The following is a 288358-nucleotide window of genomic DNA, read 5'->3' as shown; positions in this document are numbered from 1 at the left end:
GCAAATCTCCTAAGTAAATAGTTCTCAGCTTTTAATAGGAAGGAATAAGGACCAAGCATGTACTGGGGGCAAAATTCCAGAAACTAAAGGGAAAATGTGAAACTAATCGGCAGAAAGGAGAGTGTAAACACATATTTAACAAAAGTTAACAAAAAGAGGCTCCAGGATCAGAATGGATGCATCATTGGGGCATGAAGGAATGGGCTGAAGAACTAGCAGAACCATTAGCAATAACACTTCACAAATCTTGGAAGTCATGCTGCAGCTCCCAAGAGTGGGAGAAAACATAGTGTGGCTCCAATCTTAAAAAAAGGAATGATGGACACTTATCAAACTTTTAACTTGATCCCTTGTTCAGGTGAAAAACTTGAAAGCATACCAAAAGAACTAATTTATGATCAACTGATAGAGTGGAAAGCATTTAATAAGAGAGTTAACCTAGGTTTGCAGAGCACTGACTCACCAGCTTTTTCCCCATAACAGACTAGGCAGATAAAGAAAAGATGGTAGGCAAAATTAATCTGGAGTTTAGCACTTGTGGCACGCAGAAATGTTATAAGAACACAAGTCACTGAGGTAATGGAGATGGATTGCTGGGTTAAAATGATGATATGGTAGATAAATGATAAGAGTGAGTCGTTTTCTGACATGTTTTATCAAGGATGAGTCATAGTTCAGTTCAGCCAGTATTGTTCAATATAACCTCTCGTGACTCTAAGGAGTTGATTAATTTATCATTGATCCAATCTGCAGTTAGAATTGGAAGCTACAATAAATAATTCTATTGTTTGTCAAGCACTGATGCTAAATACATTAAAAGGGCTCTGGACTGGACTCTGGATGTTGGTTGGACCACAGTTAGATAAGCTTTTATGTCAAGAAATGAAATTTCCACACTGGTAGAAGAGTAAGTTCTAGCTTATAAATACATATTGTGAGTCTTATGTAGAAAATCATTTTCAGGGCAGTGAAATGGGGGAAATAGTGGGTAAAATAGGCCTCATTTCTAATGCCATTAAGAAAACCCAGAGACCCTGAAAATGCACAGATTGCTGACTGGAGTGACAAGGTAGGAAGTAGCCCAGGAGGACAAGCCATTGTCCTGAGGCTGGTCAACATGTTGTGGATGGAACTCTGCTGACCCAACGGTGGATACACTTGCCCCTGGGCTGGGACCTGGTGGAGCAGGGAAAGCCTGGGTCCCCCTACTTGGCTGCCACCTCCTCCCTGGTGGTGCTTTTCCCAGAGGCTGCTTGACCATACAGCCCCGCCCCAGAGGGCAACTTTAGTGACTCTGGTCGATAGGCCATGCAGCCCCACCCAGAAGGTGACCCTGTTGGATCCACCTGCTAGGCCATACAGCCATGCCTGAAGGAGTATCTCCATCGACCCTGGCTGCTAGATCTGGCTGCCGGTGAACCCAGATTATCATTAATGACTTTGGCTGCTAGGCCTTACTGCCCAGCAGAGAAGGGCTATTCCCAGACATTAGTAAGGTGATTCCATAGACTCCAGCCATTGGGCCTTTAAGTCTTGTGGATCCTTGCCAGCTCCTGCCCAGGAACCACTGGCGTGCCGGACCGCAGAAGCCAGAGGTGCCGAGACCCATCCCAGGGAGGTCAGATCTACAGGGAGTTGCACTGGCCAAAGAACCCAGAGGCCCTGAAGATGCACAGATCACTGACTGGAGTGACAAGGTAGGAAGAAGCCAGGGGCGGGACACAAGCCATCTTCCCGAGGCCAATCAGCGTATTGCGGACAGATCCCCGCTGACATAGGGCATCTCTATAGACCCTTGCCCTTAGGTCTCATGGCCTGGAGAGAGAGGGCAGCTTGAAGGATGGGGTTTAACTCACCCTGCACTGGACAGGGTCTTCCCACCCCATTACAGATGGATTACATGGGAATTAATTCTCCACTGTTTTTCATCTTCTGTAGTCACACCTGTGTAAAATTTTGTGGGTGTAAAATGCTAGCAAATGAGACTGGTTGAATTTTAGTACCACGCTGCATGGGTGCAAGTAATGACACAAAATGGAGGGAGGTGGAGACTTAGACCAAAAGAATGTTTCTGAGAAAACAAGAGGCCTCAAAGCTACAGTACACTGCATTTGTGAGGTTGCATCGAGAATACTGTGCTTGGTTCTGATGTAATTATTTTTCACATGACAGCATGAAGAGAGAAATCTTTCCTAAGGGACATACAACTTGCCAGAGGCTGGATGTAACTTAATGGCTTTTGCCCCATATCAGCTCTTTGGTAGCACAGCTCTGCCTGCCACTGTTCCCCAAACCACTTCAGTCAGCATTAATTTGCACTGGCTTGGATTGTGGTGGGGGAATGACAATGCAAAAGTGAATAACTATTCTATGTTCCTAGGCTTCTGTGAGGGGAAGGGAGGTTCCCCTCACAATACCATGTGGCTGTTACTGCTGCCTCAGGGCTACAATAGCCACTGGTATGTTTGCTCTTCCTCCATGCGGTGGGAATGATCACATGGCCTATAGAGCCTGTCATAAATATAAAAGGAAGGGTAAACACCTTTAAATCCCTTCTGGCCAGAGGAAAAACCCTTTCACCTGTAAAGGGTTAAGAAGCTAAGATAACCTTGCTGGCACGTGACCAAAATGACCAATGAGGAGACAAGATACTTTCAAAGCTGGAGTGGGGGGAAACAAAGGGTTCGCTCTGTCTGTGTGATGTTTTTTGCCGGGACCAGAGCAGGAATGCAGGTCAGAACTCCTGTAAAGAGTTAGTAAGCAATCTAGTTAGATATGCGTTAGATTCTGTTTTGTTTAAATGGCTGATAAAATAAGCTGTGCTGAATGGAATGTATATTCCTGTTTTTGTGTCTTTTTGAAACTTAAGGTTTTGCCTAGAGGGATTCTCTATGTTTTGAATCTGATTACCCTGTAAGGTATTTACCATCCTGATTTTACAGAGGTGATTCTTTTACTTTTTCTTTAATTAAAATTCTTCTTTTAAGAACCTGATTGCTTTTTCATTGTTCTTAAGATCCAAGGGTTTGGGTCTGTGTTCACCTATGCAAATTGGTGAAGATTTTTATCAAGCCCTCCCCAGGAAAGGGAGTGTAGTGCTTGGGGAGATATTTTGGGGGGGGCGGGGCGGGGGGGGACGTTTCCAAGTGGGCACTTCCCCTGTTCTTTGTGTAACACTTTGGTGGTGGCAGCGTTTAACCTAAGCTGGTAAGAATAAGCTTAGGGGGTCTTTCATACAGTTCCCCACATCTGTACCCTAGAGTTCAGAGTGGGGAAGGAACCTTGACAGAGCCACAAACCCACCTGCCTCTCCACTCCCCAAACCACCCATATTTTGTAACATGCAGGGTGCCCTCACGGAGCTGTGTGCCGTGGTATACAGAAGGCACCAATCCTGTGTGAGCGCTATAAATCCTGCCTTTTGTGTTCAAGAATCAGACAGTATCATTATGTCTAAAGACACAGATGGCAGCGCTGGATCTATTAAGCAAATTTTAAAAAATATATCTGGTTTCTGTATTTCAGAAACCTGCATCACTCATTTTGGTTCTAGTTTGGATCTGTTGGCAACTGGTGCGGCAGTTTTCTTTGTTTTTGTGCAACACCTTGTTTTTTCCCTTTACACTGGCTGTATTTATTTTAATTCCAATCCCTTCTGTGACAGATTTTTTTTTTCTGTCTGTTCTGCTGGGCGGAGGTCATGTTAATCACTACTTTATTTTGTATAAAAAGAGATAAAAGGGTGAACACTGCAGGTTTGGCCTGTTTGCTGCCATGACTCATGCTCTCAGAAGTTGCTGCTCTACGGTAGGTGCTATTGCTTGTGAATTTCTCCCTGCTATTTTAATATCTCTTCTCCAGTAAGGCGTATGGTGAATGAGAATAACAACAATTTCTGTTTGAGTGCCTGCCATCCTGACAACAAAAGAGAAAAGAAACCAGACGGGCTTTATTTTAGCAAATTAGCCATATGTCTGACATCAGTGGGAGACATGCCCTGTTGAGAGAAGAGAATAGTGCCTTTTTTTTTTTTTTTGGTAGATCTTTGCCAGGTTATAGATTTGGCTTCTGATTTGCAATACACAACTTCCTAGAGCTTTACAATTTTTTGGGTTTTTTTGTGTGCGCCAAATATGCTAAGAAAAACTAACTGCTTTGCACGTTCATCTGTCTAGGAAGGAACAATAATAAATGTCAGTGTAAAAAGGCAACAGAATAACGGCCAGTAATTTATTAATTTGTATGATGGCAATGCCAGAGGCCTCGATGAGATTGGTGCCCCATTTTTCTAGATACCATGCAAAGAGATAATAAGAAACAGTCCCACTCCTTACATTTAAAAGTTCACAGTCCAAGGCCCTTATCCTGAAAAGACTTATACACATGCTTTAACTTTAAGTACAGAGTAATGCCACTGATTTCAGTTGTTTTAATCATGTGCTTCAAGCTAAATGCATGAGTGCGTGTTTGTAGAATTAGGGCCTAAATCTCCAAGACTGACAAAGAATAGGAGAAAGGAAAATTAATATCCCAATTTTACAGATGGGGAGCTGAAGCTCAGAGGGACTGGGTAGCCTAGGGTCAGACAGGGAGCAAGTAAAAGAGCCAAGAATTGACCCCAGATGCCTTGAGATCCAGCCCAGTAACTAAGGTTTTGTTTACACTGGCAACTGAATGACAAAACTTGTCGTTCAGAGGTCTTAAAAAAAAAAAGACAAAGTTTTGTCAACAAAAAGTGTAGGTGTGAACAGCACTTTGTCAGCAGGAGCACCCTCTTGCTGACAAAGCTACTGCCGCTCATTGGGGGTGGAAGTTTTTTGTTGGCGGGAGAGCTCTCTCCTGCTGACAAACAGCAGCTACACTGCACGCCTTGTAGCAGTACAGTTGTAGCAGTACAGCCGTGTCACTAAAAGGTGTGCAGTGTAGGCAAAGCCTACGTCACAAGACTGGCCTTTGCCCACTTGGTTTTTCAGTAAACTGAAGTGAGACTGAATTAACAGCTTAAAAGGGAAAAACACTATTTCTCTGAAAGTGCAATTTATTTCCAGCAACATTACCCACTTTCTTTGGACCTGACTCTGCCTGATTCTTTGGACCTTTACTCTTGCTGAGTAGTATCTTAGTATGGAAATCTCATAAATTTCAGTGGGGCTACTTTCAGAGTAAGATATTGTTTAAGATGAGTAATGGTGGTAGAACTGGGTTCTTTATCATATTTTCATAATGTTGCTCTTAGTTAATTTTTAATTGCCCCAGTTAGACATTATTTTGACACTTGTATACTTGTTTCTGCTTACGTGGTATCACAATGTTGTTGTGCTTTTCATTACCATAATTTTTGTTATGTGGCTTTCTATTTCAATGGGGTTGATCAAAATTAATGTAGTCCCTCTACCCAATGGCATTTATTTTGGTTATAAGATTAGAAATGTAAATTTGCAATAAAAGAAGAAAATAGGAAGCTGGTTTTAATGAATATTTTACACATGACTAATTAACAGAATCCCCTATAGGAATTTGGAAGTAATAAGGAATTGACTGAAAATAAATTAAAAATTAATAAAGGGGTCTCCAAACAACTTTGTTTATGCGTGTTACCAGTTGCATTCTTAGTTATGAATATTTCAAGCTGTTTTGCTATTCAGAATGTATTGTTCTTGGAGTGTTCATAATTTTAGAGGTGATTAGACAAAAAAGGGGTAACACATAAAACAAAATGTCTTGAAATGATAAAGCCTACCTGGGGAAAACTTCCTAATGTACAAATAATGGCTTAATATGCAGGTTTTTTGTCAAACAATACCTGCAAAATGATGCTTCTGTCTCTATAAGTATCCTAAGCTTCTAAAAGGAGTAAACAGAACTGCTCTCTGTCTTTGATTCACTGAGTAATATGGAAACGTTTTGTAAAATGATACGTTGGAAGATAAAAGAACTGCACAAACTCAGCTCAGCACAATCATTTCTGATTATTTGTTGGACCTTGACTGAAGGTTTTGCTACAGCACAGGAAGTGGTGATAATGCACTGAAAGACAACAAAATACAGAAGAAAGCTAAATGATTTTTTTTTCAATGAAGAGGTGACTTAAAGGGAGAAAGTAATCACACACATACGCGCACACACATGAAAACCCAACAATGTCCTGATTCATATTCTCTCTGAAACTTTGTCATTTCCAATCAAAGTTTGTTTGCAAACTAAAGTGAAATCTTTTGATTTCAATAGAGCTGCCCCCACTTATACCAGTGGTGAATGGTAATAATGGGAGGTAGTCTAGTCTAGTTGATAGAGCTCTGGACTGGGACTCAGGAGACCTGTGACCTATGACTTCTGCCACTGACCTGCTGGGGAACTTGAACAAGTCACTCCTCTCCCTGTCCCTCAGTTTCTCCATCTGTGAAATGGGGATATTGATACTGACTTCCTTTGTAAAGTGCTTTCAGATCTAAAGATGAACCTAGATATTTATTATTATTAATAAAGTTCCCTCACAGAATTTAGACACAGGATCAGGTCTTTAACCCTGAAGAATAAAAGAGAAACTGTCATACCTCTTATTACTTACTGATAATCCTGGATTGCCATTAAATCACCTGAATCCTGCTAATGAACTAGGTAATCCTAATGCCAGGAACATGACATCCCAAAATTAAAATAAAATCCCATTAGAAAAGCATGCATTTTCAGAAATAATCAGGTTAATGATATTAAAAATATGGCAGATTTTAGAAATTCAGACAAATCTGTTTTCAGAGTTTCCAGGACTGGCCTGAAAACTTCTCTCTGGCCTTATTCTATCATCAAAAACTGAAACCTCAGAAGCATGACAGATGAGTTTAATAAAGATGTGGGACCTATAGAAATTGTAAGATCCAAAATGCTTCACAAATGAAGGGGTGGGGGTGAGGGTGGCGGAGGGAGAGTCTCTGATCCATATCTTCATGAAGTAAAAAAACAATTTTTACCAATCTATATTATAATCTGCCAAAACATGCAGTGAAGACCATATTGAAAGGCCTCAAATACTGCCTGGAAACATGAAGCAACAAAGAGCTTATAATACAACAAGAAACATATTTGTGTGACAAGTTGGGCATCAGCAACCACTGAGAGAAAATTCAAAACATTTAGTACTAAAAGAACAAATCTCAATTTTTTAAAAAAATGTTACTAATTCTTCACATCACCACAGAATATTTCCACTAGTAAAACAGAGATAATGAAGTTTATCTATCTAAGGCATGGTAAGACTGTTGAATGTGAAGCATTATTATTATTTCTGATTATACTTCCCAATAACATTCTCTAGGAATTGGTATGTATAGGGTTGACTAGGCTGGTCACTCAGTTTCAATGGGCATATCACAGAAGATTTTAATCTAATCTCTTTTATATTTTTTTATACTAAAGAAGTCCTTTCTATCCATTATTAGAATTAGACTGTCACCTGAGTACAGAAACAAGGGTGTCAAAGTTTGACTCAGACTCACAATTTATCAGACCACTCTGTTTTATTAGCAAAGCTGCTCTGCTAATACATTTAGAAGTGAGCCCCCCGAGTGGGGCTTGTGTCTCTTAATTTATACAGTTTTTTGGAGAACAAGTTACAGAGAAGTTACAGACAAAAGAAGAAAAAGATTTTTAGTCACCACCCTTCGAGATCCCTGAGACCAGTCACGTATCTTCAATTACCTGCCACCCTTAACAATCTCCTTTAACAGCTTCCAGTTAACTTAACTAATTGCCCTTCACACCTTCCATTCTGATGCCTGCTTCTTAGACGTGCTGGCTCTATCTTAATTGCTTCTCCATTCAAAAGCTAACTGTCCCTACCCGTGCTCCCTCAGATACTTTGTAACATGTTTTGGCATGCCCTCTCATATACAATGTATCCAGCATGTCCCCTTATACAACGTTATACTTATACAATGTTATACTTCCACAATGGGTAAGGAAATATTTCAAATATCTATCACTACTACTGCTTTTATTCTTCCTTCATCACCTGAAGAACGTGAGGTAACCAGGATAATTTTGGACTGAACATAAAAAGGTGTGATCCTCTTTCCATCTCTAAACAAAGAGGGTGAAATGCTGATTCCATTGCAGTCAGTGGCAAAACTCCCCTTAGAATCAGTGCGGTCAGGATTCTGCCCAGAGAATCTATAAAATGATTTTGCAAACCCTCAGATTTGGGTTGCATCCCTGACTCAAAGGTGCTGCCAAATTTCAAGCACCTGTTCCAAAGGATGGAGGCCCTACCAGTTTTCAAGAAAAGAGCCAAAAGATATTTTTTTAACATGGGCAAAACAACATATTCTTTCCTAATCACATTCTCAGAAATGGCTGAACCATTTTTGCTGAAACTTTCCAAATAACTTCAGCCTGCGGCTGGAAAATTTGAAAACATGGAAAATTTGAGTATGAAAGTTAAAATTTGACAAAGCTACAAGCACCTGAAAATAGTGTCTTATAATGGGAAGTGTTAGGCAACCTTAACTCAAAATAGGGCTACCAGCTCTGCTTAATGCTTCCCATTATAAGACCCTATTTTCTGTTGCTTATAACATGTATATGTTAACCTCTCTCTGTCTCATCCAAAGCCCATTTTAGTTAACTGGAAAACTTTATTCCCTGTACATTATGTCCCATATTTCCTGGGAGCAGAAGTACTGAATTACCATGAGACAGTTTGTTCTTGTGCTATTTCTGGCCTAGCTGAAGTATTGGAAATCTTATAAGAAAGTTTGGTCTCATAAGATTTCCAGCTCAATGCCAGACACACTGAGATAAGATATGGGTAAGCATCTGAACTTCTCGATGCCTCTCTGAACTTCCAGACTTTAGTATCACCTGCTATTAATTTTAAATAACCAAAGATACATTCTTAAAGATGAAGCAGTTATCTGTGAGTGTTCAGACAGTGATCAAAAATGGATTTAGCACTCATTCTTTATCAAGGTCATAAAAGCCCTTTCCTTTTTTCCATTTCCCCCAAGCAAAATCTCTGAAATAATCTTTACCAAATGATTTATAAATGCAATTTGTTTCTGAAAAAAATACGTGAGTGACTACAATTCTTCAAATTACTATCACTAAGAGCTTTTAATTAAAGCCTAAAATATGTATGTCACTGTAAAAATATAATAAAATTTCTAAGGTTTTATTAATAAGGCTACTTGTTAAGGGTTCCTGAAGCAATTGTGCTTTTGAAGATAAGCTCTAAAACAACTTTAGTCTGGCATTTATTTTTATTCTTTACAGCTTCTAAATCTTTTTTTCCTCCCTACTGGAAATTTTCCCTATTCTTTTTGTGGGAAATCACCATGGGTGTTTCTGCCTGGAAGGGAGGAACCCGTGCAAAAAATGTGAAGCGAAAAAAGGTTTAGATTTAAACATGGATAGCTGCCACCAAAACACTGGCAGTAACTCCAAACACTGGCAAGAACTTTTGATTCGAATAAATGCCTTTAACTTTAGTATGAGAAGAACAATGTTGTAAGAGCTCATCGGGGTGCAGTGTAACCATCAGTATTAATAGGGACTTCATGCTAGAAGAACCTGCAGGTTGTGAATGAACAGCTGGGTAACAGTTTGATTCACAGATGCTTCGACGTTTCTTGAAAAGCCTGTGGTGAAATTCATTGATGTTTTACAAATAACAAATCCATAGCCATTCCAGCTATGAAAAGTCAAGTTGCAAATAATAGTTTGAGGGTCTATGCCAATTGCCTCCAGTGCCACAACACACTGGACTAGATAATATACAGCACTTACAGTGTAATACCTTTACCTCAGCACTTACAAATAGAACATAGCTTAGTTATTGGAGTCTAAACTTAAATACTAAAATCCAGTGCTACTGCTATACAATATATCATGAAAATGTACAGGGAAATCTCTCTTTCAGTTAACTTAAAGACCAGGGCAAAATTAGCTCCAAAATTTAGGTTTTCACAAAATTTACAACCCATTCAAATGTTTTTATGGTTTTTAAAAATAATATTTTTAATCTGCTATGTTCCTTATGTATCATATTCTGTTCAGAAAACACTTCTGCTGAATACTGACAAATATAGGATTGGTGACACATGTCCAACAAAACCCTAACAGCAAAGAAAAGTTAAGAATCACATAAATTCAATTTATACTGTGCATTATAAAAGTCTTCACAGAAATATAAAGCAAACTGTTCAACTGGGCAGCATAACAGAAGTACTTCTGAAAACCAGAGTTACAGGAGAGCACTTGCAGAAAGACAGAATTATTCAACATTCACCTACACCAGACTGATCTACTATGCTGTCTTAGTCACCTTTCCTTGTGGGCTAACAAGGTAAGCTCTAACAGTTATGTTTTATGTTCTGGTCAGTTAATACACTACTGTCTTCTTGTCATTCCTATCCAATGATCACAATGTACAGGAGTTTTGATATTTCCTTCTGAAGAAGGATTATCTCCAAGACTTTTTCCACATAATGTTGTATAGAATTGCAGTTTGGCCATCATAGACTAAACAAAATTATTTTTGTAAAAAAAAAAAAAGTGGTAGTCATTTATAAAACAGTCTGTCATCTGTCGATAAAACTAGGGATTATCAAAAAGAGATTGAAAAACTTGTTCAGTTGACAGGTTTCAGAGTAGCAGCCGTGTTAGTCTGTATCCGCAAAAAGAACAGGAGTACTTGTGGCACCTTAGAGACTAACAAATTTATTTGAGCATAAGCTTTCGTGAGCTACATCTCACTTGACAGTCCCAAATCTGTTTTATTCTCATCTTCAATTAGAAACCAGATTCAATCAAAAATATTTTTGGCATTCAGCCAGGTTAATTTTGCTCATTTTATCAACTGCAATCCTACTAATTATTTTCTTCCTTTGAATTTACAATCCAAGTATTCTTTTGGTTTTGTATCTTTTTGTTTTGCATGTGTGGTTGATTTTATATGTACAGGAAAAGTGCAAAGTATTAGTATTTCCATTACAAGTTGCAGCAATTACACATATTGTAAAAAGAAAAAGAGTACTTGTGGCACCTTAGAGACTAACCAATTTATTTGAGCATAAGCTTTCGTGAGCTACAGCTTATGCTCAAATAAATTGGTTAGTCTCTAAGGTGCCACAAGTACTCTTTTTCTTTTTGCGAATACAGACTAACACGGCTGTTACTCTAACACATATTGTAGTATACTGAAGAAAAAAACACTCTCTCAGTTATTTGGATCTATCGCCTAATCAAAGTTCTGGGTAGAGCTGCTTTTGGTTTGCTGGCAGTTCTGAGAAATTGGGCAAAAATGTCATATTGGGTTGACCCAAAACAATTTTTTAAAAAAATTTCAGGGACTCAAAAAGTAAAAAGAAAACTGCAAATAAAAATGAAATGTAACATTTGTGTTTGAGCTTTCTTAATGTTTTTAATTTTTTAAACATAAAATTTTGAAGAACGGTCTTTCTGAATTGAAAAATCAAAACTTTTTTTAAAAAAATAACTGAGTTTTTTCTGAATTTGTTATTTTGGGTTTTATTTCTACTGAAATAATTCAGCAAAATGGACACGGATTCAATAAATGTTTTAGTTGGCCAGGATCACCATTTTTTTGCCAAACAAGGTTTCAGATGAAACATTTCTCCCAGCTTTAGCTCTCGGTACAAGAGATGATTAGAGCTGCACGTTCTGCCACCTGTCCAGGGGCTGGGGTGAACAACATGCTGTTTAAATTTTTGTTGTTCATTTTACAACAACAACAAAAATTTAAACAGCAGTTTACCCCAGCCCATAGCCGAACTATCCCCACCCCACGTACAGATCTAATCCTCATCATGCCCCTCCCTCTGCAGGCTGTGCAAACAGAGGCACCTCACAGCATGCCCTGAAGATTAACAGACCCACACTAGTTTAGACCTGGAGGTACAGCTTGTTCTAGTTCTGAGGGCTTCTTACAATGAATGCTTTACTTGGAGTCCTCTGTCTTTCAAATTGTGGGGATCCATGTCGAGCTCCCCTGCTGATCACAACAGTGGCCATATGGTAGGAGGAGACAGATAGTCTCTCAAGTAGAAAGCTCACAAGCCATTTTGGTCTTTATAGGTCAAAATTAATGCCTTAAATCAATCCAGGAACCAATAAACAGCCAGTACAGATCATATAACTGCCACCAGGAAGCACCACTAAATAGGCAGCCTGCAGTTTAAATGTCTGGATTAAGTTAAGGTGTGCAGTGCAACACAGCAATTGATGCTTGAGGTTGCAATGGTGTGCACCGTGGAAGTACGGTTTATATGTGAAAGAAACCATTGTTTAAAAAAAACACACACACACACAGAAAATTGTAGCAGCAACTATCAATTACCATTGCTTTATCACTGGTTTTTGTGGTCACATGGCACTGTAATAGTAACCTGATGTGCTGGGGCCGTCTACTCTACTCAAATACATCAATATAAAGATGATTTGCTGTTTGCAAGGAACGCAGTCATTCTCCCCTTTGATCACCAATTTTTATTTTTAAAAGTGATGATCCTTGTTTTTAAACAGGTGGGAAGACCATCATTTTGTAATAATCATCCACTTACTGCCATCATTCATTTTTAAATAAAGAACAGAGTGTTGGCATGGAAGAAAAAGTACAAAACAATTTTCAAATGAAAAATTCTGATAAGGATGAATAAATAAAGAATGTGACTTCAAAAGGAAGTAACAATCATATTCCAAGACCACAGGCAATGTCTGAAGAACAGAAGAGGTTTACCTGAAAGCTCTATGTGTCCTGTAGCTATACTTCCTTCAGCTCTGCTCTTGTCAGATAAGCTGTGTTGAGCCTGGTTAGTGCTTTAATGGGAGCCTGACTTCCAGATACTCTCAGTTACTACCAATCACAACTAGAGTGTGGAATCTGCCTATGAGGAGAAGTTAAATTTCAGAGATTTCATTTTAATCAATCACACACACACACACACACCCAACTACAATACCCACCTGCTGAAGTGAAGAAACAGATTGACAGAGCCAGAAGGGTACCCAGAAGTCACCTACTGTAGGACAGGCCCAACAAAGAAAGTAACAGAATGCCACTAGCCATCACCTTCAGCCCCCAACTAAAATCTCTCCAACGCATCATCAAGGATCTACAACGTATCCTGAAGGACGATCCCTCACTCTCACAGACCTTGGGAGACAGGCCAGTCCTCACTTACAGACAGCCCCCCAACCTGAAGCAAATACTCACCAGCAACCACACATCACACAACAAAAACACTAACCCAGGAACCTATCCTTGCAACAAAGCCCATTGCCAACTCTGTCCACATATCTATTCAAGGGACACCATCATAGGACCGAATCACATCAGCCACACCATCAGAGGCTCGTTCACCTGCGCATCTACCAATGTGATATATGCTATCATGTGCCAGCAATGCCCCTCTGCCATGTACACTGGTCTCTACACAAAAGAATAAATGGACACAAATCAGACGTCAAGAATTATAACATTCAAAAACCAGTTGGAGAACACTTCAGCCTCCCTGGTCACTCAATTACAGACCTAAAAGTCACAATTCTTCAACAAAAAAAACTTCAGAACCAGACTCCAACGAGAAACTGCAGAACTGGAATTAATTTGCAAACGGGACACCATTAAATTAGGCTTGAATAAAGACTGGGAGTCGATGGGTCATTACACAAAGTAAAAACTATTTCCCCATGCTATTTTTTCCCCTACGGTTACTCACAACTTCTTGTCAACTGTTTGAAATGGGCCATCCTGATTATCACTACAAAAGTTTTTTTTTCTCCTGCTGATAATAGCCCACCTTAATTGATTAGTCTCGTTAGAGTTGGTATGGCAACACCCATTTTTTCATGTTCTCTGTGTATATACCTATATGTATCTATCTTCCTACTGTATTTTCCACTGCATGCATCTGATGAAGTGGGCTTTAGCCCACGAAAGCTTATGCCCAAATAAATTTGTTAGTCTCTAAGGTGTCACAAGTACTCCTTGTTCTTTTTGCTGATACAGACTAACATGGCTACCACTCTGAAACATATCCAAAAATCTCTGATAGGAATATGGAAAACTTTAGAAAGACACAAAATGGGCCTGCGTCCTGCTCCGATGAAAATCTACAGTTCACTTGACATCAATATGAATATAATTGGGCACAGTCCTACCCTCACAGGCAGATGTCATGTGCTCTTAGGGAAAGTATTGCCGCTGTGGATAAGCCTAAGAAATTGCATACTAGGCCATCATACAGAAGGAAACTTGTGATCATGGGAATGTTTTCTTCTGTTCAATGCACTGAAGAACAAAGATCTACAAATGAATTTTTTTAAAGCATGGAAATGACTCCATATCTTGTTTATTTGGGGCACATTCATACTAGACACTAAAACGTCATAGTTCTTTATGCTGTGGAGGCCAGCTTAAGTATTTAACAGCACACTGAGTGTGAAATCCTGGTCCCACTGAAGTCAATGGCAAAACCTCAAATTCTAAGGTGCTGGGAGGGGTGCTATACGAAGGCAAAATATTACTATTTTTATGAGAATTTTCAGAAAATATACCTGTTGTGGCAAAAGCAATGTTCATATTGCTGAAAAAAGCAAAATATTTCTTCCATGAATATGAACAATTTTACAGTAATTGAATAGATATCAATGCCACAAACATGCCATTACAAGTCATGATTTTGGACACAAACAATAGGCAGCTCACAGTGAGGTAGAATAGTAGCAAAGGAAATGAAGACATGCAGGAATTAAAAATATACAACATGCATAACAGTAACTTTCTTTTATGCTATCCATTTAAAAAAAAAAGTGCATTGTGCAGCTCCTCTGCCTTTGCGTGGACTAGAAGGCTATGTCAGCCTCTCTGGATTGGAGCATTAGCTCAACATGCATTCAATGAAATGGGATGTCATTAAAAGTGAACACCCTCAGCATGGTAAGTGGATATTTTTATAATGGAGGTGTTGCTAATGACTCCATAGATAAAGTTGCTCTGACACTGCCATTTAAAGCAGGACTAAAATTCCGTTTCATACTTTAATTGTTGAATAGTCTCTAAATTTGGCACCATAATTCTTCAGAGGACAACTGAATTTTCCATAGTAAATATTTATTAAATTTTGCTAAACATAACTTCTTTTTTGAAAATTTTGCCCTGACTTTCGCACTTGTCCTGGTTTCTCTAGTCTCCAGAAACTCCAAACTTCACAACTGTGCACTCATATATTCTGGTAACATCTTGGACATAGACCACTTTGGAAATATTACGTTAGATGCAAAAAGCTATTTTTCTAAATCACGGTAACTCTAGCAGAACTATGCCAAGAAAAGACTATGCTCAGATCAGAGAGCTACTCCCCTTTTCTGATATAGCTGATACCCTGTCCCCGGTGACTCACGAGTCCTCAGCCTTGCTGGGAGCCCAGCTCCATTAGCCCACAGGGAATCCTCCATCCCACTCCTCTGAGCCCTAATGCAAACTTAACATTATTTTCCTTTTTTGTTAAATTGTAATTTTTGATGTTCAAGGTGGTGCATTTTAGGACTGTTTGTTTTGATCCTGGGAAGTGGAATGATCACAACAGTTAAGGGAAATATAAGGAAAATAATGTTCCATTTGGTAGAGGTGCTAGGGGAGTGTGGGGATGTGGAGGTGAAATCATGGGACTAGGGAGCTTGCTACCCTTTGAGACTGGAGAACTGAACACTGCAGAGGGACTAGGCACCACTAAGAGCCAAGGAGTCATGTGGGTGATCCACTTCTGAACCCTGCTCTGCAGCTTTCCTCCCTAGACCTGTTGCCGCCTCTGTGCCGGAGGCACTTTTAGCTGAGTCTCCCCCTTACTATGTCTGTCCCTTTCCCACCATGTTGTAGGCCCTATTGCTACAAGGGGCAGGGAGAGATGGGAAGTAGAGTTCAAAATGGCTCAGGATGAGGAAGGTGGAGAAGGGGAGGAAGGTGAGACTGAGAGGAGAAATTGCTGAGTAGAGTGTAGATACCATGTTGAATTATTTACCTGTTTTTCATGGCTTGAGTTGGTAGGACATGCAATCTAGTAGCTCCAACTCTAAATTAAATATTTTGGGGGTGGAACACAAATCTGATTTTCACCACAGTTTGCACAATTCTGTATATTATATGATAATTGAGTTATGGGTAATGGATGGAACTACTCACTAAGTCTCACTAAGTCATGAGAGAAGGACTAGCAAAGGAAGAGTAGATTGAAAGAGTGAGTGATGTGGTTTACTGTACTTCAGTTAAAACTCAGTTCAAAGCTTTGCCCAACTCCTGAGACACTGCCCACCTCTTGAAAGCAAGAAGCTTCCCTTTCTTGCTTTCCATGAATGGCCAGTAACCCAGCCATTGGGGGAAGCTAGTTTCTGGCCCCTCCCCTTGTGCCCAAGGCCCCACTGCCCATCTGCCACCCCTTCTTCTTCCCCCTCCCCCACAGGAGCCCAGAGCATGCCCACTGCAATCCCCAGCCCGGGCGGCCAGGGGGCAAGGCCGCGGTCCTGGTGCTCTGGGTGGCACAGCCAGGCCCGTGCGCCAGGCAGCAGTGCTCCCAGCCCAGGTGCTCTGGGTGGCGTGGCCCCAGCAACAGCTGCCTTGGCTCCCTGCGGGAGGCAGGCCAGCCAGCCTGGGCCAGCCAAGGCAGAGCACTCTGAGAAGGGAATCACAGGAGGAGGCCTGGCCTGTGGACGGAGTGTGATCGGGGCCACGCTAGGAGGTTTGGGAAGGCACAGCCTATCCTTGCCTACAATACCCGCCACCCATACTGCTTTCTAAGGCTTTGCCAGTAGCAAAACTCCAGAGGACAGAGAACTCTTGGAAAGACCCAAATCACACTTGAAATGGAGTCTCCCAGGCTATAATTTGGAGCATGGTAACTAGAGAAACTCCAGAGAGTAACATTCAAAATGGGGTAGCAAATTGTTCACAAACACTGGCAGCTACCAATGGTGCTAATGTGGGAAGGGCATGGAGTCACCCCACAGGGAGTACTGAAGACATGTATGTGTGGGAGGCCATGAGCTACCCTGGCCTGCCTGCTGAAAAGGACCATTGTTTGAGGCTGTATGCTGAGAGAATATTTCTCTGTGTTTCCCATCTGTTCTCTGGATTATTCAGCACTCTACTGCTTGAAAGAACTTCCCCACCCCATTTCATGAATAAGAAGAGATAAAAGTTGGATGCACATAGTTGTGAGGCCCAATAATGATCCTTTCTTTGTTAAAAATCCCAAACATGAAAACCCATAGAGAATCAACTCAGCCAAGAATAAACTTGTCTTCCATTTCCCATCCTCCTTTTGTTCAGCCTGCTGCTAGTCTCTATGACACATTCTCCTTCAAACACTCCCTATCAACTCTGATACTTCCCAAGCCAGGAGACTCTTTTATCTTCTTCATCATCATGATAGCACTGCACATTTCTTCAGGTCAATGCACAACTTTCTCTCTGACCCTTCAACCTAACAAATAAATGCCACTCAAACATCAGAAGAAACTAATATATCCAGGACCAAGATCAAACAAAAAACACATTAACGAAAAAGGTTTCACCACGGCCCCTTTACTTGCCTTTGTGTCACTAGAAATAAAATCATTGAAATGTTAACTAAATTAATCTAAATATTGTGTTGCTATGCTTTTTGAAATCAAGTAGGATTTTCCAGTTCCAGGTGTCGACAGAAGAGATACTGAACCTAAAAAGCCAGTGATTTTTCATCAGAACATGCACAGGCATAGAAATGTTTTCTAAAAAAGATACTATGTCATGTGTACAGGAAACGGACAATAAATAAATGTGAACTTGAGAATTCCATTAAAGCAGAGAGAAAGGAAAAACTAAACAAACAGGAGAAACAGTGCAAAGTAAATCTGTTTTTCTTTCCCTTTAATATCTGCTGCAGTGTTATGAGTCATGTGAAAAAGTTGCTTTTTAAGATACATGATTTTTAACCTGACCTCACTATATAGTATTATACACTAATGGGACTGAATTGGGAAAACTGTACCATGTCAATTAAATAGTAAGTCCCTCAACGGTTTCTTGTTTTACATAATTAAAAACAGATCACAACACTCATGGGACTCTGAAAAAATTGAAGAGCACCAGCTACTGTCTCCTTCCTCGCTAAGAGCAACAGCACCACTGTGGGGGAGAAGGACTTTTCCTCAGTTATTACAGGGAGAGTACAACTCCTTTTCCTGGAATAGTGTTGAGCTTCTGTAATCTCTGGGGTTATCTGCCTGCCTGCCTGCCTGCTCCAGCTTTCCTAAAGATGAGAATGTTGGATCTTCATGGGGCCCCGGCAGCCCAGAGGATCATGCTGCTCAGTGTAGGTTGACAGCGTGTATATCCCACTTTTTGGACCTTCCAATTTTCTTTTGTACACAGTTAATTTCAGCATTACGTGTAACCTGATGAGTACAAACATTTTGGAATAATCATTTTAGCATAGTTAAATTGCAAGATGTGGATTGAAACTGGCCAGATGAGTAACTGGTGGACAGAGTGTGTGAGGGGTTCTTTGTCAAGACTTCAGTAAATCACTTTTCTATGCTAGCTCTGTTGTTCTCTCTTTTCAGGATCAAACTGTAATGCTCATGACAACCAGTGACTTGGATGGATTGATTCCACTTTTTTTCCCAGAGTAAGAATTACACACATGGAGCCAGATCCTCATCTGGTATTAACTGACAGATCCATGCATTTCAATGCAGCTCAGTCTATTGAGGATCTGCCCCCCTTCCCTCAACTGAAGATCTGGGCCATGTTGTTTATCAAGTGAGTGAAGAATAATATGTCACACAAATTCAATTTAAAATTTCAAAGACGATGAAGGGTGGGGAGAGGGAAGAAAGCTGCCATCCTTAAACACCTCCCCCTCCAGCTTTGCTTACCATTTTCTAGCTGTATGTTTGGCTTAAATGTTTAGTTAACATATAGCTAACTTTCCCTCTGTATGCTCAAATAGCCAGTAGCTGTCATGTGACATTTTCATCCCACTAGGGAAGCTGGGAGAGCACCAAAGGAACCAGGTACTGGTGGATGCTAGCTTTCTGGTCAGGGAAAGAACATGGCATTGCAAACTCTGGGATTTTGGCAAAAATCCTAGTTCCTATCATGGGGAAGAGGCCTGGAACATTTTCATTTCACACAGCTCATGCCCCACTCCTGTCCACAGCAGGTGGGCAAATCCAACATGGGAGCTGCTGGGCAGGGAGGGAAGTGGCCAGCCATCCTTAAGCAGACAAACCTGGGTTGTTTTCTCTTACAGTTTATTCCTAGGAAATTTGTTTTGGTTTCTTTAAATTTTTATGGCTAAATGGGCCTACCTCATTGATTGTCTGAAGACTTTTTCCTCTGAACCCTTGTTCCATCTGATATTCCATAATTCCTACTTCATGGGTATTTTTGGTTCTCTCTCTCTCACCAGAGTGAGACATTCATGCATGAGGATATTTATTGTCAAATCAAGCTTGAAATGCCACTTCACTTTTGCTTTTATTAACTACTTTTACATGGTGATCATCATCATCTTTTTCACTGTGGCTCAGCCAAGAACATTAGAGAGACGTCTACAACCGATCACTGCAGTTTGAAGGGTTGTGTTTTCCTCCCTTCTTCCCTGACAATCTGTGTTTCATAGAAATACAGACTGAGAGAAAATAATAACACCTGGAATAGAGGGGAGAAACCAAACAAAAGCACTGCTGAGCTCCATTATAAATAGGAACAACAGTGCAATTAGGGCCTGATCCAAAGCCCATTCAAATCAATGGGACCCTTTGCACTACTTTAATAGCTTTTGGATAAGGCCTATGGTGCTCTTCTCCAGATCAGTATGCAGTTCTTTCAGAGAGATTGCATTTCTACGTGTGAATAACACTGCTGCACACAGCTTTGCTGTTACAGATATGCCACATTTTCTTTTGCTGGCATTGTCTTCTCATCAAGATTTGTTCTGCAGCAGATTGTGGTTATTATTCTAAATCCAAAATGTTTTTGAACAAAACATCATCATCATCAACTAGGATCAGCTCAACAGTTATATAACATAACAGGCATGTCCTTGAGTACCATAGTAACAAAATGACATCCTCGAAACTTGTCATTTTAATGCCACTATACATATTTTATAGACTTTTAAGACATTTTTAGTTCTGATTAAAATCCTGTACACACAGAGAAAAAAACTGGGGTCAGTTGTTCAGAATGCCTGAATGTTTTGTGGACACATTTTGTAAGAGCAGGCAAAAAGACCAGTAAATAACAAAGCTTTCTCCCCACTACACTACCATGAATTAGAAGGTGGCATACACCAGAAAGTGTTCTAATCAATAGCAACAACTTGTTCCTCAAATCATTATTTTGTATTGATTGTTGACACAGTAAATTGTGTCATGGCAAGGTAGAATGGAATGTTACATTGGCACAATGAATTACCTAAGAGGAGAGGCTGAACTGGAGAGAGTTGGTAAACACCACACACTCACAGCATTCTAACACACACGCAAACACCTGCCAGCAGGGATGACAGCTCATTTCCTGTTTTGGGCTCCTGCTAGCTAGGCCTTCTTAAAGGAGTCATATCACAAAATTGTTAGCTAAACTAAGCATGAAGGGTTTGATTGTGGGTTTACTGCACTCAGTCCAGGGCTGTGCAGATCTCCTTTGTCCCGGGAGGAGTGCCGGGAGCTTCCTGGTATACAGAGGGACTGCACCTACTGGTATACCCCTTTAGGAGTAGGCACTGTAGCACAGTCTCCCTGCATGTCTGGAGAGCAGAGCATCTGGTGCTGGCCACTGTTGGCCTATCCTAGACTGTACAGGCCACTAATCTGATCAGCATGGGAATTCCTACAATCTTGTGTCTCCAATCCTGCCCCTTTTGGTCCCATCTCCTCACCTCCATACATTGGAAAAGTACAATTTCTGCATTCCTAGCCCATTTAACTGCTGAGCCAGGGTGATGGCCTGGTGCAATAGAATTGGGATTGAAGAAGGCATTGATTGAAAGAGACGTCACAGAAAAAGGCACAAAGACAGGAGTGGGGAGAAGAAAACAAAGAGGCCAGAGGGAAGGAGAGTAAAGTGGGTGTGAACAAGATTCAAGGAACAAGATCTGAGTTGTAGAGTGGGGCAGGTGTGTGCAAGGCCTTGAAGGTGAGAAGAAGTTTAAACTTGATGAGGGGAGGTATTAAGGGTAGTCAGAGAGGATTTTTGTCATCTCATCAACAAGTGAAGCAGATAATTTCAACAGGTCCATTTTGGATTGTCTGACGGATTGCAATAGCCATAAATAGGTGTGATTTGTTTGTTCTCATTTCTATTAGGGAATGTTCTTTCTACTATATATTTGTGGAAAACACAAACATAACAGCACAGAGACAGTACACGTGCCACATATTAAAATCACATGCACATTCCATCTAAGGGACAGATACATACATGTGGATGGCGTTGCTCCAACAGTACTACTTAACAAAACAATTATAAATCAGTATAATCATACAATTAACCATATAATTACATACATGTAATGACACTGTTGGTTGGGTTGTCTGTGGGAATTAAAACCTAGGACCTCTGGATCTAAAACCATAAAGCATTACTGCCTGAACTAAAGGACTAGATGAAAGTGTCCTTTAGCTCATATGCCATTAGCTCATATGCAGTAGCAAACTCATGAACCCATATATATGGTTCAGCCACTAGAAGGAGACAAAGATTCACAGTGCTGCTAATAACATTAACAATACTTTTGTCTTATATAGCACTTTGCATCAGCAGATCTCAAAGCATGTCAACAAGGAGGTCCGATGCATCCGATGAAGTGAGCTGTAGCTCATGAAAGCTTACGCTCAAATAAATTGGTTAGTCTCTAAGGTGCCACAAGTCCTCCTTTTCTTTTTGCGAATACAGACTAACACGGCTGCTACTCTGAAACCTTTCTAGTGACTAAAACTTAATATCAGCAAGTTACAATTTTTGTCTAAGCAGGTTTCTCTCATCAAGTTTCCCTCAGTTCTTTGCTTTCAGGCCAATAGGATACAGCTTTCCGAGGCTCAAAGGGTAATGTACCATATCATCCCCTCAGTGTTGGATAATTCAAATGTCTTTTTGCCCCCACTTATATTACCAAAAGTCTATTGTCTCTGTTTCAAGAGCCAGGAGGTTTTCCTGGGGTGCACATTCTGTCCCCTAGTATGATTGCTAAACAGTCTTCTCCCTCGCTCATTAAGCTTGATGGCTTTGTTTACATTATATGCAAATATACTTCAATTGTCCACTGCCTGTAACCAAGCTGGGCAGACAGGTAAATACATGTTCCTTTTTCTAGGGCGGGCTGGATTCATGCTGTGCCTCCCAAAGACATTTTAAGAACATATTTCCCAGCACATCTATAACTCTTTGCATATAACCTGAATATATATCATGCAACGATTTGCAGGACGAACGTGTCCCCAGTTTACATATGGTACTTTGCACAACACCTTTGAGATATATATTTTGACAACAGTGTGTTGGGGCAATGAGTGTATCAGGCCTGATATGAGTTACAGTACAGAGGGGTGGGGCCTTTGCCAGTTGGCATTATGGGCTGTCAGGGACACATATACATATAACAAAAATCAATATATAAACCACTGTAGAAAAGCCTGCAGAATATTTTTCAACTAAACCAGAACGAGGACAGGATGAATATGAAATAAAATGTCCATTAGCATTTCACCTGGTTGTACCACAGTGTGAGAAAATGGAGAAATGTAGTCTAAACTATTCAAATATTCCTGTGTTAAACCTCTACCACATATGACTAGAGCATTAATTGCAGAATGCCACAATTAAAGGAACTCTGGAAAATGTGTTATGTATAGTAAGTAAGCAAAGTATGTGAGTGAGAGAATGAAAAGTCTGCCATTCATGTTATAAATATGGATTCTTCCCATCCTACAGTGAGGATAAAATTAAATTCTCCATTCTTCAATCTGGCTGCATCATTTAAAATTAATTTCCCAAAAGAAAAAGAAAGGGCTCAAATAAGGTTAAGCTCCACTACTGTCACTGAATAAAACTAGACTTGTTGCCAAATATTAATAACCTCTGGGTGTGATTAGTAGGGACAGTAAGATTCTAGCTCAAGGCAAAACATGTTAGCTCTTATAAAATGGCTTGGCTTAAACCTGCAAACTGATCAGAAGCTGAGGAAACTAACCTAATTATGTCCTGATGAACTCACCCCTTTCAGTTACCAGATTGTTTTGTCATGACATCCCACCCATTGTTTTTAAAATAAGATAAACATCAGCTTTCACTTCTGAAGCAACTTTCATCTAGGATATCAGCCATGCTTTACATACAATATCTAATTAATCCCCACAACAGCTGAGGAAAGCTTAATTACAATTGAAATGAAGCTACCTCTGGGGTGAAATGCAGGAGCTCAGTAACACTATACAAATGTTTAGTGAGGTATGAAGAATACTCTTCAGCTGAAGTAGCAGGGGAAATTTTAGGTAGGCAGAATGTAATAGCCAACTTGTATTTGGTCAGGACACTAGAATTCATACCACAACTGTTGTTCAAAGTGCCCGCGGATCTTTAGTGACAAACAGTGCTGAGGTTCACATGCTACAGTAGCACAGCATCCTGAACATCTTGTGGCATGACTTCATTGATAAGCAGGTGTGCAGAGTGTCACCTATTGACTAACCAATACCACTATCTGTAATGCATCAGAGGGGTAGCCGTGTTAGTCTGTATCCACAAAAAGAACGAGGAGTCTGGTGGGACCTTAAAGACTAACAGATTTATTTGGACTTATTCCCAAATAAATCTGTTAGTTTTTAAGGTACCACCAGACTCCTTGTTACTATCTTAATATAGTCCTTGGAGAACTCCTGGTCAACCATTAGTCTGACTCCATTAACCTCTGAGGATAGGACAAGAAGCAATGGGCTTCAATTGCAGCAAGGGAGGATGGACTTTAGGAAAAACTTTGTCAGGGTGGTTAAGCACGGGAATAAATTGCCTAGTGAGGTTGCAGAATCTCTGTCATTGGAGGTATTTAAGAATAGGTTAGATAAACACCGATCAGGAATGGTCTAGTTATTACTTTGTCCCATCTTGAATGCAAAAAACTTCATTAGATGACCTACTGAGGTCCCTTCCAATCCTACATATCTACGATTCCATTAGTTTGTGAGATCTGATGGAACCACAGCACAAAGTGACACAACTGCAATCTTACAAAAAAAATGCATGTAGAGTCTAATCCAAACAGCGATAATACCTAAAGCCTATTGAAGTCAGTGGGAATCTTTCCAGTGACTTCAATGGATTTTCAATCAGGTCCTAGATGCACAACTGGAGAGGTCCAAATAATTCATGGGTTTCCTTTAAACTAAATGATACCGTCAGCAATTTCTGACTGCCCTTCAAACTTAGCTATTATTTGTTGACTTATTTTTTATAGGCAACTCAGGCGTTGCTAGATCAGAATCTCGAGGAGATGGCAGTGAGTGACTTTACATCTTAATTCAGGAGCCTTAATTCCTTAAGAGATAGATGGAAGAAAGTTTGGAAGCATATGTGGGAGAAATGTACAAATGGACAGTCAAGGCAGACCCTTCCCCATCTCTCTCATTGGACACATTAACAAAGATGGAAGAAGCAAACAGTTTGGAATTAAATAAAATTCAGTTTCACAATAACAGGAGGTATGAAAGGAAATGGGTGAGTTGATGCAAAGTTGTGGTTTGAACAGGAATAAAGGCAGGGACTAAATGTATCAATAAATACAGTTCCGAGTCAAGTGAGACAACAATCATTGACTGAATTCATGCTTAGTCTGATTTAAAAATGCATTTGCAATTTTAAACAATTTTGATTTCCATTAATGGCAACATTCGTGTTTTGTTTGATCCATTATGAAACTAGCTGCCTGTATTATACTGTGTCAGGCATTGCCTACTCAGTAACAAACTTTTGTCTGTTGAGTGTTAGCAGAAAATTAAATACATACCTACTTATTCAAATCCCATGAAGCCTGATGTCCTCTAAATTATTGAGTATGGGAAACAATGACATGATTAAAAACATGACAGAAAGTGCAGAAATTAGTGAAATATAATCAGTGTCAGATCTGCTATATGAATAAAACTAAAGACTCATTTTAACATTACCTCGAGAAACATAAGGCAATCCAATTCTTCCATATGGTTCAGCCTTCATAGTTCCTTCATATTACAAAAATAACATCCCATCACTAGAAAAGTTAATGAGTATAGACTCTTCCTGTGTGAAAGTGTGTAGCTATGTAGAATGCTGGATCTGATGTACTCAGGCTGTGGTGAGCTGAACAGACAAATTTTTATACCTATAGTAGGAAGACCCTTCTATTCTGGTGAAACCTTTGGTGTAATTAACTTCTGTGGTGTTTCTGCCTCTCTTATTTTGTTCACATGAATGGACCTGTAAAAATAATATATTACCTATGCTTATCTCCATAAAGGCAACATATGGTAAAATCACTATTGATATTAATGAGGGAATAAAAGCACAAGAAATTTTTTTCACCATACATCAACATTTTGTATTTAAGGGGCCTCCATTGTATTTCAAAATGCAGCACATTTGATAGAATATGTTAAACCAGTCTCCTAAATAAAAGGTGACTTTGCCTCCCTTCTTGCACCATCCTCTTCAAAAATGTTTTCCCAGGCAGCGGTTTTAGAAAGGAAACCAGTCAAGGTAATGTCATTGTTTTGGTTTGGAGAAAGTTAACCAGTTTCACCTATCAGGTAAGGTGTTATGGTGGGATAATGCGATCAAGCTCCCCACAGACCAGGACACACCAACTCAAAGTGGCACCAGATCCTGCCAGAACAACAGATGCAAAACCTGCAGACACATCTCCACTGCTCTAATGATCAACATCCCTCAAAACACAGCTTTCAAGATCCGTGGGTCATACACATGTTGAAAATCCATTGAAGTCACTGGAAAGATTCCCACTGACTTCAATAGGGCTTTAGGTATTATCGCTGTTTGGATTAGACTCTACATGCATTTTTTTTGTAAGATTGCAGTTGTGTCACTTTGTGCTGTGGTTCCATCAGATCTCACAAACTAATGGAATCGTAGATATGTAGGATAGGAAGGGACCTCAGTAGGTCATCTAATGAAGATTTTTGCACTCAAGATGGGACAAAGTAATAACTAGATCATCCAGTGCATTAAATGTCTCAATAACAGCTATGTGGGTGAAACCAGACAATCACTATGCTGTTAAATGAAAAAAGACAAAAACACCATATCACCTGTGGGTGAACACTTTTTCTCTAAGTGATCCTTATCCTCAAAGGAAACCTGCATAACATTTTCAAAAGATGAGTCTGGAAGCTTAAATCCATAACTTTGCTAGACACCAAAAATCACAGACTGAACAGAGACACTAGATTTATTACAACAATTTGTAACCCTCTAACCCCACTTTTTGTCCTATGCTCTTGGGGTGTTAATGGGCCACTTCATGTTGAATAATCACTTAGAATATGTGCTAACTACTTATGCTAAACTATTTGTTCCATCTCATATTTAGCTGTGATACTCTGAGGGCAAGTCTACATGACAAAATTAAGTCATCCTAAATTATGTAGATGCATTGCAATAATTGAATTGGTTTTACATGTCCACACTATGCTCCTTGTGGCAGTGCACGTCCTCACTGGGAGTGCTTGCACCGATTTAGCTGTCAGTGTGGGGCATTGTGGGATGACTTCTGAAAGGCAGCAACAATCGACGTAAACAGTGCAGTGTCTACGCTGACACCCAGTCAACCTTACTACGTCGACCTAAGCGCTACACCTATCACGGAGGTGGAATTATTAAGTCGGTGTAGTGGGTGAGTTAAATCAGTGGGAGCTGCATTTTAATGTAGACACAGAGTTAGGTCGACATAAGCTGCCTTACGTTGACCTAACTCTGTAGCATAGACCAGCCCTGAGTACCTTTCCCAGACCTGAAGAAGAGCTCTGTGTAGCTCAAAAGCTTGTCTGTCATCAACAGAAACTGGACCAATAAAAGATATTGATTTATCCCCTTGTCTATCTATTTTCATAGTAATCGTAAAGCAACCAGTGATGGGGAGTCATTTCCCTTTACAGGTATGGAAGGCCAGTTCTTGAGCTGGTGGAAATCAGTGTAGCTTCACTGGAGCTCCACTGGTTCAATATTTCTAAGAACTATATTTTGCAATATTTCAAAATAAATAAAATAAAAATAACCCCACACAATGTTACACAATTCATTTAGCAAACTGAACTTTGTTTGTGAAGCTAATGTTTGAGCACATCATCTTCGGTAGCCAGACACTTATAGCTCACCTTTCTACAACAACTACCCTTCATTACAAATCATCATTAGGAGCCAATTTCCCACCTCAGGAATCTCTCCTGGAAACAAATTAAATGAATATTTAACACAAGAGTTTGTTATGAAAAATTAATCTTTAGGCCCTGCAATGCTTCATGCTCACAATATGCCCAAAAGCCAGTGTTAAAAATTTAACAAGTTTTTATTTGGGGAAAAAAAGTGAGTCTGGAGTGTGGAGGGTCCAAGTTAATACAGTACATAGAAACCAGGGCAAAAACAAAGCAAGAAACAAGATTAGTGTAATAATGAAAAGAATAAGGAGCTTTCATGGAGATCGTATTATATGTTAGCAAAAGCACAACCTCAGAATTTACTATATAAAATACCAACAAGTATGGTGGAAGCACTAAGTGATTCCCCTTGGGCCTACCTGTATCCCCTGCTTTGAATTAAATAGGGAGAAAAACAGATTGGTTTAAATTTTACAAAAATTTAGGCCTGAAGAAAACTACACATTTTCCCCAACACAAATCAGCTGCATTTAATTCCCTAGACAGCTGGCATGAACACAGCCTCTCCACAGGACACCTGAATTACAAAATTAGCACATTCAGAACTCTAAATCACATTCCATTACATCAAGCCCTAAGGTCCAACATTACTGAGAGCAGGAATAAATTGCAGAGTTTCTCCTGAATTAACCCTCCTAGAGCACTTTCAAAGTTAAATTGCCCTTTCCTCCCCTTTAAAGATATATGGAAATTTACACATTCCCTCCCACCCTTTCTAATCTATTCTGATTTTTTGCCAAGTGGCACAGTTTATGGGACATAAATTGAAAATCCTTCTTTATAAACTCACACTTGTAAATTAGCCCACCTCATGCTGTTCTGTGTCACTTTGAAACATCCTAGGTTAATATGTTTATGTCTGGTCCCCGGAAGCAACATTGGCCAAACACTTGTCTCTTCTACTGCAGTTTTATTGCAATCTGATGTCATGCTTTTCAAAAAATAAATTAATAAATAAAAAATCAAAAATCACATTTCCTCATTGAAGTTGGGTTTATGTTGCTTCCAACAAATAAATAATTATTGTTAAAATTATGTGGGATTAAGGGACAGCTGTTTCTAGATCCACATAGTAGTGACTTGGTCTTATTAGCACATGCTTGCCAATTCCTTGATAAATTATTACTATTATTTATTGATTATTTCTGTGAGCATCCACAGTGTGCTAGGCGCTATACAAATGTGAAGTCTAATGCTGTGCAAGTTCAATTTTTAGACCAACAGCTACAGTCACTTAAAAATATTATGCTCAAATAAATTGGTTAGTCTCTAAGGTGCCACAAGTACTCCTTTTCTTTTTGCGAATACAGACTAACACGGCTGTTACTCTGAAACCTGTCATTAAAAATTAAGTTACTCTTCAAGGAAGCAATGGGGGAGGGATAGGCGAAAATCATAGTAATATTCTTTTTTTAAACAAGCTCAGTGGTTATGTGTTAAAAAGTTTCTTCTGCTCTGAAAGTTTCTGTTTTCAGAGATATTCCCTATATTTAATGTGGGTAATCTCAGTACAACCAATAATATATCTCAGATTGGTAGAAGAAAATTACATGTATCCACCATTCATATATTTTAATAAAAATTTGATGATTGATTATGATGATGATGATTATATTATAAAGGAATTCAGTAGATTCATCTGAGAATCTCAAAATACTTTACAGACATCAGCTATGGCCTCAATCCTGCAAAGACCAACACACAGTTAACACTGTGAAAAGTCCGATATCCTTCAAGGAAACAAAGTTCAGCACATGCACAAGTCTTTGCAGTATTGGGGCCTAATTAAGTTGGATACTCACACCATGATGAAGGTAATTATTTTACAGGCAAAACAACAGTTATTCAAATCCTAGTTATTTGTGTTTCTGATTATCCAAAATTTTATTTTATTCCTGAGTCCAAAATTCTCAGAGAAACTGAAGTAGGGTTCCCAAAACTCCAGCTACCTGAATATTTTGGAAGTCCCTTAAGACAGCTGTATTGTATAATCAATATTTATCTATATACCTATTTTATAGATGGGAAAGCTGAGGCAGACAGAAGTCGCATAACCTCTTCTGCTTGCTACTTTCAATAACCCAGTGCTGGAGCACCCTGGGAAAACAAACTGTGGCTAGCAGTGGGCACACCATAGGCTTGTAGCCTCGAGGCATCTTACAATGAAGACACTCAGTTACAAGTGGATAGAAAGTGAATACCTAATAGACTCCACATGGGAAAAACAGGCCCATATAACAGCCTAGTGAAAGAGGGCAGACCCAATGAGGCCACTTTCTGAGGTTGCTGGTTGGATTAGAGCTTGAATAAGGAAAGGGTAAATGAGATACCCTCCCAGCTTGAGGAAGAATTTTGCTTTTTGCTGAGTTTGTAACAACACCAGCCACGATGGCAGGTCAAATTGAATTACCAATGCCAGGGCAGACAAAGTATTTCAATTTTCTCTCTTGAAACCACTAGATTTCCCTAACTTGAGCAGTCTGACCTTGCCCTTCCTTACACTGAGGAGGTTAAGAAATGAGGTGTCATCTCAGAGATCAGTAGCAGCCCAACCACAGAAAACAACAGACCACAAGATATGATTCCAAAGAAGCTCTTTTCATTCACTGGAGCAGCTGCATCTCAAGGGCGGATGAGCCCATAGCTACAGAGTGCTGGCACAGGAAAGCAGTTTTCAGTTACCAGCTTACAAGACAAAAGGAGTCAAACCTGTGTAAGGTTTAGACTATGTATCTAATAGTGAAAATACAGGAATGTGGACATTGATGAAAGTGGATTTAGTTTATAAATTTGCATAGCTGAATATTTTGAGAAAGGATTCATGGAATTCAAAGGGCTTAATGGAAAATAATTACAAGGAAAGAGAACAATTTGCAATAAGTGGAACAAATAGAAAATAATGAAAGCAAACTGGGTTCAATCTAATCTACTGAAACTAAACTCTTAGCTGAGCACACGATAATGGAAATAATTACAATTACTGATTATATGGATGATAACAAAATAGCAATGGAGAATGGGTGGGAGAAACAGATGTTTCCGAAAATATTGTGTGTATTAGCCTTATTGAGAGTATCTGAATATAAATAAAATATCTATCGTAAGCAATGTTCCAATTTTCATTTCTGTTTTGCGATCTTCTATTATTTATTCAGTTTACTGGAAAAATTTTATCCTAAGGCAAACTTTTGCCTTCCCCGCCACTCTGCATTACTTACATTATAAACTGTACAATTACACTGTCCTTTGACATTGTTTTCTATGTTCTATTAATATTTATAAACAAAATCCCTGTGAAATGCATTTTAGAATAATAACTATTTTAACACATTTAACCATGAGATGTTACCCAGGGTGAGTTCTAATGTCCTGTATTAATCACTACTGAGGACAGTGTTTGATGATAGAATTCCAAGGTCCCCCCCTGTAAACTTTATACAGATTCAATCATTGCATCTTCAAAGTCCATGGTGTGTGTCAGCTCATGTTCAAGAAGCCAGCAGTGACAGAGAATTGAGAGGCACTGCCTTTTTGCATTCTTTATCAGCTTTGCCTTGGAGAAAGAATATTCCTCACTTTAGTCCAGTACCCATGAAAAACACAATTGAGTATTCAGTAAGCATCTAACTAACATTATTTATGAATAAAGAATTCAAGGAACATCTACATGAGGATGGTGTGCTGCAGTGTTCAGAAAAGGGACGGGGGATTAGAAAGCTCAGATTGTATAAGTAACTCTGCCATTGACTGTTCTGGGCAAATCACTTACTTTCCCTCTGTGTCAGGTTCCTTGTCTTTTAAATGGGCATAGGCAGAAAGTGATCTGAAGATGTACGTTGTAACAGGTCATCATTATTATATGCTTCTGCCCGCAACTAAGATGGGACACCTCCTGTGAGCTATTTGGACAAGCAACTGGCCACTACAGCATAACAAAGGCAATTTACTGGTGCTCCAGTCACCCATTCTTTTCAGATAGGAAATGAAAATCCTTCCTCTTAGCTCCAAAAATGTGATTTAACAATATATTGGTAAAAAAGATTACAGAGCCCTCCTTTCTTTGGGAAGAAAGATGTGTGGATGTTCATCCACTGTAGCATAGACCATGGTTTTCCGAGAGCAGCAATTGCAGGTAAATCATTTTTTCTTTTCCAAAGATTCATATTTAGGAGACTAAACACTCTTGAATCTAGGAAACTCAGGAATGTCTCTATAATACAATGGCAAGATAGTGAGAGAGGCAGGAAAAAGCAAAACACCCCACTCCCCAAAAACCACTAAACCAAACCAAACCAACTAACCAATTACATTTGCTTGGGGGTAGAGGATTTTAACCTTCCCTAGCCTGGTAACACTGACGGACTCTATTTTGATTGCTGTCTTCAGGTCAAATATAGCCCATACTACTTAGACCTGGTCTACACTTAACATTTAGGTTGACATAGCTACTTTGGTCAGGGGTGTGAAAAATCCACCCCTTGGTTGACTTAGCTATGCTGACCTCATCCCCAGACCCAGTGTAGTCACCGGTAGGTCAATGGAAGAAGGTCCATTGACAGTTATATCAACATAGCTATGGTGATATAGCTATGCTGCTATAGTCCTAATCTGGACATACCCTTAGTGAATATGTGCAGAGGACTCCATGCAAACCTGAAAAGACTGAGTTTGTTGAAGTTGCAAACTTCCCTTATGCTGAATGTCCTTGATATGTCCCTGGGGTCACGGGCCACCAGACTAATAATGAGAGATGCTATCAGACAGCAGATTAACATGCTTCTATTGGAGACTGCAGCATCTTCTAAGCAGAGTTTTTTGAATAATACTTGTAGATGTCAAATGAACTCTCTGAGATGTTTATAACCCAGGTGAAGAGGGTATCCAAGCAGGGTTTTTTTTGGGGGGGTGGGGGGGAAAATACATAAAAGGATCCTCATTTGGCCTTTTTTATTATATCACAAAATATTTCAAATTTGAATTTGCATGTCCTTTGGCAGAATCTTTCCAAGATGCTAGGAGGACTTGAGCTCTTTGTTAGCAGAACTTACAAGGGAGCCCTTTATGATCTGTTCCAAGACACAGGATACAGGGTTTCTTCTTCATTCCTCTAACACCAATGTGGATAGTAATAGAGAGATAAATAGACAATATGACAAAAACACACAAAGTTCACAAACACTAAGAACAAGAGTCAACGGGATCTCTCAGATGCAATAGAAACTGTGGGGCTTGACGCCCTAACATGTCACCTGCTGCAGGCTATGCTGTTGCTAACAAAGCTATCTCACAAAAAGTTTTACCTGTTATGTCAAATAACTACAATGGAAGTAATGCTATGGTGAAGAAGAATTAATCGGTGGTGAGAGGAGCAAATTAGTCATAGAGAGAGACAAGTTGCTGCACAGCTGGGGAACTAGTTGCACCATCCAAGAGTGCTCCTTCATGGACTACAGTCAGAAAGGAACCCGCTGTTGGAGCAGAGGTGGTGCTGGGTGGACAATCATATATATTCCCCCCTCAGGGGCTGAAGTGAGAGACCCTTTGATGAACTCAGTGGCTTAGAACTTTGAGCTTAGGTAGTTCCTACCTTGGAAGAAAAACACTTTGCTTATCTTTGCAAAGTCCTCTCAGATCCTCCAGATAAAAGGTGCCATATTTGTTCAAAGCATTTATTAGTTTGAAATTATTCTGCAATATGATGCATCAGCTTTTGGCCCCAGCTCTGTCTCCTTTATGTTGTTCTGGCAGTGCTAAAGGAGAGCTGTTCTAACAGGCAGCTGGTGAATGCCTTGAGATAGCAGAAGGGTGGGTGGCATACAGGTGGCTGGCACTGGGAACATTCCAGGGTGAGCCAGAGGAATAGCTGGGGGGCAGAGCCAGTGTGATCACCAGTCAGCAGATCAGCTCCAAAGGATCTCTCTGGGCATCATAACTTAGAGCGGCTCTTTGCCTGCTCTAGTAGGTATGGGGCCATTTCAACCCCCATTTGGACCAACAATCAGAGAGAGCAGAAAACGCAGTTTATAGCCCCTTTGTCTTCACCTCACTTGGCACAATTTGGTGAGATCTGGGGACTGGACCAATATTTTTTTCTGTATAAATTGCTGTATAAATTAGCTAACAGGGCAGTTCTAAGTTTCTTGGCACTATAGTTTACATAATATCTGCAGAGATCATATAAATATACCCAAGCTTTTAAGACACTTTCAGATGAGGTGACATTTTATTTTACTTACGACAGGTAAAAAATAACGATCCCTTTAGAGTCTTAGTTAAGTATAGCTTATGGACAGCACATTGTCCACAAGAGACATTATAAACAGCGAATGACAAAAACCACCTCCTCAAACCTTTGGTATTCTACTCTACCTTGAAAAGAGAGCCCTCCTGTCCCCTTTTCATTATATTCTCAACAAATTAGCCCTCCTGTGGGTTACTGGATCAAGCAATGCAATTGGAAGTGTGATCTAATGCAGGACCCTTAACAAGCAAGGTTACGTATGACCATATTGTTCCTTATTTATAAACATATCACTTTTACTAGCACATTTTAGATGGCAAAAGCTGCTCTTTCATTAGCAAAGCAAGACTGGAGCATTACAGCAGGAGGAGGAACAAGGTCACAAGATCAGTTGTGTTAACTGCAACCCACTGTCATGAATTGATTCTTGTTTGTATGACCCACACCTCTACCTTGGAGACAGCTGAGATTTAGAAGATCCAGTATTTCACACTGCTGTAAGATGTAACCAGCAGAGAGCAGAAAATAGAAATAAATGTGCAATATTTTTTTAGGGTATTTTATCTTATTTGTGAGGTGAAGAATTCCTTTGTGGATTTGTCTCTGATCACTTCAAATTACTTTGATGTATTCTTGTATGCTTAATTTTTTCTCTCTGCCTTTTTATTGTGCTGTCATGTTAATGGATTCATGTGCCATTTTTTGTTTTCAATCCAATCTGTCACAAACATGGAAAATCCATATGTTTCAGTAATTTGTAAACTTCCAAAATGTACTCTTCTTTGGCCTAAACTTGTCATTATTGCAGTAGTTCCCAAACTTGTTCAGCCGCTTGTGCAGGGAAAGCCCCTGGTGGGCCGGGCCAGTTAGTTTACCTGCCGTGTCCGCAGGTTCGGCCGATCGCGGCTCCCACTGGCCACGGTTCGCTGCTCCAGGCTAATTGGAGCTGCTGGAAGTGGCAGCCAGTACGTCCCTCGGCCCGCGCTGCTTCCAGCAGCTCCCATTGGTCTGGAACAGCAAACCGCGGCCAGTGGGAGCCGCGATTGGCCGAACCTGTGGATGCGGCTCGTAAACAATCTGGCCCGGCCCGCCAGGTGCTTTCCCTGCAGAAGCAGCGGAACAAGTTTGGGAACCACTGCATTATTGTGTAATTTAGTTAGCCGGCTATTCCACTTCTTTTCCTTTTCACAGTCCTATTATAGTGGAGAATAAGGAAAGACTGGTCATTGACCAGTCAATCAAAAACTTATGAAAACGATGAAAATGATGAAAATAACAACTTCTTAAACATTTAATGTAATAGAATTAACACTCTCACGATGATAAAAATCTCTTGAGAGATAAAGATTGAGAGAAGGACAATTAAACTGACATTTACTCATTCATCTGACAAAGATTGGTTTCAACTATGCCATTTCCAATTTCATTACAATCTCACAATTGTACCCTCATGGGATATGTCTACACAGCAACGAAAAACCCTTGGGTTTGCAAGGCTTGGACTGTGGGGTTGGTTCATTGCTGTGTAGATTTCCGGGCTCAAGCTGGAGCTCGAGCTCTGGAACCTTCCCGCTCTGCAGGGTGAGCCTGAGCCCAGAAGTCTATCCAGCAATGAAACAGCCCTGCAGCCCATGCCCTGTGAACTTGAGTCAGCTGGCATGCGCCAGTTGCAGGTTTTAATTTGCTGTATAGACATACCCATAATTAGTCTGTCTTCAAACCAGAAATAAGAGATTCAAAGGGAGTGAGATTTACCCTTCTACATTCCACTGGCCTTTTGCTGAATCTGTGACTTTATGTGACACCTCTAGATATGATTGTGATTTTTCAAAACATGACCCCAAACAAAAATATTGAGGAAATATTCATAATTTTGCATAATTTTTGGCTAGCTGTTTTACTGTTACCCAGAATTTTGTTCATTTTCCTCACCTGCTTTCTATCATCACATGCTAAGTTTGTCTTTTTACTATGTGCTTAAGGTCCCACCACAACTGGACACCGTCTGCCATACCACAATAAAAACAATAAATAATGGCAATAATGTTTGATCGAAGACAAGAAGAAAGTAACAGTCTGTACTTCTGCATCATCTGAAAATCAGTGTATTTCAAGAGTGTCAACTCTACTTCAGGTTTTAGGGAGGTTCTGCCACTTTGTTGTGCTGAGAAGAGTTGGGCACCGGCCTTTTCAGTACTGAATTTAAAATGATCAGGTCTTCAAAATGAAGAAATATTTCAAGACAGAAGGCATGATTATTTCTTTAAACATCTCAGAAAGGGGAACCCACTTTGGTCCAGAGGCCAATACAGAGAAGAGTATAATGACTCCAGTACAGGATATCTAGTCCTCTAAAATAAATACCAACCTACAGCAGGTAAGGTGATTCCTTTCATGAGGAAACTATTTTGAATTTAGAAAGTTTGATTCTCCCCCTGATCAGCACTGTAATGGAGTGGGTGGAAGGATAGCAGGATGAAGAAGTCTGTTATGACCTCTGATTCTGTACCAATCTTCTCCAGTGTGAATTGGAGCGGGGCTGCTTTAACTTGCACCTCTGGCTTATGGTCTATTCTGCCCCCTTCCCTCCCTGAGCAGGCTCACCATGTCTGAAATGAGGAGCACTGTAGTTCACCAGGTGAATTACAGCAAGAATCCAGGTCCTTTGTGCCATCTTAACATTGCAAAGGGACCAGAGTATAATGAAGAAATGGTCCCAGAATCCTTGTATGGTTCAATAGAAAAAAAACTATGTGAACTCAAAGTTAAGGTTGATTGGTGGTATGTTGTCCCCTTGCAGAACGCTGAGCTGAGCCAAGCTCAGGCTTCTGAAAACCAGGAAATACACGGTTAAGGTTACCCAAGCAACCTTAATTCTGCCCTCTTTTAGCAATGCCATAGTATGCCTGTTAACATATATACACCTTTACTCTGCCAACTCCACAGTTGCTGAAATGTACAGGCTCTTTACCTCTTTTTACAACTCATTCACTCTCACCCACAGGATTCCAGGCATTGGCAACCTCAATTATGCATTGCCTGGTTTTCAGAAATGTGAATCTTGCGCAATTGAACATTCTGCAAGGGGATGACATACCACCAAGTATCCTTAACTTTTCATTAATGTGGGTTTCTTCTATTGAATTTTCTAGGGTTTATTTTAATCTGGAAAAGATATGCTGTTGATAGGAGTTAGACTTTTTGGCAGTTGTACATATCATGTCCCACAATTTGCATACTGAGCCAGCCTCCCCCCTCCCCAATCAGCTGGATTGCACCAGCCCTGCTTCAGCGCACCTCCCCAGCCATCCCCATGACCCATTCATGGCATTCCCCCCTCCAAACTGGTCCTTTCCCCACTACTGTGCCCAGGCCCCTTCCTCCGCCCTCCATTGCAAGCAGAAGTCCTCACTCCCTGGACTACAAACATTTCTAGTTCTGTTAACTTCCTCCCTTCATCCCTCCCCAAGGGCAAGTCATGCCTGACCAACCTGATTGCCTTCTGTGATGAGATAACTGGCTCTGTGGATATGGGGAAATCAGTGGATGTGATATACCTTGGCTTTAGCAAAGCTTTTGACAAGTATTCTTTCCAGCAAGTTAAAGAAGTTTGAATTGGACGAATGGACTATAAAGTGGAAAGAAAGCTGTCTAGATCATCAGGCTCAACGGGTAGTGATCAACGGCTCAATGTCTAGTTGGCAGCCGGTATTGAGCGGAGTGCCCCAGGGGTCGGTCTGGGGCCGATTTTGTTCAACGTTTTCATTAATGATCTGGATGATGTGATGGATTGCACTCTCAGTAAGTTCGTGGGTGACACTAAGCTCGGGGGGAGAGGCAGATATGCTGGAGGGTAGGGATAGGGTCCACAGTGACCTAGACAAATTGGAGGATTGGGCCAAAAGAAATCTGATGAGATTCAACAAGGACAAGTGCAGAGTCCTGCCCTTAGGATGGAAGAATCCATGCACTGCTACAGGCTGAGGACCGAGTGGCTAAGCAGCAGTTCTGCAGAAAAGGACCTAGGGGTTACTGTGGATGAGAAGCTGGATATGAGTCAACAGTGTGCCCTTTTTGCCAAGAAGGCTAACGGCATATTGGGCTACATTAGTAGGAGCATTGCCAGCAACTTGAGGGAAGTGATTATTCCCCTCTATTCGGCACTGGTGAGGCCACATCTGGAGTATTGAGTCCAGTTTTGGGCCCCCCATTACAGAAAGGATGTGGACAAATTGGAGAGAGTCCAGCAGAAGGCAACCAAAATGATTAGGGGGCTGGGGCACATGACTTATGGGGAGAGGCTGAGGGAACTGGGCTTATTTAGTCTGCAGAAGAGAAGACTGAGAGGGGATTTGATAGCAGCCTTCATCTATCTGAAGGGGGGTTCCAAAGAGGATGGAGCTTGGCTGTTCTCAGTGATGGCAGATGACAGAACAAGGAGCAATGGTCTCAAGTTGCAGTGAGGGAGGCCTAGGTTGGATATTAGGAAACACTATTTCACTAGGAGGGTGGTGAAGCACTGGAATGGGTTACCTAGGGAGGTGGTGGAATCTCCATCCTTAGAGGTTTTTAAGGCCTGGCTTGACAAATCCCTGGCTGGGATGATTTAGTTGGTGTTGGTCCTGCTCTGAGCAGGGGGTTGGACTAGATGACCTCCTGAGGTCTTTTCCAACCCTAATCATCTATGATTCTATGATTCCTATAACTGAGTCATATGCGGTGCCTGGAGTGAAGGACAAATATGATTCAGTGAAACGGTGTTACTGCTCAGGGTTCAGGATGCTTGGAGGATGGAGTTTGTGGCAGGGCTGGCAAAAAGAATCACAGACGAGGTTTCTGCTCCTCAATACTGACAATTTTATGTTTGAGAAAAAGATCCTCTGATCCCTGTCCAATAGATGTACCCCATCTCAGAGTAACAGTGAGGCATCAAAGCTTGCAATGTTTCTATGCTGAACAGTACACACTGTCTGGTAAGCCATGAACCAGATTTCCTGATTATTGTTCTTCCTACATTTATTACTAGCTTTCATACTGTTACTGTAGCAATTATTCAAATGCTCAGGCAAATTAGAGAAAACAATCACAGCTCCTGGACACAAATCTCTGATGCTGTCCAAATCTCCTCTCATACATTTTATGACATTTTATGGTGTGTACACCAGCAATACGGCCTGGATCAATTTTACCTGAGTGAATTGCCACAGTGGCCAGGAGATCATAACCTCTTGAATCACCAGTTAGGTGCTACAGAGTGGGCAAAACATGATGCCAATGCAGGCCACTTCTCTTCATCCAAATCAGCAATCCCCAAATCATAGTGTAATCCTTGCTCTTCCGCAACTTCTGCCATCTTGTGATCCAAGAATCACCCCAAAATCCACAGGTTGATAGCCCTTGCAGCACACATATTTCTTTTGCCCAACTGGTCAAGGTACCTGTGCTGTGAGTTACAGACTTCCATGTTATGTGTCTTTCAAAACATCACATTAATCTGCCCTGGAATCTGGAAGTAGTCACTCCCCAATCCCTATCCAGGGGCTAGTAAAATACAGATTTTCTCAAACAAAATCAACCCCAAGCTTACCTATCATCAGTCCTCATTCCTCCCTCACCCCAGCCTCAACCCTTCTCCTGTCTCTGTCCTCAGCCCAAACCCTCCACCACACACACAAGTCTTCTGTCTCCAGCTCCTCCCCATCCAATAGAACAAAAATGTTTGGTTACACAGGCTGCTGATTATTCCTCTGTGTTCACAATGTAAACATCCCCCTAAACTAAACATAGGTTATATTATACCAGAGACAATTTGTAGCAAGCAACAGGAGTTATTAAATCTTTCTTGCAAAGGTGTACAAAGGTTTGAAATAGACACATCAATGGTGGGGTGCCTGGGGAAAATGGCATCGGCACATTCCCTCCAACTACCCAGACAAGCATAAAGTGGTTGAATAGAAACCATCTCCTATTTTTTTCTTTACTGGTGCATGTGACTGTAACCCTTCCAGACTGCACAACTACACAAACAAGTGAACGTGTCCTTACATTCACAATTTGGGTCTCACAAAGAGACTGGGTGTCGTTCACTATCTTGGGTAAAAATTGCCCAACTGAGACCATTTTGACCCACATCACAGCAACAGTCTGATCTCTAGCCTTGCATAAAAAAAGAGCCTAAAAACAAGCAAGCGAGAAAACAAACAATACAACTTGAAAAATGGCAGTTTTTCCTCAGGGCTTATATCTCCAGAATCCTTGACTAAAATGACCCTGAATTTAAGTTCCTAACCCTTCTCTATACTTCCACCAGGTATAGCAGATTTCAGGACAATCCATGCAAGGAAGCAGATTTTGGAGCACTTAGAACATTGTCCTTCAAAACAGGAAGGCAAGAGATTAAGTGGATGCCATGCACTAACTTGGGTAAAGCTTGACAGATGAAGACTATTTTGACCTGCATCACATAAGTAGTTTGGTAACCTCTGCACAAAAATAGCTTGCCTAGAATTTTTGAGAAAATAGCTATTCTTTTTAGAGGGTATATCTCTGCTACCCCAAGCTCAAATCATAGAATCATAGAATATCAGGGAAGGAAGGGATCTCAGGAGGTCATCTAGTCCAACGCCCTGCTCAAAGCAGGACCAATCCTCAACTGAATCATTCCAACCAGGACTTTGTCAAGCCTGACCTTAAACACCTCTAAGGAAGGAGATTCCTTCCTCTAAGGAAAGTGATCCCACTTTTGAGTAACTAACCCTACCCAGTACCCTCCTGAGTCATATCAAATTTGAAAGAAATCCAACTGAGCATGCCAATGTTAGAGGGTTTAGAAAGTCCACCTCTAAACAGGTCTTGTTATGCTGTAATAATCATTTTAGAGGACTTTCTAGTAGCATTCGTGGTCCTCTCTTTTCATTGATGTTATTTATCTGTCTTCTCTAGAGCCCATCTATCTAAAGCACTTTAAAGAGCTTTAAAATAAAACAAATATTCAGGATTAACGGACGCCAGCAAACTGCAATTCTAATTTTAACCTGCTCAGTGTTTTGCTTTGTTGATCCTTTGTTATTATATGGAGTTCTCTTCTGGTTAATTTAAGACGGCATCCCCTGTCTTTTTATTTTGGGTTGAGACAATTCCCTGGGTTTTCACTAGGGACTCATTGCAGGATTCTCTTTCCTTTTGAGGATATTGTTAATAAAGTTCATGACTGGGAAACACAAAATGGATACTGTTTTGAAAAAAGTCATTTGGCTGGCGCAGCCTGTGTGATGGAATAACAAGGGATGTTAGGTTAGTGGAACCAGAACATGGAAAACAATGATCAGGTAGAAATTACCTTATTTGTCCAAGGGGTAGGGATTTGAAAGGAGAGCGTGCCCTTTAGAAAATAAGCACCTAACCCTTTTTGCACTACACTACAGTAGTTCAAGCTTATTAGAGTGTGCATTATTCTCTCTTTTTCACTTGAACAAATCAATTTGCTGATTGACAAATGAGTATATAATGCAGAATGCCAACTTACAGATTGGTAGCATTAAAGGGAGAGCATGGTTATACCGGCAAGGGACCATATTTTTTTTTGCCTACATTTCAGATTGTGTGATAGGAACTTTGTTTATACAGGATACATGACCCATTACATCTGCTATACTGCAAAAAAGCTCAGATATAGTCAACTGGGACCAAAATGGAAGTGTAAGTATTTAGAATCTCATGCATATACCACAAGCAACACTGGCTGATTTCTTCATAGGCACGACAAAGTTTGGAATTGATTTGTTATAACAGATGTGTAACAGGAGTAATGCAATGTAATGTTTTGCACAATTTTTTTTAAACAGGATTTTAATATCATTAAGTGCAAAAACCTCATGTGCTCTGTCTTTAGGGGAGTTAAGTAATTAGCCAATTTTCATGATAGTTCAAAATACATGCAGAGATATTAAATCTAATTGATTACGTTTATTAAGGTTACATTCCAGAAATCTAACATTAATTTGATAGGAAGGTAGGGAAAAATCTGCCCTCAATATGGAGGTTCTATAATTATTTTCATTATTGTAATCAAAGTCTGAGGGAGGAGGATTAAGTTAAACTCTGTCCTTAGTGTTGTCTCCTCTGCTGTATTGGTACAGTGTGTTCTAATAAAAAAACCCAACACTTTCCACTTTTAAATTATTCATGCTCTTTTTCATTAAAAAAACAAAAAGTCAATTTAAAAACTTAGTAAAATTTTCATGAAAGTCAGAGACCCACAATAACTCTGACTTTGCATTCCAAGGTAATGACCTCTCTTTATATTTCCTTTTCTTAATAAAAGCGAATTTAAAAATTTACATCTTCCAAGAGGGATGATGCCCCATAAACAAAGCATAAGTATGCATAGCAGTGCTCTAGGTTGGATGTCTGTCACTCAAATCACTGTCATGCCTCAAGCTACCCTGATACAATCAGAAAAGAAAATAGAGTTAGTTAGATGGGTTTACAGGATGATGTCTGCATGAATGACAGATGTTTGTGCTCTAGCAACATTATGTGCATTCAATTTTTATTATAGAACAATTGCTTCTAATAGCTTTTATGTTTATGTTCAATATGTTGTAAATCCACCTCCATACACACAAAAAATGAATGGAGAAATCTTATGAATTGGTATTCATATTCTTTTCCCAATAAATGCACTTTTTCTCAATAGAAAGTAATTTGGGCAGCTGGTGAACTGTGGAGTCACCAATCTACAAGTTCTCAAACACACACAAACCATGTCTTCATGGTTCAAGGAAGAACTGATATTATGCCCGAAAGGATGATCAATCATCAACTGCACATTATCATCTGTTGTAAATTGGGAGTCTGATTAATAACAGTGACTCAAGAATGTTCCTGAAAACTGTGATCTTTATTGACTAAGTGGATTGGTGACTTTCTCTTTTCATGTTGTTTGCACTCAATTTGTGCTGCTTTCAGTTATTGATACAGTACATTACTATTTCTGTTATGATTGGTTTCCACATTATATAAAAGTCAATAGAAAAGTGCCAGGTGCAGCAGGTAAAGTTTTCATCAATTTTGTATATGTCTTGTTGCCTACTTTTGATTTTCTTTTTCATTCATCAACAACCTAACTGAGCCTTGATATTTCTTTCATATCATTTTTGAGATATCAAGAAAGCAAACTCCAACCTTGCTGTTTATAAATAGCCCTTCCAGTTCTTATCTCTTGAAAAGCCTGTTTTTTTAAGAGTATTGACTGACTACACTCACCTTTATTCAAAACAGATGGATTCAAATAATTATTTTTGTAGATTCCTTTCTAGTCTGGCCCTAATTGTTTCTAACTTTTCGTAATAGGTTTCAAATGATAACAATAGGCGAATCAGAAAATCTGTGGAGTGGACTGGTTAAGGAAATGGACTTCTGGGTTCTGATTTCAGTTCATCTACTGAATTTGCTTTGCCACCATTGGCATGTCAGTTGTCATCTCAGGGCCTCAGTTCCCCTATCTGTAAAGGTCACTGTGATAACACTAACTTACCTTGCTAGGGTACACATGTTTGTAAAGGGCTGTGACATCCTCTGGTGAAAACTGCTATAGAAAAGTGCAGCACGTTATTATAACTATTTTTTCTGGGAACCAAAAAAAAAAAAAAGAAACCGTAAACCATTATAAAAATGTCAGATGTTTTACTCCACATACCTTTGGGGTTACGTTGTCATTGCTGGATAACACAAACTGGATGATTTGGAGACAGGAGACAGCAGGATCTCTCCTAAGAGAGGCAAAATATAATACCAGGGGTTCTTAGAGATTCTGAAGAGAACAACATGAAAAATAAAGCTATATTTTCACCTGGTTCAGACAAGACACTCCAAAATCTTGGTTAGTATCAAAGTACTGACTCCTGAGATATGTTATAGGTTCCTTTTCTTTATCTTGACCCACTATCTTTTGCTTATACCCATTTAATAAATTTGCTAGTAGATTTACACTGCATATATGTGTGTTTACTCCTGGGGAAATTCTGCATCTCTGTGGGGGCGCAGAAGTCATACCTTCTGCCGATTTCTTGGCTCCCCCGCAGGAAAATGGGGGAGCCAAGAAATCTGTGGGGATTACCCGGGCGCATCAGCAGGGAGCAGATCGCCGGGTGGGCCCAGGGGAGGAGGGAGGCTGGGCGTTCATGCCTGCGAATGAGTGAGAGATACTCACACTCCGTCCCTCCCTGTTGTTGCATCCCGGGCTGGGAGGCATAGGGTTGTGTGAAGCAGGCTCTGTTCCTGAGGCAGAGCAGAAATGTAACAACTAAGCAGGCAGGCTGCTAAAGTTTCCATTGTTAGTTAATGATTCCCATTCTTAGTCAATTAAGGCTCCTTTACCTTGCCAGAGTGGTGTAAAGGAGCCTTATTGTAAATGACAGTAATGGAATCCTCAGCTAGGAAAAAGAAAAGGAGGACTTGTGGCACCTTAGAGACTAACCAATCTATTTGAGCATAAGCTTTCGTGAGCTACAGCTCACTTCATCGAGCTGTAGCTCACGAAAGCTTATGCTCAGATAAATTGGTTAGTCTCTAAGGTGCCACAAGTGCTCCTTTTCTTTTTGCGAATACAGACTAACATGGCTGCTATCAGCTAGGAAGGTCTATGTGCTTTTTTGCTTTTTCCCCCTGTGCCAGAGAGGCACAATGGGGTTAGATTGCAACTAGAATACAGATCTATTTTATTTACCCATTTAAAAAAAAATGCAGGACAATGATTAGCAAAACTGTATGACTTTTATGTGTGAAAGTCTGAGCAATGTAAAGCAACATTCTACTTTACAGAACACCAAACATCGAAATAAAATTAATGTAAATTAAATGAAAATCCAGGATTATAACTGGAATGCAAGGTATTGGTTATCAAATATTTGTAACTTCAAATTTCATGTGTTTAGGAAATGTTGAACAGTTATTGTAATTTTTTCCCCTGTACGGTAGATTAAATAAATTACCAAAATAAGTGAAACTTGTGAGGTTATATTGCATTATTTTGACAAATAAAATATGCAGAATTTTGCATTTTTTTGGTGCAGGATTCCCCTAGGTGCATTGCGTTCCATACTCAAAATGGTCAGCCAGAGAGGGAAGCATTATCTTTTTTAATTTGTCCCACTGTATGGTAATATGAGTTCAGATGCACCAAGAGGGGGACATTAGTCAACAGATAGAATAAATTCTCTATAAGAAAGAAGAATTAGATTGGACTGACGTGATTTTTTTTTTTTAAAAAAAAAACTCCCTTTCATTTTCCACAAGTTAGCCTCTGTGAGAATCTATGGAATAGTTCTTGTGACAGAAACTAGACTAACTGGCCTTTGGTCTCCTGGTTCACAGCAGGCTGTTGTTTTTTTGAAGGCTGGGAAAACTCATGCCACACCCATCCCTTTGGTACGATACATGAACATTTATACTAATGGAGCTGGCAGAGCCTCACATAGCTCCATTAACATTCTGGTGTATCAGGGCCCTGTATTTACTCAAGTTGATGTTTCTTAGGGCTTGTCTACACTTGAAACCCTACAATGCCATGGCCACAGTGCTGCAGCTGCACCATATAGTGTTTCATGTGTAGACACCGCCTATGATGACAGGAGGGAGTGTCCCATCAGTGCAGGTAATGCACCTCCCCGGGAGGCAGTAGCTAAATTGACAGAAGAATTTTTCCATCAACCTAGAGGTGTCTGCACTAGGGGTTAGGTCGGCTTAACTATGTCAATCAGGGGTGTGAATTTGTCACACCCTTGAGCGATGTAACTGGGTCGACATGACCTTTTAGTGTAGACCAGGCCTTAGTTTTGCAAAAACAATATTAGTGGCTATTTAAACCCATTAGATATAGGAATGAAGCCACATGGTCTGAAAACTTCCATCTGGTACAAAATGCAGATGCCCATCTGTTCAGCAGCACCAGTCAGCAAAGTTCTGTTGTCTGCATTGTGCAGAAGGTCAGACTAGAAAGATGATCACAATGGTTCCCTTCTGGCCTTAAAGTCTAAAGGCTTGTCTTCACTGCTGCGGCAGCACTGTAATGTGACTTGTGCAGCTCCCAGTGCCGGAGCACTGTCTACACTGGCACTTTACAGAGCTGGAACTTGCAGTGCTCAGGGGGGTGTTTTTTCACACCCCTGAGCGAGAAAGTTGCAGTGCTGTGAAGTGCCAGTGTAGACAAGCCCTTAATCTAATCCATCGCCCAAGTGCCCGCAATCTGCAATAGTTTCTTATTGATTACAGAGTCTCTAATTTAATGCCCCCCTCTTGATTTTTTTTAAGCCCTTCATAACTTTAAAAGTGTCCCAGTGTAGCTAACAACGTTGTCTCAGCTCCATGGGTCCTCATGCTAGGCACTGCTGTCTGCCATTGTGTTTACTACCATGTTTCCTAGACCTGATCTTCCCCAGATTAGACAGCATGATGGTAATAGCACCTGCAGCAGCCTTGTCTACACTAGCACCACCATTACTGCATATGTGCTAACAAAGTTGGAAATCTTTTTGCCAACATGCTTAGTGAAAAAGAGTGTTAGAGAGTTAGGTTCAATCACAGGAAGGGCTTTAAAAACTAGACCAAGAGCTTGAGTTTGGCTCTGTATTCTATGAGGAGATGGCTGAGAGGGTGGAGTGCCAAGAAAAGAAGCTAGCCTGACTTGAAGAGAGACAGGAGGTTATCACTGTATGTCACCTTAAAATGCCTCATGTCCATAGATAGTTCTCAATCAAACAAACCTGGCTTAGCTTAGATCCTATTTGGTAAAAGCAATTGCTATGTATTTTCTTACCAATAACTACTCGAAAGATGCAAACTTCATTGTGATTATTTACTAATCAGATTTGCCTCTCTCCATTTAGGCAAATTGTTTTATTGCTTAGTTGGTCTGGGAATAGGAAACCACTTCCGAACATTCACGACCTTAATGTAATAACATGGATTTTAAAAGGCGTCACTTCTAGTAGAAGGTGCTTGGGGGCGGGAGGGGGGGGGAAGCTGTGGGTTGGGCAGGGGAAGTGGCCTGCTAGTGCTGCAGGGCCAGGGGATCTGCTGAAGCAGGAGTTGTCCTGCCCCTACTCTTTGGCAGGATGGCCTTCAGCAGGACCTTTGGCAGAAATGGTGGCCTCCCCCTGTGCCTGCTCAGAAGACACTGTATGGGGATTCAGCAAATGCTAATTCTGTTTCGAACAGCATTTATTCCTGCCTGGATCTCCACACGGAAGTCAGGGGTTTGAGCAGGGGGCAGTGCTACAGAAGGAAATCACAACCTCTCCCCCCCCCCCCCCGAGAAGAATATCCAGAGGAGCACCCAGAAGGAAGCTCAGGGGAAGAGAAAAGCGCTTCTGAGACAGTACAGATTACTTCCATGTGTCCAGGAGGAATGCTACCACTCCGCTTCTGTAAGTCAGGGCACAGAGTGAATTACACCAATGTAACCGAGTGGAAAAATTGCTTCCTTATGTTCGTTCAAGTTTCATTGTATGCTGAATTGTAGTGATGCATTCTATGAAGCAGTTAACACAAAGATCTATGCCAGGATACATCCTAACAGCTCCAGAGCAGGTGTTACAATGGATTAACTGCCTGTCATTTAAAAAAAAATAAAAATAAAAGGCAAACATCTAAACCTACAAAATATTTGTATCCCTACCCTCCTCTAACTTCATTACAGCCCAACTGATTAAATTAATGCTTTGGAAACACTCTTCTGGACTAAAATGCCCATCAGTTTTCAGACTATGTTGCATGTCTTACAGCTCAGTTATAAACCCCTCTAAAAGGGAGGGTCATAATGGAAATACTGACAGCCTCTTAACTAAAGCAGGAAAAATTACATCATGATTCCCCTCTAAAAAGGAACATAGGAAATATTTGGCTAGGCAAAAAGGATTTCTTAATAAGATTCTATTGTCCTCTGGAGATACAATACATTCATAAGTGGCCAGTTTTTCCAAAAAGAGCTCACTGCCCTCAATTTGTGGTCAGCTTTAAAACACCTCAGGCTCCCAATCATGTCTCTTGCTCAATGGGAGCTGCTGGGTTCGGAGACCTTGGTGGAGAATCTTGCCCCTTTACCAAGATGCCTAAATGTGCGTTTTGCTCTTTTGAAAATGTAGCCACATTTTTTCCAGGTGCCTAAGGGGGAAGATGGTTTCCTTCAAGGGAAGTATTCTGCATCAGACAGAAACGTTTGGCAAGGGGAAAACACCCGACAGAAGTAGGTTCAGCAAGCAGAGAAAGCGTGCAAGGAAAACTGATCTTAAAGTAGAAATGGCCTTTAGGGACACCTTCTCAGGAGTGGCACTGCAAAAGTAAATAAAAAGATCAATTGGTGGGATATTGGGTAGGTGGAAGGATTCAGATAGAGGTATGATTCCTCAAGGATGATATGGCCAACAATGATGCTCTCCCAGGAACTAAGACCTCACTAGGAAGATAGAACTACAGACAGAAGTACAATATTTTGGACATGGAACTAAACACTATCATGATCCTTGTAGCATCAGGGAAAGCCCTGGGGATTTAGGACATGATCTAGTCCCACTGAAAGCAATGGGAGAATTTCTGCTGACTTCAATGGGCTTTGCACATTGGACTTTGGCGGATGTAAGAAATAGCCTCAGGCATAGAGTTAGAGGAGGAAAAGCACCACAGGCAATTAATCAGCCCCCAGCCCGGCCAGCTGGCACAGGAGACAGAAAAGACATAGCCAAAGTGACAACAGGCAGGGTATCCAAGCGTTGTAGACAGACAAGCAGGTGGGCAGCATTCAGGCAGAGTTATTGTCAGTGGCTGGCTAGCCAAGGACATTAACCAAACTCCCAGACATCCAAACGGTAGAGCAGTAAAACCATCAGGGAGTGAACTACTGTGCATTAGAACTGCAGGTGGCAGCACAGTGGGCATTGGGGGTAGTGTGAAAATGCTGAGGAGTCAGGGGCTATGGTTTTGCTGCATATTGGGATGGTAAAACAATCCAGGGAAGATAAGTGACCTGTTCTTTCTCCCCACTGAAGTCAGGGGGAGTATGCGCAGGTCCATTGTGTGTATACAAATAGGTAGTGTGATTAACAAAATTCAGTTCACACATATTTCCTTAAATGCCTTAGAGTTTAATTTAAAATTAAATTACCTGCTAGCCCAGATGCTTTGTTCAGCTAATGTGTGGACATCAAAGCCACGTTGCATCAGTTGTAAGAGTCTCCATTTAGAGAAGAACCTGCACATACATGCCTGTCTCCTCTACAGGCTGTTGAAGACCTCAGGAGTCATGTTTGGGCCTAGCACTAACACTCCCAATGGGCTCAGTCCTGTAGATCTTACCAGCCCAACTCCCATCTTTAATTAAATATGGCAGTTCTAGCCCTTTTACTGCTGAAAGATCCATCTTCTTTGATAGCAGGATAAACAGCAAAGGAAGAACTTTCACCTAGTCACCATTTTCACCAGTAACATTCTTCTTCCCCTGATGGTTCTGCAGGTATTTAAAGCAGCATGGAAACAAGTAAATGAGCTCTCAACCTGGACCTTCCATCCTGCACTTGTTCCCTGCAGACATCACCAGCAGGAGGCTCCAAAATGCCAATTTTAATTTAAAAAATTGACATTCAATAGAACATGATGTTCATACATGGAAGGGAACTCAGTTCACCATGGTTGGAGTTCACTGCTGTGCAGAGGCCAGAGAGCACAAGGCCTAAGCATCACTCAAGTTCCATTTTAGAGCCCTAATAGTAAAATTCACTCCCACACAGAAGCCCAGCACAAGGCCATTGCACCACTTAGGTGGGGTTTCAGTAGTACATAAGCCTTGTGCCGTTCCTACGGGCTTAAGTTGGACTTAAGAGAGGCATAGTTTGCACAAAGATAAATTTCACCCCATGAGAACTTTCAGAGCTACGCAATGAAACACATATGGGCAGCTTTAATTTCCACTGCCATTAGTGCCATGCAGGGAGCCAGCATCGCTATTAGTTACCAGCTCATATTTCTAGATCCCATGCATGTCTGCTCTATGTGGAATGTGCAGTGAAAATATTCAGCCTGGCAACTGTGATTTACATCATCCCCTTGCCCCTGCGGTTCTTTTTCTCTGACTGGATAGCAATGTCCTCCTGCCGGATGCCTGCTGCTCTGTCCACCTGTTTAGAATTTACTTCCAAAATTCATCTCAACTGCACTGTTTTGCTCCTGGAGAGAAGTTTACAAATTCTTAATGGACTCTTAGATCCCTTCTGCACTGAGATTCTGCAGTGTCAATCCAATTTTATGATTTGTATTTCTGACCTTATGAAAAAATCCCCCAGCCCAGAGGAAATATGTTAATTCGATTCCTGAAATGCACATAAACATACAAACCACACACATGTCATCACAATTAACGTTATAGCTCTTGTGTTTTCTAATAAGAACCAGGGGAAAATGTACTGTATCATGGATTAAAGTAAATCCCGAGTTCTGTTAACATTCTAAACACATATAGAATGAGTTTCTGTAAAATTTAAAAGAGAATAATAACCTGTCTATAAAATATTTAAACCATCCCATACACTATAACAGAGAATAATACCCCTATTATAAACTTCTATTGGATGGTTTAAGCAAGCTATAGAAAGGAACTCATTCTTTATTAAACCCTATACAGGAATTTCTCTAGAACCTTATTGGTTTCATCCCTGTTAAAGTGTATACCATATGGGACTGTAACATTTCCAACTGCACAGATATCCCCTCATACACACAGAAGTAAATATGTCCCTACTTTCTCCTTCCTTTCTCTAAACTAAATTATTACAGACTATTTTTAAAATGTACGGATTTCCGGAGTAAATGGACTCCTCAACTTGTAAGTATTACCATTTGTTGTTGTTGTTGTTGAGTTTGTGCGTGCGTGTATGCATGCACACACACATGTGCATATGTGTAGACGATGTGGTGAAAGTTGGTTAGCTTTGCATGTAATTTAATAGACTCTTACTGGAAGATTTAGGATTTCTGGAGATAATTCTGCAGAACAGATGTATACTTTCCCCAAATGAAAAACACGCATCTGTTTTCTAGAAATCTAAACAACAACAGAGAAGCAATTGCACAAACAAGTTGAGGTTTGTTTTTCCACAGATGGTTCTTATTTTTATACAATTGAAAAATCCACAATGAAAGTATATAAATTAGGTAATAAAGCTCATTAATTTTATTAAGATTTAGTAGGTCTCCTGGATAAAATGTTTACACATGCACACAAGTTGTTCCTGAAAAAAAAAAACCTAACGGATCTCTCCCTGTACTTTAAAATAGTGCCTTTTAGCTTACCTGGTTCCATTTAGTCACAGTTCCCTGATCTCTCTATCAGTGCATTTTTTCTGTTTCTATTACCTGTAGATCATTTTGTTTTGTTCCAATAATCTGAATTTATGGTATGCAGTCAGGAACGGCTATGATCCAGAACAAACCCTGGTGATTAGATCTTCCTGCTTCATACACAAAGCTGATAGGAGGACTATGCTGCTTTTTAATGTAATGAATAACATATTTTCTATACAACAACATTTTGTGCTGTCACAAAAGAATCAATAGAATAGGGTTACCGAGAGTGTCAATAATATCCCATCTAGAACTACAAAATATCTTATTGTAATTAAGCATTAGGATTAATTCCTTAATCCTTGTATTTTCCCTTGTCCATTTGAGAGATGTATCAATAATTAAATTTCCCTTTGGTCACACTAATGAAAACAATATCATCTAGAACTCTAGTCATAGTCAGTATGTGTGGATAGCCGCGATAAGGCTGGGTAATTGCAGTATTAATAACTGGCATTTTATTGTGCCTGAAAGCAAAGTAACAATATAGAAACTAGAGCACCTTGAAACCACAGCCACACTTTATAATATATCTTCCCCTGATCACTTTTTCCTTTCTTTCTGATTTTTGCAAGCATAGGAACAACTGGGCTACAACCATACAGTTGTTCCCAGTTCATATTCTCCTCATGGGTTTCCCATAAGCAAGAAACTCCAGCAGCTTTAGTAGCTCAGTGATAAAGAGCAGCAAGTTTTAATAAACCCTGCTAAGCCTCTTCATTTACAGCACAGGCCACAGGGTAACTGTCTTATGTGGTAGCCAGTTTAGCATATCTCTGTACCTTTGCAGAGACATGAAGCATTACTGTAATGTTTTGAGATTGCTGAATACTTGCAGAAGAATTGGATTTCTCCTTTCGGATAGCAAAAAATCTAGAGCCCAGATCCTCAGCTGATGTCAATTGACTTCAGTGGTGCTACCCTGATTGATACTAGCTGAGGGTCTGGTCCCTAGATGTCTAAAACAGTATGGGTTACATAAAGTCTCCTTGCTAAGGATATGCAGCAATGAGGGACAGAGATACCTGCTAACATATAGCTAACCCTTGCAGAGTAAGTCCTGCTGTTCTTCCTAACACCACCTCTGAAGGCACTGCCATCATGCCATCACAGCTGGGGCAACTGGGAAAAAGTACTCTCCAATGGAAATATTGCTCCTTTATGGCAAGACCACCCCTTTGGGCCAGTCAAATCACAGGTGCCATGATTTGGTCAACTAACATCCTGGGCTAAGCAGTTATGGATCCCAATTAACAGATAGTTTTCAGAGTAGCAGCCGTGTTAGTCTGTAGTCGCAAAAAGAAAAGGAGTACTTGTGGCACCTTAGAGACAAACCAATTTATTTGAGCATAAGCTTTCGTGAGCTACAGCTCACGAAAGCTTATGCTCAAATAAATTGGTTTGTCTCTAAGGTGCCACAAGTACTCCTTTTCAATTAACAGATAGTAGACATGGAAGGATTATACCCCTCATCATCTGCTGTGTAAGAACACAAACAAAACTTTAATCTAATGTAATTTTCATGTGTGTTGTATGTGTGGGGGAGAAGGGGTATATAATACTTAGTGAAAGCATTCTTCAGCCAGACAGAATTACTAGCTAACTGGGTGTAAGCAACCTAAACTAATATGGGACACCATTCTGATTCCCATTAAAATCAATCAGAATTAAAATCAATCATTGGCATATAGTTCCAACATGGCCTGGGGACTGGAACCATCTCATACTTTGTCCTCTGCCCCTTTCATATGGCTCTGGGCCTTAAACACAATGATATTCACATTCAATAAACTATCACAAAGATATGTTAAAAGACAAAAGACCAGATTGTCAGCAGGCGTAAATTGACATAGTTCCACTGAGCTCAGTGGAGCGTCGCCATTTTACACCTCCTGAGGATTTGGCCTAATCATGTCTCTGACAAGCATATTTGCATTACAATCATGTGTGCTTGTCAAAACATAATTGATTTGTACATTCATCACATGAATACTAATCTGTTAGGAGATCTCCGCATAAATGAATGATTTTAAGTTCTGTAAAACTATGAAGATATTTTGAGATTTTAGCTCTCATCTTCCTCGGGTTCAGTTCATCTCCTCTTCCACAATCATCTCCAGTTCCTTGACCCTTCCTGTGAGGCCCCACCCTTCCTCATGGGACCATTGTCTTTAGAACTTGAGTTTCTTTCAGATGCCCCTCAACACTGTTGCCTTTCTGTGGCCCCTCAGACACACTTTAGGTATGTCTATGCTACTGAGCTGTGATTTCAGCATTGGTAGCCAGACGTTTGCCAGCTTTACTGGCACTAGCACACCTAGAAATAGCAGTGGAGACAGGGCGGCACACGCTTCGACATGGGCTAGCAACGTGAATACGTACACAGGGTCTCCAATACACTTATACAGCCCACACTGAAGCCTATGCCACCACCTCTATTATTTTTAGCCATGTTAGCACAGGTAAAGCTAGCATGAGTATGTGTACCCAAAATGCAGTCACAGCTTAGACCGGGGTAGGCAAACTTTTTAGCCCGAGGGCCACATTGGGGTGTGAAACTGTATGGAGGGCTGCGTAGGGAAGGCTGTGCACATGTCCCCAAACAGCCTGGCCCCCACCCCCTGACTGCCCCCCTCAGAACCTCCCGCCCATGCAACCCCCCTCCCCCACTCCTTGTCCCCTGACCACCCCTTCCCGGGACCCCGACCGCCTATGTAACCCCCCCCTGTTTCCCATCCCCTGCCCCCCCCCAACTCTGTCCCATCCAACCGCCCCCTGCTCCCTGTCCCCTGACTGCCCCCAGGGACCCCCGGCCCTTATCCAACCCCCCCCCAGCCCCTTACCATGCCGCTTAGAGCAGCATGTCTGGGAGCTGCGTCGCCCGGCCAGAGCCAGACACGCTGCCACTCTGCCCTGCAGGAGCATGCAGCCCCGCCACCCAGAGTGCTGCCCGTGTGGCAGAGAGGAAGGGGGGACAGCGGGGGAGTGGCCGAGGCTAGCCTCCCCGGCGGGGAACCCAGGGGCTGGGCAGGATGGTCCCACGGGCCGGATGTGACCCACGGGCCATAATTTGCCCACCTTTGCCTTAGACTGTGGTGTACACATGCCCATAGGCTCCTGCCTCTTGTTAGTGTTTCCTCCATAATCCCAGTCAAACCTGGAAATTGCCACTGCCATTCTAGGTTGTGATCAGGGTTGAATCCAAGATCTCAGAGAGCAGTTCAGGTCTAAACAACAGATTGGAACATGAATCTGAGACGTTCAAATAATTGGTGTTGCACAGTACTTTATGGGCCTAGTTGTGCCCTCATAGAAGTCTGGAGAAGTATCGTCACTGATTCAAGTGGAAGCAAGTTTTGGTCCCTTAAGTTAAACATTTAAGGCAGGTTAAATTGAATTTAAACTGCTTGATAGCATCCCTTTATATATGTGTCTATGGTGTCTTGACAAATCCTTCATAAATTTTGTTTTAGTTTTTTGAGCTGTCTTTCTAGCACTACTTTTACTGTGCTTTACTCTGATTTAATGTTGCCTGTGTTCTTTGTTTCGTTAAAAAAACAGCCTCCTAAATATAGGTTTCCTAACAGATGTTGTTATACACCGAGGGATGGTTTAAGGGAACCTTTAAAAGAATTCTTTCCTTTTACAAACTTTGCATTTTTCATGTAAAAAGATGAAAAACATGTTGCAACTTTAACAAATAGTTTCCGTATGTTAAATAGAAAATCATAAATGCCAACTTGTTTGCTTTTGATGCTTCTGAAGTGTTACTACTCTTTTGAAGGAAAATGGAGAGACACTGGAAGACTTTGTTGAAGTGACACCCAGTAATTTAAAAGTGAAGCATTTTAATTTTAGAAGATATGACAGCTCTCTCTCTCTCTCTCTCTCTCTCTCACTTCCAGACTGGTGGACAAACAAAAAGCTTTGATGAGACACGTTAAAATGTATTGATTACTCTGCAACTGCGTCAAAAAAAAATAGCAATATCGACATATTACAGTATGTATATTACTGTTCATTAGAACATTATACTTCAGATACTTTCTGAATACACTGTAGAAATAAGATTACACATTATGACTAATGTACACTTTGAAGGACTGTTTTGGTGGAGTGTTGAAACAGTTACTTAGTGAGTTAACTGAAAATATTATTAAATTCCATTGATAATCTCTGTTCTGACCTAATTGTTTCCAGTTTTTTCATCTGTAATGTCATAAGAATGCATGGAGGATCATAACAGACATGTAACATTAGCACCAAGACTTGACACTTGCTTAGTTTAGCTGGGAGGTTTACACCATACTCAGTAGTATTTACAACTGTAAGCAACTCTTCCTCCCCCTTCCCTCCCCACCCCCAAATACACAAAAGATATGAAGTCAGTCAAGCTGCAGTGCAGTGATTATGCTGACATGGGATCTACGTTTGAAATGCCTTTGCTAAACCACACACACACACACACACACACGCAAAGGTGGGTGGTGTTTCTTTTTTTAAAGTAAAGCTTCCATAGAACATCATTGAAGTTGGATAAAATGCTTCATTATCTCAGCATCTCTTTCCTTCAGACATGTGGAATCTTTCCTCCTCCCTCTAAGAATGACAAAATAACATGAAAACATAAGCTGTTTTGCTTGTGTTTTCTACCTAGGAGGTCTGGCTCGCAGCCACTGGATTTTTTCTCCCCTTTTTCATTAGGAGTGTTACAATATGCCATTTTCCTTTTGTTGCCTAGGTGCAGCAGTCTTTTCAAGAGCCTCCCTGGGTCTGATTCTGATCTCACTTATATCAGCCTAGTGCTATAAATTAGTGGTAGTGGAGTTCCTTCTGATTTACACTGATTTAAGTGAGAGCAAAATCAGGTTCTCTCCCGTCCCTCTCCCCAGTAAAACACTTGGCAAATACAAATTTTTAAACTCCTACCAACTATCCTGGGAGCTAATGCTGATCAAATTCTCCAAATTAAAATGTAACAGTGGGGACTAGTATAACATGTCATTGCAAAGTCATTTGCTGGAAAGTAAGGGGAAGAGAGAAGAAAGGTTAAACAGTGGGTGAAATCCTGACCCCGAGCAATGGGAGTTTTGCCACTGACTTTAATAGAGGCAGGATTTCTCCCAGTGTGCAGGAACAGGAGCAATGAATGAGAGCAGTGGATTAATCCTTCAACTGAAGCTCAAACTCTGAATAACTGAGGGTTGCAAAGGGGTCCCTGATGAGGTTTGGGGACGTGGACACAATAATTTGCTCACAGCGTCACAGCACTAGTAGGGCCAATGTGTGGCCATTAGTTCAGACCCAGGAAACCCTGTTCAACCCCTCTCTGCAAGGGGTTTTCTTTAACATAGTCTTAGAACCAATCTTACACTCCAATCCTCTCTCCAGTTCTCTTCTGCATTGTTGCAGAGACACCCACCATGGAGCAGGGTTCTGGGAGGGAGGGGTTCATGGCCTCTTTATAGCATGCTGTGCAGTGGAATCATAGTAGTTAGGAACATGTAAGTCCTTCTGTGCTCACAGAGGGAAAGAATGGGACTTCATTCTATATTGTCTCTGTATATGGCAACTATTGCACATATTGGGCCACATTCTGATATCATCACTCGCATGGCAGAGCACCTTACTGCACAAGTGGTTCCATGGACTTCTGTAGGGCTACTTACATGAACAGACGCTCACTAATATAAGAAAGTGTGAAGTCCATTGTGTTTTACAGGTGTCTGACAAAGCTATACAAATCCAAATGATTGGGTTATGATGACAGCAGTTATAGGTCAAATCCAATCCAGTGCTAAGTACTGACTATGTAAAGTCCTTCGACTAAAATGCTCTGTCCATGCTAAGTGTTGGGAATTATAAAATTACAAACAAACATCAAGGAATCAGCTGTGAGCCCTCATGCACATCCTATGCGAGGGAATAAGTGTGCATAAGGAACCTCCTTGCACTCCTCCCCAGGCTACCTATGTCACTGGAGCCTACAGGGTAGGAACAGCAGTCACTGGGGGATTTCTTCTCTCCCCTGTTACAGGAGGGTAGGTGTGAGTGGGTGGAGAGGAGTGAGTACTTTGTACTAGCAAAAGGGCTTTACTTCCCCCCAGAGCAGGGGAAAGCACAAGGTTGTGACTCTACACCATGCTCTTTACTCAGACAGGGTGGTAAGGTTACATTCCTGCTCAAAGAAGTTAAATTGGACAGTACAGAGATTTTAAAATAGAGGCACATTAATAAACACTGCACACTTCAGAGAAAATTGGCCAGATGCTGCTCAGTTACACAAGAGCACCGAAGTGAATGGGAGTAGCCCCCTTGTAGCTGAGAGCCAAATGCAGCTCAATGTGCGCAAGAAGTTATCATTTCTTTTTTCAGGAACACAATATCAGCTTGATAATATTCACTGTTTTGTTGTGAGTTGTCAGTGCACCTCCCCAAACAAATTGTCCCTCTGTGGTTTTATAATCATGGGAATATTTTTTTAACAGTCATATCAGAATGGTTGTATTCTGGCTCCAAACATCTCTGGAAAATGGCCTATTGAATCACATCGGAAATTAGGGCAGAGTTGACTTCCTGGTAGACTCCAAAGAATTAAATGTCTCTCCTTGGAATGTACAGTCTGTTCTAGCTGGTTATTTATACAATGCATTACTACTTGCCAGCCAGTAATAATTAAGGCAATCTCGGGGACCCCACCCATACAGCAGTATCTACTATAGGAAAAAGAGGGTAAGGAAATCAGCAGTCTTTCTATTGTTCCAGAAAATTTTACGCAAGATTCCCCCCCCTCCCCCAACCACCACGATCAGGGTCTCTACAATGTCTCTTTATCTTACTATGCATCTCTTATTAGCTGAAACACCAAAGCTAATAGTATCCCTGATAATGTCATGGCAAACCTGGTGGCTGACCTTTGTGACTTTGTCCTCACCCACAACTATTTCACATTTGGGGACAATATATAGCTTCCAGTCAGCGGCACTGCTATGGGTACCCGCATGGCCCTTCAGTATGCCAACATTTTTATGGCTGACTTAGAACAACGCTTCCTTAGCTCTCATCCCCTAACGCCCCTACTCTACTTGCACTATATTGATGACAACTTCATCATCTGGATCCATGGAAAAGAAGCCCTTGAGGAATTCCACCATGATTTCAAAAAATTCCATCCCACCATCAACCTCAGCCTAGACCAATCTACACAAATGATCCATTTCCTGGACACTACTGTGTTAATACGTGATTGTCACATAAACACCACCCTATACAGGAAACCTACTGACTGCTATACTTACCTACACGCCTCCAGCTTCCATCCAGGACACACCACACGATCCATTGTCTACAGCCAAGCTCTAAGATACAACTGAATTTTCTCCAATCCCTCAGACAGAGACAAACACCTATAAGATCTCTATCAAGCATTCTTACAACTACAATACCCACCTGCTGAAGTGAAAAAACAAATTGACAGAGCCAGAAGAGTACCCAGAAGTCACCTACTACAGGACAGGCCCAACAAAGAAAATAACAGAACGCCACTAGCCATCACCTTCAGCCCCCAACTAAAACCTCTCCAGCACATCATCAAAGATCTACAACGTATCCTGAAAAACGATCCCTCACTCTCACAGATCTAGGGAGACAGACCAGTCCTTGCTTACAGACAGCCCCCCAACCTAAAGCAAATACTCTCCAGCAACCACACACCACACAACAAAAACACTAACCCAGGAACCTATCCTTGCAACAAAGCCCAATGCCAACTCTGTCCACATATTTATGCACGTGACACCATCATAGGACCTAATCACATTAATCACACCATCAGGGGCTCGTTCACTGCACATCTACCAATGTGATATATGGCATCATGTGCCAGCAATGCCCCTCTGCCATGTACATTGGCCAAACCAGACAGTCTCTATGCAAAAGAATAAATGGACACAAATCAGGAATCATAACATTCAAAAACAGGTAGGAGAACACTTCTACTTCTCTGGCCACTCAGTAACAAATTTAAAAGGTGGCATTTTGCAGCAGAAAAGCTTCAAAAACAGACTCCAACGAGAAATTGCTGAGCTTGAATTAATATGCAAACTAGATACCATTAACTTGGGTTTGAATAGAGACTGGGAGTAGCTGGGTCATTACACATATTGAATCTATTTCCCCATGTTAAGTATCCTCACACCTTCTTGTCAACTGCCTAAATGGGCCATCTTGATTATCACTACAAAAGTTTTTTTCTCCTGCTGATAATAACTCATCTTAATTAATTAGCCTCTTACTCCACCTTTTCATGTTCTCTGTATGTACGTATACATGTACCCACTTCATTGGATACATATGAGATATATATATCTTCTTACTATATGTTCCATTCTATGCATCCAATGAAGTGGGCTGTAGCCCATGAAAGCTTATGCTCTAATAAATTTGTTAGTCTCTAAGGTGCCACAAGTACTCCCGTTCTTTTTGCGGATACAGACTAACACGGCTGCTACTCTGAAACCAAAGCTACTGCTGTCATTACTTGGGCAGTAAAACTGGAAAGTGTCTGTCACATACATTCAAACATTTTCTTACTTCTGTGCCGTGTTTTCTGGCCATGCAAGACAAAACAACCACCTTCTCTTTGTTATCATATGAGAAAACAACCACCCCTTTTCTATAAGGCACTGACAAATGGCTCAGCAGAATTTAGAGACTGCCAGACATTGACAGCCCTCACCTCCTGTAGTTTACCAAAGGGGCTAAGAGGGTTTTCTTTCTTAAAATAGCCACATTTTTATCTTCTTGCAGGTCAAAATGTTCCACTTTCACATCGATTTCAGTGGACAATTCAACCGTACCAAGCTCAGGAACATCAAGGAATTCAGAAGGGGCTCTTGAGATTTTTCTATTTGAGGTTAAGAGGTAAGAATTGGGAGAATCCTTACAAATAGTCTCCAGCCAGACTAAGAAATTCATGCAAACATTTTAAATTGTTGAACACATTGCAATAGATACATTTTATACTTTCAAATGTTCTAATCCCCATGTAGCAAACTGGATTGCATCAATCATGTTACTTTGCAAAATATGACACTGTGGCCCAGGACTCATACTTCTGAGAACAAAGTAAGCAGCAAAGAGATGCAACCCAAATGGATTTTCAAATACCTATTAGTCAGACTTTAGTCACCATTTCTTTGTGCTGTGCAGCCAACACAAATTACACAAATGCAAATAAATCTCTTTACCTGCTGAACTGTTTTGAACTACTGAATTTTGCTGAAAGAATAGTGTGCAATTAAGAATTTAGATCCTATGGAGATGGAAGCAATAGAAAACAGATTAGAAAATGAGATTTTATGTTTTTTAAAGAATGCTGGCATTTAACATTGTGCACAATTTCATCACAAATTAGTCACGGTAATTTTGCAGAATTTACTGTCATTCAGAAATGTAGAAGAATTCCAGTATCTTGAGGGAGTCTTCCCTGAGATTAGAGGGAAGAGAAAAGAAATTAGAGAGCCTCTTTTTCTCTGGAATCCTCAATAAGCATTCCATTTCTTTGTTTCCCTACAGGCTTACTGGACAATGCCATGTCTGGGTCACTCATCAGTCTTCTCTACTCTTCCTCAGAAATCTCTCCTTTTAGACATCCCTGCATTTGAAAATTCTCAGGGGTCCAATGCATCTGGCAGTAAATCAGCAAAGGCCCTTGACTACTGTTGCATTAAGCAAGTTCTGGGTCTTAGTGCATAATGCACTCTAGGGAATATTTCCACTACAGAATGCACCAGATTTCAACTGTCTATATAAGGCTTAATTTATGATCTCTACAAATACATCTAAAATGAAAGAACAGTCCACTTGTGCCTGCTCTGTTTTAGAGTTAGGGAAAGATTATCAAGAGCACAAAGAGCAGGTTGGCATCCCCCATTGAAAGTCACTGGAAGTTGGACTCCTATTTATGAAAATAGGAAATTCTTGGAAAATCTCCTCTGTAATCTGATGAAGTCTACACTAAAGAACAGACATGAAATTCAAACTTGAGAGCCATCGCAAAAAGTGTTACTTGATACGTGGTGACAGCACAAAGGGTTTGAAAGCAGCAGCAGTCTGGAGATCCACCAGATGCTGGTACATCTGCTTGTCCCTGTAGAGATCTTCAAGGTTCTTGAAGAAGTCTGACTCGGAGTTTGTGCAGGAGGAAAGAATCAAAGGAGTTTGGGAGAGCATTTCGTAGAGGCAGGGGGTGGAGGCATCAGTTAGGATTCATAGACAAGAATGGAGGACAAATCATCTTTTGAGGAACAGGATTACCTATTGTGCAGCTTACTGGTGATTCAGGGAGAAGGGGGAAGAGGCTAGGGCTGTTGGAGCCTGAGAGATGCAGTACTGGCTGAGATCAGGAAAATGGATGGAGAACTCCTCGTGTAATCTTTAAATATTGGCATTTGTGGCTAAGAGAGGCAAAAGGCCCCAGAGAGAGCAGTATGAGTGTGTGGCATTGGTCAGTTTTTACAAGGGATGCAGGTCCATTTTTACATTATTTCATCCAAATGGGTTCACAACTTTTAAATCAAAATAACTGTTCAGTAAGCTATTCACGGGGCACAGGAACAGATTAGGAAAATCTCTCGTTTGTATTTTTCAGATCTTCTTTCTTTCTACATGAAAAACAGAATGTGAGTCTACAGCTTGCAACAGTGCATCCATATGTACTTCTCCCAAATACCATAAACAACAACAGGCTAAATCATGTTAATTCAAATTGCACAGAAAAAAAATAGTACCTGCCTAAGAAGCGAATTCATGAAAGTGTGAAGGTCTGATACCATGATGTGCACTTTCAGCAACCAGGAAATTTTAGAGCAGCACTAACATTACGAAACAGTGACAATGACCTTGACAATTAAAACCATTCATGTGCAGCCAGGGCTTTGCACTGTTACACCACCCAATACAATGAATTGATTTTGTTATAATGACCCCAAAACTGTACTGTAGACACTACTTGCTGGGCAGGAACAGAATTCTAATACTACACTGTGGTATTGTTATTACTACGATGGTGGTGCATAAGGGCCTCAGGAATAAGGGTCTTGTACCAGACTCATGAGCACATCATTGACCTACTATGAATTACTGTCTCTCTCTCTCAGTTGTACATCTCCGGTGTGTGATATACTGGCAAGTGACCTTCCAATGGGTCCAGGCAAAGCTGTACACAGTCAATATGGAGGAGTAAGCAGTTTAGCATTTATTTACCTTACTCCTCTCGCTGCACCAATGAATTGTGCACCTTAGTGGAGGGAGCATGCCATGACGGGTAGGATGTTGTGGCCATGCCCTTTTTCCATTCATTTTTCTTTTGGACACATGGCCTGTTTCTAATAGTGCCCCTTCTATGTGCAGCTGCAGTGCACAGCAACACAGTCCAGTGTGTGTGTGTGTGTGTGAGAGAGAGACAGAGAAAGATCTAGAGCCAGCCTGTTTTGTTTGCAGTTCAAGTGCCCTTGAGGTTGGAGTCTCTGCTTTTTTCTCACTTCCCTACTGCTGCACCGTGCACATCCGACAGCACAGTCAGGTCCAGTGTATTCAGCACTGCAGTATTTAATTCAATTTGCCAAGAAAGATTAGTTCCTAACAGCCGAAGTCCAGGCAGATTGCATTTCAAGCTACTTCACATTGTTTTTTTATTTTTAATTATTCAGGTTAGAATTGAAATGTAGTGGTTACATTATGCTAATATCAAACTCATTAGTGTTAGGCTGAAAAAAATGTGGGAGACAGCCTGCCAAATGCTAAGCCTTTGCATTCACATTCATCCCAGTAAAGTTCATTGAAGTGGGAATTCATCTCTATCCTCTGGATCAGAATTAAACTCTTGGCTTACTTAAAGAGCAATATAAAGAATCCTGGCTCAGAAGATGCTCCTAGGAAATACTATTGAACATTGCTTCCTTCTGTTACTCTTTTGGCTCATGTGCCATCATGCCCAGAGAGCCCAATTCAAAGCTCCCCCAACGGGAACATTTCTAATGACTCCAATGGTCTCTGGATTAGACCCAGAGGGGGAATCAGTGTCAAACTGCGAGAGCTTTACAGAGAGCTGTGTGACAGACAGAGAGCCTGCTAGCCAGGTACGTAGCATTATACAGTTAAAACATACTAAGAATCGTTCCAGTACCCTTAAACAAAAAGAGGTCTGGGAATACCACAGGACATTTTGCGACTCGTGCCAGTACCGGCCACCATAGTGGACTCTGCCATATTTCCCTCATCCTGCACATGGACTGAAATGTACAGATGGGGCCCATCTCTTACAGAATGGTCTAGTGCATTGACTTGTATCTCATGAAAATGAGGCCTCTGTTTGCTACAGGACATACTGGTTGCTCAGCCTGGAGCCACCTCAGCTTCAGAGAGGGATGTTGCAGCAAAGAAATCTGCAGCCCATTGGCATTGGCAACAACCTGAGCTGTAGACATAGGTGCTGGGGATGCAGCAGCACCCCCTGGCTTGAAGTGGTTTCTATCATATCCAGAGTTTACAGTTTTGTTCAATGGCTATCAGCTACCCCACTATACAAATTGTTCCAGCCCCCTGGCAATAAATCCTGCTCCCCGCTTCCCACAAAACAGAGCTGTTAATTGGTCTGGGCTCTGCCATCAAAATTAGGTAACTACGTCCATGGATTTCATGGCACTAAAAGGGGAACTCTGGGGGAAAGTAGAAGGAACCACCCCTGAAAGAGAATCACCATTACAAATGTTTAGCCCTATGATAGGTTTTCAAAGGTATCTTTACATGAAAAGCACTCGTCTTGCTAGAGATTAGATCTGAGATTTATAGGATTCCAAATTCAGGGACTTGTGGTGGCTAACCCAAAAGGGCTAAGTAATTCCTTAAGATGATAAATAAATCCTGAACATGATGGCATTTTTCACCTATTGGGCAATAGTTTTGAACTCTAACCTCAATTCCAGTAAATTCATTATATTATTCTATATTTTAACCATATATTATTCCACTTACAAAATGTTTTATATAAAAAGTATGAGGTGGAGGAAAAATCCCCCCATATTTTTGTATGCATATGTAACATATTGTCCATTTTACTTAACATTTAACATCCCTCCCCCCCTTAGTATTTGTTCTATTTAATTGCATTTTAAATGAATACAGAGGAACTACCCTCAAGACATTAGCATGCTTCTGCCAGGGCTTCGCCGAATCTGCTGGCTCATGTTGAGCAGTTGCTGTATCTCAGGAATAATCTGATCTTCACAGGATAGGGGCAGGGAATCTAAGAAACATTTTTTTTTTTCCTGATCAGAATCCAGTATCAGAAGCTTTAAAGCTTTGCTCTGACATGGAGAGAAAGAAGCTTTTTGTGTAATCACTAGTTCCTCCTTGAGCCAAAACAACTTCAGAAATACTGAAGGCAGAATTAGACAGGGCTGGTAGGCTAAAAGTGGTTGTAGTCTCTAAGCTACAGGAGTAAAGAGTGCACTGGCATTCATTCAACTCAAATAAACCTTGGGGAAAAAAATAAAATGGAGAAGGAGTGTAATTCTGAATTGATTTTCAGAGGGGCTGAGCATCTGCAGCTTCGCTTGTCTTCATTGGAAGATATGAGGGCTCAGTACCACAGAGAATCCAACCAAATTTGTCCCCTAATATTTTCTCAGCCTGTTTGTGGGTGAATGGAGTGTATATGGGGATGGTTGGGTAGCAACATTATTTTGATCAGGTGGTCACAAAGAGAATGTTGTATGTTTTGCCCCCCTCCCATTTGACTATCTGTACAGTGATCTCCATTAAATTCTTTGCACTTGCAAAGAACTTTGCATTACTCCATTGTTTCAGGAAATAACTCAGTAATGTTAATTAGTGGCCCAAGCAAAATTGTAGAGTTTTTAAATGGTGTCTGATATAAACCCCCAATTATTAGCAGTGATTAGAGGCCTGTAGGAAGAAAAAAATCATCACCCTACTGTTAGCAAATAGGTCTTTAAATACTGAAACTGGATTTACTGGCTATATGTGTTCCTGTATCTGTAAAAAACCAGAGCAAATTTTCTCCTGTAAGAAGGTGGTGGGCTAAACACCTGGAGGCTTCTAATAATTGATGGTGAGAAACCAGGTACTTTTGAAGTTAGTTTTCTACATGACACATATCTACTTCTGTTTCTCAAAAACAAAACACACCAGCTACTTTAATGAAGAATAAGAGAAGCACTGAGGAAGCTTTCAGGTGGTTTCTTATCCTTGAAGTGACATTACCAGTCCTGCTGAGAATTAATGTGACTTACAGAACTTTAAGATGATGGGTTTGATTATTCAAAACCCCCAATATATACGATTGTTTAAAATATTATTAATGAGTGTTCTATTTTAACAAGATCTGAAAAGGGATTACAGCTCCTGAGATAGACTTCCTGTTTTTTCTGCCAGTAAGAGTGAGTCATGACAGAGATTTGAAGAAATAATTCAGAAACAATTCCATCCCACGGCTCATGAGTAGGCAATGTACCCCAGAGACTAGGGTGATGAGTGTGGTATATGAGACTTTATAGAAATAGAACATCAAAGCAAAGACTTTTACCATTTACATTAAAAATATAAGTCCACTAGCTAATAACAATAGTAGGATCTGGTGGTTTGGAGGGGAGTGGATCATGACCAGAGCTGGTCAAAAATCAAAATTTCTGTCCAGTGACACACTTTGGAAATTTTTTTTTCCATCCTGAATCAGAACAAAAAGTTGAAATATTGATTTTTTTCCCCACAGAATGGAACCTTCAGAAAAAAATAATTTAAGTGCTACCTTTGGTATTGAAACAAAATGTTTTGAAATACCTGAACTGAAATGTTCTTATTCTGTTAATAGAATTGAATAATAACATTTGGTTTTGGATCAGTTAAACATCAATCCATGTCCCCTAACTGCCATGGCACTTCACGCTTCCATTCTTCTGTACGGGTCAGACTCCATGTTGACTACATCTCCCATGATGCACTACATGAGTTCAACCAGCAGCTGGTCACAGTGCTTTATGGGAGATATAGTCCAGCTGGGCACTTGCCCTGTGGAGCAGATGGGGGAGAGGCACTTGAACTTCAGCTCACATGGTACACTGTGGCAGCTGAAGCAGAAAGATTAATGTCGAACTGACTCAAAACAAAATGCTTGGATTCAGTTCAACAAGGCAAAATATCTTGATTGAGATCAAATTTGTCCCCAAATGGAATATTTTATATTAATGTTTCCTAACAGAACATCAAAAAAATTCAGTAAAATCCAAATTTTCCTGCAGAAAATTTTGATTCTGCAGGCACTACATTTTCCATCTAATATAATTTCAACAGAAAATTCTTGACCAGCTTTAATCATGACACACTTAGCCAGTGTGATACGATCTCTGTTTTTTCTCCTTTGTTTTGGATACTTGTGACATTACTCTGACATGGAAACTGAAGTCTGCAGCCCACATTTCTGAGCATACTACAGAGGCAAGTTTGTTAAAATACTAACTGTACTAATTCTGTTTGTAAACGCCAGACATAGAGTTTTTAATCTTTCATTTGAATTCCCCAGCCATATTTTTTAAGCTGCAACCAAACCTTTGCAGTTCATTTCAAGGTTATAAATAAGGCTTTTGGATTCTATGACGTTGCCTGGCACTGTAAGTTAATTTTGCTCTTGGAGTTCCCACATGGTACTTACAGAAACTACTGTATCTCTAACCCGAAGACAGACTTCCTCTTGTTCACCGTGGGAGAAATCTCTCAATTCTTTAACAGCCAATGATCTGCATTAGCATCCAAAAGAATGAGTTCTGGTTTATGGCACATATTAACTTTCTAGGACACATTCTCTTTGATAATTTACTTCCCATTTCACACTGATAGATATATTTTCAAATAGGATTTTGACCTTAGTTTGGGCAGTGACATGATCAGTCAGGATGTGTGTATCCACTTCCAGTAATCACAATACCTTGCATAATTATTTTTTCTCTGTATATTGTTCAAGGAGTCCCTGTAACACCTCCCAATGCAGCGTTTAATAAACTAGCAAATGGAAATTTCACCCTGATTAGTCACGTGCACTGGACAGCTTTTGTGCAATGATTAGCATCATTCTTATAGAGAATATAAGCGTATAAATCTTAACATGAAAACTGGATATGCTGAGCATTTCTTATGAAAATCTGCCATCTCACAATGACAATAACCGTCCGTTGAGCGTGATGACCCCTAAACCAAAATCTCAGTTCACCCTGATGCATCAGTTAATCTGTTTAATATTGTTTCCAGGTCTGCCAGCATTGCTTCTCTTTCTGAGTCAGCATCAGCAAACACAAGGCAGCCAAACAAAATATTTGCTGAATGCAGGACAAACTGGTAAGAAAGAAATTGTATTTTGCAGCCCCACACAGGCATTGTAAATACAGGAGAAAGATATTAAATTATTGCTAACAGTGCTTCTCCCTTTGCTCTAAGGGTTTCATTTCTTTCACTAATCTCAGGGTCCAGTTTCTTTCTCTTCCAGGCTCTTTCTTCTTTCAGCATCCAGGGACCTATAACCCTAATTTTTATTTGCTTCCAAATTGATGCTTCTCTGCTCTGAAGCTTCTAGGTCTCTGTCTGTTCCCAAATCCTTTTCCCCCTTTTTGCACCAAAATCATTCCTCTTTGTTTTCCTTCACACACTTCCCCTCCTCCTTTCTCTCACTTGCTTTTTCCTCCTCTCTTTCTGACAGCTGCAACACCACAGGGCCTCTGAAAGCAAAACATTTGAAAAGGAAACAGCTGGAAGAGAAACCAGAGTAGATAAGTCTGATGAGCCAGAGCAGAGTTTGGAAGATTGTCTGCAGGGACCGTAAATCTATCAGCTGTGTCTACATTATGAGCCACAAATAACGTCAAAAAAAAAAACATCCAGGTCAAGTGTTTCATTGGCAATGCTTACATTCTATGAATGGTCCGAGACATATCTGCCCCTAGTGGTTACAGTTCAGCTCTGCAAATAGACTGTGCTTTACTGGGGAAAATAGAGACAAGGTCCCTGCACCAAGGGGCTTTTATGCTGAAGTTAGGCCAAAGAGATAGTAAAATGAGCACTGACACAGGCCCAAAGGTGCTCTGTGAGCATGAGTGGGGGCTCTATGTGGGCATGCTTGAATGGGATAATGGTCCTAGGAGGCAGGGGGAGGACATGGTAATCATTAGTTTGGTGACATTCGTAGGGGGCAGAGTTTCCCACAGAGAGTGAGAGGGAAAAGCTGGTAGGATTGTAGATTTCTTGTTGGTTTTTGCTAAGCATAATATCCTACTAAACATATTCATGTCTCCTTATCTGTATCTAAAATAGCAGTTCCCCTCCCCCAGTACATGTGATAGACTAGCACAGAGACAGTAAGGAGAGGAGAGGAACAGACTTTGGCCACAGGCTGGTGTGAAAATGAAGCAATCAGAGTCAGTATTACTTTAACTCTCCTCTTCTGGGTTCATTTGCACTGAATGTGTGAGGTAAACTGATGGAGCTACTTGCCTCCCTAATCATTTGGGGAGCTCCAGCAATACAGCTAACACGCAGAACAGCCAACTCAATAGGAGCATTGCCAGGGCTTCAAATTCAGCTCCAACGGATCTCATTCTAATGTACTTAAATGGAAATACTGCCGTAACAGGAAGAGTCACCAGCATTAGGCTGCTGGTGACATGTTGAACGAGAGATTCATTAGTGTTGAGTCCCTTGCGTGCTCTCTCCCAAAAACATCGTTTGCCTTACATCTATTATTCTTCCATCTGAACTGTCAAAAAAGAATGAAGCTGTGAAGATGGCCCCAAATTCATTTGATGGCTTTCCATATGGTAAAAACTGTCTCGTCTTGTGTGTTTGTAAAGTGCCTAGTAAAAGAGAGGGCCCAAACCACATCTAGGGAATTTGTCAGTGATAAAAGTGATAAATATGGAATTTGATTCCCTGCTTTGCCTGAGCTCTACATTGCTGTAGCAGAGAGATAGAACCACTCACAGCTCTCTGATTCTCTGCACAAGTTAAAGCTCCAGGCTGGCGGCTTTAACATACCACTGACATGAGTTCCCTTAGGGACCTTACCCCGTGGAGACTCCGCAGAAAGACCCTTGCTGTGCCATGGACAATCTCCTGCCTTGCCTCTTCCTGCCCTCAGCATAGCCCCTCCCTTCTTTCACTAGAGGGAGAAAAGCACAGGAGGCCACAGAGCCTTTGCCATCGTTATCCTGATGGAGATTCCCCAATATAGTAGGAATTCTCCAGTGTTTTAGATTAATTTCCTGGTGCAAAATAACTTTGGCAGATTGAAAAGGAGTACTTGTGGCATCTTAGACTAACCAATTTATTTGAGCATAAGCTTTCATGAGCTACAGCAGATTGGAGATTCAAGCTTATTATGACAGGTTTCAGAGTAACAGCCGTGTTAGTCTGTATTCGTAAATAGAAAAAAGAAAAGGAGTACTTGTGGCACCTTAGAGACTAACCAGTTTATTTGAGCATGAGCTTTCGTGAGCTACAGCTCACTTCATCGGATGCATAGCATATCGTGGAAACTGCAGAAGTCTTCTGCAGTTTCCACGATATGCTATGCATCCGATGAAGTGAGCTGTAGCTCACGAAAGCTCATGCTCAAATAAACTGGTTAGTCTCTAAGGTGCCACAAGCTTATTATGATTATTTATTTGCACTGCAGTAGCAATTAGAGGTTCTAATCAATTGAGGTCCCACTATGCTGGGCCAAGCCCATAGTAAGAAATAGCTTTTACAGTCTAACCTGAGACAAGAAGAAACAAAGAGAGGAAGGGAAGATATGGATAACAAACATAAGATCACCTGGCTTCATGATTTAGCTATTGTACAAGATGAAGGTTCTAGTGGTTTCCATTTTAAAGAAATATGATTAGATAGCCCTCAGCGTCACACAACAATACAGTTATTGAAGGACTGATTTCTCATAGGCATGACAGGGTGAGGAGTGAGTTGAAGGAGGATAGAGCAGTTACCCTGTAGATTAGTTCAGGGATTGCACTCCATGCATAAAGGACAGGTTTTGGAAGATGCTGACAAATGCGTGGATGAGACTGGCATAACTGACAGAGAAGAAGATAATGGGGTGGCTACAATAAGAGACTAAAGCAGACAAGCAGGGAGAGGTAGAGAAGGATACCAGTTATTATATCTTCCTCATACACATGACACATCAAGGAACATACATAGAAATGAGAGACAAATTGATATGACTTAGATGTCAGGAAGTGTTTTTTCTTTCATGCCATAAGCTCTACAGCTGAACTGAGTGGAATGGTGAACTTGTGGAGATAACAATGGCAGGTTGTTGCGGTAAAACACTGTAATTCAAAAAACAATTAGGTGGGGAGAGATGGAAATGAAGTGAGTCCATGGGAATGAGCTGTGATGGGCCAAATGGCCTTTAACTCATTCTCCAAAAATGTCTTGTACTCAATCCTGATCATTGTCAATGAAAGTTTAACGTGGTATCTGTTTTACAGTTCGTAGCACTAAAGAGCAAGCCAGGCCAGTATTTATGGCGGCAGCAATGCATGTGCCTGTAATTGTTTTGGATCAGACTACGAAAGGGCAAACTCTGTTATACTCATTCTGTACTGAATAGCTATGCTACTACATACTGTATTATACTTTTTCTATTCAAGTGAAAAATATGAGCTGATATATTCCCCATAATTTTATGATTGTTAGCAGTACATCAGCGTCTGCAGAAAAATGTACACTGTGCATATGGTCAGACCAAACAACAAATCATGGGATGTGTGTGTAACAAATGCTTTATATACCTGGGAGCTGAGGAAGGGAACTTACATGCTTGTGTGCAGACTCAAGCAAAAATTTAAGTTTCCTCCACATGTATTCAAAAGTTTACTTATCTTATGTGTAGAAGATCTAAATCTCAACAAGCTCATCAAGCAAAGATGATATCATTTTCACACAAAGCTTTAAAAAGAGGAGACAGATGTTACCTATATTTTCAGTCGACGGACTCTTCTAAAAATTACAGCCAAATCAATATTTCAGAGTGAATAATTTATGTGAGAAAATTTTGTCTCCATTTGATGATGGTTTCTGCAGGTAAAGTGCAATTTCCTCAGATGTATCAAATTTTGCTCAAATTTACATAGACTCTTCTTAAAAACTCTGTTGTGTGACAAAGTATTTGACAGGCAAGATGCAAAATTCAAGCTCTGTTGGTTCATTTTAAACAGTCACCTGGTATAGTTCTGATTCCCTAATTGGATGAGTATGACCCAGATAAGGAGGAGGAAGGCATAAAGAATTCACGGGGGCTTTGAATCTCTCAACAAGAGGCAACAGTTTACGAAGAGGTACCAGATATACAGGATTAGGGAAAACATTAACCTTTTTCTTTTCTAGGCGTCACAGCCCTTGCAAAAAAGTATTATTCCTATAAACATTAGGCTGCTATAACATTTACTAGATGAGTACAGATCATTTAAACTAGATTCATTTAAATTTCAATCTTTCATCACATATGAACAGAAATAGTGGTCAGGTGGGTGCTTTCATTGCTAGTAGTGGGTACCAGACTCCCTCCCCTTGCCCGGCAGTGGAGACCCCTCCTATAGCCTTTGCAAAGGCAAGAATTCACCCAGCAATTACTCCAATACCATGATCAGTACAAACACTCAGTTTTATCAACAACAGTCATCTTGATCAGAATCCAAACTGACCAACCCCAATCTCTCTTTGGTGGAAGCTTGGGTTCCCGAGTGCAGGCCTCTGCTTCTGTTGGCACCTGCTGCTGTAGTCTTGGTACTGGCTGGACTTCTCTGCTGGGTCTTGGCTGTCTTAGGCAATGTCTTGTTTCCTCCAGCAAACATGCTGCATGTACTATTCTGCAACATTTTATCATTACCCCAAAGCAAATGTATGTGTATGTGTGTTTGTGTGCACATTCGCAAAGGACTTAGTGAGATTCTTGTCCGACTCATTTAACTGACTCTATGTAAGAGCTTCTGCTGAGGGATTTAGGGAACCCATCACCTGCTCCGTTACACATTGCCCTATATTAAATATACTAATTACCTTTGCTGGCCACCAGCATTGTGACACAGAGGCCTATTGATATCAGCTGGCAAAGGGTTCACTGTTCTCTAACAGGGACTGAGGTGCACCTATTGTTAACCTGCATGCCAAAGTGAGGGCTAGCATAGTCAAGAGGAGATTGTTTAGGTGCTAACAGACTGGAGGTGTCAGTGAGCTGACTCCCAGTTAGACACCAGCAAGTCTCTCTCTTGCTGGATGGCAGGGGGATAACAAGGTGACTCACAGACATGGGTACAGCCATCACAAGCACAGAATAACAGCAGTAGAGGACAGAGAAAATTTTTTTCCAAATACCCACATCCTAATATCCCCAGAATAACTTTATCATCACAACTTGGCACTTTGGTATCTGCTAATGCTCATGCACGCAGGCTTGAAATTTGCTTACTGTGAGCATTTGTATTGATCACTTTAATGTCTACAGAAAATGAAAACAAAAGAGGTATGAATACCAGCAAAGCAAATGCATTTTAAGTTCAAGTTGAAAAGTGATTATAAAATAGCATGGCAGTAAATATCCAGACAGTATGTCTGATAACTTTCTTATTTAGGAATACTCATTTTGTCTATGGGTTGGCATGAGGCTATGCCTATCAGGTGGCTAATAGTGAAATGTCTACATCTTTGAAAATTTAAATTGTTGTATACTGCAAGTCTGTGTATTATTACTAAATCCTATATTACATTTTGGAACAGTGTTGTCTAGTTAGCCGCTAAGGTAGACAGAGGAAACATCTTGGGAATTTGGCTACTGCTGAAACTTTGCATATTAGGGTATGTTTACACTGCAATTGGGGGTGTGATTCACAGCTTGTGTAGGCATAGCTATGCTAGCTAGATTAAAGCTAGAGTGGGTATGCTTACAAGATCTGCAAATCACACTTCTAATTGCAGTGTAGACATATCTTATGAACTTTATCACTAAGGGTATCAAACAAGCCATGGAGAGAGAAAGACTTTTATACACTTTCTGTATTTTTGTCTTCCCCATCCTCCACGCTAACTGGCTTGTTTGTTCTAGCCCTGTTTTAATCTGTATGCTCTTTCAATCAGATATTGTAATTTTATATATGTTTATGCAGTGCCTAGCACAATGGGGTCATGACTTGGTTGGCTTCTAGGTACTACTGCAATATAAATTAGAGTAATAATTGTTGTATTCATAATTGTCTGAATAAACCAGGTCAAGTCACTGTGAACCTCTTGACCATGCTAGTTTCTTTTGTTCCTGTCAGGGCAGAAAAAGCCCTGCGTCTGTATAATATAAAGCCAAGAGTTGTATAGGGTGAATTAGTGAACATAGTGAATTCTTTGAATCATCATATAAGCATAGAAATGTAGGAATGGAAGGGATCTCAAGAAGTCATCAAGTCCCACCCCCTACTCTATAGCAGGACCAAATAAACCTAGACCATCCTTGCTTCCAGTAATGGTGACTCCATGACCTCCCTTGGAAGCCTATTCCAGAGCCTTATAGTTAGAAAGTTTTTCCTATTAGCTAACCTAAATCTCCCTTGCTGCCGATTAAGCCCATTACTTTTTGTGCTACCTTCAGTGGACATGGAGAACAATTGATCCCCCTCCTCTCTACAGCAGTTCTTACTGTATTGGAAGACGTATCAGGTCTCCCCTCAGTCTTCTTTTCTCAAGACTACACATGCCCAGTTTTTTTAACCTTTCCTCATAGGTCAGGTTTTCTAAATCTTTCATCATTTGTGTTACCCCCATCTGGACTGTTTCCAATTAGTCCACATCTTTCCTGAAGTGTGGTGCCCAGAATTGGATACAGTACTCAAGCTGGGACTTCAGCAATGCCGAGTAGAAAGGTACAATTGCCTCCTGTGTTTTACATACAACACTCCTGTTAATACACCCCAGAATCACATTGGCCTTTTTTGGAGCTGCATCACATTGACGACTCATCTTCAGTTTGTGGTCTACTATAACCTTCAGATCCTTTTCAGCAGTACTGCCACCTAGCCAGTTATTCCCCATTTTGTAGTTGTGCCTTTTATATTTCTTTTCTAAGTGACGTACTTTGCTCTTGCCATTATTCAATTTTGTCTTGTTGGATTCAGACCAACTCTTCAATTTGTCACGGTCATTTTGAATTTTAAACCTGTACTCCAAAGTGCTTGCAACCTCTCACAGCATGATGTCGTATGCAAATTTTATAAGAATGCTCACTATTCCATTATCTAAGTCATTACTGAAAATACTGAAAGTACTAAGACCCTGCGAGACGCCACTCGATACACCCTCCAATTTGACAGCAAGCCATTGATAACTATTCTTTGAGTGTGGTCTTTCAACCAGTTTTGAAACCACCTTATAGTAATTTCATCTAGACCATATTCCCCTAGTTTGTTTAGGAGAATGTGATGCAGAACAGTGTCAAAAGTCTTACAAAAATCAAAGTATATCATGTCTACTGCTTCTTCCCTACCTACTAGGTAACCCAAACAAAAAAGGAAATTAAGTTGGTGTGACATTTATTTTTGACAAATCCATGCTGACTATTCCTTGTAGCCCTATTATCCTACATATGCTTATAAACTGATTGTTTTATAATTTGCTCCAATATCTTTCCAGATATTGAAATTGGGCTGACTGGTCTATAATTCCTCAGGGCCTCCTTGTTCCCCTTTTTAAAGATAGGTATTATGTTTGCCCTTCTCCAGCCTTTTAGCACCTCTCCTGTCCTCTAGGAGTTCTGAAAGATAACTGTTAATGGTTCTGAGATTGCTTCAGCCAGTTTTTTAAGTAATCTAGGATTAGTTTCATCAGGCTTTGCCGATCTGAATACGTCTAATTTATCTGAATATTATTTAAACTTGTTTTTTTCCTATTTTGGCCTGCATTCCTTCCCCCTGGTTAATATTAATTATGTTGAGTATGTGGTCATCACTAAACCTTTGTAGAGAAGACTGAGGCAAAATTGGCATTAAGCACTTCAGTGTTCTTGACGTCATCAGTTATTAGTTCTCCATCCCCACTAAGCAGAGGGCCTACACTTTTCTTTGTCTTTCTCCTAATGTATTTAAAGAACCTCTTCTTATTGCCTATTATGACCCTTGCCTAGTGTAACTCATTCTGTGCTGTAACCATTCTGATTTTGTCCCTACATACTTGTGCTGTTATTTTGTACTTGTCCATATCAATTTGACTAGCTTTCCACTTTTTGTAGGATTCTTTTTTGATTTTGAGGTCATTAAAGAGCACCTGATGGATCCATTCTGGTCTCTAACTATTCTTCCTATATTTCCATTGCATTGGAATAATTTGAAGTTGTGCCTTTAATATTGTCTTCTTGAGCAACTGCCAGCTCTCCTGAACTCCCTTTCCTTAGATTTTCTTCCTCTGGGACCTTACCTACTAGTTCTCTGAGTTTGTTAAAGTCTGCTCTTTTGAAATCCATTATCCTTCTTCTGCTGCTCTCACTCCTTTCTATGCTTAGAATCATGAAATCTATCATTTCATGATCACTGTTGCACAAATTGCCTTTCATTTTCAGAATTGCTACCAATTCCTCCCAGCTAGTTAGAATCAAGTCTAAAATGGTTGTCTCCCTGGTTACTTACTCCACAGTCTGGAACAAAAAGCTGTCTCCAATACATTCCAAGAACTTACTGGGAATTTTGTGTTTTGCCATTTTACTTTCCCAACAGATGTCTGGGTAATAAAAGTACTCCACTGCAATCAGGTCCTGTGCTTTGGATATTTCTGTTATTTGTTTTAGAAATCCACTTCCTCTTCCTGATCTTGTGGTCTATAGAAGGCCCCAACAATGACATCACCCCTATTTTTTAACCCTTTTGTCTTTACCCAGACACTCTCAGCTTGTGTGTTTCTCATCTCCTTTTGGACCTCAGAACAAGAATATATATTCTCTGTGTATAATATAACCCCTCCTCCCTTTTTCCCTGCCTATCCTTTCTGAACAAGCTATACCCCTTTATACCAATACTCCAGTCATTAAACTTACCCCACCAAGTCTCTGTGTTGCCAATTGAATAATAATTTAGCTTATGTACTAATACTTCCAGTTCTTCCTGTTTCTTCCCCATACTCCTTGCATTTGCATACAGACATCTAAAATGTTGATTAGATTCCCCTTGAGAAGATCGGAAATAACATAGCATCACCTAAGGTTCAGGGGACTTTCTATTTTCATATTCAATTGAAAATTCAATTGAGTTGAATAATCAGATTAATTGATATGTTTTCATTAAACTATTTGAAGATGAAATATTCAGCTAAAAATGCTAATGCTGAAAGAATGGCTTTAGGTTACTCCCTTGCTGTGCACACAGAGACAGTCACTGAATCACTGAACAACATTAGCTGAACTGTATTTCCTGAGAGAGTGGATGTGGGATCCTTCCATCTGCAATTACTTTTCTGAAGAAGGTGGCATAATACATTTAAGGGCAGCTGGCAAACAAACATAGAAATGCCTATACATAAATAAAATAGCTGGATTAAAACCATTAACTTACATGTGGGATCAGCGCTAATGAGACTCTCTAGAGGAGGCATGAGCACCCTTAACAATAAATAATAATGCTTTGCACCTATCTTGAAACTCCATAGATGAGCAAATTATGCATTATTATTCATAGCCAGACAAATTTAGCTTCTCTTTTCTGCTTACAGACAGTATGAGAGCAAATCACAGTTTCCCTTCATTTATTCAAATTTATTTTAATTTTTTTTTCATCCTATGGACTGATAGGAAACACTTGACTCTGAGAATGATACTTGACCTTCAACCTGTGTTATTTAGCTATGATTGGTCATGTTCTGTCCTATGGTTTGGTATGTGCACAAACATCTCCATCACAGCTAGTTTCAGGTTCCTGCAAACACTTCCTTACATGACTTTGAAACTTCTTCCGTGACTGTTTGTGCTTTTAAAACTCACTTGAATGTGATAACAGAAGTGATGTGAAAGGACAAACAAAGAATTCATATAAAATTCAAATAAATGTCCACACATTTGTTCTTTAGCATATTCTCTTGGCTATGTAGAATACAATTCATCCATGGATCTAAAGCACTATCCAAAAGTGGGAGAATAAATCATGAAAGCCATGGGAGGTGACAGCTTTCATAAAAAGAATATGCAATCACAGGATAAAGCATGTATCTCATGCACTCCCATAGCTCAGCAAGAATTGCCAAGGAACTTTTGTGCCCTACAGCTGGTTGAAAATTTTGTGAAGAAACAATTTTAATGCCAGTTCAATGAAATAGAAATACTTTGTGGGTATGAATCAATTGTGTTGATTTTTCCTAGGGAAATTTATCTAAACAATTCAATGAGGAAATGTTTCAACTCTTACATTATAAATTATAACTCTTACATTACTCCTATAAATTATAACAACATAAAATTGAAATGGTAGAGCCAAATTGTCCTTTCAATATTTCCAAAACAAAATATTTCAGAAGTTTCATTTACAAATTTCTTTCCAATTTGGGATGAAAGGAAATGTTGGAATTTCCCAGGGAATAGAACTTCTGTTTCCAACTATCTCTATGCGTCAGCGTTCCACTCTGTGGAAACAGATTGGGTGGAGCTGTTTCTCTTTCATCTGCCAATATCTTGCCATCTCAGTTTGGACGTACACTCTATGCAGGACAATAGGCGGTGAGTTTTGAGGGGGTTCAAAAACGTGCTACTGCTTGGAGCAGAACTACTGTGAGTGTGTCTCTCACCGTTTCCATCGCACCTGAGCTGGTAGATGTTCGTGTACAGATCTTAGTATTTTACAAATGTGCCATGTTATACAATTTTTGCCAAATTGTAAAAAATGCAAAACTGAGGACTAAAAAAATTACACCAAATAGATTGATAAAAAAAGTCTCAAAAACACCCCCTACCACACTTTTCACCAGTGTTGTCCAGCCCTAGTTTTTTCTCCTCTCATCAGAGTAATTAACTATTAGCTCTTCTATCCTTCCTCCATCTATTGCTACAAAATTGAAAGGCAACATAGTGCTGTGGTTTTCTCACAGTTGAGTCCTTTCATAGTTGACAAGTAGCTTAACAAAATTGATGAAATTTAGAGAATAAAGGGTGATTAAAAGGTGGATGGTATTTATAACAATATTTTGTTTGTTTTAAAGCAAAGCAAACAAGCTCCATAAAAACAGCTTGACCTTTGAAAAGTATAATACTTGACATATTACTGGAGAGCATTCCTCCATATGTGTAGTAAGCTATGGTTTTAGTATGTTAGTTTGTCTGTTTTGGGTTTACTGGCCAGATAAATTACTCTAAGCACTTTTTAAAAATATAATTCAATAATTTAATCTAATTAAATTAAACATGGAAAAAACCCCTGTCTTAACTCAATTATGCCATGCTTAGTTATGTCACATAGTAACATACTGATCAAGTAATCCCATTTACTTCAAAGGGTTTCAGAATCTGGACCCATATACTTGGAGGTTGAAATCAATGAAGCTAGCAGCTGAGGATCTGGCTCATAATTTTAAACCAAACATTGTACCACAAACCATTTTCAATAAGGACCGAGATTTACCGTTCTTGGTCATCATCACAGGGAATCCTGGTACCAATCAGTTTTTTGAATACACTTAAATACTAGGGCTGACAAAAATGTCTAGGTGCACCGACAAGAAATGACACATTTATAGTAGGATTCAACCTGGTTAAGATTTAACAAGAACTTTAGTTTGAATTACTAAAAGCTTTGTTAAACTTCATTGTTCATTTTCATAATGGTGCTATTTCCTATTTTCTTCCAAGGCTGAATGTTGAAAAATACCATGAAATTACCTGTGCTCAGAACATTTTGCAAGATGCATATTCACATGAAATTTCACACCCAGGTTCCATGTTTTTAGATCTGTACCCAAATCACTAAAGGTTTTGAAGTGGCCCATCCCTAATTTGTACTCATGACATTTTTATTGGAGTTGTGTGTGCGAATTTACCTGGAGAGTGGTTGTGCTGTACCAGATGTTTTGTCAATTAAATTCAGGGAATGTGTCAATGTATATAGTTTATTGTACTGCTGAACTGAAAGTGCACAAAAACCAAATACTGCAGGACTCTTTCGTACGGTCAGTATCTACCATTACTTTGAACAGGGCTCCAATATTGCAATAATATCTGCCAGTTGCAACTGACTGAGCCTCATATGAAATCAAATAGCAAAGGAGTGCATGGAACCAGGGCCAATGTCAGCTATTATGTGGCAGCTTGTCCTAAGGGGACATGCTGACAGACACTCAAACTTTTGTTTAATATTTCTTATTGTGTTTCTTGTAGAGAGACTACCTGTCTTGCAGCAATCATTTGTGAAGGAGACAAACAAGAATGAAAGGAAAGCAGAAGAACCTGCATCTCAAAACTCTTAGATTTGATAAAGTGTACTTGTGGTTGGTTTTGGTTTTGAACAGCAATGGGCCAAACCACCAGTTATTAAATGGTACAGTAGTGAAGCTTGTGTGGGGCTAGTAGCCACATCATGGGATGTCAATATTTCTGACTGGAATCCAGTTAGAAAGGGAAGTTTTTCTTCACATATCCAACATAAGAACATAAGAATGGCCATATTGGGTCAAACCAAAGGTCCATCCAGCCCAGTATCCTGTCTATCGACAGTGGCCAATGCCAGGTGCCCCAGAGGGAGTGAACCTAACAGGTAATGATCAAGTGATCTCTCTCCTGCCATCCATCTCCACCCTCTGACAAACAGAGGCTAGGGACACCATTCCTTACCCATCCTGGCTAATAGTCATTAATGGACTTAACCTCCATGAATTTATCCAGTTCTCTTTTAAACCCTGTTATAGTCCAAGCCTTCACAACCTCCTCAGGCAAGGAGTTCCACAGGTTGACTGTGTGCTGTGTGAAGAAGAACTTCCTTTTATTTTTTTTAAACCTGATGCCCATTAATTTCATTTGGTGGCCCCTAGTTCTTATATTATGGGAACAAGTAAATAACTTTTCCTTATTCACTTTCTCCATACCACTCATGGTTTTATATACCTCTATCATATCCCCCCTAAGTCTCCTCTTTTCCAAGCTGAAAAGTCCTAGCCTCTTTAATCTCTCCTCATATGGGACCTGTTCCAAACCCCTAATCATTTTAGTTGCCCTTCTCTGAACCTTTTCTAATGCCAGTATATCTTTTTTGAGATGAGGGGACCACATCTGTATGCAGTATTCAAGATGTGGGCATACCATGGATTTATGTAAGGGCAATAAGATATTCTCCATCTTATTCTCTATCCCTTTTTTAATGATTCCTAACATCCTGTTTGCTTTTTTGACTGCCGCTGCACACTGCATGGACGTCTTCAGAGAACTATCCACAATGACTCCAAGATCATTCTCCTGATTAATTGTAGCTAAATTAGCCCCCATCATATTGTATGTATAGTTGGGGTTATTTTTTCCAATGTGCATTACTTTACATTTATCCACATTAAACTTCATTTGTCATTTTGTTGTCCAATCACTTAGTTTTGTGAGATCTTTTCGAAGTTCTTCACAGTCTGCTTTGGTCTTAACTATCTTGAGCAGTTTAATATCATCTGCAAACTTTGCCACCTCACTGTTTACCTCTTTCTCCAGATCATTTATGAATAAGTTGAATAGGATTGGTCCTAGGACTGATGCTTGGGGAACACTACTAGTTACCCCTCTCCATTCTGAAAATTTATCATTTATTCCTACCCTTTGTTCCCTCTCTTTTAACCAGCTCTCAATCCATGAAAGGATCTTCCCTCTTATCCCATGACAACTTAATTTACATAAGAGCCTTTGGTGAGGGACCTTGTCAAAGGCTTTCTGGAAATCTAAATACACTATGTCCACTGGATCCCCTTGTCCACATGTTTGTTGACCCCTTCAAAGAACTCTAATAGATTAGTAGGACATGATTTCCCTTTACAGAAACCATGTTGACTTTTGCCCAACAGTTTATGTTCTTCTATGTGTCTGACAATTTTATTCTTTACTATTGTTTCAACTAATTTGCCTGATACTGACATTAGACTTAGCGGTCTGTCATTGCCAGGATCACCTCTAGAGCCCTTTTTAAATATTGGCGTTACGTTAGCTATCTTCCAGTCATTGGGTACAGAAGCTGATTTAAAGGACAGGTTACAAAACCATAGTTAATAGTTCCGCAATTTCACATTTGAGTTCTTTCAGAACTCTTGGGTGAATGCCATCTGGTCCCGGTGACTTGTTACTGTTAAATTTCTCAATTAATTTCAAAACCGCCTCTAGTGACACTTCAATCTGTGACAATTCCTCAGATTTGTCACCTACAAAAGACGGCTCAGGTTTGGGAATCTCCCTGACATCCTCAGCTGTGAAGACTGAAGTAAAGAATTCATTTAGTTTCTCTGCAATGACTTTATTGTCTTTAAATGCTCCTTTTGTATCTCGATCGTCCAGGGGCCCCACTGGTTGTTTAGCAGGCTTCCGGCTTCTGATGTACTTAAAAAACATTTTGTTATTACCTTCTGAGTTTTTGGCTAGCTGTTCTTCAAACTCCTTTTTGGCTTTTCTTATTACATTTTTACACTTAATTTGGCAGTGTTTATGCTCCTTTCTATTTACCTCACTAGGATTTGACTTTCACTTTTTAAAAGATGCCTTTTTATCTCTCACTGCTTCTTTTACATGGTTGTTAAACCACAGTGGCTCTTTTTTAGTTCTTTTACTGTGTTTTTTAATTTTGGGTATACATTTAAATTGAGCCTCTATTATGGTGTCTTTGAAAAGTGTCCATGCAGCTTGCAGGGATTTCACTCTAGTCACTATACCTTTTAATCCTTTTGTATCTCGATCGTCCAGGGGCCCCACTGGTTGTTTAGCAGGCTTCCGGCTTCTGATGTACTTAAAAAACATTTTGTTATTACCTTCTGAGTTTTTGGCTAGCTGTTCTTCAAACTCCTTTTTGGCTTTTCTTATTACATTTTTACACTTAATTTGGCAGTGTTTATGCTCCTTTCTATTTACCTCACTAGGATTTGACTTCCACTTTTTAAAAGATGCCTTTTTATCTCTCACTGCTTCTTTTACATGGTTGTTAAGCCACAGTGGCTCTTTTTTAGTTCTTTTACTGTGTTTTTCAATTTTGGGTATACATTTAAATTGAGCCTCTATTATGGTGTCTTTGAAAAGTGTCCATGCAGCTTGCAGGGATTTCACTCTAGTCACTATACCTTTTAATTTCTGTTTAACTAACTCCTCATTTTTGCATAGTTCCCCTTTCTGAAATTAAATCCAGTATAGCAACATGGTTTCAGTATATCCCCTAATGGAAAGGTGCCAAATATCTAGATATTTAGGAGAAGTGTGAAAGGTAAAAGAATGTTCAGAAAGCTAATATAGCACAGATATGATTTTCAGCTTCTCTGGCAAAAGCACAAGCCAAGGAAGAGATTCTTCCTGAACTACAGGATAGATGTAGTCTCTCATGGCACCTACTGCTAGGATGTCAGTGCTTTAACTTACAGGCTTCTTTAGTCAGCACACACTGACTATGAAAACTTCAACTCAACATGAGTAGGAGGGGCAGAACTGCACCTTATGTGTAACTTGAATATTACCTTAGCCAACGTGCAAACTGGGGTCTATCAAGTGAGTGACAAGATTGAACAGTTAGGAGTTGAGCTAGGCTGGTTCCAAAGAAAGTTGTTCTTTGTCCCTGGGATGTTACTGAATGTTTCTGATCTATTAATATAACTCAAAATAATTTCCAAATCAAAAAGACAGAATGTACCTATCCCCTGCAGAAAGCATGTCTTACAGGAGAACATCCAAACCATTAATCCACTTTCAGCAAATATAAGGCCTGATCCAATGTCTACTGAAGTCAGTGTAAGGACTCCCATTGACTTCTACGATCATTGTATCAGGCCAATAGTGAGCTTTCTTCTTTCCCTTAAATTTCTTTGTGTCCCCATCCTTCTCCATGATTCGCCTGAACCCAGCTAGAACCTTCCTCCTCTAGCCTCTTTCCCTCAATGCCCTGCCTATCCTAGATGTATTGTTCTGGCATCTCCCCCCAGCCAGAGTTTGACACTCCTCATTCCTTCCCATGCTTCCTGTTCCTCCACTGACCACCTTATGTTTCTGCATCAGGGGAAGCTTCCAAGAGTGAGCAATCTGTAGACAAAGATGGTCTGACAGAATTGTTGAATACAGCCCTAAAAATACAGCATCATATGCTAACCTTCACATTACAGAATGAGGACAAGTTGCTCAGCTAACTTAAATCAGCATAGTTCTGCTAATGCCAATGGAGCTTTGCAGATTTACACCAGCTGAGGATCTGGCTCAGTATCTTTAGTGGAACTACACAGATTTAGTGAACTGAGGATCTGACCCAGGGTTTGATGGAATGGGGTAAAGAGAAAGAAAAGCAGCCTAGGAGGGAACAGCAAATGGGGAAGCAATCATGTTTGGGAAGCAGGATGGGGAGGTGATTTCTCATGTTGGGGAGATGGAAATATGAAATCAGTGAGAGAAGGACTTGGCTGGGAGAACAAAAAGGAGGGGCAAAAACGATGGGGTGTGCTGATGAGTGGGTGGATGCATCAGAGAGATGCAGTGGTCAGCAGAGGAACAGGGAGCATGGGAAGAACCGAGGACGGAGGAGAAATATATCAAAGTTTGAGTAGGCAGCCAGACATTTTAGGATTAATCAGAGCTGATCCAAACCTCTAAACTATTGGAGGCTCACCCATCACTAATCTTGGCCCTTTCCTTAAAAAAAAACCAAAAAACCAACGTAACCAAATATAATCAATTACTCTGGGATACACGAGACATAATTCAATATAACCGTAACATGATGCAGTTGCAGTGGAATGGCCTATATTTCAGCTATTGTAGCAGTGGGCTCTTTTTCCTACATGTCACAGCTTATTGTAATTTACTATCTAAAGATTTCTAATTAAAACCATGTGCTGCACTTTTTATTTTCTTTCCTTCTTTTTTGGGGGTGGGGTACACACAAGGGGCTCTATTATTTCCATAAACTCGGCCAATTGTGAACTCATCTATCTCTCCACTAGCTTGTACCCCAACTGTGTGTAATAAGATGACAATTCTGAGAAAGATCTTTGGTTACACTCTATTGCTGTAAATTGCTGCTGTCCTCTAATGGCCTGTAAAATATAAAACTAAACCACTTAGTCTGAAATAAGCTAAAATGAATGTTATAGTTCAGGAGAGAATGATTAGATTAGTTTAATTAAAGCAAGATCTTCATGCAGGAACTCATTTGCATTTTCTAAGGCTTTGAAGGTACATTTTGGATCAGATCCTGGTCCTTGATACAGCCCTTTTGTGCCAGTGCAGTGGTGCAAAGGGGCTATAAAGCTGTCCTAACTGAGCAGAAGGGGATTATCCAGGTATGGAGAAATCCATGGAGATGTGATGCTGATTTAGCTAGTTCTGTCACCCTTCCCTGCTAAAGGCTCTTGGGCAGTGGGCATCAAGGGACTCTACTGGGTAAAGGATGTGGCTACAGTGCTGCTATTCTTTGGCAATCATCTGCTTGGGTAATGGACATCAGAGGATTGTTACCAATGGGTGCAATTTACAGCCACTCTACTTTGCACTTGTAGTTGAATTCCCCCCCGCCCCACCCAAAAGATGATAGTGTACAGCCCCGCTTTGTCCGCTGGTTCCTGCTCAGAGTATAAATCAGCCAGACCCAAGAGCTGGCCTCACCATATCGATAGTATTAAAGAAGCATAAAACTCTTTCACAAAGGATGAAACATCTGTGTTAAAATGTCTATAATTCATTTTTTGTATCATATCCAGATCTGGGCAAGTTTTCTACATTAAACAGGTTGGATTGACAGTCAAGCTCATTGAACTTCTGGCTGATTTCTTGTCACCTACAGCACTACTCAGATTCTGGAGCTGTGACTTTACCTGAGATCCTAACAATCTGAATATGGAGCTGTCAGATAGGACAGTGCAGAACACAGATACTGCAGAAATAAAGGCTAGACATGATGATTCAGAGCAGTTTGATTCATTGTGGTGGTTACTCCATCCTTTATCATTGGACAGCTCTCTCATAAGTATCCCAATAAAGACAGACCATACAATGCAGGGATTTTTACCACAGTGTCTATAAAAAAGAGAGACTGCGCCCCTAAAATATCATATGCTAATCCTCATATTGCAGAATGAGGGCGAGTTGCTCAGCTGTCTTAAATGAGCATAGCTCTGCTAATGCTAGTGGAGCTTTGCAGATTTATACTCGCTGAGGATCTGGCTCAGTATCTTTTTATTGTCTTAAGTAAAAATGTTCTCAGTTGACATGTTTGTTTTTTTCCACTCTAACTACCAGTCCAGCAAAAATCAAATATGGATACAAAAAATCTTTTCTTTTCATGCATCATCAAAACTAAATCTGTCCCTTTTGAAATGTTCTCATTAGTACCTCAATTACACAGATAGTACACCTCAGAGGGGTCAGAGTTAACTGGTAATGATATGGGAGCATGAAAGAAGCCAGTTTGACTTTTGTATGCCAGGTAGAATTTGTATGACTGGCAGTTAAACACACTGGAGGAAATCTGATATGAAATCACTGAGAAACAAACAGGGAACCCAGCCCCTCTTCAGAGTATGGACAGAGATTAACCACAGAGAAAAAGAATTTTAAAAAGTGGAGAATTTAGTTTTGTATCTTTCAGGATCAAGCATTTTCACTATATAGCATCTTCCTTAATCTTAAATCAGAGGATGTGGGAGTGACTGGGTCTTTATAAAAAGCTCACCGATGTTTCTTCTTAACCTTTCATATTACATATCCTCATCTCCCTAATACATCTTATACCTCACCATAAATGGCAAGATGATAAAGTACAGAGAACAATTGGAAGGGTACAGACAATAGGAGACTCCATAATCAGACACCAGGGAATGAGCTACAGCATCACACGCTTACAACCTTATACCGATATTTAAAGAAAAGGTCTAGGGAGATTAACTACCCAACTCCCAGTAACATTGATGGGGACCAGAGGGCTAAATTCCTGTGTACTGCTTTGAAAATATAGCAGGATTAGGGACCAAGAACCCCATGTTTGTCCTGTCTGGCCAGCACAACGATAGCTGGCACAATGATAGCATCTCTGATAGAATGTTGTGCCATTGCTGAAGTGCTTTCGCATTGTAAGCTGTATGATTTCGGTGGGGGTAAGCATTCTATTCTTTGGAGGAAGAGTTATTGATGTACAGTGAATCTTACTGGCAATAGTGGGAGTGGGGAGCCCAATTTCCCCACTTGCTGTGCTGAGAAGTTAATGTACCTTGATTTGTTCCAAAGATCTTTGCTGGTGCACTCTGCAGCTCCAATCTCACAAAAATACTGCACTAACCCATCTCACACAACAGCAGGTGACCTTTGGCAGGAGCTCCTCACCCCTGAAACTGCTTCCAAGTGTGGTGACAGTCATTTGTCATTTTAAGAGCACAGCATCTCCAGCCAGAAGGGTAGGTTAAGGTGGTGAAGTCTGATTATCCTGAAGGTTTTTTGAAATGTGTTAGCACAAAGTGCTCCAAAATGAGGGTTAAACCTGAAGGGGAAGGCTGGGCAGCAAGTAAAGGAAATACAATCTGTTGTAAGTCTAACAAAACATTTGTGCAAATTTCAGATACTTCTAATAATGGGGAAAATGTAGAAAATCTAGAAATGTAGAATGTAGAAAATGTGTTTGCCTGCATTCTGACGCTTGTAAATTATAAAAAGAAAACCTGCGTTGCAATTCCAGTGAGACAGTTTGACTGTGGTTAGAAGTATTCTTTCATCTTTTTTTTTCTTACTGGATATTCACCTCTTGTTGGATTGTATGTCCAGACCTGCATTCAGAAGGGAGCCGCAATATTATTTTAAGGTTATTGATTCTAAAGGTGGCAAGGGAGAAATTCTAGGTCATTATGCTGCAAGTACCTGAAGTGACAAACTTGTCATACGGAAGCAGGATTCTTCAGGATTTCAGATAGATTGGAGATTGATGGAGAGAGACAGAGAACAAGAGCGTGTGGGTGTGTTAAAGCTAAAGATGCTGTGTGGAAATGCATCACTCAAGTGCAGTGATCTCGGGATGTGATTCTTACATCCAGCGTTATCCTTTTAGTTTCAAAGAAGTGAAAATATTCAGGCCCAGATGTAAAGTCAAAATTCCTTAAAAGCAGCTGTTGACTAATTCCAGATGTTTTAAGTTGTTTGCCTTATACAAATCGTAAAACATAACCAGCCTTTTACTCTTAGGAGCATAGTACTGGACATGGTATACGCCTGGGTTACATAGTGGCTCTTGACATCGTTTAGATGATATAGAGTCAAAAATGCTCAGGCTTGTAAAGTATTTTCAAGAAAGTAGCTCTCAGAGGTGTTGGGACTTGGCTACATTCTGCTGCAGTGTATTACTCAAGTACCATGCTCCTGACGGAGCACACAGGTGGAGTTTCTGTATTTTTTTCAGTAGGAGGTGCAATTGAATCTGATGACCAGCAGCCTACATTACCACAGGGATCATAACAATACCAGCTGCCTGCCACCCACATGTCTCTCTAGACACTAATGCCTGGAGGGTCATTGATTAGCTTAAGTTTTTGCATTCCAGTTATTATTTGCATTCCGGTAGTGTTCACAGTTGTGCTAGGCACTGTGCACACAGAGCAAAAAACAGAGCGTCTGCCCTGGGATGCTCACAATCTAAACCCCAATCCTGCAATCATCTCCATGCAGTCCAGTGGCAGCAGGTTTGTATAATTTTTGGTGATGCCCAGGATGGGTACAAGTCCCGTTCCCCTCTCCACTAGCCTTGTAAGCTGATATATATATTTTTTTAAATAATGTAAAAATGGACTGGAAACAGTAGGCATTTAACAGTTTCCCTATATTGCACAATATCATTATCATAAGAAAAATTTATTTAACTAAGAATATCAACTTCATTAATACTTGTTTGAATACAGAAACAACCAAGCACTCTTGGAACCCATCAAAAGCAAAAAGCTCTGTCTAATTTGCTATTGTATTCTAACCACGTAAATCTTGATAGCCAAGATTGTTGAAAACTCCTTTTCTTATCTTTTTAGATTTGCCGCATCTTTCTTGTGTATAACTTCAGTTTCCAAGGCCATCACTTGATGAATTACCCTTTTGTTCTTTTTCTCTGGGTAACTTTATTAAGAATTGTTGATTATTATACAAAATTAATGGGGTGGGGCTGAGGGGTTTGGCGTGTGGGAGGAGGCTCAGGGTAGGTCAGATGGTTGGGCTGCAGGGGTGAGGGCAGCAGGGGGGGCCAGGGATAAGGGGTTCACGGTGCAGGAGGGGGCTTAGGGCTGGGTCAGAGGGTTGGAGTGTGGGGGAATGAGGGCTCTGGCTGGGGGTGCGGGCCATGGACAGGGTATGAGGAGTCTGGGGTGTGGGATGGGCTCAGGGCTGGGGCAGAGGGTTATATGCTATAGGACTCCTTGTGCTAGGACGGCCTTGGTAAACTTGCCAACACTAATTTGCAGGAGTAGCAACTGGTGATGTGTGAGTCCGTTTTTGGGAGTCCAACTTGAAACACCTGAAAGGTTTCTAATTTTCAGAAGATGGATGCTCAGCACTTTCTAAAAAATCAGAAGATGTGCACCCCAAAACTGGAAGATCCAAACTCACTTGTCACTTTTGCAAATGTGGGTCATCATTACCAGGTGCCCATGCTCTAGAGCACATTTGGAATAACTTGTTAGTATGCATCAATTTATCTAACAAATGGATTTGGGTTTAGGCAGCCAAGAGACCAGGCTGAAATATTAGTGCTATTGAAGTCAATGGAATTTTGCCATTGACGTCAGCTGAGCCAGGATTTCACCCCAGGTACGTGCATTAACTGTGAATAGCACTGTAACGGGGTGCACTCATCTCTCGTGAGTGCCCCCTTAGCCGAGTGTGCGCACCTGCACACACTCTCTCTCTGTCTGTCTCCAGGCAGGGAGCCCTGGGGCACTGCTCTATCTCAGAGCAGGGACAATGTCTTCACCATCTAGGGGCTTCCTGGCTACAGCTCTCCAACTAGGCCACTATTGTTCAGTTCCCCCTCCGGGGTGCCTCAATGTCCAGGCCACTTCCCCCAAGTGACTAATGGAGGGTGGGGGGAAACCTGGGCCCACTCACTACTCTGGGTGCCAGTCCAGGGACCCTGTAGATTGCAGCCATCTGCTGTGTCCCTTTAACTATGTTGCACAGGTTCTCAAATTCCCTGGGCCACTTCCCCGTGGCCCACGCCAACCTCACCCTTACCTCAGGGCCTTGTCCTAATGGAGTCCCAGCAACCAAATCAGGGCTCCTCACTTCCTCTGGCTTCTGGCAGTGCTGCCCTGCCCTGGGTTCTGTATCTCCATCAGCCAGCCACACACCATCCACATTCCTACAGCTCCAGCAAGGAACAGAACTCCCTCTGACCCTGCAGCTCTTATACCTGTCTGCTGGGCCCTGATTGGCGGTGTGGACACAGCCTTTCTAGGCAGTTTGGAGGACACTCCGTACTGCCCTTTTTTAGGGTGGGGTGTGGCAGGGCCACAAGGCCTCCAGCAGGGGGCCTCAGAGGGTCTGGTATACCCCATCACAGTCACCAGCAGTATTCCTGAGTAAGCTTTCATGATTAGTGCTGAAGATATGCTAAACGATTGTAGAACTAGATATACCCTCAAAAACAATAAGAAGCTGCCTTTAAAGTCTCTTTGGCGCATTTAAACCAGGTGAAGTGCTGAGTGGAGGTAGAGAATTATTCCTGATGAAGCTCTCAGGACCAATTAAGTTTCACTTGCTCTCAGTGAGAGCAAGTAAAACTACTCATGAAGCAAATTGTGTCAGAGGGTGGCCATAACAGGCCTTGAGTATACACAGAAATCATATCTAGCTTGATATGTATTAATTCTCTCTTTCCACATTTCATTTCTCGTTGATCTCATTCTGATCTGAAAACTTTGTCGTTTTGTTGTCTGGAGAGTCAGGATGCATATGTCTATTAACGGCTTGTCTTCACTACTGGGGAGATCGATGCTGCTGCAATCAATTCAGCAGGTATTGATTTAGGGAGTCTAGTGAAGACCCCTAAACTGACAGTAGAGCGCTCTCTGGTCGACTCCGGTACTCTAGCTCTCTGAGAAGAGTAAGTTAAGTTGACATGAGAGCATCACCCATGGACGCAGAGCAGTGAAGACATCATGGTAAGTCAACCTAAACTACATCGACTCCAGTTATGTTATTCAGGTAGCTGGAGTAGCGTAACTTCGGTCGACTTACCCCGGTAGTGTAGGCAAGGCCTAATTGCTTTGTACAGAGAGACTGTTGTTCACATGTTTAAACAGTTAATGTTCATTCTTATTAACCTTTGGGAACTTCAGCACTGGCACCAGTGCTTTCTTGCTGGTAATCTGTCTGATATGAAAGATAATTCCTTATGCCCCACCCCGCCCCGCCCCTCACACACAGTTTTGCCAGTTCTAAGCACATAAATTTAACTCAATATATTCCATCTTAAAAAGAGAGTTAATTTGAGAGAGAGAGAGAGAGAGAGAGAGAGAGAGAGAGGAAAATGAATGAGTCAATTGGATATTTTGGCTAGGATACAAGTGTTTATATCTTTTTATGCTACTAAAATTTTCTCTCCCATATGCAAGTTAATGAAGACCAGTAGATGCAGAAGAAGTTTAGTTTAACAACTCTTCCAAAGCATGGCAGATTCTGCAGCACAGCATCCTACATAACTACAATAAGGGGTTGATGTCTTAAGGAGCCTTAGCCACGCTGGAGGACTGAGAAGAAGGAATAAGGGACACCATGCAATTGGTGGTGGTAGCTGAAGCCATTAAGCCGGTGTGGTGCAGGAGCCAGCATAATGCCTCAGTGGTGTCTGGAGAGTTTTTATCTTCAGCAGTTTATCTTACACACCTGTGTAACAGATGGCTTGTGCTGTCTCCTTGTGCCAGCTGGTACTGGGGAAGATATGACCACACAATGAGTATTGCAAACCCAAGTATTCAAAATCATGAGTCAGGCCCCCAAACATCACAAGATTGTATGTTTGAGGTTGTTTATTTGTATTCTGATTTTTGTGACTTTATGGTTGTTTTCAACCATTTCTCTGCATCCAATGGAAGTTTTGCCATTGAGGCCAGGGTTTCATCCATAACCATGTTTAAAAAAAACAAAGCAGAGACTCTGGCATCTGGGGCTTTAAGAAAAAGACCAATAATGTGAGACTTGCATTAAAATTCCAGAAGTTGGAAACACTGCACTTTCCTGTCCAGATGTGGGACTTTCAGCACCCGTGGCAGTACTGGATGACCCTCTTCCTAAGGAAACAAAAAAGAAAAGAGAATCCCCTGTGTTCTGAGGGTATATGGTGTCAAGCCATTGTTGCTTCCTTTGTGGGTGCACCTGGTACTTCCTCCCTGCTTCCATCTAGTGCTTATACCGCTGTATAGCACCCATAACTGGACCCCAATAGTTAAAGTTTGATAACAACTTAGGTACAGAACAGTAAATAAACAGGAAATAAGATATCTGAGGATATAGTTTTAGGGCTTACATACAGCACAGTATTATTATAAAAATTATAATAAAGTCTCTATCAGACAAGTGTCAGTGGAGAATATTGTATCTATTACACTGAATTATGCTCAGTAAAAAGTAAAATTGTATATTTTACAAGCCATGGAAATATAGGGTGGGATTTTTGAAAGTGCCTGAGTGACTTAGCAACAGAAGTTTCATTAAAAGTCAACAGGATTTATGCTTCCAAGTCACTTAGATGCTTTTGAAGTCCCATCCATACTCTTATAGAAGACACCTAAGAATGTAATGGGGATGAAACAAAAAAGGCCGTAAAGAAATTGCTCTAATAACCTGGAGATCTGAATAGAAAATGGTAACCTTTCTAGCGAATTTTTAAAATTATCCCATAGAAGTCCGGGGTGACCAGTATCCACCTAACCTGCTCCCACTAAAATCAAAGGTAAACTCCCATTGACTTCAATCAGAGAAGACTTAGGTCAATATTGAATGCTTTTTTTGGGAAAAAAAATCATACCCCTAAATCAGGGGATAAATTCTATAGAAAGGCTGTCATTTGCTATTCAGTTCTATAGAGGTTTTCCCAAGGATAGACGGAAGACTCTTTGCAAAGTGGTTTATTTTCTGCTGTACCTGTCATTCCCAGAATGGTAGGCAATTATTATTTCTGCTAGACACCTTACAGTTCAGATAGACAGACATGATACTTGCCCTGAAGAATTTACAATTAAGGCTCCAAATTCTGCAATTTATAACCCGCTGGCGATACCCACACAAAGCCAACTGCAATGAATAGCTTGTACACACATGCTATCAGTTGAAGGATTGGAGCCTAATATAGGCTACCTTTTCACCCCAAAATGTTGGGGCCACCTCCAAAACTCTCTGGGATAGCTCTTTAGCTGTGAATGTGTATAACTATCACTTTCCTTCATAGGGAAAGCAACTCCATCATTTGTCTCTTTTACCCTCTCTGCATGTGTGTTCAAAGGACCTAATTACTACCACACTTCATTGTTACCCTGAAATTACACAGAGGAATTTCCACTGTGCTGGGTGGGCTACATCATAAAAATATTATGATGGAAGGTGTTAATGGCTGCCATCAAGCACCTCTTTATAGATAATCACAGACCTGGTTAAACCCTGGTTCTGTCAGGTTAATGGAAGGAACAGTTAAGTGCTTTTATTTAGTGAGATAGCTGGAAACAATAGAAGCCACCACCAAAGGGAATTGGTCACTATTCTGAACCAAAATTTCATTGGCTGAAAGCGTTCCTTGATTACAAATACAGGGATGAAAGATTGTTTGTGGAGGAAAATGCCAGCAGATAGGGAGTGAAGTGAGTGTGTCCCTGAGAGGGAACAGAGACACAGAGCTTTTGGGGCTTGGGAATGTCTAAGTAAGGTAACTGCCTGCTGTTTGTTTCTACAGTGTTCAGGAAACGGGACTCTCCATATGTTTTTTGTAAATAAACAGGATTTCAGATACTTGACTCATAACATCAATGCGCTCTCCTAATGGGAAAAAAGCTGCAGTGCCCTAAATATTGGCTATTTGCTCAGGCCAAAGGGGCAATAACAAACAACTTAGCAATATTACCACCTCTCACTAAACTGTTAGAAATATTGATTTCATAAGTAAATACTTTGTCTACCATTTCTATCCTCCATGCTTCAATCCTATTTGCTATACATTCCATATTTGACACTTTTAAATGTGTATTGTCCAGTGTCCCTCTTAACAAATATGGATTAAACATAACAAACAGGGGTAGATTTGTGCTGAGATTATATATGGACTGGCAACAACTGTTACTGTACCATGCATCTATCAATAGCTGTTTATATTTTATTTTAAATCTGTAAAAACATTTCCTTGTAATCCCTTGATCTGTAAAGTAATTTCCTTTTGTTCCAAGCTGTTAAAGGTGTCTTTGAACTACTCAGAAGGAACTATTTGTGTTCCCTCAAGACAGGGCCACTTTCATCATAAAAAATGAACACAGAAATCAAAGCAAAACACCAAAGGTGAACTCTGCACTACAACAGGATAAGAGTCTGGATGGCTGTGGAAAACTGCCAGTCATTATGGTTTTAAATTGCTCTTGATTTGTGCAGGGGAACAGACCCAGTGCACTGCACCCTAATCTTTCTTCAGAGTTATCTTTTGTGTTTATTTTCTGCTCTCAGGATCTCTAAAATTCTACTCACTCTTTGTCAATGCCAGGGAAAAACAGCAACCTGCAAGCTCTCCCCTTGTTGATAAGTAGGTGTGGTTACTTATGGATAGATATCCTGTTGTGCTCATCTCCTGTGGTCTTGAATGTTGTTACTGGTCAAACCACAGTGCTCTCGGGTCAGCATTCTTCACAAAATACGTTTACATGAAAATCTGTCAATTTGGACTCCAAAAATAGCAAATAACCACCTATCTACATGCTTCTGTGTGAAAAACATGTAACCAGAAGAAAATCTTCAAAATCTGTAATGAGACACAAGATCCTCAGATTGTAATCACAGAGAACATCCACTTTTGAAGTGTAATGTGTATAGACACTAATGTGTTTGCAACATCAATGGAGCAGCAAAAGGAACATGCAAAAACAAAAAACCCAACAATTTGGAGACAGTGTCAAGAAAAAAGAATAAAAACATAAGATTCGGTCTGGTGCTAGTGTAAATCAGCATAGCTCCACTGGAGATAAAGAATCTATGGCAATTCACCCCAGCTAAGGTCCATGATTCAGGCAGCTAAAGAAAAATATAAAATAAAGTAGAAACCATAGGCTCTATACAGCTGAAAATGTTTTGGGCGAGTTGGTTTCAGTTAATTACTGGGATTAAATTATACTGTATTTGATTTACAATGCAATTTTTGGAATTAAATGGCAATTTCTATTTATTTGTCGGAACAGGAAGCAGTGTTATAGGAGTTTCATGCTATTTTTCACTTGAACACAAACTCACATAACTAAGCCAAAATTATCCGGTCTTTTTTTTGCAATTAAAGAAAATACTCTTTTGTAAGGGCCCTTCTTGGTTATGCTGTTCTGTGAAATGTGTGACTTTGCAAAGAATAGGAAAGAGATGAAAACCTCCAAGATGTATTATTGAAAAAGAAAAAGAAATATTTCTAATCTAAACAAAATCAGATAAAAAAACCTCAGAAAATATTTCAGAAAAGGAGTATTTTTAATTGACTGCAGCCTCAGGAGAGGCAATTTTTGTGCCAACAAGTTATGTGGATTTTATGTGCCTATTAGTCTGCTATTCAATTAAAAAATGTGCACTTACCATGGCAACTCCTGTGTCTCATGATACATATGCTAATTCTGAGATATTCTATAAAAGCACCTTCTTAAAACATATGCAAACACCACCAGCCATGATCTCTAGGTGTTAACAGTCACTAAAAGGAAAGGTAGTAAAGCACGCAGATGAAGTGCCCTGTTTTATAATTAATTCTTTTTATAGTATAATTCTAATTCTGAAATACAGACCTACTTCCACACAGGAACATACCAGGATAAATCATATACATTACAGTAAGCCACTGTAGAGTCCTGTAAAAGGAAAATGTCTACTTTTTAAGAGAGTCATATATGAATGGATTCAAGATAGCAATGTTAAATAATTTCCCCCTCTGTTTCAAATCTATTTGACATCCTTTCTTGTTTGCCTTTAGAAAATGAATAAGACTTATACAGCCTGAGCCCCATGAGTCCAAGTCAGCTGACACGGGCCAGCCATGGGTGTTTAATTGCTGTGTGGACATGCCTGGGTACTGCACTCATTGGGTCTTAGTTGCGTAGAACAGTTGCTATGAAAAATAGACCAAACTTGTAGGTACTTCCAGAGGGATTCAGTGTGTCATGGTAGGTTAGAAAGATTTTGTATTTTGACTAGTTAGCCTACTTCCAAATCATGGCAGCTGCCATGTTGAAGGATATCACACTTAGAAATTATGCCCTAGTATTTATTCTTAAAGAGGTATCACCCTAGAAGTGACCTAGGTCAATTGGCTCATACAATATTTCCTCTGAAACTACTTGAGACACACATGACAAACAGAGGCTTATCTTCAAAGACCATTATATTGAAAGGGCACAGACATATGAGCCCAAAGAATATTCATAAGCCCTCTCTAGCAGTACAGACTATGTATGTGTGTGTTCCTGGGATCAGCAGGGAGTGATTAATACAAAAATCCCAAGGCTGGCTGTGCAGACACCTAGCCTTCGAAGCCCAACCAACCCAGGGGATAGCAAGATGGACTGGTTTTACCGGTTTGCAAGAGGCTGGGAGACAAAGCAGGACTTCTGGTATAAAAGGCTGAGTTCAACCTGACAGAGACACCTTCTTTCTGATCTAGCAAAAGGATAAATATCTGGTCCAAAGGGGTGTGTATGTGTGGAGGGTGAGGGATGACTCAACCCTTGCTGAAGGGTTCAAAGGATTTTGGCCTGCTAGAGCCCCATATGACAGAATTTTGACCAATTTTTGATATGTTTAGGTCCATTTATTTGTTTTTATATTGTTTCTCTGAATGCTTTTTATTCCTGAATAAATATATTCCACTAGAAAGAGCTGGGTGGTCATTTGTCATTGTTCTCAGAGAGAAAGCAAAGCTGGTCTTTAGGCACATTGACTTGCTGGGGCTATCTGCTTGTGATGTGAAAGGTGAGCTTTGAGTTTCCTGCCTCGAAGCCTGTAACACATTCTAGGGCTAAATTCTAAGCTCATTTAATGATTCTTGTTCTCATGTCACAGAAGCAGAAGTTTCTCATCTGCTCTCCTCCTCCAAGCTCTCTACTTGCCCCTACGAGCCCATTTGATCCCATCTCCAGGTCTCCCGCACCCCCACTCTCATCGCCTTTCTTTCACTTTTTCTTAATGACTCACTCTCCTCTGGCTCTTTCCCCTCACAATACAAGCAAGTTCAAGTCTCTCACATCTTGAAATCTCTCACCCTTGACCCCACTTGCTTCTCAAGTTACCATTCCCTCTCCCATTTCTCCCTTCATTTAAATGTGCTGTCTACAATCACAGCCTGAAGTTCCGCTCTTCCAATTCCATTCTACATCCTCTCCATGCTGCCTTCTGGCCTTTGTACTCCACTGAAACTATTCTTGTCTAAGTCTCTAATGACCTTTTCCTAGCTAAAGCACAGAACCAGTACTCCATCCTCATCTTCTTCCACCTATCAGCCACCTTTGACAGCTCTTCTCCTTGAAACCTTGTCCCCCTCCTCAACCTTGCCTTCAGCGACTCTGTCTTCTCCTGGTTATTCTCCACCCCTCTAATCGCTCTTTCAGTGTATCCTTTAGAGGATGCTCCTCATCCCCTTCCAACTTCTGCGGGATGTTCCAGGTTTCCTTGGTCCCATTCTCTTCTCCCTCTATACCTTATATCTGAATAATCTCATCCACAAACTCAAATTCAGCTACCATCTCTATGCTGAGGACTCACAGATCTCTACTCCTGTCTCCTGTCCCAAACTAAAATCTTGACTTGTCTCTCTGGCATTTTGTTGTTGGTGTCTAGACACCAGCTTAAGATCATGATAGCCTAAACAGAACTTTTTCCACAACCACCCCAAAATTCTCCCTTCTACCTCCTCTTGGCTACTGTCGACAACACCACCCTCCTGCCTGTCACTCAGTCCTGTAACCCGGACATCCTCTTTGACTTGGACCTTTCTCTAGGTCTTCACATCCAGGGCATGTTTATAGTTTGTCTGTTCGTTCTGCACGGCATCTCTAAAATATGGCCTTTCCAATTGATATACAGAGCTAAAACTCTCTCCAGACTCTTGATTACCGCATCCTTTTCTCTGGTCTTGACAAATGCAGTCTTGCCCAGCTCATGTCCAGTCACAATGCTGCTGCAAAGAATATTTACCTAGGCCATTGCTTTGACCATGCCACCCTCTTCTTTACATCCATCCACTGGCTCCCTCTCCTCCATTGATACAACATAAGCAGTCTGTCCTAACTAGAGCTGTGGGGAGAAAGGTAATCCCATTTGGTGCAAGATGTCAATATTTCAAAATTTGGTTGAATTCTGATTTGAAAAAAAAAAGGAAATTCTCCAAGACACATTTCTCTGCACAGCTCTAGTGAAGACAAGCAAATTATGTTTGATGCATAGCTGGCTACATGGAGCCAGAGTCCCTGCATGCCTTGGGAGATTGGGCTGCAGAGAAGCCACACTCCCAGGCTCCTGGATCCCTCTTAATCCTGCCTGGCAGGCTAAAGGATCCCAGCTGGTGAGCTGCGGAGGAGCTGGCATCCTGCAAGTCCCACCAGAGATGGAGGATTTGGCATTTCAGATTTCAGGCTCCTGGTTTGCCATCAGACTGCCTGGCAAGCTTCCAAGCTGCCTGGGAGCCTGAAACTCTAAAAGCCCCATCAGAGCTGGGAACTTTGGCACTTGGGACCTGCAGCTTGCAGGCTCCAGGAGAGCAAAGCAATTGAGCAGGCAGTCAAATTTTGAAACCTTCCACTTTCAAGGCTATTAAAGGGCATGGTTAGGCTACTGGTGCACTGATCCCATTGCCTAGCATACTCACCAATGTTGTGACTCATTGTTTTCTTGTACTCTCTTGTGTGTATCTATCTACTGTTTCTCAATTTACGCTTACATTGTAGGCTCTTTGGGGCAGGAATTGTCTTTTTTGTTCTGTGTTTGTTCAGCATAATGGGGCTTCTGACTAGGGCTTCTAGGCATTATGGTAACACAAATATATATTGCTAATATTACAACCTGTGCAATCTCACTCTGGTCAAACGCAGTTGCGGAAACTAGGACGGGACAAGAAGGGATGAATCACTGGAAATTGCCCTTTTCTGTTCATTCCCTCTGAAGCATCCCGCACTGGCCACTGTCAGAAGATGGAATACAGAGCTAGGTGGACAATTGGTCTGACCCAGTATGGCCATTCTTATGTTCTTACATTTCCAATGAAAGCAGAATTTGGTCCTGTAACTGGAATTCCGTTAAACAATTTTGCTGATTATTCCTAAGCCAGAATAGAATCCTGTTCTCTCTCTTATAGCTGTTTTGTTGACTCTGCAGCGCTCACATCAGTAAAAACTAATTTGTCAGTAAAATAAGCAGATATAACTGAATATACATGGTACCAGATCACTTGAAGGTGGTGCCATTTTACACAGTTTCTTTTCAGATTAGAGCCATATTTTCAAAAATATCATGTCTTACCTTGCTTAGGTTTCTTAATTTCTTTCCCCTTCTTATTTACCTGATGATGAAATGCCTTATTTTGTCTACCTTTTAAGGTCTATACACCAATAATAATGTATGTCATCTTCTTTCTTGTAATTGTAATATTTGTATGTCAAATGTTGAGGTATAATATGAAATACAGTTGCAAGAATGTCTGGTATATCAAATGAATTTCCAGACAGGCTCATCCTTTGAAGATGTTGTGTAAGTTTCCTTTGAGGATGAGGACTGAGAGGTCAGACATAGAGTGATCGCTTTGTGGAAAGTATTCACCCACAGGTGATATGGTATTTTTTGTCTTTTATCATTTTGCTGTGTAAGTTCATTATCACCATATCACCTGTGGGTGAACACTTTCCACAAAGCGATCACTCTATGTCTGACCTCTCAGTCCTCATCCTCAAAGGAAACTTATACAACACCTTCAAAAGATGAATCTGGGAGCTTAAATTCATAACTTTTCTAGATACTAAAAATCATGGACTCAACAGACACACTGGATTTATGACTTTGTTGCAACAATCTAAAACCCACTTAACCTCCTTCCCTTTCTCCCACTCCTCAGGTTCTTTTCTTCCTATGACTGAAGAGATGTAACGGACCACTTCACCTTAAATGGTCCCTTAAAATAAGTATTTATCTCTTTATGCTAAATAATCTGTTCCATCTTGCATTTAGCTGTGACACTCTGAGTACATTTCCCAGACCTGAAGAAGAGTTCTGTTCAAGCTCGTCTCTCTCATCAACTGAAGTTGGTCTAAAATATATTACCTCACCCACCTTGTGTGTCTACTATCATGTGACCAACACAGCATACCCCTCAGTAAGTAATGTAAATTGTGCTTTATGAACTGCATTCTGGTGTTAGTCCATAGAAGATGCTGGATATGGAAGTATTGTACTATGGGCACAGGTACCTAGAAATATTGTAGCTAACCACCTACAGGCAGGAGCAATTCTGAGCTGCTTTTTCACATGATGGATGTGAGTGATTTTCATGAGCAAGCTACAATGTCCTGTTTATATCACATCTCTGCAATCCTGGGAAGGGAAAGTAGATAAAAGCTTCAATTTTTATACAAACCCTTTAAAGTCTTTAAATTGGACACTGCCACTTTAATATCCCACACCTGGTTAAGATTCGTGTTTCAGTGAATTCCTCCTACTGTAATGAGCCCTGAACATCAGGCTGAGAATGTGATCAATACAATTAATCACCAGTCCGTGCACAATTTCAATAACACACAAATTGCATGCAGTTAGATTTTCTAACTAAAACCAATATTTCATGCAATGGAAAGGGTGAAGTTTCAATGCATAACAAAAAAGAGTTTGAGTTTAAAAAAAAAAACCTGGCAGTCAGCAGGGCCACGTGAAGGTGAATGCATAAATCAAATAACTATACCATCTGTTATATCAAACTTAACGGGAATTAAGTGGCCCATATTTTCTAAAAATATCTGTTGTTGCAGTGTGCAGAAGTACATCTCAAGAAGTGACTGATGAAGAATATTGGAATTGGACTTTAATTAGGAAGCTTTGGATTTGGAATACAATGCAAGCTCAGTCAAACTATCAGAAATATAAGCTTATTAGCAGAGAAATGGGAATGAATATAAATGTGCAGTACCCTCTTTCAGTAGTTTAACAATATATACCTCCTTGTCGAGAGCAAGGAATAGGATTAAGGAGTACATACTTTACAAGTTATAGTGAGTGGGCACCGAAGTGTGCACACAAGCTCCCCTCCAGTGGACCCAATACACCAATCTGATTTAAATTTTTGGTACTCTTTTAAAAGACTGGGAAATTCACTAACAAAAATATTTATTAAAAAATTAGAGTTGAAGGTGTATTTCAGTGGAGAGATAGTCACATTGTAAATGGGGTATTTACCAGAAAGCATAAGCGTAGCTCTGGTGTACAGGGGGCCTAAAGCTCCCTGGATCATATGGAGGGTACTCTCATGATTTTGATTTTCAACACTGTCTTCTATAGATAAAGATGGTCCAATGGTTGGGGGCACTGGCCTGGGATATGAGAGATCCAGGTTCAATTTGCTGCTCTGCCACAGACTTCCTGGGTGACCTTGGGCAAATCACTCAGCCTCTCAATGCCTTGTTCCCCATCTATAGAATGGGGGTCTTGGAGAGGAGATGGACACTGCTGGGATAAACCCCGTCCATTGACATATTGTGTGAATGACATCCCTATGACCAGCTGGGTCACGGAATACACGCACACACTGCAGTATCATCACTACCACCACTTTCCAGATTCACCTCCAACATTAACCAGTGGGAACAAACCAGGGCAGAAGAATGCTGGGCTACTTTCTCTCCCCGACATCCCTGGTTTGAACACTGCACTACATATATTGTAAGAGCTGTAGGGACCATCTTTTTGTTATATGTTTATACAATGCCTAGCATCACAGGGGCCTGGTCCCCGATTAGGGCTTGTAGGCACTACCGCAATACAAACAGTAAAAAAATTTTTTAAAAAAATTTAAGAAGGGGCAATTTGGGGACTGGGGTAGCACAGACAGACTTCCAGTTTCATTAGGGAAGAGACATGTTCACATAGTATGGTGATAGGCATGGTATAAAACTCTACACAGAACAGAGGAGATGAGATTTAGGGAATTGAGTGAGATGTTCTGAGAAAGAGGGGGTGGCGTATGGAGTCTGAAGGGGGCAAAAAAAGAAAGAGGATAGAATCTAGAGAAAATATAAAAAGTGAAAATAAATTTGGACAACTGAAGATGGGCATCTTGAATGAGGAAAAAGGAGAAAAGACTGATCTCAGGGAAAAAGTGAACAGAAATTTGTAAAGAGCAGTAAAATGCACATTTTAAAAACCTGGGGTCTATTTCTGGCTCTGCAACAACCTGCTCTGTGATCTTCACCTCTATGCGCCTCAGTTCTCTCCCATCATTTGTTTGTCTTGTCTATGTATTGCAAGCTTTTCAGGGAGGGGACCATCTCATATTATGCATTTGTATAGCGACCTCACAATCGGGCCCAGATCTCACAGAAGCACCAAAATGCCCCAGCTAACTCAAATAGATTTTGGTGGCAGCTGGTCAGGAATTTTCCATCTCAATAACTTTTAAAAACTGAACATGCAGTTTCCGCAAAACCAAATTTTTCCATAGGAAAATTTCATCATCATAAAAAAATTCAAATTTTCCATGAGGAAAATCAAAATAAAATTTGTATTTTGTTCCAGGTCGTTCAACCTGAAAGGAAACATTGGTTCACTGAATGGATTCAAAAAGTTTTGTAAACCGAATATTCCTATTGAGTGCATTGCTTACAGAGTTGTAGTTTGGATTCCTGATACCCCTCTTCTCGCCTATGGGCTGGTTTCCCTAGCTTGACTGCATCTTCCATGAATTAACACAGTATCCCTGGTGATGAAATGGTGTGGTGCATCAAAGCGTCACATGGCTCCAGTGCTTCATGGGAGATGTAGTCCAGATGGGTAGCTCGTGAAGACATTGGTCACTGAACTGTAACTGCCATGAGGCAATGCAGTTTAGCACTGAGTGGACGCAAAAACTGAAATATTTCGCTATTTCCAAATAAACATTTTTTCAGAACTTTTTGTTCCATTAAAAATTGAAGTATTTCAACTTTTCATTCCGACCCAGGGCAAAAATGAACGTTGAACTATCAGAATTTCCTGTGGGATGGACATTCCAACTTTTGCTCAGCCCTGTTATTGGGTATTGGCTCTTATCAATGTATTCTATGTATGATTCCCAGATCCCAGGAGAGTGACAGACAACAGTGGAAAGGGCTGGGTAAGGAGGCAGCACTAGGGAGAATAAAAAATCAAGTTGTAGTAGAAGGATGCAGATGAGGGAAGCAGTTTCTGGGGCGAAGAAAGGAGTTAAGTGTAAAGGGCCAGCCGAGGGTCTTTTGAACAAGTGAAGTTCTATAAAACTGCTCAAAATCTGTATTAAGTCTTTGAGCATAGAGGGTGGTGGGAGGAGAGTCGGGCCATAGTTGTGGTTGTGGAGCGGGGGGGCATTTTATTGTTCTTCTCTGGTGTGTGGGAGGGAGTGGGCTCCCTATGCAAAGTATGATGCAATGCCTAGACATTTATATTATATGGCAGAAAGAAAATGAGAATATATAGAGCATTAAATCACAGAAATGAACATTTTATTTGTTTGTTCAGGTGCTGGGTTTTCTTGCAGAATATATTTCACAGTCTATCTTACTCTGATTGCTAATGCACATGAAATACCTAAAAAGGAATGTTGATTTAAAAACAAAACAAAACAAAAAAAAAAGCTGTTTTGGGTCACTCCCTTGCAAGGCTGGCAATGTCTGGGGGTTCTGAAGAGGTAGCACACACAGGGCATGGCTACACTTGCAGATGTAGAGCGCTTTGAGTTAAACCCGCCTTCGGAGTGCGCAGGAGGGAAAGCGCTGCAGTCTGTCCACACTGACAGCTTCAAGTGCACCGGCGTGGCCACATTTGCGGCACTTGCAGCGGCATTGGGAGTGGTGCATTATGGACAGCTATCCCAGCATGCAAGTGACTACAACGTGTTTTTCAAATGGGGGGTGGGGCAGGGTGGAGTGTGACAGGGAGCGTGTTGTGTGTATTTGGGGGGAGAGAGACTGGGTTGGGGGGGCTGAGAGCATGTCAGTATGCTGTCTTATAAGTTCAGAGAGCGGCAGATCCCCCTCCCCACCCACCTCTCTCTCTCACACATAGCATTCCACACTAATGGCTTGCTTTGTCTAGGAGCAGATAAGCAGCCGGCTGTCAGAAACTGAGCTTTCAAAGGGCATATCCGCATTCCTGCAGCAATTCAAAAACAATGACAAGAGTGGCCACTTGACTTAAGGGGATTATGGGACATTTCCGGAGACTGATCAGAGCGCAGTAATGCAACACCTCGTTCACACCTGCTCTCTTCATAAGCTACACTTATGTTCCCTTGACCTCAAAATGGAAAGCCCATCAAAAAGGGCATGAATACCTGTTTGTTTACAGCAGGGGAGAGAGAGAGAGAGAGAGAGAGAGAGAGAGAGAAAGAATTGGCCTTTATGGTGGACAAAGAAAAGCAAGATTGTATACTACGTAGTATTTGTTCTGCCAGAGAAATAGCCACAGTATACAGTGAAATATAAGAGAAGTAAAGTACTGGGTAAAAGCCCCTGGACAGAAGAAAATGTGATGATCATTATTAGGAGTCTGTTAGCAGCCCCCTTTAGGGGACAGTCTAGACCCCTGAAGGTTTATTTTCAGGTTGATCTGCTGCACTATGTGCTGTGAGTCAGTTTCCACTAGATGTGAACATCAGCACTCTCTCGGAGCATATTCAGTTGAGTCCCACAGACATCATCAGTGCAGATGTAATGTCTGGCTTGATGGAAGAGGCTGTTGCCAAGGGCTACATTCTAGGAATAACACTCAGCCATAATTCAAGCCTAAATCAAGAGTAGGCTATATTGGTGAGGATAGAGCAATACCCACAATGCTAACAGCATTAAACAAAAATATATTTAAAAAGTACTTGTATCAAATGCATTTTATTGTTAGTATTATTAGACTTAAAAAACATACTGTGGTTATATATCTAATTAAACTGCAGTAACCAGCTATAAAAAGCTATATACACACACTATGGTTGAATTTCTGTAATTCTCATATTAAAACCTTTTACCATAAGATATCTTGTTTAAATAAATAGTCTGTTATATTGCTATAGTGAATGCTTTCTGATTGTTATTACCAGATCTTTCCAAGAGAGAGCAGTAGTGAATTGTATTATCTTTTCAGGAGATAGTTTTACCCAAACACAATGTATGTTTTCAACTTTATAACCTTTCAACCTATTGACCATGAAAAATGCTCCAACATAACCTGACACATATAAATGTTTAAAGTCCAAAGGGTAATTATCTATATTCATTGTTAAAACTGTGCCTTGATTTCACAATAGAAACCATATGTTCACTCAAAACACTTTCAATAGGCTAAATAACACCCAGATTAACCCTGAGTTAGTTTACTGGTTAAAATAATAGCAGCATCTTCTTCTAATTCAGTAGTTCATTTATCATTTTTGATCAAAGCATTGAATGTGAACTTTCAATATTTGAAAGCTTAACTTGAAAAATAAACTGCATGCAAGAATGGTAGAAATTCTACAGATGTATAAGTCTTATCTTTACTATCACAGAATGTGTTTGATACTAGCCCAGGGTGTGTTATTTGGTTGAAAGTGGAATTCCGTTTTGCCATGCATTTAATAAACTAAAAACAATTCTCTCCCCCAGATGACAAGGACAATGACTTGTTTATCTCCCCCACACCCACATCCAGCACAATGCCTGGCAGAATGCAATTTAAAGCAATTCTTGGTAATTTTCTCTTATGAAAAATGCCTCTAAGCCCAACTCACTCCAAGGAAGGGTATGAAATGGAGGATGGCACGCTGTGTAAGACACACAAAGGATTCTTACCTAGCAACAAGAGCAGAAACTTTGGTGGTATATTAAATGGAACCTCATTTAAGTTTTAGAATAAGTAAGCTATTTAGATATACGTCCTCTTATCTTCTTCCTGGTAAGATAGGAAGAAATCATTTGGAACTTTTGAAACCAGTGCAGCTGAAAATTACAAACAAGACAAAATTGTATATTACAGGAGCAATGACAGGTCAAAGGAAAGAGACATTGTTAAAAAATAGGGAAACAGGCGAATGACTTTTCAGTGCGTGCCAATGCTGTGCACGTTAAACTTGTTAAAAGCTCCTTTTCCCCTGCTTGTCATGTCATTGTTCCCTGTCAAGCAGGAGAAGAGAACACCTCCAGCTAGTATATGGTACACAGGATGCTTCATCAAAAAAAGGTGTTTTCTGCCTGCAAATTTGAATTGACATTTTCCCTATGTACATTATAAAAGCCCTATGGAAACTGCAATGGACTGTAGTGCAGAGTAAGCTGGGAATTCTGCAGAAGGCTCAGTGGAATGTTGGCTTGGTTACAATGTCATTATTTCACGTGGAAATTGAAGCCTGTCCCTCTCCCTCTCCCCCCACACACAGACTGCAAAAAAATCTGTCTGGACAGCATCACAGAGAAAAAGCAAACTCCTGTTGTGCACACAAGGTGCCTTGTTCCATCTTTTCTGGCTTTGCAATAGAAAAAATGACTCTCTCCTGCAGGGCGAGGGTGAAGCCATGTGTTTGGCTGATTAGCATAAGAATATATTTCTTCATAAATTTGGACTCTTCTCTTGAACTGCTGGTATGCTAAAATGCTGCAATTTTGCATTCATCATTGCATGATATGCCCTAAACAAGTCAGCCGAACCATTCACCCTTAGAAAAGCTGGCTCTCAACTAATTTATTCACTATGCGAGAGTCTTCATATGGTTCTCTTACACACCTTTACCATCATTTATGCGTCATTTACCACACAGATAGGAACTGATAATAAATCTGTTTTATGGAATGTTGTAAGTAAATGGGATAGGTCTTTCATATTTAATATCTCAATGACTCTGTAGCCTTCATTTTGTCATATTATAGATTATTTTGGAGAAGGTTTACTTGAGGCTCCGTGTTATTTATCAACAATGCCTCTGCACATCTGAATATAAACCACACACGGAGCATTTGCATTGCTGGGAAGAACTGTATTAGATTCCGAGTCCAAGTTACTGAAAGTTAATGCTGGGTACAGTGTGATTTACAAGGCTACTGGTAATTATAATCTGAGTTGCATAAACTCTACCTGAACAGGACCACAAATTTTGTTTTTACATCAGATCCTGTCGCCAAGTGTTTGCAGACTTTGAAGTTCAAAAAGTTTCAGGATTAAAGATACTAATGTCAATAACACTATGTCAGTTTACGCTAGCTGAGAAGCTGGTCCATAGTTTTTTCCAAGGCAGATTCTCACCGTGAACCTTTAACAATGTTCTGGCCCATGTTCGTGCACATATGGCATTTTTAGAACTGGACATGCCATCAGTGGTTCAGAATGAGTCACTTTAGAAAATATCACATGACATAGGCCAGACACCTGTATTGAACCCAAAACGAAAGAGCAAACAGCTGTCTAAAATGTTCTCAGAGATTCAGACAGAGGAAAAATAGCATCTATCACTGTCTGTCAGTGTGTTCATCACACACAACCTTATGGGGAGAATCTAATCAACCACTCCTGAGTTTGTGAATGCTGGTCAGACCTGAATCAAGAAATTTGCCTTTCCCATTTCTCTATTTGCAGTGAACTATAGCAAGGATTCGTGAAAGCAGTACAACATTCTGCAAAACTTTTACATTACATTTCAGGCCCAAAGAGACAAGGGACAGGTAGCAATGCAAATTGAACAGGTCATTAAATTCCCCACTCAACAAGCTAACCAGCAGAAAAGAAGTGATACACTGTTAATGTTAATCAAGTGGGGTCATGCTTTACAGAGCTAACAGATTCCTAAGCATAAGTAGGGCCTAAATTGGTGGGAAGAGAGACACTGTGGGGAAGGATGGAAAGAGCATTTCCTCTTGTTAAAATACAGTAATTGAATTCACATACACCTAGGGATAAGCCAGAAAGAAAAAAAGAAATGTTCATCATTCAAGCTCTGGATGCAAAGAAATAATTTGGAAAAATTTGGAATGATATAGTTTATCTTTGCTCTTTGTTTATAGTCCTTCAGAAAGTTCAGTCCACAGTCAGTGTTTTTCTCCAAGCCACTTTTAATTAACTTTTCAAGTAGGATTTCATCACTCTATCAATCCAGAATATTTATTGCATTCTCTTCAACCAAAAATGAAAAAAATAAAAAACCCAACAACACAAGTTCAATCTGACAATTTTTCTTTAAAAATCCAGCTCAGTTAGTGGTTTCTCTCATTATTTGTTCCATTATTTCACTGGGCTAAGTCTCAGTTCCCACAAAGACTTACACACGTGTTTAATGTTAAGCACATTAGTAATTCCAATGACTTTTTGCTGCTCTCCTTCCTACAATACTTGGCTGCATTCTTGTTTGGTTGTCTCACCTCTTTTCCAACACAGTATTTTTTAATTATTGTTATTTTCTTGAAGTTTGAGCCAGTCCCTTCTGAAGCCACATTGGCCTTTTCATCTTCCCTTGTTACATACATATTTCTTCTTCTTCTTCAGAGAAGCCTAAAAAAGACACTAGGACTTTCATTGTGGCACCCGAGTCTTTTTCTGGGCACCTAACTCAGTAGGGATGCAATTCTGCCATTGACTTCAATAGGGCCAAAATTCAAACTGACTTCAATGGGGCCAGGATTCCCCCCTACATGTCTTATTTCACCAAAGTTTGCTCCCTTTAAATCTAATATTATTGGACAGCTCCATGCTGTGAAGTAGATCCTATACTATACCGAATTCAAGTACCCAGGGGTCCCTGGTTCTAGACTTCTCTATTATAAACACATTCCCAATAAGTTCCAATCCCTCAGTATGAAATAGAATGATCCATGGTGATTTCTCCTTTTTTTTTTTTAAAAAGCGGGAATTTCTCCCTAACAATGCATTCTTGGGGGTATCTGTAACCCAACAGATTTGTGGGCAGCTAAAATCCCCCAGGAAGAATGTAGCCAAGAATTTTCCATTCCTGTTGTCCTGTTCAGATGGTTTGTAGCTGCTGCCCACTGTTATTTCTGCTTTGCCTTTCGTTCTTTGCATCCTTAATCTTAAGAATAATCACTTGCACACTTTCCATTGTTGAAATGTAGTTGGCTGGCACTGGAAAAATCTTTTAACAGAATAGATTTGCCTCGTCTTCCTTTCCAACATGTTTAATATCTGCTGCCAGTTCCCTACTAATTATCTGAGCAGCCTTGCAGGAAAAGGCATGTTTACATTGGCTATAGAAACACTTGTAATCATATTCACCACAGAAACTTCATAGAGCTTGTCTCCAAGTTTTGCCACAATTGTGGTTTTTTTTAATGTAGCAGACATTTTGAAATGGACGACATCGCTGAAGCTTACCCCATTGACTTCACCATTTTAAATATATTTTTTAGCAAACTTCTATCTTAGGATACAGAGAAAGACAGAAGGAAAAAAAAAGATTAACCTTCTTGAAAAGTGCAACAGGGTTTGTTTGAGTGTATTTCAAACACCCAGTGTGTGGGTATATAACTCAGAGAAGCCAGGAATAAGAACCTCCATGGGGTTATCAACACACACACGCAAGAGTATTTTGTTATTTACTTCACTACTGTTAATCACATAACATTCCATTGGTCCTATGTCCTTTTCCGCATCTGCTTCTGTCCCTAAATATAGTGCAGAAATGTTACTCACCATGACAACAGGAGTGGGAGTAACTAATGGATTTATATTACTTGTACTTATCTAGTTTTAATTGATCAAGAGCTATTTGTGGTGAAAAGTCCCTTAAAATCATTAAACAAACTGATTATGAAGAGGTGCGGTAAATGGGAAGTTCCCTTAGATGCTACTTCTATAATGCAGTCAAGTAGGCTGACTGCGAAGATGAAAGCATAAATCAAACACCTATGCCTCCTGAAGCAGTGAATAGGGAATTAGGATAATTGCTTCAGGTGGGTGGGGAATCTGGGAATGGAAGCTACTGTTCTTAAGCTCACCCTCTTGCTCTCTCTTCTCGGCTCAACAAAAAATAAAGAGACTTTAAGGGGTCTAGTAAGGTGCAGTAGAAAGGTTCTCTCTCTCATTACTCTAAGCCATTCCTTGAGCTCTATAACATTCCCTCCTTGCTAACGCTCCTGTTTATGCTGTTCTTCAGAAATGAACAGCCAGTAAGAAATACTTAAATATAGTGCAGTCAGTGTCATCCTCTCAGTACTTCCCTTTAAGAAAAAAAAAAGTGAATAATCAGGAATGATCAGCCTGCACCAATCCAATGATACAAAGAACCCTGTTTCCTTGTTGGGTGCAGTTTTGCAGCAGACCATATTCTTATTTCAGCTACTCCTCTGTAAATATGAGCCAATTCTATAGATGTCAGTGGAGTCACTGCTTTATAATATGTAACAGATGGATAGCACCTTTTACATGATCATGTTGCTTAACACATACTAATGATTGTAAGCTCTCTGGGGCAAGGACTGTCTATTTGTTGTGTGTTTGTACAGTGTAAGCCAATGGGGTCCTGGTCCCTGACTGAGGCTCCTATGTGCTATGGTAATACAAATACAGAACAATGAATCATCGCAATAGGACTATAGGGTAGTTAAGTATTATTGTCAGGTCACAATGTCAATCATTTGGTATGTCTGCACCTCCATCTACATGAGGTGCTGTGTCCCTTGTCAGCCACTTGAAATGTCGGGAAGTATGCCAAACCGTGGAGCCACAGCTGCTCAACAAAATGGTTGTATGAATTTTATTTATTTTTACATGAACAAAACATTTTCTCTTAATCTCATTCTTGGGAATCACTGAACCACATTTTGCTGAAACTTGAAAAAAAGAACAATCAGCCCAAGGCAGATACCTGGCATGGGAAATTTCTGCACCAATGGTTAAAGTTTGGCAAAGTTATAAGTATATAAATTATAAAAGTGAAGGGAAGTTTTGGGTAACCATTCATTGTAGGGGAAGCTAGTTGCTTCACCTACAATAAATAGGTCTGTAAAATACCACCACACAATTAAATATAATTCAGAAGAATTAATAGTCTGTGCTCAAGTGAAGTGCGGGCATAGAGTAACAGGCTACCACAGGTTAAAAAAAAAAAGAAAGTGTATTCGCAACAGCTGTATGGGAAAGCCAGCAGGTCTTTTGCCTGTCCTGTGCCTGCCTCACCTCAGTGCTATTTGATATATGTTCATGATCACTAAATTCACTCACAGGTGGAAAGGAAACAGGGCTGCCACTGTGTTTACACTCTGACAACCACACTTGCAATCCAGTTAGGTCTTTTGATGGTATACCAAATACCAGACATTACAAATCAGGGGCCTGATTGAGAAAAACATCCCAGTTTGGGAGAGCTCTTAAGCTTGAGCTTTAAATTTAACACATGCTTAAATTCTTTCCTGAACTGGAGCCTTAGGAGAGTAGAATGAACCTAGGGCAATCAGCTCAACTCTTAGAAAAACTACTCAGTGCTATCTTGCCAAAGTGCCTTATGATACTGGATGTCTGAAGTCACCTCAGGGAGTGTTCAAAAAGAGTCAAGTTTTAGTATTTCACTTAGTTTCTCCTAAGAAAACTAAATTTAAAAAGTTAGATTAATACATTTCTTCCACACAATCTGATTTACATTTTCTAGTTTTATTGCAATTCTTTAGAAGTCTCTCAACTGTCACCCAAATGAACTTCTCTGTTTATATGTAAATAGAGTATGAAACAAAATAAGAGCTGAGAAAGTTTAGATTTAACAAAACACACACACACACACTTGATAAATTAATGTGCACTTTTCTAATCCTGCTTTCCCGTAGGATGCCATTTTATTGGTTCTGGAAGATAGCAGTGACCCCCCCACCATTTGTCTTGCAAGTGTTTTTAGGGAAGGGGAAAAGTGCTTCCCAGTGTCTTAGACATTGCAGCAAGATGGCATACTGTAAACATTCTGTGTTAGGTAGACAATAGGGACCTGGTGTGGCTATCTGTAGCATGTTACATTTTATGATTAGCAATTAAATTCTCCTCTGAGCTCTCTGATTTATAGGTTATACAGGTTTAAATTTTCAGCTGGTTCTCCTAATTTACCCAGACTAGGACCATTTTTTTCTTTAAATTCTCTGTTTTAGAGTTCCCTATATTTTTACCCTCCAGCACCAGTAATGGTTACTTCTGTGAGAGCTGGTTATTAATCTCAGGGCTATATTTTCAAATATCAGTGTATGCAAGATACGTGCACAGGCAAAGAACCATACGAGTAGTCTTCAACATCTTGCTTGTTTCTCCTGAGATAGATAAGATCACCTCAATATCTGCAGTTCATTGTACTTTCTTACACTCACAGTAAGAAATTCCTTGAACTCTGGACAAACTAGCTCAAGGTGGGGGGGATAAGGATGGAATAAAAATTGTCCTCCTACCTCACACAGCCTGACTTTGAGCTTTCTGGATTGTGGGTCCTGGCACTTAAGAGTGCAGGGGCTACAACCAAACATGCTTCATCTCAGAAGCATGTGGGCAGAGAGTGGATGGGCTGACAGTTCTGCCCCTACCCGCGGGTGCTGGCTGCAGTGCAAAAATCCTTTTACTGAGTGTGCATAGATTACTATTCCCTCCACCCAATACAGCCATGAGGCATTGCCATGGTGAGCCCATAAACCATCCTATTTGGGGTTTTGTCTTAAAAAGGTACCATCTATCCCTTACATAGATAAAGCAATTGTTCATTTTTTAGTTCCTCCTTCATAACTCTGCCCATTTTACTTTCATTTCCCTGCTCCTTGTACATAAAAAGAGTGTGATTTGAGCATGCACATGCATATTTTGAAGGCACTATATATATATATATATATATATGCCAGTGCAAGATCGTTACAGAGGTTACCACCAAGTAACTGACACCCACTGCAATTAAGAAGAGCATTCACTATTTACATTTTTCCTGTACTTAGAACATAGATTACCATCTTGTTAACAGTGTTACAAATATGATGGTAATTGTCAAGTATATAATGGCAAGAAAAGTAGCTCCAAATGTAACACATAATCCATGGCCATCACAAAACAATGCTTAGCCTCCCACACACACATTATTTAGAATTGAATAGCAGGCACTAAACTTAACAAAAATTCTCTCTTCAGCCTTTAATGGTTAAGCTTGTTATGATCCCCATTCAAGGTTAATAGAACCAGTTTTAGTCCTTCCTCCCCCCTTTCCAGTTTTTCATAAAACATGTGTTTCATAAAACATAAAATAAAGAGCTATGTAATCTCTCTTTAGAAGATGCTCTCTAAACTCAGACTTCTGCTCTGCCTGAGTCTAAGGGCCAAATTTTCAAATAGTCCTTAATTTTGTGCATGCAGATAATAGAATTTGCACATGCAAGTCATTTGTCAATGCTGCTTGTGTGTACAAATTCATTATGCAGAAGTGTAAATGATAGGGTGTACAGAACTGCAAGCTACACAGTAAGAAGAGGGTGAATTGAGGTCCCTAGATAGTTTGACCCACAGAGCATTAAGGGATCTCTTTTTCACTCATATAGCTATATCCCCTAATATTATGAGATGAGAAGAGTAGAATACTCCTCACACAGTTGATGCTGCTCTATTAACGGTTTAAGACCCTGTTAAAATCCATTCTTACATTAATTCTCTGCGTACTTACGGTGGGCCTGATGAGAGAGGTTGAGCACTCACTGCTGCAGCTGATTTCAATGGAAATTGGGGAAAGTTGCAGGTATTCAGCACCTCTGGGATTGAAGACTAATATTTAAATAGGAGTCTGCATTCACTAATCCAGCCTCAGTGATGCAGGATCATAGCCATGATTTGTGAGACAAGTGCTCCCATAACTGTGACAGAATTTTCTACTTCTCAAATGTACCAGTTCCCATGTCCTACCCTTAATCCTTTTAGAAAAATCAAGAGACAGTCATGTGATAGTTAATAAAAAAGCCTTCTGACAAATCATTTCACAGGGAGACAATCACTGAAAATCTAGTCTTCAAAGATATCATTAGATGTACTATGTACATCTACTCTGTTTTTTCCTTGCTTAACCATATATGTCAATTCATAGATTCCAAGGCCAGAAAGGACCACTGATCTTCTAGTCTGACCACCGATATTAAAACATAGGGCATAGAACTTCTCCAAAATAAGTCTCTTTGAACTATAGCATATCCTTTTAAATAAAAAACCAATCTTGATTCAAGAAAAAAAACAGTCAGTGGTGGAGAAACCATCATGATGCTTGGTAAATTGTTACAGTTGTTCATTACTCTTACTGGTAAAAATGTATGCTTTATTTCCAGTCTGAATTTGTCTAGCATCAACTTCCAACCATTGGATCATGTTATACCTTTCTCTGCTAGATTGAAGAGCCCATTATCAATTATTTGTTCGCCATGTAGGTACTTGAACTGTGGTCAAGTCTCCCCCTCACCTTCTCTTTGTTGAATTATATTGAGCTCCTTGAATCTATCACTATGAGACATGTTTTCTAATCTTTTAGTCATTCTTGTGGCTCTTCTCTGAACCCTCTCCAATTTAATCAACATCCTTCTTGAATTGTTGACACCAGAACTGGACATAGCATTCCAGCAGTGGTCACACCAGTGCCAACTTCAGAGGCAAAATAACTTTTCTAGTCCTATTCGAGATTCCCCTATATATGCATTCAAGGATCTCAAAGCCATTTTGGCCACAGCATTGCACTGGGAGCGGGTGTTCATCTGATTATCTGCCATGACCCCCACAAATCTTTTTCAGAGTCACTGCTTCCCAGGAATTGTGTGACCTTTAGTTGCTTTGTTTAGCCCCCCCCTCGATTTAGCATCTGTGACACTGAGCCAGCAAGGGTTAAGCAAATAGCAGGCTGAGTGATCCAAAAAAACCCAAACTCTAAGGACATATTAGAAAATATATTGAAATGGTAAACAAGGCCATTCCTTGTAGATAGTTAGCAAAGCCATGTTAAAATGGGCTAGAATTCTTGAAATGCAGGCTTGTATTGCTAGGGCAGTGGTTCCCAAACTTATTCCGCCGCTTGTGCAGGGAAAGCCCCTGGCGGGCCTGGCTGGTTTGTTTACCTGCCACGTCCGCAGGTTTGGCCGATCGCGGCTCCCACTGGCCGTGGTTCGCTGCTCCAGGCCAATGGGAGCTGCTGGAAGCAGCGCAGGCCGAGGAACGAACTGGCTGCCCCTTCCAGCAGCTCCCATTGGCCTGCAGCAGTGAACCGCGGCCACTGGGAACCGCAATCGGCTGAACCTGCAGACGCGGCAGGTAAACAAACCAGCCCGGCCTGCCAGGGGCTTTCCCTGCACAAGCGGCGGAACAAGTTTGGGAACCACTGTGCTAGAGAAGCAGAAGTTGATACTAATTGTATTTGTCTGTGTTTACCTATATCTTGTTAGACATTTAACAATGTGATCAAATAAGCTCTCACATGCTAAACTTCTGTTCTTGTCTGTGATATTTTGTTACTATATTCTATTGATTCAGAGATCAAAAGGGGATGTTAACAGATGGAACTTGTGGTGTAATGATATAATTGTCTTTATTTCTCTTTGAAGTTTGTAGTAAACTACCTATGAACTGTTGTTTGAATGGTTAATTGCCTTATGCTAATGAATGCAACTAGCTACCAGTGTATGCCTAGGAGATAGGGATTAACTTCAAAGCAACAATATACATTACCTATTCTTCAGCCAAGGAAGCCCTGCTGTGGCCACAGCTTGCTTCAGCTATACAGGAAGTCAGGCTTGATCCTGTTTTATCTCAGATCTGCTTAAACTTTGAAGGGGAAAGTCTAAGCCCACAGGACTGAGGTCTCCAGGTTACTCTGGATCCACCCTGAAAATTCTCATTGAAGAATTTGAACAAACTCTGTACGTGGATTGCCTATTGGAGTATAACCTATTACATGGATTCTAGAAGAACTTTTACAAATCAGCAGCCTCACCATCTCTGCCATGAGACTGACCTAAGAACTTTATTCATATCTATATGTATCATGATATTTTAACCACAGCAACTATCTTTTAAAATAAATCTTAGATTTATTTAATATGAATTGGCTGTAAGTATGTATTTGGGAATGATCTGAAATATTTGTTGATCTGGTGGGTAATGTGTCTGATCTCTTGGGATTGGTAGAACTTTAAATATGGTGAATAAGTTTCAAATAATGCTCACTATATAGACCTGGCTACCTGGATGGGAACCAAAGACTGGATTGCTTAAAGGGAACTTCTTTTAGCTTCTTGGTAACCAGTAAAGAATTACAGAGCAGTTTTGTTACTGACTTGGTAAATCTAATTATAGACTAAACCACCACTTTGCAGTTTGCCTGATGGAGCATTCTCAGTATAGACCTCCTAGTGGCCATGGTCACAGCATCATATTTAACATCACACTTATCTTTTGGGAACATACTTGTTAACTACTGAAACAGGAGATAATGAACCTCAAGCAATAGAGATCAGAAGCCCCTTGGAACGTGCAAGATATACCTAAGGAAAAGTATGAGATGGCCAGATTTCCCAGACACCAAACAAGATAGCAAGTCCCTGTAAGGGATGGATATGAGATCCTGTGTTCCACAGAAAAGGACAATCATACAAAATATCTCCTTCAGTCTGTTTGGGAGACTCCCAAATCATGCTGAATCTAAGGACTAGGGTTTACTTCCAAACATCAAGGAAAAGCCTGCATAGCACCACTCAGTATCAAGTGGTCTTGTAGATTCCTCCACTAAACATACTATGAAGACTTCAGATGAATTTTTCAGTTAATATCACATTGAAGAGGCCTCTTCTGTTCTTACCTATTTTACCTCAGACTCTTTCATGTCATATAGGCATTGCCATTTCTATTTCATAGTGTCTGGGTTTTTTTTTCCCTTCAGGCCTCCTTTCATTTATTAGGCTCTCTTCCTATCAGCTGTCATTCTCTTTTGCTCTGCTGCCAGATTGTCTCTCTTTCAAATAGTCTGAATAGACACATGCCATAATTTTTGAAATAACTATGCCAGAAGGTGAGCAAACTGGCTGAAATTCTAGATTTCTCCAAAAAACGATTGTGTTCAAGAGGTTCTAAGTCAATGTAGCACTGTTTTAAAAGGATTTTAAAAATGGAAAGTGGATTAATATATTCAGACTGGAAATAAGGTGTACATTTTGAATGCTGAATGTAATTAACCATTCGAGCAATTCACCAAGAGCCGTGGTGGATTCTCCATCACTGGCAATTTTAAAATGGAGATTGGATGTTTTTCTATAAGATATGCATTAGGAATTATTTTGGGGGAAGTTCTATGGCCTGTGCTATACAGGAGGTCAGACTAGACAATCACAGTGGTCCCTTCTGGCCTTAGAATCTATATTGTTCTTAGATCAAATCTACGAACATTCAAGATTTTCTCCTTGACCATCAACCTCATGAACATTCTGTTGTACTTAGACACCATCCACCAAAAAGAGAGCCTACTTTTGAATGTTAGTTTGGCAGGCGACCATGCTTTTGCATTAAACAAGTAATTTGTATTATTTGCATTACATTACCTCCAAGAGCCCCCCAATCAGGATGAAGACCTTATTGTGCAAGACACTACAAACAGATGACAAGAGTCCTTCTGAAGAAATAAGAAAAGGAGTACTTGTGGCACCTTAGAGACTAACCAGTTTATTTGAGCATGAGCTTTCGTGAGCTACAGCTCACTTCATCGGATGCATAGCATATCGTGGAAACTGCAGAAGACATTATATACACACAGAGACCATGAAACAAAACTTCCTCCCACCCCACTCTCCTGCTGGTAACAGCTTATCTAAAGTGATCATCAAGGAGGCCCTCCTTGATGATCACTTTAGATAAGCTGTTACCAGCAGGAGAGTGGGGTGGGAGGAAGTTTTGTTTCATGGTCTCTGTGTGTATATAATGTCTTCTGCAGTTTCCACGATATGCTATGCATCCGATGAAGTGAGCTGTAGCTCACGAAAGCTCATGCTCAAATAAACTGGTTAGTCTCTAAGGTGCCACAAGTACTCCTTTTCTTTTTTCTTTTTACGAATACAGACTAACACGGCTGTTACTCTGAAACCTTCTGAAGAAATGACAGTCAATTGACAATATAGAAAGGGTTGGAGGGGAAAAGAAAGGTACAAAAACGATGTGACTTGCACAAGATCACATGACAGGTCAGAGCCAGGAATAGAAGGCTGGTGTCTTCACTCCTCATGGCTTTCTGTTCTCTCTTCCCCCACCACTCTGCACACCCCTCCATTCTACTTAAGAGGAAAAATGCAGGGTTACTATATTGCTAATATTAATGTAGTATGAGTGCAATCTATATTTAAACTTAATTCTTATGAATCACCTGCAAATCAGGTGAAGTCTTTATTAGCTTCTCCTTTTAGTACACAAGTGGTTCTCACCCACAAATCATTCATAAATAAGAAGAGCCTTATATAGGATACTGAAATTATAACTCTCTTTTGGAGAGAATTTGCATCAACAGTCTTACAATATGTTTCTTACTATAGCCAGACTGTGTAGAACTTTTATCTTTTACGAATACAGATGATAGCAAATCTGTTCTGGTTCATAAGCATTGCTACGTTATTTAACACAGAGCCAAGGACTTTTTAAAATAAAAAAAAATGTATTCTTAGTTTACCGATTGCTATATCATTATATATGCAAAATATTGTAATGTCTCTGCAGACCATTAGCCAAAATTTTTATGGGGTGAAGGAGGTGGGGGAAAATGTCAATGTCTGAAATAATTTGTTCACAGCAAATGCATCTGACTGCAGTGTTAAAAAAAATCCCTAGAGGCCAAGATAGTTCCCCCCTCCCCAAAATCCCCATGTGAGCTCTTGCATTGCAAACAAGGTACTATGAAAATTTCTACAGATGGCTGCTTAATGTGTAAATTAATCTGACTCAGTAAGGATCATGCTAGTCAGTGGCAGTTATAATTATAGATCAGTATAAAATCTTGCTCTACAAATTTGTACAACCATAGAACTACCATACATATACACATTTATTTAAATAATTAAAGTATTTACTGTCAGGATTTGACACACATGTGATTCAGCTTGCAAACATTAATAAGAATGATACACCACCATGTAGCGAGCATAAAATAAATAGGTGATTAAAACTTGGGGGGGAGAAAGAACCCCAAAAAACAATACAATCAGACTTAACACATTCCATGACATGTTGATTTCCTAAGGAAGATAACAGAGCAATACAAGTGAGAGAAAGCATTTTAGAGAAAAATGTTAGCACCTCCAAATTAGGTCTATATTAAGATGCTGAATAGAAATCTTTAAGTTATACTAAACCTAACAGTGAAACCTTATTTCAAGCAAGCAAGTTTACAGTTAATGAGATTCATATAAATTTTCAACTTTTTTCTTCAAAGAGTTTAGGGGAGCAGCAACCTTGAAAAGCACATCTGTTCCCATTAGTCGTGTTGGAAAACAATCCTCTTCTCTCTATCAACATGCAGAACAGAAGTGCCCATGACAAATAGTCAGCAATTGACATTTTTTCTTCTATTTGCAAAGATCCTTTGCTTTAATCCTGTCTATACTTTAACTAAATCCTAATTAAAATTAGTTAATCTGAAGCACTTGCTCACAAACACAAAAGGAAAAAAAAAGAGAGAGAAAGAAAGAAAAAGGTAAGGTAGGATGAGGTCTGTTGCTATTACATTTTAAAACAAGCTTTAATTTACTCACTGCTATAAGTCTTTAAGATAACACAGCAGCATCCTCATCCTGAGTTTGAGGGAGCACAGGGTACTAATTTGGCTGTGCACTTGTGACATCTGAGAACTACTTAAACTGTATACCTGGCTTTTACCCATACACAGTAGAGCAGAGCCTCAACTAGATTGTGTGTGAAATAAGAGACAAATTGGAAAAAAATTGGTTTTGGTGATACATTTAATCTTCAAGTACAAGCATTTTGAACACTTTCTGAAGGGTTCATGCTGTGGCTTGTCCGAGCTCCCCACAACCACTGAATTCTTAAATATGTTTACTTGGATAGGTCAATAACTGGTTACCCCCCAAACTTCTCTCTGGGCCAGCTAATAACAAAGTATTACTTTTTGCTCATCTTTAGTTGTCAGCCACACAGTAGGAGGTATCCAGTACGTTTAGTCTCTCTCAGATTGTAAATGAGAGGGATAAAAAAGGATCAGAAACTAACAGTTGACAGCCTTTTTTGTGGCTCTGAAATAAAAACCTTAAGAAATAAGCCATAACACTATACAGTAGCAGCATTAAGTACATGAAGAAGCAAATGTATCCAGAACTCAAACATTGCAGGCAAAGAAGTTGTTTGTTAAATCAAAATAACTGTATGGCTCAGTTCTAGGGTGTTACTCAGGGGTTATTTCTGTTATATAAACAAGGCTACAATAGGTATATATTTTGAAGAAGTCCTTGTCCCCTTGTGTTCTGAAATCCTATGACAAGGTAGATGATTGTCAAATCAAATTTGCCTGAACTATAGGGATTCTTATTAAACAAACAAACAAACAAACAAACAATAAAGGTGTGTAAGATACCTCTGATTTTCCCTATGCCTGCTACAGGAAATAACTTTGGTAACCACTGTCTGGCTGAGATCAGGGCATTAAAAGCTAGCTGGGCCAATTGTAATCCAGACAGGACTAAATTGATTGTGGTTGGCTGGGGAAAGCAAGCAGAGGAAATGGTGACAAACACTGGTCTCTCTAATTGAGCATGTGTCTGCATCATTTGTTGGTCTGGTTTGCAATGTAGGGAGCCAACTGATGTACTAGAAGATGGTTACATAACAGCAACAGCCAGTGCAGCTTTAAAATATTCTTTTCGTATGGCCAGGAGGCTGTGACTGTTCCTTTTGGTTAACGACTTTGTAACAGTCAGCCATGTCTTTGCTGTAATCTACTCCGGCAATGATCTCTGAAGCTCCAATTTAAAGTAATCCAGAAACTGAAGTTAATACAGAATACAGCAGCCTGCTTGGTAAAGGGAGTATCTCACCACAAGCACATTCAACCTGTACTCTACGATCAGCACTGGCTGCTGTGGGCTTCCAAGGGAAGTTTAAGGTGTTAGTTTTGACGTATATAATCCTAAATGACCAGAGAGAGAACACTTCTTTTCCCATGCTATACTGTCAGAGTTGGGATCAGAAGAGCCGCTTGAACCGTATTGGTTTAACATGAGAAGGGGCTGCTGGCTGGGCATTCTCTCTCAAAGCCAGTCTTTGCAATTTGCTTCCCATTTTGGTCCGTTATAACTGGACCTTCATGGACATGTTGTAAAGCTTATCTTTTCCCCAAAGACATTTAAAAATGGAGATCGTAAGGGTGGGGAAATGCTGGAGGGGTGTTTAAGCTTCTGAGTGGTCTGATTTGCTCTGATGCTTATAATGCATGATGCTGCAGTAGGTTGGCTGTGTTTGGGTATTCATTCTGTTGTATTTTTAAGTACATCAAAATGATCCAGAACACACAGACAGGTACCTTAGCTTACTTATTTATTGGGATTTATATTAAATGCTATGTGGTATTGGTTGGAAAATGTGGACTTATTAATGTCTACTAGAGCTAAGCAAATAATGAACAATGTAGATAGGTAATTTTCAACTGGAAAAAACTATGAGCAATTTACATTTCTCAAACTAATTTGAAATTATTTTATACTAATAATTGGCTCTGTACAGGCTTGCTTGTTTACAACAGTTCTTTATGAATCTTCGAATTTCATGCTGTTTTGATTAGACTTTTAGGTCACTTGGAACTGGCTTGGATTCCAGAACTATATGAAAATCAATTTCTGGCAAGAATAATGTTTAAGAGCTTAAAGTTTGTTTTCCCTAAATATTCTGTAACATTAGCATTACAAAAATAATCAGGCAACTTGGCAGCATTGAAAGGTCAGTCCCTGCCCAAAAGATCTTACATTCTAGGTCACTGCAGAAACAACAACTGGTGAATTAAACAAACAAACAGGCTGAGGGCTGGAGAAGAGATGGAGGAAAAAGTAACAGTAAAAAGCATGTCTGCTGGTTTTCCCCTTCTGTTAGTCATCTGAAGCTTTATACAGAGAATTCCTTCCTGGATTTCTGCAGGAAAGTGATATATAGTAAACAGCATATAGTGAATTAGGTGAGCTAAACAGAATGCAGAGATTAGCATAACATACAGTTTAACATGTCTGCCATATGTTCAGTTGTGCCATATGTTCAATTTGGTATGAGTATGGATGGATAATTATATAGTAATTGCATGTTCCACTTTTTCCTATAATGTACATAAGAAGCACTAGACTAAAGTGATGTTAATAGTCTGAGACAAACCCACAAAGTAATGGAAGTCACAGCTGAGGATTAAACCTTTAATACCTTGTTGCAATGAGGACCAGGAGAATAGAGTTAAGGTAGCTCTGTAGCTGGTTGATAGAGGTTTAAGCCTTACCTGAAAGCTTCCTAGTTTTTATGACATTGTTTTGGGCTGTTTTCCTTTAATTCATTGTATTTATGTGAGTTTACTTTACACTACATCAGCTTGAAGGTAACCTTCTTTTGAACCAATTACTGCAGTTTTGGAAAGTGACATAACAGGGCAAACTCTGATCTTGCTTACGTGATCTGACTTGACTGCAATCTGTGGGCTTGCAATTTTGGGCAGGGAATCTCCACACTATTAGGCAGTGAACATTCTCTTCAGACCTGGCAGGAGTTTAGAAAGGGGACAGGTACCAAGCCAATGTAGCTGAGCAGGTAGTAGTAATAGGAGGTGCCAGCAGCTGGTGTCTGCTTTGTCCAGTATAGGGGCACCATGAGAAACATTTCACTTCAGTGTTTTGATATGCAATGATTATGAACAATAATTTGTATGTACGTATAGGAGGTTTACACGGTGAATGGAGGGAAACATTCATCCACATGGGAGCCTGAGAAACACGTGACAGGGGATCCAGGGAAGGGGATGGAGGAGCTGCTGAGCCAAGAAGCAGATGCCCAGGAGAAGGTGTCTATGCATGGGAGCCAGGGATGAAGTCCAGAGCAGCTGTTGTGCCAAGGGAGCCAGAGTCCAGACAAACAAGCAAACAGACAAACAATCAATAAAACAATAAGATAATTGGCCAGAGCAGCTAAAGCCAGCGGGCAGCAAATGTTACAACAGTAGTTCAAGTTGAAGGCTTTGAAATCCTGACTCCCCAGTCCTCACCAGTCTCCCTACACCCTCAGCTTAGCTGCTCCTCTGGAGCCCCAGCAACATCCTCTAGGGCTCATTCAAGATGGAGCTTCCATGGTGCCATGTGCAAATCCCAGAATGTGTGTGTGCAAAAACAAAGCATGAAGAGTATGTCTACACTGCAGCTGGGAGTAAGCATCCCAGCCCAGGAAGTCAGACTTGTGCTACGTTGGCCCAAGCGAGCATGCTAAAATAGCAGCATGGCTGCTGCAGCTCGGGTGGAGACTTATTCTATCCAGCTGGGCTCAGACCCAGGGAGCTGGGGGGGCTTGAGAGCTCACGCTGCCACCCAAGCCACAACATCTACACTACTAGTTTTAGCAAGCTACCTCGAGCCCCACTAGAGTAAGTCTGTCTACCCAAGCTGGAAAGCTCGCTCCCGGCTGTCATGTAGACATACCCTAAACATTTACTCATATAAAAATTGAGGGCCAGATCCTGAGCTGGTATAAATAATCATAGCACTATTGAAGTCAATACACCCATTTAAACCATCTGAGGATCTGGCTCTGTTTCTATTTTAATATGTATGAAAGTGGATATAAATGGTGATAGACATTTTGGTTCCTGATAGGCTGACAGGGAGAGACAATGCCCCTCTCTCTCTCACTGCACGACAACCCCTTCCTGGCAAAGCTACTCTGTTCCCCGGTTATAGAATTTCATACGCTGGTGTCTCTTCCCACTGTAACTGGATGCTATGAGCCTGTGGAGGAAGAGAGCTAGTTAGTATGGTATATACTGTTCACTTCTACATCAGCACTGCACTTGCATGTTGAGTAGCTGGTAGCTTTTACCTTGTAATGGACATTCATAGCCGCTAACCTTTCTTACTGAATAGTTCAATCCTCTCCCTTCCCCTCATCCCCTGAGTACAGATCCACAACCTTCCATTGCCTTTAGCATTTGAACTGATGTTGGTTACAGAATCAAGCTCCCTGCATTATGTGCTAGTTTCCATTTGACTTTGGGGAGTGTGGATAGTCCACTTTAATCAGCCTACCTTAAAAATTAAGAGATGGCTGCAGTAACTATGTTTTCTGCTGAGCAAAGACAATAAGAAAAGGTTTGTTGCTGAGCTGCTACTCTGAAACCTGTCTTATCTGAGTGTCACTGAGTTTCCAAACTGAATAGACAGTTTTGCAAACACAGAAACATAGATTAGCACATTTAAAAATCCCAAGCTAACAGCTCATGAGTGAATTTTACATTATACCAATTTTGTTTAAAGACACAGATCAATGACTTTCCACCCAGTTTCAATTCCAGGATTGTTTCCTCCCCCCTTAAATTAAGGCCACAGCATAGACCATTCTGTGCACTCACACAAAGGCATAAGTGGGGTGTATTGGGCCCCCTTTACCCCTCTGTGCCAGCTACCTGCATAATGGGTAGGAATGTGGAGGGAAGCTGCTTTCACAGAACCACAAGTCCTCCTTCCACACTGGGTGGTATTGGGAAGAGATGGAACCTTGACTTCCACCTGTCCCCCCAATGCAGTGGACAGCATCAACATTTGTCAAGCCTATGTCTTTCCTCTGTCAATAAATTCAGTTTCTTTTCTCAAATGCTCTAAAATGGGCTTTTTACCCCCATATGATTGTACTGCTCTTAGCATTAAAGGGCCCTTTTGTGTTTTAGCTAGTCCCTACATGCTATTGCAATTTGAAATATTAGTCATATTTTGTAGCGGTAGTGTGCATTTCTACAAATGTATAATTAAGACTTACATTTTTAAAGCTTCCTGGGAGAATTTAGACATGCAATTCCTATTAATTTTCATGGGAATTGGCATCCAAATCTGTTCGATAGCTTTGAAAATCTCAGCCTGCCAGCCCAAAAGAAACAAACTCTAAAGCTCAGTAGTGCCATTCAGGTACATGCTCTAAGTATAGGCTTTCTAGTACTACCCCAAACCAAGCACTCTGCATCTCATTTTAGATTCTTTTTCAAACATTTTGCACAGCTCTACAAGTTATATGGCTCAGTTTCAGAAATGATATTCCCAGGAGACTAAAATGCCATTGGACTTGACCACAATGGCTATCCATTTAGGTTAGCTGTTCAGTTTTTAATTCTTAAAAGATAGGGTGACCAGATGTCCCGATTTTTGGGGCTTTTTCTTATATAGGCACCTATTACCCCCACCCCCTGTCCTGATTTTTCACACTTGCCCTCTGGTCACCCCACTAAAAGATAATGTTCACATAACATCTAATGGAGCTCACAAGTTGTTTTCTTTAGAGAGGGTCTCAAATGTATCCACTACCCCTGCCTCTTTGGGTAGGTAGGTGCATACCTAAAAAATAACCAAAAGGATTCAAATACTGAGGAGTTGACTTCATTTATATTAAAAAAAAATCCCATCCTGTTGGTATTCTAAATTCACAGTGTCTGCAAACAATGGCCATCAGTCAGAGTTTCAAGTCAATGTCCCAATACGCTCAAAAGGAGTTCACATTTCCATTAACCTGAGCACAAAGAGCAACATTGATTAAAAGTGTTCTTCCATTTACTATATAGTAAGCTACAATAATCTTCAGTCACTACAGGACTAGAAAGCCTCAAATACTTCAGAAAAAAAGAGAATAGTTTAAATCATCTGCCTGTATTTGAGATCAATCCCATTGTCATTAATAAGGTCAGATCAATCAATTATGCATGTCATGACTAGATACCCCAGACAAAAATAAATAAATAAAACACACACTTAAGAAAAAACTTTAAACCATTTAAAATACTCTGAATAGCTGATTTTTTTTTAACTTCTTACTTAGGAATGTAAAGATTTGAGTGAAAATATCCTTGGTCTATACAGTGTTTCAAGTTGGAGAAGTCGATAAAGGTAGTCATAGAAATCTCTAGGTAGGGATAGGCACTACCTATCCCTGATGATCAGTGGGTTATCATAATTTAAGTACAAAATAGTTATATATTCTAAATTGGCAGCTTCAACATTAGACGGACTGGACATGGAAGGATGAATCTATTGAGTAATATATGCAGTCACATTGAACCCCGTCTTTCCCAGTGTTGAAGAAATAAGCAATTGAAACCCATAAACTATAATACTGACATTCCACCTCTCTCCCCCAAACACACACACAAATATTGGTTAGCTGAATGATAGCAATGGCTGAGGGGACAGTAGGAGCCTATTGTTTTCAGAATTGGTTGAAAATTCTATTTTTCCAATAACAAAACTTGAGAGGTTGAAGAGATGAAAGCAAAGGAATTAAGAGAATTATGCATTACTGTTCAATATCATATATACTCTTAGTTTTACCCTAAGAGGAGTAAAGACAAATCCCTACGAAGTCAATAGGAGACCAGAGTGCAAAAATTGGTCTAATTCAATCCAGGGGTCGAGACTAAGGGTATTATCATGGGTGGCCACAATACAGATACCTCACCTCTATTTACTACAATAGATAGATAAGAATCCCAAACAGGCAAGTATAGAAAATAGACAAGCTGTGGAAAGTGAGCAGTAGCAGTTAGAATCAGGCTGTTCCCAGCACTAATAAATGCAAGTTGTAAAAGGCTCAGAGGAATAATACTTTGGCTAAAATAAATGCAATAGGTTAACCTTTAAACAGCTGGGATTCTAAAGCCACATGAGACAATTTGGAGCACTGCAAGCACCACTTGTGGAGCCCAAGTCTCGGACAAAGTGTTGGTTAAGGAATGATCCCCAAAATTGCTTGGCACACTTGGTAATAGGGGAGAGTGCTGAAACAATAAACTGACACTGTAGGATCTTTCTTGGACTTTCAAAACAGCCAGAAAGAGATGGAGGACAAAGAGGACAAATATTCCATATTCCCTGCTAGCAAATTGACACAATGTCTCCTCTTGAGTCTCAAAATTCTATACCATAATCATGGAACAATTTCTTAAATTCCTCTTGTCTTGCAGAATGTATGCTATTGAAAAACATTGGGTTCTTGTTTTTTTTTCCAGGAGTGGTGGAGTTTTAGAGGATTTGCTGATTTAGATATGGGAGTCACCTTTGTGGCTAACATGGCAACACTGGATAGTTATAACTTAAGATGCACATCCTAAGAGATATTATCATGTGCCTGAATTGCCACAAACAGCACACTATTTATAAGTAGAGAGTTTAAGATTACAAACAGCCATCAGTATGATCATTCAAGACTCATCTTTTCCAGTATTCACAGTCTCCCCAAAATAATATTTTAAGATTGGGAAGGAACTTCCTTTTAGGGTAGGTTATTTTATAGTTGTCCTTTATGAGGCTACTCTCACCTTCCTCTGTGGCATCTGGTACTAGCCACAGATCTGATCTTGTTGCGGTTGAGATGCCTATCTTTTATTAGCAGTCCAGAAGACAGCACTTCCAGAAATTTGTCCAGTGCATGAATAACTGATGTTGCCTGTTGCTGGTATCTTTCAGCATAATACAACTGAGAATATAGCCGAGCAAGATGGCTTAGTAAAGAAAGTTTAGTGCCCCCAACTTCAAGTACACTAAAATCCAGAGGTACTCAACTGGCTAAATCCAGTTGTGTCACAGCACAATTCAAAAAGAACTTTAGAGGAAAGATTTTCATAATCAGTGTTACACAAATTAACAATAATTCACATTAAGGCGGGAGGAACCTCAAGAAATTCCAAAGACTGATGACAATTCAACAGTTTGGATCAAAATGTTTTAGCTCTAGAAATTAAATAGAGTCTTGAATGATTTTTGCAGGGTCTTCTTTCTGGTCAGGTGAGAAGGAAAGTCAATGGGAGTTGGGTGCCTAAGTCACCTCCTCAAAATAGCTTTGATGCCATGATTGTTACTTGCACTTTTTATCCTGGCAAAAAGTCAGGAAATGAAGAGGAGCATGAAAACAAAATACAACCTGTACCTCTAAGTTATTTTGAACCTCATAGTTTAAAGTAATTATTAAAATGATTTAGTGTGGATTTTAGGTTTAGATTCTGTTATGTTCTTATTTTACGTAAAGCCATTGGAAAGTGCTAAATTGCAACTGTTTTCAGTTATTCATATTCAGAGCACATTTTAGGAATGTTTGAAAATTAAGAAAAAAAATAAGGGTGAATAGTGACTGTCAGTTCAGTTAGTAACTACTCAACTTAGGCTTTTTGGTTAACCAAACCAGATTGAACATTTGAACTCTTCAGAAATACAGAAGGATAAGGCCAGGACCTCTCTTTCGCTTTCTCTCATCCAGGTAGAGAGGGAGTTCACTCGGTTAATTTTCTACATTTGTCTTTCTTTCTCCTCATTAGGCTTGTGGAGGAGTTTGCAGCTTTCTTTTACTATGCTTTCCCTTCCAGCCTTTCCCAGCGAGCTGATGGCATCACATGGAAGGATCCCAATGAGATTTTTGTTTTTGTCTTTGCACCATTGAGCTACTCACGTTAAAAATTATATAATTCAGCATTTATTTTTATATATAAAAATGCCCAACAAATGCAATGTTCAGGGTACATATCTTGAAACATACTTCAGAATGAGGGTATAAACAAATATGGATTCATGTAGGATGCTGATGTAGTGTTTGATCTCTGTGGCACTTAGATTTCTAAATATCACATCTTACTACATTCTAAGCAATAATCAACTCCCTCAAATGGCTAGACACTGTCATAGCTAATGACAAGACTCAGACTTCCCAGACTCAAGTCATGGTGCAACAGTCTCTCTCCCCAATCAAAAAAAAAAAAAAAAAGGAGGTTAAAAAATGACACCTATCTCCATGTGGTCTTACTTTGCTTGCCTCGTATCTTTTTCCCGAGGCATGGCCCCTACCCTTTCTTCCCCACCTCATTGAATGTCTGGGGAATTATCTAGCCAAATAACTGAATTTAGGAACTGAAAAACTTCCCCCAGACCTGCCTGAGCTGCAGATCAGACAACAGTGGGCAGAGTACCAGTGAGGTATCAAATGTGCAGGATAAGTTGAATTTATCACATGGCTCTGGCCCTACAATTGGTCACATGGACAACACCAAGACATAATGTTATGTTCTAATTATTCCTGCAGATGGTGTGTTTTATCAGAGGAAATTCTGAATGACTGCACTACTCAGACAGGTTAATATTTCAAGTCATCCATAATGAGTGCAATAACAGCTATACTATGTTGTCATTTAGTCTGTAAGAGATTTCTGAAATGGAATATACAGAGAGTTATTTTAAATTTGAGTAAAGCTATTTTGTTTTTTATCTCTTGGCCTATAAAACCAGTAGTTACCTCAACTTTGCACAAGGTCCAGAGGTTTTTTTATGGCTCACTCTACAAGTGACCTAAAACAGCCTTTTATATAATATTATGTATAAAAAAAACCCCTGCATCAGCCTTAAGGTCCAATATTTTAGGATTTTCCAGGTCTATTAGAATACAGTGCATTACTCCAATGAAAAGCTGTGAATGTCACTTTTCCAATGATACAAAGCTCCCATTTCCAGCCCTGGAGGTTTGAGAGAGATGAGACTTTGAACCCAACACCAGTATAGGACCCATCTTGCTTATTCTGGACCTTGCACATATATGTGCATTTTAGGCGGAAGTTCCACATTTGTAGAAAAGAAGGAAACATGTATTTGCTAAGTTGAGTTAAAACATAGCAGATGTTTAAAGTTAAGAAGTTTAGAATGTTAGATTAAGTCCCAAGGAAATAGAATTAATGGGGAGAGAGCAGGGCAGGTGGTCAAAACAGTATGACAAACTGCAGAATCACATGCAGCATTTTATTTATAACATGACTTTGCAATTGCTCACATAGCTATCATGCCCAGCTATGTTTCAGGACTTTCTCTCCACACACGTGCAGAAGCCAGGTATTCAAATCATGGGCTAAGATCCCGAAAAGCTTCTTTTAAGAAACATACACAAATATTTTTGCTCTACTGAAGATGTACAAGTTTCTGTGGTCCTCCGGGATATTCTCCTATGTTAAATTTTACAATTATGGTCAATGGGCCTAATTCTTATTCTGTTGAATTCAATGACAAAACTCATTAATTCAGAGGGAAGCATATTTAGGCCAAGAATCTATTTATGCTATTTTAGAAAACCATATGATCTCATCACAATGAGAGGCAATGCCAAGTTTCAGTCTGAAGTAACAGAACCAAGTGTCATATTTTGGTATTGAGCTGCCCTGTTTCAGGGTGGAAGCTCTCAGAGCAGTGCAATCCTTCCACAAGCAATCTTGTATCTTTCATCAGCTAGTCTCAGTCTGCATAATGGCAAATTGATTTAGGTTACTATATATCGGGCACTAATAATGCAGAGATTTCCATTGTCTACTATACATACAAATGCCATCTGTACACACACACACACACACACACACACACACAAAGTGTACTGCTTCATGGAACATTAGGCCTAAGTCATTAGAGATCCATTAAGAGGAGGAGGTTGAGACAGCAGCTATATTTGATACGGCCTTGTTTTGGATATTGATGACAAAAGGCAGCAAGAAGGGGCAATAGATTTTTACTGATTCTACTATGTGCAAAACTTTTTGCTACATAATATGTAAAGTTTATATTTTTAGAGGCACAAATTAAGCACACTGGATTAAATCCATCCATGGAGTAGAGGGAGAGGTTTTACTCAGTGAAAATGGTGTAACAACACTTTAACGTAGCTGAAGAATTCAAATAGCTAACAATGATCTTTCCATTATAATCAGGTAGAATTAATTATTACAGCTGTTAACTTGCAGTTAAAACAGGCAGAAAAGCTACAAAATAAATGTACTAAATTATAATTCGTACCTAAAATGTATCTTATAGCTTTGCTTCCAAAGAATGTCAAAGTTTACTAACTATTCTTCATATTGTACATAAAGGAATCACCATTTCTGTCCTTACACTGAAATGCAGCCATCTCTAATATCACTTGTTTATTGCAATACAATAAAACAGTTAATCTTCTAGTACTGTAGTAAAGTAATTATTAGAACTGGTTGGAAACATTGACAAAACATTTTTCCATTAAAATGCTGATTTGTAGAAATTAAAACTTCATGGGACAAGAATTGTTTCAATTAATTTTCTATTTCAAATTTTTTTTGAAAAATCAGTTTTTAAATTGTCAAAATGAACAAGTTCCACTTTTTGGGTTGCAATGAAGTCATTTTGAAATTTAAATTGATTTGTAGTTAAAATAAAGGTTGAAATTAAAGCAAAGAGTTTTGATTTAACCTGACTGGATTTTTCTGAGTTTTGTTTAGTGACAATTTTTGAGATTGACCTTTTATCCCCAATTGGGGATGGGAAGTTTTTTTTTAATCTCAAATTCTCACAGAACAGCTCTAATGTTTCTCATCCAGCTCTAATGTTTACCACAGGGGTAATGTAAATAAAACAAGAGCCAAAGCCAAATTCATCTTTCGAGAGACAAGGTGGGTCTATTATTGAACTAAGGTCCATGTGGCTTGAAAGCTTGTCTCTCTCACCAACTGAAGTTGGTCCAATAAAAGACATTACCTCACCCACCTTAACCCTCTAATATTCTGGGACCGACACAGCTACAACTACACTGCATACAAATTCACCTTTCGTGAGACTCCAGTGGAATTACACCCGTAATGATTTTCATGTAATACATTGGAATTTGGCAGAGACATCAGATTATGAATATTGGGATATTTAACAACCTCAGATCACAGTGGGGGAGATGATACCTCCAGCAGTACAGCACAGGGCCTGAAACACTGGACTGGAATCTAGTTTAGTACCAACTCCACATACCATCTACTGAATCAATTGATGCACTTGTGTTAACCTTTTGGTTCTTTGTCCCTGCTCTGAAAGATGTTTAGCCCCCCCCCACCTAAAAAAACCCACCACCACCAACATGCTTCGGGCCCATCCCTGTTCAGAAAAAAAAAACCCAAACCCTTATGCACATACTTAAAATACAAGCACATGCTTGAATTTCATTGAAGCCAATGGGTCTTAATCACTGCTGAAATGCCAAATCTGATCAGTAGTGTTTGCCTGAGTTTTTGTTTGTTTGTTTTTAATTTAAAGTGGGATGCTTTATTCTTCCGTTTCTTCTTGTTACACAGTGAAATATCCTACTCTTATTCACTCATTTTGGAAGACATAATCAATCCTGAATTCTGTCACAATCTACTCTACACATACTTTTTAAAAACTGTCCAGATTTAAAAAAGTGAATGTATTGAAGAAATTTCAATATAAATTATAAGACAAAAATAAATACAATGGTAGAATAAATGAAAGTCAACATTTATGTAGTAGCTCCACAGAAATTAATTTTGCAACTATAAGATGTTTTGATTTAGCATATTTCTATCAGTTATCCAGAATTCCTGAAAAAAACATTAGCTTTAAAAATTATCACAATAATAAAAGATGTTTCCACCCCCTCCCATGCCCCTGACATATACTCAGTAGCTTTCCATGTGCTGCCAAGGTACTGTTGCAAGCAGAGTTGGGGCTGAGAATCTGGCCCAGCATCTCAATATCTATTAATAAAAAAGCTAGATTGAAAGAAAGACACATTTATGCTAGGTAAGCATAAAGGATCCAAACAAGGGTGGGGAGAGGGCAAACCCCCCAAACTAACAAAATAATTATGTCCCCTTAAATAAGGTCTCAGGGAAAGAGCAGTTGTAACACAGTTCATAAGGCTCTTACCTCAGGACACTGCTTCAGAGAGCCCACGCTTAGAGATTGCAGAGTCTCTGAGTCTGGTCATGGTAGTCTCCTGGAGCCTGAGAGAAAGAGAGAGATGCACATGCAGACACAGGCTGCATGGCTTTAAGTCACCTCTCTTCTACTCAGCTTCCTGTTCCAATAGCCCATCCACAGAGCAAGACTATCCTAGATTATACCCATGCTGTCCTGGTTGTAAACTCCAGCCTGTCCCTTAAAAGCATAGTACTTTCCTTCACATTAAGATATTGAAGTCAGCGGTGGCACTTCAACACCTCAGAATGATGGCACTTTATTTAGGTGTCCAAGTATTTCTTTAGGTGTTTCTTTGGTTTACAAAGGCTGACACTTCCAGTGATTACCTCTAACATATAAACTTCTCTTTAAAGTAATTTCTGGGAAGGAGGATAAAAATTAAGACTGCTTTTCTACACTTCCCCTTCTCTCTGTCTCTCCCCAAAATGTTGCTTTCCCCCCACCTCCACTGTGGTACTAAAGCACAAACTTCAGTAGCTATTAAATAGCGGTAAAATGACCCTGTGACCTACTGTGTAGGTACTCTGTACAAGGATGATTTACTCCGGATCTCCACAGGGACTAGCATTTGCCCCTCTAAAATAAGTAAAGATAGGATTTAGCAGCTGAGTTCATATCTGAATCCCAATCCCAAGCTTCCACAAAGTTCAGAGATGCTCAGATCTTGTCTTCTGGTTCAGGTTAATCTCAAGTTATTATTGATAGATTTACCAGATATGATGTACACTTTTTGGAAGCCTCACATCTATAGAGCTGTAAACTCTATATAACAGAGTCAAGTATCAGGGGGTAGCCGTGTTAGTCTGTATCCACAAAAACAACAAGGAGTCTGGTGGCACCTTAAAAAGACTAACAGATTAAAAACCACTTCTTCAGATGCATGGAGTGAAAATTAGAGATGCAGGCATTATATACTGACACATGAAGAGAAGGGAGTTATCTCACGAGTGGAGAACCAGTGTTGACAGGGCCAATTCAATCAGGGTGGATGTAGTCCACTCCCAATAATTGATGAGGAGGTGTTAATTTCAAAGAGAGGCAAAGCTGCTTTTGTAATGAGCCAGCCACTCCCAGTTCCTATTCAAGCTCAAATTAATGGTGTTAAATTTGCAAATGAATTTTTGTTCTGCAGTTTCTCTTTGAAGTCTGTTTCTGAAGTTTTTTTGTTCAAGTATAGCTACTTTCAAATCTGCTATAGAATGTCCAGGAAGATTGAAGTGTTCTCCTACTGGCTTTTGTATGTTACCGTTCCTGATGTCTTATTTGTGTCCATTTATTCTTTTATGTAGGGACTGTCCAGTTTGGGCAATGTTATATAACAGAGTTCATCTCACTCACCAACAGATGAAGACAAAACAGTTTAAAGGAAATGAAGCAGATTCACCATACTCCTGAGAAATGTGGCATTGGGTTTTAATGACCAAAAGTAGTCAGAATGGTTTTACATATCATCCAATAAAGGGCCAAGTACCATAATTTTATATTGTGGCATTGGTTAAGTTCTTCTTTAGAAGGAAGAGTGTCACCTATTGAATATCAGTAGTACTTTCCTCAACATCTGGCTTTCCCTTCACCCTCCCTGGTTCTTGTCACACAGACAGCAAGCAGCAAAAGACCAGAAGTCCAAAGCACAGACAATGCAATGTTTATAGGGGTTAGTTTCTAAGCAAGCATATTCCAAAGCCTTCACACCAGTCAGGGTTATCTCTATACGTCGATAGGGTTGGTTCCCCAGTGTCCATTTTCAGCTCTGACGCCGCAGAGCTTTTACCCCATGTCCCCCCTCCCAGCTCTGATGCTGCAGAGCCTTGCCTGTGTCAGTTCCTTATTCCCTGTTCCCATTCCCCACCTTAGCAAGCATGATTCCAGTTTCTCTTCCACCTCCTGTTTGACCCCAGTTTATATAGTAATATTCTCAGCTATACCTTAACCAATCATTTTAGTGAAATTTAACTAACCAGTCCTAACATATTGTAACATAATTCTCTAACCAATTATATCCCACTACCCTAATTAACTTACACCTAGCAAAATTTATTATACAGCAGATAAACAATTAGAGAACCAGACAGTTTAACAATAGAAGAGTGGGTGTGTGTGATGGGTTCGGTCACAGAAACCCCCTTGGGACTGTCACCTGATGTGCTGAGACTACCTCTGAGTCCATTTTCTCTGCCAGTTTGGGCCTCCAGAACCCTGCCTTGTTGAGCCAGACATGCCAGTTTGCTCCAACACAGACCCAGGGTCTGAACCACGCACCCCAAAGCTGCAGACTTAACTGAAAACAGCTTAAGAAGTGCTCCTGTCTCCAGCACGCAGACACCCAGCTTCCAATGGGATCCAAACTCCAAATGAATCCGTTTTATTCTGTATAAAGCTTATACAGGGTCACCTCATAAATTGTCCGCCCTCTATAACACTGATAGAGAGATATGCACAGCTGTTTGCTCCCCCAGGTATTAATTATTTACTCTGGGTTAATTAATAAGCAAAAGTGATTGTATTAAATATAAAAAGTAGGATTTAAGTGGTTCCAAGTAATAACAGACAGAACAAAGAAAGTTACCAAGCAAAATAAAACAAAACACGCAAGTCTAAGCCTAATACATGAAGAAACAGATTACAGATAAAATGTCACCCTCAGAGATGTTCCAATAAGCTTCTTTCACAGACTGGACTCCTTCCTAGTCTGGGCCCAATTCTTTCCCGTGGTACGGTTCTTGTTAGCTCCAGCTCAGGTGGTAATGAGGGGATTTCTCATGAATGGAACCGCCTTTGTTCTGTTCCACCCGCTTATATAGATTTGGCACAAGGCTGGAATCTTTTGTCTCTCTGGGTCCCACCGCTCCTTCTAAATGGAAAAGCACCAGGTTTAAGATGGATTCCAGTACCAGGTGAAATGGTCACATGTCCTGTGAGACCCCAAGCCTTCATTCTTCCTGGCCTGACTCACAGGAAGTCTTGAAAGTAAACAGAGCCATTTACAACAAATGGTCTTAGTCGATGGGAGCCACCCAGGGCTGGCCTTACCATGAGGTGAACTGAGGCGGCCGCCTCAGGTACCAGACTATGGGATGGCGGGGGGGAACCCAGAGTGTAGAAAATTTTGTCTGCTGCTGGTGCACATGTATTCTTTCTGCTCCAGATGCACAAAGATGGTGGAGGAAGGAGGGCACAAGAGACATAACAGGCAGACAGGAGAAAAGGTGAGAGAGAATAACAGAAAGCAGCAGGACCTGCAGGGAGAGAGAGGAGGAGGAGCCTCTTATGTACCTCTCTAGCACCTGATTAACACCAGCTTCTCAGGGAGCTTCCTCTTTCCTGCTGCTTCCCTGAATCTACTTGAGGAGAACAGGCAGTCAACTGAAGTAGTAGGAGCCAGTTAGGCCCTTAAGATTATTCAAACGGATAAAAATGCCAGTGTTTACTGTGCAGACAAGAACAGTTACATTTGCTGTTCAGGCATTTGAAAAAGTTAAGTGTTACTTAAAATTTTTGAACACGGCATTTTAAGTTATTAGTTCTCATTTATTGGGGTAGGTAGCAGAGCAGTGCCATGAGAGGAGTAGAACAGGAAGAAGGCAGAAGAGAAACCTTTCAAAGTTTTGGCCCAAGCGAAGAGGTATGGGGGCGTCATTTGAGCTCCTCACCTCAGGTGCCAAAATATTGTGGGCCGGCCCTGGAGATATCAAGATTCCAAACCACCATTAATGGCCCACACTTTGCATAATTACAATAGGACCTCAGAGTTATATTTCATATTTCTAGTTTCAGATACAAGAATGACACATTTATACAAATAGGATGACCACACTCAGTAGATTATAAGCTTTGTAATGATACCTTGCAAGAGACCTTTTGCATGAAGCATATTCCAGTTACATCATATTCACACTCATTAACATATTTTCATTAAGTCATATGGAGTGCAACTTCACAGGGCCATAAAGATAAAATACAGAAATGAAGGTTTCACAACCACAACCATTGATAAGTGATTTCTTTCCAGACAGGATGCTATCAAACTAAGATTTCTTTAACCATCTTAAGATCTGTTTCTTTATCTGGTGGTGATGGGCACTATCAGGACAGGATCGTCTTCCTAACAGCTCAATACCACCTTATTTCAATGTGACTGGTTTGGGATGTGAGGATGTGACCATATGCTTCCCAGATTATGGTGCCCCTGCTGCTTAGCCAAAGGCCTTAGCCGAAGAACAAGGCCTCAGACCATCCTAGTGAGAGAGGCTGACTGTGATTTTGATTCTTTGTTTTTATATCCCTGTAACTATCTAGGTGATTAAGTACTTAGGTGTATTTTTAAGTACAAGCCTTTACGGGCAGGCCTGAATATCTATATTCTAACACCTGGTAGTATTTGCGGGGAGGCACATGCTGTGTCTACCAAAGCTTCTTTTCATTAAAATTTCCTACTGTTGCTACCACCAATGCAGGTCCGTGAGTGGAAGCACAAGTGTACTCAAGGCATTTGTCAGCTACCAACATTTTAGCCACTGTCTCATCTATCCCTGCTCAAACCAGAACTAGATGATATAGTGGTTAAAACAATGGGTACTGTTGCCTTTTCCATGTAACTTACTCAGTGTTGCTCTGTCCTACTCAACGCCAGCACTCCTGCCATTACTACTGTACAGATGAACTGGTAGTGGTGGGAAATGTTAGAAACAGGAAATGTGTAGAGGTACAGTTTATCTCAATAATGTTCATGTCCAACCTTATTTAGCTTGAGAGGTCTAATGAAATCATTTAAGCTGGTATTGCTGCAGTACGGTTTTATCTACATGGTTGGCTCAGATACAGGAAGGTTTGTGCAACTGCTTGTAATAATTCAGTTGGTGAAAATTTGCTGCACCCAGTCCTTTTTTATTTTGACCTTCAACTTCCCTCTCCATTATGACCTACACATTATATTCATGCAAAGTCAGTGATGAAAGCTCATGAGCAGCCATTGGCAAATGCTTTGTGTGCGTGGTGTACATGGGTTGACCTTTTTCGCAAGTGTAAAGAGTCACAGGTTTCATGCTACACACACTATACACAACACTTTTCATATCATTCTACAAACAAATGCTAGTATAGTCTCAGTATTTGTACAAGGAGAGGGTGGCAATTTCCATTTTACTTATCTGTACTTTAAATGCAACATATTTTACAGGACCATTATTTCCAAGTCATTCCCTCTCCCTGCCCCCCCCCCCCCCCAGTTTTCACTGCTTCTCATTCTACAGCAGACATCCACTTGAGCAGTATAAGCCATCTGTAGTTTATAAAACACCTTTAAGCTATTGTTTTAAAGTTTTATACCTTTTAATGGTTTTCTTATTTATTTCCTGCTGATATCAACACACAGTCTGCCAAAAGCAATCTTTAGTGGATACTAACATATTCATATTGAACATTTGATCCAGAATTTTTGCAGATAATAAGCAGAGTGAACATCTGTGAGAAGTAGATAATTTTTAATATTTATGGATAGCTCATTTCCATGTTGTAATCCTTAAGATGGGAATCGGGTTTGTACAATGCAAGTCATTGCTATATATTCCCATCATGGTTAGGTAATGAAGGGAATAGAGGTTTTGGAGGTGGAATACCAATCAGTTTATTAATTAACATTGGAACAAAGACCTCACCATTACTTGCATTAAACCCAATATTATGTAGAATATCTGTGTGAAGAGGGTGATCTTATATACATTTTAAAAAAGTCTCATGGTGCTCTTATTTCAATGGGCCAAGTGTGTTCTGGAAACATACCTACATTTTAGAGATAGAACCATAAAGCTACAATAATTAACTCTTGTGACCACTTAGAAATGGACATTCTGTACTTTGCTGATTAAAAAACAAGATGAGAGGCAGTATCTGATTGTGAGCCAAGGACTTCTTGATGCCCACGGGCAGAGGGCACAGGGTATATAAGGTTATAGGGATCCCCTGGGTTCAACAAAAGTGGTCATGAAAACAGGTTACATTTTGCAATGATTATGATCACTGGTGTATGTGCAGATCATGTGTAAGGAGTTATGGATATATACACTGAAAATTATGATTTTAAGGCCTTAGCATCAAAGGCAAGTCACTCAGAGGTAGTGTGCATTGAGACAGATGGTGAGAGACTTATCTCCCTAACTGATCATTGTGTATCTTACAATGGAAGTCTATTGGCATATTTAGTCAACTGCTAATCAATAGATGACAAAGACTTCAGGAAAAAAAAATAACTCTCCAAAGATCAGCGGGGATTATCTTAATTATGGTTAAAGGCAATGAACTTTTGGGGGCACGGAGGTACATCAGTGAAGACACGCTACCAACAGGCTTAATTTTATGAAGGCAGGGGAGGGGAAGGTCTCAGCCATCCTGGTTGAAAAATACTCAGGAGAAGGACTTGGGGTATGCTATCCTGTAGTAGACAGTTGTGTGAGTAAAAGTTTAGGCTCTAGCAAGCATATTATGCTTTTGTTTTATATGTAACCATTTCTTTCTAATATTTACTTACCTGCTATCATTTGAATCTCTGTTCTTTGATAATAAACATATTCTTGTGTTCATTATAAATATATGTCAGTGCTGTGTGTTAAGTGCCGAGATGATCCACAGGTAAAACTAATAAGTTGGGGTGTACTTTTCCTTTGGGAGTGAAGAGTTGGAGTTCTGTGAGTGTTCAGTGGAACAGGGGTTGGGCATTTCAGAGGGACACTTGGAAGGCTCAGGGGTTGGTGCGTGCCTATCACTTGCCTGCAGTTGGACAGCAGAGCCCACAGGGCTCAGATGGGAGTACTTGTGCTGCCTGTGGCTGGGGTTGTCAGGGAGCTGACCCATGGCAGGTATGGACGAGTTCTCTCACACTAACAGCAGGTGGCAGGTAGGTGCCTCACAACTCTGGGTACCACTGGGAAGCATTATGTATTTGCCTTACACAAGCCTAGTTCAGTCATTGCTAGTTAAATCCAGTTGGCAGCACCGCCTCCTGTGTGCCAGAAGATCATGGAGTTCAAATCCCATGCTAGGAGTTGGGTACAGAACCAGGCCCCATAAGGGTTGAAGGAGGATACATTTTGTAATCTCAATTCTTTCTTCTAAAGACACAAATCTGGAACCAAGAACCCATAAACTTGGCTTGAACCATTGGAGAGGCAGAAGGGTGCAATTTGAGCTGAACCATCTGCCAGTCACCAATTTATTGCCAAATTTTCAAAGTGTGAGGCCTGAGGTTGGTATACAAATTGGCCACCTACAAACTGTGTACATGATTTACAAGTCACATGTTATACCAATAAAATAAAAACCAGCAGGATCTTATTAAAGGGGAAAAGGCAAAATGCCACATTTATTTTGAATACAGAAAGAATCATAGTAAGCAGTTAGTTATAGCTATAACATTCCATTCAATTTTATATTTATTCACACATTCATTCATACACACACACACACACACACACACACAGGTTCTGCAAGGTTGTTATCATAGTTACCAGCCTTAGAGTTGCTCATGCTCCTGGAAGTTGGTTTGCAGAATCAGATCCCAAAATTCTCACTTTCTAGAGTCCATTTTTATAGGAATTTCTTCCTATGCCAGTCTATGGGAATTGCTTCATCATGCTGTTGCTGAATGAATCAGCAGATAGCACATTCCTCACGGCTCCGTGCTGCCAGATGTTATCTTGTTCTTTGGTTCTCCCATTCTTGAGGCTGTTGGGTAGATTCCAGTCTGTCCTCCACGGGTCCTCTGGTTATTTCCACTTGACGCCTTCTTCAGCCGATGGACACTGGATTCTTAGGCTGGCACCTCCCTGATCATTCTGTTATTATCCACACCAAGCATCCATCCACATACATCCTCTATCTCTATTTTAATCACAATTGTTAACAAAGCGAGATGAATACAACAAAAGGGTGGGGAGTCTCTGGGTGCTGTTTCTGTTGTTACAGAGTATTGCTTTGAGTCTCTCTCTGTGTGAGTAGTTGTTGTTACAAAGAATTGCTTTGAGAACAGATTCTGTCTTAGAATGTACTAACACAATTAGTAGCTTGCAAGTTTCACACATAGAGGGAGAGAAACAGTACCAAAAACCAAGAGACCTCTTAATTAGTAATACCCTGGAATTTAAACTATGGGGAATCAAACTCATTTGTGATTTTAATACAGAACTTCTTTAATATGATCCAACATACAAATGCTAAAATGTCTTTTTCATTCTTGTTTTCAACCACCAAGCCCAAAAGATTATTTTCTTCTTCCCTCTCCCTAATACCTAGGCACCTACCAATTACTGAACAATCATGCTACCCCGCAATGTGTGCTTATGCTAGGTATGCTTTATTCAGTTGGAACACCTTCTAATAGAACTTTTAATCTTCCATGAGGTTGTAACACTTTAAATAGTTAGGTCTGATATTGAGGCATGTTCCTATAAGGAACAAAACCAAGCCTTTAGACTGTTTTGCCAAATATTTGTGTTGACCTCTGTTTTTGAGTCGAAGCCCTAGCTTTCCAATTCAGGGAGGCCTTTATGCACAGGGCAAACACTCTCCCTGGTCTATCTAACCTGGTGTTTAGTGCTTAGAATATGGCCTGTTCTGCCTATCTCAGTGTGATCTGGAATGAAAAATTCTGTTTGGCAAGAGGTAGCGCAGGGATTGTGCTTATGTCTCTTGCCTCTCGGATTATTGTCCTAACTAGCAGGCTAGAGCATCAGTTACCACCTCACTCGAGGGCGGGGGGACGGGGACGACAAAACCCTCTCCATGAAACCAAACAGCATATTTTACTGAAATATCGTATCATCTAAAAATGTTCTGACCTGCTCTACTCAACACCCATGTGAGGTAAATATCTCCCGCATTTTACAGGCGGGGAAAAACCAAACGGACTTGCCAAAGTTGCAAGACACTCAGGCATTCTCATCTACCAGACTTATGCCCAAACCACCTCTCTCTTTTGTTGTCGTTTGAAAACTAGTTCTATTTCGAATGCCCTGGACCCAACAGCCCTTAAGGCTGGATACTATGCACGGAGAGCTCCAACTCTTGGAGACACATGACGACAACAGAATCTCAGCTTTCATTTTGAAAAAAAAATGTTCTATCATAAAGAAAAGCTCATACACTTCATTCACATGTAACAGGGGCAGTGATAGCTGCTGGAGTCGGCAGACAATAGCATTAAGAAGTACAAACTACCCCCTTTTTGTCCTAATGGATTAACTCTGAAAGCCACTGCTCTGGGCATGACCTAAACAGAGGTTTTTGCAGTCAGACCATCACAGTTTTGCAGGGCTGGCAAAAACCGCTATAAAAACGGTCATCTGATCAGATGGATGGGGCTCAGTCCTCCCTTCTCCAGGAAGAGTCCCTGCCCTCATGAAGAGAGGAAGCTGTGGTTCAGCCTGCCCAAAGAGGAGTGGTAATGGTCCCTAACCAGACTGCTCGTCCAAGCAGCCTCTACCACTGCCAATTTGAGGAGTGGTGGAGCCATTGCATAAGGACCCAATGTTTTGTGGTCTGGGATCCATACTATATTAATACTACCCTACAGCCTCTGGGATGACTCTCTGATACCACTTCAAATGCCCTTTCCCTCACAGCTGACTTGAAAGGAAGTAAAGAGGAGGAAGATTGTAGGAGGGGGTTTGTCTTCTATTCCAGCTTTTATCTAGCATCAGCAGTGATCGGAGTGTGATCTGACTTTGCTTGTTGCTCCCTGAGCCTGCTGTGACGAGTGGCAATGCAAAGGCAGAAGACTCAGCCCACGTGGCCAGTGCATTGTATGCCCCTGTAGCATGCAGAGATACTCAAAATAAGAGGAGGTTACTCACCTGTGCAGTTACTGACATTCTTTGAGATAAGTGTCACTGTGGGTACTCCACTCAAGGTGCTAGTGTCCCTGTGCCGTTGCTTGGAGATTTGTACAGCAGTACCTACATGGGCCATGCATGTGCGGATCCTGCCTCAAGCATGCGTGGCTCCAACTCCGAAGTAGAGGGGAGGAGGGTGGATAGTGGAGTACCCACAGGGACAGGCATCTCAAAGAACATCAGTTACCACACAGGTGAGTAATCGCCTCTTCTTTTTCGAGAGATGTCCCTGTGAGTGCTCCACTCAGGTGACTGAAAAGCAGTATTTCTAGGATGGTAGGGATTTTGTAACTGGTAAGAAAGCCAGAGACAGCACAGCTCAGGCTATTTGAGTGTCAGTCAAGGGTCCCTGAGAAAGAGGATAGTGTTTAGCAAAGGTGTGCTCCAAAGCCCAGGTGGCAGCCTTGCAGATTTCTTTGAGGGGAATGTTATGTAAGAATGCAACAGACGTTGACACAGATCTGGTAGCGTGTGCCTTAATTGAATTGGAGGATATATCTTCTTTAGTTGATAGCATCAGTGGATGCAGTCTGATATCCAGTTGGCTATTCTCTGGGTGGATATTGATTTGCCCTTAGATCGCTCTGTGATTGCAATAAAGAGTTAGGGGAAGTCCTGAACGGCCTAGTCCTATCCAAATAAAAAGACAATGCTCTGCGCACATCAAATTGCTGCTTCGAAAATGTTCACATGCAATTTAGGAAAGAAGGTTGGTAGATGGATAGGTTCATTGAGGTGGAAGGACGAATGCACTTTCAGGAGAAATTTGGGATGCGTTCAGACTTTATCCTTAAAAAAGTGTACTGTGGGTCAGCCACGAGAGGCTCTAAGTTCTCCTACGTGTCTGGCAGGTGTAATTGCCACTAAGAACACAGCTTTCATAGACAGGTGTAGTAGAGAGCAGGATGCTAGAGGTTCAAACTGCTTTTACATCAAACATGTGAGGACCAAGTGGAGGTCCCATGGTTGAGTGGGTGGTCTGATGTCTGGGTACAGGGTCTGCATTCCTTTGAGGAATCTTTTTGCGATAGAGTGAGCGAAGATAGTGGTGTCACCGATCTTCTGGTGAAATACTGTGATTGCTGCCAGATGTACCTTTATGGAGCTGGAGGAGAGCCCAGATTGTTTGAACTCCAGAAGGTAGTTCAGTATGACTGGACGAGGTGCTGAAGTAGGAGTGGTTTGCCTCACAGAACACCACGCCATGAACCTAGACCATTTATGGAGATAGGTGGTGCATGTAGACTGTGTCCTGATGTGTAATAGTACAGTTTGCACCTGCTCAGAGCTACCTACTTCTTCATTGGAGAACCACTGAGGAGCCATGCCTTGAGATGGAGCATTCCTACGTTTGGGTGGTGTAGATGGCCCCTGCACTGGGGCAATAGGTTTGTGAGTGGGGGGGGAGGGAGGTTGGTGCACAAGTGGACATCTGTGTTAGAAGTGGGTACCACGGGGGCCATGTAGGGGCTATCAGTATGATCCTGGCCCCCTCTTTCCGTATCTTTAATACTACTTTGTGTAGGAGTCTGTAGCGGGGTGGTCACCCGCTTCGGCCTTAAAGGTCTTAAAACAGCCCAGGAGAGGGCTGTGGCTGGAAGCAAGCAGTTCCCAGGCTGATTGGGGGAAGCAGGCTCAGCTGTAGCCATGCCCCAACCAGGGCTCAGCTGGCCCTTATAAGAGGGCAGTGGGCCAGGAGCAGAGAGTCTCCTCTAGCTGTGGAGGGAGATGAGCCTGTCTGCTGGAGAGTGTACCAGGGTACCTGAGGTGAAGCAAGGCTGGGGAAGGCCAGAGGAGCTGGGAGGCTCCAGACTGGAAAAACCCCAGGCTGCAGGCCTGGTAGATGGCTTAAGACAGGGTACTGGGGTTGCAACAGGGCAGCCCATGGGTTGGCAGAGGCAGCAGGTCCAAATCCCCCTTGCCTGTGATGATTGGTTTATACACTGCAATGCGCCCCAGTGTGTGGGGGCTCAACGGTGACTGGCAGTAGCCTAAGACTGAGGCGAGGTGGGGATAGTGGGTGGGGGAGGGGGAGACCCAGATCTGTGGGGGTACAGCTGGGGGGCAACACCCCAGGGAAAGGGGCACCGGGGTCCTGGAGGGACACGGGGCCAGCAGCAAGCGGGACATTGGCCTGCAGAGGGCACTCTGGAGGCTGGAAGAGCTAATTCCCTGAGAGACCAGCAGGAGGTGCCGCAGGGGTGAGTCCCGCCCCGTGACAGAGTTGTATCGGTGGGAATGTGTATAGTAGGTTGTCGCTCCATCTGAGCTGTTTTCCCAAACCCACTCTGGAGCAGAATAAGGGGCATTTCTTGTTGGTCATGGTGCCAAACAGGTCCAGTTGTGGATAACCCCAGATTTTGAAGATGTTGTATAGGATGGTGTTGTTTATTTCCCATTCGTGGTTGAGCGGGAAGGATCGGCTGAGCTCATTTCCTATGGTGTTTTGTGCACTGGGCAGCTACGAAGTGGAGATATGGATATTGTGTTGGAGGCACCAATTCCAAAGTTTCATAGCCTCGGTGCAGAGTGAATGGGATTGAGCTCCCCCTTGCCTGTTTATATAAAACATACAAGCAATGTTGTGTGTCATGATCCTGATCTTTTGGTTCTTGATGAGTGGGAGAAAGTCGAGGCAGGCGTTGTGGACCGCTCAGAGCTCTAGAAGATTTATATGTAGTTAGGTCTCTGTAAGGGACCATAGGCCTTGAATGGTATGGTGTCCCATGTGTGCCCCCCAATCAGTGAGGAATGCATCTGTAGTAATTATAATCGAAGGGGATTCCTGTAAAAATGGGACCCCAGAGCAGAGGCTGTGTGGTTGAGTCCACCATATGAGTGAGTCCTTGGTCTTGGTAGGCATGGTGAGAAGTTTGTTTAGTCTGTGCACATTTGGTTTGTAGACTGTGGCTAGCCATCCTTGTAGGCAACACAAAAACAGGTGTGCATTCTTGACCACAAAAGTGCATGCAGCCATGTGGCCTAGAAGTTGTAGGCAATCATGAGCCATGACCTGTTGGCTGTTCCACAGTTTGGCAGCCAGATTCTTTATGTTGATGAATCTGTTGGCTAGATGGTGATACCGGTTGTGGAGTCAAGGTGTGCACCTATGAATGCCAGACATTGAGTAGGGATTTGTTTGTGTTTATTTGCAAGCCAAGTCCCTGGAAGCAGTCAGTGGTCATCTGTGTGGATCAGACGGTTTCCTCGTGAGTTTGCGATTTGAAGAGTCAATCGTCCAGGTAAGGGAAGATTATTCTTCCCTTTTCCTGAGGTGTACAGTAACCACTGCAAGGATCTTGGAGAAGACGTGGGGTGCTGTTGAGAGGCCAAAGCGCAGAGCCCTGTATTGGTACTGGGTTGTTCCCAGAACAAATCTGAGAAAACATCTGTGGGCAGGGCATATAGATTGGTTTTCAGCCCTTGACCTGAAGGATACTTATTTTCACCTATCTCCCTGCTCCAGCACTGGAATAGTGGTCATTAGGATAACTATTTTGAATTTTTGCTTTTTGATGAACTTGAGTTGTCTGGAGGTTAAGAATGGGTCGCCATCCCCCACTTCTCTTTTCTGTCAAAATAGTGGGAGTAAAAACCCTTTCCCCTGTGCTGATCGGGTACCCTCTCCACTGCTCCTAGATGTAGAAGATGTTGTACCTCTTGGTGGAGCAAGTCATCATGAGAGGGGTTCCTGAAGAGGGACGGGGAGGGAGGGTATGGTCAGGAAAGGGATGGTATAGCCCGATCGGATAACCTCTATGGCCCATCTGTCCATAGTGATGGCTCACCAGTTGTCATAAAATGGGAGCAAATGGTGGGGGTTGGGTAATTAGTATGAGCGCTGGAGTGGATGGGAGGTCTTCTGTGCCTTCAACCAAGGCTTCAAATCTGCTTGTTAGGTGGAGGAGGTTGGGATGCCGCTGATGGTGGGGAGCATCGTCCTTGCGGCCTAGGTCTCTGGCGGTGATGCTGTTGCTGATCGTATGGTTGTTGTTATATGTACGCCAGGTATCACAGGCATTGGTAAGGCTGATACCTATATTGTCTCCTTCTAGAGGCTGGTGGATGGATGCCTAGAGATCTCAGTGTAGTCCTGGAATCTTTCATGGTGTGTAGCACCTCACTGGTCTTTGCTGAAAATAATTTCCCACAAATCGAAGGAGAGATCCTCCACAGTGTTCTGTATCTCACGTGGGAAGGAGGAAGAATTGAACCATGAAGCCTGAAGCATAACAATGGCCATCGCAGTGGACCTGGCTGAGGTGTCCACAGCATCAAGGGCAGCCTGGAGTGCCATGCAGGAAATTATTTGTCCTTCAGAGATCACTGCCTTAAATTGCGGTCTCTTTTCTTCTGGAATGTCGTTAATAAATTCCATGAATTTCCTGTAGTTTCTATGGTAATTTGGCTAGGAGGGCTGCATAGTTTGTCACCCTGAATTGCAATGTGGAGGATGCATAAAACTTGTGGCCAAATAAATCCATTCTTTTACTGTTCCTGTCCGAGTGAGTAGACCAGAAATGTTGCTGCTTGTGTCTTTGGTTTGCCGCTTCCACTACAAGCGAGTTAGGTGCTGGATGTGTGAAAAGAAACTCTGAGCCCTTGGAGGAGACATTGTATTTTCAATCTGCCCTCTTGCAGGTTGGGGGTATAGTGGCTGGGGTTTGCCAGATATTCTTGGCCAGGTCCATGATAGCTCCATTGATCGGGAGGGTAATCTTGGAGGAGGCCGCATGTTGCAAGATGTCGGTCAGTTCATGTTGAGTCTCTGACACCTCCTCCACAGTGATCTTGAGCTTGCTAGCCACCCTTTTAAATAGGTCCTGAATGTGGGTGAAATTGTGTATTGTTGTTGGCAGCAGAAACATAATAGCCTCATCAGGTGAGGAAGATGAGTTATTGTTATTTGAAGAGGTATCGGGGGCACCTCTTCTGTGTGCACCACTGCAGGTTCCTCTTGTACATCAATCACAGAGGCGTGCGAGCATAGAGGAGGAGATCTACATGGGCAGTGTTGACTGGTATGATGTCTCCTGTAGGACCCCCATGGGCTCCAATAATGCCATTGTCTGGGGAAGGGACTGGGTGATCCCATTCAAGGGTGCCCATACCAGGGTGGTAAGTCTCTGGCATATGAGGACCTTGATCTTATTGCTCCAGTATTAGTAGGTGTGTTGAGCTGGGGGGGAGTGGTGTGGTGAAAAAACTTCCTCCACTTCGCCATCCTCATCACTAGAAAAGTGAGAGGGGATAGGGGATAATTGTTGGTACAGTGCCGACGGTCCCGGGGAGACATTGGTATCCGGTAAAGGAGATTCAGGGGTTGGTGAAACAAACAAATACCTTTGATGAAGAAACTGCAGTGCCAATGTGGATGGTGCTGATGGGTACTGCACCCAGTGCAGCGGTGGGACCGCAGAGTTGGTTGGTGCCGATTGGTATGGCACCGTGTGTGTCGTCACAGGTGGTTGAAGAGTGGGTGCCAAGGCTGTAATAGTGGATGTGTGCGGCACAAACAAGTGCACCTGAGGTGGCGCAGAGTCCTTTGTGGTGCCAGCTTGTGCTGTGGTAAATGAGGCAGGCAACTTCAAGCCATTGGCCTCAGCACTGGGAGCAGTGCATATCAGCGGCAGTCGGAGTATGGACAGCACCAGAGGTCCCTGGAGCGTCATATGCGCTGAGCCATGGTGCGGTCAGCACAGACGAGACAGACCTGCTCGGGACCATTTGGAGGCAGTCTGGTCCCTGTGAGGTGATGAAGCTGGCTGGTTTTTTGCCAATTTTTTTGTTCTTAGTGGACTTGGGAGGGCTCTGTCCCAAGGAGGGCTCATGACCTGGATCAAAGGTGGGTCTGAGGGACTTCTTCTCCCCCAACCCCATCAGAATTAACTTGAGCCTCAGGTCTCTGTCCTTCCGTGCACTGGCTTTGAGCTTGCTACAATGGGCACATTTTGGGGGGACATGGGATTCTCCCAAACAGCGGATTCATTGAGAAAGGCCATTCAAGATGGGGATGGCCTCTTTGCACGTAGTGCATCTCTTAAAGCCTGGGGAGCCATGCATAATGTAAAGTCCCTAACTAACCATAAGGGAAAAAAACAGGAGGAAAAATAACCTTTGGGGGGAGGGGAGGAAGGAAGGGTAGAAGGAAATAAAACTCATCTGACTAAAATACTCTACTAACTAACTATCCAAAAGCGAAAAAAATTTGACCACTGAGCTCCATCTCAGGCTGGGGACGGTAGAGAAGGAACTGAGGAGTCGTGGCCGCGCACGTGCTGTTAAGGCACCACTGGCATGTGAGGCAGGCACCACGCGTGTGTGGCCCGTGCGGGTACAGGCACAGGATGCACCAGCACCTGGAGTGGAGCACCCACAGGGATATCTCTTGAAGAAGAGCCAAGTTAACCAGTCCCTGAAACTCACCTGGCAACAAAACATGGGCCTAATTCAAAACTTAGACCAGTTTCACGAACTGACCAAGGCCAGGTCACAATTCTGAGTAGAGTGCCACCTACTGAGTCATCATTCAATACCATTTCCAACAGGCACTTACGTTTTCCTTGGATACCTCCCATCCAAGCACAGACTCAAACAGATATCGCTTAACTTATTAGATCAAATGAGCTCTCTGTGCCAGGAGGCATGGCTCCAAGTAAACACATGGCACTCAAAGGAGGAAGACAAACACAGCAGACTTTATATCCACCTTGGTGCAGAGTATACATGGGGCCTTGTATATGCATATGAATGTGTTTTGGAAATATTTCAGGCTTGGCTTCATTTCAGTCTTATTTAGAATTTCTTCCAGGGCATTTCAACTCAGTCTCAGCAGCTTGTCTGTACATTTCCCTTTACAAAGATTTCAAAACAGAGTCTACGTAGAATCTTTAGAAATGCATTCTGACCCTAACCATTACAGGGAAAAAGAAATGTGTCTGCAGTACTCTTTTCTAACATCCATTTAGACAGGAACAATGAAATATGCAATTAACATTAAAGTGGCAACAAAACAGCTTACATTAGAGGACAAAGCCCTTATGACATGCTCCGCAAGCCTGCAGTAATGTTAAACACCCACACATACACAAAAAATAGCCAAGCCTTATAAAATACCACCTGTGGTGGTGAATATGCTAGGAACATAAAATACTAAAAATAAACGGGAAGGTTAGACAACACATGACAGACATCAGCAAAGGGTTAGGCAGTTAGAAAAGCTAGCTGAACTGCCAGTCGCATGTGTGTGTGTTTTGGAGGGGGAAGACCCATGAGTAACATTAACTATTATCAGAATAGAAAAGTTTCTAAGAAATGCAGAACTAAAGTGCTGTGAACCAGCTGAGTATCTATCATGTCTATAAGTGTCACTCTGGTTAGCGTTGCTGCAATTATCACTAGTACAGTTTGCCTGGAAGAGGAGGGATTATGTTTGTTTTCTCAGCTCTTCATTACAGAATGCATATTAGTTACTGGAGAAGATACCTTAGATAATGCTTTGAGTGTTAAACCTGTATTTAGGCATTTGTAAAGTCATATTACCCTGTGCTGTTCTCCTTGTATTATAGTAGAGGCCAGGATCATGGATAGATTAGGTAGTCAGAGAAGTGGTGCTTTCATTCTTAGGCCACTAGCACACTTAGGTGGCGGAGGCGAGGCACATAATTGAAATGGATATAGCATGACGACCGTGTGATATGAAGTATTCCCTTAAAATGTTAGTTTAAATTGTAAGACAGGCCTCATTTGAGGCAGATTCATTTCCTAGCCTCCAGTCCTGCAAAGTGCTCCACATGTGCAAATCTCTTGAAGAATCAGGGAACTAATTGCTAGGGCTGTGTGCTACCATACAAGACCTAGGTTTTATTTCCAATCTTGTTTCCTCAGCCCTGTAGCATCACAGCTGGGAGTGGCAGAAACAAGCCCATACCCACCTTGTGAAGAGGAGGATGTGCTTGTTCAAGAAGAAAGCCATTAGTTACTCTAACAATCTGTGGAGCAATGCTAAAAGAACTATAAAAGAACTGTGCTGAGTTCTTCTTGGTCACAAAGATGGGGGCTGGAATATGGGTCTCAACTGGACAAAATAAAAATGGGGAAGGGTAAGGAGGGGAATCGCAGGATTCGGAGAAGGCCAGGGAGGTTTCAGGGTAAAGAACTGGGCCTTCTAGTTTCAGGTAATCAGTAGTGTGACAGGGTCGAGCCAGATGGCTACAGGAGAGTGATTTTTTTTTTTGAAGCAAAAGATGTTTTTATTTGCATAACACACTTACAAAGTAAAAACAGCAGCATATGCAATGTGTAACACAGCAACCAATCACAATTGTTTTCTCATTAGCTTCAGGGGAGGGAAGTGTTCAAGCTTGCCTGGGCCCAGAGCGGGGGGCTTCCTCGACTCTCATGGTCTTCCACCCTTCCGAGTTACCTGGTGGCCCAGAGCGAGGGGGCTTCATCGACTCTCGTGGTCTTCCACCCCCTCGAGTACCTTGCGCCATGCCCGAGTGTCACCAACAATTCTCTCTTCTGAAAGCACCCAACAAGAGGGGCAGGCTGTGGGGTGGACAATCGGGGGGTGGGGGGGGCATGTGCACCCATGTGTGAAAGGACCCCTCTAGGGTGGTGGTGTCCGCAGCAGCAATGGCTGGGGCTGGGGTCCCTTACTCTCTCCCCCAATCAAAGGATCAGACAAAGGGACCCGGACGGGGACACCGAGCAGAGAATCTCGGACAGCGCCCACCGCTCCTCAAAAGCATCAAGGGAGTCGTGGACGCCGCCCAGAGGAACTCCGCCCGGATACGTGAACGGACCGAGGATCGGAAAACGGCCCCACAGGTCACAGGAAACTCCATCAGCCAACCTCCTCTCTCTGGTTTTATAGATGGCCATTTTAGCCAGGGTCAGGAGGAGGTTAACTAGGAGATCCCGTGACTTTGTGAGGCCACGGATGGGGAGTGCATAAATAAAAAGGTGAGGGGAAAAATGCAACCAAAAACGTAATAGGAGATTTGTGAGGAGCCAGAACAGGGGCTGCAGCCTGGCGCACTCCAAATATATGTGTACCAGGTTTCCCTCACACCACAAAAGGGACAAGTATCTGGGATGGGGGTGAACCGTGCCAAGTACGTGCTTGTGCTCACAGCTCCATGAAGGAGCCTCCAACTGATGTCCCCGACGGGCCTCAGAACCAAGGTGGAATATAAGCTGGCCCACCAGGGCTGCTCACCCTCCAAAGGTGGCAGAAGGTCTCGCCACTTTGTGTCGGGGCAGGGCACTAGGGTGAGGGCGTGAAGGGTGTGGAGTGCGAGCGTGTATAGATGTTTCCTTGGTGTGGTTTGGAAGTGTACCGGCTGCAGTTCATGCAGCCGGCTCGCAGTGAGGGGGTGGGGGTGGGGGGGTCGATTGGATCTGCAGAGCAGGGGTCCAATTAAAAAGTCCGGTAGGCCTGGGGTAGAGCGTGGGTGGGGCATGCCCTCGAGCAGGACCCGGTCGACGTAAGCTCGAGCAGCGGGGGACAAAGCGCCTTCACCTCCTGAAGTACGCGCCGGGGGGTACGAGGTCTGGAGAGTCCCATGCACTGTGCGAGCGTCAGGGGATCCAGCCAGTCTTCCCGGTCATTGTCCAGGAGGTCTCCGACTCTCGTGACTTCTGCCAGGATCAAGCACCGAGAGGGACTCCGGCACCTGCACACAGAGCTGGGGGTTGTGTAGCAGGGGCTCCGCGAGGAGATCTACCTCCTCGGTGGCTGCCACGGACCTGGTCATTAAAAACAGTTTCCAAGTCCGGAGGAGGTCCTGGTAGAACACCGGCAGCCCAGAGAGGTCTCGCGGAAGACCTCCCGGACGGAGATAAAAGAGCTGCCGGTCATATCGGAGCCCTCAGATGTGGCGCAGGATGGCGTGCGCCAGTGTGCTCCACGCCGAACTGCCTGCACCATAGAGGAGCCTCTGTAGGGCCTGGAGGCAGCAGACACAGAGCTGAGTGTGTAGACACTTCAGGCCCTGTTCTCCTTCCTTCAGGGGTAGATGAAGAACCCCTACAGGGGCCCAGTGCGTTCCTGACCAAAAGAACCCCAGAACCGATGTCCGGAGGTTGGTCAGAAAACCCGGGGCCGGGACCAGGGTGTTGAGCCAGTACCAGAGCATGGACAGGACTAGTTGATTAAGCACCAGCGCTCTCCCTTGGAGGGAGAGACATCGGAGTAGTCCCGTCCATTTCCGGAGCCGCTCTATCACCCCGCCCTCTAAATTTTCCCAGTTCTCCGACGGAGAGGGATGCGTGGCAGAAAGGTAAACGCCGAGGTAGAGCAGTGGACCCGCGCTCCATCGGATGGTCTGAAGCGCAGGTGGGAGGGAGCTCGCCTGCCGCCAGTCTCCTACCGCCAAGCCAGAGCTCTTGACCCAGTTGACCCGGGCGGAGGAGGCTGCCGAATAGATGGCCTGGCAAGCCTCCACCCGAGCCAAGTCTCCGGGGTCTTGGATCACAAGGAGCACGTCATCAGCGTACGCCGACAGGACCAGCTGCAGCTCCGGCTCCCGCAGCACCAACCCTGTCAACCACCTTCGGAGGAGACAGAGGAAGGGCTTGATTGCCAGTGTGCACAGCTGGCCCGAGAGGGGGCACCCCTGCCGTACTCCTCGCCTGAAGCTGACCGGTTCGGTCAGGGTCCAGTTGAACTTAACCAGACACTCTGCGGAAGCATATAGCACCCAGAGAAAACCCACAAACTGGGGTCCGAAGCCAAACGCCTGCAGAGTGCTCAGGAGGTACCCGTGGTCCACCCTATCGAATGCCTTCTTCTGATCTAGGGACAGGAGGGCGAACGACAGACCATCTCAATGCCCGAGTCCCAGAAGGTCCAGAACCAGAAATAGGTTATCAAAGATACTGCGGTCCGGGATGGTGTAGGTCTAGTCTGGGTGGATCACATCCACCAGCACAGACACTAGCTGTAATGAGATTGCTTTCGCTACGATTTTGTAGTCCGTGCTGAGGAGCGAGACGGGATGCCAATTTCGTAAATCGCGGAGGTCCCCCTTCTTCGGCAATAAGGCGAGCACAGCTCGCCTGCACAAGAGAGGGAGGACTCCGCTCTGCAGAGACTCGGCCCAGACGGTGACTAGGTCTGGGCTGAGGACGTCCCAAAACACGAGGTAGAACTCCACGGTCAGCCTGCCAATGCCCGGAGACTTATTGGTGGGCATACGATGGAGGGCTTCCGAGAACTCGGCCAGAGTGAGAGGCAACTCTAGCCGGTCTCGGTCGCGCGCACTGACCGTAGGGAGCTCCTCCCAAAGCACTCTGCAAGCGCTAGGGTCGGTTGGATCTGGGGAGAAAAGACTTGTGTAGAAGGCTCGGGCCCTCCTGCACATCTCCGCCGGTTCTGTGAGGGGGGTGCTGACTTCTGCCAGGAGGCAGGTGACGTGTTTCTTGGCCCCCCTCGTTTTCTCTAGGGCATAGAAGAAGTGGGAGCCGCGATCCATCTCCCGAAGGAGGCGGATGTGGGATCGAACAAAGGCACCCCGGGCCTGATGGTCCTCGAGGGCCCGGAGCTCTTCCCGCTTCTCCCGGCACACTCCGCAGAGGAGCGGGTCTTCAGGGCTGGCGGCCAGACGCCTCTCCAGCTCTAAGACCTCCCGTTTCAAATGCTCTATCGCCGCATTTCTCCATTGGCTGGTGCCACGGGTGTAGTCACGGCAGAAAAGCCGGGCGTGCACTTTCCCCAGGTCCCACCATTGCCGCGCCGAGGGAAAGGCACGCTGCTGCCCTCGCCAGGCCAGCCAGAATTCCCGGAAGGACGTCATGAAGCCCTCATCCTCCAACACGCTGTTGTTAAAATGCCAATAGGCCGGCCCTGGCCTCTCCGCACAGAGGCAGGCTGTCACGGTGGCTAGGTGATGGTCAGAAAATGGGGCCAGCCGAATGCTGGAGGAGTGGGCTCGTAAGAGATGGAAGCGTGATAGATAAATGCAGTCCAACCGGGAGTGGCTCGACCGATGGGCTTCCACCCGAACAAAGGTGAACGTGGAAGTGTCATCTGGGTGGTGGTCACGCCAGATGTCCACTAGGGAGTGATGTTCAACTATCTCCCGGAGGGTGTCCGCGGCGACCGGGCACTGCTCGGTCCCCAAGCGGTTTCACTCCTTGAGGGTGGTATTAAAATCCCCTCCCAGGACCAGGCACTCATGAGAATCTAAGGTGCCGAGGAAGGCGGACACCTGCTGATAGAATTGCAGTCGCTCCAGGCCCGATGTCAGGGCATAGACGTTAACGAGGTTAACCACGAGCCCCTCTATATGGGCCCGGAGATGCAGCAGGCGACCCTGCATGGCCTCAGCAACCCCTAGCACCTCAGGCCGTAGGTTGGGGGAGAACAGGGTCGCCACTCCAGCCTGCCGAATCGTAGAATGGCTAAAGTAGACCCTGTCCCCCCACTCCAGCTGCCAACTATCTTCGGCGGTCGGATCTGTATGGGTCTCCTGCAGGAAAATCACAGAGTACCCTCCCTCCCGAAGGAAGGAGAGCACCTGGGACCTCCAGAGAGCCATCCTACAACCCCGGGTGTTCAATGTTGCGATGGTGAGAGGTGTCGTGGGGAGGGCCGGGGGGGATCCTCACTGGCAGGGACGCTCGCATCCCCCAGCGGGCCGCGCAACAGTCCTTGACCCATCCCGTAGGTGAGTAATTGGTCACGGAAGATGCGGACCCGCCAGTAGGCCGCGGCATCCTGCTTCCCCGTCCCTTTACCTTCCCCCATGAGGGTCCTTGTGTCCCGGAGGATTTGAAAAAAATCCCCCCATCACTGGAGAGCAAGCTGTGCCTTGTTGCGGGAGCCACGGACATCCTCTAAAAACTTCCGCAGCTCTCCTCGCAGCTCATGGGGGGGTGGGGTTACGGTTTCCCGGTTGTTCCCCGGCGGGGCCCTTGGTGCAGCCCCGTGCCCCACTAAAACGGGCAAGCAGGGTGCGGACCCCCGACAGGGTGCCTGATGGGCTGGAGCTTCTAGGCCCAACTCAGGCCCTGGGGCGATAGGGGGTGGTGGAGGGAAAATAGCAGCCCCTAATGGGTCGGGGCAGGAGAACACAAAGGCCGCTCCCTGGGGGTCATCAATTGGAAAAGGGAAGGAGACAGCCCCGGGGCGGCGATAACTTCGCAGGAGGTAGACTGGATAGGGGTAGGGACGGGGCAGGGGCAGAGGCAAGGTTCTGGGTTTCGGGAGGCGAGCAGCTGGATGGTGGCACCTCCTGATCAGGCTCGAGGGTTAAGGGGGTGGGGAGGGAGCTCTCAGTGATACCGGCTGCGGGCTCCATGGTGGATTTAGTGGCTACAGCATCAGGAGATGGATTATCTTCTGTTGGGCCCCTGCCTGGGAAGAAAGTTGATTGCTCTGCACCAACGGGGGGTGCCCCTGGCGGCTCGTGTACCGGTCGCGTGGCGCCGGCTGTCACCTGAGCAGGCTCGGTGGTCGTCAGCGGGGTGCCATCAGCGTCCGGGTCGATGGAGGAGTCCAGGGCCTCCTCGGAGGTGGGAGAAGAAGCAGCAGTTAGGGGGAGGGAGCATGGGGAAAAGAGGGGTGGAGTGAGGTTGCCCAAATCGAGGTTTGCTGGCAAAAGGTCGTCCTCCCCCTGGGCGACTGGGCTCAGATCTAGGGCCTCGATCTCCTCCAACATGGAGGAGAGGACACTTTCCGTCGCCCCAGGGTTCTCCCCGCTGGCACCCACCACGACGGTTGCCTTGGGGTTCACGGGGGCTTCGGGCAGTGTCAGGACAGAAAGGGCTTCCTCAAGGGTCTCGGAGGGGAGGGTCTCTTGTGGAGGGGAGACACTACCTTCTGGTGCTACCACGTCTTTCCCGGCTGACACCGGTGGATGGGACGCACTCGTGGGCAAAGCAGAAGGTTCGGCATTAGTGCCCCCCTTCGTGGTCTTCTGTGGGGCCTCCACTTCGGGTAGATGAGGCGGAGCTCGAGCCTTCTGCTTGCCTTGCTTCCTCTGGACTAGGGCCCAGCCCTCCATGGCATCATCTGGGGGCTGGTTAGGAGGGGTCGTATCAGGGGGTAAAGGCGATGGCTCAGGGGCTTGGGGGGGGCGGACGGTGGGGCGGCATAAGGGAGGGAGGATTCTCCCTGGGGCAGGCTCTCTCCCATGCCTGGTGGTATCTCTGCCACACCCTCCTCCATAGGCCCCGCCAGATTGTCAGCAGTGAGGGCAGGGCTCTCCCGCTCATCTGGGCGTTGTGGGGGAGCTGCCCCTTGGGCTTGAGCGGGAGAAGTGGTGGTCCGAATAGGAGGGGGGGCAGGTTCAGGTATCGGGCAGACAGGGGCGTCGGCAATGACGGGGCTGATGTCCTGCCGGGTCTCGGGGATCCCAGGTGCCCCTCCTTCATGTGACGGAGGGTGGGATCCTTGCAGCCCAACGGGAGAGGGCTGATGACAGAAACAGGTTTCCCCAGGGTGGAAAGGGCGGGTAACAGGGCAGCATTGTGGAGAAAAGGAGGGACAGAGGTCAGGACAAGGCGGACGCCCAGGTCCTCTAGCGGTTCTAGGGGGACAAACACCCCCCTCACCGCCAGGCCCCTCTCCACCGCTTCCTGGGTGGCAGCCCCCGATGCTAAGAAGAAGACGACCTTCCCATACATTTTGGAGGCCGCCACAATGGCCGAGGGCCCCACCACCCTCGCCAACGCCCGCACGTAGGTCTCCACGTGGGGCAAGGCGGGCACCAGGAGGCATCGGACTCTGTGCTTCCTTGTCATGGTGGGAAAGGGGCCCCGGCCGCTATTGATGGTGGCAGAGGCGGTGGGCGGGAGAGATGACGAGGTGGCAGGCGGGGGGGCTGCCGTCGCCTGGGCATACGTCATGGGGGCCGAGGGAGGGACATCCGCAGAGCTGGTGGAGGGGGCAGCGGGGGAGGACACCGTGGTCGGTGGCGGGGCCACAGCAGTGGGGGTGGCCCCTGCCATGGAGGGCCTGGTGGTTTTAGCGGGGCCCTTCCCCTTCTTCTTGCCCTGGCCTTTCCCGCCGGCTGGGGGGGCTTCCCTAGAGTCTGGGGAGGTGATGAGCATGGCAGCGGCGGAGGTCACCCCGGTGCCCTCTATTGCCGATGCCCCAGTGGGGGCGGTGGCAGGTGATTGACAGGAGCTGGGGTCAGGTAGAAAGGGACAAGCTGTGGGGTGGACAATTTGGGCGGGGGGGCACATGAACCACAGTACGCTTGTCCAGAGAGTCCTGTTTGGTTGGCTGGTGCTTCTGGCCCACGCGGTGGAATCAGGGCGAGCAGCTAAGTCCAGAGGCAGATGTTAGACAGCCAGCAAAGATGGTGGAGGAGGCAGTTGTGAAGATGGTAGCGTGGGGTTTGGGAGGACACAGATGGATCGGGGGGCAGCTCCGTGCCACACCCCATGTGTCCCTACAAACACAGTTAAGACACAGTCAAGGCCTCCCCCCACACGAGAGCACAGTTCGAAAGTTACTCAGTCTTAGGCCCCCTCCACGGTGATTTGTAGATTCCCTGGGCGGTGTTCCTCTGGTAGACGGCTTTTTCTCTGTCTGTTCCAGGTCGCAGCTGCAAACATTCCAGGGATGCCGGAGCGGATGATAAGAAATTCTCTCAGCCGGAGACAGGTCCACAGACAAACAGCACGCAGCTGGGTCTGGGGGCTGGGTCCTTCCACTTCCCCCCTCCGGGGAGCGGGTCAGCAGGCCCCCCCCTCTTGGGGGGGGTTTCAGCTGGAGCGGCAGCAGCGTCCGAGGGCGGGCGGGCGGGGGGGGTGTCTAGCAGCTGGCCAGCACTCTAGCAACAGCAGAGAAAGAAAAAAAAAACAAAAAGAAAAGAAAGGGGGACAGCGTCTGGGGCGGGGGGGAAGCCGAAAGCAGGGGCAAAAAGCAAGAAAAGCCCAGGCCAGAGGGCAGCAGCAGGAGAGCAGGCTAAGTAGGTCCCTTTTCCCTGGGTAAGGGAACAGGGAAGATTCCAGAACAATCAGGAACCTTCTGGAAACAATTAAGATAGGCTGATTAGAACACCTGCAGCCAATCAAGAAGCTGCTAGAATTAATCAAGGCAGGCTATTCAGGGCACCTGGATTTAAAAAGGAGCTCACTTCAGTTTGTGGTGCGTGTGTGAGGAGCTGGGAGCAAGAGGTACTAGGAGCTGAGTGTGAGAACGCATACTGTTGGAGGACTGAGGAGTACAAGCATGATCAGATACCAGTAGGAAGGTCCTATGGTGAGAATAAAGAAGGGATTGAGAGGAGGCCATGGGAAAGTAGCCCAAGGAGTTGTAGCTGTCGCACAGCTGTTCCAGGAGGCACTCTAGACAGCTGCATACCACAGGGCCCTGGACTGGAACCCGGAGTAGAGGGTGGGCCCAGGTTCCCCCCAAACCTCCCAACTCCTGGTCAGACACAGGAGGAGTTGACCTGGACTGTGGGTTCACAAAAATGGCCAAACTGAGGGGCTACTGTGAATCTCCAAGGCGAGCAAATCTGCCAATAAGCGCAAGACCCACCAAGGTAGAGGAGGAACTTTGTCACAGTAAGGTTTAGGGGCGATACTTTGGGAGAAGTGAGAAACAGTTTGATGAGGAGGGATTATTTTTACTATACTCTTTTCACCAAACTAAGTCTTGCTGATGTCACTGAGTCAACCAAATTTTGGATACAGGCCTGTGACTGAAACAGACTTCACATGGAGTTACAGAAAACTTTACCATAACAATAAATAAAAATCCAGCCTCCACAAAAAGCCAAACCCTTAATCATAAAGAACAGCTCTGCTTGACGCCCATTAACACATTAAAACAGCCGCCTCATGCAATGAAATCAAAAGAAATAGCAAATGAAAGACTGAGTAATTATCAAAGGAGCTAACGAGAAACAGCCTTTACCAGGTGGTGTCTTCTGTTCTAAAGGAACTTTTGTTGACAAGAGTTGTTTGTGTTTAGGGAATATTTCATTCTGAGGACAAATTTCCTCCTTTTTCTGAGTCCTTCATGTTATGATCTATTTCAGCTGTTTGTTACCTTATTTGTGATTAAAAGGGAATATTAATTTCACCACACACATCCATTCAATTCTATCAAGGTACACATTAACCAAGTCTGTAAGAACAGGTGAAATTTGGCACCTTAAACTTCTTTGTTCATTTCCCAGTTATTTTGATTCATTAGCTTGCCTGCTAACAGTGTCTCTGGTGCTACACAAGCCAACTATGTTCTCTCTCTCCCCCTGCTTTCATCCTCAGAACTGCTATAAATGGTGTTGGGAAAGAAGCATTGTCAGCAGGTTCTTTCCTAGTCTGAAGCTTAAACCTTATTGAAAAGTCCTACAGAATTTAATATAGAATGGAAACCTTCATATGTCTTTTTAAATTAACTTACAGAATTCTGTATCTGGATGTAATTGGCTATTAAATAATACAAAAATGATATTCTCCAAGTTCTATAGGTTTTTTTTCAAGTAACACCTATACAGTCTATTCTGAATTCTACAGGACTTTTCCAGAATAGCAGAAAGGTTTTGTGTTTTGAGAGAGAATTAGATTTGGTTCAACTGTTTGGGATAAGAAATGACCACAAGATTCACTTAGGACTTGAACAGAACACAGAATTTTGTCTTCTTAAATAAATAAATAGAATAGAATTAAGTGAATTCAGTGCTTCAGAGAGATTTCAAAATGATATCCCTGAAGATGAATTTCTCCATTTATTCACAGCACAGATATAGCCTTGGGCCTAGTAGTGCAAGCTTCCCCACAAGTACGTCCCAAGTTCTAATCCTGAGGGAATACCTCTTTCAAGGAGTTAGAAGGTACCCTAATTCTATCTACACATCCATCCCATCCTTAATTCAGCTTGGATGTCAATTAATACCATAGGTGGTAGTTTATTTGTGAGAGCTTGATTTCTTGAATTTTCTAAACTAAAATTTATGGTTGCCTGGAATGGAACAGCAGAGTGAGGAGCTAGTCTAAACGACGGGGAGGAGAGAGCAACTATAAAACAGAGCATCAGGACAGGAAAAAGGATGGGGCTTGCTCTTTTCCTCTCAGTTTTGCAGCTCTCAGATGGCTGCTGTTTTGTATATTGAACACTGGGTGATAACATGAGGACTCCATGCTTCTAGAACTGAACCATCTCTTTACTAAGAGAATTATTTACAGAGATGCTACACCTGCCATTATAATCCAAGCCATATGAACACATACTGACCTCCCAACTCTTCCCTCCTGAAACCTAGGCTTCTCTCTCCAAATTCTGTGCAGGTCACACACTACATATGGGGACCTATTTTTTTGGCTAACCCTATCGGCATCCATCTCCTTAAAATAGGTCCTTAAATTCTGGTAGAATTCTGGACAGGGCCCTAAGGTGACTGTTCTGATTCCAAGTCTGATTCTGTTAAGTTCAGCCTGCAGATAGAGACTTCCAGTGATGAGGCTATCTCAAACCCTGCTACTTTTTTCTTTCCAGAGTGGCTGTGGCATTCGGACAAAGTGGCTCTGCTTCCTTTGCCCCATACATTATTGCCAATAGGCTGGGCATTTTTCTTTCTGCATTACTTTCTATAGTATATGCACTGGACCATTCTCAGTTGGTCTATCTCTGTCCTGCTTCCTGGATTCCTTTATCTTGACCTTGTGTAATTATTTTGCACTAGTGGCAATCATTGTTTCGATCCTTGCCTTGGACAGTTCAGCTGCACTTGGTATTTGGAGTAATTTCTCTCCTATTGGATCTGTTTCTCTCAATCTCTCCTGTGAGCTGGAATCATGTGTCCCACAAATGAGCTGGCCTATAAATTAGGGAATCTTTAGTGTCTCCAAAGTTACACATGGATGCTGGAGTTCTCAGCTCTAATATAACTGTTTATTTCTTCTTCTGCTTCTTGGCGTGGCTTAACAAAACACCCCATGCTCTCTCCCCCCCCCCCCCCCCAGTATCTTTCTCATTCAGTCTGGAATGACAGTACTCATGACAACTTTATCAGCTGTTCTAGTGTTTTACGCAATTTTTCCTGGCAACAGGGAGCTCTACCCTTTTGCCAGGCGAACTTACATAGTGTGGTTAGGGAGGAAACATGCTCAGTGATTTTTTCAGTGTATGAAAGGGCAACAAGGAATACAGCTGGTAGAGTCCTTTAGACTCTGCCCAGCCACTGAGTTTCAGTAGCATGTACACTTGAAAGATGGAATAATATATGAAGGACAAGGCATTTTCACATTTTAAAAGCAAATTTTTAAAAAACAACATGTCAAAAGACATACTGAATTATCCATGAGATATTAATTTACTTTCCAAGATTGTGATTAGTACACAATATATACAAGCACTGTGGGTGTTAGGTGTATTGTGGTGCTTTGAAAACCATGTTAGTGTTACAAGCCATCACTTTAAACATAAGGGGTTTCCTGGTCCTGCTTCAGGCTAGTGGGCTGTGAAGGAAAGCATGCAATCTGGGTCTTCAGTCAGTCTGCAAAGAGTGAGGCTAGTGCAAAGTGCGTCGAGTTGTATCTGATTTTTTTGGTTCTTGTATATTACGATTCTGGGTTCTAAGGAATAAAGTTCTGTTACCTTGCAATCTTTCAGAAGGAGAATTCTATGTTTTTGATCTAACTAGTGTTTGTATGCCATGAACAGAATGTGCATGAAATGCAGCCCTTCTGATCTGTGAAGGCTCATATAAACCTTATATTTACTTTACGTTCTGAAAAAAAAATCAAACTCATCTAAAATTGCCAGTGTTTGCTTGGTTTTGAGTTGAAACTGAGCTAAATAAGACGGTTGCTTAGGGCTTGGTCAAACACACATTTAATGGAAACTCACATTGACTCCACTGGGCTTAGATAAGGCCCATCATCATAACTCCACATTCTACCAGACTACATAAATCCACCTATGCTGTCTGTAAAGCTCTTCCAGGATCACTCAAAGATTCACAAACCTGGCCCAAATTTTGGATTTATATCAAAATCCAAGGCCATGAGGCATCTGGTTCCAGATTTTGTTACACATATTTAACATGGGTAGGAGAACATTCATCCTGCTTCTTATCCACAATGTCTGTGAATGAAGTGTTAACCAGCATTTTTGCTGCTTAGCAGCACACGCATAACCTGAAAGAAACTAAACCCTTTACAAATTGATTTAAGTAAGCAGTTGTTTGAAATGCCATTTTTAAAAACTGGCATGTTTTGAGTGAACCACATCCTTTCAAAAATTCCTGGATTGATCCTTTTTGCTGTAACTCCTCACACTGTTATGTTGGTCATGCTTTATTGCTTAATGTGATAATGTGAAATAACTTACAAAGATAATTGGGTGTTAACACTGCAGAGGTGCCAATTTTGCTAACATAAGCATTTCTAACATCGCAAGAAAATGGAGATGTACTACACAGTGTAAAGTTACCAGATATGCAATTTATTCATTGAGACAGTTCCTGTATGTTGAATAAATACCAACTGCTTATTAGTAATCTATTTAAATAACCTATTTATTGAAGATGAGTGGCTGTGTAATAGATACATATCAAATTATGGTTTCTAAATCCCACTGAATATGTTTTGAATATTCAGTTGGTCTTTAACCTACACTGCACTAAGACTGTCAGATATTTATTCTAATGCTTTTGGTTCAGGAAAAAAACAAAGCTATTGAATGTTAAATATATATGCACCAATGGCTTTTTATAAACTTATTTACTGAAGGTTAAAATCTATGTAATAGATACCAATTATTAAAACCATATTTAACTATGAAAAATATTTAATCAGAGATTGAATATTGTAATAAGACTAAATTAAAAACAGATATTTGATACTTATTGTCAAGCCTTACAAAAACGCCACTAGTTTAACTCGGACGTGGACGATGGTAAATTAGAAGTAGACTGAACTACTCCTGCCACAAGTAACAATTTAGGAAAAGAGTTATTCAATCTGCTGGAAAGTCAAGTGCAGGAGAGAAGTCTAGTACATGGTCAATCAACTATTAGGTAGGCAAAATCATGGACAAAAGTGTGTGTTGTCAAAGGGAGAGATTTCCCTCCCCGCACTTATCAGTTATCTGATTAGGCATGTGAAATACTCACCATTCATAAAACTGACATAAATTTTCTTATTCTGACACTATGTTGAATAACTTAATTGGCCATTTCCAGGATGTGACTTTTGTAATCTTTTTACTTTGTAGTATTGATTATGTGAGGATGATAACCTCTTAGTATGAAGCCTGCCTGTGCTTTTCAGAGACTTGTATTGTATAATTTATAATAGGGAGTTACCTGAGACCTGGATTTCTTATTAAACTGTCAGTCCCTAGAGAAATCAATTTTAAAAAATTTCTTTCTGCTGTATTTATTGTGTGTATGGATTGAAGAAGAAAGATCTTGAAACAAGTATTCTTTTGAATAAACCAACATGGATTCTCTCACCCACAAACACTCACCCACTGAAACCAATGAGATGATTACTTGGTAGATATTAGTCCTTTACATTCTGCAGTTTTTCTATCTAGGATGCAAACTTTAATTTCTATTTTTAAAGTTAAGTTTGTTAAGAAGAGGAACTGCTAGATACAAGAAATATTTATATGCATTGCAGGAAAGGTATCTCTCCCCTGCTTTTTGACTTAATATAGCTACCATTTTACAATATCCACAGTGATAATTGCTTAGCAACAGACTGAAGGGGATTTGCATTAGTTGATGTACAAACAACACCAACTAAACAATTAGCACAAACAAAAGAATCCCTCTATCACAAACACATTATCACAGCTGCACAGAAAACAAACTCTGAATGTTACTGTTTAATTACTGCCAAGAAGGTGGTTTTTGTTTTATTTTCAGATTTCGCAGAACCACTAGTGTTCACAAAGAGTCTGCTGAAGTTAGTGCATGTCTGATGCAAGTGAGAGCCACTGGCCATACACCATTAATGAGAGGTTGCATTGCTGTTTGATAGGTTGAAGCCAAGGCCACGAATATACTGCAATTACATGTGGCATAAATGGACATGATATTTTTAAACTCTGAGACTTGCTATACTGGGAGTTTAAAAAAGAATGGGCATTATGTAGATATTATACATTTTTACAGAAGTTAGCACCCATGGTTTTGTTGCCTTTCCCGTTCAAGTGACAGCAGCATGCCACACACCCTTATTGGCAGCATTCGAGTGGAGCTGCGTGTATACTATCAAGAGCTTTGAGATACCATTATGTGAAGTGATTCTATCAGCCCTTCCATGCCACTGTTCTCTTGCAGAATGGCTGGCATGTTTGGGCTAGATTTTGTTTTCTTTCAAAGAAGGACTGGCAGACTGCTGCGATCATTTCTCCTGTTATCTGTGAGAATAAAGGATTTTTAAACATAGCCTCAGCTGAATAGCTTTTTAGCTACTTACGCCATCACCTTTCCAGTCTGAGGAGCCTGTAATTTCCCTGCTGCTCCAGCCGCAGTGACCAGGATGGCTTTTATTTGTCTCTGTCTGGTCAGCAGATTGTACCTTTTCTCTCAGAAATAAACTCATCCACAACTTGTCACCTCAAGATCAGGCTACTGCAATGCATCATGTGGAATACAGATATAAATAAAACCAGAAAGGGAAACTTGTGCAGCATGCACCTGGTTAAGGGAAGTACTCACGGCAGCAAACAGGATGCCAGCTCTGGGTTTCTGGGTGTAGTCTAATGTGTTGGATTGGACCTACATGGCCATAAAAAATGGCCTGGAACCTGCTTATGTCAGGCATTGTCAGGTCTTTCCCTGTACCAAATTGCCGTGGAAGAGCTCAAGCTGGAGTGCTGTCAGTTTAAGATAAAGAGAACTGACAGGGGATTCTCCTTTATAGGCAAAGAAATGTGGGGTTCCCTCCCATCCTTCCATTTTCTCAAACCCAGGCCCCACATAGCCCAATCTCCTCACCTTCAGGCCATGGTGCAAGGTGTGCCTCTTTCCCCAAGCTTGTGGGGAAGGAAGGAGGCACTGAGAGCTGATCAAGAGAGTTTCTCTGGTGGGATGTCACTTCATTTACATCAGGCTGTTGGCAAATCTGCTGGAGCCCTGGACATACTTTGTAAAGTTTTCCACAAACTAGAACAAAACAACAAACATAACCCTGTGTGTTCACTCTCTCTGAGACTGAGTCAGTGTCACCAATGTGCAGTTTCTAGGCCAAGTCATTCTTGTGCCATGTGGTGGCTCTTCCTTTGTCAGTCAAAATGGGCCTGGGGTGAGCCAATTGTTTTGTTTTTTTAAGGCTCTCCCTGCTCCTCTATTTGAAAGCAAATGGGCGCGGGGGGTGGGGGGGGGAGGGGAAACCTGGTCCACAGCATGGTGTTCGTTAAGAAAAAGTAGTATCTTACAAGCACATTGAACAGCAAACCGAGTTAGCGCAGGGTTTCGGTGTGTGTATTTCAGAGCCTTTCCAATGGCCTTTTTGCTAATTTTGCCCCCTACCCCACATTTGCAGCTCACATGAGCCTTCTTTCACTCTCTTTGTTGGTGCTTATTATTTCCTGGTGAATGGATCTGTAGGCCAACTTTTTTAATTGCACCAAGTATTTTCCCTGCAAAGAGAGGGATGACACCTAGCATTTTTCATTTGGTACAATGCATTTTTATTGCAAGTGAAAGGCAAATAGCAGCTTTGGCAGTTGCTTTCTAAGTAGGTCTACTGCTTACTGCTTCAAAATGAAAGTTCGGAAAGAGAGCCACAGTTGGCATTTTCAGATCAGGCCCATTTTTCTTCTGTTGAGGATGAAGATGCAGGTTGACAATTCTCAAGTAGGCACTCTTTTCTCGTATCGATAATGAATTCTCTCATTTTAAACTGCACTATCATGTGGCCAGCTGAGTACAGTAAGTGAAGTCTGATAATTAACTAAACTGATCATTTGAACAGCTGCTTGTTACAGTTTTATAGTATTTCTTTTTATTATAAAGGGCATTATTTTTGTTCTAATATATATTTGGAAAATTTGGATTTGTTTAACACTCACTAAAATCATTCCTATACTCTAACAGACAATTATAATAAATGACTTTTTTTTTCTATTTAGCAACCAATTTTACAGACAATTAAATTACACTAAAGTAGATCAATCAACCTTAATGTGAATCAATATACCTGTTTTCACTGTATTTTGTGCTACCGCAAAATATACCAACTTGAGATTTATGTATTGTAAAATAGATACTAGCCATTTGCATTCATGGATATTACACAATTAACCCACTTTTCATGGCTAATCAATCTACAGTAATTTAGATAGGATGTTCATTAATCAGATTAGGCACCTCTGCACACAGATAAATCAATAGTTTTCTAAATAGAAGAGTTAAAGGAAGCAATAGAGATTGGATGTGGTGATCTTGCCTGAATTTTCAGTCAGCATGAGATCAGGTTAGAGTTGTGCTGAAATTATACCCATATTTAGAACGAAACAAATTTAAATGTTTTGGTCCTGCAGTGATATATTTTACATATTATACAAACACATGCCTTCCTACATCCAGATTTCAGCGAGGATTGTGACCAGACGTTCTTAAAATTACACCATGACAAAAGTTGTTCCCATGGTATTTCCAGACAAGATGAGAAGCATGAGACATACACAATTCAGAAGGAAACTTATTGTGAGAATTCCAGCCAAATTTAGCACATTCCAAGAGGCATGAGTTCAACTAAACACAGAGGCTAAACATTTTGCATTTCACCCAACACTAGTTTTCAGTTGGCTCATTATCATGGTAGATGACGCAAAAGATTTGCACAGAGTCAGGGGATGTGAGGATGCCTACTGTGAGGATGGCAGTGCAACCAGTGGACCTGCCCGACATCAAAAAGAGGCTGCAATGGGTTAATGGTCTATGGATCAGTGACCCATTATTCTGGAAAAGGCTTTAAACCACACAAAAAGCAAAACAAAAAAAGAACTCCCACACCACATGACCAGCATCATACGAAGGAGAACCTGGTGTATGCTAGAAATATATTTGAGAGTTAGACCCTAATTGGTAAGATAAGGGTTCATGGTTGCCTTATTTGAAGAGTTAAGATTGGCTGGGTTAAAAGATTGCTGGAAAGGACTGTTATTAACAGTAATTTTCCACTGAAAAAAGTAATGATTTAAATCTCAAGAGCAACTCAGAAGAGGAAAATAGGACTTATCTTTCGCTTGCTCTGACAACATCAACACCTATTCTGCTAACTAACCACCTGAGTATTGGGGATGGGTAAACCTCAGGAGATTTGTAGATTAGGTTTGGTTCAGATGATAATCCAAACTTTCAAATGGTTGTTCAGGCCTTATCTGAACAATCCAGATCCTTTGTCTGCAAAACGGGGCTAGAAATCTCACTATAACACATCTTTACCAAGCTAAAGAAATAAAATATCCAAACACTTCAGAGAGCAATTATTTTGAGTTCCATTCTCACAATGAGAAATAAAGGGGAAGGGGTCATCTGGCCACCCACCTCCCCCAAAAACTTCCAGTGAGTGGAGAGAGAGTTGCAGTGTACTTGCCCTTTCTGCGTACCCCTGGAATGCACCCAGTACATTTTACTAGAGTTCATTCATGATTTGCCTGCAGTTTTCAGCCTCTTGTTAGCTTACAGGCCCACACAAACCTAGCCAAACTGAACCTTAAAGTCTAGGTTCAGCAATACCATGTATTACTAAAAAAGATTTTGTACAGCTTTAGTTACTCTCTCTGGTAGGCTATACTGTCACAATAATACAGGCACCCCACAGTGATTGGAAGTAGCATGTGCAAAGGGAGTTGTTTTTAAGTGGATGTTAAATGCTGCAGTTATTGACAAAAATCTTTTAAAAAGCCTTTAAGAACAGTTCTGGTTCCTAGTGATCACCTGGGAGGGGGTAACTCAGAAGCTTTACATGTCATTTAAGGGTTCCCTAAGGAAAAACCTATCCTGTTCATTAGGAGACAGATTTTAATAATTTTTAAAGAAACCGTTTCCCCTTCCCACAATACTTTCTTTGCTGGTTTATCTAGTGTTTGTTTTGTAGAAGACAAAATGGTGATGTTGCAACAGGGAACGCCATTGACCAATATCTGACATTATTAAACAGGCAGAATTCAGAAACAGGCCTACTGTTAAAGTGGACATTTTCAAGGTTGGTTTTTAATGTGTCAGATCTGTCAGGCCAGGTTTGACACTTGCCCATGGACCTACGTCCCCTTTGTCAGTAAGGGAAGCTCCCATTAACTCAATGGGTTATTTGCCCAAGTAAGAATAGAAGAAGACCTGAATACAAACAGGAGAATTTAGCCCCTGAACTTTTGGACACTTTTCAGGCTCACACATCACTGTCCTTCCTTAGCATATGCAAGTATCAACATCACAATGGCAGTCTTTCAATGTACAACAAACAGGACCATGTAAAGGTCAAGCACAGACTCATCAATCCTTTTAAGCCAGGGTAGAAAAGCCAAGCAAAACCCAAGGGGGAAAAATAAGGCCACCCCTCAAATAGTTTTCCTTCTAGGAGGTACATATTAGCACACAGCTACCTTTTTAGCAGTATGACTTAATCAGACCGACCAAATCCTCCTCCTCCTCCTGGTAAAGGGGCACCATAGTACCAAAGACAAAGGAGAACCCATACCCAGCCCTTACCTTTTCTGTCTTTTTAGGAAGACATCTCCTCCTCCTCCCCCAAAACACAGCTTCAAACCATAGCAGGCCTTAATTGTTTATGGCTTCCCTTTTCATTAGACACAGCTGTCAGCTCCGCCTTTCAAATGCCTAAAGTGCCACAACTGTGCCACAGACTGGTGCGAGCAGGGCTCAAGCGAATGCACAACAAGTAGTACTGTAGATGTTGTGGCTTGGGTACTGACGCCCACTCAAACTCCTAGACTTGACAGCCTGAGCCACAACATCCACACAGCTATTTTTAACATGATAGATTGAGCCCCACTAGTGCAAGTCTATATACCCAGGCTGGAAGACTTGCTCCAAGCTGCAGTATAGACAGGGCTATACTGCCATGGCAGAGCACATACCTCACACCGTAGACATTTTATTATTTGACCAAACACTTACTAGTGACAGCAATTTGTTTCCAGCTGTCGCAACCTTTGCTGCAACATGGTATAGTGACATAATCTCTGTAAATGTAAGATAAAGGAAATAGTACTATTCCATAAAGAAAAGGAGTACTTGTGGCACCTTAGAGACTAACCAATTTATTTGCATCCGATGAAGTGAGCTGTAGCTCACGAAAGCTTATGCTCAGATAAATTGGTTAGTCTCTAAGGTGCCACAAGTACTCCTTTTCTTTTTGCGGATACAGACTAACACGGCTGCTACTCTGAAACCTACTATTCCAATTACAGGGGTTACTTTGTCTTTTAAGCAACTGATGTAGCTTTTAGATTTTCTTTTCTTCTTTCTTTTTTTTGTATCCTCTGCTTTTTTAAAAAAGTGTGATTCCACTTTGAAAATTGAGTGTAAGAAGGACATTGAAAGTGTACCAGGCTTCACAATGTTCAGTGGCTTCCACATCAAATCCATTGATTTTGCACAGGTGTAACTAATTGGGATTTAGTAAACAACTTTGTTGATGATGCCTAAAAAAAAATAGAATCCAACTGTGTTGGCTTTGGAAGGATAGGAGGAGTTAAAAGCAGCATAAACTATTTTTTGACATTAAAGCCAGTGCATCTGGCTTGGAATACACATAAGGAAGACATTTGTCAAATAAAGTGATGTTTTACTTAGTCCATTTTCTGAGCAGAGACAAATGTCAAGCATTTTATGTAGTTATGGTTATTTTGTTACATATAGGATACATGGTTTGACCAAGGGGCCAAATTCAGTCCTATCATCAGTGGGTGCAACTCCTATTTAAGTCAACTTTTTTTCTAATGTTGTGATTCCACACTGTTTGGTTTGATTCAGCTAAGTGCAACATACCAGAGATGCTTGTAGCCACCTAGAACAATTGTGTAATAATTTGACTTTGATAACTCTCTCTGATTTAACCTTGCAACTGCTGTTTCTAGCACCAAGGTCCACATAAAAGAAGTCACTCAAAATAACCATTCATTTCAAACCCTTCAGAAAGATGCACTTCAAGTATGGGTTTGCAGAGGTGCAGAGGTTTAGGTGATATGGATGTTCATCTTTTTAAACGATGATCTTTATTTTGCCTGAACTATTTCACTGTCACAGACAGTCCCAAGATTAAGATCATTCTCTGAGGGGTTTATTGAAAACACAAAATAACCTTTAATGTTCACCAAAAAAAGTTATGCCATGAATAAATCCTTCTACTGGGGGAAATAATAATAAAAAAGCCTTGGAGGAGCACCTCCGTAGTAAAATTCCTGCAAGACAAAATGCTTCTGGAGAGTTCCTCTCTAGCTAAAGCCCTTGCTAAGTGAAATGCCTAGGGAAATGTTTTTAATAGAATGCTCCTGAGGACTGCCTCTCTAGTTAGAGCCCCTGCTGGCACACTCTCCCCGACTGCCCCTGTGAGGCTTTTATAATTGCAAGCAGAGTGCAAATAACCTGCAGTGATCTAAGCCCTTCTGCAATTTCCACCCTCAATAGGCCCAACCAAGAGCCCTGGACCCACTACTCTTTCATTTCCTCTGTCTCTTACATGGCTACCATACCACATTCACCTATTCCTATTTCTGAGGCTTACAGTACTCCCCCTTCTTCCTTTAACTCTGCTAATCACCTGGCTCATGTTCAGCCCATGAAACATCAGAGCAAGTGAAATATGATTTTGTAGGGGTATATTTTCAAAGGCACAAAAGGTGGCTGAGTATGCAGCTCCCACTGAAAGTCTATGGGAGTTGGGCACCTACCTCATTAGTGCTCTGAACTCTTCCCTCACACCCAACTGTAAGTTCCACTTCCTTTGGGCAGCTCAAGTTCTTGCTTTTAGCGAAGAACTATTTTCTTGATGGAAAAACAGCAAAACTGCATCAGAAAAAAATAAGGTTCTTGAAACCAGCAAAAATATTCAACATCTGCTGTGGCTTACTTTATATGAACTTTTCCCATTGCTTTTGCTCACAAACAGAGGAATTGGCAGGGCAAGGGAAAATACTTTTGTTGATCTGTGCATGGAATACGCATTGATGTCAATGAGAGTTGCTTGTGTTTATCAAGGGCACAATAAATGTCCTTGACACTTAAGGCTATAAGAAATTTGAGGTTTTCTGAATGATTTGAGTTTCTTGCTTCATGCTTTGCTGGGGCATTATTAAAATTGAAAGCCACACAATTTTCTCACTCAAAGACCTTTTCAATAGTTAAGAATACGCTTTCAAGCCGTAACTGCATCTGTACATGTGGTTGTCCCTTTATCAAGAAAATATATACACATTTTACTTGTGATGCTGTCAAAAATCTTGACAGCTAAATAATTCATCTTTGGAAGTGTAGATTCATTTCTGCTGTTAGTTGCAAGGAGTAAAGGCCTCTATTTCATAGGCTGGATTCAGTGCCACATTGATTATGCAAATAATCTTTGTGATTGCTTCAGGCATACATTACTTACCTTCCAATTTTAGCATCACAAAGGGTAGGCCCGAATTGTGGAGCCAATGAATTGTTCTTACATTAGTAAATTATAGGCAACTACAAAATCAGCTTCCTGTACCTCTTCCTACAATCTCCCAGGAGCCAACATCATCATTAAACAGCTGCAGCCTTGTTTCCAACCTATACTTTCACTCACTTCTCCAAAATATCTTTGGTATTTTTCTGCACTGCTGACAACAGGCACAGTAACCAGGTCTATCACCAGTTAAACTGGTTGAAATTTTTCATTGTTCTTTTTTATTCCAATTAAAATTGTCCTTTTAAAATATTTTTGGGAGACTTTTTCTGATTTCTTAACAAAAACATTTTATTTTGTTTTTGGGATTTCCCCTTTTCCCCCGCTCTCCTCCTTTCAGCACCTTTCTCACTAATTTTCATATTGCCATTGAAAGAGTATGGTGGGGGGCGAGTGGCGCAGAAAATGGAATAATTCTCAGTTTAACCTTTTTCCACTGAAAAACCAGAACACTTTAAAATGGAGAGTATGTTTTGTGGAGAGGAGGCCTCAGAACGTGGCACAGTGATCACCTAAACTATGCTGATGCCAGGAGGGGGGATCAATAGCATTAGCAAGCTCCTCTTGGACATGTAAATTCAGAAAAGGAGAGAAACCCCCCAGCCAAGATGTCCACCACCAAGGACAGTGAGATTCTGCTGACTCTGCTCAAAAACATGTCTGCAGGCACTCTCCCAGCTCCAAGGCCTGCCCTAGGGATAAACCCAGAGCCCTGATAATCGAGTTGCTCAGGTTCAGAACAAAAGAAACCATTCTATCCCAGGCAAGGGAAAATGAGAGCTTCATTGGGGCAACCCTCCCACCCCCAGTAATGATTTTCAATCCAGAAGAGGATGCCCTCTGGCTTAAACCATGCCATACCATCATTGGTGGGAACCTGTGGCATGGACCTAGAGACAACTATCCATCATAGCATTCACTTATCTTGCTGCAAGACCATAATGCAACCATCAAATATGATTAGTATGCACCCTGTGTGTCTGGGGATGCTGGTATTCCTGCATGTACTTAGGGTTGGGGTAATAATTTTTGGATTATTGATTGTTTGAAAATGATTTAAAAATGGGGATGGGAACTCTGACATTACAAGGACCTATTTGTAATCACAAGGCAGAGATTACCCTGACTAGAACCTAGCTGAGCCCATGCATCCTACATGATTTCATAGACTGACATACCCATCTGAAAAATGCCCGTTGGGAATGTATTCCAGATGGAGTTGTTATTTGGAACATTTTTCATATCCATTTCAGGTTTTGTATTCTGGGGGGACCCAGAGCAGCGGCAGGCTGCCGAGGCCTGTCCCACCAGAATGTAAGACCGGTTTAGCTGTGCTTAGTTAACAGTGTTCTATTCAGTGCCTAATAATGGGGCGGCATTAGTCCTGGGTGCTGGCAAATACGTAAGTGTTTAGACTTTATTAGAGTCTCAGCTGGTTGACAATGGGGGGATAGTTCCATTTCCAGTCCTAGCATTAGTATAATCTCACAGCCACAGCAAAATAGCAACACATACTGCGGACATATTTATTGACCTATCATTTTGGGCTGGACACCCTGGGACTGCCTTACGCTTCTGAAGTACAGAGTGTAGTAGACACACTCCACAAACTCCCTAGACTCATGTCATCCATCCTTTTCCATGAAAAAGGACTTTGATTCTTGAAGATATTACTAAAGCCTAGGAAAAAGAGCTGGAGCATCTTCAGTGGTCAGTTGTATTACACAATTCAAGACATGCTTCTATAGATTTACATTTCTGTTTAATTTAACAAAATATTTAGAATGTATTGGATACTGCAAAGCCTATGTAAGATTAAAGCTCTTCCTTCAAGTACACAGAGGCACTGTGGTAAAGATAATGGCACCCTTCTGCACATGTTGTGGGAATGTCCTCTGGTTAAACATCTGTGGAAAGAAGTTGACACTAGAATTAAAATGATTTTGGGCTTTAGCATCAAACATTGGTTGAGAACTACATATTAGGATATTTACCCACAAATTTCAGCCTCTCATCAGTACAGCTTTCATAGTTTCTGAGAGAAGCCATGATCATACAGTGAATGATTTTAGATGTGGAAAAGTAAATCCATGCACAGAACAAGGGTATTCTGACCTCTTTGACTTAGCAGCTAAAGGAGGGACCACCTTCCCCCACAGGGATCAACTATATGAGTTTAAAGAAATCTGGGTTCCATTTTTGGAAACATTTGACTGAGGAACACCCCAGGGCCTTGTGGCCAGTCTAGATCTCCTCCCCCTTGACTCTTACCCATCCTTTCACACTTCCCTTCCCTGCCTTGCCCATGTTGTACCCCCATTAACTGCAAAGTATTAATTTATTTGATTTTATAGCATGATATTGATTTTTAAAAATGATTTTGCATATGTATCTTAAAGCTATGCTATATGATGCAGATGGTAATGTAAAGTTTATAATTTTCATCTTTTGTATTGTAATGTTTGCATTAAAAGTTAAAATAAAAACCTTAAGAAATCACACTGTGAAAATTTTTGAAAACAAATCTTTTTAGTAATTTTTTTGTGAGTCTTCTTACTATTCTTCAACTAGTTCTAACTGAAGCCAACAAGATAGTTTCTCACTCACACATACACCCCTCCCTCTGCTATGAAAAGAATCATGTGCAAATACAATTGTGAATCACAGGTACAGTGCAACTATTCATAGATTCCAAGGCCAGAAAGGACCATTGTGATCATGCAAGCTGATCTCCTGTACAGCACAGGCCATAGGACTTCCCCAAAGTCCTAGAGGAGATCTTCTAGAAAAACATCAGATCTTGATTTACAAATTGTCAGTGATGGAGAATCTACCATGACTCTTGATAAATTGTTCCAATGGTTAATTACTCTTACCGACAAAAATTTACACCTTATTTCCAGTCTGAATTTGTCTTGCTTCAACTTCCAGCCATTTGATCATGTTATATCTTTCTCTGCTAGATTGAAGAGCCCATTTTAAAATATTTATCCCCCTGTGGATACTTATAGACTGTAATCAAGTCACGCCTTAACCTTCTGTTTGTTAAGCTAAACTATGTCATGACAGTGTTTCTTTCTTGCCCGTGTGGACAGAAAAAAAACCCCATGAACAGCGTTTGCTATTCATAGCATATTGTAATCTATTCTCTTTTACAGCCAGATTCATTTAGACCTTCTTACATCCAACTTACTAAGTGCCAGTGAGTATAAATAGGTACAGTTTACACACCAGGACAAGGTGTTAGAAGGTATAAATGAAAGTAGTGGATGAAAGAATGCATGGAAACTAATTTAAGTCACACCGTCTTATATCCTTTTAGATTTTTTTCTTTCTACACTTCCCTTTTGGTTCCTCTTTTGATGTTACACAAATTTAAATTCAGTGGGCCAGATTCAGATATGACACATACTGAGGCATATAACTAGTGGGCATGAATCTAAGGGTATGTCTATACTACCTGACGGATTGGTGGGCAGTGATCGATCCAGCTGGGGTCTAGACTAGAAGCGATAATTCCACCCCCAAGAGCTCTCCCATCAACTCTGGTACTCCACCAGGGCAAGAGGTGCAGGTGGAGTTGACGGGGGAGCGTCAGCAGTCAACTCACCACAATGAAGACACCGCGGTGAGTAGATCTAAGTACGTCGACTTCAGCTACGTTATTCACGTAGCTGAAGTTGCGTAACTTAGATCGACTCCCCCCTCCCCCCCACAGTGTAGACCAGGCCTAAGTCAGAAAGATAGTAGTCTAAAAGAGTCTAAACTGGTGTCATACATATATTAAGAGGCTCACCTTAGAATTTGGTCCAGAGACTTAGAGATGAGTGGTCTATTGAAGCAACAGTTAGAGGAAGCTAAACAGCAAACTCAAGAAGTGGAAAAAATAAGTCAAGGAACAACCACTATTAGAAAGTTAAACAGTATGGGACTTTTCACAGATACTGCAAATAGCAGTGAGACAAAAATAAGCCAGAAAAGCAACAGCTAGGGGAAGCTAAGCAGCAGGAGACTTCAGAGCAAAATAGGCGTAAAACAAGAATACACCAGGGAAACAAGAGCTGGGGGAAGTTAAATGGTTAGAGACTTCAGAAAACACAAACAGCAGTTAGACCTAAGTAGGCCAGAAAAAAAAACAGAAGCTAAAAGAATATAAAGATCATGCAGGAACTCAAAGAAAAAAGGTAGGTTTTTTTCTGGGGGAGGGGAGAGAGGGATTAATTTTTTATTGATTTTCATAAAGAGACAATGGACAGTACAAAAAGGTAAATGACTTACAGGTTGTTTTTGTTGCCAAATACTGCATGCTTCACAGGATTGCCAACAGAATTATGCAATGATGCAATTTTACAACTTGTCAAAGGTGCAAGACCAGACAATGTAAAACCCAGAAAATACTACCTAGGCATACCATGTTAAGGTGGGGATAACAGTAATAAAATTGGAATAGGTATGTGTATAGGCAGAGAAGGAAAGGAGGTGGGTTGGGGTGGGGAAGGAAAAAAAGAAGGGGTTAGGAGGAATGAAGGTCTGCTATCCTTTGAACAGTCTTGACAGTTTTCTCCATGTGTATCTAGAAATGGGGTCTACATTTCTTCATTCATATAAATGCTCGCTACCGTAATAAGCTATCCGTTCTTTGGTTGCTAAGACAGGTCTGAATACCACTGCTGTATTCTGAACATTATCTGTCCTTCCATTTTTGTAAAACCATGTGCTTGATGAGCAGCCCTCAAGAATTAAAGTCTTTGTAGCAGAGTTAAGCCCAGATTAGAAGGTAAATAACCTAGGATATACTTTTTGGCTGAGATTTGGCTGCTATATTAACTCTGGTGTCCACCACTTTCCATAGCTTGACTGTTGTATAGTCCCATAGTATATATCAGGGTTCCTTTTTGCTTTTTACAGCACCAACAAGCATCAGGCCTTTATCTTGTTCAACCTCTGTAGTGTCCAAAACATTTGGAATAAAATCTTTTGTTGTATCAAGTGTAGCCTGAGGTCTACAGAAGCCCCTGTAACAAAAAGAAAAAACAATACAAATTATAGCAACATATGAACATATATGTACTTGGCAATGCCTGGGACTGATGCCATCTGCTATCAGGCTTGAAAGAACACTTTTAACTAAACATAGCTAAAACTCTCTTATGCTCCCAGGGGAATAGGCATAGGCAGCCTATCCTTACTCTCTCAACCATCCCCCCAGCTTCCAAATACTTAACTGAGTATCAAAATTATCACTAATAACCCTACATAGGACAAATCCCCAACAAAGATGGTGTGGAAAGTTTGACGTCTATATTCCATAATGCAACAAGCATCCCACAGATGGTTGTCTCAGTTTCTGAGATTGTGTAGTTCACATGTGCTCAGCAGGGTTTTGGATCAGGGATCCTCTGTGCCTTATGATTACAAGTAGGGTCCTTATAATGTCAGAGTTGCCAAAGAGGGCTAAATTGCCAGAGTTTCCATCCCCTGTATTTCAAACAATTTTCAAAAATAGATAATTAATCCAACTACTACCCAAACTTTAGGTGCATGTAGGTAAACCAACATCGACAGACATATAGTTTGTGTGCTGGAAACGTTTGATGGTTACATTATGGTCTTATAGCAATTTAACAAGGTAAGCAAAAGTGATTATGAATAACTACCCTTATTATCATCACAGAATCATAGGACTAGAAGGGACCTCAAGAGATCATCTAGTCCAGTCCCATGAAATCATGGCAGGACTAAGTATTATCTAGACCAGGGGTCGGCAACCTTTGGCACATGGCCCATCAGGGTAATCGCTGGCGGGCCGCAAGACATTTTGTTTACATTGACCATCCCAGGCACAGCTCCCCCGCAGCTCTCAGTGGCTGCAGTTCGCCATTTATGGCCAATGGGAGCTGTGGGAAGCAGCGGCCAGCCTGCGGCAATTTAAGCCCATTGCGTCTTGTTCTATCCTCAGAGGTTGAGAACAATTTTTCTCCTTCCTCCTTGTAACAATCTCCTATGTACTTGGAAACAGTTATCATGTATCCCTCTCAGTATTCTCTTCCCAGACATCTCTAGGTCCATGCTGTATCTACCAGCAGTGGCATGGCAGTCTAAATCAGAGGACATAATCTTCTGTTCTCAGGGTTCCCAACAGTGCTTAGACAGCCCTGCCTCACTGCTGTTCACCATAGTCTGTGTGTGCATGCACATGCATCTTCACATTGCTTAGCGCCTCTATGCTACAGCAGAAGAAGCATATCCAGCAGGGCTGCCTAACGAGACGCCAGCCTTCCATGCATAGAGTGGTTGCTAGGCAATGGTTCAGAGTGGATTTGTTATTGCTCACCAGTGCAGGGTTGGGCGGGGAAGTTTATGTTTCTACTTCTTCACCATCAGGCAGCTTCTTAAAGCAATCACAGCCATGATGATTCACAGTTGGCAAGGGTACAGAATTAAGTATTCAGCAGTGAATGTCTATGCTATGCTGCTGTCATAATTCAAAGCCCCATATAGAAAACACAGAGCATATACGTGGGCTCCATCTTCACCACACGCAGCCAGGGACAAAGTGGTTTTGGTGTTTTTTTTTCTTCCCCTTGAACTTTTGTGCAACAATCTGTAAATCAAAATATCAGCCAGAGAAATGCCTGCCTCCAAATGATTCTCTGTCTCGGACACAGAATAACGAGCCTGATGTGCTCTACAGAAACAGAATAACAAGCTGGATTATTTGGAATCCATTCTGATAGTACATTGATAGACAGTATTCTTCAAAAGCATTTTGTATCAAAATAATGCACAGTTGTTAGAGGCTTGCTTTTGACCTTCCTGTATAAAATGGGTAAATTGCACCAGAGCCCTGTCTTTTAAACTGATTCTGCTTCAAAGGGATTTAGCCTAGTATTTCACAAATGTAAATAAATACACAGCATGTAGGTTTTATATTTTTTCCTTAAGTTCAAACTCCATGAGACATTGACATTCTGGTGTGATGCTTAAAGCACGATACCTTCTTTTTAAAGTCTGTGACTGATAGACTTTGACTCTGGGATAATGGGAGGAGACGAACTGTGAGGCCCTCAGTGCTGTTGACAAACTGTGGCAGTGAGCACTCCTTACTGTATTGGTGCTTCTTTCACCCATTTAAACAGTATTGTCTAAAATCAAAGATTAAAATTAAATTAGATTATTTCTGCACCTATGTTTTCCTTATCTCATTCTGATTCAGATAATTCCTCCCACCCCATGTTTGCTTAGGCTCAGTTCAGAATGAGACTCACACTTCTAGTGATAAAAGGCCTGTGTCTTGCAGTGAAGAAAAGCACGGCCTGAGAAGTGTTGCCTAGTGTTGACAAAATTTCTTCTTCATTGGAGGACAAAGAGTAAGCCATGAAAAGCACCCCCTCACTTGTTTCCTCTCTTCTTTAGGGCAATGGATATTAGACATGACATTCCAATTTCTTGTCATTAAAAGAAGTGTAAGGATTGGACTGTAGGGAGGATGTGGACATCAAACCCTTTCTCTCCTTGAAGAGGGAAGAGCCAACTCAAAGTGAAAGGGGAAGATGCATTTCGGTGTTTGTAGGTGGGTAGGAAGACAGAAATACTACAAGTGGAGAGAACACACATGGGATTAGGATCTCAAAAGAGCATTACAGATGGTGGGAGGGCCTGCTACTGCAAAGCCATTCTGTGTTTTACCTGTGAGGGTAGTGGCCGTTTTCCACCTAGCCTATCAATACCCATGTGTGTGCTAGTATGTTGAAATCTGATCAGATAACCCTTGGCCTGATACTGCCAGTGACTTCAATCAGAGCAAGATCAAACCTCAATTGCCAAAATGGTGTTTGTCGGTAGACAAATGACCTTTCAGTAGGGAGGACAAAGATGGGTAAACCTACTGAAGAGCAAATAGTGTTCAAGGATAATATATTATCTATTCATTTAAAAATATTTTATATCCATGCACAAAAGAAATGATTATTTTGGGTACTGTAAAGACTCTACCCTAAAAAGAAAACATTAACTAAAGTCTGTGATACATACTACAGATTTGAAATACAGGGAAAAAAGGAGGTTGTATGTCTCAGAAGTCCGGATTTCACTCCTATTTCAGTATCTGAATAGTACTGCAGGAATGAAAAAAATAAGAGGTCACTTTGTAATTTCATTTATGAACAGAATATTAAATATTTCATTTTAAAGGGGGTATTTTTGGTTTGTTTTCAGGGGAATGTGGTACAATCCTTGGATAAAAGTACATTTTGTAGATTCTGCAGGAAATCTATATTAACTGATTTCAATGGCCTTGGTCATTGGGGTACTAATTATAACAAGTTTTAAACTGCTAGAGATATTTTTCTGGTCTCTAGTCCAGACAGATTATGCCTCTGGCTGCTCATAATTCTCCCTGTTAGTAATAATGAAGCTTACAGTCATATTATTTGTAGCAATCAGAACAGAAATGATTTGGAAGAGCTGATAGAGTGAATTTACGTCACATTACAGTTTTTACCCTTGAGTTATTAATTGGTCAGTGCTATGCTCATTTCTATTACTGCTTTTTGTCTCTGACTTACTAATATGTGCTGACAGATGAGAAGACTGATTTCCCCCCGGGGTCGAAAGGCCAGTACTGAAGTGGAGACCATGACTGCTGGCAGACATTAGCAAGCTATCTGTATAGGAATATTGAAGCATTTGCTTCTGTGCTCTCAGATACTGCCTTGCATAACTACAGCCAATTTAGCTATAAATCTCCATCTTATCTTCTGGTGGCAGTTCACTGATGCCTGCCGTTCTCTTTGCTGCATACACAGGGCAAAACTGTCTTGGAGATTCCTTTTGGTCTGTTTTACTGTAATTCTAAGCAAACTTGAGGCAAAAGAGCACTATGAACAAAGCTGGTCAGAGAAACTTCAGTGAACCATATTTTGGCAGAATACACAGATCTGCTGGAGTAAAAATGCTTTGCAAAATGGGATTGATTTCAATAGAATTTCATTTCAGAAGAAAACAGGGGGTCGGGGGAGGGAAGGAGGAATTCCAACACTGTTGAAACAACCCATTCTGACATTTTCTAACAAAACAATTATATTTTTTGTTTTGAAATTACTTTGTTTTGAAATTTTTAAAATTTTGTATCATACATAATGCACAATTAAAAGGTAAAATCTAAATGAAACATTTTGATCAACCTGAAACATTTTTTCCCCAAGGTTTTTCCTTCACAAAGACTTTCCAAATGTTTGGCATTCCTTCCAATTTGGAATGAAGCCAAAATTTTGAAATCTTGAAATCTTTTGTCAGTTGGAACGTCTGTGCATGGCTTTGCTAGTGAACAAAGCAGTTTTACATTGCAGTGTTAGTTATATTTTTAAATGCATCTTAAACAAGGTATACTAGGTACCTGAATTAAACTGTAGTCCAATAAATTTGCATTTACCCAAATACTTTCCAAAACTAGTTGTTTGGGATTTCGGCTCTACGGTTCCCTGAAACCTTCACCAACTTGGGTCTCCTCTTTGTTTCTTAGTCTTTTCTTGTCTTTGGGGAGAGAACACCCCTCTGACTGATACATTGATTGGATTAAACGTTCCAAATCTTTTCTATCTCCCCTTAGAGTTAGGGTCGGACTTAGGGAAAATGGCACCTTGGGCAAACTTGTATTTTGGTGCCCCTGGCCCCATGGGCGCAGAGTCCCCCCAATTGCCCCTGGCCCCCATAGGTTTCCAAGGCTCCCTACCCCCCTCACCCCACACTGTGCTCCCTGCACCCTCCTGCACCCCAGCCCCTGCACTGTGCTCCCTCCACCCTTAATTCCTGCACCTCTCTCCTGCACCCATAAGCCCTGTACCTCTCTCCTGTGCCCATAACCCCCGCCCCTCTCCTTCCCCCTTAACTCCTCACTGTGCCCCCTTTGTCCATAACACATGCACCTCCCTCCTGTGCCCCAACCCCTGCATCCCTTACCAGCACCCAGGTGGGAAAAGTGACCTGGATGCACAGAGCAGTTGGCATTGCTACTCACTGCCCGCCTCAAGCACTGCTCCTCTGCACACTCCTAGGGGGCCGTGTGGGAGAGAGCAAGGAGCTACGTCAGGGCTCCCTGTATCCAGGTCACTTTCTCCACTTGGGCTGCATAAGGGATGATAGGAAAGCCACAGTTCATGTGGGAAAAGTGACCTGGACGCACGAAGCACTTGGTGTTGCTCCTCACTCCCCTGCACCCATAGCCACCTAGGGGGCACAAAGGAACGTTTTGGGGGAGCAGTATCTGTGCATCAACTATCACCTCCCCCCCCCTTAGTGTTCCTCCAACAGAAGGAAGCACGGAGAAATCTGGGCACCCCCGCATGCCGCACTCCCCTGCCAGCCGGGAGCAGTTTCTGACTCTACACTGGCAGTGCACACCTCTGTGCTGCCGCACAGCGTCCCCCTTGGCCATGGCGCCCCTGGGCAGTTGCCCAGGTGGCCCACCCCAAGGCTGGCCCTTTGGGGTGGGGGGGGAAGACTGCATGAAAACCCCATTCAGCGTCGTTTTTTTTAAAAAGCAAAAGTTATTAAAAATAGAGAGAAAGTAGTAGTAAAACAAAGGAAACTGTCTGCGTAAGAGATCTAAAGTTAACCTTCTCATAAGCTACACTAGAAAAGGTTGCTTTTTTCAGCCGAGTTATAGTAAAATGAAAAGAAAAACCTATGTCTCTTGAAATCTGTCCATTTCCTGACCCCTTTTGTCAGCACAGCCTGAAATAGTTTCTCCCTTCTGTCTCTCTGCAATCTCTCTCTCCTTCCTTACATCTTTCAAACCCTGGTCCAGGATTCAATTCTTTCGATATGCCTGGCTTACCAGACTCCCCTACAAAGTCATCTTTGCAGTTTTTCTGGTTTATTATATCAAACAACCCCCTCTTCTGTCGTCTTTGGTGGGGGGACCTTCGTTTGGTGTCAGTAGCAATATTAATCCTCCCAAGCTGTCTGTGGAAAAAGGTTGTTAGGGATGCTAATTAACCCCCTTCCAATGTTTAGCATCTTGATCCAGCAGGTAGCTTCTAATTTGCTGGATGACCTCCATTACATATCTTTTTGTCTGAGTGAAGAAAAGTAACTTATAGTCTTCCATACATCATATATAACTTGACTCCGTATTAGATATCATCACTGACAGAAACTAGCTTCTCTGTCAAATTCAGTAAGATTGCAGTCACCACTACACTTTCAAAACATAGTTGTATGGGATTTAGACACAGGGCCCAACCTTGGTCTTTTGGTTAAGGCACTGAGTTGGTACTCAATAGATGTGAGGACAATTCATGCCTCAGCTACAGACTTCCTCTGTGACCTTGAGCAAGCCCACTTACTCTCACCCCCTCAGTTTCCCATTAGTAAAATGAGGATAATAATACTTTCCTACCACACAGATAGTTATGCGTATAAATTACTTTATGTCTTTGAGGTGCTCATATGTTACACTGAAGGAGGCCTGATAAGTTCCAAGATAGATGAAGCATTCCTCTTAAACGATACTGAACTCCTTTGTAAAGAGCTTTGAGATCTGGTAATGAAAGGCACTACACAAGAACTAGGTATTATTATTATAAGTATTAAAGTCCATGGGAGTATCGATTTCTTTTCAAGTCTTTGGAAATTAGAAGAACAATAGCTAGCTTTCACGCAGCCCTTTTTCAAAGTGCTTTACAAAGGAAGGTAGGTGTTGTCACAGTTTTTAGGTAACTGCACTTTTGACCCTGTCTGTGGTGTGCTCTAGGAATGCCCTTTCAGGTCTCAGGCCTCTAGCCATCAACTCTGTTTAGGCAGGAACTCATCTTTCTCTCCTGACCAGGGCTTTAGGCTTGCAACATCCCTGCAATTCACTGTGATTAACTCAGCAAATCTGACTAACTCAGACCTTCAGTTTCACCTTTTTAGCTCCAGAGATAATGACAATGGTTTATCAGTGACCAACCAAAGCAGAGTATATTTATTTAAGGACAAGAGCATACAGAAAAAACACACAAAACAATACTAGAGTCTAAATGCACACTAAATGTAACAGAAGTCACCCATCAGTCCTATGGGGCCCTGACACACTGAAGTCCTTCCAACCCTTCAGCAGAATTGGTGCCCTCCAAAAGGAAAGCCCTTCTGTTAGGATAAATTCAGGCTTTATACCAAAACTCTTGCTTTGTCTGCCAGCCTCCCCACAGGTAAAACCAGTCACTGCACCTTTCCCAAGAGGTCAAGTCTCCAGAGGCAGGGTATCTGCATAACTAGCTTGAGGCATTGCATTAATCACCCCTAGTGATTTCAGATTTCACAGGGACCCCTCTGTGAGCAATGAACACAAATACATAATACTCACTGATACAGAAGTCTAAGAATATTCTATGGGGTCATCATCTGTGCCATCTCAGTATTTGAAGTTTCTTGCTTTCAAGGGCTGACTTCGGCATACAGCTAGGGTTACACTAAATACAATAATTCTAATAGTCAATAGTCTCAAATTAGGGCTGTGTTCATCCTAACTATCCCAGGTATTGTTAACTTCATGTTACAGATGAGAAGACTGGGGCACAGAGAGTTTAAGGGATGTGTCCAAAATCACACAGCAGAGCAAGGAATAGAACACAGGTCCCCTGATTCGTAGAAGAATCATAGAATATCAGGGTTGGAAGAGACCTCAGGAGGTCATCTACTCCAACCCCTGCTCAGAGCAGGACCAACACCAACTAAATCATCCCAGCAAGGGCTTTGTCAAGCCGGGCCTTAAAAACCTCTAAGGATGGAGATTCCACCACCTCCCTAGGCAACCCATTCCGGTGCTTCACCACCCTCTAGTGAAATAGTGTTTCCTAATATCCAACCTAGACCTCCCTCACTGCAACTTGAGACCATTGCTCCTTGTTCTGTCATCTGCCACCACTGAGAACAGCCTAGCTCCATCCTCTTTGGAACCCCCCCTTTCAGGTAGTTGAAGGCTGCTATCAAATCCCCCCTCACTCTTCTCTTCTGCAGACTTAACAAGCCCAGTTCCCTCAGCCTCTCCTCATAAGTCATGTGCCCCAGCCCCCTGATCATTTTCGTTGCCCTCCGCTGTACTCTCTCCAATTTGTCTACATCTTTCTGTAGCGGGGGGCCCAAAACTGGATGCAATACTCCAGATGTGGCCTCACCAGTGCCAAATAGAGGGGAATAATCACTTCCCTCGATCTGCTGGCAATGCTCCTACTAATGCAGTCCAATATGCTGTTAGCCTTCTTGGCAACAAGGGCACACTGCTGGCTCATATCCAGCTTCTCATCCAGTGTAATCCCCAAGTCCTTTTCTGCAGAACTGCTGCTTAGCCAATTGGTCCCCAGCCTGTAGTAGTGCATGGGATTCTTCCATCCTAAGTGCAGGACTCTGCACTTGTCCTTGTTGAACCTCATCAGATTTCTTTTGGCCCAATCCTCCAATTTGTCTAGGTCACTCTGGACCCTATCCCTACCCTCCAGCATATCTACCTCTCCCCCCAGCTTAGTGTCATCCGCAAACTTGCTGAGGGTGCAATCTATCCCGTCATCCAGATCATTAATAAAGATGCTGAACAAAACCGACCTATGGGGCACCCCGCTTGATTCCTAGTATAGTATTCTGTCCACTGACCTAGGTTACCTAAAATGCATTGGTAACTGGAGAGTGAGCTATATATAATATGTAGGACACTGTAGTGAGGCAGTGTGCTTCCCTGCCACCCCGGAGAGAGATGAGTCCCTCCGGACACCAGAGTGGGCGAAGCCAGGGAACTCTGAGCCCGCCCCCCAGAGGGTCAGGTGCTGCCCCAGAAGTATAAAGGCCTGACCTCAGGGCTCACTGGGGAACCAGCTGCCGGGGAGACCAGACGCCTCAGGCCTAGCTCGCGAGTGGGAAAGCCCAGTGGCCTATGGAAGACCTGAGGAGTGGTCCGGCTTGCCCCGTGCCAGCTACTGGGAGGAGATGCTGAGCCTGCCCCACACCAGCTACCCGGAGGAGGTGCTGAGCCTGCCCCGTGCCAGCTACCAGAAGGAGTTGCCAAGTCTACCCCGGCCAGCTATTCCGAGGAACCCAGGGTGCTGGACGCCCATGAGGACATCACCCTGACCCAGGTACCTCAAGAGGGGGAGTCTGGAAGTAGCCCGGGAGCAGCCCACCCTAGTCTGGCTGCAGCACTGCCAGAACCCATGTCAGTGCGTTGCGGCCAGGATCCCCACTGTCTCAGCAGTGGGTCTTCTGCCGCTGCTAGGGCCCCAGGCTGGGACGCAGTGGAGTGGGAGGGCCTGCGTCCCCCCTGCCACCCAACTCGTGGGTGGCAGTCTCCCCCTCTCCCAGGCCTTTTGGAACCTAGGACTTGAGCTCACTGTTACTATATTCTGTTGTTGCTCAGCCCCTGCCTGAGGGCCTGAGCACCTGACTCACCAGTGCTCCGCCCTGACCCAGGGCCTGGGCTCACTGTGTTTATTTGTACCTGCACCAAGGCCGTAGAGGAAGACTCCCATGGACGGATTAATTCCTTGCAAGAGCCATTCCCAAAGGGAGTGAGGCGGTGTGGTTCCCTGCTACCCATGAGAGAGCTGAGCCCCGGCTAGCCTCTCTACAGACACCTAAGGATGCCAGATGTGGGATTAATTTGGTGGTCTCAAGTCTAGTGGTGAATGGAAAGAAGTATATGTAAATACCTAAAATAATCTGTTGCATAAATGAGTGCTGACATTCCTTTGGCAGGTCTGACTTCTGTGAACTTCTCTGTATGCTGAATAACAATAGAGCAAGACTTCGCTTCATGATGAGCAATAAACAATCTCTCTACACTTCAAGCAATATTAATTTACAATCATACGGTTCATATAGCACTTAGGTCATTCAAGTGGTTCAGTAGTAATAAGTTGTGTCACTCAAATCCAAACACATCTGGATTTTAGTAATACAATTTAAAAATACCCATGAATGTGGGATGCCTCAACTTCTGGGCCTGATTTTCACAGTGCTGTGCACACATGTCCTATTGAGTTTTGGGTGCTCAGAACTTCTGAAAATTAGAGCCAAGGTGTCTTAAGTTAGGCCCATAGAATTTATGGAAACTTTAGACAATTTGGACCCACGTGACTTGGCCAATGGAAACACTGAGTTATTGCCTCATTGGTGCTAACTTCAAGGATCCTGGCATGTGTTACCTTGAGGGACATCAGGCTCTGTATATGCATTTCTTGATTTAACTCTGTGTCATATGGAAACAGGGGCGGGGGGTTAGTTTTAGTTTTTTTAATTTTAGGGGGATATGGGCTTCTATAGTTGGGGAATGTTTTCTCTAGTCCAGGGGAGGGCAAACTATGTCCCATCAGACCTTTTAATCCAGCCCTCAAGCTCCCATCGGGGAGTGGGTTCGGGGGCTTGCCCCACTTCACCCATCCAGCACTCCCTAGCCTCTGACTCACAATTCCTTGATGAGCACCATCTTCTCACACACAGAGCCACACTGTACAGGCGCGACTAGCACTGCTTACCCAGACTTCACCATGCTGTTTCTCGGATCAGAACCCCACCCCTACATGACAGTGCACCCAATCCCTGAAGTGCCATCCTCCTTGCACCAACCTCTGCCCAAACTAGCCAATGATCAAGGCCAGCATCATCGCAGGATGCCGTCCCTAATCAAATCCAATTAGGAACCGTGAGCTCCTTCATCGACCACTCCCTGAGGCACCACTCCTCTGAGAGACTCATCTCATTCCTCATCAGCCAATCACCGGGGCCTGGACCCTCCCGGTCTTTTATGGCCCCACCCTTGAGACTCTCAAAACCGCCCAGGGGCTGCATCCATCCCAGCTAGGGTGCCTCCGCCCATGGTGGTGCCTGGTATAGCCGCCTTGGTGTTACTGCCAGCAGGGCCCCTAGGAGTCCCCAGTCCTGCCCCTGTAGAGGTCCTCACCCATGCCACACCCCATGAGTCCCTCTCCCCCCAGCTCAGTAATTTCGTAAGCATTGATGGCCTGCCAAACAATTTCCATACCCTGATTATTCACACTGTTAAACAATAGAATACCCATTTAAATTTATTCAATGTTTTTGGATGTTTTTCTACATTTTCAAATATATCAGTTTCAATTACATCACAGAATATAAAGTGTACAGTGCTCACTTTATATTATTTTTATTACAAATATTTGCACTGTAAAAATGATAAAGAAAGGAAATAGTATTTTTCAATTCACCTCATACAAGTACTGTCATGCAATCTCTTTATCATGAAAGTGCAACTTAAAAATGTTGATTTTTTTTGTTACATAACTGCACTCAAAAACAAAACAATGTAAAACTTTAGAGCCTACAAGACCACTCAGTCCTACTTCTTGTTCAGCCAATCGCTAAGAGAAACAAGTTTGTTTACATTTAGGGGAGGAAATGCTGCCTGCTTCTTATTTACAACGTCACCTGAAAGTGAGAACAGATGTTTGCATGGCACTTTTGTAGCCAGCATTGCAAGGTATTTACTTGCCAGATATACTAAACATTTGTATGCCTCTTCATGCTTTGGCCACCATTCCAGAGGACATGCTTCCATGCTGATGATGCTCGTTAAAAAAATGTGTTAATTAAATTTGTGACTGAACTCCTTGGGAGAGAATTGTATGTCTCCTGTTCTGTTTTACCCTCATTCTGCCATATATTTCATGTTATAGTAGTCTCAGATGATGACCCAGCACATGTTCATTTTAAGAACACGTTCACTACAAATTTGACAAAATGCAAAGAAGATACCAATGTTAAATTTCTAAAGATAGTTACAGCACTGGACCCAAGATTTAAGAATGTGAAGTGCCTTCCAAAATCTGAAAGGATGAGGTGTGGCGCATGCTTTCAAAAGTCTTAAAAGAGCAACACTCCAATGCAGACACTACAGAACCTGAACCACCAAAAAAGAAAATCAACCTTTTGCAGGTGGCATCTGATTCAGATTATGAAAATGAACACATGTCAGTCCGCACTGCTTTGGATTGTTATCGAGCAGAACCCCTCATCAGCATGGACGCATGTCCTCTAGAATGGTGCTTGAAGCATCAAGGGACATAATCTTTAGTACATCTGGCATGTAAATATCTTGCAGTGCCAGCTACAACAGTGCCAAGCAAATGCCATTCTCACTTTCAGGTGACACTGTAAACAAGAAGCAGGCAGCATTATCTTCTGCAAATGTAAACAAACATGTTTGTCTGAGCGATTGGCTGAACAAGAAATAGGACTGATTGGACCTGTAGGCTCTAAAATTTTACCTTGTAGAAAATGTAGAAAACATCCACAAATATTTAAATAAATTGTATTCTATTATTGTTTAACAGCACGATTCATTTTTTTTAATTGCGCGATTAATCGCGATTAATTTTTTTAATCGCTTGACAGCCCTAGTAGAAAGACATTCCTACTATATAAGGGTGAAAATTTCTTTTCAGATCCAGATGCTAATACACAGTCTCAACATTCTGCTTTCCCTACATGGCATGGAACTTCCACTGACATCAATATACCAAAGGGAGAGTAGATTATATAAACTGGGTGTTAACACATGGATGTGATTGGAGGTTTTTGCCTCTATTCTGTAACATTTGTCTCCATTTTATACAGGATAAATTCTGCTGAAGGCTCCAGACTCATGCCTTTTAGGCTGATAAAATATGGAATTTTCATAATTTTGCTTTGCCATTAATGTCATGCCCCTAGCATAGAATGTACCTGTCTAATCCTTGTACCCAGAGGGCAGAATGCTCTGCAGATGACAGATGAGACGTTAGTGACATTTGTATTCATTTGACCTACTTATCCAAAATCAAGAGTCTAAATGTAGTCTCCTATTTCCTGATTTGTAGTGAGTATTCTGAAGCTACAAACAAACCTAAAAATCAGGTTACTAAAATATGCTCCACAATTTATGTGAATTTTTCATTAATTTACTCTGGATGAAGTATGGAGGGCACTGTTTTTGAATAAAACATATGATCTAGTGATTAATCAAATTCCTGTTCTGATGTGAGCAATAATCTGTCTGGCACCTGAAGGGTACACAAGGACAAAATGCACACATGGAACAAAGAAAGTGGTATTCCCAGTCTGAATGCACCTAAAACAGACTTATTCAGAAGGGAAAAAAATAGATTTTTCCCTTTAAAATGGATTAATAAATTAAGGTTACCTTGAAGAGAGATAAGATTGGTTGCATGAAACTATTGTAATATTTAGACAATATACTCATTTATCATTTCAGCTGATTACATGAAATAGCAAAAACCTTTCTGATAAGCACAATGTCCCTTCCTTCACTTTGATTCAGAAATTGATATGAGCCTTGATCTTATTCAAACAATGTTAATCTGGAATAACTCCGCTGAAGTCAAGGGAGGTACAACAGTGTAAAACAGGAGCAAGAGGAGATTCACGTTAATTCTTTCTGTAACTTTTTTTGCAGGCAATTCAAAGCGTGTTAGATACCTGAATCAAAAAAATTCTCTGCAAAACTATGCATAGATATTTGAGACAATTCAGGTCATCTCTTGAGTCCCCAGTGATGTCATTTGTCATATGTTATGATGAGCACTCCCTAATGAAAAACGTGCTACTCCTGTGTGTGTGTGCATGTATGTTGGATCCTGAGATTTGCTTCCTTTTTTCTCTTCAAGCCTCAAATTTCCCATCTCATACTTACCCTACTAGCAGCTGGGGAAGGTTAGAAGCTGCTCCCTATAAAGTCTGTCTTTGCTGCACAGCCAATAAAGTATTATTGTGGTCAAGAGATGGGGCTCCAGCATAATGAATGCAAAAATGATTTTCTAGAAGCTGCTGGACACAGACTGAGGACTTGTCTACAGGGTGAGTTAGTGCATGACAAGCATGGATGAGAATCTAGCGTCCGTTAGCTTGCCGCACACTAACTTGCCATGTGGACCCTGTTCCCTGTTACTATGCACTAAAAATTCTGTAGTGTGCTTTGACATACTTCCATTTCAAACAACAGTACATCAAAGCTATGGAACTTCTAGTGTACAATAGCAGGGTTGGCACAGAGAGTTGGTGTGCAATAAGCTAGTGAACTGTAGAGTCACACTGTAGCTTGCCACACACTAAATCGTTGTCTATAGAGGTCCTGAGATCCTGCAGTTCTCTTCAGCTCTCCTAGACCAATTCATATGCAGGGTTAATTCTAAACCATAGTCTGGTACTAAGCAGGCATGGAATGGACTAAATACTTTACACTTAGAGGACTCCCAAACAGAAATCACAAAAGATTAAACATTGTTTAAATATGATGAAAAAATAAGATTAGCCCATTTTGGGCATAGATTATATTAAAGTCCCATTTATAGATGATTTATAAAGGGTTAATAAATGATTGGTAGATGTTTTAATAACCAGCTTATCACTGGTTTATCAATGACCTGGAAGAAAACATAAAATCATCACTGATAAATTTTGAAGATGACACACAAATTGGGCGAGTGGTAAAAAATGAAGAGGACAGGTCACTGATTCAGAGTGATCTAGATCATTTGGTAAGCTGAGCACAAGCAACCACTATGCATTTTAATATGACTATGTATATATATATACACATCTGGGAACAAAGAACATAGGTCATATTTACAGTAATGGGGGACTCTATCCTGGGAAGCAATAACTCTGAAAAAGATTTGGGGGCTGTTGTGGATCATCAGCTGGACATGAGTTCCCACTGTAATGTTGTGGTGAAAAAGACTAATGTGATCCAGAGATGCATAAACAGGGAAATCTTGATTAGGAGTAGAGAGGTTATTTTACCTCTGTACTTGGCACTGGTGCAACTGCTACTGAAATACTGTGTTCAGTTCTGGTGCCCACAATTCAAGAAGGATGTTGATATATTGGAGAGGGTTTAGAGAAGAGTCACAGGAATGATTAAAGCGTTAGAAAACGTGTCTTGAGGAGTTCACTCTATTTCGTTTAACAAATAGAAGGTTAAGGTCTGACTTGATTACAGTCTATAAATACCTACATGTGTAACAAATTATTTACTAATGGGCTTTTCAATCTAGCAGAGAAAGATATAACATGATCCAATGGCTGAAAGTTGAGGCTAGACAAATTCAGACTGGAAATAAGGCGTAAATGTTTAATGTGAGAGTAATTAACCATTGGAACAATTTACTAAATGTCACTGTGGATTCTCTGTCACTGACAATTTTTAATTCAAGACTGGATGCGTTTCCAAAAGATCTGTTCTAGGAATTATTTGGGGGAGTTCTATGTCCTGTGCTATACAGGAGGTCAGACTACATGATCACAACAGTCCCCTGGCCTTGGAATCTATTAATTGTTCTAGATTGTTACAGGAGGCCAATGGGTTAGCTGGTGTCTTATAGCCATTGTTTATAATCTGTTGTGTTTATAACAATTTATAGCACATACCACTTGCTTCTATACTTGCTTATCACATCTATACCTTTATTGACCCTTTATAAGCTATTATTAAATGAAATCTTAATATAATGTGTGACCAACATTTTCCCACCTACTTTTCCTCTTCTCCCATACAAACAATTATTCCTTCTCCTAATCGTGAACCCTTCCTAAACAGATAGTGGGGCCCTAAACTGGGAGAGACAGGTGAGACAACATAAAAAATGCATTTGCACACAACCAATGCACAAATATACAAACCATCTGTTAAGTGTGCAGTTCACTAATCTACCATACATGAACAAATGTGGATTTCTATGAGTGCAACTGGGAAGCACATATTTTTGCAGGTGCACCAATTATGTCCTCTTCCTTTGAAATTTTGATTCTAAAATCTTTCTAGGTAACTAAGGCCTCAAACCAACAAAGCATTTAAGCATGTCAAGTCAATGGGACCACATACATGCTTAAAGTTACTCACATGCTCAAGTGACTTGAGGGTTTGCGGCCTTGTAATGGAGTTCACTCACTGTTAAGCGCCCCTTGGGGCCAGATGTGGTTTTGCAGCTTTCACACTGGGCTATGATTTCCTATTGAAGGCATTTCTAGTTTCTGCCTGGTAACTCAGCCCTTCAGCTGGGTCACTGTTTTTGTTCACCCCTTCCCGGGTCCCAATTGTCCCAAACTAACAGTCAAAAATGTCTTTAACAGAAACAAAAATCCTTCCGCCTTCTCTAGGGCTCTTCCTTTGCCTGAATTCAGCTCAGCCTGCAGCCCCCTCCTCTTGCTGGGCTCAACAATTCTTAGAATGGGCTTGTATGCTCCCTTCTGCAGAACCTGTAGGGGAACCCAGTCACTTCTCTGCTTATTCAGGGTCTCTCAGAGGCCTCCCTGCCTGGAGAGCTTTCCCCATAGCTTCCCTTCCTGCTCCGAGCTTCCTGCCTAGCTCTCTTTTTTATTGCAGCCATCTTCTGCTATTCATGGGGAAGTGCCTGATTCCCCTCAGCTGGTAATTATTCTGTCAGCAGGTTGGCGCTCTAGCCCCAAGGGCAAATCACCCTGTTACAGGCCTAACTGTAAAGTTCAGATCCAATAAAGCATGTAAAAAAAGTTACTCACACCTTCTCTTATTCTATTCCTGTATTGGACAGTTCATTCCTCCCAAGTGATTTTGAAATTGGCAAAGTGATATATTACTTTTCTGTTCTAGCCAGCTTAGATCTATGCTAATGGAATCCTTGCCCTGGTGTGACAAGTGAGCAAACCAACTGGGCAATTTGCTTAATCCGTTTTAAAACTGCTATGGAAACACTGATTCCTGGTTAACGCATCTCACTGTAAATTCAAACACTATCCCACAGCAGTCAGGATAATAATTCAAGTGACCACTAAAACTTGGCATATCTCATATCCTTAGCCTATTTTTTCCATCTCAGAGAAACCAGTATGTAAAACTTTGGATGGAATAGACCCTCTTTTTAGTTTTTCTATGTCATTGGTATTTTCTGAATAGGAGGGAATTTTCTACCTGACACTTTATGGATAATAATTAATGCGTAGGTGACCTGCAGAGCATTGGTAATTTCTCACTATTCTCATATGGAAGCAGACAGTGAGTGACAGATTTGCAACATATTTGCTAATGCCAATACAGTGAGCAGTGTCCATGAAGTCTAATAGGTTCATTAGTTCAATATGAACTTTACAATAGATTTATATCAGAAAGGGCAACTAAAATGGCATTGCATTAGAGTCTATCATGATGTCAGTTAATTACTACTTTCACTATGTTAAAATCTTTTACAGAAGAAATATCTTTCCATCTTATTGTAGAAAAAACAATACTTCATATAGCATTAATGATATAGTGACACTGCAGCTGACCCTAAACTCACAGTTTAAGGCAGAAATAATTTAAACATAATTACTGGAATTTCAAAGAGCTAGAAATGAAGAATGTTCATTTCCTAAATGAAATTATCATTTTCAAGTAGTGTAACATAATGGGACAGGATTGTTTAAAATTACTGTGTCAGCCAAGGGGAAATGAACATTATTTGTTACTGTCATGGTGACAGGGCAAGCTGAAAAGAATTGAGGCTGATGGTTTTTAGATATCACTCTTGTGGTCATTAGGTCAACAGTTAGTTAATTAGAGGCAACTCTGAACATAATGTAGGATTTAATCAAAACGTAAGGTGGATGAAGTTTACAGTTCTTATTAACAGCTGGTTGATAAGAGAGACTAAATCCTCAAACAGTCAAGTACGGCAGTATAAATATGCTATTAGGCCCAGTTAGTTTGTCTTTGTACAAAATTTCTGAAGATCTTGTCCTCCCCAGACTTATATCATGCATCTTGAGATTCAAAAGCATCATCTCTAGAGAAAGGATGCATATCCTTCTTCAGGCAGCCGGTAACATACAATATGCTATCTAGTGATAAGAAAATTATGTAGTATAATGAATCAATGTGCACAGTCAACTCACCTCAACATCACTTATTATAAATCTGTGTCCTTAACAAATATTAATAAGTTAATGTTTATAAAGAGGTTGGAAGATGAAAGTCGCTATTTCAAATGGTAATTACTGCAAAATTTAGAATTACAGGTGTTTTAGTGGCCTATTTGGCTACCTTAGTGAATATTACTTTTACATATCATTAGAAAAGTCTACAGAAGAGGTTTCCTGACTGAGATTGGCTCCAGGCTGCCCCTGGACACAAAGCAGTGTCATCAATACCACTGTCTAACCCAATATCATTATTCCTATTACTATCAAAGTGTGAGGAAAAAAATCATAGTGGTTCTCAATTTCCTAATGGCCACTAATTCATTTTGGGACAGGAAAAGGAGGCTAAAGGAAAACAGACTATTCTATAAAATTCTTGTCAACTAAGAATATTGTAAGAACTCTTACTTGTCCTTAGGGTTCCTATCAACTAACCTTCTTGAGTTTACTTCCACAATTATGACTCTATGAAAGCCCTGGGGGAAAAAATAGCTGCTTTACAGTATCCAAGACATTTACTTTTATTCTTCGTTATTTAGTGCATTAGCATGTTTAGCTACTTTGACATTTAATACAAGGAATATGTCTTTTACATCTAGTTAGAAAGGTCTACAACATACTTAAGGTGATGATGACTAGGTTCTGCTAATCTATACTTTAATAGTTTTATATTCACACCTGTCAAAAGCTATCTCGTGGTTGAGATTATAAAGGCAACTGCTGTTGATGAAGAGTACTTTACTTAGCTGATGGTGTAATGGCTTCAATATAATGTTATATTTTTCACTGCCATCACTTTGAGTCATTTTCCAAACACCTGCCTAATGTTTTTCAGTTTCCTAATGAGATTGTACTTTTCGTGGGAGGGGAATGGGCAGCAGCAAGGGAATGGCTAAAATATTAGAGTTCTTATTATACAAACAGCATATCTTCCCAGGGCTTTTAAAGACTGTAATTTCATCACAGGATTCCTATGGCTACACTGCTCCTACAATTTTTGACATTACAGGCACCCTGGAAGGAAGTATAGTTTTCTAATGCCCTTATTCTTTCTATTATCTGTATTTATGTCGAAACAATGTTCTGTGACTGGCACTTGATGGAAGAACAGGTTGAGCCATTCCCTCTTGAATGATTTTCAGCAATTTAACAGGCAACTACATCTTAACAAAAATGCCTTTACAAAGCCGTTTAGGCAAGCTGACAATTTGCAAACCTTGCAAATCTATGATTCGCTTTAGATTTTTTAAGATTTGTGGATACTGCCTTGGAAATTTATAACAGTTTGAACAATTTTCCCAATGAAAAGTTAAATCTGAGTGCTTTCCTGATCAATTTTACCATAAACCAGAGGACCCGTCTTTTTCAAATGTGTTGTGGCATTTTCAGAATGATTTATTGTCAGCCCCTGTGAATCAATTTTTCTCTAATAAGAAGTGAGAAATGAGTGTTCAGATCAAATGTTTTTGGAAATAGAATGAAGAAAGTTATTTCATACAAGTTCAGAGTTTCTAACTTCCACACTGAAAATGAGTACAATTGGTCATCCACTCCCTCTGACATCAATGGGCTTTGAATCAGGACTCTGCTCAGTTCTCTCTCCACATCATACTATTGGCCAAGAGCCTCCATGACTAAGACATTGAGACAGAGGAATAGAATATGAGAAGTGTAGCAGGTCTTGACTGAGATGCATTGGCAGAATAGTGTGAAGCAGTTTACCTTTTTACCACAGCAAACATTAACTACTTGTCTTCACTTTCAAGGCTCTTCGTGGCCTGTCTCCACATTACCTATCATTAAGGCTGCGAGTCTTTCCCGGAGGTCACAGAAGTCATGGATTCCGTGACTTTCTGGGACCTCCATGACTTCCGCAGCTGCAGCGACTTCTGCGGCTGACACCAGGGCTGCCTGAGCAGCTGGGGCAGCCCTGGGGCCAGCCTCTGGCCACTGCTATGGCGGCCCCAGGCAGCTGGTCCCAGATGCTGCCCCAAAGCAGTGGTCCAGGAGCAGCAGCACGCCCCAGCCCATCCTTGCCTGGAGGAGGAGCAGTGGTGGTGGGGCTCTGGGCCTCTCCTTGCCCAGAGCAGCAGAGGTGGTAGGGCCCCTGGCCGCCCCCCACCCCCAGGAGCAGCAGTATCCACTGGAGCACACCCCCCTCAGGACCTAAGATTTAGTTAGGGGTATTTTTAGTAAAAGTCATGGACAGGTTACTGGCTGTGACTCTTTCATTATTGCCCATGACTTGTCCATGACTTTTCCTAAAAATACTCATGACTAAATCGTAGCCTTACCGATCATCTGTCATTCAGTATCAAGAGATTAACTCCCACCCGCAGTCATCTCATGATGCCAGCCTCCATTGACCACTGGTAAAATTTTCAAACAAGCACTTTCCTGTTTTCTCCCATGCTGCCCCTCATGCTTTGGAGGAACTCCCTGTAAACATCCATAAAGTCACTTGATTGACCTTTGCAGTCCCTTCTAATGCTATGATTCTCCTTAAAACTCTCATTTTCCCAGATGCCTACAAAACACTTGACAATGGTTTGGATGTTGGTGTGCAGAGATCACTGCCTATCATGCTGACCATTGTTTCCTTGTACTTCCCCATCTATCTGTCTCTATCCATCTGTGGTCTCTTGCCTTACACTTCTTTGAGGCAGGGACTGGCCTTTTGTTCTGTGTTCTACAGTACCTAGTACAATGGGGACCTGTCCATGACTGTGGCTGCTAGGCCCTATGGTAATACAAATAAATAATAATAGGAGGGGGGTTGAGAAGGAGTCCCAAGGAAAAAAATATCCAAGGGCAGGTCCAGGCTGTTCACACAAATAATAAACATTCTTCTATAATTTTGTTCCTTAGAGAAGCATCTTTCCTACAAAAAGAAAAGGAGGACTTGTGGCACCTTAGAGACTAACCAATTTATTTGAGCATAAGCTTTTGTGAGCTACAGCTCACTTCATCGGATGGCTTATGCTCAAATAAATTGGTTAGTCTCTAAGGTGCCACAAGTCCTCCTTTTCTTTTTGCGAATACAGACTAACACGGCTGTTACTCTGAAACCTATCTTTCCTACAAACCACCATGATTCTAATTCTGATCATTTTACCTTCAATATCAAGACAAAAGGCTGATCTCCCTTAGCTTTCACTGACTTCAGTGGAATTGAGGACACCCAGGAACTTGTGGGATTAAGCCAATAATATATGCTTGCTTGCTTGCGTTATACTGTACAGTCTAGCAGCCCCAAACTCAATCCAGAGACATACTCTTTCATTACCATTGATCTAAAATAATCCTGGAGAATTCACAATTCTGATATAAGAAAGGAAATCTGGCTGTTTGAATTGGGCTTCCATGTCAACTTTCTACTCTTTAAACATTTTGCCATTCAAAAAGTAATAGATTGTCCCCAAAATGGAATTCATTTTGACTGTCAACTGTCTGAAATCACAGCTTTCCTCTTCAATTATATTAGTCTGATCTCCATCTACTGCAGTCACTACAACCTGAAATTTATGGGATCTCTTTATCAAATTTGTGAATTTGTTGGATTTTTGAAGGACCAGGCTTAACTCATTGTGTTACACATCTGGTGTGTAAGCCTTGTAGAATAACAGTAACTTATTAGCTACACAGCCCAAAATTATTTTAAATGATTTTTGTTCACCTCTCTGTATTTTCCTCTTTATACTTCATGAACATTGAGAGATTTAAAAAACAAACAAACAAACAAACAAAAACGCTAAGAGGTGAAATGAAATGAATAGCATTTTGTATAGAAAATATCTCCAAGCCTAGTTAGGATTTGTAATTTGAGACTGCATTGAGTTATGCTGATAATTCCTGTTTCAGCAATCTGTTGTACTATTTATTAGTTTTTAGGCTTGTTCTGTAATTGAAAAGAACCTATTCAACTCTAAACAAATAACAAGATATGAACAATATTCTATGAAATTTTTTATGCAGACATATTATTCAAATATGCAATTGCTTATCACACATGATGGCTATAGTCGCATGATAAAGTGAGAAAGAATGGGATACATTGCGTTTATCATATAAGTTTGATCTTTCCACTTACATTCTGCCAAAAATCCCTCTCTGCTAAGACTACCTCCTACATCTTTGTGTATTGACTATTTCAGAGAGAGAATCCATTTGAGCTGAAAGTCACAGGAAATAATAAAAAAACACATTATATCTGTAGGTAAGTATCCAGGGCCATTCGGTGTTGTACAAACACAGAACAAAAATTAACCTTCTTAATATCTCTAAGTCTGAAATAGCTTCAATTTGGATTTAGGTATTTCACCAATTTCACTTAAAAAGACCAAATAGCAATTACGCTTTTTAAAAATATAATTGATTTTAATAGCCTTTATTTACTTGTTTACAGTTAAATTGGAAAATGGAATTAAATATCTTTGGATTGTGGACAACACCATATTATCTCTGATCAAATACACAGGCAGTAATTCAGTCTGTATGTACCGTTGTTGCTGGTGTTCATAAACCAACAGGCTCTTGTGGTTTATGTCATCAGCAGAAAACCAAATCTGAATTATAGCCTCGCATTCAATCTCTATGTTCTGCACAAAAATTGCCAGTTTTCAGAAAGTTCAATTTAGAGACATGGGATCTGGAGACCTATAAAGTCTATTTCTTCCTGTCAGTGCCAAAATCAAAGCTGTGAGTATTCAAAAGAAAAGCATGATATAAAAACAGTCCAGAATACATCCACCATTTCATAGACTGAAGAATGTTTTCATTAATTTTCCAGGAACTTGAAAAAGGCAACATTCTACATGATCTCTCTAGAGATGTCCCAAGAAGTTAACCAGACACTGAAACACAACCAAGATGGAGAGCTGGAGCAGGGGAGGGATGAGAAGGAATCAGAACAGGATTTTTCCCAATCAGCATGTTAATTACCTGTGAAAAGATGCAAAGCAAACACCTGACAAATGCTTTCACTAGTGGCAGAACAATCTATTTTTATAAACATTTGAAAGAAACCACCTTTCAAACTGATTTCATTTCATCCTAATGTTAAGAGACGCTGTGCTGTGTAGTGCCTGGAGTAGGGAATTTGGAATCAGGAATTCTAGGTTTTACTCCTGCCTCCGCTAATGATTATTTGGCAAGTTACAAAGGTGAAGTAATCAAGTAGCTGAACTACCTGCACATTGTGGAAGTGTTTCTTTTGTTCTTATGGTCTCATATTGGTGCCATATTGGGCGCTTTTCCAGAAACAAGTACCCAAGATCAAATACAGGTAGCAGGTAGATACTATATTTTACATTAATGCTAAGTATTGGGAAGTCTTGTAACACTAAAAGTTTGAATTTGAAAGAAAAAATAATTTGAACATAAATTTGTACAAGTAGCCATCGTGTGAAATGTTTTCTGTTTTAACCTGTTTTCTTTGTAGACATTTCTTTGGGGTGTCTAAATTTATATTGGCAGCAACAGTAAGAAATACACATTACTAGTGTTTCTATGCATGTAAACTACACCTTTTCAACATGTGTCAGTTTCTGGGCAGAGAAAATATGGTTCCTAATTGAATTCAATAATGTAATTCAACTGGAGTTTCATGCTGACAGCGTGAGCCCCAAGAGCACAGTACTTTGTGACAACAGCAGAACACGAAGATTGTATGACATCCTATGTATTCAGCTGGGGACTGTATCCTGTTATGCAGAAGACGGAGAGAGTGACTATTTACAATTTAACTTTGATGTAAAGGAGAAGTTTAATCATGCATCAAGTACCATATGTGATATTGGAGAAGAGTTAATCAAAGGTGACAATGTGGGTGGGACAGATTTTCTTATACTTGAAAGATAATAGTTGCATGGATTGCAGAGGTTTACTAGTAAATTCACCTGTAGTCTTAGAGGCTTATTAATACTTCGGGTTGGCATAGGGTTGATAGAAGGCAGTTATCCACAAAATACAGTTCTGATGAACTTAAGAACAGGATATCCAGGGATTTTGAGGGCTCAGAATTTGGGTTAATTAAAAAAAATGTATTTCTATAATTTGTAATAGTCTAGAAAATTCACTCCAGAGGAGCAGAACTTCCTTAGGAGGATATACCATGTGCTCCCCTCCTCTGGCCAGCTCTGCTCGCTGGACATGGAGGTGAGAGCTCTGCCTTCTCCCTATCCCAGTGTGTGCTAGATAGTAGCAGTAACCATGGTGAGAAAACTCCCATCGTCTTCACCAGAATCAGGATTTCACTACAAGTCTAATTAACGCTCTGTTTGCTTTCCTTAGTGCTATGACCTGGCAAGGATTGCTGCAGGTCAAGCCAAAGGGAGGAAGGATAGCTTCAAACTAAAGTTTCCTTCCTTCACTTTGGTACGAACACTCAAAAGCATTCGAAAGAACCAACAACATGGACACGTGCAAACATGCTCTGAGGACAAATTTGGAAGGTGATAGATTGTGAACTGAAATGCAAAGTTTTATTCATCTCTAATTGTAACTGGGGAGCCAAGTCTACTGCATGACTCTGCCTGACTCCAAACAGAGCCTACAATGACTACAAACCTAATTTCTCCTCAGATTTGAAATCAGACAAAAATCATTACAAAGTTCCTATAACTCTTTATATCCAAGGGAAAAAATGAAGACCAAGACCCTTGGGGTTTGGTCTTATATCAGTTTTGTTATATCATTCCTGATTCAGAATCTCCTACAACAGGAATGTTCAACCACTGCATACTGTGAGCTATCTGATGTCTAAAAGTCCTACTTTATTACTGATTTCAAATTTGTTAATTAAGCAGGGTATTTCATCCAGAGGTCAGGTGAAGAGAGACCTTTTGAACTAGAGATTTAAAGATTTTTAAATTCATCTTTTTCATACTGAAATGTTCCAACTTTCCCACTGGACACAAGTTTCAAGATAACCAGATCCCAGTATTCTTTTTTCTTGCTCCTATGTATGTAAAATCCCAATCAGTTTTTGGCAATACAGTCACTAGTCTTCACCGGTAAGATTTTAAAATGTATTTAGTCCCCTAAAGATGCAGATAGATGCTTAGTGCGATTTTCAAAAGTCCCGAGGTGTCTAACTCCCACTGATTTCAAAGGCCCTACGAAATCTACAAAGAGATACTATAATATTATTAAAAGGAAATATCAGCAAGATTTTTAAGTGCAGTATTTTTTTTAAAAAATAAGCTCTCAGAAGCACAAAGTCTTGATTACATTTTTACAAATGTGCAAAGATTTAACACATATAATTTTGTAACTTATAAAAATGAAATCACCCTCTAATGGGCACTCTTATAACATATTTTCAAGACGACTCAGTAAGGTGCAACTACACACAAAATACATGGAAATATTTACCTACAAGCTATTTAAGCACCCATGGAAAATAGAGATATTTGTATGTACAATTACATGCTTAAGCAGTCTATTGAACACTGACTCAAACAAACAATAGCTTCTATAAAGGAAATTGCTAACATTCAAAAGTTTTTTTATGGATTGCTATGTAACATTAACCACCACTCTTTACCTCAAAACTCCCTTTTAACTAGAGCTATTTACAAGGTTTGACTCAACTTCAAACACACTTCAAAACACTACTGGTTTGAACCTGACTTGTATTTCAAACCAGAAATAGTTAGACCTTCAGTGTGTGTGTGTGTATTTTTTTCTTCTCTGTTTGGATAGCCACAGATTGTTTGAGAAGTTGGTGCATTTTATATTCAAACCAGAGGAGCTAGTATATGTTGTACAGGGCAAGTCACACATTTTTTTAATCGGTCCATGACATACAGTTGCCATCTTGAAATACCCCTTCCTGGCCTGAGGTGGGCCTACATGCATCACACCCTCAGTTTTACCTTCTCCTCAAGGCTTCTCAGGAATACTTCTCCAACACTCTCTTAGGATAACTACATCCATATCACAGGGTCATTTATTAATAGAGGCCCCTCAAATTAGAAAATAAAGTTTAGTACTGTAAATTAAAAGGTTTGGGCTCTGCCACCTTCCGTGAGTCCAGGCTCCTTCCTTCAAAACAAAGCAATAATGTAAACAGTGTCTGACCACCCTGGATTTAATAAAAATCTTATAACCCTCCTGGGTTCTTTCTCAGCTTTCTGCCCCTTGTATGGGACAGGGCCATATGGCTGTAGCCCTAGGTCTTCTTTCCTGGAGTCCTTTCCCTGATCCAGAGACTACTGCAAGAAAATGTCCTTTCCTGCACATTCTCTCTGTAGACAGCCTGTTTCTGAAGCTTCCTTTGGCTCTTTATAAACAGCACCTGCTTCCTTCCCAGCTAGCGCTGATTAGTAAACTAGGCTGGCTGGCCTCTGGCCCTTAAAATGCCATGTCGCCTGTTGCCGTCCACTAGTCCCATGTCCTGTTCTGGCAAACCTGAAAGCCCATGCAAATAAATGCAGACGTACTGAAGCCAGCATGAGTTCCAACATTGATAGCTGTGGGGACTGAGGCACAAGAGCTCATATCAAAATTGACTGGCTTGAATATAGATGGTGTCACAATCCAAGTGACATCCAAGTTTAGATTACTAGAAATGGAAACATTTGTGTGTATTTTATGATAGACTTAATCACCATTGTGACCGAAATGTCTTTATCTTTCAAGGAAAGAGCATTCCTTGTTGTCTAAGGCTTACTTGCTATGCTAGAAATCGTAACAGTGAAACCTAGGCCCCTATGTTCAAAATATTGTCCTTAGAAATGTCAGCTGAGAAGGAGTAAAAATTCATAGATTCCAAAGCCACAAGGGACTATTGTGATTACCTAGTCAGACCTTGTCATAAATATAAAGGGAAGGGAAAACACCTTTAAATCCCTCCTGGCCAGAGGAAAAAACCCTTTCACCTGTAAAGGGTTAAGAAGCTAAGATAACCTCGCTGGCACCTGACCAAAATGACCGATGAGGAGACAAGATACTTTCAAAGCCGGAGGGCAGAGGGGAAACAAAGGGTTCTCTTTGTCTGTGTGATGTTTTTTGCTGGGACCAGAGCAGGAATGCAGGTCAGAACTCCTGAAAAAAATTAAGTAAGCAATCACATTAGATTCTGTTTTGTTTAAATGGCTGATAAAATAAGTTGTGCTGAATGGAATGTTTTTTCCTTTTTTGTATCTTTTTGTAACTTAAAGTTTTGCCTAAAGGGATTCTCTGTGTTTTGAATCTGATTACCCTGTAAGTTATTTACTATCCTGATTTTACAGAGGTGATTCTTTTATTTTTTCTTTAATTAAAATTCTTCTTTTAAGAACCTGATTGCTTTTCATTGTTCTTAAGATCCAAGGGTTTGGGTCTGTGTTCATCTATGCAAATTGGTGAGAATTTTTATTCTCCCAGGAAAGGGGGTGTAGTGCTTGGGGGGATATTTTTGGGGAGAGACATTTCCAAGTGGGCACTTCCCCTGTTCTTTGTGTAACACTTTGGTGGTGGCAGCGTTTAACCTAAGCTGGTAAGAATAAGCTTAGAGGGTCTTTCATGCGGGTCCCCACATCTGCACCGTAGAGTTCAGAGTGGGGAAGGAACCTTGACAGACCTCCTGTATAACCCAGGCCATAGAACTTCTTCAAAATAATTCCTAGAGCAAATCTTTCATAAAAATATCCAATCTTGGTTTTAAAATTGTCACTACGACCCTTGAAAAATTGTTCCAATGGTTAACTGCTTTCACCATTAAAAATGTATGCTTTATTTCCCGTCTGAATTTGCCTAGCTTCAACTTCCAGCCATTGGATCAGGTTGCAGCTTTCTCTGATAGACTGAAGAGCCCATTATTAAATATTTGTTTCCCATGTTGATACGTATAGACCGTAATAAAGATGTCCCTTAACCTTCTATTATTGGGTCTTAAGAGGAAAAATCTGTGCAAAAAATAGAGTTATGCCTAATTCATTTGAAGCTGCTATTGAATATGGAGCCAGATTCATGAAACAAGAGCGACAACTATTTTCGTGGTTTCAGTGTTTTAGCTTCACATAGAGCCCTAATGATTAAAAAAAGCAATCGACCCATTATGGGACCCATTTTGGCAATGTAGAAACTGATAATGCACTAGGCCTCCTTATGCAAGTATTGGATGAGGAGGATAAGGAGAAGTCTTCACGGCAGTGACATTCTGCAGGACTTGATGCAAATGTGAATGAATAGGCCAAGGGGCAGAGGTTCTCCAGCATTCTCTGGTCACTCAACACTGGCTTGATGGAGGATCAGGACCAAAACAAATTCATGGACACAACAGCAACAGTAGAAACCAGTGGAGGAGTGGACTAGAGACATTCTGTATGTTCAGATCTAAACTCCATACCAGATGGATATTACCCAGAATATTATTTAGCTAGTCAAATTCTTACTTGAATTTAAAACAAGTTATTACAGTTTCAATCTTCAGATATCAGAGGGGTAGCCAGGTTAGTCTGGATCTGTAAAAGCAGCAAAGAGTCCTGTGGCACCTTATAGACTAACAGACGTATTGGAGCATAAGCTTTCGTGGGTGAATACCCACTTCGTCGGATGCATGTAGTGGAAATTTCCAGAAGCAGGTATAAATATGCAAGCAAGAATGAGGCTAGGGATAACGAAGTTAGTTCAATCAGGGAGGATGAGGCCCTCTTCTAGCAGTTGAGGTGTGAACACCAAGGGAGTTTCAATCTTGACTCACAAACCATCTCAGACTGTTGGTGGCTCTGCAGTTTCTATTAAAACAAAGACAAAGTTAAGCATAAGATCAAGTTATAGTCAAACAGCCTAAAACACAAAAGAGAAAAAAATAAGACCCTAAAAAGTACAATCGTACAAAAGCAGATTGCAGCAAAATGCCGTTATACAATCTCAGAAGCAACAATATTTCATTTTAATTTACTTGAAAGAATGAGACAACATGCTTAGAATTGGGACAACCATATTCGGAGCCAGACTCTCAGCTGGTAGAAACTGGCATAGCTCCACTGAAGTTATCGAGCTCTGCTGATTTATACCACTTGAGGATCTGGCTCTTTATTTCCAGACAACCAACTCTAAAATCCCCGCTGCCCAAGAACAAGTGATCAAAATTTTTCTCCATCGGCCTGAATGATGGGAAAGCTCATGTGCAATAAAAGCCTTCAAAATGCATTATCATCATGCAGAGCCTCAGTGCTACGCACGTATTTTACCTTATGAATTATAGAGAGTTCTAGCTGCGTTACAATGCTTTGCTAAATTGGACTCATATTTGGTTAAAAAATTAGAGCATAATCAGTTGCTATTCTCTTTTTGTTTCTAATTTCTACAATACTGCCTTGATTTCATAAGCCTACAGGAGACACTTTTCCTTTGCGTGTTTTAATATCACCTTCTCTTTTCTATGTTAGTTCTCAAGAAGATGATTATGTAATACACCGAAACAAGAAAAGATGCCTTACACTGGTGTCCTGCAAATGCCAACAGTATACCCCATTTTCCCCTAAGACAGTCAGCCTTGGCAAAAAGTTGTTTATTTGGAGCATAAATAAATGGGGAGGGGGAAGAGGGAAGATCATGCATGGCTTAAAATAACATCACCAACCTGACAGTTTTATACCAGCATTCCGGGCATTTGCATATATCCTATTAAGGCTGATTGTGCACAGTTTTAGAATTTTGATGTTGACAGTCAATTTACAGGGGTCAATCATATATTTTACTAAATGGACGGTTTCTTATAATTGTACCTCAAAAACTGACATCTAAAGTCTACTGATAGACAAAGACAAGCATTTGCTTCAAGAAAACATCTGTAGGCAAAAATACTCCAAAAAAGACTTGTTTATTTTTGGACCATTAGCAGCAATTGGAATGGGTTTGACTAAGTATTCTAAACTAACATATCTTCAATGCATGGCAATGCATTACACAAGCACAGAGTTCATTAAATGGCAAGTATTTCTGTGTTCATCTTTTAGGGAACACAATCAATTATTTTGTCTTTGTGGAACAGTCAGACTAAATTAAATTTGACTCACACTGACCAAATGAAAACAGAGCTTGAGTTTTACAGTATCTCAGAAAAAGGAATGATAGGGAATCAAGAATGTTTCATAGCTGAATGCAAAATTTATTTTTAATTGATAACTGTATGCCAAAGAAATGTCTCAACTTACAGTTGTTCTTAACTTCTTAAAGCTAATTTCCCCTGACCCATGAAGTATGGGGGAAAGAAAATTCCAGCATCATAGAAATCTTACAGACCCCTAGATATTACAAACAGGACTGCTGCATTGGCAAATTTGTATTCCTTTTAGGTTTCCATCGAAGCCTTTAAGGTTTATATTACAGAATTCCTACTGACAGGTGCTATGCATGCAGCACCATTAGGATCTTCTGGAAATTTCCATTGCAACTTAATAAGAGGAAACATATACCAGGATTCAAGAGAAGGACACACTGACAAAACAGTTTAGGATAACAAATTCACCAGAAGCCCAATCATTCAACTATTTCTCTGCAACCTAAAGAACAAAAGAAAAAAAGATAATATTTCTAGGGCTGCTAGAGTTTTTATCTGCCAGGATTTTAATTAACTAGATTAAACGTTTAGAGAGAACTGTTTGCTTCATTTATTTTTATTCAGCATCAACTTTTACCGATAAAACTCACAGTCCTTCTCCTGTACTTCAGACTTGCACTTTATTTTCCATGTCTCAGGACTCATCGATAAGAGAAAGAAAACTGCGGAACAAGTAGAAGTCTGTCTGATGATGTTTACACAAACATAGTTATTTCATATGAGGCAGCCTGTAGTTTTGTAACAGCATTTACCTCTTTTCAGAGCCGTTTGTCAGAGATTTGAATTCTGGCAGAAAAATAAAAGCCCTCATTGTTAAAACGATCATGTTTACCTAGTTTCAGAGTAACAGCCATGTTAGTCTGTATTCGCAGAAAAAAAAAAGGAGTACTTGTGGCACCTTAGAGACTAACTTATCTGAGCATTATTTGTTTACCTATATGATTTTAATAGGAAAGTTATTGTGAAAGGTCTGGTCGCTTGGTTCTAAAGTGCACCTGCCAATATCATGAAATAGGAAATAGTTCTGCTTTGGGCTTGTGAAAAAGTAACCATCTGCAGAGGTACATTGCTGATACCAGCTTTAGATGATTGTTAACCCAACATGATTTTTACTGTAGGTCTGAAAAAAACAATAATATTTACTGCATAGTAACATATTCCCTTTACTATAGCATATACTTTACTTAAAATTACCTACTGTGTGGGGCATTATAGGTTACTCTGGTAAATGGCAGTAAAAAAAGTGAGTGAACTGTAGACTTTTCTCTCTCCTTTCAAAAGTTCATGTAATTTAAGCAAAGCTAAACTACATATATTTTGTGCAATTTTGAGGGTGAAAGAAGCAGCATGAAAAGAAGACATTTTAGCAGCTAGACTGATTATCAGGAAAATACCCCACAAGTTGGTAGGCAGGTTTAGGTGCTCAGAGGACCAGCAGGATTCAGAAATTGAAAGACCAACAGCCTGATTCATGCTCTGAAGCCCAAATCACCCTGCTGGTGCAACCTGGATGTTCAGGAGTGGTAAGCCTACCAATAAAGGCACAAGGTTTTTACTCCCTCACAGAGCCTGGAGCTCGCTGGTGTAGCCAGAACTGAGCATGACTAACTTAGAATGAGGCAGATCTAGGCTGGCTGAGAAATTCACAATTAATACACATCCTCTGAAGCCTCAGTCAAAGACTCTCTTTTACTCCCAGCCATAAAATAAATCTGCCTTCTCAAGGCAAAAACTTAGAAGGAGGGTAGCAGTGCTAATATTGCCTGCATTTCCCTGGCGGTGAATGCTTCAGCCAGCATATCTATCTCCATGAGTTTGGTGGATTCAAATTCCATTCCGTGGCCCTACAAGGATGAATCTGGCCCTGAGACTACAAAGAGAATGGAGGAAACTTACGATGGGAATTGGAATATGAGCTATATTGTCTCACTCCTGACTTTGCTTCAAGGGCTTCAGGAATTAAGATCTACTCCTCTCTTAGCATACAGACAATGGGATTGTTGGTACTATTTTCATGTCAATGTGGGGAGTTTATGATTTCTGCACAAGATCTGATGTATAAAAAAATGAAAATGCTTAGATATGGATCTTTGCAGTTTTAACTAATTATTTGTTCGTTTCACTCTTTTCTATTTGTCACAAGTTCCTGTGTAAGATACAGCATTTCATGTGGACCTTAACAAATTGTACTTTTGCACTACCATAAACATGAAAGAAAGAGTAGCAAGCAGGTGATGAGAAATAAGATGGTATAGTCTGCTTTTTTTTGTCTTTAAAGGTCAAATTACTTATCAAAAATGGCTCTAGGCACTTTTACAACACTTAAAATACTAAAAATGTTTTGAAGTCTACAACAAAGTTGACCATAGAAAACCATCCTGGAATGAAATAAGACTTGTACAAAATAATAACATCCCCCATTCTACAACCCAACCCCTATCCAAAAAGGTGAGACAATAGATGAGCCATGCCTTAAAGTTAAACAAGCCTGGGCTTTGATACACCAAGAGGGGGAATTAATTTGAGTCAAGGAACCCTCTGAAAAACGCCCTGCTCTGAGTCTCCTCTCTTTGAAACCAGAGGGCTGTTAGTTGGCGCTCCTTCACTAATCTCAACTGTGGCAGTATCACATGGGAAGAGGGATGGTCTTTGAGTAAGGTAGGTCCCAACAGCCTGATCTACCACCTATTGTAGCCCATTAAGACTCCCATTGTCCCAACCCATTCAGAGTTTATTGGTCTAAAACATACAACAATTTAAACACCCTCCAAAAGCTCATTTGAAGTTAGAGCTGATTACAGAGTATTGACAAATGTGCTAACTGTATGTGGAATGCCATGCCCCTGGAAAGGTAATTGTCAGCAGGGATCAAACCTCTCACTTCTGGTTCTAAAACCATAAGACACTACTGTCTGAGCTAAACAAACCGGATCTGTTAACCAAAGCTGTAACAAGCTTATCTATCTGTGTATGTTGCCCAGCCACCACTACAGGGGGAGAGAGTACCACATTGAGAAGGTGTGGATTACCTATGAAATACCTTTGAATGGAGAAGCAATCAAATCCTCCACTAGCTTAAGCTTCCAAGTGATCTTAAAGTGTAGGTAGAATACATTACTATAGAGTAATATATTAAGGTAAAAAAAAACCATAAGTGCTCTAATGTGTCCATTCAAAATAAAGGAGTGCTCTGTTCTGGCCAAGCACAAATGAAAAATGTACTCTTGGCTCCTTCTGCTACTTGGTGATCCTCTAGCAGCCAAAGATCTAACAAGATCCTTGTCAGGCTTGCTTTGAACAGAAAATCAGAAATACTGCCAACAGTGAGGTTGCTGTTAAGATATGGTGCCATGGGGTTCCCTAACCAGACAACGGAATAAAGTTGAGCAGAAGATCATTTTGGGGATGCTCTTTCTCTGAAAAGTTGTTTTCTGTTCTTGTGTAGCCAGACATATTGGTTAGCCATATTATAAAAGTAAAAGATAAGAAATGGTCATGTTGATTAAAGCAAGAATGCAAAGACCTTCAGTCTTCAAGCCTATACGATATTTAACTTAGCTAAACTGAACAATGTCAAGACCTGAATTTAGCTTGAAATAAGGGGCTCCATGTCACAAGATAAAATGCTGCAGTAAACAAGCTAAAATGCTGATATGTGCTCAGTCAGCAACTGCAAAGCACGAGTTTTCGATATTTTGAGCAATTCTTAAGAAATAAGTATAAGCAGAATTTGCAGATGTTCAACTGCAGAAATGCCATAGCAACTTCCTGACATAAATGCCAATGAGTAAAATGCAACTAGTTAATGAGAACCCCAATATTAGTAGTATATGGAAACTCAGATAAGGAAAAGAAGATGACCCCTGCATACATATGCATACTCTCCAGTAGGCATCAGTGTAACCTGTTATAAAAGGTGTTATCCAGCTTATGGGCTGTGGGATACAACAGGACAAGCCAGACTGACGAACATCTGATGTTCTGGGATACCTGTTCTGGGATTCCTAGGGTGACCAAAGAGCAAGTGTGAAAAATCAGGACAGAGAATGGGGGGTAATAGGCCCCTATAAAAGTCAAAGCCCCAAATATTGGGACTGTCCCTATAAAATCTGGACATCTGGTCACCCTACGGATTCCCCACCAAGAGACATACGTGATCAAAGTTCTAATGCTGGATATTTTGTACATCTCTCTATTGTCTGTTATGTTATAGTGTTTTGGGCAGTGATTTTTGGATAATAAAGGTATTAATACAGCAAACATGATTACTTCAAGATGGTTTTCATGTGCTCATTGGGTCTCTTAATCTAACAACAAACAGGATACTGTAGTCAATTTAGAGGCAGAACCCTCTGAGACCGCCATAGTCTAACCAATTACCAAATAACAATTATACCAATTTGGGCTACACTCTGTAGCTTAAGCTGAATACAGACTGTGATAATGAGGAAAAAAAATAGAAAGTACTGAAAAAGTTAAGAGAATGAATGTAAGGGAAGAACTGGTACATTACTCTGCCCTGTATTGATATCTTCTTCTAACCATGCTGTCAATACTGAAATTTTCTCCTGCAGCAGCACATTACTGGTAACTGTATAAGAAATTATTTCATCTTTGCACAGTTGAATGTAACTTTTCAAATTGTGAAGCAATCTGCAGTTTCTTCTGGCTGTCCTACTTTTTCCATCCAGTGCCTATTACAGAATTCTGACTTTATCTCTGGTAGTTACTATGATGATCTGCAATGTTTTGGGCCTGACAGTCTTCAAAATCCTTAAGTGGGCTATTGTCTGGAGGTGTATTAACCTCAGATTTTTGAACTCCATGTTATTGTTACATCTATTGGGTATTTTGTTGATTTATTTTTGTGTATCTTTGATCAGCATTGAATTTTCATCTTGATACAGTTCTCATTGTCAACATTTTTTTCCTTTGCCACACACAGCATTGCAATCTGATTTGCATGTATAATACTTGGCATTTTGAACTATACCAGAATGCATTTAAAATATTCCTTCAATGAAGGAAGAACACCTTACATTGTCTTCATAGGCCTTTTACTGCAGAACATAATGAATCTATTATATTGTCACCCTGGTTGTATAGCTGTGATTTATTTGCAGAGATATGCAACCTGATTTTCAAAAGAAGGTAGAAACATAATTGCATATACAAAGTGCTTGCCAATTTGTGCACCCAATCACTGAAATTGTACACACAAACTAAGTAACAGCATGTGCAATTGCCCAACTAGGCACTTAATTGACCTTTTCTGTGCATATTATCTCAATATGTGCGCTTAATTCTCAAAGGAAAAGTTCTGTAGAATTTAAGCATCAGTTCAGCAAAATACTTAGGCACATGAGTAGTCCCAATGAAGTTCATGAGCTTACTCACATACCCAAATGTTTTGCTACATTATTAAAATGATTCTATAGCAGTTTAAAATGATTCTATACTAATATTCTATAGTGATAACATTTTGTTAAATTCTATATGATAGTCTCCTGCTGATAATAGCTCATCTTAACTAATTAGCCTCTCACAGTTTGTATGGTAACTTCCAACTTATCTGTATGTATATATATATCTTCTTACTATATGTTCCATTCTATGCATCTGATGAAGTGGGCTGCAGCCCACAAAAGCTTATGCTCTAATAAATTGGTTAGTCTCTAAGGTGTCACAAGTACTCCTGTTCTTTTTGTGGATACAGACTAACATGGCTGCTACTCTGAAACCAATATGATAGTCTGAAAACCTACAGAACATTATCATTTTCTATAAATTCTATAGGATTTTTCCACAGGGGCTGTGATAATTGTATATGTAAATTACATACACACAGTTGCTTGCATAACTATTTTTGAAAAATGAGGCTCACATTACACTGTGAGGTGTGAAGGGTTCCCCCTTAATGACAATGCATGGAGGGAATGGTAACAAAAGACTAGAGGCCACTATGGTTACCACACCACAGGCTGATTTGGGTAAACATTGTTTGGGGTAGGAAGATATAGATATTTGGTATTAATACCAATCATTTTTTCTCACTGCCTTCATTAGTGGACAAACTGGTAAAGTTACTTACTGCTAGACCCAAATGTTTTCAGAATGCTGGTGAGATATTTTAGTCCCCAAATTTTAACATATAAATGTTCAACGAAGATATAAAAGCAAAATCACATATACAGTTATTTAATGAGTGAGAACATAAACACCCCCCTCATCAAAACAATCTGCTTGCCAAGAATAAACACTTGACAGGCAGGAGGCATTCTATTGATTCACTGCTCAAGATGGCCCTTTGATAGTTGATTCCAAGCTTCCTTAAGGTATTGGCACAACTACTGAGCTCTGTGTAGCTAACAAAGCTTTCAGTGTTTTATATCCAGTTCATCCCAGGTGAGTTCAGTGACAGATCTGGAGGCTAGAAAAGCAGTACTTTTGAACAGTCCATCCTGTTCCTTTCTACTTTAAAAGCTCTTTCAGTGCCTGCTTGACTAATATGATCTCTATGCTATCAAGTCACAAAACTGGACCAATGACACAGACAGGATAGAGGAACCTATATCTGCAGAATATTATGATAGCTCTCTAAACACTTGTTTGCTAATTGCCATCTGCACTGCTCCCAAAATATCTCTCAACCTTCTTCCTTATGCGTAGGCAGATAAAATAATACATCATTTCAGTATGCATACAACATATCAGCATCTGCTTATTGTGTGATAAAAATCAAAAGAGTTTGTACTTATACTTGTCATAAAACTTTTCCAAGTTGTAGAAGTCTAATAATTATGAAAATTGCCTGACACACTCCTCCTATGAACTGAGCTTCTGAAACCTGCAGAGAAACATACAGCCAAGACTGTGGAGGTATATAGAGATGCATAGCTGTATGGGGCAAAAAGCAGACCATAGGCTCATAAGAGTTGTGCTATACCTTTTAAATTTTTATTTTTTTAACTTTTTGAATGCTTGTTATTTAAAAAATACAAAACCTATTTCTTGAAGCAGGTAGCAAGAGCTCTCATATGCAAAACAAAACCAAATGGGAGTTACATTGGGCCCTGGAAGACCATCTGATGTCCAAACCAGTGGTAAAAACCAGAGCCTTTATGTTTTTTACCTAGCTGCTGCCAAGCCACACTGCATGGACTGCCATGAGAGGAACAGAGGTACTTCTTTGTGTCTGTTGGTGACATGAATTTGTACAAGAAAAGGAACCTTTGGGGAATATTCTCAATCACTGATGATTTACCTGACAGTACTAACTTCAATGGTGATTGATTACTTACAATGCATCCACTATCTGTTCTGTTAATTTCTTTGGGTAGTTTTATAAGAGAATGTAAACAGACTTTTGTTAGAGCAAATATTACAATCAATCCATGGCTTGGTAAAAGAACCCGACCTATTTATATTTTAGGCAGCTTATCTTCACTCTGAGAGTCTTTTAAAATAGGCAAGATACGCTCTCTCCCGTGAAAGCTTCCTTCATTTCTGTAGGGTGCTTTTGTTTTGTTTTATAGCAAATTCAGACTTGAACTGATCATGTGGGGCCAGCTCCATAGCTAGTATAAACTGGCATAGCTCCACCTAATCAACACTGAGAAGCTGGCTTAAGGACTGGAAGTCAGTGTTCTAGCAATTTTATTTACCATCTTATCTGCTAGTAGGAAGGCTCTGATATATTTGCCGGCACAAACTTCTTATGCCATTTTTTTCCTTTTGTATCTTTTTCTTGGTTTCCAAAATGCAAACTACACAACACGCAAGAATGTTTCCCCAGAAGTACCTAAAATCTGCTATCTGAGACCTTTGTGAGAATCCCACGAGGAAAACATTGCTTTGAGAATTTACTTAGTGCAAACTTACATTAAGATAACAAAATTCAACTGACTCAGGAGAGGTATTTTCGAGAGAAGGGCTGAAGCTGTGAAATTCTAATGTGACGCCAAACTTTTCTAAAGTTCAGGAGGGTTAAGAGGCAGCATTTTCATTTGGGGCCAGCTGAGCAGCTCAGTTTCACTTCCAGAAATTGAACGTTACATAAGAATTGCGATACTGGCTCCAAATCCATAGTCTACCTAGTTCAGGACCCTGTCTCCAACTGTGGTCAATATTAGATGCTTCAGAGGAAGTGTCTGAATCCACCTAATGGACAGTTATCTGATAGAGGAAGTTTTTTTCATAATCTCCATCAGTTAGTGTCATTTTATTAGTTGAAGCATGAGAATTTTATTCGCCTTGTATACATTTTATCTTGTCTAAAGTAACAGTGAATGTTTTTATCCATATAAATATCCTGTAGCCATGAGATCATCTGGTTAATTATGTATTGTAAAAAAAGAATTTCCTTTTATGAATTTTGAATTTGTTGCTTAGCAGTTTCATTGAATGTCCCCTTGTTCTGAGAGAGGGTAAATAGTAGTGCCCAATTTATCTCCTCTATACCATTCATTATTTTATTTCTCTCTGTGTTCTGTCTTATTCACTTCCATCTCTAAACTGAACAGGCTTAATATTTCCAATTCCTCCCAAATGGAGAACTTTCCATATTTAGGGGATCTTTTCATACAAAGTGTTAGGCTGTCTTCAATTACATAACAAACATGGACATTCCTCTCACATTGCCTATAAATTTTAGAAGTGAAACTGTGTGACTTGCCTGCTTTTTGTTATTCGAGTAAAGCTTCATACCATTATGTTGGGGAGAACTAAGATAGTCAACAATAATATAGTCAGAGGAAAGAAAAATCTATAACACTTCATAGAAGTGTTTATAATGACATGTAAGAGTGTAAGAAACAGGAAACAGATTGAGGCACCTCAAATATGTATAGCTCTTTAAAAGAAAGGTAATAAGCAGTTGTAATATAGAGAAAGGTTAATGAACTTCACCTGTAAAATAAAAACATTAAAAGGGTGTCTGAAAAAAGTCTTTGGGTGCATGGAAAGCGATCTAGGAGGAAAACCTCAAAGATACAAAAATGTAGCCAGAATTTAGCTAAAGACAGTTATTTAAACACCCACCACTCATACCTCTTATTGCCAAGAAGAATTCAACCATCATAATGGAAGATGGCTAGACAACAGGAGTACTGTCCAATTTCCAAAAGTCTACTGATCGTATCACATTTGTCTGAAAACAAAAAGTGTAAAACTGAGGATTACAGAGAATATCAACAAACTACTTAATTGTTTCTAAGACATTATTTGTGTATTTTTCAAGTAAGGTGTGGAACAATGGGGCTAAATTGTGAACTGGGGTGAATTGACATCACACCATTGAAGATAACGGAGTTACGCCAACTTCCCCCAGCTAAGAATCTTGCCAATGGTAGCCAATTTAGTTACAGAGATGAGCAGTGTGCATAGAGTAAAACAAGTCAGTTGTTTTTTCACCTCTTTCTCTTGTAAACAAAGATATGATTTTTCTTTCATCAGAAGTGAAATTCTGATTAAGTTTAGTTTCTCTTTCAAGCATGTAAGCATTTCCAGTGGATTTTTTTTCATGAAATGGTTGAATGCATTCTGCTATTTCTATTATTCTGTCTCCTCGGTCATGTTGGTATAAGTATATACACAGGAGAAATAAATACTTCCATTTGGGCACTTTAGCACAGATTTTAAAAATGCTTTGACATCACAAAAATACTGTACTGTAACTGACTCAGAAAAAAATCAAACTGAAGATAGTTCCATTATCACTAACAATTTAGCACTCTGCATTTTGTTTACATCACTTGTAATAGCACACACTACTGCATGTTTATAATTTAAGGCTGGTGGATCACATTTCCCTCGAATACGTATACACAAAGTGATTTGTACTAAGAACTTGATTCTTCGGGATTCTGAGCATTTCCTATGAGTTACTGAGAACCCACAACTTCAGTCAGTGCTGAGGGGGAATCAGTCAGTATCTCATAGGTGATACCTGCAGGACCGGGGTTTAAAATGGGCTGAATTAGGCACTGCTTGAATGGTGGAACTTTCTAATAATATATATGCTATAATATCCATCCCCTTCCATCAACCACATAGCAGGAGAATTTCTGAGCAAAATGAACATGGTTATTTATAACAACATTTTTTTGCAATCTTAAAGTTAAATGTTGCCACAAGCAAAAGCTACAGTTTAATAATTCTCCATGCGAAAAAACTAACATTAAATGAATGTTATGGTCAAAGTCAAACACTCAAAACACAGAAAATGGCATAGTTACTGTTACCTGAGGAACCTTAACATTGCCCTTTTGCAACACCTCCAGAGAGCTACCACCACCTGGAAAGAGGCTTGCATATACTGGTTCAAATTGGATTCTCCTGGGACCAACAGACAAAGAAAGGAATTATGGTTAAATAGCCTGAGTTAAAAGTGACTCAGGGCCTTCTTTCTGATCAAATAGACAGGCTGTACTGTCCAAGGGGAGACAATTCCTAACTGGGAAGGTTTGGAAGGACTTGAACCAATCTGTGTGCTTGTTCTGAGCTAACAGCTGTTATGAACTTATGACCACAGAAAAAACATTTAGAGGCATTTGAAAGACTGTTCACTGGCCAGAGCTGTGGCTGGAGTTGGGGTGATCTCTGGTAAGGTTATTAGAATGCATATAGGTTCTTTTAGTGTTTTAATATGTTTTCTCTGTAATGCTTTTACCTTAAGAATAAATGTGCTTGTTTAGAAAAAGCTGTGTGGTAACAGCTGTGGAGAATTACAGTTTACAGTCTCTGAAAGGCAAAGTAGGGCTGCTTAGGCAGTCTGACTTTGCTGGGGAATTCACTGGAAAGACTTCAGTCAGGATGGGGAGAGAGGTGTGTCCCTGCTCAAGAATGGTGGTTGCTGGGAGGTGGAAGCCTGAGAGTGGGTGCCCTTGCTGGACCATGGAAGGGGAATACAGGTGCAGTTGCCCTGAACTGTGACATATCAAAACCCCAAAATCCTCATATTTCCTTAGTGAGTGGGCTACACAGGACATCCTACAAATAACATGCAATTCACCATTTATCCCACAAACTTAGCCTTTTTTGGCTCACAAATTCTTTGCTTTTATTCAAAATTTGATTAGTTCTTTTGTAAATGTACTTAACTCAAGCAGTTCTCTGTGAACTTTTGATATCTGCTGTTTGTTATGTGAATTCTTTTGGTTAGTTTTGCTTGGTCAGCTAAAATCACATGGTTTTTATTGGTGTTTTTTGACTGAATGAATTTGCAAGAACATGGCATGAATACTCACATGAGAGAATTTAAAAATTGGTTTGCATAAACAATGTACACGCAACTTCGAAATTCACTTTCAATGAGCATTGTGCCAGTGAAATTTAATCATGCAAATGTTTTCAGAAAATAAGTGCAAAAGGGGTTTGGTTTGAGGATGACCCAAGTGAATTCATTAAAAAAAGTTAAATGAATATTTGGGAAAGATTTTCAGCAGTACTATTCACTCAGCTTTGGTCAGAAAGCTTTGAAAAAAAATAAAGACTTTTAGAAGAAATGTTAAGGTTCTTTTTAATCACTTAGGATTTAAAAACAGATGTTGATTCAGCATTTCCAAATCTCTTCTAGAAGTTGGTACCATAGACATGTTATATAAAGCAGCAGCAGCTGCTGCTGATCTGAGTGTACAGTTGAAAACATATTTCTTCATACTTTCCATGAAATAACATTTAATTATAAGTACTGTAACTCCCTTGATAATTGCATGCTAATTCATTTTAATGTGACTGCATTACCTTCTGATAATCGTGCAGTTAATTCAGGTCACCACCAGTAGTGTGAAGAGGTCAGAAAATCAGAACTTACTATAGTAAGTAACAAGATCTTTAAATCAATGGGGTATTTTAACAAGAGATTTAAGGAGACATAATAGATTATGGATTAGACTGTACTCTAAATTAGCTAGAACCAATGGACAGAAAGCACTGTGGGAGCCCCGCAGACAAAGTATAACAATTAAGACAGAGCAAAGAAATCAATATTTCTGGGCCATTCAATACCAAAATCCCTTTCCAACCTGTTTAAGAACAAACCACAAAAGGTGTGGAAGTTTGGTTCAGTACATGATCCAAATCTAGTAGTCTGGAAATCTTGCAAGAACATACTTTTTGACATAATTTCTGGTACTTCTTGTTTTCATTAGGCCACTTTCCTTTAAGAAAAACTGATTACATATTGTTGATCAGCTGAGGAGATATCTGAGGCCATTTGCCATGACTCTGAAACAACCCATATTGACTAAAAAAATACCACAGGTAAAATAATTTAATTAGAGAATTATACTTCTTTCTTTACCAAGTTGTGTGAGAGCCACTAACAATTTCCTTGAATGTATACATAACTCTTGGTTTGTAGATATTCACTATTGCAAGCATTTGAGATTTGAGATTCAAGCTGTGTCAGCCAGTTTTGACTGGACACAAATTACATGGAATGTTTGCTCCCTGGTTGGATAAGTGTAACTTTTAGAATCAGGTTTGGAGTTCAAATACATACATTTACATGTACAGACTTTGGTTTCCATTAATATTCTTTAGTATTCATTTAAAACTGACAGTTTTCAAGAGTATTCCTGACAGTAAATTTGTTCATGAGAACATTAACAAGAAGAAAACGCAACAGGCTCCATGAATATAGCCAAACAAATCCAGTTTAGGTATTCATCCAGTTCTAATGTCATACGCAAAGATACCACCAAGTTATAGCAGGGAAATTTTCCAAGTGATTTTTCTATGTGATTGAGGAACACATGTCCTATTAAAAGCCAATGGCGTTTGCGCTCCTAAATCTAGTAGGCACTTTTGAAAATCCCATCCCTAATACTGTCGAGTCCTCATTTCCTACTTAAATTCTAGTTTTGCCAGCATTCTTTCAATTTTTTTCTTCTTGGTTTATCTCTACTCAGAAGCCCCAACCTCTGCAAATTTGTGTCCTTACCAGATCTTTCTCCATATCCCCTGCAATCCCCCGCCTCAATTCCTCTTTCATTGCCTGGGACAGCCTCAATTTGGGATCTTTCTACAGCTCTTAAGATTAAATTTTCAAAAGCACCTACTTTGTTTAGGAGCACAAGTCCCATTAAAACACAAGACGGCTTATGCTCCTAAATCACTTAGGTACTTTTGAAAATCTGACAAGTAAATTCATTTAAAATAGAAAAATAGAGAAAAGAATTCTACAAAAACATCCTTTACACATGGTATGGAGCAAATGACCAGAAGTGAAATGCACAGAACTGAGCACTAGGAAGTAACGTGTAGACAGTGAAAAGCAAGTGTCACAGAAAAAAGGCAAGGGGCATACTGAAACATCGACTATGTGGGCCGATATTAATGTGCATGTAGAAACCATCTGGGAGAGCTGATAGGTAAGCATCAAACAAAGCTTAAGGTTGCGTGAAAAAGGATCAGAATTGTCCACAGACGATCAAGGAGGATTATGTGACTGATAGTGTCAATTGTCCCTGAAAGATCCAGTTGCATCAGAAGTAGTATTGAGCTGGAGCAGATATTTTGGAACCCTGAAACTAAGTGTAATTTCTGTAATACAATGGGATTTAAAGCCCAACTGACATTTTTCATACAAGTTACATTTTTTCTTGTAGCGGGGTGATGGTGACCTTTCTACTCTTTTAAACAATAAATTAGAGTTTGAAGTTGGATGGTAATTGGAAATGCAATTAGCAAACAGGTTAGAAGGACATTCTTTGAAATCACAGATGCTAAAGATGCATGTAGCAATTGCTAGAATGATTAACATCTATACAGAGAAGTACTTAAGTATTTGGGAGGTGGAACGCATTTGATCTGAATTTTGGATAGTCATGTGTGCCTAGTTTGCCCAGCATCTCTCGATATATATGAATCCTTATTTTGTAACTGGCTGATTAGGAGTCTATTATGAAGTGACAGTCTCAAAGAAGTACAAGATTATACAACTGATCCTCAGGGAGTTTACTAGAATTATCCAAATGCTGTAGTGTTCCATTTTTGAGAATACTGTTAAATATTGGACCCTTGCAGTTCATCTTACATGGGCTAGCTTCAAACTAGTTTAGTTGCTTTGTCTGACCTCAGGAAATAATGTTTTAAAGAAACATTTTATTTTCAGCATCCAGGCACATGAAAGGTAAATGAGCACATAGAACCAAAATATATAATTTTCTGGCAATTCATTCTCTGTTGCATATAAAGAACAAATATCTTGGTAAGGAGTAAAATGCACCATAGCAATGAGAGATGAGGTTGGTGTTTGCCATTGATTCACACTGGGATGAACAAGCCTCTATAGGCTCACTGGGAAAATACATATATCTTTACTAATAAGCGTCAACTGCTAAGGAAGAATTCACTTTTACATATACAAGTAAGGTATTGCTCCATTCCTTACTTCATTATTTTTATGGTTTCTTCATGCATATTTACTGGGTAACACTTTAGCACAATGGTCTAACTGAAGTAATTAATCCTGAGTTACACTGGAAATCCAATTGAAGTACTTGCGACATTCACATTAATACCAAATGAGTTCATGGTGAGTAATGCTATTTAAAAGATACCAAAGGAATTAATATTGATTAGGCAATTATTTTAAAGTGTTACTGTTTACTGTAATGTACATCAGCTTCAGTTCTGGAATGATTTCATTGCACATTGAGTCTTAATGTTGGCTAGCCTGGGAGCCACAGCTGGGATGTGAAACTAGCATGACTTTTGCCACATCATGTGTGACTACAGCTTGTATTCCACAGAGAGGACACCCTGATTCTGACTCAGAAGTCTGATAAGCAGCTGTCTTCACAGTCGATGGCAAGTTTGCTTCATATTAATTTGAGCAAGAAACTGTATCCTCAGCTGCTCTTTCCCGAAGCAAGTTCTACTAGTTGGATCTCAAAGGGGATAAATATGAAACTCTATAATAAAAGTCAGGGTAATAAATCAGGACTCTATAAATGAAGAGTTAAAGGAGGGTAATATAATTAATGACAAGCAATACGGGTATATGGGAAATAGACCCTGTCAAACTAACTTGATAGATTTTTTGAAGAGATACACATTTGGTAACACTGGTGATGTAATATGCTTAAACTTCTGTAAGGCATTTGATGTGGTACTACAGGACATTTTGATTAAGAAAATAGAACAATACAAAATCAATATGCATGCTTACATGGATTAAAAACTAGCTAACTGTGAGGCTCAAAATTTAACTGTAAATGGGTAACCATCATCAAGACAATGTGTACCCAGTGGAATCCTTTAGGGATTGGTTCTTGGCCCTCAGCTATTTAACAGTTTTTCAATGATCTAGAAGAAAACAGAAAATCATTTCTCATAAAATTTTCAAATGACACAAATGATTTCATTGCACATTGTGGGGGAGCAGTAAAGATGCCAGGCCACTGGTACAGAGCAATCTGGATCTCTTGGTAAGCCGGGTGCAAGTAAACAATATGTTTTTCAAATGTAGTTATACATCTAGGAACAAAGAACGTAGGCCATGCATATAGATGTGGGACTCTATGCTGGGAATCAGTGACTGAAAAAGATTTGTGGGTTATGGCATATAATCAGCTGAAAATGAGCTTCCAGGGTTGATGCTGTAGTCAAAAGGGCTAATATGATCCTTAGATGCATAAATGGGAGAATCTCAAGGAGAAATACAGAGGCACTATTTGGAATTGTGACGACCACTACTGGAATATTGTGTTTAGCTCTGGTGTCCACCGTTCAAGAATGGTGTTGATAAATTGAAGAGGGCTCAGAGAAGAGCCACAAGAATGATTAATGAATTGGAAAAAAATGGCTCACAGGGTACATCTACACTGAAGGTTAAGGTGTGATTGTAGCACAGGCAGGCATACCTGCACTAGCTTTAATCTAGCTAGCGCAGGTAACAAAAGCAGTGAAGACATGGTGGCAAAGACCTGAGTACATAATGAGGGTGCCCGGAGGGCTTGCACTCAGGTGATTAGCCTGTGCTGAAGCCTATTCTGCCATGTCTTTACTGCTATGGTTAGCTGGCTTATCTGGATTGTAGCTCTCCAGTGAGTCTCTTAGATGAAGAATGGGCAGAGACTTGGTTCCCCAACCAACAGAACACAGGCAAGCCCAGCTAACACTTCACTGGGGAGCAGTAATCAATGCCTAATAAAGCGAGAGCTCTGACTATTTCCTCTCTGGAGCAGGAGAGAAGACAGGGAAGCCTGGACTCTGCCTGGAGTCCCACAGTTACATTCTGCCCTTTACTCAAGGCACGACTAAGACTCAAACTAACTTACAAATTCAATAAACCAACAAAATAAAATAGGAAATACAGGAAAGAGTTGAAAAATTAATCACCATCTGCAATCCGTTTCATTGCTCTATGCTCTCCATGTAAGCCTTCCTTTCTCAGCACCTTCCAGGTTCCAGCAACTCCTCTCAATTCTTCCCCTGCTGGACCCAGTCTTGGATTGAAGGCCAAATTCTGTTACCTTGATACAAAGCCCAAATAAACTCACCTTTCCTATAATGGTTGTCAGTAAATGTCAGCATTTTGCAAGAGTTACCACTGTGGTATCTTAGATACTACTATCAATTGGCATTCAAACTAATCAGTGGCATTGAAGATATGAAGCAATAGTAGGCAAACTCTTTTTGTAGACCAGTCTATTGCAAATCTAGAAACATACTCCTCTCTATACTCTGGTGAAGAGTAAGTAACTTGATAGATGACTCAATAAGAGAGAGAAGTAGTAGTGTAGGCAGAAACACAAATAGAAACTGAACCCACTTCACAGACATACGCAAAATATACAGCTCTCAACACTATGCCACTTAGGTCAAACAGAATCCAAAAGAAATTAAACTCCAGGTGGTTGGAGAGCTTGTGTTTTTTTGAATGAGCAACAATGATTACTATATTGAGAATCCAATAATGGACTCTTTCTAGAAGCTCAACTCCAGCTATTATGCCTTGTAATGCAGAGTGGAACACATACACTCTTACAAGTGCATTGGATTTTAACAAGCCTGCCAGTGATGACCAAAAATGACCTCATAATATGAGCATTAACCAGATCCTCTGAGTATATACCAGCTAAAGGCATGAGGAAATGCAATCTGGTAGCTATGAAAAACATATTTTTATATAGCAATAGAATCAATTTTCATATCAGATAAAATAGAGCAGTTGTGTAGACTTCAGTCCATCCTACATAAAAGAAATGTGAATAGTGCTTTCATGTAAGGATATGAAATTCCAGGAGAGTCTACTGGAATAGGACAATGCAAACAACATGAGAGACTTATTTTAAGATGGATTCTATGTCCTTTAAAGCATTGCCTTACTGTAGCAAACAAAAGTGGGTTTAGATAGTGGTAGGGCTCACTTTTCATAAGAAATGAAGTCACTTTCCTCAAGGGAAATTACTTTCTGTGCAAAATCTCTGAGCTCAGAGAGTAGTAGCTCAAAGAGAACTCTGAAAGCATTGTGCCAGACTGTGTCATATGCTGTCTTTAGGTTTTTCTGAAAACTATTTGCGATGAATGTTGTCAAAGCTAGCATTTGATCGCAGGTGCTCCAACCTCTCTGAAAGCCCACTTGCTTGATGCTGACTATTGACTCCACTTCTGGGGAGATGCACTGAAGAATGAGATGCTCCAGCACCTTGACTGGCACATGCAACAGAGATATCGGTCAATAGTCTGCAACATTATGCGGGTCTTTCCCTATTTCAGGAGATCAATAGTTTTGATATTCACCATGTCTTTGGAAGTCACTCTTTGTTGACCATTTGTGTGAAGAACTGCTCCAGCCATTGGTGAGCAGAAGTCCTGAGGAGCTTCAGGAACTTTGGCAATGTGTTGTCATAGCCAGCAACAGTGCAGCTCCTAATATCACTCCGAATTTTGTCTAACTTGGTGGCCATGAATGGCTCTATGTATTGCTAAGTGACTTTTCTCTGATGGAATTGACAGCATTTGTCAGACACTTCTCATTTGGGTCCTTTGACATATTCAGCGGACAGCTGGCAGCTTGGTTTGGTGTGACAGGTGGTTGGCTTATGCTGATTGTTGCTGAGCAGCACCCAGACAATGAATCAAATTCCAGTATTTCTGGCTTGAGTGAGTGACGTCTAGATTCTGAGATGTATATTCCTGTCATGCCCATCTAACAGCATCCAGAGACACAATTAATTTATCAGCAATTTCTGGATCACCAAAGGATTCATACTGACTGAGCAGTTTAATACATTCAGCATCAAGGCACAGTGTGTAGACTGGAAGGTGGCCATGCGGTTTGGATGCACCAGGAGCTTGAAAGATGGCTCCTCGGAATCAACTGAAGCTTTATTGACTGTGATTATGTGTAATGGTATGGAGACAATACTTCTTTCTAGATCACCTGTGTACATACAGGATGCCTTCCTGAAGCTCCAGCTTGGCTTCTTAAAGGTTCTAAAGACTGGGAGTTGCAGGATAATAAAAGATCTGTGTTGGCTGTGTGGGAAGTCTTCCAACACCAGGCATGATGCATGTTGGGAGTGACCATCCACAGATGACATACACAGGACCATCTGGCTGAGTGAAAGGTGCCTCTCTGCTTTGCATCATGGATGAGGGCAAGATCATGGTTAGATGCGCACTTCACCAGTTTGTCTCAGGATGGTGGCTGTTGAAGTCACCTGTGTAGACAGCTGGGGGAGCTAGTGTTGGCAGAACTTGCTGGTCCCAGCTAACATTTGATGGTGTGTAAACATTTGTGATCTGGAAAGCTCCCACCTGAATCACATCAGACACTAGTCAATGTAAGCAGAGTGACATCGGAAATGTTTGACTGGATGTAGGTGGCACAGTCTTGTTTGGCTTGTTGGATGTAGCACAGGAGTTGAAACTGGCTATCTTGAAGGACTTTGCTTCTGCGGTAGTGATGTGCATCTTTTGCAGGCAGATTATATCAATCCATGATGACAGGGTAAATCACAATAATGCTGCATTTGGCTGCTGACTGTCCCTTAGTGTCAAGCTGTGGAATTCTTTGGACTAGCTTGATAGCTCCAATGTTGGGGTGTAGAATTGCATCAGGAATGTCAACTGGAAAGTGACCGAGATTCAGCTTTGAATGAGGTCCACTGATTGGGTCAGTTTCCTGGGTATGAAATGGGTACTGGGTGTGCAATGAAAATGCTGATCTAGAGACTCATCCATAATGGCTGAGTGGCTGCTGTTACAGGAGATATTAAGTAATCTGGGTGAGAATCCCCTTTACCTGACTCTCTGTCTCTAGTTATATTCATCCAATTGATCACAATTTTGTGGGTTGTGGTCCAGTATGTGTCAAAGGATCAGTTGCACCAGGCCAGAGAAAACTTGAAGTCACCTATTCCCAAATGCCATTCTAGGCATATTGTGAAGTATTTCAGTTAGTAATTCAGTTCATAGTCTGCTGTGACATGGCCACTGGACCTAGCATTCATAGCATGGTACAAGTTGATATCCAATTATTCTGACAGTTCATTTGCTGAAGTGGTGATTTCCTGAATTCTAGTGCCAGAGATAAACTGCTAAGGAGAGTCATAAAATAAAAATAAAATAAAATACTGTAAGAGATTTTATGGGAACTGAAGCATGAGAAGAAAGTACAGTCGAGTTATAAACTCCAGAGTTACAAACTGACCGGTCAACCACACACTTCATTTGGAACTGGAAGTAGGCAATCAGTCAGTCACTCACTTTCTCTCTCTCTCTCTCTCACACACACACCCCCACCCCCCAAATACAGTACAGAATTGTGTTAAATGTAAACTACTAAAAAAATAAAGGGGACTTTTTTTTAAAGTCTTCACCAGGTAAGGAAACTGTTTCTGTGCTTCTTTCATTTAAATTAAGATGGCTAAAAGCAGCATTTTTCTTTTGCATAGTAAAGTTTCAAACCTGTATTAAGCCAATTTTCAGTTGTAAACTTTTGACAGAAAAACCATAATGTTTTGTTCAGAGTTATGGACATTTAAGAGTTATGAACAACCTCCATTCCCGAGGTGCTCATAACTCTGAAGTTCTACTGTATTTTTTTCTTCCCCAATCCATATTCAAGAAAAAATACACTGATGTTACAAGGGAACAGAGCCGAATACACAGGAAAACTTTTGGCTAAAAACTCCATGAAAATTATTCAAAAGCAGCTAAGTGACTTAAGAGCCTATGTCACTTGTGAAAATGGGACTTCGGATATTTTTGGGAATTGTCCCCAAATTGCTTAATGCTGCAATTTTCACAGGGAGTTAGGTACTCAAGTTTTAAGTGAGAAAACTAATCGTATAGGACCTGGTCCTGGAAGCACTTGCACACATGGGTAACTGGACTACTCACATGTGTAAGGTCTCAGCATCAAACCCATATTGTCTCCATTTTACAGGTGGGAGGCAGTAGAGTTACTTGAGCAAGGCCACTCAGTAGTTCTCCATCAGAGCAGTCATTAATGCAGAAGTTCCTGATTCTCAATTCTGTTCTCATTTCTCTCAGGTACTGGTGTAATAGTACTATATGTATAGCTAGCTTGGTCACTAGACAACTCTGCACAACTCTGCTTTGAAGTTTGGAATAAAGTTTTCCTTCTGGTCATTCAGCTAAACCCTTCACCTGACCTCAGCATTCTTAGATACACAGAATTCCATTTTCATGTGATTCACATAATCTGGAGTTGCAAGACAAGTCCCAGTGGAATAAAAACCTAAATGTTTCACCTCCATTCCAGATGCAGGTGTCAAGGTGTGATTTGTTATTCCACAGACCTTCTTACCTTTGACGGCAACCTAGCCCATTATCAGTTTGAGTTAACATTATCACCAATAAAGAACAACAACAGATGTTAAAAACATTTACACTACTGCAGGCAGGTGAGTTTTATATCAGAAATTATTATTTTATCAGCTATGTACATTAGAAAGATATTGTAAATCCTGCCAAGTAAGTAACATTGCCAGAGCAGAACACACATGAATTGTTTTGAAGTCTATTTTCCTCTAAAGTTACAGCCAAAAATATTTTAAACATTTTCCTGTACAATCCTATATAAATGCAATACGTACTGGGTACTGCCAAGGGAAAGGTATAATTAAGTCCTGATTATGGTTATACTTAAACCTATTTGTTTTTCTTTTTAAAAAAAATCTTATCTTTTTATTTATCAGATCAGGCAAACACTATCCACAATTGTAAATTATCGTGCTTTGTAATGCCCCAAATTTCTCATTCCACATGGACACAGTTTCACATTAAAATTCAGGAAGTGGGAAATAATACCCAGTGCTGCCAGTCAAGTCGGAATCCTCTTCTTTGAACAGCAGCAAGCTTCTGGGGCTTAAAGTATAAGGGACCTCTACAATAATTTATTTAGGAGTATTCTGTACATTGTGGAATGGAACGGCAAGATGCAGCTACTGTTGGATGGCCAAGAGAGGGAAATCGTCATCCTTAAAGTCTAGAGTGGAGCAAAGCAAAAGTTTAGTAAAATTTATCTAGAGAGCAAGTTTGGGTTTATGCTGTATGATGGGTGTGACAGTGTACATAGGCATGTGTATACATACAGACAATATTTCACTACATTAAATGTTTTGTGTAATCAGCATGAAAATAATTTTATCTCAAGTCAGTAAAACCTACTAGAACACGAGTGACCTTGGGTAGGTTACAGAAGAAATATGATTTATGATAACCTGTCAGATCTTGGGAGAGGACTGTATGCTGGGATTACCCTTTTATGGTCCAGCACAGCAGTTGCATACACCTGTCACACAGTCGTGGTGGTGGCAGGAGGCGAAGAGTGAGACTTCCTGACTTTAGTGCTCAGCCACCATCTCTTCCAGCTATTTGTAATAAAGATGTATTTGAAAGTGAGGGATCATTTCAGAAAATCCAGCTGCCAAACTGGAACAAATACTGAGCCCCTGAACCAGAACTGGATGAAAGGATAATTCACTCATCCCTAGCTGGATGTTTTTCTGTAATGGGTATTCAGCTTTCACGCTCATCCACGCATGCTTGAAGCGAATAATTCATTACGACTGAACAGGCTCATGCTGTTCACCTAGAATTCAGACAAGGTAATAGTTCCAGTCATAGATGATAAACTAGGCCATAAAACACATTAAGTCTACTGCCATCTTCATAAAATGGCATGAGCTCTTTGAATGGATATAACTCCCTCTCTCCTATTTCTCTGCAGAATACAGAATGAGTAAAATGAAGAAAGGTATATTGGTCTCCATACTGGGTAACATGGAACCACCACAGGAGCTGTCTCTGGATTACTTGGAAACACAATTCTCTTATTCAAATTAACAAAGGAGTCTTCTGCCATCTCCTTGTCTATGTGCAGATCAATCAATGGAAGGTCTCCTCCAAGAGGAGAGAAACACATGATTGTTTATGAAAACTGATTGTAAAAGAGAAAAAGATGTGAGACTGGATAACTTTCTTTGGCATGTGGCATTAATAACCTCCTTTCCAGAAAACAAACATTACCATTGTCTGCAAAATTATCACGATATTATCATCATAAATTTGATGCAGTATCCCATGACCTTGAGACTAATTTAAAGAGGTGCTGGGTTTCACCAGCTTTGACTTCAGCTTGAGTTTTGAGTGTATGTCATCTGACACTCAGTCCCCAAATAATTTATTAAGGGGGCAGATTCTCTCTTCAGATGCATACTTGGGTCTCTAGTTACCCCACTTGAATTCACTGGGACTATGGATACAAGGGATACAAGGACTAATTTGGGTTTCTGTCTTAATAGATAACACTAGTAGTTCCTTCATTTTTATGACATTGAGGTCTTTATATTTATACTTTACATTTCTCCTCACCCAGAAAAAAGCTTTTCACCTGATTTTCACAGAAATTCTTCCTTCTCTTTTCTCTTATGCTACTGAAGTTAGCTAAGAAGCTCTGGGCTATATAATTCAATGCAATATTTCTATTTCTAGGTAAAAGATGGAATATGTTGTGTTTCCTTTGTAGGGGGGTACAGTTGAAATGTGTAGGCTTTCTTCCCTTTCAGCAATCCATCCAGAGATGTCAAGATTTAGCATGGATTGAAAGCTACTTTATTATATTAAAGTAAATTTGGCATTTTGTGTATTTTAAATAGAGCCAAAAGGAAGGCTTTTTTTCCTTGATGTTGTCTCCTTTCTCCATTAACTTCAAAGTTAAATTTCACTTGGAAAACATAGCTGTAATTTTTCACTCTTTGAAATTTCTTCTAGCATTTTTGTTTAAGTCACGACTCAAACTACTTTCTCCAAATTTGAAATGTGTTTTATTTAAGGACTTTTAACAAGATTAGCATACAGGACTAAATTTGGACACGGTTAGGTGCAAACATTGCTGCAGTATCGATTTTCAAAAGCTCAAATGTCCCTTCAGTTCCTGTTCCGTTTTAAACTTTGCCAAAGATCTGTTAGACTTAGGCTTTAAAAGGAAGCATGACGAGCCTCATTTTCAGATGTGCTGAGCACATACAGTACAATGGGGCCTAATGCCCAGCACCTCTGAAAAACAAAAACTCTCTAGCCCTTTTATTTGTGAAAATAGCCTTCAAAATGAAAACTGACCGTACAGTTTGTATGTCATAATTATTTTTCCTCTAACATTTCTTAGGAGAAATCACAGATCCCAATCACCATTCACAGCTGGGGTTTTTTTGCCCAGCATTTACAACTACAGCTCCTATAATAATTCAAGAGTCTTAGTCTCACACCACCCCATTTTACAGAGAGGAAAATTAAAGCACAAAGAAAAGATCTGACTTACTGAAGGACACACAGGACACCTGTGACAGAGATGGGAATAGAATCATTGACTCCCAGTCTAATACTTTACCAAAAGCCAATCATTCTGTCTCTAAACTACAATCTTCTTCAAAATCTCTCTCCCCTCCTCCCAGTTAGTGACTGATTTTAATCACACTCTTATCTTCAGCTTAGCAAGTTTTCTGTCTGGGAATTCTACAGCATCCATTAAGAACACTGCATAAAATATATCCTGAGAACATAAGCCTTTGCCATTTGCTCAGTTTTGAATTTTTAAATTTTCAAGAGTATTGGTAATTCTATTGTAAATAACCTCTCATAGTTCAGGTCACTGGTATAGACATGAGGTTTGGGGAAATTGAATAAGAAAAGCTAATAGAAGAAGAGCATAGCTTTATCCTATCTAGCTATGAAATCATTAACAATGAAGTGTCCTTCCTCATAAAATCTCTCATTTCTTTACTAAGGAAAATGTTAGCATGGTTTAAGATGCAAAATTTAATTTCCTGTTTTTATTAAAAATAAGTGTAGACAGAAGAGTTATAAACATTAGAATTTTAAATAAGACCGAGACTGCTAAATAATATATAATTAAATGAATGCTTGTGTGATTAACTTTTACTGTTGTGCACATCATATCTCAGACTTAGTATACAAGAGAGTGAGGCATTTTAGGGCTACCATAGGATAATTAAACAGTGATAAAACATCACTCATTGTACCACTTTTCATGTAATAAACTTCAATAATGAACTGAAATATGCAGTTCTATGGAACAGAGCAAAAAAATCCTACAATATAAAAAGGATGAAGGATTTTATTTTGCAGGATTAATTTGGCATATTTTATTTTTCTTCAAATTTTTAACACAGAATATTTTCATATCACGCAGGAAATCAAAACATAAAGAGAATTTGCAAAGTCAAGTGCATCAACCTCCTTTGTTTAGCATGACAGTACAACCAGAGATCTTTTTCTGACTAGGCTGTAATATCCAAGATGGAGGTATCCAGGAAAAAAAAAATCCTAACAAAAATTATTCCTACATTTTTACTTTTGATTAATATTCCAAATATTCCTGCCTTGACATCCCTGATAAATGGAATTAGACTGGATTTAGAGCCCATGGGAAAATAGCCAGTTTTTGTCCTGAGACAATAATACATGTATTGTACTTGTAACAAATTTTGCCAGGGTGACCCAAGAAGGTGACAGCATTCTTCATCTTCATATTTTCAGACTCAGGAGATTTCTCTAGTTATTCTATATTATGTTTTCCCAACATCTTCTTAGTTTCAGTAAGGGCTGCAAAGTGCTGAGCGCTCTTGTTCTGACGTAGAACATAAGCAAGGGCTACCAAATGACTACACAGGCAGTTGCTACTACACAGTATATTGTTAATCACTGTACTTTGTTATGAGGAAACAACTTGGCAGTAGATCCTTGCATCTTGGATGACACAGCTGTCAAGAGCCGATTGCCTTGACTGAACAGTTCAACTTGCACGATTATGGGCCCAGTTCTGGGACTTAAACTGGGTAGACTCACTGGACTCAAAGGGACTATTTACATTAGTAAAAGTTCCTCAGTCTGTTCCTTCAGTTGCATAGGGTGGCCATTAATTATTATTGATTTTATTTTTCAGAAGGTTAGAATAAGATCAAAACTTCACAGGTCTCTACAATGGGGAGAATAAAAACCCTACTGCCAACAAACCCTGCCTTTGGAGAAGTTATTATTACTCAGATGTCTTAGATTCCCAACACTGTAGTATATAATGAACCGGTGCTGGAAGCAGGGGACTGGGGGCCATGTCCCCACACATTTTAACAAAAGAAACATATGTGTTCTATGTGGGATATTTAAGTAGTATTTTAAGTCCTCCAGCACTTTGGCCTTGTGCACCCCCCCCCCACCCCAAATGTTCCAGCACCCTTTCATGACCCAAGTTCAGATCTGAATCCAAATGCCAGCAGTGAAATCCTGGCCCCGTTAAAGTACATGAAAAAACTCCCATTCATCCTATCTCTATTTAGACTGGCCACACGCCATGTATGACACACAGAGCAAGCTTTAGAGGACTTTGGTTAATGAGACATTTCCAGAGAGGCTCATTCTTGTCTGCTTCTATGTGAGGATTATTTTTTCCATTTTATGGTAAGTTTGTTAAAATCACTGTGATATTTTTTTTTCAACTGCAGTGAACCCTACGTGTCTCAGTAGCCCTGCTGATAGCACACCACTATGCCTACTTCGTCTCACTTCTATCGAGATTTCTTAGGCCCTCAGGCCTGCTTCAGTTATCTCAATACTTTAGTTGGTGAAGAGTTGGGTAGTGTAACAGTAAGGGGACAGCAAGTGTAAAAAAGTCAGGCTACAGAGATGGCCCAGGCCTAGGCAGGTTGCAAAGACAGCAGTGAATAAATTCAAGAGCCCGATCACTGTCCTAATTTGACTGAAGAAAGGGATATATTACTTTCCCTACTTAAAAGGAAAAGCAAATTTGACAACTTTCCTTTTTTTCAAATGCTGGAGAGAGCTCAGCTAGGGGAGATGGAGTAGGCCAAGGGGAATAGCTCAAGATTTTCAATTTCCCTTTGTAGGCAGGTACGGATACCTGAGGTCAGAACTAAATGTAACTACTGAACTGCATCAAAACAAACACTTTTCATAATGTCGATTCAACAATTAGAAATTAGCATTTCCTAATGCCATAGTGTAACCTTTATCTTAAAGAAAGCGGATCATTAATTAAAGGGAACCTTATTCCTTTTTTCAGTTTAATTTCAACTGAAATTGGCTCACTCTGGCCAGCCTTTCTACTCTAACTCCCCTCACCATTATTTCTCTTTAACAGGTTTATCAATTATTTTTCCTAATTTCTAGTTGCTTAGAATCTTCTGTGTTCCTCCATAACCTTGTTTTAATACATTTTATTCAATTTTTTAATATCCAGTCTTAAACATTTCCACTCATTACAGAGCTTCTACTCCCCACTGCTTTAAAGTCATGCTAAGTCAAAGACAAATAAAACTGCAATATATACAAACTTCCCTTTTCACTTCATTTCCCAGCTCTCTATTTTACTTGTCCTATCTGATCTTCGCTGGCATGTACATGGTACACTGTGGCTTTTCTCCACGGCCAGGAAGGTTTTTTCCATTACATTTTCAGTTCAAAGAGTAAAATCAGAACGTGCCCATCATTCTTGATTCAGCTCTGTTAAGATGTTGGGGAAATGCCGCCAGAGAAAACATGTCTTCCTCACAAAACAATGTGCTATTATTGACATAAAAATCCTCACTTGTGTAGAAACAATTAGATTTTACTAGAGATATTATGCAGTTACAATATTGCCATCTTTCCTAAATTTATTTTGAAACTACAGGACTTATGAGGCCAGCATTATTAGCAATAAAAGCTATGTGCCAAATCCTGAAGCTCATATTCGGGATCAATTTTTTATCCCTTATACGAATCCCAAATAGATGAGACTTATCTCTGGGAACCTACACATAGGTTGGAGAGAACTTCAACAATAGGGTGCAGAGTAGCTGCATAGCCATTCAAGCTGTTATCTATGCCAAGCTACACAAAGGACTTTAGTAGACAGATCTATCAGCTACAGAAAGGCTCTTAAGAAATAATCAGCAGTCGAGTGACTAGGGCCAAGGGATCAGGAGATCTGGGTTCAATTTCTGGCTCTACAACTGTCTTCCTGCATGACCCACACTAAAACACTTCACCTCTCTATTTCTCATTCTGCTCTATGTCTGTCTTATCCATTTAGACTTTTCTCTCACTGTGTTTGTACACTGCTTACCAGCACAATGTATCACCAATCTTGATCAACCATAATTAACATCTCAGCACAAAAAACACTTCTAGAAACTCAAGTTCTGTGTGTACCTACGAACATAATGTGCAATGAGCAAGTTCTTTAGAAAAGCAGCTTTATTAAGGCAGACTACAGGAATAAGAGATACTTGCTAGAAACACATTTTTATATCCTAAAAATGTAATTATTTACAGGAAAGTAAATGGTAAATATTCTGACACTAGATTAGTGTAGATCTAACCTGTTGCAAAGTAAGATGAATGGACTACTGTAGTTTTCATAAGCTTTTACATATAGCAACACATCTATTTTTTCCTGTGATAATTTGGAAAAAATGATCATTTACTCCCATAAAAATGGGGAGGAGAAGGCAAAATCACCATTTACAATTTGAGGCATCTTTTCATTGCTTGAAATTATTTTATAAAATTCCAGCCACATAATCTTGATGTAATCGATATTGGTATAAGCATTTCTGGTCTCGTTTACAAATGTGCTGAGCACATATAAATCATATTGAAGTCGATTGAAGCTGCTGGTATTCGGCATCTTTGAAAATCAGGGCACTAGGGCTAACATTTCCAACCATGGGTTCTTAATGTTAGGAATGTAAATCCATACTTTGTCCACTAAAATAGTAGCCTGAGATGATAAACACCTGCCGCTCCTATTGACTGATTGGTCAATGGTAGGACAATTGCAAGCAACAAAAAGGGGCTACAATATTAGAAGAGGGTGCAAATGATAATTTCTCCCCAACTCTACTTTATTCTACTCTCTTGAGTAAAAAAACAATTTTTTTTCAATATATGGCCAAAATAAAATGTTGTCAGTTCAGTCTTAATTCTGATACTTTAGAGTTCCAGGAACAATATTCCTGTGCTTGGCACAACTGTACAGATAAAACTGCGTTACTTATCAATACTATCCTTTGTGGACGCAGATCCTTGCTTTCATATTTCATGTCAAAGATCAGAAACAGCCCCTTGTGTAAGACTGAAGCAGAAAATAACTACATAGGGAGACATTCCTAACTCTGTTTACTTTGCTGCTACCCTATGCCATCTTAAGCAGAAGGTAGCCCATCGTATGCTACCTCATCTCCTTACTAATTCTGCAACACTGGTTGCTCCCTTCTGGCCTTAAACTCTATGACAGTGTGCTTACTAGCATGAGGTGGGGAAAAGGAAGAACAGACACTAGTATCTAGAGCAGCTTGGCTTATTTACTCTTGAAATGTGTATATCTGCCATCACATAATTCTGATCGTCTGACCACCTTTGTCAATTATATTGACATCACTGACCAAGGGAGCAGAATGTCCTGAATACATAGCAACAAAGAACGAAGTGTTGCTAACCACACTATTTTTTATGATCTGAAATGATCTGTTAGAAAAAGATAGGACAATAGAGCAAATAGTGGTGAGATGGTCAGAATTATATACTTGCTTCTGGATTGTCTTCCTATCTTTCTGTCTCATAAAGTAGATATTTGATTCCTTGCTATTATTAGATGTGGTGTCAAACTGTCAGAACCATGATTTGTAAAGAACAGCTTATTTTCTCCTCTAGTCCTTTTGTTTCTTAGAGTTGTTTAAGAAAATAAAGTGCTCTCTAAAACTTTTAATTTTGTGGGCTTGCTGATCATTTCTGCACAGTTTATACTATTACAAAGGTGTGATTGTGTACAGCAAATTTTATAACAGAAAATATCTTTTATTCGGTAGATATTAATCTTTGTCATATCAATATGTCTTCACTAATGCCCTAAAGGTAAGTTAATGTAGTGGAAAGTTGAATTATCAACTGATTTTTGAACAGATATGGTTGCTTTATCCCCTTTTTTATTTCAAATTTTGAAATGTTGAACATTTCAAAAATTGAAAACTTTTACCAGCTTTACAGTTAGCTGAAATATTGGGTGAGAGGTGAGAAAAATGAATAAATAAATGTTGAAAAATTTTCTGTATTTTTAAATTTTGGAATTTGATTACAATTTTGACATTTGCAACATTTTGGCCACCTCTGTTCTTGATGCTAGTTTTTCCTTGAGGTGAAGGTGTACAAAAACCTTGAAAAGGACATTAAGGAAAATAGATTTTTTTTTGCTAGTTTTACAGTACCTGTTTATAAACTGGGCATAATTTTTGCTACATACCAATTTGAAAATATAGCAATTGAAAATGGAGAGTATGGCAGAAGGTTTGTTATTTCTTTATATACATACATTTTTGGTGCATATCCAGCCATTTTGGCTGATTGAGTACCAAACATTTAGACATTTAATATTAAATTAACCAGGGCATTCTACACATGTAGGATAGCTGTTATGTTCACATTGTGTTAGAAATGAACCTTCTAGTATATTTTAGATTTAAATATGTGTTTTAAAAGACCTTCTGGCATTGTCCTGAACCTGGATCCTTTTTACTTATCAAATAACTGTGGATTAAAAGCAGATGAGTATGGAATCTATGGAACTGTGAAAAGAAAAATAAAGATTTGATAGAACGGCAAGTGAAATCAGAATTTTTACATTAGGGGAGGTGGAAATGGAATGTGGACTTCTTGTACTTGAATTCCATGTAGGTCCCATGTATTTTTAACATGATAAAACATCCTATCAGCCTATGTGCAGGACTGAGAATCATGAACGTCCATGTTCTAATTTCAGCTCTGACACTGACACCTTCTGTTGTCTCTTCAAGCCAGTCTCAGTTTCCCACCATTACACTGGAGATAACATAGTGGTGTTGTAAAGATTAATTAATGTAGCGAAGCACAATTGTCCAAAACAGCAATATGGAAAACTCTTCCCAGGAAACTACACTGAGACTTCCAAATTAATTTCATTTGTGACCTGAGCAAAATACAATTTATGAAGTTGCCTGAGCCCCTTCCACACCCTAGTTTAACGTCTCCATTTTATGTACTGTTCTCACATCTTGAATGCTTCATCCATTACTAAGAACTATTATTATACAGATTATTACTTTATTCTTTACTTGTAATCCAATAATTATTTTAGTGTTCTTTTGCTTACTAAGAAGTAAATGAAAACATTAGAAAGGAAGTAGCTTATTAGTGTTTAGCTCCACCCCTACTGTGCATTGACGGCATAACCTATGCACTGAGTCAACCTGGCTTCTGCCTTGGAGGCATGATCTGCCTTTGAAGTCCACTTGAGGGCAAACTTGTTCTTTGTGCTACTTCACAGACTGAAAAAAACATTACATTATACATTTGATTTAGTTCTTATTGAGAGTGATACATCACCTTCTGAAATGAATTAATCTCTCACTAAAAAGACCAATCACCTTCAGCTGCAAATATAGTGCATCTTCTATTAAATCAGATGCATTATTCACTGTGTCAGATATCTCACTTGTTAATTAAGACACTACGTTTATATCAAAGTCCTAAATCAAATACTTCACCAATTAAATCTTATCAATATTGAATAAAATAAATTGCACATTAAATGGAGGCATCACCCAATTATAACATGATGCCTAATAATGCCATAAAGTTGTGAAATGCTTTCCATTATAAGGTAATGCACTAGCTGGTGTTTAATACATTGACAGATTCAGATCTCAGAGAAAAACTTGGCATGTGAGTTACCACTCTTGATGCCTTATTTCTTAAGGATAATATAAATCATTTAAACTTGGCATACTTGCATGGGGTGCTGGTCTTCTGGGGAAGAGATCAATAAAGTTAGGTCTGAATAAAAAAATGTACAACCCTTAAAATTTTATTGAAATATTCTGAGAGATGCTCTGTCTGTGACATAAAAGTGGTCAGTGGCAACTCCTAATAAATAGCAGCCGTGCTGCTGGTAAGAATGAATGTGGCATTTGGAAAGACTTTCTAAATCTTCCAAATTAAAGTAAACCTGACTATGCCTATGCATGGAGGCAAAATAACAACAGTACCTGGCACTTACACAGTGCTCTTCATCAGTAGACCTCAAAGTACTTTAAGAAAGGGGATCAGTATCATTATCCCTGTTTTATAGATGGGGATACTGAGAACCCAAGTGGTGAAGTGACCTACCCAAGCTCACCTAGCAGGCCAGTGGCAGAAATGGGAATGGAATGCAGATCTCGTGACACCCAGATCAATGCTCTATCCACCAGGCCATGCTGACTCCAACATGAAGATGAATACTAGTGTTCACAATATCCGGTCTATCCCTGTAAAAACTAAGAACCTGACTCCTTGAGCCTTCTTTTGCTCATTTCTACAGCTGAATTCAAACTCAACCTCTAAAGTTCTGATATGTTCAGATACTTCCCCCCGCTCTTTACTTCTAGTTTCCAGCTAAGATCACAACCAGAAGACATGAAACACTGCAAGAAATGTTGTTCTTTTGGTATTTCTGACCAAAACAGAAAGCAGGAGTGCTGGAAAACTCATGAAAAAACCCTGTTGTTGTGACAGTTTCAGCTGTGTTTTGCAGATTCATGAAGTCCAGATAATCCTCATGAGCATCTGAACCTTGTGCAAGGGGTTCAAGCCCCTCAACTATTATAATTGTTAGCGGGAGTCAAGGATGTTGTTGTGTCCACAGCAGTGCCAGTGCCAGCCTACTGGGGGCCCAAGCAGGAATATTTTGCCCCCCACCGAACACATACTAATAATTAATAGGCGGGCCCCTTGAGCTGCTCGGGGCCCTAAGCAATTGCTTAGTGTGCTTATACCTAGCACTGGCTTTGGTCCCATTTACTTCTTTGAGATTAATACAACAGTGTTCAGCACCTTGCAGAGTATTCCACAACTTAGATTGCAATGCAAAAGCTAATGAGATGGCAAGAAGGCTGCTCTTGTGGTTATGGTGAAAGTCTGCGATTCAGGAGACCTTGATTCCCATTTTCATCACTGCCATACGTCTTGTGTGACCTTGGGCAAATCACCTAGCCTCACTGTGACTCATTTTCCTCAGATATAAAACAGGGATGTTGTGGGGCTAGCAGTGCTTGTAAAAGACTTTCATGCTCCTCAGCTGGAGAACACTATATATGAATGAAGGGCTAGATTGTGACTTGGAATATATGGTCACACAAGGGAGTAAGGAAGACTACCACCCTTATACCTCCTACACCCATGGGCTACCCAGACCTTATATCTGAGGATGGAAGAGTGAGCAGACACTAATGTCTGCCTAGTCCCTCCTCGGAGCAGGGGCTGTGTGGAACCAGGAATGAGAGGTACTTTGGCTCAATACCTCCTACTCTTTAAATAGTGTGAATCAGCAGCAGAAAGGATATTGTAATTTGCTGCTGGTATTAGTCAACAACAAATTACTACCCTAGTGGAGCAAAGTGAAAACAGAGAAGAAACTGCAACTCTGAAGTGTCTCTATAAAAATGCCTCAGGATCTACAATTGGGTTGGTGCAGCTCATACATCACCTGCTGCCCAGAGCTGTGTCTTAAGTCTAATTCTATTCCTAATTATTTTTACAACTACTTGGCCTTTTCCCCAAAGCAATAAACCACCCTACCTCCAATCTCTCACATACTCCTCCCCAACCAGTATAGGACACCACTGAAAGAATGTTCAAGACATGTGACTGCCTTTTTTCCATTTCCATAAAATCATACTTATTCCACTCCCTGAATTAATCATTGGTTACATTCAATACCAAATTAGGTCTGTGGATTTCTGTCTTCTATATTTTTCCAATATTTTTCTAAAAGCTTTTAACTTACTGTTTATTATTTTCTAACTCCATCCTTCATCAATTTTTTGTTAATTTTTCTTTTGTGATTCCTTCTTTTCCCTAGAGTTTATTTCCTTTCCCTTTCTTCCCACTCTCTTCCATGTAAGTGTACTTACTTTAGCACATCTAATTTGCATTTATTTTACAAAATAAATATTTGTATCCTTCCTTTCCTCTCTCCTCTTTTCTTCCTTGCCTTGTCCTTCTTCTATCCCCCTCCTTTCTCTCCTAACACAAAGAAAACAAACTGAAAGCCTCCTCCTATTCTCACAATCTCTTTTACCCATTTATCCTTTACACTGTCTTCTTTCCTTCTCCAGTCTTCCTCTTCCAACCTAATTCAGACTTTCTCTCAACTTACTCTATTGACTCTCATCTCTCCCCCGCAGTGCTTTCATCTCTTTCCCTCATATTTCCCATTTCCAGCCTACAAAGAATACAATCAAGCTTCCCTATAAGTAGATCCATGATGATGTATAGTGCAACATCCTCTGAATCACCTGACATTGGCCGTGGTCAGATAAATGATACTGAACCAGACAGAGCCATGTTCTGATCCACTATGGTAATTCCTATGTTTTAAATCTGATATTTATGCAGTAACATGTGGATTATTGTAAATATTTGGATATTTTAGCACACTAAAAAATTCTTTGCTTGATGAAAAGTGCTATGTTTTGTGAAAGACAGATTCATACACTTCAGACTTCTTTGGGATGGCCAGGATTTGAAGTCTAACAAAATGCTGGTGAATTAAACTGCTGCTCTACCATGCCCCTGCCAGTTACTGTGCCAATGTACCTCCAAACATACCTGCAGTTGGAGATACCCAGTGTTTTCAAAACTGGTTCAGTTCCTCTCTAGAGCAACACACATTAAACTTAATTACAAAGAGAAACCTATTTCTGTTATACAAATAATATCCCCACGAAACCTAATTTAAAATAATTGCCTACATTGCTTTTGTTCTAAAGGGAAAACAAAAACTAAAAGAAGTGCTGACATATTGAAAATGGTGTTAATTATATTATGTTATATTTTGCTTTGAGCTTTTTAGGTACTCTGGGTTACATTTTAAATGAGAAATCTGAGGAAAGTTGTGATTTACTTGCTGATTTTAGAGAATGATCTGTGAACATCTATGTATAAATCATACTTCTACAGTGAGTACATATTAGTTTACAGAAAAATCAACAGGATTTCTCCCCCTTAAAAGTACCCTACATTGTGTTATTTTTTTCCTGTTTTAATAAATAAAGCTATTTCTTTATTGTAGAGCAAAATGGAGAGGATAGCTATTTTTCAGTTTGCAGCTTGGGGTATTGAAATGCCTGAAATTAAAATAAAAATAGCTTTGACATAAAAGAGTTATAAGTGTGACACTGAGTCATAGAACAAATAGATGTGGATAAAGTTATTTGATTATTTGTGACAGCACGTATGAAATCAGTGGGCAGTAATGAGTAACCGTATATTGATGCCATTCTATTCTGTCACAAATAATCTGATAATGTTAACCAAATCTATTTGTCCTGTGTCTACCAACTCTTCCTTCAAATCTCTCCTTGAAATCACAATACTCCTCAATGCAACATCACTCACTGCAAATAGCCATTGGAAAGATGTTTCTAAAACTGTAATTCTGGGAGGCAGTTTCTAACATCTTTCTGTGATTAAGGTTAATTGATATTATTAATAATATTCCAATCTACTCAGGATCTGATCCAAAGTCTACTGAAGTCAAACTGATAAAGTGAAAGACTCTACTTGATATCTGTGGGGTATGGATCAGGCCCTCAAAATATTCAGTAGACCTTAATTCTCCTTAGAAACTTAAGTGAAACTTCACAACACTCTGCAAGGTACTACCCAAGGTGGACAAATAGCTCCAGAAAGTCTAAGGGCGTGGCTACACTTGCAGATTTAGAGTGCCAGGAGTTAAACCAGCCCTCAGAGACTGCAGCAGGGAAAGCGCTGCCATGTGTTCACATTGTCAGCTGCAAGCGCAGTGACGTGGCCACATTAGCAGCTCTTGCAATGCCACAGAGAGAAGTGCATTGTGGTAGCTATCCCAGTGTGCAAATGGCTGCAGCTTGCTTTTCAAATGGGGCGGGGGGGGTGGAGTGTGATAGGGAGTGTGTTTTGTGTATGTGGGGGGAGAGACAGTGTGTTTTGGAGGGCAGAGAGTATGTCAGCATGCTGTCTTGTAAGTTCAGACAGTGGCAGGGGGAAGGGGAAACCCCGACATCCGCCCCCACCCCCACTTCTCTCTCTCACACACATACATGCACAAAGGCCTGCCTCTGCAGCAGGAGCATTCCACAGTGATGGTTTGCTTTGTCCTGGAGCAGAGAAGTGGGCCAGCTGTCCCAAACGGAGCTTTGAAAGGGGATGTCCACATGCCTGCAGCCGAGTTCAAAACAATGACCAGAGTGGCCACTTGAGGTGTTTTTTTTTCTTTACAAGTTCCTATATTAATTTTTCCTCAAATTCTGTCCCCCCATCACCTGCAAAATTATCTTTCAAGCAATTTATATAAAAGTTAAATTGGGAATTTTGATGTATGCACTATAAATGAAATGGATACAAAAGCCTTATCAATAAAGTCATCTTGACTTTGCTTTACAATTAGTGTGTCTATTCCCAAAAGGGAATTTGTGAGCATTTTCCAAAGAGAAATTTCAACAAGATTAATCCACTTCTAAGTATGGTACATATCTTTTTTCTGAGTAATGACTACTGAAACATCAAGGGAGAAAATAGGACTTTTTCCAACTCCTTGATCAGCCAAACATTACTTTGATCAGGAAGAGGAAAGCACTGAGATTGTATATTCCATAAAAACACCTGGAGAGAAATAGAACAGTATATACAAACAACATTAAATTTATCATCCATTTGTTATACCTATGATGGCACTACTATGAAAGAACAGTCAGTGGTGTTAGTGTCCTTGTTAGCCATGAGTACCTGCTAACATATGAATAAGAAATTCCTTATATAAAATATAAGAAATTTCAATATCGTATCAGTTATACATTATTAAATGATTTATGGAAGTCTTCAAAGACTCAGAGAACTCCAAGGCTCATTCTAATAAGATTTCCTTATATATACTGGAGACGGTAAAAACTTAAGAGCAAAAGATCCAATCCTGTTTCCACTGGACAACTTCCATTGACATCAATAGTATCAAATCAAGCCTTAATGGCTCAACCTGGAATTCTTGGGCCCTGATTAAAGCCCAAAGACTTAAAGCCCAAAGTCAATGGACTTTTGCCATTTGGATCAAATCCTAATGTACACTAAGCCATCACTAGTGGAAGATGTGTGCTTACCAACTACAGGCTCAGGCCCTACTAGGGCAAACATCTCACCTCCTTGATGAGGAAAAAGAAATACAAACAGAGGATAGTCATTGAAAAGATGCTAAGTAAAGCAGAGTTCAAAAGTGAGGAAAAGAAGTATGGGAGCAATAATTGGATAAACTGTGTTTAACACAATACTCTCATAAATTTCTTCTGTGTCATCTTACGTTTCTTCCAGATATGGTCACTCACTAATAGTTTTTCATTTTCTCAGGTTACAAGATCTTGTGTGTCAGGCCTTTGAGAGGGCAAAATGTCTGAAGCACAATAAAAAAATCAAGGGAATTTGTTATAGATATTGTATCAACATTAAAAAGATAATTACCTAATGGTATAAATGTGACAAGTATATCTGCAGTCATGGAAATGTGCAGGTTCTGTTGAGCTTTTGTATGAATTATGCTCTGTTATTCCCTTCTGCCATGCCAGAATTCCAAAAAAAAAAAAAGTCCCAGGGAATCTCATAACAGAAACACACTTTGTTTGCACAGGTTGTTCAGCTGAAATCAACACTGGAATCTGTAAGGGAAACAATAGTTCCTACTATCTTGGGACTTACAATATGGCTGACCAGCATAAAAGCTGTTATTGTTTAATATTCTCTTGGTCTTGTGTTTCATTCTTTAATTTCTTATCCCTGATGCACTATATAGTGAGCTATGCCGAGAAATGTCAGTTTTCTTATTCCCTTACTTATTCCTCTCTGCTCTCCAACTGCCAAACATACAAGCAAATAAGCTATAAAAAAAGTAAGTGCTAGGTAACTTCACAACATTTGTCATCAACACAACAACATTAAAAATAATCCACTGACTTTATTATGAAAAAATATCTAGTTTATACAAAGCCAAAATTGTCATCCAGCCAAGCATCATTACCTAGTTACAGTAGGTCTGGTCTTGACCAAGGCCACTATTATTAATTTTAATATAATTTCATTATTTAAAGAAAATTAATTAATGTATTTGAACATACAGAATGTTTCTCTAGGGCTGGTTCCTTTGTGTCTGTGAGCAGAATATGAATAATGATTTATTTACTGACTCTGTGCAGCTTCTCCAGGAAACTGGCTTAATATAAAGTGACCACAGGAATAATATCCAGTCATTGGATTATCATGCCTCTAATTTTTAATTTTATAGGAAATTAGATAGGAGTTTATAGTCAAGCCATGACAGATGTTCTCACTTAAATGTTTGGAAGTGTTAGTAACCCAATTTTTATGCCAGCACATAGTGCAAGACACTATTCCAGATAGTAAGCTAAAAAATATAAAAGAATTTAGTGCTTGTGAAAGGAAACAGACAGATAGCTCCGGAAATCAAAATCCTCTATTGCTTTACTGGACAGATACAGAATGGGTAGTCAAAGCTTCTTCACCTTTCCTCCCAGTGTGCTGCAAATCTACACTGGCTGGACTTCAGAGTAACAGCCGTGTTAGTCTGTATTCGTAAAAAGAAAAGGAGTACTTGTGGCACCTTAGAGACTAACCAGTTTATTTGAGCATGAGCTTTCGTGAGCTACAGCTCACTTCATCGGATGCATAGCATATCGTGGAAACTGCAGAAGACATTATATACACACAGAGACCATGAAACAAAACTTCCTCCCACCCCACTCTCCTGCTGGTAACAGCTTATCTAAAGTGATCATCAAGGAGGGCCATTTCCAGCACAAATCCAGGTTTTCTCACCCTTCCCCCCCCCCCCCAGACACACATACAAACTCACTCTCCTGCTGGTAATAGCCCATCCCTCTTTGAAACCTCTCTTTATAATGCGCATGATAATCAAGGTGGGTCATTTCCAGCACTAATCCAGGTTTTCTCACCCCCCCCACACCTCCCCCCTCCAAAAACCACACACACAAACTCACTCTCCTGCTGGCAATAGCTCATCTTACAATGTGCACAGCAATAATCCAAGTTTAACCAGAACGTCTTGGGGGGGGTTTGTAGGAAAAAAACAAGGGGAGATAGGCTACCTTGCATAATGACTTAGCCACTCCCAGTCTCTATTCAAGCCCAAATTAATAGTATCCAATTTGCAAATGAATTCCAATTCAGCAGTTTCTCGCTGGAGTCTGGATTTGAAGTTTTTTTGCTTTAAGATAGCGACCCTCATGTCTGTGATTGCGTGACCAGAGAGATTGAAGTGTTCTCCGACTGGTTTATGAATGTTATAATTCTTAACATCTGATTTGTGTCCATTTATTCTTTTACGTAGAGACTGTCCAGTTTGACCAATGTACATGGCAGAGGGGCATTGCTGGCACATGATGGCATATATCACATTGGTGGATGTGCAGGTGGACGAGCCTCTGATAGTGTGGCTGATGTTGTTAGGCCCTGTGTTGGTGTCCCCTGAATAGATATGTGGGCACAGTTGGCAACGGGCTTTGTTGCAAGGATAGGTTCCTGGGTTAGTGGTTCTGTTGTGTGGTATGTGGTTGTTGGTGAGTATTCGCTTCAGGTTGGGGGGCTGTCTGTAGGCAAGGACTGGCCTTTCTCCCAAGATTTGTGAGAGTGTTGGGTCATCCTTCAGGATAGGTTGTAGATCCTTAATAATGTGTTGGAGGGGTTTTAGTTGGGGGCTGAAGGTGACGGCTAGTGGCGTTCTGTTATTTTCTTTGTTAGGCCTGTCCTGTAGTAGGTGACTTCTGGGAACTCTTCTGGCTCTATCAATCTGTTTCTTCACTTCCGCAGGTGGGTATTGTAGTTGTAAGAATGCTTGATAGAGATCTTGTAGGTGTTTGTCTCTGTCTGAGGGGTTGGAGCAAATGCGGTTGTATCGCAGAGCTTGGCTGTAGACGATGGATCGTGTGGTGTGGTCAGGGTGAAAGCTGGAGGCATGTAGGTAGGAATAGCGGTCAGTAGGTTTCCGGTATAGGGTGGTGTTGATGTGACCATCGTTTATTAGCACTGTAGTGTCCAGGAAGTGGATCTCTTGTGTGGACTGGACCAGGCTGAGGTTGATGGTGGGATGGAAATTGTTGAAATCATGGTGGAATTCCTCAAGGGCTTCTTTTCCATGGGTCCAGATGATGAAGATGTCATCAATATAGCGCAAGTAAAGTAGGGGCGTTAGGGGACGAGAGCTGAGGAAGCGTTGTTCTAAATCAGCCATAAAAATGTTGGCATACTGTGGGGCCATGCGGGTACCCATAGCAGTGCCGCTGATCTGAAGGTATACATTGTCCCCAAATGTAAAATAGTTATGGGTAAGGACAAAGTCACAAAGTTCAGCCACCAGGTTAGCTGTGACATTATCGGGGATAGTGTTCTTGATGGCTTGTAGTCCATCTTTGTGTGGAATGTTGGTGTAGAGGGCTTCTACATCCATAGTGGCCAGGATGGTGTTATCAGGAAGATCACCAATGGATTGTAGTTTCCTCAGGAAGTCAGTGGTGTCTCGAAGGTAGCTGGGAGTGCTGGTAGCGTAGGGCCTGAGGAGTGAGTCTACATAGCCGGACAATCCTGCTGTCAGGGTGCCAATGCCTGAGATGATGGGGCGCCCAGGATTTCCAGGTTTATGGATCTTGGGTAGTAGATAGAATATCCCAGGTCGGGGTTCCAGGGGTGTGTCTGTGCGGATTTGATCTTGTGCTTTTTCAGGAAGTTTCTTGAGCAAATGCTGTAGATGCTTTTGGTAACTCTCAGTGGGATCAGAGGGTAATGGCTTGTAGAAAGTGGTGTTGGAGAGCTGCCGAGCAGCCTCTTGTTCATATTCCGACCTATTCATGATGTGAATTCATTCTCTCTCTCCCTGAGATTATCCTGCAGGTATCAATTAGTGCTAATTGTGGGGTGGACAATTGTCACATAGGAACCAGACTGAGACAACCAATACCTTTCCTATAAGAAACTAGACAGCAATCAGATGGTAATAACTTTTAACTGCTACCGATTTACGCACTGATCCTGCATGAGGATCTTTTAGTGCAGAACTCTTACATATCCTCAGCAGGCATAAGGAAGTAATCTAGAAGATCACAATGTGGGACCCAGGTCAACATTCTGCACCTCTTATCTGGAGACCATGAAAGGCTTAATGATATCTCATTCTAGAGGTGGATGGTTGAAAACAGGCTTTCTGAACATTTTTGAAACAAATGATCATTTGTAAATTCTTTCAAAATTTACCTTGCAATGTTTTGTTTTTGATGAAAAAAATTGAAACTATTTTTATATAAACTATCTTTTTTCAAAAACTTTAAAAAATGTTTGTTTCATTTTAGTGGGGAATAAACTTCTTTTTCCCCTTTTCTTACTTTTTACTTCTAGAAACTGGGGGTGGACAGGAGGCAAAGTGATGTGGCAGAAAGTTATTTTTCCCCATCAACCAAAATGTAAATTTTCACAACAAAAATTAATCTGAAAATATTTAGTCAAAATGAAAAATTTCTACCAAACAAAAAAATGTTCATATGCATTTTAATTTTGTCCAAAAAGGCATTTTCTACTGAAAAAGGTTTTGGTAGGACATTTTGGACATGCATTACCTGTTACCATTTCTCTTGGCCTTCCAGTTAGAACACTTTCATAGTGAAAACTTAAATTAGCCTGTGATAATGGGCAGAGGTAAAGGGAAACATTCTACAAAATTTAGAGGGGTAGCCATGTTAGTCTGTATCAGTAAAAACAATGAGGAGTCCTTGTGGCACCTTAGAGACTAGCAAATTTATTTGGACATAACCTTTTATGGGATATAACCCACTTCATCAGATGCATGGAGTGGAAAATACAGTAAGCAGGTATAAATATACAGCACATGAAAAGATGGGAGTTGCCTTACCAATTGGGGGGTGGGGTCAGTGCTAATGAGGCCAATTCAATTAGGGTAGATGTGGCCCATTCCCAACAGTTGACAAGAAGGGGTGAATATCAACAGAGGGAAAATTATTTTTTGTAGTGACCCAGCCACTCCCAGTCTTTATTCAGGCCTAATTTGATGGTGTCAAGTTTGCAAATTAATTCTAGTTCTGCAGTTTCCCATTGAAGTCTGTTTTTGAAGTTTTTTGGTGAAAAATGGTGACTTTTAAGTCTGTTATTGAGAGATTTAAGTGCTCTCCTACTGATTTTTGAATGTTACAGTTCTTGATGTCTGATTTGTATCCATTTATTCTTTTGCATAGAGACTGTCCGGTTTGGCCAATGTACATGGCAGAGGGGCATTGCTGGCACATGATGGCATATAACACATTGGTAGATGTGAAGGTGAACAAGTCCTTGAGGGTATGGCTGATGTGGCTGGGTCCTATGATGGTGTCCCTTGAATAGATATGCGGACAGAGTTGGCAACAGATACAGCCCCCAACTAAAATCTCTCCAGAGCATCATCAAGGATCTAAAACCTATCGTGAAGGATGATCCTTCACTCTCACAGACCTTGGGAGATAGGCTAGTCCTCGCTTACAGACAGCCCCCCAACCTGAAGCAAATACTCACCAGCAACTACACACCACATCCATCCTAATTGAATTGGCCTCGTTAGCACTGGCCCCCCACTTGGTAAGGCAACTCCCATCTTTTTGTGTGCTGTATATTTATACCTACTTACTGTATTTTCCATTCCATGCATCTGATGAAGTGGGTTATATCCCATGAAATATTATGCCCAAATAAATTTGTTAGTCTCTAAGGCAGTGGTTCCCAACTAGGGCCACTGCTTGTTCAGGGAAAGCCCCTGGCGGGCCAGGCCAGTTTGTTTACCTGTCACGTCTGCAGGTTCGGCTGATCGCGGCTTCCACTGGCCACGGTTCACCGCTCCAGGCCAATGGGGGCTGCAGGAAGTGGTGCGGGCCGAGGGATGTGCTGGCTGCCCTTCCTCTCGGGCCAGCTGTACGCTCTGGTGATCAAGCCCTTCCTCTGTCTCCTCTGAAGGAGGTTGACAGGGTTGGTGCTGCGGGAGCCGGAGCTGCGGCTGGTCCTGTCAGCGTACGTCGATGATGTGCTTCTTGTGGTCCAGGACCCGGGCGACTTGGCGTGGGTGGAGGCTTGCCAGGCCATCTATTCGGCAGCCTCCTCCACCCGAGTCAACTGGGTCAAGAGCTCTGGCTTGGCGGTGGGGGACTGGCGACAGGTGAGCTCCCTCCCACCCGCGCTTCAGACTATCCGGTGGAGCGCGGGTCCACTGCTCTACCTAGGCGTTTACCTTTCTGCCACGCACCCTTCTCCGCCAGAGAACTGGCAAAATTTAGAAGGCGGGGTGATAGAGCAGCTCCGGAAATGGATGAGGCTACTCTGATGTCTCTCCCTCCGAGGGAGAGCGCTGGTGCTTAACCAACTAGTCCTGTCCATGCTCTTGTACCGGCTCAACACCCTGGTCCCGGCCCCGGGTTTCCTGACCAACCTCCGGACATCGATTCTGGAGTTCTTTTGGTCAGGAATGCACTGGGCCCCTGTTGGGGTTCTTCATCTACCCCTGAAGGAAGGAGGGCAGGGCCTGAAGTGTCTGCACACTCAGGTCCATGTCTTCCGCCTCCAGGCCCTGCAGAGGCTCCTTTATAGTGCAGGTAGTTCGACATGGAGCATACTGGCGCACGCCTTCCTACGCCGCTTCCAAGGGCTCCGATACGACCGGCAGCTCTTTTATCTCTGTCCGAGAGGTTTTCCGTGAGACCTCTCTGGGCTGCCGGTCTTCTACCAGGACCTCCTCCGGACCTGGAAACTGTTTTCAACGACCAGGTCCACGACGGCCACCGTGGGAGCAGATCTCCTCGCGGAGCCCCTGCTAAACAACCCCCAGCTCCGTGTGCAGGCGGCGGAGTCCTGCTCGGTGCACCAGAGTTTGGTCCTGGCGGAAATCACGAGAGTCGGAGACCTCCTGGACCATGACTGGGGAGACTGGCTGGATCCCCTGACGCTTGCTAGGCGCATGGGGCTCTCCAGACCTCGTACCCCCCGGTGTGTACTTCAGGAGCTGAAGGCCGCTTTGACACCCGCTGCTCACCCACCCTCTACCCCAGGCCCACCGGACCTTTTAATTGGGCCCCTACTCCGTAGATTCCAACAAACCCCTCACCCTTTCACTGCGAGCTGGCTGCATGAACTGCAGCCAGTCAGTTTCCAAACCGCGCCAAAGAAACATCTACACACACTCATGCTTCACACCCTTCACACCCCTCACCCTGGTGTCCAGCCCCGATACAAAGTGGCGGGACCTCCTGCCACCTTTGGAGGGTGAGCAGCCCCGGTGGGCTAGCCTGTATTCCACCTTGGTCCCAAGGCCCGTCGGGGACATCAGTTGACGGCTCCTTCACGGAGCTGTGAGCACGGGCGTGTTTTTGACGCAGTTCACCCCCATCCCAGATACTTGCCCTTTTTGCAGTGTGAGGGAAACCCTGGCACACGTATATTTAGAGTGTGCCAGACTGCAACCCCTTTTCCGGCTCCTCACGAATATTTTATTATGCTTTTGGCTGCATTTTTCCCCTCACCTTTTCATTTACACACTCCCCATCCATGGCCCCACAAAGTCGCGGGATCTCCTGGTTAACCTCCTCCTAGCCAAAACAGCCATCTATAAAACCAGAGAGAGGAGGTTGGCCAATGAAGCTTCCTGCGACTGTAGGGCCGTTTTCCGATCCTCAGTACACTCACGTATCCGTGCAGAGTTCCTCTGGGCGGTGTCCACCGACTCCCTTGACGCCTTCGAGGAGCAGTGGGCGCTGTCCGAGGTTCTCTGCTCAGTGACCCCATCCGGTTCCCTCCATCTGACCCTTTGATTGAGGGAAAGAGTGAGAGACCCCAGCCCCAACCATTGCCGCTGTGGATACCATCATCATCACCACCTAGGAGGGGCCCTTTCACATGTGGGTGCATGCCCCCCCACCAAACTGCCCACTCTGCAGCCTTGCCCATCTTGTTGGGCACTCTCAGGAGAGGAATAGTTGGTGGCACTGGGCGTGGCACTAGGTAACTCGAGGGGGTGGAAGATCATGAGTGTCGAGGAAGCCCCCACTCTAAGCCACCAGGTAACTCAGGAGGGTGGAAGATCATGAGTGTCAAGGAAGCCCCCCGGCTCTGGGCCCAGGCAAGCCTGAACACTTCTCTCCCCTGAAGGCTGCTGTGTTATACATTGCATTTGCTTTTGTTTTGTTGCATAGTTTTGTTTTATCTTCTTTGGTGATTTGTGTAAGTGTGTTATGCAAATAAATTTTTTTCTGCTTCAAAAAAAAAATTACTCTCCTATATCCATCTGGCTCGACCCTGTCACAATATATATATCTATAATAGAATATAGATTTACATAATTGTATAAGGTGCTCAGATACCACTATCACAGACAGAGTATAGATAGGGATAGATGCTGAATATGCACTGGTAATTATAAATATATTGCAACCAACTCTCATTATTGTATGTTCTGGAAATATGCAAACATAAGGTTATATGTGATCAAATCATAACCATGGGTAAAAAAAGAGTATCTGTGTTCTGGAACTAGCATAATTTCCAAAAGAAGATAACATTCCCTCTGAAGACAGAAAAGATCTCTCGAAGCTTAATTATCGCAAAGCACATTATACTCAGACATTGGAAAGTTAATGCAGGGCCACTAGTATGAGACCAGATTTAAGACTTAATATCAACAACTACATTAAAAAATTGCACATAAAACAGAAAGCTTAGATGAACTCTGGAAATCATTCACAACTGAATGGAAAGAGATCCTCTGGGTAAAGATCCCAAAAGATGAAGAAGAGAGGTAGGCAACTGTGCATGGAGGTCTTCAATCTCTAATAAGAAAGCACCCTGTTTCTGTCTTTGCCTCCATATGTGTTGGAATTGTTATGCTGTAATTATACATGCTCATGTCACCAGCTAAATGAAGTGTGACATTTTTAGAGGTTCTTTGGTACTGAGTGAAGGAAATCCAATTTTACTGTGCTTTGATAAATCAATGTTGCAGCTCCTGTTAGGGAAGGGATCTTGCTAGCTTCTCTGAGAACAATGTATTCTTCACAGCAAGGCACGGGGTAAAAACAAGGTGGGAACAGGCTAAAAGTTCTGCAGACCTCCCACAGACTTCACCAACAGAGAACAGGTTGTAGAGAGAGAAGTCAAAGGGCAAAGGAGACAATTTACCCAGAAAAGGAGGCTAGTCTAAGCCAGATTCTGGTGACCCTCCAGCCAGCACTTTCCCTATGGAGGGCAGCAAAAACAAGACAAGGTGGATAAAAGTACATCACATCCTGTTTTCCTCTCAACACAAGCAGCCTGATGTACCAGTAAAATGATTCAAGTGTTCCAGTCTATGGATATGTTGCCTGACCTGCTGAAAGAAGAAGTACAATTTATAAGCTGTGTCTGAGTACTCCAGGGGCTGCTCTTGCAGTACTATTTACATTGCAAATGTAGGATCAAAAAGAAACTCTGGAACTAGGTCTTTGCTAATACAGCTCCAGGTAAAATCCCAAGATGTGTAGGCTTCCTGCATGACTGGACATTTCTGAGATGATCTCCTCTTGCTGTTACTATATTTTGCCTTTCAACATTGCTCCAAACCTGCATATGGCTATGATTGTTGGCCAATATTTGGCCCAAAGAAGAAAAAGGTATGCACCCACTCACAACGTCACTAGAGTCACATTTTGAGACTCCAAGAGTCCTGCAAAGGCCAAATGGAGTTGTGGGAAATGAGGTCACTGTCTCAGTGGATGTCTTCAATGATTTTGTTTGCATTACCGATGCACCATTTACTTCCCTGGTCCTGTCCTTTTAAGCGAACTTTGCTCCACAGTGCTTTGTTCTAGTGTTTACTGTATATATTCTAACTGTTGAACTGGCTTCTTAGAATAATGTGCAAACTGTGTGTTTATTGAAAATGATCTCAGATATGTATACATTCTCATGTGACTAAAAAAATCTTCAAAAAGTACTCATAACTGTACAAAGTAGGGGGTTAAAAAAGCTATTGTCCTTGCTAAAGAAAGAAGATCTTAAAGGAATCTTGGGATGATTCACTGCAAAACAAATCTAGATGGACTGCTCACAGGAGACTGAATATTGCATAGTACCACAGACATGTATATAATACTGTAGAAGCATTGCAGTAAAGAAGTTAGAGTGAATCTATTGCCAGCTGTCCTTATTACATTAACCCCCTCAGTCTGACACCCCAGCAGGACTAAATTTAGATTGCAGTATGAACAATTCCCTTCCATTAAAGTCCTTGTTACCAAGACTTCAGAATAGTTAAGTGAGGCTCCTGGATTTTTTTTTTTCTCTTTCATTTAAACAGACCTTTGTTTTCAGGGGACTAGGGGGGATTGTTTCAGAAGGCAAGAAACTTTTCACTTGCTAAATCTGACTTAAACCTTAGCAAAATAGCACATTTTTTTTTCTGGCAAAAAGCTCAGATCTGTGTGATTTCAAAAAACTGGCAAAAGGACATTTTTTCCCAGTTTTGCATTGTGTGAAATATGATTATTTATTTATTTATTTTTCCCAGAGAGCTCTGGTGGAGATATAGCAAATAGTTGGCAGTGGTGAGGTGTCCAGTGGGTGTCTTTAAGTTACCTACAGTGCAGGCAGTCTGGATAGGTTCTCTAGTCTTCAATGTATGTTTTACAGATGCTACTTCAAGCTGTTCTTGGTATCCTCAGGGGCATTTAAGATTCAGATGCATACCGGAGGCACACTCATCTGACCCTTTTGTATTTAGTCATGCTGTAAACTGTGATACAAGTGCGGAGAGATGTTAACAAGGAATTCAATTGAGAGATATGTATATATTTATAAAAATTCAGTTAAAATATGTAAGACCTTATTGAATTCCTATTAAAGTCAATTAGAGTTTTATAATTGATTTCTTTCAATGTGACTATAATTTCCATTATATGAGAAGTGATTGGTAGATAAGTAGACCCTCTAGAGTTTCAAGTTTGATCATATCCTGTACAGTATAGTTGCGAGTTGAGAAGAACTCTTCTGTGGATATTAGAGGTGAGTTGGGATAAAAGGTGAACACCCACTCAAACATTCACTCTGAACTCAAAACTATTCTAAGAGGTTTGGAACATTTGGTTATGTTAAGGTATTAATGGACTATGGTGCCTTTCACACCAACGGACCCAATTCTAATCTCACTCACTCTAGCTGTACACCGGAAATCACTAGAATTGTTCCTGATTTACAGGTGTGTGAGATCAGAAATAGGAGTCAGGATCTTTGGTTTTAAATCTTGACTGAGCTGCTAGGGACCAAAATGTGTTGCCATCTTCAGTGGCATAGTGTGGAGTTGGTAGCCTTACTCCAGACTGCATGATGGACTGCGTGCCCCCATCACAAAATTACCACCATAATATGCACCTTAACTTGCTCTCAACTACCTCCCCCTTCTAGCTCAGAGCTGAAGTCACTAGGACAGAGTGCAGAAGCTTGCACTACATAGTATGCACACAATGTACCCCTTACTTTAGACAGTGAATTTCAGTCTTCAGCTCTGTCAAGACACTGTCTTCCACAAACAATGAATTTACTTTTCTAAAATATTATTTTCCCCTTTTTTCTACTTACCTCTGCGGCTCTTGGTTTTGGGTGGAAACAGAAACACTGATATGTAGCAAGAAATGTTTTCTTATCTATTGCTAACCCAGGCACATCCAGGAGATGTAGGCAATCTTGGAAGGTTCTTTTCTCAGATTTCTTGTCTAGTTTCAAGCTCCAAGAGAAGTAGATGTGTTTGGATAGTCTTCAGAGCTTTAGGATGCTCAGCTAAACTGAACCTTTGAAGTTGACCCATTTCTAAGTAATATATTATAGTTAGGTTTAAGACATTACATTGTAAATTACACAGTGTTAACAGCTTGTGATTAATAATGCTGTCAGAAATCGAAGAATGCCCTCTCTCGCGAGTGTATATATTAGTTTTTAGCTGTGGCAGTACTTGATTACCAACAAGATAAATTAGCTAAACAGAAAGGAAAAATGGTAATTTAGTACATCCTTTCCAAATGTAAATGAAAATCTTCATTTCCACAATCAATTCTGTCTCCTATAAACCCATTAAAGCTCATCAGTAGCCCTACCTTGCTGCTTCTTTTTGGCTGTGCCATACTGCCCGCTCACTCTCTCTGTCTGTGAACGTATATCTACTGTACAGTACTAATACTCACTGGAAAGGTTAATTTAGATAAGTTAATAGCTGGTGCAACCCCCCCAAGGGACAATCTAAAGCTAATAATAATAGATTTAATCAGTGATCTGGGTGTTGCTTGCACAGCAGCCACAAACAGTAGGAGAACAAAGCTGATGGTATGGAGCTGCAGAAGGAAAAATATTATGGGGAAAAAAGAATGCACATACTCGTCCTACCTTTTAGAAAAATTGTCCATTTCTGGCCTGAGACCCAAATTCTATTCATATGAAAAACTGCCACTGATTTCAGTGGGAATTATATGCAAATATTTGAGGTTGGAATTTATGGCATAGTAATAACTAAACCTCAGAAAATTCCACAGTCTAACTTGGGTTGGATAAGATCTGAAAAGACATAGCTGAACTACTTTAGCCTCCTACAACTACAGAAGTGGGCAGGCTTCTATGAAAGTTTTCCCAAAAGTTTTTACAAGTCAAGTTAAGAGATCTTCAGCTGGTATGAATCTATGTTGCTCCACTGACCTCAGTGGAGCTATGCCAATTTACATCAGCTGACGACTTGACCCTAAATCATTAATTAAGTTCATGTGCAGTCATAATGAGAAATACATACATTTTATAAGAAAATTGGAAGGTTTTTACCTGCTACGACCCAACTTCAGGGCTATGATTTTCTTCTTCAGACACTTAAAGCTTCATTCCTTTATTTGCATTGGTTGTTTGTGAGATCAACTCTTGTAGGAGAAACATATAGATCCCTGAACTCGTGTTCAAATTACACATACTATGAGACATGAACATTGTGCACAGAGTTCAGAGCAGAAGTGGATGGAAGTGCTTTACATCAGCTTTACAGCTTTCACAGAGGAGGATTGTTAGCCGATGGCCAGGGATGTTTGGTGAGGTGCCAGCTATGCCTGTTTATACCATCCGTGACTTTAACCGCTAGGACGCACTGTCCCTTCGCGGCGGGCAGCCCGGGCTAGGCTGACGGATGCCCCAAGGTCCTAACCACCCGTGACTTTAACTGCTAGAGCTCAGAGCTCCTTCGCAGCGGGCAGTCAACACTGACTGACAGGTGCCCCAATGGCAGCACTAAGAGCCTCTCCACACCCGTGACTTTAACTGCTAGAGCTCAGAGCTCCTTCGCAGCGGGCAGTCAGGATTGACTGACAGGTGCCCCAAGAGTTTGCCCCGTGGAAGCGGCACAACTCAACGCTAGGCTCTTAGTACTCTCACCTAATGGCCAGGCTTTATAGCCAAAACGGCTGAGGTTCTTTAATTGTGTTGGCTGCTTCACAGTAAACCAGAGAAACAAGTCAGGCTTATGCATAAATGGTTACCAAAATTTATTAAACTAGATTCTAATCATGTGGTTACAAAATTGCTAGTGCCTACTTATTTAAGTGTAGAGATGTTACACACACAAACAAGTTACAAAACTGAAGCTACAATCCCAAAGAAAGAAAACAAAGTATAGAGCTCTATTTCAAAATATGTGTACACTAAAGATAGGAGATCAGGTGTGGGTGCTTCTTACCCTCCTTGCATCTCTCGATTCCAGCGGTGCCAAGCCAGGATCGGTCACTCAATTCCGCGGAAAGACGAATAAGGGACAAGGCTCAGGGACCCTCTTAGCTGCAGAAGCCTTGGGAGGCTGTCACTTATCTGACCAGCAGATAGATAGTGAAAAGCACTCAAAAATCATGGTGCTGTAGGTCCCCTACTTATACCTCTGTACTCCTTTATTCTCTTTCTCCTTTCTATGCTAAATTGGGGCTGGTCTGTCGGGGTGACGCCAGCTCTCGCAAGAGTAGTTCACACTTGCAGGGGAGAAACAATAAGTTTCGACTACTGGACACTTCTTTTATCAGGGTAAATATTTTCCCACCTAGGATGTTGGTGCGTGTGCATCATGCTGTTTTAGTAGGGGCTAAGAGCCATGTCTGTCACAGCGCCTCTGCCTGCTGTGAGCCCAATTGTTGTATACGTTCCCAGAGGCACATTGTAGCAGCACACCTGTGCTTCTCACAGCTTCAAAGGCTGTGCTGGAGTGCCCTGGTGTTTTGGCTCCCGTGTGTTTCCAGCAATGCTGGTCTGAGAGGGGGGGCTGGCTGTCTGGCTACAAGGATCCAGTGCAGAAGTATTGGCAGTTGCTCTTCTGTCCCAAACAGTCTTCTTGTAGGTGGTGCCACAAGTTTGGACTTTCTCCTCTCCTGTTCAATGTGTACAGGAGGCTTCTGTGGAGGTTAATGAGGAGCCATGCACTGATTTTTCTTCAGTACTTTGATGATATCCAGATCTGTGTCTTTATCTTCTCCAGTCCTAACAGTGTAGAACAGAAACCTCATGGTGACTGAGGATAGGAAAAGAGCTCAAGATCATTCTAGAGAAAATGGAAGTGATGTTGGTAGGCTGGGGGAAAAGCAACCCTGGGTGAGGGAATGAGGCAATGCAAATTCGAAGTTCAGGAGTCTTGTTAGGGCTGCAGTTGATCTTACAGCAATATGGCCATATGAAGCCATTTTCTTTTTTCATTTTGTTAAAGTGAATGTGACTTGTTTCTGGTTGGACACCCTGTTACACTTATGCATCCCCTTGCAACCTCAAGAAGAGACTACCGTAATGCATTGTACAAAGAGGCAATGCAGAAAAATGAAGCTGTTGCAGAATGAACTGTACTGACAGTCCACGAATTCCTTGATAGAATGGAAAGTATTGGCTTTGACTTTTAAACCCCTTAATGAGTTGGGACCACAGTTTGTGGAGACAGTGAAACTGCAGCTTCCTTGATTAAACATGGAGTTGTTAGCAGAGTGTTCAGATACAATTCACTTTCTTATTTGGTCCATCCCATTACAACTTGCATTTGTTAATCTTCCAGACATGCTGCAAAACTGATCTCTTGTCAAGGGCATTTGGAGAGGGTGTGGAAGGATGGCTTTTGTACATTTATTATGAGATATCCTTTTTGGGGAGCCTTTCATGATTGTAGTGTTTAACACAAGATATTTATTGGAGTGTGACGAGCAGATCAGTATATGATTGTGGTGACTAATAAGTTACATGACAGTGCATAGATCACAAGATGGGTGCTCAGTAATGTGTTTTTTATAAATAATGATATAAAGAAATTAATAAAGGAAGAACTGATTTTCAGCTCTTTAATTAAAAATGTATAGTGTATTCTGTGCCTGTGCATTCTATTGATGAGTTTTTAGAATTTATTTATTTTACAAGAATTTCAGCTCACCTTCACAGGTATGCATCTTTCCTTACCTTAATGGTTTCTGATGGGTCAAAAAGCAAAGACTGAATTACTGTGAAAAAATGGCATTTCAGAACCAACCAAAACAAAGAAGTTTTTGAACTCCTTCAAGAAATCCAGTTCTCATTGTCACAATTTCGGGCCAACTGCACATATATTCCCCCCTCTGTAGTCTAACAAGGACACCTGCTTCAAACAAGACTGCTTAAAGGGCCAGTGCCTGCGTTTTGCCTTCTCTCTGACGGCTCTGACCCTGTATTGCCCACAGTTCTAGTTTACCACACAGCTCCTCCTAAGCAGGCACGTTGGGATGAGTGTATCACACATATTGGACTCTGGTGGGCTTTAGCCCTTTGAAACCCAGAACTGGATTTTCCCCTTGGTTACAAGTTCATCCATCTTAGATCCAGAACCAGAATGAAGGCCCTGAGTCAGTTCAAGCTCAGGCTATTTATTTAAAAGTCCTTTCTTGTCTGTTGGTCTCTGGAGAATCAAGTTTGAACCAGAATATATAAGCATTCCCCAAGAGGTGGTACGTCTCTGGAGGTGTGATAACCTGAATGGTTTGCCCTACTGTTTTCACTTCCTGGAGGAATTGTGGTAACCCTGCCCTCATCGAGTGCATACAGTCCCTGGCCCACAACAATACATAAACCATTCATACACTTAATGCAATATGATCTCCCAAAGATATTGCTGGAAGTTGCCCTATCTGTCACTCTTATTATTGGCCTGCTCCTAAGAGGTGCTGAGCATTCCAAAACCCTGTTGGCTTTAGCAGGAGTAGACTGAGGGTGCTCAGCATCTCTCAGAATCAATCCATATATTTCCAGGCAATCAAGGCTCATATCAGTTCTGATCTAGTGAGCTTTTGGACAGCTCAATTCTAACTGTAAGGTTGACATGGCATGTCCAAGCAGTATAGCAACTTCTTCTATTCTGAAAGGAGCTAGTTATCTGACTACATAGTCAGTCTGTAAAGGGTGGCACAATATCCTAGCCAAGTACTTCTTTTGCTTTAGATGTTTAATAGTCTGATTGTCTTTCACTCACACCAATATAAATCCTAACAACTCCACTGAAGTCAATGAAATTACACTAGTGTATAGGCCCCGTATTTCCAAATCACCCTATAAACTTGACAGATAGAAAAACGATGGCATACAATTCAATCACATCATTCAGCTGCTTGACAGTCTGTATATATGAACAGTGGATGAGCAAAGCATTAAATGGAAGCATTGATGGTATTGCAGTAAGTGTATGACTGATAATTATTGATTGCCATATAAAAGTCTTAAAGAGCATTTGATACTCTGGAGGGAATGTATCAAGAAAGTGGTGATAACCACTCTACACGAAGAAGGGAAGGCTCCATATGCTATAGATGGGATATAGCCAGGCTAGAACAGAAATATCTGTGACATATTTGCATACCTACTTGGGATTTTTATGCTACCTATTTCTAGAAGCAGAAAAATCCCCAAATGTAAAATGCATATAAGTATTTAGAAAAGGAAGAGACACCTTGTCTGGCCAAACTCTATTAATAAGCCACTCTATTCTGAATGGAGGAAGACAAACATCAGATCTGTGCAGGGTGAAATGATGGCTTTCACTTGGTTCGAAACAAACAGCGCATTAGAAAATATTTACAATTTTCTGTAAATATTTCACATTTTATAATACAGGAGAAGTTTCAGTGAAAGTCAGGAGCACCTCTGCCAATTAGAACAACATCTACCGAACAGAAAATGTGTGCTTTAGTTTGTGACTAATACTAAATAATTAAATCAGCCAGAACCATTGCAGCTATGTCCAAGGATGGACATTTTCTAGAGTACATACTGTCTTTGGTGAAAACTAGACATACATTCACTGCTATAAAGAAACCACTTGGATTGGAATATACCTTGCTTTTTTTCCAAAGGGGCTCAGAATGCTATTCAGAGGGTAGATATATCTTCACCACCATTTATGAAGCCACTTGTTTTATGGACTACTGTGTGGAGAAAATCCACCTAATTGAGGATACTTCAGAAGAAGGTATAAATCACCCAAATCATCCATCCCCTCCTCTATCAAGTGTAATGAACCTAACTGTGCAATATCATTTACTATGGGGAGGAAGGTTCATCATCACCCCCCTAATCACTTTATATCCTGAAACATCAGCAATAGGAATGCTTATTTTGTCAGACCCATGCAGACAACAAAAAGCACAAAATTTGCCTGAATCCAAATTAAAATAGAACCAATCAATTTAAATAGGAACACAGGAATCCTGGTTCAGCATCCTGTCTTTGACAGTGGCCATATCTAAGTGCTTCAGATAAGGAATAGAAAACCCTGTGGTGGAAAATTATGGAATAAACTACCCTCTTAACTAGAGGTTGGTCTATGCCCTGAAGCAAAACATTTTCTCTCTCTTCGCAACTTTTTCTTTCTAATCCTTACTATGTAACTCTCAATATGCTCATTATCCAGAAACAAGCCAATCCTTTTTGGAATCTGTATGAGTGCTTTCCCTCAATGATATATTGTGGCAATGAGTTCCACAGATTAACTTTTCAATCTGTAAATAAGTATTTCTTTCTGTTAGTTTTAAATTGACTTCCCATCTGACTGTTGTTAAGCTACCTGTGGCCTGATCTGTAGCAGTTCTGCATACATCTGCACACAGCTCTTTCAAGAAATGCAATGAAGTTATTTTTTGTCAGAACTTGAAAGACTGTCCAGAGAGGAGTCTTAATAAACTTGGGCGAAAATAATAAATGAACAAGGCTAATTAATAACAATTAATACTTCAGAGATATGGTTATGTGAGCACCCCATAGGTGTTCAAATCTCTTTATATTTCCAGAACATACCAATAACAAGTATCATTCAAGGGAAATGTAATATTTTAATGTGCAGAATTGAAATTTACTTGTGTATAAATGAAATATTCTCCTATAACCTTCAGTACTGATATCTAATATTTGTAGTTAGTAATGTATATTTTTAAAATGTATCCTGATTTATGCACATGAACATGGTTGGCAAATCTGTCCTTCTATGGATACATTTGTATTAGTATATAAAGGAATGACAGGTATCCGGTCCCCCGGAATGCTTAAGGACATATGCAATGGAGAAGATTTTGTATGCAACTGAGATTTATTTATAATCTAAATGTTGTCTCTTATCTCAGTGTGATTTGTCAAGTAAGATAAGCAAAAGGTTTTCCTATAGAGAGTAACTTTCCAAAATAAATGTTATAAATATGTGTAGAAAAATATTTGTTCCCATTTGAAGCTTATTAAAGATAGAACATATACAATGGATGCATCTTACTCTCTATATTGCTGATTCTGCTGATAATACTGTATATAAGCTATTTTATAAATTCCAGTTGCTGAAAATCTTCTGCTATCACCATTTACAACAAAAATTGAGATGACCAGACATGTTCCTTTCCCCCAGGATACTGAAATGCCCCTTTCATTATTACTATTGGGCCACTCTTTATCCTAACTCCAGCTTCACTTAAATGTTGAAAGTGTGCCCTCCAACCATTTAAGATACAATCCCAGCTGAAACTTTGCAGTGCTTATCAGGAGGAAATCCAGAGAATATTTTAAAAATGAAGCATTCTTGCCAAGTTCCTGAGCATATCTAATTTTAAATTTCAGGCATGAAATAAGAATTAAAGGATGTCATAGTAAGAGTCACAGTACAACACTAAAATAATCGAGAAGACGATGCTCCATTTGCTAAACAAGCTGTTTCTCATCGATAAACTTTGAGAAAGTCAGTTCCGCTTTGGTATGCGCAAGTAGACTATACATAAAACTTTTAAACGACTATGTAAATGCCACGTCAAAAGTTATAAAGCTCAATAGGAATTGAACCCGGGATTTTTGCTTTTCACACAGTTGCTGTTATTAACTTTTCTAATTGTTAACCGAACATAAATGGCAATGGGACTTCTTAAACTAAAGAGAATGAGAGCTGAATGAATCACTGACAGCATGGCCTCTGTCCTATAGGTTGCTCTGGACAGTTAGCACCTACAATTACGTGGAGTTCCACTGGGACTTAAAGACAGCGGGTGTCTCTCACAGGAAGTCCTGTCTTACCCAGGTGTCTCTCACTGGAAGTCCACAGTCAAGCCAGGAACTTAACCCAGACTCTTAAGTCCTAGGCTAGTGCTGTATCCCTTCTGTACTCAGCAAATATTGAAGCTGTCACAGTTCAGGGCAACTGCTCCTGTTTTTTCTCTGCATGGGCCAGCAACAAGGACACCCACTCTCTGGCTTCCAGCTCCCCAGCTGATGCCTTTCTGTGTGGAGACCCATGTCTCTCTCCCTTCTGACTGGGGTATATCCAGGCCTCAGTGTTCCCTGCCTTCATTGTGTTATTCCCAGAACAGACAGGTTGCCCAGGACACATGCTTGCTTCAGAGATGGTTAACAGGTGTAATTGCTACAGTTATAAGACACTACAGAACTTCCTATGCAAGCTTACTCTATTCTCAAGATGCAAAGCACTATAGCGAAAACATGTTAAAAACAATGAAAAAATTATACGCATGCTAAAAGTTTACCTGAGTTCACCCCAACCTGGATTCTGGCAGGCGCAGTCCTTTAACTCCCACCCAAGGGGATTCCCTGTGGTTACAAGTCATCACAGCTTCAGCTCAGAACAAGCACCCAGTCTTATGGGACCTCATGAGACCAAGTCCTTCCAACCCTACCCTAAGGATGGTGACTTTCATGGACCGGAGTCCAGTCTGTTTGCTGGATCAGAAAGAAAGCCATCAGCCAATTTACAACCAGGCTATTTATGCAAAAATCCTTCCTTTGTTTGTTGATCCCTGGAAAATCCAGTTTAAACTAGTATATGTAGGCCTCTGGGGGTTAGGGTCTTCAAATGGCTGATAACAGAGAAAGTCCATTAAAGCATCCCCCGCAACTAGAGAAGGAACATACAATGCCTCAGTAACACATACACAGCTGCATTTGTAATACCTTTGAAATACATTGTATTAACCCTAATTCAACAAGGTTTATCTTAATTCTGTAAGGTTTGCTCAGAAGAGTACAGAATATTATCAGTCTGTCATAGCCACTTTTTATTCTGCTCAGTATGAACAAGAAGAGGATAGCGACCATTTTCTCTGTGAAGGCCCTGGGGCTTTGAAGTTTGGCTACTCCCCTTGGTCTGAAAGAACCTGAATCTGCTGACCTTCAGGCTTGCTGCATAGTTCATTTCCCCTCTCATTCCCCCCACCCCCACCCCCGCATCAAGTATTTCAAACCGGGGGTGGGAAGGGGAATCACAGTTGGGAAATTCTTGGAGGGTGATTTCAGCTTTTACATAGCCTAGCCTGCTGTTGGTGCCTGGTAATGAATTGGGCTGCTGTGAATTAATTTAGATGCATTTTTAAGTTATGTTAAGGGTGCCTTGTTACGAGTTTTTTTAGGGATGATTTTAAGCATTTGTGAAAATCTAGATCGTATATTCAGTTTTGTAATGTATTGAGGACTGTCGTGGAATCGTAAATTATGACTTTAATATGCGAGCGACGCATTCTGATCCTTCTTGCAGGCTAGTTAGGGAGCTCTGTAACATATTGTCTGATCAGAGTCAGTCTGCTAAGAGCCATCTTAAAAGCAGGGGGTTGGGAACTTGTGCCTTGCTGCCTCGGAGAGCAGCCTGTTTCTCTCCCCCTCCCACTCTTCGTTTTTTCGTTCTTATGTGTAACTGTTCTGTTTGCTAAGAAATAAAACAGAGTAATTTTGCAACTTTCCAGCAAAAGCATTTTTGTGTTTATCTGCCTTCACTGGGTATATGCGATGAACATAACAAGTTTGTGTAACACAATTATTCAACGGAGTTGAGAAAGCTAAAGAGCAGTCGCAAACTTAGATAGAAAATTCGAAATAAGTTTTTATTTCAACATGGCAGCAAATAAGGCTACTTGTCACAGTAGCCATGTCACAGAGAAAGGGGGTTCTGAGTCCTTCTCTATACATCTATGGTGAGCCTGCACCTGTGATATCTCTCACAGTTCTGGGTAGACCAGAAAGGTGTAGTCAAACTGGAGGATGTTCAGAGAAGAACAAATATTGGTGTGTGTCGGGGGAAGGTGCATGAAGAATTGACTTATGAGGACCTATTTAAAGAGTGGAAAGCGTATCACTTGGGAAAGTGGTGTCTCCCAATCACATCCTTCAAAGGAATTGATGTAAGGGACCACTTGTGCCTATGCACAGTCACAGGGAAGTCTTTTGCAGGACTAGGAGATGGTATCCTGTGAGGTCTCTGGGTTTCCATATGGTCATACTGTGTTTTGCCTTTCTCCATCCCTCTGTATATCTGTATTTCAGAAAATATTATCTTGGCTCTTCCACATCCTACTTTGAGAAAATGTTATAACTAAGATGCTATCTTCCAACCAGAGTGAAACAGACCTATAAATAGACTAATGCTCACCTAATTATCCTGAAGTCTCCTGAATTCAGCCGTGGGTTTTCTGGTTTTGGGGTGGTTTTTTTTACCTTCTCTGGTGTCTCAGCACCAGATAACTTCACTAGACAAATGTTTTAATTCAGAATCCAATATCTCTGAGATAGACAGATATTCGTTGTACAAAGCTTTTTATCAGTTTTATACCTATGGCTTTGCACTTCCTGAATGTTTCTTTGTGTTTCAGGCTCATCTTAATCCAACAAAAATCAGCTAAAATTGCCAAATTCCACCTGATTTTGTGTTAAAATGCAAGTTTCTGGAGGTTTTGACACAACCATAAAACATTTGTGTAAAGCCGTGCTCAGGGTCCCATAAAAGGTTTGTAAAACTTTTCAGAGACCTTGGCTGAACATCAACTTTGTAATAAAAGACTAAACCAGCAGAGTTTTGCCTTGTTTCAGGATTTACTGTGTACAGTTTGCATAGTGATAATTCAAGCCTGCATATGGTCAGTGTTTTTCCTACTTCTCTGAAGCATTAGGAGATGGAGTTATACGGAAAACACTATCTGTGGCTTTTAAGATGTCTGCCAGCATTTAGCTACAGTTTGACTTGTGCTGCCAAGATTTTTTATTTCTTTCTCAGAGCTGCCACATCCAAAAGCAATGCTTCCAACACTGACATGGCTGCATAGGAACAGCTGCCTGAGTAGCGACAGGAAGTCATTCTGATTATTGCCAGGAGGATAGGTCATTGTTTGTTCTGTTTATAAATGTTACAGTATTATTTCCCCAGTGAGTGGAAAAAAGTTCCAGATATTTTGCAGCAAAGTCTTTACTAGCAAGATTTTCCAGCCTCATTTTGCCAACCCAAGAAATTCAGGGGAACATCCATAAACTCTTTGATATCTATTGTCTATACCGATACCACCTTTCAATGCACACTTGTTTCCATCCACTCAATCTGTCATGTCAGTCTGTGTCTCTGACATCTCCCCCTGGATTTCTCATGAACAACTTAAATAGAACATGAACCAACAGTGAACTACATATTCTTTCTTCCCAGCCCTTTCCCTCACACTCCCGTCTATATCATTGACAACATTGGTATCCTCGCTGTCATTCAGGCCCATAACTGGGGGTCACCTTTTACTCCTACTCTGCCTCACCCTGTTTATCTGCTCTTGTCTCTTTCTGTGTCCCTCTCCCATTTGGCCACTTTAAAGATGCCAGCCTTGAAAGCTCATTTGTCTGCTTCTCCCCAAAAATGTCTCAGGGCTTTCTTCCATGCTCTTCCTTATATACGGAATGCCTCCCCACTGATCCATAAGGCAACTGCCCTCTCAAGAGCTGACTCTGCTGTGACACTTACAAAAAAATCAGCCAAGCACTGCTAGCTAATTTGGATGGTTATTGGGGGGACAGCTGATTTCATTTATTTATTAAAATAAATAAATAGATCAGTCTTTAAATTAAGATGGTGGAGACCATTAAATTAAACAATAGTTGGCCATTGTAACCAAATGATCTTATTTTCATTATCCTCATCCTCACTCCCCCCTCCTTTCCTTTTGGATTGTTACTCACCCGTAGCATCTTTTCTCAAATGAGATGGTAAGCTGTTTGGGATATGGACCTGGTCTATCTGGGTGTTGGACACTGTCCAGGAGAATGGGGACCCAATCTTAATTGTTACCTCTGGCCTTCTACTGTCATATAAATAAATAATAATAAGGATGTCTTAAACAAAACCTTTTCAGGTTTGCACATTATGAATTGTGTTTATTCCTACAGAATCTGTCTGGAAGAGAGGGAAGTCTACCGCTGTAGGGTTTTCTTTCAGGTACAAGAACACAATTATAGAGGGTTTATGAACATGGGAATCTCCTCACAAATAAGTATATGAATTAATGAATACAAATTAGAGATCGATTCCTACCAAATAGCTTCAAACTTTGGGAAAATGAGGAACAAAATTAACATTTTGGATCACACCCGGGGTGCACTGAATTCAGTATCTTGTCACTAACAGTGGCCAGTACCAGCTACTCATGGGGAAGGTGCCAGAAACTCTGCAGTTGGCAGTTATGAGACATCCTTTCCTTGGGTAAGATTTCCTCCTAACCCCCAATAGTTAGAATTTGCTTTAAATGCTGGAATCAAACTTTGCTCTTTTAAATTTGGAATCAAATTATGCATCTCAGTGCCAACTCTGATAGAGAAAACTTTGCATTTCTATGGTGCCTTCCATCTCTAGGTCTTACCAGCTCTTTACAAAGGCAGATAAGTATCCATACGCCTGTTTTACATATGCGGAAACTGAGGCAAAATAAGTGACTTGTTCAAAGTCACACAGTGGGGAATAGAACCCAGGCTTACTGATTCTCACCCCTGCCCTGCTTAAAAGCACTATACAATGCTGAGCTACTTTAGAAGATACCTTTAGATGGCAGAAAGGAACCAGAGTAGAATAGCATCTCCTCCTACCATTCATGTTCAATGTGTATAGTCAACCACTCCATTTTCTCAGTCCTCAGGGGGTCCAGCATCTCTCACCTCCTGTTTGGCAGACCCTACACTAAGTAATGCTGCACAGTGGGAAGAGAAAAGGAAAAGAGCCGGAGAGAAGGGATGGCAGCTGCTTTGCTAAAGGGGAGTACAGCTTCACTTTTCCCTCCACAAACGTATTTAGCATTCACATTTTAATTTTTGGAAGAGACTTTTGTCACATTGTCCATCCCAGATGGATGCTACAGGCAGGGGAGCTGAGACAAAGAAATTTAATCATTAAAAATGCTTTCTCCCCAGGACATGGCTGGGTTTGTTTTTCATCCTAGTTCATATCAGTGATTTCCTTTCCCTATGATTAAATGAATGCATACTAAAATAGCAATAATCTATTAACCCTCTCTCCTGAGGGCCCTGTCACGTATATCCTGCATCTACACTTAGCTAGTTGCTAACTGGATGGATAATGACAATGATTTGTGAAGGAGAGGGTTCCTTCTGGATAAAGTTTGGGGGTTAGTTTTCTGGGGGCTTGGCTTGGGAGAGGCAGGAGGGTGCCAGAGTAAATCTTTATAGTCTATGTGAATGCCTCTATAGAATTAGTTTCTTTTAGTTTTTCTCAGACCTTTCTTCTATTCTCTTTCATTTTCTAACAGTAATGATGCCTTGGAGTTCACCCGCTGAATTACTTCAAATAGCCCAGGCTTGGGTTAACAAGAGCTGTTAGTAACAAACTCTATTATAGCCTACAGCTGAGTGTAGTTTGCAGCTGAAAGTAATATTACTGAATGAGGCAACAGCAGTGTCTTTCATTCTTTCTATTAACTACACATACATAACTAGAACCAAAGAGAAATTATTATTATATTACATTGTTGATTAGTTTGTGCATGGTTGCTTTGATTTCTAATTTACCTTTTAACACAGTCTGAAGCTATTTCCTAGAGCTTCCTAGACAGCATTCATGTTAGCAGTGGATTACAAATTTCATGGAATAAGGGTGGGGGGATATCCTTGGATCCCCATTGGTTAAATCAGTGGAACTAGGCCTGATCCTGTCATCGAGGGGTGGGAAATAAAATCTCTAGATTCAGGAGATAGTAATTAGTCCCTGCACTGAAGGTTTTGAAGAAGGAATCACTCCATTATTCTGTGTTTTTAGGAGCCAGTTTTGTAGAATAGTTTACTCCTGGCTGTTATTTTTTGGCTTAGAGTTAATGTTGTTATAAAAGACGTATTTATGTATTTCATTATATCTGGAGTTCTGTTACCGCATGCACTTGACGAATGTGTCCTTCACATCATACTTACAGTTAACAATTAGAGAGGAAGTAGCCACTGTCCTAAACCTCAAAGCAGATATCTCCCCTACCCTACCTACTGTAATCTGGCTCTCTCTCCCCTCTAGTCTCTTCAGCCACTTTTTCCTTACCTACTTTTCAGACTGTTCTGATAGCTTTCCTTGCCATTGCACTCCCTCCACTGGTACTGCTGACGCCATCTAGGGCTCTGCCCTTGGCCATCTCTTCCTCTCTATAATCTTCCTCAGGTGATCTCATTTGATCTTACGGCTTCAGATAACATTTTCAAAACTGCCTAAATCCCATTTTCATGGTCCAGATTTTTAAAGGTATTGAGGTGCCTGAAGATGTGCCTAGGTGCCTTATTCCCATGAATTTCAATGGACTTTATCAAAACAAAACAAAACATTTGGTGAAAAATGCTGAGATTTTGATTTCTATTCCAGACAAAACCAAATGTCAGAATCTTGAATTTTCCCACAGGACAGAAATTATTAATTTCAGTCAGTTCCACTGAGCTTTTTATCTTTCCACCTAAACCCTTAGTTTATTGCAATAGGAGCCATGAAGGTATTTAAGTGTCAAAACCCCAGACTTAGGCTTCTAAATCCTGTTTTGGCTCCACTGTGATTCACAAAATGCATGCCGAACCCTGCAGACGCCTAAACTCATTCAGCACCTAAGTTTTTCAGTGTAGAAATACCTGAAGTGCCTCTGGGCATGCACCCTGCTGCCTCACTTTAGGCATCTGGATAACTACCACCTGCCTAAGCCCCACAGTAAGTCAAAAATCAGGGGAAAACAGGCTTTCGGTCTCTGAAGTTGTGTGCAGGGCCCAGTCTGGAAAGTGTGCTCTGAGAGCCTGCTTACTAGATTGGGTCCCATTCAAAATCCATCTGTAAGAAGGAAGTAGGGGTGGTGCTGCCCACCTTATAACTTTTAGCCCAGTGATTAGAGCATTTTTATGGAATGTGGGAGAGACAGGTTCAGTTCTCCCCACTCTGCCAGGGGGTAGAAAGGATTTGAATGAGATGCTTCCACTTCTCAAGAGAGTTCTCTAATCACTGAGTTATGGAATATTCTGCCAGGGAGCTCCCTCAGTCTTCCCTGTTGAAGCTGTTGCACTCTGGATAAATTATGAAAGAATGGCTGAGCAGTAGAACCCAGGATCTCCTACCTCCCATGTGGGTTCCCTAAACACTGATCCATGGATTCATTCCCATTCTCTTTTTCTTTCTCTCTGGCCTAATGACGATCTGCATGGTGTCCAGTACAAATTATATAAAGACACACTGAAGTCAAACTTGAAAGCAGGTCAGGTTGACCCCAGGAACTGCGAAGCAACAGCCCACAACAGGCCAAGGTGGCGACAGATTACGTTATCATGGAGTTTTTTATATATATATATTTTTTTTCTTCTTGGAATTACAAGGAAATCAAAGTCAATCTGTAACTATGGAGAGGCAAACACATCTCTAATGAAACTACATACATCTGTGGAGCTGAAACCAAAGTCATCATCCTTCAGCTTCACAAGGATGCTTCACAGCTTCTCTCTATCACTTGAGTGTAGAAAGGAACTCTAGTGACTACAGAAACAAACCTATAGTGGTAAATTTACTGCTGGTGCCAGGAGGCACAGCTCTATTAAATTTAGTGGTGCTATGCCCATTTACACAACAGAGAATTTGGCCCAAATACTTTCTAACCTGCAACTATCCAGTAGCGGGTAATACATACCCAAAAATCTGATCTTTCTCTCCTTGAAATCATAGCAAAAAACCCTCCCAATGAAATCACTGGGAGGAGGATTGAGTTCAAAGCTACCCACCACCAAAACAGTTAGGAAATTTGATTAATTACAATCTGGTTTCTTAACAGTGAGCCAGTGCATTCTCAGTTACTTCAAACTTAATAGAAAGTTGGAATGGGTAACAAACTGTTCTTGATTTAGCTGGAGACAAAGAAATGTTAGACAAAAGTCAAAATTTAAAATCAGGGCAATAGTTAAATAACCTCTGACTGAAAGACTGTGTAATAAATTATCTTCAAACTTAATGGAAATGTTCTCTTTTGTCTTTAGAGCAACTGGCAATTTTTGGGTCCAAATCATAATTAGAGGGGAGGCTAACATAGGTCTTTGTAATGGAAGCAGGTTATAACCTTAACTTGATATCCATAATACGTCCCTGAAGAAAGGTCCTTTACATCCTGAAAGCCTGTATAGTATCATTTAGAAGCTGGTCCACTAAACGGTATAACAGTCTATCTTGCTTAGTTTACTTTAGAACTTTGATTCATACTGTGCTCAGTTCTTGTCCCAGTGGGAAAGATTTATTTTTAAACCTCTTTCTCACACTTATTAAAATAATTCCCTCCTCACCAGGAAATCATGGGGATGCCTGTTTCTTTAGCTAATAATTTTGTCTTTTGCAGTTCTTCGAGAAGTTCTGAATTACAATGGAGTGGTAAGAAGCTTAGTTTTTGTACACTTAAAAAAAAAAGATGTAAAATACCATACTAACAGAGCAAAAAAATCCCCTCGTACAGTAGCAGATGTAGAATATTGCAATCAGCAGTGTGGTGAATGGATGGATGGACTGCTATGAAAAAAATAGCATTATACAAATATATGTGCACAAAATTGCTGCATCATCATGAAAGACAGCATATTGTACAATAATCTTAGATCTTGGTGTCTCGAAAAGTGGTCAATTGTCACTGCACTGCCTCAGTAGTTTTTTTTCAGGTAAGTAAGAGTGGGAAAATAATGTCTGGTACTGCTCAGACAAGACCTTATGTTGGTTTAGACCACAGCTTTTTGTCACCGAGCAAATATGGTAAGTGGTGTCTATTTGTTTATTCATGTCCATTGTAGATGTATTTGCCAAAGTATATAGGTAGTAAAGCATTAAAACTGGAGGTTGTTTAATTGTAAGCTCTAAATCTGTCATTTAGGCATACGACTATAGCATCAGTAAATGGATACATAGTGAATACAGAGTCAGATGATACATTCTGCAAGTGCCATTGCAACTAAACAGTATGGGGTATTTTAGGCCAACACCACTTGCCATTTGTTTTGTTCTTGCACAGTGTTTGCTGAGTCCATGCTCATTTTGAAACCATTCTTGGAAGCTCTGTTTTACCATTACAGTACATTTTTTTTTGCCACAAGCAAGTTAATTGTTTTGTACTGTGGATCAGTGCCAGCACTGTGTCACTCAAAGCTACTTCAGGAATGTTGAATTCACATCTGAATGAGCAGACAAGCTATGTCTATTTGCCCCCTATGTGTCTGTCTATGGTTTTGCATCCCACAACAGAAAACCTGTCTCATAATAAGTCATTAATTATATTATAAGGTCTTTCAATCACGGACTTGGTGTGCAGCACCAACCACAATCGAACTTGATCTGGTTTGGCCTTTGATCACTACCACTGATATTAAGTTTATCCAACTCCTGACCTTCAGTACCCATATACTTTTGTTCTGCATCTCATCAAATACTGCTGCTGCTGCTGCATTTCCTCCTTTCTGCTGTAATTGCTTTCTCTTGCTCACAAGCTAGTGAATAATATATATTCACATTAGAGTGTTTGTCCCTGGGGGAGCACTTTTCATTCACATCACTGTTTTTTTCAAACATGCTACTGTATGTGACACTATGAGATAAAGAAAGTAAACAAGCAGATTTTAGCTTGAATGGCTGCCATAGCTCAAATCCAGAAACTGTGTACACTTGCTTAATAGAAGATCAGATCCTTTCTGGTCAGTACCACTTGATCATTGTAACCATACCTTGAACTTATATAGCAGTCTTCACAGAACAATACAATGGGGAATATTAATGGTCTAGGGCCATTTTATAGGTAAAGAAAATGAGGCCCACAGAGATTAAGTGACTTATACAAATAAGATCACAAAATGAGGCAGTGATAAAATGAGAATTATAACCCAGATTTTACGACTTTCCAAGCAATACTCTGTGGGTGTTATCTTAGCCCCGATGAAGTCAGTGGTGCCGGGATTTCACCAGTTGTCTGGTTTTTGACCAAAATGCCCAGTTAACTGGGACCTTGGAGGCTCCGGTCAGCACTGCTGACCAGGCCACTAAAAGTCCGGTCACTGGTGCAGCTGAGCTAAGGCAGGCTTCCTGCCTGCCCTGGCTCTGTGCACCTCCCAGAAGGAGCTGGCATATTCCAGCTCCTGGGTGCAGGGTTGGCCACAGGGGTTCCAAACACTGCTCTGCAGTTCCCATTGGCCGGGAACCATGGCCAATGGGAGCTGCGGGGGTGGCACCTGCGAGTGCGAGCAGCACACAGAGCCTCCCCTGAGCCTAGGAGCCAGAGCAGAGACATGTTGCCACTTCTGAGAGCTGCCTGAGGTCAGCGCCGCCTGGAGCCCGCACCCCAACCCCTGCCCCAGGTTGGAACCCCCTCCCACACCTCAACCCCCTGACCCAGCCTTGAGTCCCCTCCCACACCCAAACTCCCTCCTGGAGCCCACACCCTACACCCCCTTATGCACCCCAAACCCCTCATCCTTGGCCCCACCCCAGTGCCCACACCCCCAGCTGGAGCCCAAACCCCCTCCCAAACCCCAGCTCTGAGCCCCCTCCTGCACTCCAAACCCCTTGGCCCCAGCCTGGAGCTCTTCCTGCTCCCCAAACTCCTCATCCTGGCCATACCACAGAGCCTGCACCCCCAGCCAAAGCCATCACCCCTTCCTGCACCCCAACTCCACGCCCCAGCCCTGAGACCCCTCCTGCACTCCAACACCCTCATCCTTGGGCCCAGCCCAGAGCCCCGTACCCCCTCCCACATCCCCACCCCTTGCCCCAGCCCTGAGTCCCCTCACACACTCTGAACCCCTTGGCCCCAGACTGGAGCCCTGTCCCTGAACCCCTCATTTCTGGTCTCATCCTGAGTCCACACCCACAGCTGAAGACCTCAAACCATCCCACACACCAACCCTCTGTCCCTGCCTGGTGAAAGTGAGTGAGGGTGGGGGAGAGTGAATCATGGAGGGAGGGGGGGATGGAGTGAGGGGTGGGCCGTGGGAAAAGTGGTGGGGCAGGAGGCAGGCAAGGGTGTTCAGTTTTGTGTGATTAGAAAGTTTGCAACCCTAATTTCACCCTATGTCATACTGCCTCCCATGCAGGGCACACTGTGTTTGCAAATTCTCACAGTGTATCACCACCTGCTAACATCTTCAGGTAAAGTGACTGCTGACTTTGTATCCAAAGGAAGGAATGGCTTGCTTAGGAATCACAACAAGTAATATTAAAAGCAACATAGCAAACATGTCTCGTGACTGAATAACCTGATCTTTATGGCATGTACCGTATTGCCCCATTATTAGAGGCAATAAACCCAAGGACAAAGAGAGCAAGGAGTATGCACTTGGTAATCTCATCATGCAGCTTCTGCAAAATATTCCCTGCAGTGTAGAACTGTTCAAAGCTGCACATGCTGTGTGTTGCTTGCTGAGCGAGAGAACTAGCTGCCACTCAGTGAGGTAGATTGAAAAGAAATGCAACTGAGTGACCTGTTAACAGACATGTGGCATGTGGTGTCTCTAGGCTACAAGTCCACATGTAAGTGGTCAGCTTTTCAAACCAGGTGCTCTTTAAGCCTTTTTGACTGGGCGCAATGGTCATCCTTGGCCCTGTAGGAAGGTCTTATTTAAATGTCTGTCAGTGACAAATCATACCTATTTGTCCCTAGTGAAAGACCTTTTCTCCCTATTCTACTCCCACCTTTCATGGTCTGCACTGGAGAGCAAACCTTCAATCTGAGGTTCTCAAAGCATTCTGGGAATATGAATTAATTAAGCTACACACAGAACCTCAATAAGGTAGGTATTATTATTCCACTGTTACAGATATGGAAACTAAGGCCCACATAGACTAAGAACATTTTTAAACCTGGGCCCCTAAAGTTAGATAGCTATATTTGTACTTAAGGACCTGCTTTAGTGGCCCGATTTTCAGAGACGAGAAAACACTGAGGGCAACTTCAGAGCTCTGGATGGTCAGCAGTTTTGAGAACCAAAATTCTGAGAAAATTTTGACTAAGAGAGCTGCCAAACACCACAGAGGAAGTCCATGACAACGCTGGGGTTAGAATCCCGACTTTCTAGTTCTTAGTTCCTTGCCTAGCCACAAGAATAGCCAGGAATATGATGGTGCCATACACAGCTCTGCTGGCTCATTACAGCAGTAATCACATCAGTAACCTCCTTAATAGTACAAGGTTTTTGGATTTCTACCTTCATGTACCAGTTCTTGTGTTCAGACTTCTTTCAACCTTCATTCTTTTGAACTCATTTGTTTGTTTGTGAATATTCTGTTGTTTTGTCACTTTCCCCTCAGATTTGAGTGGGACTTTCACAAAGCAAAATGGAAGGGGAATATATATAAGGAGAATGTGGTTATAAAACCACAAAAATTGGCTGCGGGCCCCAGGGACGTAGGAGGACCTGGAACTATTTTAATTATTTAAAAAAAATAGGTTGGATTTCTAATTGACAGTGTGGCTTAAAATTATTAAAGCTTATGATGCATACATTACATAAAGAACAATATATAATAGAATTCATATCAAAATAGTAGACCCTTTCACTGCCTGTCACATGTACACAAGTAAACAATACAGAAAATATTGCAATATACCATGCAGCTAGCTTCCCTAAATGTGGCAGGAGAGGGACTGAGAAAAATACAATGGAAAGGACAAAAAGCCTCTTTTATACATGACACCAATATAAAGCCTGCTTCCAGCAATGGCTCTGTTATCATTGAATTACAAGGATTTAGTGATTTAAATAATCATAATTTTCACATCGAACCAAGGGACTCTAAGTTTCTTGGGAGAGACAACTTAACATAGAGTGGAATATAACATCCTGTGACGTGCTAATGGGGAGTGAATTTAGCATAAATACCATTCAAAAAAACCCCAAAACTCTAGTTGTTTCCTGCTTTGCTCATTTCAGCATTGCATGGTACAAGTGAATGTTTCTCACAAAATAATGTGGAGCTTTTTAATATTTTTAATAATGGTGTGCTGAATGTGGATCGTTTCATTTGCAATTTAAGTAATGCTTTGTTCTGATGAGACCTCTGGAGGTAGTTTTGACATTTAAAAGTGATGTGAGGAGATTCAAAGTGATTAAAGCTGTCAAATGTTACCCTAATTGTGTGACTGCAATCTTTTCAGCCTCTTTCAGTGAGTGTATACATTATACACGCTGCACAGCACTTCTGTTTAGATTGAGGTTTTTCATTAATTCCAGCCTGATTGACAGAAATTATTGCAAGATCACAAGTGAAACTAAATTAGTTTGCTACTTCAGTCAAGCAACATGCACAGCCATGAACATTCAAGGTAGTTTTAACTATTTACTAGTTTCTTGCAAAACAAGTGTTACAGTCGTGACATCTTTCCCAACAACCATATTGACTTTTAGTAACAAGGAGTTATTATTTCTGTTGGAATTATTTTAACTTTATGCTAAAATAGAAAGCATGTCTTGAAGGGTTATTTGTTTTTACCTGATGTTCTTAAAGCAGGGAAGTGTCCAATGTGTTACTCTGGTTAATTATGAACAAGGGAGTATTTGATGACTAATATTTCATTAATATTTTTGCAATGTACTTAGGGCAGTTATAATTGTCATGGATATTCTGTATATGTTAGGGAAAAAAGGAAAAGACAAGAATGCTGCAGAATATCTAGATTTTTAGAATATGCTTGCATGTAATAGAAACCAAGACACAATAATTTGTACAGACTGGAAAATGTAAGCTATAGACTAGGAAATATTCTATAGGAGAAAATATTGCAGAGAGATGCGGTGACCTAGCTGGATTTGTGAGGACTGAATCTATTCTCTTTGAAATCAACATTATAGCAAAACCAAATTGTTTTCACTATAATGGGAGAAAAACCATACTCCATGTCTAGTTCCTATGATTATGAAGCTCATCTCTTCTGAATGATCTAAAAGAAGCATGAACATTTGCAATATAACATGAAAGAAAATTTAGTCAAAACCTGGAAAGGGCAGAATTATTAGATTTTTTTCAGTCACGGCAGTCATTTCTGCATAACATAGAGGACTATTGGGTATAGGGGTTAGAGGATCCTCTGCAAATGAACCTCCAAAGAAGAGAGTGTTGGTGTAATCTGTAAAGAAAAAGGAGGAACTGAACTGGCTGCTGTTGTAAGACACAGAAGTGGTTGCTGTTTAAGTGAAATTATTGTTTATAATAAACAGGTCTCTTTTGTTTGATCTGCTGTGGAGGATGTTTCTGAAAGAATTTGCTCTTGCCTAAACCAATTACCCTCTTCTTTATTTATAAAAGGCTGCAAGATGATCGAGTCCTTTGCAAGTAATGAAGCTAGTAGGGAATCTGTCATAAACAGGGCTGATGGTTCTTCTGTTGGCTAACATGCCAGAGGGTTTGCTGCTGCAACTGGGACCAGACCTGTGAGAACCAGATTAAACTGGGGTAACCTGGGAAGTGTCAAATAGGCAATAGCTGTCCTAGTTGGAGTGAGACTACACTAGGGTTAGCAAGAAAGAAGCTGGCTAGACTGGAGTCATGCTGACAGGGATGATAGAACCCTGAGGAGTTTGTGAGTTCCTGGAGAGAATGGGAGGAGTCAACCCCTGTGCAATTTACCTGGACACCTTTGGGGTGACTGATGCACCAGGAAAAGCTAAATATTGAGCCACATTCCAAGGATCTCACATTCAGGCAATACTGACACAAGTTGCAGCACCCAAGGGGCATGTAGGCAAATCTTTTGGCCTCAGTAAACTGAGAAGTGTTTATTGTTAAATATTCCTACAGTCTTTATTTAAGGATGGCTAGGGCCAGAGTATGAATGTCACCATACTGGTGAGCAGTGATTCACACTGGAGTCAATGGGATTGTTCCTGTGTATCACTGCTAACTCCTTATTCTCATTGTTGACTAATCTGGCCTTTGTTGAAAAAGGTTTGATCTGCTATTTACCCTACAGAGTAGTTAGTGTTCTTAGCCTGGTTTCAGAGACCTTCCCTCTGCATAAGAGATGGGTAGGACACCTAATTAAATTGTCGCCTAACTGGACATGACAAAATAGTCAGCAGCATGCAGTAAATCTTAGAATGCATGGCAGTAAACATAATCAGACCTTTTCTCATTACATTAATTACATTGGTAACTATGTTTCTTGAATAATGACAGGTTTCAGAGTAGCAGCCGTGTTAGTCTGTATTCACAAAAAGAAAAGGAGGACTTGTGGCACCTTAGAGACTAACAAATTTATTTGAGCATAAGCTTTCATGAGCTACAGCTCACTTCATCCACTGAATGCATCCGATGAAGTGAGCTGTAGCTCACAAAAGCTTATGCTCAAATAAATTTGTTAGTCTCTAAGGTGCCACAAGTCCTCCTTTTCTTTTTATGTTTCTTGAGGATTTCATGATACTACTTCTATGGATATGCAATGAATGAAGCTTCTGTGGTACTCAAGAATTTCATATGGCCAGAAGGCTCAGATCACAAATAGCCTGATTAGGCCTGCTAAGCAGACACGTAGACACAAAAAAGAAATAAAAATGAATCTTAATACTGATAATGTCAGCAGCAATTACTGTGACAAGATTATCTCAACTGGAGTGATCATACCAAGAGCATCACACTTGAGAAAAAGAATTTAACTGGCTTCAAGCAAATAATCCTACAATAAGGACACAATAAACAGGTATAAACAATACCTGATAAAATCACCCTAAAGACTTAAGTCAAAAAGGGCTGAAAGAAGCAAAGGGGGTCAGCTTCTGCAGCAGGAGGCTGCCTGGGCATACAGGCTCCATTCCTACATATACACTTGTGTAAGAGGAGTCAGCTAAATGTGGGTTGTATTGCAAAGGGTCATCTCACTAACCTTGCCCCGAGATCTTTGTAGGCCAGCACTGTGTGCAGTGGTGTGAGCATGATGGACAGGAATCTCTTATAATTAAAAAAAAAAAAAATTTGGCAGGCCTCCCCCCGAGTGACCAGGCATCCTTTGCAGAATCCTATCTCAGAGCTCTGTTGGCACTTCGCTATGAAATAAATAATGTTGGGCACATTTTTTAACAGCTGCCACAAGGAGATAGGAGATGTAGTGACAAAAGTAACCAGTTCTCTTTTCCTTGTGCTGCCCAATCGTCATTGCTTCCACCCTACTCAAGTTCAGCAACTCACTGTTTTCAGGGTTGCAGAGAACACAAGAATTTCACATTTCAAATGTTAATTGTTTTAGTTGCAAATTATTATGTTGCTTTACTTGTTCCCAATGATTCATTGTCAGCCTACATCAATGGCATGGTCTGTGTTAAGGGAATTATCTGTGTCACTGATACCTTTGGAATGCTGCAGTCATTTTAGTCATGTGGCAGTCTCTTGACAACAGGTTAAGAATTAATTATAATTCATAATTATAGCAGTTAACAATAAAGCTCAAGTTTGGATGGCTTTAATGCTTGGTGTGGGTAAGCAATAGAGTTGGGTGAATAATTCATAACAAATAATTTATTCAATGAATTTGCCAAATAACTTCTGCAAATAATTCTTAACCTTCAGCTTGTTTATAAGCAGTTCATTGTGCATATTCCCATATTTAAAATTTGAGCTATTTAGATTGAACACACAGGTTGCATGGTATGTTTCTGCTTTCTGAATAGATAACCTAACCCAATACTCTCATTTACAGAGCTCAAAATTTGCTTTTTTCCAAAAATCCTCCAATTTTTGCTTAAAATTGACCAATGAACTCATTGGCTAGAATATTCATAGATAGCAAACATGAAAGGGGTACAACCACAAAAAAAGTGAACTCATTTAAAAATCCAAAAGAATTATTGCTCTCCGAATTATTATTCACACACCATTCAACAGTGCTGGTAGTAGCCTTCTAATGTGGTGGCAGTGTGTGTCTGAGGGGAGCCTGCATGACTTTAAAACTTACCATCTTGGCTAGAGTTTTTATCTTGGCCTAGGCTCTGGTGTGACTAACAAAACTCCCGAGATTCATTAATTTTACTTCCGTTAGTAAAGTCTTTCAATCAAGTGGTGCCCTTTATCAACCTTTCAACTACCTCCTTAGCCAATCACTTGTGATGATGGCCATGCTTTTATATTATTTCATGTTAACATGGGTAAATAATTTGAGTCACTGCTGTGTATGATAATTTAACTCTGTCACTCAGGCTGTAGCACTACCATTACATTATTCATTCTCAACTGACTTTTTGGAACCAGTAACTGTTTGGGGGCTGGCTGCTGTGTCCTAATGAAATGAGGTGCTTATAAACTTCCTCAGGAGGGAGCTGCCCAGGTGTTTCATAACAGGAGTTTATAATTAAAAAGAAAAAGAAAATCTCTTTGGAATGTTTTTTCCCCAAATTCACTTTAGATTAGCAATAACTCTACAATGGCAGAGCGAGGGCTGATTGTACACACATTCATTATGAAGTACATGCTCCACTGACATGAGCCTATCGCATAAATGAAGTAACTGATGGTATCTGTACTAAATAATGGCCCAGGCTGCCAACTACTGTGTTTGTTCAGTGTTATAGTGGGAATTATTTAATGTTGAGTGAATATACACCTTAACCACTCTCAGAAGTTTAAACAAGATCCCTCATAGCTATTACGGTAAAAGCATTTTCACACAAACTAGGGATATGAGTAATTACATTGTACTTGTTGACAGCCGTCCACCCGTTGGGCAGATATCTCCACTATCAACAGCGGAGCTGTGACTTTCAAATGTTACTTGAAAGATGATTTATTATTATAATTTTAATTACAGAGAGTGGTCTGAAATCAATAAAGGGCCGGCCTTGTCTTAATCATCATTCCTTTATCACTGTGCGGATTTCCTGTTGGCTAATGGGCTTTCGTTGACTTTTGAAGTGAAGCTCAATGTTCAGATCTGGGATTTTTCCCAGATGTGACAATTTGAGGAATCCTTCTATGTACAGCTTATGAATTCTGGTTGATTTTATGAAGTTGTTATTATGGAAATTGTTGTATCATGGAACGCCACTAGGTGGATGTGGAATCCACCATTTTCTGACAGGGCCATTGCACGTCTCTCCTAAACCAGATACAATGGCAAGTCATTAAGGTTAATGACTGTGGTCTGGATCAATTAATAGGTATGCTATGGGGATGGCCTGACTGGGAAACCAGTTTGACTAAATTTCTTTACAGGGGAACTCACATAGATCCAGTTATGTGTTGCCAGTATTTTAACAAGGGGTTCCTCCATGCAATTTCTCCCATGATGGTGGAGGAAATAAGGAATCAATTAATTTGTCCCATTTAAACAAAAACACTTTCTCGTAACCACAATGAAGGAAGGGGGCAATAGCATTTGCAGTTGTACTTTGCCAGAAATGCTTATATTTTACTCCTGAAAAATATACAGCCATACATACGTGCCATGGATTGATAGCATGAGCATACCGTTCTGAGGTGTGTAATTAGAAGAGGAGATAGCAATGAAGACCTTATAAGGGACTGGGAAAAATCAACATGTTTTTCAATATCTGCTGTTTGGTAGAATCCCGCCTCTTCCAAAATGGAAAAAACACCTCTTAAAAATACAGTATTTTAAGAACTCCAGGGACAAGCTGAAGCCTCGGACAAAACATAACACCCCAATGCCAAAGTAGTGTTGTCAACTCTCATGATTTTGTCTTGAGTCGCATGATAATTATTGTTTTCCTTATAGCTCCAGCTCCTGCAGCTGACTAGCTGTGATGATTTCAGCCTTCATTCTTAAAGAAAAAGTAAGTTTCTAGCCTTCATGGCTTTGGAGAAAGCTTCAAAATGTGACCCCAGTGTACCCTAAAGGCTCAAAAAGCAGAAGGCAAATAAAAAGAACACCAAATCTGTGATTTATATACAGTCTCATGATTTTGAAGACAATCTGATGATTTTTGGTGAGCCTGACTCATGATTTTTGAACATTTGGGGTTGGCAATGCTGCCAGTGTCCCATTCTACTTCCCGGATCTGGAGCAGGGAGAGTTGGGGGGCACCTCTTCCCACCCAGTGAAACAGGGGCAGTGAGATAGGATGATTTATGCATGAGCAGAGAAAGGGTGACTCCATTAGAAGCAGGGAATTGATCCCAAATGTTCCTTCAATTTTGTGGTAGAATTTTAACAGAAGATATGCTCTCCAGCTGACCACTATGGTGACCTAAGGGTTAAGGCATCAGTACATCTGAAGAAAGGTTCCAAACTAAAAATGGAATATGTTTGTCTTTGTTCAAAGAACAAAGGGTCACACTGGGCTTAATGAGGGAGTCTATGTCCCCATGGGATGGTTGTAAGTGTCTGGCCATACACTCCGATAGTTAAGAGTCAATCCAAAAGTAAGAGGTCAGGTAGTTAACTGTTGTTTGGGATATTGCTTGGAGGCATTTTAGTGGGGGAGAGAACTTTGGAGAAGAATGTCTCATCAGGGGTTCTCTATAAAAGCGACTAGGAAAAGTTTGTCAGACAAATACTGCACAAAAGCAGGAAATGCAGGTGACATATTGGACTTTGGCTCCCTAAGGAAAGCCCACTCTGAGGGCTGGAAGCCTCTGTTTGGTTTGCTGCTTTAAACATATATTTTCAGTATCCCAGAAGCATATAGCAATACAGTGAGAAGAAGGAAGCAGTGTGGAATGAAAGGCTAGAGGGGGAGAAGGAGTTTGTGAAAAGATAATATTTAGCACTTAGGGGGAGCATTTCATTTTCATTGCACTTCACAAAAATTGACTGATTAGTAATTCTCACAGCAGTTGGTGAGGTAGGTAGTAAGTTTCCATTTAGGAGGTGCTCAACGTATAGAGCTTGACGGGGATGGAGGGAAAAATCAAGGGCTGTCTGAATTCTCAGTGGCATCCTAGAGAATTATTCCTTATTATTTTGATTTAAGCAAATTTCAGCTTTTGAAATCAGAGCCCCATAGTGTGCCTCATTAACAGCATTTTTGCTGGCACTGCTTCTGCTTTTTATATTCAATTAAAAGGCAACAAGTGAGTTCTTTGTGTTCTACAGTAACACCAGTCATTCAAGTTTGCAATATATCGGTCGTTGGTTCTGGTGGTGTGGACAAGGAGAAGCAAGAAGCACTGAGCACAGAGACAGTCAGTGGCATGCTCCCAGCAGCTATCACTGCTGCCAATTACTTAGTTTTCATTTAGGAAAGGCAGTATGGGATCTTTAGCTTTTATAGTACCCAAGGAAGATGGGCTGGCGATTATTGGTTTTATATAGTCCAGGGGAGCTGCTCACAGATAGACTACGGTGAGCTGTGTGCTTTCCGCCGCTGGCTCTCCTGCCACTTATTGTTTTCAATTATTTATAAAACCCAAGTCATATCACAGAGCTCAGCACAGTCTCGGAGACAGTTTGCTATCAAAGTACTCGGTCTACGGGCCTACCACTTTTATAACAAAAAGTGACAAAAGCAAATTGACCTAATGGACATATTAGGAAGTCCAACAATGGCCTGAGCTTTATATTGAAACTGGCATAACTACCACGTACAGCAAATGTGACCTGCTGCCAAGGACATCACTTCCACCCACAACCATCATCATCATCATCATGTCACTGTCACCATCACTTTAATTGTGCCTGTTTCAACCCTTACTCCCCCCACTACTCTATTTCTCCTAGCTGCTGTTATATGCCCCCATCCACCTCTACCTAGGCAGGGATATGAGGATCTCTCCTTTCTTCAGTGCAAGAGACCTGCCATGAGTCTGTACTGAAAGCAGGTTTAGAAAGAGGTAGGAGCTCTAGATCTTTGAAGTTTGGGAGTGATTTTTGAAAAAGCCAGTGAAAGAGCCTGTAAAGCAGACGAAAATGATAGCCAGAGGGCTGGGCATGCTACCCTGTGGGGGAAGCGTTTGGAATAAAACAAAGGAAGTAGCTTTAGGGAACAGAGAAGCAGGGAAGCGTTACTGATCGCACCAGATTCCTGCCTGATTTCCTCAAGGCTTAAGCTTATGAAAGGGGGAGGGCATGAACTCCTTTGACTCTCAGGGATCAGCAGGGGGCATTGTTGTGGTATCCTAGAGAAGGGAGAAGGTTGACAGACCCTCCAAGAAGGGCTGTGATCCCAGGGGAAGAGATAGATAAAGCCTTGGATCCTCATTTGGACTTCTGTTACCCTGGAAGAGATGGAGATTTCCAGTTTATCTAGGAGGCCTAAACTATCCCCCAAAGGGCACAATTGAAGCAGCAGCCATACCAAATTTGTTTAAAGCAAATCAGGATCTGTTCAGAAATAATTTGCTAATCAGCAAAGGAACCAAATTCACAACAAGTAGTTTAACTAAAGTTCCTAAAGAAATTAGGAACACAAAGTATTTTGAGTTGCTATGAATGAGTGTATGTCCAAATATACTTTCAAGAAATATAGGGCCTGATTTTATCAATATGGAAAGTCCATTAAGTCCCCTGTAAATTCCACCTGTGGCGTGCTTGCAGGTTCATAATCCAGCCAATGAAGCATGTGATGTTTATATGGTTAAATAATTAGATAAAGTAAAAATCAGCATGTAAAATCTAATAGTGGCATTTAGGGCTGAAAATGTTGAAAGGTGTGCATGACCCAGTATGTCTAAAGTGCAATTCTCAAGGAGCTGACAATATTTTTCATATTCCATTAAAATATCTTGTTACAATATATGTTATGTGAATGATGACAAGCCAGCTTCAAATTTGCATTCACTTTGGATCGTAGCTCTAACTTCATATATCATGTCTTTATCCCCAGAAAAAGTACTGTGAAGCATTAATCAAGAACAAACTCAAAGAGAAGTATCAGACCCTCATATATTCCCCCTCCCCTATAATTATGCTTCTGAGCAATGTAGGTTTCTTGTCTTAAGAGCTGGGAGAATAATTCAAAATGAATAATATATTTGACGTTTTTTGGTTCACTTTCTGATGCAAATAATTTGTGAACAGATCACATTATTCTAAGATTTATTTATTTTAAAATATTCATAAATAATTATTTCTGAAAGTAATTTTTTTGGTCTGTAGATTCTTCACAAGCAGTTTTTATGTGAGAATGTGATATTCAAAATTGGAAAGTCATGCTGCTATGATTGAGCATGTAGGTCACTTTGGACCTGATTTCAGTGAGACTATTCACATTGTAAATTTAAGGAAGTGCTTAAGTGTTTGCAAGATTGATGCCTTGGTATATTCTCTTAGAATTAATTTTTTACAATTATGAATTCCAAATTCACTTTCCATGTATACTTTGCTTTTCATTAAAATTATAGCAAGAATGTATTGACAGGAATGACCCTGGAAACTGATTTTTAAGAAAAAAATGCAAACACAAAACAGGCACAATGAAGTGAAGAACAAATATTGGTGGAAAATTTGAAGCAGTATTTACTCAATTCTAGTCTAAGAAAGATGTTCCGAGGTTGCATTGTCTGAAGGTGAAAAAACATTCAAAAACAAGCCTGAGTGGAGAGTCAGGCAGCAACCAAATGACATTGCCTTCCTCCCAAAACACTGAAATTAGTGTTAAACTGGTAGGGGTAGAGTCTCATTTTCACTAAGCCTCTTAGGAATCTGGCCTTATATCTCAGATCTATGCAAAACAGAAGGTATGTTTTGCATAGATCTGAGCTATACAGGTCAGAGTCCTGTATACATTTAAGGACACCACACTGGCAGTAAAATGAACGTAACTGTGCCTTACTCTCTTTTTTCAGGCCATCTTACTCTAGGAGAGTAGTGTAACGAGGCTTAGTGAAAATGAGCATCACTTGGAGCTAGAGTTGTGATTCCCAGCTCAAGGAGACATACCCATGCTAACTCTCACTGAGGTAGGGCACTAAAAATAGAATGTAGCCATGGCCACATAGGCTGCTGTGGGGGGGGGGGGTCCTAGTCACACTGAATGCATACCCATCCAAGACCCTAGGCAAGTACTTGGAGCAGCTAGCCCCTGCCACCGTAGCAGCTACATTATTTTAGTGTTCAAGCTTGATGAGAGCCAGCACGAGTATCACCTCCTCCCCACCACCACTATGTGTTGGCATACCCAAAGATACTGAAATCCTGACCCTATTGAAGTCAATGGGAGCATAGGTGCACCTTGGTCCCTCCTATTCTCTGTCTGGGGCACATAATAATTTGGTCTCCTGGTCTCCGCACTGGTGAATCTTCATGTCTCTACAGTCCTGTTGTTGCCCTGTGATATACAAAAGGTCAGATGAGTGACCTGGGATTTGGTGTTCCCTTCTGGCCTTAAACGCTCTGATTTCATTGTAGCCAGAATTTCACCATATATTTAAAAATGCTCTGCCTGATCATATGGGGTATAGGATTATTGAAGCTTACATGATAAATGCTTCATATGTTTGATGTTAACACTGTATGGAACAAGTTATGAAATCAAATGGGAAATACATTTAAAAAATCACACCATGAGAAATAGCCTTGCAATAAAACCTGATGCCACAGCCTGAGACCTTGATCCTGCAAAGCATCCTGCAAGCATGGAACCCTAGGCCATATGGAGCCCCACTGACATCAGATGACTTTGCTCAAGCCCAAATGTCTGCCCACAAGTAGCAGTTTACAGAGTCATGGCCTCAGATGACATTTCACTGTTCTTTACAGATACATTCAACATCCACTCTATCATATTTTTATTGGCTAAATACAATGTACTGATTCAACATCATGCCATCATTACCTGTACCCCAAATGCTGGAAAACGTCATCAAGACCAGACAGCATAAAGAGTTGGCAGAGGATTGGTTATGGACAGGTGCATTTGAAATGAGCAGGAAATCATGTTCTCTGTCTGCTTATTATTCTTACTGTATCTTGTTTGATGTGCTTGAAATAATTATTTAACAGAGCTCAAGAAAACTATTTAATCTGTTTTATAAAATTTGTGGGAATAAGTCAGTCACAATATCAGGAGGGAAAAAAGGAGTACTGTTTGATATTACACTCTTTTGTAAATAACTTCTGCTTGTCAACCTAGATGTATGAAAGGATTATTAGGAAGCAATCATTTTTCTTTTAAACTGCATCAGTCAGCTCAGAAAAATGAAACAACCCCCCCCCCCCCCCTTCCCCACACACACTCCAAAAACAAAACATGTATCTAAGGGTATGGGTACATAATGCTGTGAATTCTTTGATGCTGAATGAAAATTGAATGAAGTAAAAATAGAAACATTTAAAAGTTCATTCTTAGCACCTGTAACCCATTATATGTATAACTGGCATATTCTATACTGAAGCGCTGAATAGGACCCCAATCCTGCATTTGATTTCAATTTTGTTCTGCACAGGTGCAGGGGTCTGCCTGCATGAAGCCAACTGTAGGATCAGGGCCTACATAACACACTCAGGGCTGCAAGGTATATATATTCATTCACAGATAATGAAAACAAGCGCCAAATGACAATATGCCATTATCACCTGAGAATGCTCTATGTATTTCTGGTGACAAGGAAGTCTTTGCCTAGTTTTGTCTGGCATTTAAAAAATGTGTATGACATTACATGTCACTGGAATTAAAAAACAAATAATGAAAACATTATATTAGTCTTAGGATATGGACAAAATTGTTTAAACAAAATTGGTACAAATTTGATCTTTTAACATAAGAAAAGTGAACACTTCCCTCACTATTTACCTAAGTGTGCTTCTTTGCTCCAGAGTGCAGTATATA

This window comes from Natator depressus, chromosome 8, assembly GCF_965152275.1.
Source record: "Natator depressus isolate rNatDep1 chromosome 8, rNatDep2.hap1, whole genome shotgun sequence".
Taxonomy (NCBI): Eukaryota; Metazoa; Chordata; order Testudines; family Cheloniidae; genus Natator; species Natator depressus.
The sequence above is the reverse complement of the archived record's forward strand: the minus strand, read 5'-3'. Positions refer to the sequence as shown.